At 40.6% G+C, this 288358-nt stretch overlaps 8 protein-coding genes and 1 long non-coding RNA gene across 13 annotated transcripts in view; 5 read left to right on the top strand and 4 right to left on the bottom strand.

Annotated features, from left to right (window-relative positions):
• Positions 1 to 23006: 23006 nt before the first annotated feature.
• LOC137286346 (beta-1,4-N-acetylgalactosaminyltransferase bre-4-like) lies at positions 23007 to 54561 on the top strand. The gene is made up of 8 exons (XM_067818152.1): positions 23007 to 23315; positions 25127 to 25496; positions 37308 to 37540; positions 40029 to 40216; positions 46507 to 46629; positions 48565 to 48669; positions 51446 to 51584; positions 53521 to 54561. The coding sequence occupies exons 2-8, from the start codon at positions 25139 to 25141 to the stop codon at positions 53524 to 53526; spliced, it is 1152 nt and encodes a 383-aa protein (XP_067674253.1). The 5' UTR covers positions 23007 to 23315; positions 25127 to 25138; the 3' UTR covers positions 53527 to 54561.
• On the top strand, positions 43127 to 44462 carry LOC137286692 (uncharacterized). Its single transcript, XM_067818670.1, has one exon. The coding sequence runs from the start codon at positions 43131 to 43133 to the stop codon at positions 44460 to 44462; it is 1332 nt and encodes a 443-aa protein (XP_067674771.1). The 5' UTR covers positions 43127 to 43130.
• Positions 54562 to 78402: 23841 nt separating the features above from the next.
• LOC137286832 (probable cytochrome P450 49a1) lies at positions 78403 to 127480 on the top strand. Of its 3 annotated transcripts, none has more exons than XM_067818843.1 (10): positions 78403 to 78524; positions 108601 to 108790; positions 118149 to 118374; positions 119805 to 119986; positions 120274 to 120478; positions 122163 to 122337; positions 122794 to 122957; positions 124036 to 124117; positions 124817 to 125029; positions 125694 to 127480. In XM_067818843.1, exons 2-10 carry the CDS (start codon positions 108607 to 108609, stop codon positions 125811 to 125813), a joined length of 1551 nt encoding a protein of 516 aa, XP_067674944.1. In that variant the 5' UTR covers positions 78403 to 78524; positions 108601 to 108606; the 3' UTR covers positions 125814 to 127480. The 3 variants fall into 3 exon arrangements, with proteins under 3 accessions (XP_067674944.1, XP_067674945.1, XP_067674943.1); XM_067818844.1 differs by lacking the exon at positions 78403 to 78524 and adding an exon at positions 95738 to 95939; XM_067818842.1 differs by lacking the exon at positions 78403 to 78524 and adding an exon at positions 95920 to 96005.
• Positions 127481 to 135600: 8120 nt separating this feature from the next.
• Positions 135601 to 191341, top strand: LOC137287090 (golgin subfamily B member 1-like). 3 transcript variants are annotated; one of them, XM_067819219.1, is made up of 22 exons: positions 135601 to 135679; positions 137726 to 137845; positions 137989 to 138136; positions 139200 to 139307; positions 139764 to 140045; positions 142264 to 142422; positions 144040 to 145245; positions 145475 to 145592; positions 147481 to 147632; positions 147883 to 148068; positions 148498 to 148648; positions 148985 to 149103; positions 149624 to 149794; positions 150320 to 151855; positions 162759 to 169295; positions 174742 to 180342; positions 181907 to 182053; positions 182265 to 182404; positions 183277 to 183430; positions 183863 to 183923; positions 185742 to 185796; positions 189140 to 191341. In XM_067819219.1, the coding sequence occupies exons 3-22, from the start codon at positions 138020 to 138022 to the stop codon at positions 189270 to 189272; spliced, it is 17133 nt and encodes a 5710-aa protein (XP_067675320.1). In that variant the 5' UTR covers positions 135601 to 135679; positions 137726 to 137845; positions 137989 to 138019; the 3' UTR covers positions 189273 to 191341. The 3 variants fall into 3 exon arrangements, with proteins under 3 accessions (XP_067675320.1, XP_067675319.1, XP_067675321.1); XM_067819218.1 differs by lacking the exons at positions 135601 to 135679; positions 137726 to 137845; positions 137989 to 138136; ... (9 more) ...; positions 149624 to 149794; positions 150320 to 151855 and adding an exon at positions 152447 to 162034; XM_067819220.1 differs by lacking the exons at positions 135601 to 135679; positions 137726 to 137845; positions 137989 to 138136; ... (10 more) ...; positions 150320 to 151855; positions 162759 to 169295 and adding an exon at positions 152447 to 162034.
• Positions 191342 to 191989: 648 nt separating this feature from the next.
• Positions 191990 to 207196, bottom strand: LOC137287222 (calcium-responsive transcription factor-like). The gene is made up of 13 exons (XM_067819410.1): positions 207134 to 207196; positions 205563 to 205770; positions 204479 to 204739; positions 203920 to 204077; positions 203477 to 203666; positions 202871 to 202982; positions 202480 to 202617; positions 201863 to 202069; positions 201484 to 201634; positions 200825 to 200993; positions 200423 to 200562; positions 195253 to 195652; positions 191990 to 194939 (listed from the first exon to the last, which is right to left on the bottom strand). The coding sequence occupies exons 2-13, from the start codon at positions 205741 to 205743 to the stop codon at positions 194887 to 194889; spliced, it is 2160 nt and encodes a 719-aa protein (XP_067675511.1). The 5' UTR covers positions 205744 to 205770; positions 207134 to 207196; the 3' UTR covers positions 191990 to 194886.
• A 3034-nt stretch (positions 207197 to 210230) lies between these two features.
• On the bottom strand, positions 210231 to 215509 carry LOC137287422 (apolipoprotein D-like). The gene is made up of 5 exons (XM_067819692.1): positions 215330 to 215509; positions 212501 to 212628; positions 212127 to 212197; positions 211641 to 211733; positions 210231 to 210641 (listed from the first exon to the last, which is right to left on the bottom strand). Exons 1-5 carry the CDS (start codon positions 215444 to 215446, stop codon positions 210511 to 210513), a joined length of 540 nt encoding a protein of 179 aa, XP_067675793.1. The 5' UTR covers positions 215447 to 215509; the 3' UTR covers positions 210231 to 210510.
• A 769-nt stretch (positions 215510 to 216278) lies between these two features.
• On the bottom strand, positions 216279 to 229408 carry LOC137287436 (uncharacterized). The gene is made up of 2 exons (XM_067819706.1): positions 229323 to 229408; positions 216279 to 219804 (listed from the first exon to the last, which is right to left on the bottom strand). Exon 2 carries the CDS (start codon positions 219784 to 219786, stop codon positions 218824 to 218826), a length of 963 nt encoding a protein of 320 aa, XP_067675807.1. The 5' UTR covers positions 219787 to 219804; positions 229323 to 229408; the 3' UTR covers positions 216279 to 218823.
• A 2919-nt stretch (positions 229409 to 232327) lies between these two features.
• LOC137287068 (multidrug resistance-associated protein 1-like) lies at positions 232328 to 256457 on the bottom strand. Its single transcript, XM_067819186.1, has 26 exons — positions 256334 to 256457; positions 254195 to 254259; positions 253434 to 253553; positions 252243 to 252365; positions 251385 to 251562; positions 250345 to 250665; positions 249771 to 249908; positions 248668 to 248811; positions 246397 to 246478; positions 246055 to 246121; positions 244755 to 244881; positions 244104 to 244280; positions 243404 to 243571; positions 242603 to 242777; positions 242042 to 242087; positions 241362 to 241434; positions 240490 to 240778; positions 239838 to 240148; positions 237264 to 237463; positions 236374 to 236500; positions 236051 to 236152; positions 234970 to 235116; positions 234424 to 234582; positions 234158 to 234324; positions 233611 to 233805; positions 232328 to 232813 (listed from the first exon to the last, which is right to left on the bottom strand). The coding sequence occupies exons 1-26, from the start codon at positions 256343 to 256345 to the stop codon at positions 232699 to 232701; spliced, it is 3828 nt and encodes a 1275-aa protein (XP_067675287.1). The 5' UTR covers positions 256346 to 256457; the 3' UTR covers positions 232328 to 232698.
• A 5613-nt stretch (positions 256458 to 262070) lies between these two features.
• Positions 262071 to 288358, top strand: part of LOC137286144 (uncharacterized) — a 46555-nt gene continuing 20267 nt past the window's right edge. Inside the window, exon 1 of the long non-coding RNA XR_010956981.1 lies at positions 262071 to 262261. This is a non-coding gene — a long non-coding RNA (uncharacterized lncRNA). The remainder of the gene's footprint in view (positions 262262 to 288358) is intronic.

Below are 288358 nucleotides of genomic sequence, written 5' to 3'. Positions count from 1 at the left end.
AGAGGAAAGCTTTCCAGAGGTCCAAATATTATCAAAAATGTTTAAGAGTGTCTCTAAACATGATTCCGGTAAGTGCTTCAGGAGCTGATAATGTATGTTATCAGCTCCTGTAGCAGTATCATTAACTTGTTCAAGAGCAGTATGAAGCTCATCAATAAAAAACATTTCATTGTAGTCTTTCCCGTTATCTGAATGAAAGTAATAGTTTTCGTTTCCTGTTGTTGCTTCTATTTTTGGAATTAAGGTACATAATTCGATGAGTTTTCGCTAAGTTTATTTACAATAACAGATTTACTAGTTAATAATTCGTCTCCGGCTTTGAGATGTTTCAAGCTAGATTGAGAGCCTTTACCATTTTCTTGATCATATTCCATACCCTTGATGTTGATTTTCGGGAATTTATTTTTGAGACATAATTGGGCCAGGACTAGTGCTTATTGTGCTTGAAAGTATTAAAATTTTGAAATCATTCAAATTATTGACCACAGGATGGCGACGAAAATAATGACATCAAGGAACCTCGTTCAGATTTAAGTCTGTTACAACACAGAGTTCGACATAAGTTCCAGTTAGCTTTTCAATGTTCCATCTCGATTATGGGGTAGTATCAAATGGGTTCACGGGTCTTAAGACTCGTTGGAAAATGGTCAGTTCCACAAAGGTCATCCTGGACTGACCATTCAAATTCACTCAACAGGACACGATCAAGAGCTGAATATGTTGCCGTGCGAGGATGTAAATATGTGTTAGGACCGTCACTATAGATGCATAAATCATTATCTGAAGAGAACGCTTCCTGTAGTGTACCTTTAGTATTAGTAGTTGCACCACCCCAGAGTGGGTTGTGGCCATTCAGATATCACATAATGATACACGGTTTTGGGAGTTAATCATATAGAGTTTGAAGGTCAGTCTCCCCGAGAGCTGTAGACGGTGAGCTATACACAGAGCATAATGTGAGCGTGACATGTACAGTGAGTCGGACGGCATGCAGCTTGAAGAACATTCCAAGATTCCAACAGAATCATGATAAAATGAGGCAATATGGTATATCTTTATAATGTCTGCTTATTCTTGTTCCTTCCCTCCGCTGAGCCGGAAGCTGGCAGGGGTAATGGAGGCGAAGAACAAACTGAATACCCCGAGTGGCGCTTAAAATGTTGAATAAAACATATTTCACGTGAGTAATTATTAAATATGGGGTTTGAAATCGGGGAGCACATCCTAGTGAGGAAATGGGAGTGTACCTTTGATGGTGGAGATATTTCATTTTGACACGAAAAATACTTTTTGAACCGAAGCGAGGGAAGTGTGTTGCCAACCTTTGCTCGTTTCGCTCGCATATATGAAGACTGGTCATATTCTCTACGCTGCGCAACCACATTTGCGCTACAGTTTGCCTGTGCCTCAACTCAGGTGCTGACACCATGACCATGCTGAAAAATCTTAATGGATTAGGTATGTATGTCTCCACTATGATATGACAGTAGCCAGCCTTTATTGGACTTGGAGCAGTCGGAGTGGAGAAAGAGAACAGATATGTATTGGTTTGAAGGGTTTCATTACTCTTCCGGATTGTGAAGAGTTTAACATATTAAACACCTCGTTCTTCCATCTCGGAGACAATATCTATTTCAGCATGTCAATAAAAGTCTATCCCAGCCTCTTACTATGCCTTTGCTTGTGAGCTGAGACTGATGCAGGAATGCCGACGAACGAGTCAGTTGGCAGGAGGTTGTTTGCCTGTTGTTTTCTACTTCATTCAAATATAAGAGCACCTGTCCGTAAACGTTTAATGTTGTTAACATCTCCCGTAATGGAACGCCTGATTGCTTGTAGCGCGGGGATATTTTGAATATCCTTGCAATTTTAACACCGAGGAATATATGATGAAGAAACTTTTACGGTAAAAGTAACGTTTTGCCGCAAATGTAGGGTATTAAGTGTTTGTTTTGTATGTTGCTTAAAACCACAATTAAAGCTATATTTTGTTGAAAACTGAAAGTTATTCCAAGAAAATAGGTATTACTCCTATAACTGAGACCTCCCAAAATGCAGATAAACATAGCACACTAATTACTTGGACCATACAGGTCACCCCTAATTAATGAATGGCCTGGTCCTCACAAAAATGGAGAACAACAGGGACTAAGTGGACACCAGTGGAACAAACAAAATATTCAAATGGTTTTCTCCCCTCTCCGACAACTATAGCAAACTTCACGTTGCCGTATAAATGTTGAAGAACACAAACTGCTTTTCCATGGATACCGTTTCTTAAAGGAAGATAAGTAATTTGTGTCGGTTACCCGTGTGGAACACTTTCTTGAAATCCACCGTGACGAAAGCACATTAGAATCTGCCTTCTCTTTATATGCATTTGGACAGTAGATTGAAGAATGACTGTGTTGCATCTGTTGAATGATATTTTCTAAACCCTTTTTGGTATTCACCAATTACACCTTCATTCTCGACAAAGATATAAAGTATCTTGTTTATGATTGATGTAAATAATTTACAAAGTGTTCAACAACGTTATGCCTCTAAAGTTACCAGGTTCATTGTTGTTTCCCCCTTTATCTCTAGGTATCAGAATAGCAGTAGTCCATGCAGCTGGGAAATGATCTTTACAAATATTTGTGAAAACAACAAAGCAAGGTAGGGTGCAATCACATCCTTAAAATACCTTTAAAAATTCTGTCGGAACACCGTCTTCTCCCGGTGACTTATTTAGTATTGCATATGATTTCTGCAGTGGTACTAGCATAAGACAGTTCGTCATTTACACAACCAGTATAATGGTGATAACTATGTTCAGTAAAATATTCTTCTTATCAGATCGCCTACATGAATATTTTTGTACAACTGTTATTGACTAAATAAATATTGATGACATAAAAGATCACTTGCTACAATATCAAAACACGTTACATGGGTCATGATATGTATTGTCGATACTGTCCTGTCATAGATAGACAACACAATGTCGCCAACATCAACTGGTCTCTGCGTAAGCACAAAAAAATTACAAAAGGAATTGTCAAGTTACATATGATCAAAACCATCTATCCAATACACGCACAGAAGGTGATAAAGACATTGGCAGACGCAAGATGCATTAGGTATAGAGATTCAGAGCGCTGTGCTTGTACATATTGACAGACTTCGCCAAGCTGAAAATTTGGCTTGTTGTGCCCTTAAAAGCACAATGGTATTAAGTGTACAGAAATCAAAAATACGCATGAGTGGGCGGAGCTTATGTGACCAGGTCGTATGTGTCTCTTACGCACAACTTCTCAATTGAATACAGAAGAGCATTTACTTCTGCTGAGTCGTGTCAAGTTGAAAAGCGTGCAGTGAGAGTGCATTTCACCCCAACTACCATTTAAATACTAAGGAAAATATATTAATATCCCGATGTTAGTTAAAAATAAAGATCGTAATTATGTAAGGGACCGTTGACAATTTATCGCTGGGGCAGGGTGATGATGATTTAGTAGTTAAAGTGTTTGCTCATCATGGGACCCAAGTTCGATTCTCCACGTGGGTGCACTGTTTGAAGCTTATTTCTGGTGTTCCCCATCATGATATTGCCGGAATATTGCTATTGGTGTTACTTGCCTGTGTATTCAGAAATGTTGTAGAGCATCAGCTGACTAGGTAGAAGATAACCATTGTCACATTTACCCATAAAGTGACAAAAAGTAATCAAGTTTGTTAAAGGTGTTTTATTACCAAAATACAATGCAGCGCGCCTTCCCAAGGGGTAGATTTGAAGAATACTATATTCAACATAATGATATGTAGTATTAAAGTCAGTAAGTTGGCATACACACATATATACCTTTATGTCTGTCGAAAAGAATCCAACAAACAAGTAATGCCATTGGCTAACCAACACTGAATGTGTAAATATATGGCGGTTACAATTCAATGACATTGAACATTATACCCTTCTTATTTCCAGGAGTATAGCTACCACTATAAATAAAACCCAGAGCTTGCAGATGGTTGTTGCTAAAAGAGTTGGGCAAGTCGTCAATGCTGTCTAGGTAATAAGCTTTGCAACCTATCAGGCTTACACGTAAAATCGGCTTGTTACGAGCCTGATTTGTAAAAAGATAATGTTTTTAGTTAGTGCTTTCAGAAACAGAGGCATCCCTACACCCGTTCTTTAAAATATTTTCAAATATTACAAGGTTAACTTTAAGACAATACAAGGTTAATATCCAAGAATGCTCATTTATCTTTAACATTAAACACGTCAGTAAATGTAAAGAGGCATGAAAATATAAAAGAATCAAAATATGTATAACAGCTACATGAACACTGATATCAGTGTAACGATTTTCACCAACATTTTCACAGAACAGGGTACTCATTGGAAAGATGAAGGCACATGTCGTATTGAATTGTGCATGCTAGAGTTTCTTTCTTGGAACCTGTGTTGTCTTGTGATATGGATATTTTACTGAAACAATTCTGCAAGACTAATGAAGAAAAATCTCAATAATCCTTGTGTAGTAAGCATAAAAAAATGGCCAACAGAAACAAAATATGGAAAGTTCCGGAGCAAATAAAACTCACATCACTGAATATTTCAAGAAGGGATAATTTTCTTTTTTCTAAAACTTAGAGCATACGTATTAGATAGTAAGATGTAGCATCACATGTCATGTATATCAGACTTCAGGACATATCCTGAATTTCATTTTTCACAACTTTCTTAGTTCTGCCAAAGGGAAACAGTTTAAAACGCTTTCCTAGTAGACATGCAGACAAAACATGGTTGTAACTATGTGCAGCCTTCAGAACAAACTATCACAAAAGTCAGTTTTAATAACAGAAACACAACACACAAGTCCATGAAATGTGGTATAACTTTGCTAATCCAGTGTTTACTACATGCAGCATACACTAATGATAAACCACCAGGCTGTCTCTAATCATAAATGTAGTCCATCAAAGTAACTGTGATCACTTGTACTGTTATGCACAGTGACGTGGACACCTGATCCTAGAAATTGGTCAGCATCAAATTCTGTTCATTTGCATTCTGGTTAACCTCTTCATTACTGTTTTCTTCACATTCATCAGGATAAATGCAAATGATACCCCAACACCCAAACATACATCTGTGGCTGCTCTGAAGTACATTGTCGTATAAAAACAATATGCACAGCAATCAGAGCTCACTTATGGGTGTGACCAATGACAAAATATGGCAACAGTTACCTGATGCTCCTAATGCTCATTCTACGAAACATAGCTATTGTCATTATTTTACAATGTCATTAAAATATACGCATGTAGAAACTGGAACCTTTTGGAAATATTACATTACTAATCAAATGAGCATTTATGGGGAAGAAAGAGCTGAAAAGGGGACTTTTCTTGACAGGGTAGAAAATACAGGATGGCAAGTTAATGGCATGCATGACATGTCCTGTTGGAACACCAGTGCAACCTTGTTGAGTTGAACGTTAGCCACACAGTTACAGTACAGTTAAGACTGATTGCCAATATGAGGTGAAAACTGACAGAAGATGTCTGTACAAGGGGTGGTTATATTAGGTACTGATGTGGTAGCCGCTGGTGCTTCATACAACCGTCGGTACCTAAGAACTGTGACAGTGGGACTAGTGACACAGTCATGGTGACATAAATAATCTCTATACATGGGAATCATTTGTAGTTTCTAGGATAGCCAGGATATGGTAATATCCATCAGTTCTATGATGCTGCATTACCTTTCTTTTTAATGAACTCTGCATTATGCATGGATCATTAGACATGCATTTCTAATAGAGCATGCGAAACCTACAGTTTATGGACTTACACAATTTCCTTTGTACAGATGATAGTAAACTGCATTTCAAACTTGCGATCAACTTCTGATTGTACTGGGTCAAACGTTGTTACTTTCAGAGGTTTTTAACAATTTGTCATACACCGTTAACCAGATATGCAATATTGCCCTTAACATCTACTGTTACATAACAGTAAACAGCATTTCATCCTTGTGAACAAGTTGTGACTGTACCTAGTCAACAGTTCTAATCTTCAGAGATTTTAAACTATTTTATTCGTCACATGACCTTGACCATAAATGGAATAACGGCTTTAAAATCTACAGTTTATGGAATTTGAAGATGTTCTCTGGGTTGATGATAGCAAATTGCATTTCCAACTTGTGATTAACTTCTGAATGTACTGGGTCAATAGTTCTAATTTTCAGAGGATTTAACTATTTCATTCGTCACATGGCCTTGACCGGAAATGGGATAACGCCTTTAAAACCTACAATTTATGTAATCTGAAGATGTTCTGAATTTGAAGATGGTCATGCACTTGACCAACAATTTTAATAATAAATAATATTTCAGATTTGTGAGAAATTGAATGTACTGGGTCATCAGTTCTAATTTCCAGAGGTTTCTAACTACAATTGTTGGCCCATACTGATCCTGCTGTATAATAAACTAGGTCAGTAAGACTGATCACATGGTCACCACTTTGCATGGGGATTTATTCATGGGGATCTATCTTTACCTATAAATTCAGCACTGTTGCATGGCATTAGCAAGTGGGTACATCAGTTACCCTAACTAAATTCTAAATCTAATTAATGTCATGGCAGAAACCTGTGAAGATTTACGTTTATTCACTGAATGGAAAATGATGTGTCACTAGCCATGCCACTACAGAGCTGAGTGAATTGTCTGATTGTTTACTATGGCATTAGTGTTCATGAATTGCTGCTATTTAGTATTGGTACTAAGGGTTCACAAAAAGTTGAGCATATACTGTCTCTCTAGTGGAAACTTGCAAGTCAAATACATCTTTTTTGTGTTTGTGTCTTAGCAATAATTACACCAACAATAATTTCCTTTATATCAGACATCAGGAAGATGCTTCTACATCTGAGACCATAACCTTACACATGAGCTTAAAAGATCACATTTGACTTTTTATTTTATTTGATATTTGTCAACTACCTTTCCCTGAGATAGGGAATGTTGAGATTGACTAATGACAGTTGTTCCCATTTCGAGGCGTAATTGGTCGTGATTACACAATGCCATTTAGAATTGGTCAGATGTAACATATGCCATTTCTGGGATGACACTATCTTAGTAAAATAGAAATGTACAAATTGTAGTACTGCTTTGGTTGAGTCCCACCCGGGACTTGAACCCCCATCCTCAGAGTCAGGCACCTTATCACCAGCACACAAAGTCAGTCGTCTAACCTGATAAGCCACTGTGATTTCCTTACTTTTCTTTCTTGAAGGTTGTGCCTGAAATGTATCAATCTCAATCTTTAGGCTCAATTGTAGTTCACACGTTTTTGTATATTTTGTGTTGTTATTAAATGCCACACTCAGCAATATCTAAGCCATATGGAGGTATAGTAATATATAATGTCATGTTTACCATTCTTTTTTATCTCACTTTATGTGATTTATGTTAATAATTATATAAAATTTATTGAAAATGAACATGAGTCAACTTGTTAACAAACATATTCCGTGCAAAAGCCACAGATACTCATCCACATTTATTGACATGTACATGTACCGCGTCTAGCTTAGCCAGGGATGTGAAAAAATACAAAGACATAGAGTAGGTACGAAGACATAGAGTCTTTGTGTGCTGGCGATTAGGTGCCTGTCTCTGAGGGTGCGTGTTCGAATCCCGGATGGAACTCAACCAAAAAAGGTACTAGAATTTGCACTTTACTAAGAAAGTGAAATTCCAAATATGACATTATGTTGTATAAAAGCGTAAAATCTGTAAAAGGCACCATTTTAAGATGTGTCTCATAAATTCGCCAAGTTATGTTTAAAGATATTCAATGGTTTTCGAGTTGTGCTCTGGAAACAAAACATCTCTCCCTCTTAGGACTAAGTCTGAAACATTCGTCTTGTTTGATACATGTACCCTATTTGATTGAAAGCTGTTAAACAGTTTTTGAGTTTTTGCTCGAGAAACCAAAAGATTACGAACGGACAGACAGGTGATGTGACGACTATATCCACTCGCATTTCTTGCCCGGAGATAACAACTTAAACATTATGATACACGCTGGGTCCTTATTGGTTTTTGCTTGGCTCTTTTTACACCTCCAGACTAGGGGTGACTGTCATTTGTATGGTACAAAATCTTACTAGTAGAACTTCTGATGTTTTCTGTAGAAAGACCCACCAGTAAATAAACAAAGAAATAAACAAACAAACTAGAAACTGGATGACAGAATACCCAGTTTGCATTAAATTAATCAAGTATATTTCTGTTTCAAAAACTAATTTTCTCGATGTCATACCTCCCGCTGACATTCATGCGATTTAGCCATTAATAGTAAGAGGTCAAAAACAATGTCTGTAACAGTATTTCACAGAGAAGAGCTTCAGATTGAATATATGGTCACATTGCTGTGTCAATCATTCACGGAAGTTATTCCAAAATATATCTACAAACGGACACTGCCAAAACAAATGAATAGTTTCTTAACATGAAGAACAGAAAGTGTAGAGATTATTGTCTCTTCGTATTATTTTATAGGAGAAGGAACTGGTGGAAAGAATTTTATTTTGAGTTTTGTTTCTTCTGTGGCTTGAATGTTTTTAAAAATCGATTTTGACCCATTCAGCATCTGGTTTTGCCATTTAATCTGAGACTGGACTATCCTCTTGTTGCAGACAGAAGCTTGCGATACACAGGGGACAGATGTAGATTCTTTTTCAATAGACTTTTTAAATAATATTTCAATGCATCCAAAACCCCATTGTATTTCAGATACAAGGGTTCAAAAGAACGTAATTTGTTTTGACTAATTGCCCACTTATCCTGATTCTAATGACGTAATGATTATGTTGTAATCATGGCAGAATAAATCAACATGGTACTTGATGTTAATGTATGGTGGACTATTTATTGAGAAGTGATTATTGCAAAGAAATATAATTCTACTTTATCATCATTGTGGAATTCAATGACTACAGTTTGAGCAGATATGAAACGAAATCCAAGTTTATTTGCCGTTTGAAACTACAAGCAGAAGTTACCTAGCAGTCCACGGACAAGTACCATTATTTGATTCCCAAAAATGAAAAGTGACTTGTTCAGGGTGTTGGACAATGGGATTATTTAACCCATGAAGATAGGTTGTGGAAAGAGTTTGTTTCTATGAAGTCTTTGTAAGACATGAACAATTCATGAACATCACATCAATATCTGGAAAACACCTTTATCAAACCATTCTGAGGAAGGACGTTTATGTTCATATTCGGGTTAAGGAATATAACTTTGGAAAGGAAATCCTTACAAGATTCTACAGAAATTTTGATGCTAACCTCATTGAAGTACTGGAGACACTCTTTCCGAAATAGATTTCCAATGTTTTAATGAAATCAGTACCCACATTTGAGAAATCATCCATTTTGTACCATATAGTTCTAAATATGCTTCTCCAGCATGAATCAGAGCTTATGAGTTTTCTAGTCCACAAACGTTTGATCACTTTGACATTTACAAAGATGTTCATCATTCCTTAACCCCCTTCTTTTCTTTGGTTTACACAAAAGGGGCGTCTTTATTCTATGTGGTTTATTTCACAAAAAATGAAAAGTATATACAAGCCAAAATGAGTTATAACATATTTTAATGTATTTGCCTCATCAGCTTCCTCTTTAGATTTATCTGGGTATACATATTGACAGTATGGGACAGTGAACAGATCACTGCACAGAAGATGAAATCACATAATAAAAATATATCAAACACATAACATACCTTATTAACATACCTTATTAACATACCTTATTAACATACCTTATTAACATACCTTATTAACATACCTTATTAACATACCTTATTAACATACAATCATATCAAAATAGGTTAGCTGCTGCCTATTTTTATTACGTGCTTGTGTATGCATTAAGGCCAATGAGACATTAACATGCCCAAAACTAAGAATCAAAGGCCATGTACTGTACATACTGTTAGGATGGATTACCTCCTAAAGTTGTTGAACATCTCAATGGTGCATTAATTGTAATGATGATGACTATAAAGCCTTTTAAAATGTAAAAACCCCACACCATATATTACCAGAATCCTTCAAATCCATTAAATCTTTCCAAAATTATATCCATAACAATGGTCAAAACATACAGATGTGTTATGTGCAAGATTACACTTATTCAGTAAAATACATTCTAGACCTGTTTTGGGTTCAGTTCCATCCAGGATTTGAACCGACACTTTTGAACAAATCTCCACCATACAAAGTCCGTGTTCTAAGCATCTCAGCTGTCAACATGGTCATATTGTCAGACCTTCACCACATTCAGTTAAATACATCTGTTATGGCGCTTGGTCAATATTGTGTTGTACATGCCATGTTGTACATATTCGGTGAAATGGATGCTGAAGTAAGAAATGCCTTGTCTTCCTATTTGATGTTTATATGTGCACTTATGACCCTTCTGCAGCTGTTCTTAAACCTACAGAAAGGTCTGAACGTAGATAAATATGGAAACGTATACACGAGGCAAATCTGTGATTTATCTTCTGTATATGTACATGTCACTTCTAAGAAAAATACAAACATTTATACAGTTCATAACTTTTTCTTTAATTTTTCCCTTATATTACATCCCATAATTTTCTTTTGCTGTCCTTAAGTGTTGTGAAAAAACAATGAAAACAATACAGATTAATGACCGGAACTGTGCACACTGATACGTATGTATTGTCGAAAACTGTTAGGTAGCGATAGCTATTTTACAGCCATTACATATGGTCTCAGACCATAATTATTTTGGTTCTTTGCTATCCACAGGGAAATGCCAGTCCACCATAATTAATATTGAAACCAGGCTACTCTCCTATTGCATGCTGCCTAACCTCCTACTGTCATTTTACCAAGAAAATATTGGCATGGACTCACCGTCTCACTTTAGCTGTATCCTCCGTCAAAATGGTCACTGGGAGTTTCAGTGTGAAACATGTTAAACAACCTTGACCTTCCGGTCATATTATGGATGGTAGAAGTCAATACCATATGCAGACTGTGGACCAAAAGAAATGTCAATAAAAATTCAGTGTCTTTCATCTGATCTTTTATTGAAGCTATCACAAGTCACCCTGTAAAAGAATGAGCAAAGATATAACAGCCCATTTAAACAAAACACATATTCTGTTATTTTCCTTTCGGGACAGGTAATACACGGTGACCCCTGATCCGCACCAAATGTAAGATACTTGAAAATGTGTCTGCACACATTTTTCAGATGTCATCAGATTAGAAAAGTATCCACTAAATATTAAAAATTATGATTAGTTTCATCTACTGCATGGATGCACATTTCAGCAACACAACACTCTTACACAAAATCATCAAATCACAGCATTCAGATGATTCAGTCAGCAGTGAAGGCTGTATACAATGCTTTTCAAAGACAAGCAAACAAGAAGATGCATTTCAATTCCTACCAGTCCTCTAGGGAGTTTGGGGCTGGACGATGCTCTTCTGCTGTCAGCAGGTGTGAGATGCACACAGACTGTCCGCCTGACGTGCCGAGGAAGTGGTCCTGGGGTGCCTGGGTTTAGACGAAGCTCTCACGGGCTGCTGACAGCAGGTGTGAGATGCACACTGACTGTCCGCCTGACGTGCCGAGGATGGGGTTCATGTGAGTTGAAATGAGAGAGAAAATGAATGAAATGTTGAGTCAAGAAGGGGTTGTACATGGTGACCGGGCTCTGGTGGGCCTCTGCACCAGCCAGAAACAGCCAAGAGGGTGCAGGGCCAAGACATCAGTGTGCATTTAAGGTTTTCTGTGCAGTGAAGGGCGGCTGTACCTGACCTTAAGTACACCGAAAGGTCTTAAGTGCACAACACAATGGATATTTTGAAAAAAGGCACAGCAAAAGAAAAGATACATTTCATTTCCTACCTGTCTCTTGGGGTGCCTGGGGCTGGATGGAGCTCCCCTGAGGGGATGGATGGAGCGCCCCTGTGCAGCAGCCACAACCTGTCAGCTGCCCACTGACTGTTCGCCATGAAGCGCCATTGTTGACTGAAATGGGAGAGAGAGTGAATGGAATATTTGGTCTACAGAAGGCTGTACAGTAATCAGGAGCAACCTCTGCACCAGCCATAACGAACCATGCGGTTAAAGGTAGGGGCCAAGATTTCATTGTGGACTGAAGACCCATTGTGGCTTTAAGAGCTGCTATATATTGCATAAACGGCACATATACTACATGTTTACATGTACCTCGTATGCATTTTGTGGTTGAGACATAGCATAAACCAAAGAGGACAGTCACTGGACATGCTTTCGGTCCTTGGTTCAACGGAAACTGTTGTTGCTCATTCATGTACATTGTGGACTAAGATCTTTGTGGGCCGCACAAATGTTTGCTAATAGAAATGGTTGCTCAGCCTCTACATCCCAGTGTAAGGTGAGTGTATTATTTGACAGAAACGACTACCAAAATGAAGATCGAACATTGTATTGATACAATAGATTCTTGTTCAACAGAGGAAACAAGTGTCGCACTTGTGGGTACGTTATTATACAATTTAATTGTAGGGTAAAAACGATTTGGCATAATCAGTACATTTGCATGTTACAGTCTGCACATTTTCATAATTCCTAGGACTGTATTACTGTTGTCAGACACATTCCCTAAACTAAGAAAAGAAGAGGTCCAAGGACGATCCTCGGGGAATTCCGACTATTGTCTTTGTTAATTCTCTTTTATATCTTGAATCACTACTCTTTGCATTCTGTTTTGTAAATAACTTTCAAACCAGTTCAATACCTGCCCATCTACCACCAAAATGTTTGTTTGTGGATAATCCCTATGTGCTAAACTTTACTAAACGCCTTGCCTATATCGCAGAATGCAGTTCTGACTTCTTTTCCGATATTTTTAAATTTAGCAATATTATTATACAAATGCACACGTTGGTAAGCTGTTGAATCCAGATTGTAAATTTGAGAGACAATTCTTAATTGTCATGACGTTAAAGACAAAATGACATTTACAAATATACACTAAACACCAAAAGAAAGGTTACCCTCCTTCCTTAATGACTGTGGTACTTGTCTTCAGCTGGCGTTGTGTTGTATGGCAGTCCACTTCTTGGTCTGTCTATGGTGACGGTCCCCAGTGTGTAGCGCTGAAAAAGCGTTATAGCCGTAAAACGGTGGCGTCTGAGGGCGCATTGGAAACAGCATTGCATGTCGATCCCATCTACACCATCCAAATGGCCCTTTCTCTCTCTTCAGATGTTAATAGTGGACTATTTCTCTTACTTGTGTATCCAATTATGCATTCTGTGCTCTCTGTATACCCCACAGAAGAATTCTACACGTAAAGTGAATGCAAATGCTGCTTGAATATTGCTACTTTTGTGCGATTTATATTGCAGCGTGTACAAAGAAAATAGAAAAAATACTTTGCAGGAAAAAATGTTAAATATAAGTTTTGATCTTCCCAAAGATATTTTCACAACATCAAAGCCAGGCTTTACTTGTTTTCACTGCTGCATTTCGCAGGAAATGATTTGAAAGACTGAAAAATCGTAGGAAAAGTTGTTCTAGAATTATATACACTCTGCAGCCATTGTTTATCGCGTTAATACTTGAAAACAAATGACTTTGAATGGTTTGTCTTTGCCTTCGTCTCAAAGCAGAATTTTATTCCAACCTTTCTTTTGGACATCTAAATCACTGCTGTTGGTATATCTGTGCGTGGGCAAAAATGGATTCATCTGCAAACGATGCATTTCACCTAAATATGAATGCATTTGAGAATTATTTTTCGTGATGTACATAGAGCCGCGTTGTTCAGCTTTCTTGTAAACTAATGCCTTCTTACACATCCGTAATAGTTTTTCAGTACTTTATAAAGGTCCAAGGGTAATGTTTCATTTAGCGTTTAGTGTACATTTTCAAAGACCTTGGATAAACAAAATGTTATAATTAAGACAACTTCTCTTTACCTTTCTTATGGATTGTTATGACAGACGATTCCTTCCATATATCTGGAAAGCCGATGTTTGAAGTTAATGGCTAGAAGTATGATATGATTTTAGTAAAAACAAACATCTTAATTATTTTATAGTGTGACTAGTTTTACTCCACACTCCAATACTAGTATTCCATCTGTTTTGCGCATTTTATTGTATGAGCACACTCCAAACATGATACTGAATTTTGTAAATATAACATTATATTGGAGATATTTCGAAAACGTTCTACATTGTGCCAAACGTTTTGTAACGAAGTCACAGTCTACCCGTTGATGACTATGACATATTCATTTTTTGTCAAGAAGTAATTTACTGCCGACAGTCTCGGAGAACACGCCATCAACATACATTTCAAGGACTGCCAGGAATGTCTATTCTTAAAGGTTGCTCTTAAACATGTAACCTTGATGCGGTATTATACTCCCTCAAGGACCCGGGGTAGAATAGGTTGTCTTCAGCAACCCATGCTTGCCATAAAAGGCGGCTATGCATGTCGCAAGAGGCAACTAACGGGATCGGGTGGTCAGGCTTGCTGACTTCGTTGACACATGCCATCGGTTCCCAATTGTACAGATCGATGCTCATGCTGTTGATCACTGAATTGTCTGGTCCAGACTCAGTTATTTACAGACTGCCGCCATATAGCTGGAATGTTGCTCAGTGAGGCGTAAAACTAAACTCACTCACTCACTCACTCACTCTTCCTCTTCCACGATGAGACGATGACCTTAAGGCCTATCTGTCAGCTGTGATTGCGAATGCGTGATTTGATAATCGTATCAGTCCTTTGTAATTATACTCTTTGTGAAAACTGTTCACTACTTTCCAAAGTAAATTCAGTCGTGGACATGTTTTTGAGACTACAGTAGTGAACTCGGCCTCAGACTCAATTTTTATTCAGCAAGTGGTGAGCTGAAGCACCTGGCGCATTGTATTCTGTTTTAGTGATATATACCATCCCCTAGCATTGGCTTGCCCAATCCTGTTTTAGTGTTCTCTCATCACGTCCATAACCAGATTTATTCCCTGGCAACACACATATGTTACATAAAGTACAGCCATAAAGTAACTAACCAGATGTTAACAATGATCCTCACATATCCACGTGACTGGGGACCGAGGGTTCTTTGCGGAAAAATATGTACAGATGCCGTGGTTTAGGGCGGACAGCTGGCATGACTAGGATAATGAAAATTCATTTGATTGGAAAATGACTTATTTGTCAAGTTGCATTGCAGACCATTTCTGTATATATGAAACACTTTCTTGAAAGATAGATCTTACTTTTCGACAATAACATCGTATTCAGTCAGTGAGAAGATTTAATTGTGATAATTTAGGAAATCTAGCCATACATTTAAAAAAATGATCCCTCAGCTGAATCATTTAAAACCTTGGATAAACTGTGATCTTGATACTAAATAGTGTGACAGAGAAAATGCTTCCTTGTGGGACAACCTAATCCTGACTGCAATCGTCAGACATGGACTTTTTGACTGTTTGACTCTGACTTGACTTTTGACTTGAAATTGCTCACTCACGACATAAAAAGAGGCAATAGATCTTGTAATCCAAAGTCATGCAAATCCTTTAAAATACCATGCTTCCAAGCAGTATCATATGCTTCTCAACATCAAACAAATATTGATACCGCATGCTGTTTAGCAATAATAGCGTTTTTGACAAAGTATTCTAAGCATACTAAATGATCAATAGTATTTCTGTTCCTCCGAAAACCACACTTAAACTTTGTAATAAGGTTATTGGTTTACAGATACCAAAATACTCTACGACTTACCATTCGCTCCATGGTTTTACAGACACAACTGATGAGAGATACAGGTATGTAATTTGAAGGATCTTTATGATCTCGGCCAGATTTGGGTATCAGGATTACAATGGTATTACGCCAGGAGGGAGGCAAATTTCCAGAAGTCCATATGTGGTCAAAGGTATCTAAAAAGTGTCATCACACATGGTTCAGGAAAGTGTTTCAGAAGCTGATTATGGATATTGTCATCACACATGGTTCAGGAAAGTGTTTCAGAAGCTGATTATGGATATTGTCATCACGCATGGTTCAGGAAAGTGTTTCAGAAGCTGATTATGGATATTGTCATCACACATGGTTCAGGAAAGTGTTTCAGAAGCTGATTATGGATATTGTCATCACGCATGGTTCAGGAAAGTGTTTCAGAAGCTGATTATGGATATTGTCATCACACATGGTTCAGGAAAGTGTTTCAGAAGCTGATTATGGATATTGTCATCACACATGGTTCAGGAAAGTGTTTCAGAAGCTGATTATGGATATTGTCATCACACATGGTTCAGGAAAGTGTTTCAGAAGCTGATTATGGATATTGTCATCACGCATGGTTCAGGAAAGTGTTTCAGAAGCTGATTATGGATATTGTCATCACACATGGTTCAGGAAAGTGTTTCAGAAGCTGATTATGGATATTGTCATCACACATGGTTCAGGAAAGTGTTTCAGAAGCTGATTATGGATATTGTCATCACACATGGTTCAGGAAAGTGTTTCAGAAGCTGATTATGGATATTGTCATCACGCATGGTTCAGGAAAGTGTTTCAGAAGCTGATTATGGATATTGTCATCACACATGGTTCAGGAAAGTGTTTCAGAAGCTGATTATGGATATTGTCATCACACATGGTTCAGGAAAGTGTTTCAGAAGCTGATTATGGATATTGTCATCACCCGTTTGAGTGTCAAGTGTTGTATGCACCTCATGCAATGAAAATACTTCATTGTAATCTTCACCGTAATTGTCAGAATTATTTTTGTCTTTTCCCGTAGTGTCTGATTTCTCTGAATCTCATGCACATGCCGAATACGAATTTTTGGCAAGAGTTTCGCCAATTTTATTTGCAATTTTTACATTTGCCAGTAAATAAATTATCACCTTCTTTAAGATGGTAAACAGCAGATTTTGAACCCTGGCCTTTAATTATTTAAATCATGTTGCATACCTTGGACACTGGAGTGCATGAATAAAATTTGGAGATATATAGTTTCTTTGAAGGTACCACGTGTCTTTGCATTGAGTATTTTGAATTTATTTAAGTTATGAACAGTTGGATGCTGGCGGAAATAATGCACTGCTTTTTCGCTTCGCTGGATTGTTTACAATCTATAAAACCATAGGTTTCGTACATGCGGGGTTGTAGAGGACTTTGGCATACATTCATCAGCTATTTCCTTTAAAATGTCAGCAAAGGTTTGAATGGGATCAGTTATATCACTGAAACATTCAGATCAAAGTTTCGATTAGCATATAGTTTGATATAAAGAGCCTTTGGAAAGTTCCATCTTGTAAACGATGGAGAATCAGACGGAGTATGTTCTGAAAGGATAGTTCGGGAGTGGTCACTTCTACAAAGGTCATTATGAACAGATCAATCAAATTCATTGATAAGGTTAGAATTTGCAAGAGACAATTCCAGAGAAGAATAAGTGACGGTCGCAGCATGCAGATACGTGTTTGACTAAATATAAACCTAAACCTAAACTTCTCACTATATATTAGGTCATCTCTTGTTTGTCCAGAATAACCGCATTTGAGGTTTTTGTTTTGGAGGGACAGGTTTTACTTTTCGTCAGTAAGACCGCTTCCCAGGTTTTACTTGTTACTAGGACCGCTTCCCTGGATTTACTTTTCCTAACTTTATATGAACATCAACATTGAAATGATACACGAGTGTTTGAAATCAAATGAAAAATATCGTTTAAACGCGCAGCGCAAAGGTTTTCCGAAGCGGGATTGTAATCGCATTTCTCTCATCCGTAGGCAGACGCTCTACCGCACAACCATCGGGCCGACGAAGGTGTAGGGGTAGCCACTTATAGTTACTGTCGTTAAATTGATTTTACGCGCGCTTCTATTATTGTTATGTAGTTTCGTTAAATGAAATGATCACCGCAATTACCTATCATTGACGGTATATATGTTAGAGAGAACACTTCTCTTCGGTTTTGGTATGCAATGTAAAACCACTGGGGTCGGGAAATCCCATCCTCTGTTTATACATAGTCTACCAAAACCTCGGAGGCGTGTTTTCTCCTATACTTATACATATATGAATGTTACAAAAATGTTCTAAACTTTTGTTGTTCAGTATATTTCCATGTACGGTTTCTGGCAGACTAAGGCGGCCGTTCAGAATGGTGGGATTTCAAAGCCTTGTATGATTTATCATTTCTCGGTTTCCATGGAAACGGACTTGTAGTCTGTTTGTGGTGAAAACGTATCATGAATGTCAATTTAAACCAATAAGTTAATCAAATACAGTGAAATTATGATTCCGAATCCTTATAATTTTACGTTGCCAGTTGAAAATTATCTCAGTATTTTATTGAACTTGGGATATTTCAATGTGGCTTCGAAGAACTTCCTCATCCACCATATTCACCTGGCCCCAAGCGATTTTCACCTATTTAAAAAGCTGAAGGAACATCTCCGTGGAAACGCTATGCCGGTAATGAGCTCAAATCTGCCTTGCTCGTATGTATACCACACTTAGCTTCAAGGACCTGTTGCTTTCGAACTTGCTGATCTGTCTGAGTGAAATAACTGGAAATGCTGATGAAGAACACTCCAACAACACTCCGATGATTAGTTGGTGGCACCAGTCTAGACGTTATGTAGGCTTAGAACGTTTTGACTAGCCCTCGTATGTCGCCGACACTGTTTGACTATCATTAAAATGACACCACGTAACAGAAAGCTACTAAATGTATCATTCTGTTATTCCAGATGTCTTTCGTTGCTCACCAAAGAATCATGAGTAAGTCTTTTCATCAAAATATTTTCTTCGTAATCAGTTCGTACTTATTGCTTTGATAGGTATAGTGTATTCAAGCTGACCTGTTAGTCAATGTCAACAATTTAAAGATCACGGGAACATGTTTCAAGTCCACATGCACATGTTGAACTACACAGCAGGTTCAATGTCTTACACCTACACCTCTCTGTAAGCGGACCTATACATGCCTAGTTTTATGGACAACTCGAAGATATTCCTAGATAATGTTTGTATAAACATCTCGCTTTACTGCAACGTTTATGAAAATACGCAGGCCTAAGTTGTAGTATTATGTAATTCTATCACAAGCAAAGAGTTGCACATATCATGGTCATGACACTCTGAGTATCGATCTTCGGAAGTGAGATACGTTGACATGCATCGGACAAGTCAGTGAGAACGACCACCTGACCCGGGGAGTGCGCTTTGAAGATTTGGACCCGTCCCAGCCCTAGATTGTAGATGATTCCAAATGCTATTACTGACAACACAAAGTATGTCGCCAATACCAGCTGGTATCTGCATAAGTCATACCTCAGAGGGTCAGCTGTCAAGTTGAAATTAGCTAATCAATACGCGCATGGAAGCTGCTAATATGCTGAGTCAAAAAAGAAACTTCACAGTCTTTCTTCAGGGCACTATAAAAGAATAAGAGATGGTAAGATGGTTAAATCGTTATTATTTAATTGCCGAGATCTGTGTGATGTACTTTATAGACTAACAGTTCCATTAGGCTACACCCCCGTTCCAAAACATGGGTATACAGAATGTCAAGTCACAAGAATAAAAATTCGAAATTTCTCAGTTTAATATTGCGTATGGCCACCCCGCGCATTCACCACTGTCAAACACCGTCTCCTCATCGACTGCCTGATGCTTGTGAACACGTGGTTGGGGATTCTGCGCCATTGCTCTTGCAAGGCAGCGCCATGTTCCTGAGGTTGGTTCCTAAGACCACGAAGCCTTCTCCCAAGCGCATCTCAAACGTGCTCTCTTGGATTAAGGTCAGGGGGCCTCGATGGCCAGTCCATGACGTTGATTCCAGCGTTTCGAAGGAAATTTCGTGTCAACATCGCGGTGTGCGGCCGAGCATTATCATGCATGAACTGTAGACCTGGGCCATGGGCCGCCATTAAAGGAGTTCAGGGGTGAGCACCTGGTCGCGGTAAGCAGCAGCTGTGAGGTTTCCACGGATGGCCAGAAGTCGGGAACGGTTGTTCCCACAAAAATCACCCCACACCCCCGAATCTGTCGACTTTCTGTACACAACATTGGGCATACCTTTCACGACGTCGTCTCCAGACTCTGTGCCTGCAATCCGCGAATCTGAGAGTAATCCTGGATTCATCGCTAAAGACGACTCGATTCCATTCTCTCTGGGTCCATCGGAGGTGACGTTGGGCCCAAAGCTGACGTTGACGCTGTTGAAACGGCGTCAATATTGGCCCACGATATGGACGTCGCGAATGGAGATTGGCCGCCCGCAACCGATTTCGAATGGTCTGTGAGGACAGCCGACCTCTAAACATCTCAGCCCTGGTTTGTGTAGCCGGCAGAAATCTGTCACGTAGGTGACGTAGGACGATTTGAAAACCTTGAAATCGTCCATACATATTGACAGCAGAGGATGGTTTCGACCAAATGGATGCTAAAAGACCACCTGTCATTCATTTCCCATTTCCAGTATGTCGCATGGATACCTTGTCCTTCAAGCAGAACGTTAATGAATTGACAGTAGTTATGGCATCATGGAATTGGTTCACGCGAATCACTATCTTCATTAGCTTATAAACGTCGCCAGCACAACATGAGCTCTAAAATATTGACAGACCTCACTAGATGAACATTACTAAGTCGGCTGTAGTCAACTACAGTGTTCCAAAACATATGAAGGAAACCTCATGCTTACCTAGATATATATACAGTGTATTTATTTTCAACTGCAGATGTTAATAATACAAGGAGATTAGTTTTTTTTAAATGCGTTTACCTCCTTGTGAAAACCACATTCCCTTAGTCAGGCTGGAACTTACACATGTCGGTGGCCGTCTTATAAACTTCCTGTCCAACCCTTCCCGTCATGCAATAGTCCAGTCTAGACCCTTCTCACTGTTTCTTTATCTCAGGGGTCACTGGGGCTAATTCAGTATATACGAAGTTATATATTTTTATCAAAATTTCTTATTTTCAGGGGCTTATGTTTGATGTACCGTGCCAGGATCCTGTAATTATGGATCCCAACATGCCCCGGATATGCTTATTGGTGTTTCAAGACCATAACTATATTTCTCCCTCATTAAACAACTGCTGTTAGAACCAGTACTAAATATGCAGCTGTGTAGCCGTTTTTGTGGCACTGGTTGTTATGCGAGTGTTTGTTTGTTTGTTTTTGTTGCGTTTGTATGGACTAGGGCTATCCAAGATGAAATACATCTTAGCACGATAAACTGATTATTTCTTCACTAACATAGAAGTAACGAATTAAGTGACCTACTTTTTGTTTGTACCATCAACTCAAGGTTTTTGCGTAAGGCATGGATTTACAATTTCTGTATTAATTACAACACAACATTTCAGGGATGCTTGTTGTCCCCTCACCTGGTGGTAAGATGGCAGGACGCAGCCCAGTAACGTCGTGTTATTTATGATACTGAATGTCTGCTTGAAAAGTTAATCCAAGTACATTGTATGTACAATTGCTTGTGTGATCGTTTAGCATAATTATTTTCTCCAGTTAACCTCGGGGAAGTGGAAATATAGGAAAGATGAGAGGTATATGTTCAAGGCCAGATACGTCCAGATCTCCACAAAGTCTGCTTAATCTAAAGCAATAATTTGATAAGAAGCTCACATCAAACCATAGGTGTCAAATAAAATCACCTGCTGTAGGATACAATGTTGCTATAGCTGACATGTTGCACCTTAAAAGGGCCCCTACATGGTAGTCACGCACGGCAGCTGATGACAACCTGCATGAAATCAAAACTTTATCATTCGTGATTGGGAAAATCACAATCCCATTCGGTTGCCAGAACTGCACCACATTTTCACCAATTCTAGAATAGTAAATCCCTGGGATGTGTATTGTAAATCCCTGGAATGGGTATTGTAAATCTCTGGGATGTGTATTGTAAATTCCAGAGATGTGTATTGTAAATCTCTGGGATGTGTATAGTAATGTTGTGACTGCTGTGACTTTGCACTGATAATTTCTAAACCTAGGTCTCTATAAACTATAGGTTTGTAAACTAACAAATAATCAGTCACATGTAAATATCTTATTCTGAATAACCTACAGTGGAGCAATAAATTATAAACGCATCATAGAAATTTACAAACAAAAAAAAAACATATAAATTTGCAGAAACTGTAAAGTGACGCAGTTATACTTAAATGTAGGTAGTGAGATGTGGTACCATTACCATTAGAATATAAATATATGAATTGGAAGGGTGATACGGAATATGCTGCCCAAATAATGTAACGTGACAATAGATATAATACATGTGAATAGGCATAATAATATGAAAAAAACATCGAATTCTCTACTTTCGGAAGAACGTGTACAAGTCTAGGTTACTCAACCCCAGATTCTGTCAGATAAAGCTAGGCCAGTTTCGCCGCAATACAGCTGTTTCTGAATGGGTCATGAACAATAACACTGCGATATGTGTCAATTGATTCGCTCTCATATTTTACATGACATGATAAAATATCGAGCAAAACACACAGGAATAAGATCAAACTGGATCAGTCACTGCATCATCCAGGCAATAGAAAGTCCGAAAAGCCTGCACTGCTGGGGTACTTTTCTGGTTACAACCAGACAAGAACTACCGGGGATAATTTCAAATAACGGCATGTTCAGGATGGGCATCCATCCATATATCCTAATGTACCACATACCACGCTTTAAATTGTAGAAATCCCGCAAAGGTGGACAGTAGCCTAGCCCCCGTGTCCGTCACCATCGAGGGAGCAGGTATTGACCTTTACACAGCTTGATTTCGTAATCAGTCCTGTAGAGTGGAGGCGAGAAACATTAATCGATTAATCGATCTGTATCAGTGCCCCTTTAAAGCGAGCTGTTTCGGCCCCGCCCACATTTAACGACAAGAGTTATCTGCCCTTTCGCTGCTTCCGGTAAAAGCGAGGACATCATCTTGATAGGTGTGGATGTGTTCATTTCCTTGGCTAAATCAGTCTTTCACTTTTGATATTTATAATCGGTTAACTGTCATTCCCAACTGTGATGTTAAAAGTATACAATGTTGTATTAGGAGCATTGCAGATATGTGAATACTCTCACAGTATCTAGCGGCAGTCACAGAAAATGCCACATTGAGATATGGCTCACTGCGAACAGGTGATCATCACCCTTCGTGTAGAAAGACGACAGCTATAGTGCTAACACTTTGTACGACGGACATCACAGGTAGTATTTTTATGCTTATATTGAAACAGCGATTTTGTATTTTCACATCAATGTTAATGACAGATGACGTTAGCACATATATCACATTTGTGGAACATTTGTCAGTATTTTACTGGACACTGATTGTGTTCACTCAATGTCAGCTGTACCGTATACTGTTATCTTCACCTTGTGTATATTCTTATAAAATACATATATTACTTTAAATCATTTTGTCCGTATGTATACAATGAATTAATGGAAATCTTTCCGTCTGTATGTATGTGATGAATTGAAATCTTTATCTGTCTGAAATGAATTATGTCTATGTTTAAGCTGAAGATCCCTCCTGCCATTGTGGCCATTTCACAGAGGCATTAATATGGGCAGTTTTGCCTGTTTGCCAATCTCCCAAAACCTTGTCCTTTGTGAAATTATACAGATGTTTAAAACCAAAAAATGTCTATGTTTTATATATAACAAATGAATTGACATCTTTATATGTCTGTGTTGTCAGGTGAGTCTTTTTTATACAAAAAGAAATAAATTGTAATCTTTATCCATCAAAGATGATTACCATAACTATCGTTACCGTTACCCAGGGGCCGGTTTGGATTAAATATCCAGGGACTGGTTTGGGTTAAATATCCAGAGGCTGGTTCAGCTTGGGGCCTGTTCTGGTGTATTCATGTGTATTCCTGTGTAATGAACATGCACAGCCCACAAACATATGTATTTCATAATAGCTTTGAACGAAGAACTTGTTTTTCATATGTCGAAGAAGGACAATCAAAGTTATGAACAGGTAACAATACATTCCTTTGTTCTAAACAAAGGCATTGAGTATAGAGATTGATTAATGTAATAAACCACGGTTGTGTTGTTACAACACATGTGCATTGAGTATCGGTTTTCTGGACAATAGATCTTGATTGATTCTATGTCCTTGTTGAATGTAGCTTGCACAGACATTACACTTAGAGGAAGGAGCAGCTGTTCCCCTCATCTATAGATCTCAAGTGCATAAGTTGGAGCAGCTGATTTTAATACTTGGATTGTAACATCAGGCACATTCTTCTAGTAAGATAAAGTTCTTTTTCCTGTTTAGAGACACTACTGATTGTTGTTGAATTGTGGAACACTTCTTTAGAAACATGTGAACAGTGCACATAGTGAATATCACAGGTTTACTTTGATACTTTCTGTGAAATGTTCAGATGAGTTGGGAGTGACTCTTCATATAAATAGATTATCTTTCATTCTACACTGTGGGAATATTACAGATTGTTCTGCAACTGTGTCAGTAGTGGTTATAGAAAGTTATATAAATTATTATTGAACCAAAGACCTATTCAGCAAATATGTTTTATTTTCAAATTTAATCTGCTTACATTGTCCGTATTCCCACTAATGAAAAAATTTCTGACAAAATATGTCCAGTTCTGCAGCTTGAGGTTAATGGTCTGCAATTTACTTCTTTTACATCTGTGTCTTAAGACCAAAGAGATATTAAGCAAGTGTTTCTTCTGGTATAATTATCCATATTCTCACCAATGATTACTTTATGTGACTAAATATACCCAGCAGCTTTTAGGACATGGATGTGCAATTTTAATTGCAATTGCTACCATTGACATTGGGTCAGTGGATCGCTTAATGGTATGAGTGTCCACCTGTCACGCTGAAGAACCATGTTTGATTCTCCACACAGGTTCAGTGTCTGATGCCCATTTCTTGAGCCCCTGCTGTAATATTGCTGAAATATTGTTAAAAGCAATGCAAAATCATACTCTCCCACCCACTCACTTTCTTACTTTGGCCTTCTTCAACAGATTTGGGACAAGATGTATCTCTGTGACAACTGTTCAACTGTGAGGATCCTAAAGGTGTTCCTGGTGATCTGCTTGACACTAGTCTTACTTCAGTACCTCATCAATCTTGCTACCTACAACTATGTTACAAGGTTCCTCAAAGATGACAGCTATAGCAGTTATAACCGATCAGCTATTGGACTATTTTTCCCAGATGTGACAGACTTTTTCAAGAACTTGCATTCATCACAATCAAAGAATGTGTCAAAGAATGTATCTGTGAACTTGACATTGCCAGCTGTACCTGCCACCATGACTGTCATGACAACCAATGTATCTTCTAGAACAGGCGATATTGGGAATCTCTGTCCTCTGGTTCCTCCAAAACTTGGTAAGTACGTGTGCTGTATTTGTCTGTATTATCAGCAGGAAACCCTGGGTAAATAGTTTGGAACAGAACAGTTCGGTTATCAGCTAAAATGTGTCAGGGTATTACATTTTTGAAAGCATGCAGAGGCCAACATAAGCTGCATATCTGGGTAAAGTATGCTTAGAAAATTTCCAGTTATGCATTGAAAAATAAGTTTTTCCATACCAATAATGCAGGTTAAATGTTAAATACGCAAAATGTTTAAAACATATGCATATGGAATATATTTATAAAAATCACTTGTGTAATGAAAATGACATTGATTGTTATCAGGTTGTACTCTTAGTATAGGACTAGTGTTGTAATGTCAGTATAGGAGGAGTACTGTTTTATGAAATCATTTCAGTTATGTTGTTAATTCTAATTAGTTATGACATAAGGCATTACATACCTGCATAGTAAACTTACTCAATGATATGTACATAGCTAAGTAAAATCACTCAAATACCCACATATTTGAAAGCAGTGGGAACAGAGAATGAAATACCCACTCAACATTCATAATACCCACTCCAAAAATATACAGTGGGTACAGTACCAGCAGAAGCCGAATCTTATCTGGAGCTGGGCATGCACTTATAATCTGTAAGCTGTACAAATCCATAACATGCAACGGAAAACAAACTTGATAAAAAGGCTAATTTTTATTTGTAAATATTTTGAAAGTAAAACCATTGATAGTCAAAGTTAAAGATTGTCGATATGTATTTTGTGTTATTGATAATATCTTCCCATTAACTTTTGTGACTGAAACAAGCTTTAATTTTCACACACAATTACAATTTTGGGCTTCTTTCATGGCCTGCCTGTAAATGTTCAGAACACTGTTGTTATTCCCCTCAACGTGTTTTGCAGGGGTATTAAAATGCACACCGTCTATATGTCCATGCGACTTATTGAATGGTGTTATTATTTATTTGATTAAAATTAAAATGAGCAGTGTATTTCCCCATGTACCAGTGCTTACCAAAACAAAATATTTGGCCCAAAAAGCTGCAAGGAAAGAAACAGAAAATGCTCCCTCCTTATTAGGTGTAGTGTTAGGCCAGTCTGTAACTCTTTGTGATTTTTTATCCCCCCTTGCATGTAATGCAATTGGATATAGTCGACGGCTCCTCTGTCTGTCAGTCCGTCTGTCCGTATGTAATCATTTTGTTTCCGGAGTAAAACTCCGAAACCGTTCCAAACTCAAAAATGTTCAATTTTTTTCTGCAAAACTTGGTAGATATGTGTGGCAGACCCCAAAGTGGTGCCTTTTGCTATTTGCAGGTTTTTGTGATTTCTTATTTTCTCGGTTTCCATGGAAACGTTTCGGATTTAGTCTCAAAATGGAGGGATAGGCTTCTTTTCCGGAGCACAACTAGAAAACTATTTAATATCTTACATCAAAACTTGGCAGATATTTGAGGCAGACCGCAAAGTGGTGTCTTTTTCTGTTCACAGTGTTTTGGCATTTTTATTTTTCCTGGTTTCCATGGAAGCAATTCTGACTTAGTCTCAAAAAGGAGGGATGGGCTTCGTTTCCAGTGCACAACTTGAAAACCATTTCATATTTTCTAACAGATCTTAGAGATATATGAGACAGATCTTAAAGTGGTACCTTTTACTGTTAACAGATATATGGCATTTATATTTTTCATTACTTCCATGGAAACGATTCAAACTTAATCTAAGGAAACATCAAGGAACTCTCAGATGATTTGTCCTTTCAAATATGTGGGGGGCCATTTGGATATGTCATCTTCTGATGACTCTTGTTTGTCTTATGCCAAACTGGGATTTTGAACAATTTCTTATTGACATAAAGTTACAGTTATTTCAACATTGTGTTTTAACACTGAAGTCAGTGCAGCTGAATTCTATAAAGCCATGACTACTATGGAAGATTTTCAGTGACAATTTTTACTGACATTTCCAACAGACTGGTCTATGGATTCATTCAATCAACAGCTGTCTGTGTATCCAAATCAGTATGGAATGATGCCGTAGGATTTGCAGGATACAATGATGAAAGCTTTCTGTTCGATCTCTATAAATTCAATGTACCGGTAATATCAGCTGTTACATTTTATTATTGATTTTTTTTTAAAAATGTGAAAAATGATGCCTTTCCAGTTAATTAAATTCAGTAATGACTTCTGTGGTACAATGACTTCAGATGATCTTCTGTCACTGTCATGGAATAACTTGTGTGTTTCATCTGTAAATGCTCATATGAATCTCTGGAACAGATAATGTCAGATGATACCTCATCATGTCGATGTTGATGGATGTCATTTTTGCCCTTTTTGTTTTATTTGTTGTAGAACATTGTTACATTGTTTCTACTAAGGTTCAGTTGAGGCTAGTGGTTTGCCATGTAGTATATCTGTATAGGGAGTTAACACTCATCCAGAAGTTTCTGGAGCAGCCTGAATAAACCAGCTGAGTCTAATCCAGGATGTTACAGAAAGGTCCAGAGGAGATGAACACTCTATGCAGAGTCTATCATGTGCCTTTCTCATTTCCTATATTAAATCATGATCTGCAGTATGTGGACATCACATTTAGAGTGGACTGTACAAATCAGTGCCACTGCAGATCAGTAGCAGCAGCTAGTGGTTTTCTGGTGATAGAAAATAATTGAAAATTAATCGAAAGAAGGATTAAACTTAATGATTACTTGTAAAAATACCAATTTACAATTTATCAGAAATTATTTGTTCCAGTATAACAAACATGCACCCTAAAGTTATGTGCATTAAATTCATAGTTTTCATATTCATCATTACAGTATATATCACTGTATCCTGTCTATGAATACATTTTACATCTGTTGAGATAAACAGAATAATTACATAAACACAATAATTGCATTAACATTAATTAGAAAAAATGTGGGGAAACCATTAAAATTGGTGATTACAAAAAAAATCATATTTTTCAATTATTTTCGATAGTCGTTCACCATAAGTCCTCCAGTAATCGAGAATGGATTTGGTTTCCGATGCCCAACACTAGCATCATCAGCAGTGGCATGTGGTGTACATCTATCTTTGTCCATGGATACTAGTTGGTTTAGATCTACGAGTCAGACATTGAGGGCAGTGGTATCAGGTTAGTTCTCAGCAATATTACACCTATCGGCAGTCTGTAAGTAGCAAGTCTGGATCAGTCAATCCAGTGGTGAGTAGCATGAGCATCAATCTACACAGTAAATACAATGATGTGTATCAACCATGTCAGCAAGCCTGACCACCCAGTCCTGTTAGTCGCCTCTTACAACAAGCATGGGTTGCTGAAGATCAATTCTAACCTGGATCTTCAAGGGTCGTTGGTATCAGGACATTTAACCTTTGGTATCAACTCTTGATAGGACATCATTCTGTGTCACTGCCAAATTTTAGGATAAAATGATTTGGAGTATGCTTTGTGGGTGTCGTAGAAAATAATCAGAACTGATGTGGTCTGATCAGAAGCCTAGTAATATTCTGGAATAGTATGACTTTATTTTGAGACAGGTTGAAACTTTTTCCAGATCGGTCAGACTTTGTGGGTTTATTGTATGTAATCAGACCAGATGTACATGGACATTGCTCCTGATCTCAAGCACCTGTTTGTGCACACGCCACAGACATATTTACTTTTGGGAATTTACTGCTGTGATATGGCTGGTATAAAGCCAACAGAGACACTTTCCAACAAACTAATAAGTATTTAAACATGACACACATTTTTTTCTTATCATCCATAACATTCTGGGGAAAACACCCTCAATATGACTTTGTCATTGGTAATGATGACAAACTAACAAAGTTTTCAGTATGAGAGCCCTGAGCACCAGCTGTGTACTCTAACTCATGATGTGATATTTGGAGCATGGTTTGTGAAACCAACATGTACAGGTCATATCATGGAAACAGCATGCTACCATTAGATGATTGCAGTCCTAGAATACCTGTACATTCAATAAATTGATCCAGTCTCATTTGGTAACCATGGCAATTGTGCAGTGGGATGTAAACAGTCACTGCTGTTGTATTTCAATATATATTAGTGGATTTAGGGATGTCTGTGGGGTTTTATTGAGAGTATCAAGTGATTTATTGTTTAAATTTAGAAACTTAATCCTGCTGTCCAGTCCAGAAAACATGTAGATTCACACCTTTGTACAGCCACAGTGACCAGCTGCTCTCTTCTAGGGGTAGAATGTGAGCAGGGATCTGATGGTTCACTCTACGCCCAGGTCCAACCAAATGTTGAAAGTACTTGTTATCCCCCCGGCCGGGGATATACCCGACGCCTCGTCTGTCTGTCTGTCTGCCCTTCTGTCCATCTGTTTGTCCATAATCATTTTGTTTCCGGAGAACTCAAAATCCGTTCAGTATTCTTAGACCAAAATTGATAGATATAATAATCTCAACCTATAGTTGTGCCTTTTGCTATTTACAGATTTTTGGCATTTTTTTTTTTTTTTTGTTTTTCCATGGAATGTTTTGGTGTTAGTCTAATGGTGGGATGGGTTTCATTTCCGGAGCTTGACTCAAAAGCCATTCAATATTTTTCTGCAAAACTTGGCAGATATTTGAGGCAGCTCACAAAGTGGTGCCTTTTGCTATTTATAAAGTTTTGGTGTATTTATTTTTCCTTTGATTCCCCACATGGGTACAAGGTGTGAAGCCCATTTTCTGGTGTCCCCGTCCGTGATATTGCTGGAATATTGCTAAAAAGCGGTGTAAAACTAAACTCACTCACTTTTATTTTTCCCGGTTTCCATTGAAACAATTCTGACTTAGTATCAAAATGGAGGAATAGGCTTCGTTTCCAGAGCACAACTCGAAAACTATTTCATATCTTTCAGCAGATCTTGGCAGATATATGAGACAGATCTTGAAGTGCTGCCTTTTGCTGTTAAAAGATACAGTCAGGCCGCGTTAGTCCGGACCCCGACAATCCGATTCCCGTGATATCCGAACAGTAGCTGGCTGTAACCAATCTTGTTTACTATATAAACTCATTACCTGTTGATTCAGTAATCCGATGCTTCAGTCTCCGTATCCGAACGTTAATTAGCGGTAACAGATTGGTTAATTACACATGGTTTTGCTTCATTAATCCGGCGGTACATCAAAAAGGTTCGGACAATAGTCTTACCTCGTGCACGTCTGTGATTAGCGCTGGTCTACATCGGCTGACTTCAATTGTAATTGTTAACTGAGGTGACACCTCTGAGTTGAGCATGTCATTATTTTGTGATTTTAATCAGTTAATAGGTTTCACTTTTGTTTAGTTAGAGTAATACCTGTCATGTTTCCTTGCTGTATAAAATACCGATCGAGTCAAAATGAGGTCAGCTGCACTTGACACCTGTCAGTCACAATGGCAAGTCCCGCCCCTAAGCGTAAACGATGTGAAATTACTGCCGCTCAAAAAAGAGAAATTTGTAGATACAAAGAGAAAAATCAGCTCCTACTGTCCGCCAAATGAGAGCCTGTATGGACTCCATGATAAACTATTTCAAGTGTGTTGGAGATGACAAAAACTTGGAGACAATGCTCAACATGCGTGATTCTTTCAAGCCACTCTCCAAACAGACTGTTATTGGAGATTTCTTTCAACACAAGTGAGTAATTGGTATGTGTAATACTATAAATAATCTATTCAGACATTGTATTGATTGATTGTTATGTTAATATTCAAGTTGTTATGTCTACAAACTGTAATAAAGTCATTTGATACATGTATACGTTCGTGTGTTCTTGTCTCAGTATGTCAAAGGGAAGTAACTCGCCTGAAGTGGTGTTTGCTTCAGTAGTCCGTATGTTTCACTATCCGAACGGTTTTGATGAAAAACAGAAGTGTTCGGATTAACGCGGTTTGACTGTATATGGCATTTATATTTTTCATGACTTCATTGAAAACGATTCAAACTTAATCTAAGAAAACATCAAGCAGCTGTCAGATGGTTTGTCCTTTCAAATGTGTGGGGGCCGAGGGGTTATGTCACTTCCTGATGACTCTTGTTTTTAGAGTCAGCTTCAGTATAGAAGTTTCACCAAGACATCAACTGTGATTGTGTAATAAGGATGAAAAAACAAGGTAAAGCAGGTCAGGTATTTATTCAGCATGAAGCAGTTAACTGGCAAACAGTAAACCAAGTAGTTTTAGACAACAGCAAATCACAAGCTTAGATTATCTGAACTTAGGGCCCAGTAACATCACGTCAACAATGATGCAAGCTTTTAAATTCACTGTGTATAAGAGGTAATTTTTGCAGCAAATACATAAGTTTTCTGCATCAGGGCAAACACCGAGAATTGATCTTCAGCAACCCATGCATGCCGTAAGAGGTGACTGAAGGGGTCAGGTGATCTAACTCACTGACTTGGTTGGTACATGTCATCGTGTCCCAATTGTGTAGATCGACACTTATGGTTCATGCTCAGTTATTGCTGCAAGTAGCTTGAATATTGTTCAATGATGCAACAAACAACAAACAAGTAAAAACATCTGACGGGGCTATCATTGCATCTCAGTTGTCAGCTATCATGGAACTGGGCTTGCCTCAGGCTCAAGGTGTGTGTTTGTGGGTGTTTGTTCACTTCTTTTACGCTGGTGTAAGTAATCACATGATCACTCCACCAGTATGGCGAGGACAAACAAGGTTTGCTAGTCTCTATGAGTTAAAAAGTGACATTAAGTTTATAATGCCTTAGAATTTTATTCTGTTGCATTGAATGGGAAAGAGAACTTTAGAATGGGCTATTGCCCATGTGTCAATTTTAAAAATTTTAATGGGCCATTTTAATGAAAAATGGCCTAATCCCTGCCTGTTGACTTGATTTATTAGCACATGAAATTTGTTTGCTATACCTGTTTGCTATACCTATGTCATGCTCAGTGTTCATTAAAGGCTGTGCTGTTGTGTAATTCATACGCTAACATTTAACATGGCCCAGGTACAGGCAGATCACGGCAGCACATCTAAAACTGAAACACAAACAAGCAAAACTCCAAACTAAATAGGTCTTTGGAAAAAACAACAATGTGCCTGTCTTGATTCAAACTTATAAAAAAGTAAGTCAACTTTAGAAATTAGAACTGTGTAGCTGAGAAGTCACAGCAGTTTGACATGGTCCCTAATATTTTCGAAATGACTCGTATATAGGAGAAAACATGCCTCCAAGGTTTTGGTAGACATTGTGAAACCAGAAGGGGAGGGAAATTTCCTAACCCCGATGGTTTTACGTTTATCAAAAGGCCCCTGGGGATTTCCTGACCCCTATGGTTTTACATTTACCAGAACTGACGAGAACTGTTTTCTGTAAAACATATACCGTCATTGATGGATAATTACAATGTAGATGATAATTTAATGAAGCTACAAAACGATAACTGAAGCGCACGTAAAATCAATTTAATGGCAGTAACAATAAATAGATAATTCAAGCCAACTTATCTCATTGGCCTGGTGGCCCCTTGGTAGAGTGTCTGCTTACAAATATGAGAGTTGCAGTCCCAAGTATGCTAGGGAAAACATTTGCACTTTGAACTTAATCTGGAAAGACATTTTTCAATTGATTTCAAGCACTGATATATCATTTGAATGTTGATGTTCATGTAGAGTTTGGAAAAGATGATTGCAGAAGGTAAAACCTGAGAAGAAGTTTTACTAATGAAAAATAAAACCTGTCCTTACAAAGCAAAAGCCTCAAAATGTAGCTATTCTAGGAAAACAAGACATGGCCTAATATATAGTGAGAAGCATACTTCAGGCCTATATTATTGAGGACTGGTCAGCCATGGGTTTACATTCAGGAAACACTGGAATGAACACAGCTTTCTGTTTTCATATTTAAAAACCATTTTGTATTCATTTGACAATACCCTTTGCCCTTTGCATAGCTTGAACATCCCAGATGTAGTGTGTCATTTTGATTTTGGTGTTGAAGCTATGCTGATGCTCAATAGTCTCCGTATCCTGAATGTTTTTACAGAGAAAAACTAAGGGCAGTCACAGTTATTGGTGAGTGTGACAGAGATGTTTTTAATCGGTGCTGTTTTATTGAGCTACAGTTTTTGTCTTTTGATGATGTTGGCAAAATCATACTCTTAAGATTTTTAGAATGTTTGAATTTGACCAGCCCAGACTAGTAGCAACTAAAATGGGGGAACTTGACCTTCAGAACAGGCCAGAGGACACGCGATTGGTTACGTCAAAGGGGACAAAGACTCTTACATCACATAAGACTGTCAATTTACAATATTGTGAAACACAACTGTGCAGATTTTCCAGATAGGATACTACTAAAATGAGACAAACGACATGGACAACTCAAAACTGTCCCAGAATAGTATGCATCCGATATAGTGGGACATTTCCTCAATCAGTCTGATCCGGTTAATCACTAAGGCTGTAGAGATGTCCGTAGTGTACAGTACTTTTTTGGGTTGACTCATGTCCTTGATTGTAATCCAATATATGATGTGTAACATTTGACCACTTTCTAAATGACATTGTGTATTCATAGCTTTTGGCTGTGGGAGCCATGCCAATTTACATGTGTCAGTGGGGTACACAAAGTCTGTAGTCTACACTACCAGTTGTCTGAGACAGTCGGACATCGACTTTTGTGGAAGCCATGGTGACTGAGCAGGTTAGGCAGCTACCAATGAGGTGCCTGACTCTGAGGGTGTGGCTTCAAATCCCATATTGGACTCAACCCAACAAAAGCACTAGAATTACTAAGAAAGTGTAATCCCAAATATAGCATATGTTACATTTGACCACTTTCTAAGTGGCAGTGTGTATTCCTGCACATCCGTTGATTTGATGAGATATTCCACATACACATGATGATGTAATACTGTTGTCACCGTCTGACACTGCTTTACGATGCTGTATTGACCATCCACACCTTTTGATATGATGTGATACTCCACATACACATGATGATGTAATACTGTTGTCACCGTCTGACACTGCTTTACGATGCTGTATTGACCATGCACACCTTTTGATATGATGTGATACTCCACATACACATGATGATGTAATACTGTTGTCACCGTCTGACACTGCTTTACGATGCTGTATTGACCATCCACACCTTTTGATATGATGTGATATTCCACATACACATGATGATGTAATACTGTTGTCACCGTCTGACACTGCTTTACGATGCTGTATTGACCATCCACACCTTTTGATATGATGTGATATTCCACATACACATGATGATGTAATACTGTTGTCACCGTCTGACACTGCTTTACGATGCTGTATTGACCATCCACACCTTTTGATATGATGTGATACTCCACATACACATGATGATGTAATACTGTTGTCACCGTCTGACACTGCTTTACGATGCTGTATTGACCATCCACACCTTTTGATATGATGTGATACTCCACATACACATGATGATGTAATACTGTTGTCACCGTCTGACACTGCTTTACGATGCTGTATTGACCATCCACACCTTTTGATATGTGATACTCAACATACACATGATGATGTAATACTGTTGTCACCGTCTGACACTGCTTTACGATGCTGTATTGACCATCCACACCTTTTGATATGATGTGATACTCCACATACACATGATGATGTAATACTGTTGTCACCGTCTGACACTGCTTTACGATGCTGTATTGACCATGCACACCTTTTGATATGATGTGATACTCCACATACACATGATGATGTAATACTGTTGTCACCGTCTGACACTGCTTTACGATGCTGTATTGACCATCCACACCTTTTGATATGATGTGATATTCCACATACACATGATGATGTAATACTGTTGTCACCGTCTGACACTGCTTTACGATGCTGTATTGACCATCCACACCTTTTGATATGATGTGATATTCCACATACACATGATGATGTAATACTGTTGTCACCGTCTGACACTGCTTTACGATGCTGTATTGACCATCCACACCTTTTGATATGATGTGATACTCCACATACACATGATGATGTAATACTGTTGTCACCGTCTGACACTGCTTTACGATGCTGTATTGACCATCCACACCTTTTGATATGATGTGATACTCCACATACACATGATGATGTAATACTGTTGTCACCGTCTGACACTGCTTTACGATGCTGTATTGACCATCCACACCTTTTGATATGTGATACTCAACATACACATGATGATGTAATACTGTTGTCACCGTCTGACACTGCTTTACGATGCTGTATTGACCATCCACACCTTTTGATATGATGTGATACTCAACATACACATGATGATGTAATACTGTTGTCACCGTCTGACACTGCTTTACGATGCTGTATTGACCATCCACACCTTTTGATATGATGTGATACTCCACATACACATGATGATGTAATACTGTTGTCACCGTCTGACACTGCTTTACGATGCTGTATTGACCATCCACACCTTTTGATATGATGTGATACTCCACATACACATGATGATGTAATACTGTTGTCACCGTCTGACACTGCTTTACGATGCTCTGTGTACCCCTATGCATTTATTGAACATAGTTTTTCTACCTGTATCTGTGTGAGTTCACTGGGTTTGAAATAACACAGTTTGATAACTAACTGACCATTATTATTTTACACCACAAGTTTCCTGATATGTATTTGCTCAAAATGTAAATTTACAAAACCAATGCCATAATTAATAGAACCCTAACGCTGCATAAAAAAATTAAATGTTTCTCGGGGAGGGCTTTATTTTTAATTTTTGATAGAAGAAAATAACGAGGGAGGAAGACATTTTTATTATTTCTCAGAGAAATACGAGTTGGGAAGTTTAGCATGTGTTAATGAGTAGTAGATGCAGTCACGCTCTTTCTTACAGACACTCATTCTTATGGTGGACAAATGGCTTATCTGGACATTGCCAAGTCGTAATTATATTTTATAAATAACAATAAAAGATTGTTACACACACAAATATAATTCGTAGATGCATCCAGGATATAGTGGAGACTTATCTGAATGTGTACCCTGGAGATATCGAGGATGGGTGTTCCAGTATGCTCTAAGATTTTTTTTGCATGAGTGACAGTACACAATCAAGTGTTACTGGCTCTTGAGGTTTTATCTTGTCTTGGCTTCTGTTTGTTCTTAGTTCTGCCTTATCTTTGTTCATATTTTTATGTTCTTGCTGAAGTCAGCAATATTCCACATATGTAAAGGCTACTTATGAATCAAGGTGGGAAAACCAGTGTTTGATATTTGGGCAACTCACTGTGATGCTGGGTCATGTTGACATTTAGTCAGCTGTAGATCCTACTGCCTCTGCAGACTAGCAGTAGACATGATAATGGCATGGCTACTTGTTGTGGCCGCTTACTGGAAACGTCATTATTTTCTGTTAGTTTAGCAGTGGTGACCCAGCTTTCAGTTCCTCACATGGGTGCAGTTTGTGAAGGCCATTTCTGGAGTGCCCAGCTGTGATTTTGCAAGAGTATTGCTAAAACATAGCTAGTTGGTGCCAACAGAGAAAGTTTTGGATAAGCTGGTTTTGTCCGGGGAGGTCTAGTGCTGTAATAAGTTGTTTTCCTAATGACTATCAAATAGGTGGTGCCAACACTGAAGATATTTTGTAAGGTGTCGTTTACTCTCATCTCTTGGGGTTTAAGTTTTAGAGTATAGAAATGCTTTTCTTCCAATTTTTTGTAAATATTCAGTTTTAGCAAACTGTCAAAATAGTTGCCGAACATGTTTTATCTTTGTATGTATCTGAGTATTTGTGTGTGGCATTTCAGTTGGTGCACTCGCGACGTACAAGGAAGTTCTGTCCTTCGAGGAGATGCAGAAGAGGTACCCAGAGCTTCAAGCTGGTGGGCGATACAAGCCCCCAGATTGTAAATCACGACACCGTGTAGCTATTATTGTGCCCTACAGAAACAGAGAAGATCAGTTGAAGATTCTGCTCAACAACCTGCACCCGATTCTGGAGAGACAGCAGCTGGACTATGCAATCTATATCACAGAACTGGTAGGCAGTTCAGCATATTGTTCATGTATTTCAGCAAACCTTTCAGATATTTTTTTGTTCTGCCGAGAGACAGGTAACCTTGACTACTGATATGAGCCTAGTCTGAGTCACTGTATGGGCATGAAGCATATCCAAAGTCAGAGTACAGATATATAGCATATCCAGTGTTTGAATACGGTCATCTAGCATATCCCAAGTCAGAGTACAGACATAGCATATCCAGTGTTTGAATATGGGCATATTGCATATCCAAAGTCAGAATACGGACATGTTCCATATTTAAGGTGTGAATATGGACATGCAAAGATAGTACCAGACACAGTACACAGCATTTACATGAATTAGTGAAGATGTCAATCGTACTCAGTAACCAGCAAGCACTTTTCGTTCCTCACTAAGGAAGTGAAGATGCATGCTCACCTCAGAGGTGTAAGTATGCCTGTGGATGTTGCAGTGTCTTCTGAATGGATGACTTGGGGAAAGACATCACAGATAACCATGGTTGACTGTCTAGTGATGGAAAGGATGACTGATAAGTTTGCCCTTGGACAAAATTATTTTTTTCAGTTTAGGCTTTTACTGTCTATTCTTGACAGGGTACATTTTCATACTCTGACTTTGACAGGGTAAATGTTTGTATTCTGACTTTGACAGGGTAAATGTTTGTGTTCTGACTTTGACAGAGTACATTTTCATACTCTGACTTCGACAGGGTAAATGTTTGTATTCTGGCTTTGACAGGGTACGTGTCCATATTCTGACTTTGACAGGGTAAATGTTTGTATTCTGACTTTGACAGGGTAAATGTTTGTATTCTGACTTTGACAGGGTACATGTTCATACTCTGACTTTGACAGGGTAAATGTTTGTATTCTGGCTTTGACAGGGTACGTGTCCATATTCTGACTTTTTACAGAGTACGTCTGTATTCTGACATTGACGGGGCATGTGTTCGTATTCTAACTTTGACATTTTAAATGTCTGTAATGTGACTTTTGGACAGGTTGATTTTATGTATTTACACTTTGATAGGATGCTATGTGTGTCAGAAAAGTGTCTGGTAGATATATTGGTGAAATACTGTTAAATGGATGTTAAACTTCAGTGAAAAGATAAAATTCTATAACAGATGCAAAATGAATATGAGCAGCCAAATTTGGCAGTTAATAGTATTGACATATGCCCTGCAGAAACACTTGAGTTATCAGCAGTCCAAGACTTTGTTGTGTAATTCAGTGTATAGTGTGCTCTAAGTGGTGATAAGAGCAACTCATAAACATCACCTACCCTGCTGAAGGCAAAGATGCATTAGATATATTTCTTGTATTGTAAAATATTGTGCAACTATTGTGTAATTGTCATCAATGAGTGGTGGTAGTGGGGCTATGCAATATGATGAGAGATAAGTCATTTACTAATGTGTTTTCACACAGGTAAACTGGATGAGAATTAAACAAACTGTCATGAACAAAATGTTTTACAAGCTATAGAAAATGGAAATGTCAAATTTTGTGGTTATGAGTTTGCAACCTTGCTAAATTATAGCTGCATTTTTCCTTGCAATTGAGAAGCAGTATTTATTGATTCACTTCAGTACTGGGATTTACGTCCTTTCTGCCAAAAAGTCAATAATCAGAGAATTTAGCAATCACTAAACACACATGTCAAAAATGTATTGATGTATGTTGAGAAATGTTGTTTGCATGATAAATTGAACAGGGTACACCTAAACATCTTGATCAGTGCAGTGTCACGTAAAAACAATTGATTTCAAGTTGTGACTTGCTGAAGGCTATGGTGGTACAGCTAAGACAATATAGTACAAGTGAAGCAGTTGTCACAGATTGATTGCAGCCCTCTCTCTCACCATCTACAGGCAGGAGGTGGTGGGATGGCCTTATGGTTTAAGTGCTCACTGATCATGCCTAATATGTGGGGTTGATTCCCCCACATTGGTACATTTTGGGAAGGCAGTTTCTGGTGTCTTATATAATGTAATATTTGTTTGAGTGGCATTTTAGAAGTTGAGACTATAATACATACTGGACAAAATAAGTTAGGGATATATCATTTTTATGATTGATATTTTATCAATGTGTAAATGAATAAGTAGGTCATTATTAATAATTTCAAAATTTACATTGGTCCCTAACTATTTTTGTTCAGTATAGAACAAACGTTACGGATGACAACTTCTTGATATTATGAGTGGGATGTTTCCATACAGATTCTTGTATCATTGTATTGACACAGATTCTTGTACCATTGTATTTATACAGATTCTTGTACCATTTTATTGATACAGATTCTTGTACCATTGTCAAAAGCATCAACACTCATTCTCGACAATGGTACAAGAATCAGTATCGAAACATGGCACTTTAGAAATAATAAAGTTGTTAACTATAAAGTTTGTTTTATAATGCTGTAATATTTGCTGTCAAATGAAGAATAAATCCATATTCACTGACTCACTCACCGATTACAGGCGATGCCCACGACCTTCAACAGAGCCCTCCTGATGAACATCGGCTATGCTGAAGCATTGAAGGACTATGACTTCCAGTGTTTTATCTTCCATGATGTCGACCTTATACCAGAGAATGACAAGAACTTGTACACCTGTCCAGAGAACCCACGCCATATGTCTGTGGCCATTGACAAGTTTAATTACAAGTCAGTATTTGGACATATTTTCTTTTAATGGAAATATTACATGTCAAATATATTTTTTTGCAAAACTGTGAGTGTTTGTATTGGTGACGTTTTGTGTGAAAAGATGTTTTGATGTTTTTTTAGAACAGATTATCCTGTGTGAAACTTTAAGGCAGTGTACCAGATGACACCGAAGATATTTCATAAATATTTCAATTTAGTGCAAAACTTGCTTCCCATGGTCATTGTAAACTGTTTTCTTTGTATTTAAGGCTGATATATTGGAAGTAATCTTCTCAGCATGTGTTGATTGGACAAAGAAAGTATTGTTATTTCCTTCAGAAAAATTCACAGTTGATTTTATTGTTACCTAGAAAGCACCAAACTACTGCTATAGTCACAGCCTGCATGTATATGTTGTTTAGGAATGTAGATAGGCCAAAATCTGAAGACCAAGAGAGCAGTCTGTAAAAGGGGGTCAGCTTATCTGTGGGTTACACTTTCGTCAAACTTTTTTCAGGAGGTAAGCAAATGAAATGGTATTGCTTTCTGTCATTGAAGAGGACAAATTTGCAGTTAAAGATGCTGCTAGACAAGTTTATCTACATAGTCCGTTCTAATCTCTTTTTCCTAGGTATTGGCTATTATGGAGGGATTAAGATTATTGTGTGTTATTGTCTCATATACAATACCAGAAATAGCTATCAGCTGTGCAGTGTACGTGTTCCACTACTGGTGATTTATGTAAAACATATGCGATAATATAACAAGATGAAGTCTGATGCAGTGATCTTAAAAAGAGAACTATATTCTAGTATTGTGTCATTTTAATTGCAAGTTGTGTTCTATGAACTTGAAGTATTTCTAATCATAACTAAGCTTTTTCGTCTATTACCAGATAGTTTTTACGCATGGAACAATTTTACCTGTCACCAATGAGGCATGATCTCACTATTTCCACTGTGAAAACGGTTTGATGACATGCAATCATACTGCTACATTAATTATGAATTTTGGCTAAAAAAATATACATGTGTGTGTGTTTCCATATCCTGGTGTCTACATTTCGTTTTGAGACTTGACTAAAGGCAGTATGTCAATGATTGCTGTGAATAATACAGTTCACTCTTATAGATATCAGAGGGACACGCAATTTCACTGCGGTTGATATAAACATTTTTGTACTTATAAGAGTAAGATTATTGTCTTGTTGATACCAACAGTGATTGCTATGGTAATAAAAATGAAACAAGCATAGGTTCCCACATAATGGGTGGGTTAAAGCTTTGGTAGATAATATCCTCACCAAACGTACTTATGTTTTACATCCAAGACTGTAACTGCCACTTATCTTGTGGTGAGAGTCGGCCGCGGTTAGGACCCCTGTTGTCGGGGTTCGGCTTGTGTACATAATATACCATTTTAACATTGATTATAAGGGTCAAGTTAGGAGGACGGCTTATCAACGTAACACTAGTATATGGTATATCATAATCCCAGTCTGGCAGAGCATGGGCTGAGATGTCATGGTGTTTTGGTAGATTTGACAAGATATATTCTTTAGTCAGGGAGTCCCAGTCCATCCAAAAAAGGTGTCAAGTTGTATTCTTCAAAATTGTAACTAAAAGACGAATTTAGAAAGGAAGAAATCTCAGATGTAGCATCAATAGTATAAACAGTAAATTCTCACAACCACATTCAGTACATCCTTTCGAAGTAAAGTCAGCAGATGTTTATACTGTCACACTCCTAGGTCTACTCTTCATGAGTATCTGTGTGTGAATATATATGGATATATACCGGTACACATAGGCTGGAACTACTTTCCATGTAGACATAGGTACATGCACCCAACAGCACACCTACAATATTAATGCATGTGGGAAGAAATTGTTTCGTAATTTCATTGGAGATTATTTGTGTTGTGAAGTAAGTAACAAATATATAAAATATTACCTGAATAATGAATCAAAATCGTAACTGATTGGTATACTTTGCTAATTACAAATTAATTCCTCTTCTAAAACCAAACAAAGATAAACTAGCCATTAAATCATACCGTCCTATTGCCCTCACCTCCTGCCTAGGTAAACTCATGGAAAAGATGATCACCAGACGATTAACATGGAAATTGGAGACAGAAAAGATCTTTCACAAATCTCAGTGTGGCTTCCGCCCAAAATCAGGTACCATAGATGCACTCATGCAGCTAACTGAACAATGTCATCAAGGATTAAGCAGGAATGAATACACGGTTATAATCCTGATCGATCTAGAAGGTGCATTTGATAAGGTGTGGTGGGATGGAGTCACCTTAAAGGCAGCTGAACTGGGAATAAGTGGCAGACTTCTTAAATTCATCAGAAGCTTCCTCAGCGAAAGACACATCCAAACCAAAGTAGGTAATGAGTATTCAGACTTAATCAGCATCAACACTGGAACACCCCAGGGTTCAATAATCAGCCCAATCCTTTTTAACATCATGATGCAGGATCTACCATCTGTAGTTTCAAAGCCACTGGGACAAGTCACATATGCTGATGATGGCTCCATATATATCACTCACAAAGATCTCAACCACATTGTGACGCATGCCAATGAATGTATGGAAGCAATAAACAATTGGGCAACCAAGTGGAAATTAAAGATATCCCAAGATAAGACAGAATACACAGTCATCACCAGAAAACGAAAACATGTATTGCCACTTGACAAACTTGGTATACAAATCTCTGGTCGGTCAATAGGCTACAACAAAAATCCGAAAATACTAGGGCTAACACTCGACCCTAAACTCACATGGAATGCCCATATTGACCGGTTACATCATGACTGTCTAAAGAGGCTGAACCTCATGAAGGTCATTTCATCAAAAGCTTGGGGGGCCGATTTTACCACCCTAAGAACATTCTATCTGACATATATCAGGAGTAAGATGTCATATGCCATGGAAATCTGGTCATCATGCTGCCCAACGAGAATGAAAAGACTTTCAACCTTACAAAATTGTGCTCTCCGTCTCATAGTTGGTGCTCTGAAAACCACGCCAGTTGGGTCACTTGAGATAGAAGCAAACATCCCTCCACTTCAGATCCATTCGGAATCAGTTATCCTGAACAGAAGGATTAAAAATCACTTCCTTCCAAAAGATTCTCCAGGGCATCTCAAGAAAAACAAAGCAAAGAACTCCTTCTATGCAAGATCCAGCAGGCTACTCAAGGAAAGAAACATCTATCTCCCTTCTAGGTCAGACCCCAACTTCTCTCCAACAGCAATCATGAATGATATACCACCATGGCAATGGAAACCTCCAACCATAGTAACATCAATTCCAGAACAAGCCAATAAGTCAGAAAACCCAGTCAAGTTGAAGATGCTAGCCTTGGAGTTAATCCAGACTAAATATTCAGAATACAGAAAGATCTACACTGACGGCTCCCTGGATCCAAACAATGGAAAAGCTGGGGCAGGCATATATCTCCAAGACGATGAGAGTAGTGTCATCATTCCACTCACCCCCTGCTCAATCCTCAGTGCAGAACTTACAGCAATAGAAAGAGCCTTGCTGGAAATTAAAGATCTTTCCAACTCCGGTCCTTACACCATCCTGACGGACTCTTTATCATCCCTGCACACTCTGTTGTCATACAAACCTACTGAGTACTACCATCAAACCAAAGCCATCAACAGTCTGCTACAAACCCTGAAAACTGTCATCTGCCTACAATGGATCCCAAGCCATGTAGGGATTATTGGGAACGAAAAGGCTGACGAACTTGCCAAGCAAGCATCTGAGTGTGGCCCTCTGCTAAAACCTATGTCATCTCTACCTAGTTTGAAATGCAGAGTGAAGGAAACCTCTAGTGATAAATGGTCAAATATCTGGCTCAATAACAGCAAAGGTCGAAAGTACTTTGAACTGCAGGAAAAACCCAACAGAATTTTCTACAAAAATATCAAAAGAACGGATCAAGTTACCATCTCTAGAATCCGACTGAACCACTTTCCCTGTCAGAGCTATCTAGCCAAATATCATCTGGCAACTGACCCCATTTGCACATTTTGTAATCAAGAAGAGGAAGATCTTGAGCACATCTTATTCAGATGCCCCGAATATGATGAAATCAGGTCAACAGCCAACAACAATCTTAAAGAAGCCCTTGAAAACAGAAATAATGAATGGGCTCAATTCATCAATATAATCAAGAGGAGAAACGAGAGGGTACATGCAAGGGCCACGACGCCAGAGGCATGCTCCACTACCTAACCTAATTACAAATTTTGGTTTTTCTATGGTGATTGATCGTCTTCACTCGATAGATCTACATTGCTGTCTAAACCTTTTGTTTAAATATTATGTGTGAATTTTTTAAAGTCATTGTGCGAAAATTCAATATTTTTATTGCTTCTGCCATGACAAATGCAAGCTTTCTACTAAACACTGTATTGAAGCAGTGAGTCAGCTGTCTACAAGGACGTCACGTGTTGCCATGTTGAATGCAAGCTTTCTACTAAACACTATTGATGCAGTGTGTCAGCTCTCTTCTATGAGATCACGTGATGCCATGGTGAACGCTAGCTGTCTACTAAACACTGTATTGATGCAGTGTGTCAACCATGACATGACATGATGCCAAACTCTGCTCAATAGCACTCAGTAGTTTCTTTAGTTACAAATGTTGACTTAAGAAAAAACTTCTTCAGCATGATATTTCTTTTTACATGCTTTATAAATGATTTGATTTGTTACTGTAAATTGTTGTTGGTTCAGTGCCCGTGTGAAGAATGTAAACTTTCACTTCCAAGCTGGACTCATTTCACATCTATTGGTTGAGATATAATTTCTTAATATGTTTGCATAATGTCCGATATGTTTACCTGTTTCATTTGCTCAGAGTCACATTTCAGTTCTATGCTTATTTCAACTGATATGTCAATAACGTGACATATGCTTGTGAGCAACACATTGCAGTTTTTCACACATTGGGTATACTTGAACTTGAATTAATCAATACTAGTGTAAACTGATGTGAGGATTTAATGTTTTGAGCAATAACACAGATGTGACGCCCTGTCAGCAGTAAGTATTTGGTGCAGTTGATCATTTACAGATCAGATATCGTCATGCCAGTCTGTTATAGTCTTTAACTGAAATGTGGTGCCTCACTTCGTAAATGCAGAGACAAAGAGTTTTAGTGAACTTGACATATTTTTTGTATGTTTTTAAAACATGTTTTGGAAAATGTTGACATGTTCTTTGGAACTGTTAAAAAGTTGTAAAATTGATGTGTGTAACTGTGGTACTTCTATAGATGTATTGTACATAAATGCATTTCACATCACTAAGTAAACTCAAGTGTAAAATTTCCATTTTCTACAGGATTTTTAAAAACATGATTCATATTGTATGTATCAGGGTTGGTTATAGACATTCACATAGAGGGTACATGATGTATCTTTCTGTGTACAGACTATTGCATATTTATGTCTTATGATTTTGTCCCAGACCTTTGATTAGTATGTGAAGCATCTTGCATTGGTTGGCTGGGGCAGAACAGAAGAGGGCCAAACAAAATACAAGAATTTCTTCAGAAAGTATCGGAGCATGTGTACAAGTGTAGATTGTGTGAAGAGTGTTGAATGTACAGTCCTTTTGCTGTAGATCGTGTGAAGAGTGTTGAATATACAGTCCCTTTGCTGTAGATTGTGTGAAGAGCGTTGAATGTACAGTCCTTTTGCTGTTGATTGTGTGAAGAGTGTTGAATGTACTGTCCTTTTGCTGTTGATTGTGCGTAGAGTGTTGAATGTACAGTTCTTTTGTTGTAGATTGTGTGAAGAGTGTTGAATGTACAGTCCTTTTGCTGTTGATTGTGTGAAGAGTGTTGAATGTACAGTCCTTTTGCTGTTGATTGTGTGTAGAGTGTTGAATGTACAGTTCTTTCGCTGTAGATTGTGTGAAGAGTGTTGAATGTACAGTCCTTTGCTGTAGATTGTGTGAAGAGTGTTGAATGTACAGTCCTTTTGCTGTCAATTGTATGAAGAGTGTTGAATATACAGTCCCTTTGCTGTAGATTGTGTGAAGAGCGTTGAATGTACAGTCCTTTTGCTGTTGATTGTGTGAAGAGTGTTGAATGTACAGTCCTTTTGCTGTAGATTATGTGTAAGAAATAACGCCCCTAAACAAACTTTTCTATTTTAAATTTGTTTCCAGGTTGTCAGGAATCTTAAATGAAATTAATCAGTATTTGCAAGTCTCACCTTTACTGTGTATGCTTATGAATGATCATTAAGTTGTTTCATGACTTTCACAGATTGCCATATGCTGCCATCTTTGGAGGTGTGTCAGCATTGACTAAAGAACACATGATAAAAGTCAACGGATTCTCCAATAAATACTTTGGCTGGGGCGGAGAAGATGATGATATGATGAAAAGGTATGTTGATCAGTGATCAGGTCAAGATAACAGCTTGTAGGGATAAAACATCTTTGATTACAGGCACCGAAGTTGAACATGAACTATGTTTCATCTTTTATGGGTCCCCCAAATTTTTACCCACAGGTTCAACAATCTCTGAGGAGACCTTACAAGACTTTCCATCTCACTGATGTTTACACAGGAAACACTATATTTCTATGGTCATATTCAGTCAGACACCAGGTGTTTGGAACTTACACTATTATGCTTGTATTAAGGTGATTAAGGCGATTAATGGGATCAGATGGTCAGACTTGCGGACTTGATTGAGACACGTCATCAGTTCCCAATTGCACAGATCAATGCTCATGCTATTGATTACTGGAATGTCTGGTCAAGACTGGATTGCATACAGACTGACGCCAAGTAGCTGGAATATTGCTGAATGTGGCGTAAAACTAAACCCACTCACTCACTCACCCACCCACCCACTCACTCCCCAGGCGTGTGGAACTGTGCTGATCTGCCCCTATACTGTTCTTGTCACGCAGGCCCTTCACAATAACTTGACTCTTCAGTACTAAACATGATGTGTGGTTTCTGGAACTCCAGCACAACCTTTGACATCCACTGACTGTGGGATGCAACACTGGAAGATGTTGGTGTTTATACAGTTAACTCCTTATTTTACAAATGCACTTCATGTCATACAGAGTTACGCCCCTTCTCTTTCACTCCATAGTTGGGTGTGCAGTGTGTTTCAAAAGCACTTGACAACTTGAACTATAGGGGGTCAGGGTTAAATTCAAGATTCAGTGCATACATTAATTTAAACAGGGGTAGTGATCTTGGGCTCCAGACAGTCCTGGTGAACACCACACTTGCATCAATGTTGTGACATGTCATACTTCAGATTCCATGTTTTCAATACAGTATGGATTCTAGTACTTGTATTTAGTTGAGTCCATAAATCACTGTGGCAGAGTTGATTAGATGGCTGAATTTGTGTGCTGATGATTAGGTGCCTGACTGATGTGGGTTCAAATCCCAAATGGAACTCAACCCAATAAAAGTACTAAATTCTGCACTTTACTGAGAAAGTTTGAGCCTACATATAACATGAGGCCTCATTGTTTGGCCTTGAAATACTGTTGCCTGCATGTTACTGGACGTTTATTGTCTCCTGTGGAGGAAGTGTTTTCCACGGTGTTAGTCTACAGTCTATCATGCTGAATCATCCACAATTATAAATCACTCACTTGAGCAAGGTTTCTCACAAGCTATCATGAATTCTGAGAATTACTGATTCTGAAGCTTCCAACCCCACATGCTAAACCTTTTGTCCCAAAAGGTGGTCATGCTTGAACTCAGTCAGTCATCATAGCTACTTCATCAACATTTTCCCTAATGGTGGCTGTTGAAAATCTTCCTGATCATAGAACATCTTTTGAGGCACATCTTTGTTCTTTGTTCCACCTCTTACCACTGTCAAGGGAAGGAGCTAAATCTTCCAAATTGTCAACATGGATAGAGCTTGTTCAGTCGATCACAGTGCAGTAGCAAATCTTTTTGGGACCACAGAAACATATAACAAATCTATAATGGCAGTGGGCAAGCCTAGTGGTTAAAGCATCAGCTCGTCATGCTGAAGACCTGGGTTCAGTTCTCCATGGGGGTGTTATTTGTGAAAAACATTCTTGTGTCCCTAACCATGATATTGCCTCATAAACAAAGTGTTTTATGCAATCTGTGAAAAGGTAGGAATTTCAAGGCTGTTTCCTAGCTCTTTCCATTTTAAACTGGATCTTTAAGAAAGCTGTCATCTAACTGGTTGAACTGCCAACAGTTATATTAGATTGACTGACCATACTGCTTTGTCATTAAGTTAGTACTAGTGTTTGTTAGTGAAAATTGGAATCTGTATGTATATACATTGTACCCTTTCTTTTACAGAATACAACTGAGTGGTTTAAAGTTAAGTCGAGCACCAATAGAATTAGCTCGATATAAGATGATAAAACATGGCAGGGACAAATCAAATGAAGTGAACAAACAAAGGTGAGTGCTGATGTTTGAGACAACTAGTAAATTGTTTCGTTTTTAATGGAAAATACTAGAAACTTGCAGTAACATGGAGGAGAGAGGTGAAGTGTGTTAATATGGTCAATTCTTGTCTATCCGACACTCAAGGATCCGACATTCACGTTAATCCAACCATAAATTAGGGAAACAATTAAAACAGTGATTATTACTCTTGTTAGTCCAACATTCTCGCAGTCTGACTCTGACATACCAAGCTAGCAAGTGATTATTGTAAATTCATTGTAAAATCATCCGGTAGTCCGACAATCAACACAGCTGGTCAGAAAATCTGGCCGTAAACAAACAATCACACATGGGTGGTAATTAACGTGTGCCTTACTGGCTGCTTGACACCGCTGTGGGTGAACATCACACTTGTTAATTACAAACACAAGATAGATAATTGAGACAATTTAATCAAGAAATAACAATAGAGCAAGCTGTATAAAATGCTTACAACTGACCTGAGTTTTCATCACAACAAGATGTCTGTCACGAGTACACCACCTGCTAGACGAGCCTGAGTAGAAATTATGCCATTGATCAAGAAAGAAATCTGCCTTTTGAAGAAAGACAAACCCCAGAACCCAAAACAACAAGTGATGACTTTTGCAGAACAGAAGTTTGATGTGAAGATTGGACGATCAACCGTATCTGACATCCTGAAGCAGTCTGCTAAGTGGTTGAGCGTCTCTACAACTGATTCCAATGCTTCAAGAGCTAGAAAACCCCAACAGGAGGACCTTGAAAAGGTGTTATTTTTGTGGTTTACTGATGTTAGGAGTAGGGCCATTCATATGAATGATGAACTGTTAAGAGAACAGGCTAAGATTCTAGGGGAGAAATTAGGAGTTACTGATTTTGCCTACAGTAGTGGATGGGTAACCAGAGTCAAGCAGCGACATGGAATTAAAATTCATGGTGAATCAGCTCAGCCCCACAGATTGCTGTAGATGCAGGAAGAAACAAGCAAATTTGACAAGCACATGCGCACACAGAGACGACAGGTGATACTACTGGTAGGCAACGCACCTTCCCATGCCCCTGTGGTTCTAACCAATGTCAAGCTTCATTTTAAGCCTTCCAATACGACATCCCACATTCAGCCCCTAGATGCCGGAATAATAAAGAACTTCTGTACAAGAGGCAACAGATGAAATTTCATCTTGACAATGCCAGCGCAGACATGCCTTTACCACTGAACATAAAACAAGCCCTGCTGTTCATTCGATCAGCATGGAGAGATGTGAAGCAGACGACAATCATAAACTGCTGCGCCATACAAAAGTCCTCCCACCCACTGACAGCCAGATCAACCCTGAAAATGAACCAATTGAAGATTTTCAATATCTACAAGAAACGCTTGACAAGCTCTACAGGGACGCACCTGTACCTGTCAGCGAATTTATGGAATTTGACGCAACCCTGCCATGTGAGGAAGCCTTGGCGGAAGATGAAAACATCAAGATTGTCTGACCTACGTGTACTGCAGATGAAGAATAAGCACTGAAGAAGACCAGACACCTGAGCCAGTGGTTCCCAAGCTATCTGAGGTCAAAACATCGTTGAACACATTGCAAACATTTCTGACACACCACTTTCATGTGTTTGATGTTAGTGGCCTTGACTTCCTTGACAGTTTGAAAACTAAATTGTGGAAGGCCTCCGAAAAATCTGAACAACAAAAAAACCATCAAAGACTTTTTTAAATTATAAATTATTGTTCACCAGTCATCCACATGCAGAAGCAATTGTATGAAAACAGTAGCACATTCAACATGTGGGTAATAATGGCTGCTGATGTGTGGAAACAAACGTGAGTTCTGTGCCAATGTGGTTATGACATTCATGTGCATGTAGGTATGAATCTGATTGATTATATGATTTTATATGTATGTTATATATCTATGAATGTTAATAAATGATAACAATGTATTGTAATTGTTATTATTTTTAATTTCTGTGAATACTTTTACATATGATAACTGGATGTAGTGTTTCGGATGTGCATGCAACAGAATGACGATCGTGACATTTAGTTAACATTGATATACTCATTATCTGAAACTCCTTAATCTGACATACTTCTCTGCACCCACACATGTCGGATAAACGAGAGCTGACTGTACACTTATTGGTAAATACAACAAGTCTAGACACGTGAAGATCCGGGCAGAAGAGGTATTCAGAAACTCATGCTTGCCACAAGAGGCTACTATGCTTGTTGTAAGAAGTGCCTAACAGGATCAGATGGTTAGACTTGCTGACTTGGTTGACACGTCATCAGTTCCCAATTGCGCAGATCGCTGCTCATGCTGTTGATCACTGGATTGTTTTATTATCAATAGACTCACTCACTCACTCACTCTTAAAATGTTTAATTTTGACCTGGATAAACCAAGTGTTGAGACTTACCCTCCCTGGTTAGAAATTTGTAACATTTGTGCATATTGGTTTGTCAGGGCACTATGAATTCTGCCCCAGCATAGATAGATCATCAGCCTACTCAAGTTGACATCTCCATCTCCTCGTCAAGTTGACAACCTGTGATATTACTGGGACATTGTCTCCTGTAGAGTATATCCACAGCACCCCATGTCTGTTTCCCAGAGTGTTTTGTCAGTGTGTCAGATGTTGGGGGTAGGGTGGGGTGGGGTGGGGTGGGAGTGCCTGCTCACAATGCCTGTGAGCGATACACTGTGATTGATGGTAGGACACAACACGTGATTGTCTTGTCTCTATCTCGTTGCAGGTTTAATCTTTTATATGCTGCATCAAAGAGGGTGCAAAAGGATGGACTTAATTCGCTCAAGTATGAATTATTGAAAAAAGAATACAAGCCATTGTATACGTGGGTATATGTTCAGGTCAACCAGCAGGAAATAATGAAGGTGAGGTGACAATGGGGATTCATTTTCATTGGCTGAACAAAGGTTTTAGATAACAGCATCCATCCCTGGCGCTGATATGGAATGCAGTATTTCAGTGGTTATTGCTGATATGGCATGCTATATTTCACTGAATGCTGCCGATATCGTATGCAGTATTTAAGTGGTTATTGCTGATATGGCATGCAATATTTCACTGAATGCTGCTGATATCGTATGCAGTATTTCAGTGGTTATTGCTGATATGGCATGCAATTTTTCACTGAATGCTGCCGATATCGTATGCAGTATTTCAGTGAATATTTCTGATATTGCATGCAGTATTTCAGTTAATATTGCTGGTGAGATGCATTGTTTCAGTGCATTATTACTGATATGACATGTAGTGTTTGAGTGCAATGTAACTGATATCATACAATGGGTAGTGTTCTCGGCAGGAAGAAGCCAATTTTCGGTATCCGTTGGAGTCATATACGGATACCGATGCAAATTAGAGAGGCCATATGCAAATGTTAGGGACTACTTTCACACTGTAAACAAATGTGGTGTCACGCCCATCTATCGGCAATCATGTCCAGATTGACGGCCGTGGTTACAGTACTGTGAGTGCCCTGATGAGAGAGAATTGTCTCATAATGATAGATGGGACTGATTACGACTCCACCAGCACCGAAACGCAGATGTCTTGTAAACCTTGACTCGGACAGCAGCCAGGAAAATAGTGAATGAACTGTTTGACACTTTGTCAGCTGACAAGTGTGCTTGCAAAATGCCTCGCGAACATTATAATTATTGTCCAAATATTTAACTGAAATTTTCCAAAATTCCACACGTTTTTTGTCATTTTTCAAACTAATTAATATTTGTTCACAACAATATGCTCATAACATAAAAGCTGATTGGGAAGTACATGACGTAACGCAGTCAAATGAGTGATCAGTAGAAAACTGTGTCACCGAGCTTGTGACGTCACACATTACTAGGAGCATATTTGTGACATCATAGATATGCAGGCACATCTCAGGAAGTTTAGTTTCGTGATCTGTGGCAAATGAAATCACATTTTTTTTAATTTTTAAGTAAGAATGACATTGTATGATAAATAGGTTATCACACTCATGTGTTTGGGATGGTTAATATCCTGCATTAGGAATAACACAATGTATTTAACTTGCCAATGCACACTAAATATGATGTTTATTCCCAATGCAGGATATTAACCATCCCAAAACACACTTGCGTGATAACCTATATTGACATGTGTTTTTTGTGTTTTGGTGCAATATTACTGATACATGACATGCAGTGTTTGAATGCAATATTGCTGATATGGCAATGCAATATTTGAGTGCATGCAGTGTTTGAGTGCAATATTGCTGATATGGCATGCAGTGCCAGATTAATCCAGTGGTGTAGGTTACCCCAATAATGTCTCTCAGTTGGTTATCACCATACATGTGCTCAAGAGTCTTACCCCAGACCTGTTTCGATTCAGGCTGACAAAACCGATGATAGAATTGATCTTCAGTAACCCATGTTTGTCATAAGAGGGCACTAACAGGATCCGGATGGTCCAACTGGTTGACTTGGTTGACACTAGTCATGGTATCCTAATTGTATATCGATGCTCATGCTGTTTATCTCTGGGTTGTATGATTCAGACTCAGTTATTTACAGACCACTGCCATATAGCAGGAATATTGCTGATTGTGGTGTTAAACAACAAACCAACCAACCAAATCTTGCTGTCCAAGTAAATAGTGTCACATACAGTGATCTACCTTAAAGACAGCGCAAAGTTGACTAAATCCTAATATACATACTCGTTCCTTGTTTGACATGACATAATAAGTACTGCACAAAGTGGGCTTAAACTGACTCAACAAACACATCAGGATATCAAGTTGTATGTTTCTTAATAATTTTTTTCTTTTTCCAGAGCTAACTATAGTGTGTTGCCAGCTGACATCTTCAGATGGTAGACACACTTTCTAAAGTTTTCCTACATGAAGATCAAATCTGTGAGAGGACATCCAATGATCCCTGCTGAAAGACAGTGTATCATGAGTGTTGTGTCTGTATGGAAGGGGTGTCGGGTTTTCTAAAACTGTGGTCTGGATCTAATCAGTGTTTCTGTGTTTTGCTGGAGCATCAACCAGTATGGCTGACTTGTCAGATGAAGGTGGTGTGAGTGAAAATACTGTGAAGAGGTCACCATTCCTTGGCAGAAGTATCTTCAGCTGCTACAGAAAACTTGAAGCCCCTCATAGTCAGGGATGCAGTCATCAGGACAGGATTTGGCCTCCCCTTACACTTACAACTGACAATCACCAGAATGTGTACAAAGTCCAAAACCTGAACTGTTGTGAAGATAGGTTCATTACTACTTGCTTTGGTCCCTCTGTGTTGAGCAGCTGACACTCACCTGGAACATGTTCAGTGTCCTTTAACTTTTTTAACTATTGTTAGCTCAAGATTAGAGTCACCTAAACACGTTCCACAACCTCAAGCTGTAAGTAATTGAAGATCTCAGGTCAAGTACATAAATGAGGAAGTCCTTTTATCTCTCAGCCATGTACAGTGGATCTACCCAGCAAACTCCTCCAAATGAGGTATCAGTATTCAAACAGTTGTAACACAAACACATGTAAGCACAAGCAGATTATTGATTTAAGTTTTAGGTGTCAGTGTTAAGAATGTAACCAAACCACTCCACCTCCTGCTCCCCCTCCCCCAGCCAGCCACCCCCACCCCCTCCCTCACATCCATAGCAGCACACTTCCCAACATCAACAGTCACACTCACACCCACTTGTACAGCCACATCCCATCAACAGTCACACCTACACCCACACAACATGACATCCACACCAACTTCTACACACACACACCCAATCAACACCACATCCTCATCCATGCCTACACAGACCCAGGAGCACCTCCAGCTTCATTGTTCTGACAGTGTGACGCAACTACCCAAATGTCAGCCAAATATCAGAAGGAATACAAAATGTTATGAATGTCTTGTGTGGAAGAATCAGTTGGATGAGCATGGGAGTTTTATGCTGCAGTCAAGAATTGGTTGGATGAGCTTGGGAGTTTTATGCTGCAGTCAAGAATCAGTTGGATGAGCATGGGAGTTTTATGCTGCAGTCAAGAATCAGTTGGATGCTTCAGTCAAGAATCAGTTGGATGAGCATGGGAGTTTTATGCTGCAGTCAAGAATCAGTTGGCATAGTGTGATGGAATCTCAGCATGTGAGAAACATAATAACATATCAATAGATTCATGTGTGTAATGTATGGCATGACTTGTATCATATGTGTAATATTTGACTTTGACATCACCTTCCTTTGTAATATGTGTCTCCTGTAATATACAACATGAACTGTGACATGTCACTTGGATATCACTTTGCTTTTTATTATCAGTGTATTATTAAACAGGGATTGTAATCATTTGTGTGTGACAAGTGATTAACACTGGACATGAAGTTGCATGGTCCCAAGGGAGTGGAGATTGATAAGACATTGTGCCATTGAGACTGACATCCAGTGATCGAGTGTGAAAAATTCCAGCACCTTGAGCATGCTTGTGTGGATATGTGTGGTATGTAAATAACCTATGTTAATTGTAAAGATACATGTGTGTTGTAGAACCGTCAATACATGTGAACCGTCATAAAACCATTCTGTGCTGGCAGTAAGCAATCTGAACATGAGGTTTGGTTGTAAATACAGATAACAATATTTTACGAAGTGATGTGGACTTTTACTTTCAGTTTTACAGCCGACGAAATATGAAGTACTTGCCATAATCTTACAAATGACACCATGTCTTTTGTCTCCAAGAAATCCAGAGTGAATCTGCAGTTGTGTGTGAATGGACCCTCTAGATATGATTCCGTCTTTTGTTCTCTTTAACTCTATGTGTCTGTTTGACCAACTTTTACTTCATATATACATTTTCTTGACTCACCCCTGGTAACTGATCATAGTAATACAGAAATAGCACATGCTTTGGTTTGTTCCATCTTAAAGCACCAGAGAACTAGAATGTCACTGAAACCAATGCACCCAGAACTTTTGGAATGAGCTATTTCAAGGTTATGATGGCTCACATGTATGAAATTGACATGGGTTGGTTGATGTTTCCCATCAAAACAGTGTAAATTATTAAAATTTCCACACATTTTTTCAATGTTTAGTGCACTGAGTTGAAGTCATGGTTGGTGTCATGTGAGAAAAGGAATTGTGACCATGAATATATAATGAAAGGCTGATGAAACATAATATTGGAAATTACATTTAATTATGGAGTATTTGAACCATTTGTGAAAAATACAGTGGAAATCAGGTTTGAGGAAAACGTGGATCGTTTGCCCAGTAAAGCATTGTTTAAGATTGAAGATAGAAATGTTTTTGTTTGTGTAAACAGAGGAGTTTGCACAAACACAACACTGAAATCGACATTCATGTGCATCATCATCACTTTTGAATGGCAGTTGTTCACTTGTTTTCTGAACAAAGCAGCGATGTCTGGGTTAGCAAGAGATAAATGACAGCAAGCCTTTAGACATCTACACAATCTCCAGCGACGTTTCTTTTACCTTTCTGTATATACACATGTATAATCACTGCTAATTGTTGTATGTTTCAATCACTTCTTCTCAATGGCATTCTTAATGCCGGTGTTTATCCAAGTTCTTCATAGATTTTAGATGATAATTCTGAGAAAATATACATCATGTTATGCCATTTATATATTGTGCAATGCAATGAACCGTATATATATATGTGTATATATATATATGTACATAGATATATATAGATTTATGAGGGTTAGGTTCAGAACTCAAAGGGAGGATAGGAACCAAGCTCTGATTCAGTTGAAGGAAAATAGTACACTATACAGTCGTGCCCCATTTATCCGAACCTCAGATATCTGGAAAACTTGCCTTCTGAACGAAAATTCCTTAAAATGAATTCACAACGTTTTAGAATTACTCACCTATCCGGAAATCTGGTTTCCGTAACCGTACGGTCATTTTCACGTACAAAACACTAAATTATGTACATTTTTTGTCTCGTACATCCGGATGGCTGAGCACCCGTATGATTACACACACGAATACTGAGGCCTCGCGTGCTGTAACATGAAAGAAGTTGGCAGTCTTTGAAGCGTGAGAAGATTAACTACCTCTGAGTAGCAAGGTGACACTGAGTTAATTCTTAGGCGCGTCAATTTGTGGGTCACTATGACTGTAATTAATTAATCCGGATGATCAAGCAAGCCTGGACAGCTGTGAGCGAAAAGGCAATTGCTAACTGCTTTCGTCATGTGGATATTATCCAATCAAATGATTTATGTATGCACTGATATTTGTTTATGTGTAATCAATAAAGATTATGTCTGATGCCTACTATGTTCGTTTCTTTGTACGTGTCTTTGTTCATTTCTTTGTACATATGGCCTGTGATTCAGATATCCGAAAAATCACTTAACCAGACAATTTCAATTAAAACACAAGTGTTCGGGTAAACAGGGCGTGACTGTATAATGATATGCAGACAAGTTTAAGGGGAGCTATTTATGTGAATAGTCCTAGATGACGTAAGTCAGGATATGTGATAGGCTTACTGGTTTTTCACATCTTCCAACAGGAATATGCTTTGGTCTGTTGCCTTATCCCAGGAGGTTCTCAGTAGTGATTGTCATGAAGGTTGCTCCAGAAAAGCCATGGTTGTGCCCCCAAAATGCAGATCACTTGCTAAAACGAAAGAAATGGTGATTCTTCAACTTCAAGCAAAGGCAGAAATAAGAAACAAGCAGAACCTCTTGCCAGTGTAAACAGAAACTGAATGGTCTCGTTGTTTCTTTGAGTATTTTTTTGTGGGATTCTTTCAGTTTTATAGTATTAGGATCATGTAGTCAGACTCACATTTTTATGTTGACACATGTCAGTTTATCCCAACTGCCAAACAGGTGTAGACTGGTGTAGACTGGTGTAGACTTGATAGTGTAAAGGCTGATACCATATGATGGAATGCTGCAACAACAACTGAACATTAAAACATGCAGTTTCAGTTTGGTGTCTGGCTTTTAAGGAACCTTTCGAAAATTTCAAAAATATTTTCTTCAATTTTGCAATACATTTGTCTTCCCAATGTCTCTTTTTGGATGCATTTGTATTTAAAGGGTCATATATCTGGCACTGAAATCCTAATTCACATCAGTCATTATTTGGTGCTGGGCTCGTTTAAACCCATATATGGCAAACTTAAAAAATCTAAATATTTTCTGGGGTTTTTCCCACTGCCTGATTCCGTATTTAAGTATTTACATTTTGCAAATATTTCATTTTGCACTTTCAATATATGTAACTGAAGAATATTTCTTTAATGGATAGACATCCATCTTGGTGCTGTAGAGTTACAATCTTGAAGAAAAATAACAAGAGGAGAATACAAATACTTGTGTCATATAAAAAAGACCAAACTTATTCCTTGAAGTTTGAAGGATACCCCAGCCCTTAATATTTTATATAATAGTTGCTGACTGGATAGTACCTCTGTATAAATGTTGTCAACACTGGTCAAACACCAACGTGTTCTCACCAGCAAACCCTTTGAACAATGCATCAGTACCTAAACACTTTCAAACAACACCAACAACATACCATCCTCATTTTCTTGGAAAGAAATGTCCCTTGAACAAATAATTTAATGGGATAAAATCTATATATAGAATATAGCATTTTATCTAACATTGAACTCTTAAAATGTGTCATTGTGGTCCTGCTGCTCAGTGTTGTTGGTGTCCTATGCACTATTCATGGTGTGCTGTTTATAGCATACTGTGCACAGTTCATGGTGTGCTGTTTATAGCATACTGTGTGCAGTTCATGGTGTGCTGTTTATAGCATACTGTGCGCAGTTCATGGTGTGCTGTTTATAGTATGCAGTGTTGTTAATGTATGCTGGTCATGGTTAACTATTTATGGTGTGCTGCTGACAGTATGCTGTCCGCAGTGTGTTGTTCGTAATATCCTGTTCATGGCTGTCCACAGTGTGGTGTTCATAGTATGCTGGTCATGGTTAACTATTTACAGTGTGCTGCTGACAGTATGCTGTCCACAGTGTGCTGTTCATAGTATGTTGTTATGTGGGCTGTGTACAATGTGCTGTTCACTGTGAGCTGTTCATGGTGTCCTGTCCAGAATATTAACTTCATGGTATGCTGTTCTTGTACCTTGCACTAGTGCTCATGATGTGCTTATGTGTTCATGGTTTGATCATGGTGTGCTCTAATCATTATATCAAAAATCCTGAGCTATTTTAGGGATATATATGTAACTGAATCACTGGTTGATCACAAGGAGTAAACAAATTTCAGGTTGTTGCAATTTATGAATAAAACAAACTCAGGATTTTTGCTTGCATATAAAAAAAGTTCTGATCAATTTGAAGGAATAGTTGAAATCATCTTGGCTGGTTATCATGTATTGCAAAACTGACATTGGTGACCAAGACTTGATTTGGAGCAAGTGATACTGATTTACACATGATAAATTATTTCTTGAAACATGGACCTGAGAAGTCAGTTTCATTTAAATCATTCTAATAGGATACTTTTGAATCAACATCTGATGGGAGTTGAGTCACATGACATGCCACGTCAGCCAGTTAGACTACTCATTATTAGTGTAGTATTCAGGCCAACATGTATCACCTTGATAACTGAAACAACCAGTTATTGTATGTTTCTAAGACCCATAGTAAATATAACCCAACTATATAGAAGTTCAATCACAACAATTTGGGTCACCAATAGCGCATCCTATATGTGATATAAGGTGCGGAAGAAATACATCCTACCTATTTAAGAAAGCTTAAAAGCCTAAATAACCTCTGCAATCATTATGCTGAAATATGTGCTTTTGTCCCTCTCCATAGTGTGGTGTTAGGATCCCTATCAAAACTACCTGTACATAATGTTGGAGGTGAGGAAACAAAGTTTCTAAATGATAATAGTAAACTTGGAATCAAACGTCACTAGACATGTTGACTCACAAGTTCAGTTTAGTTCCTGTTTTGCAAGACATTGTTTTATATAGAGAGATAAAAATTGTCACTGCATCCGTATTGTCAACTAAACCAGACATTGCAGTCAGCTGTCTACTCACTTTGCTTCAGCTGGTCACTCAGATAAATACAGTCTGATACTATGACTTCAAGGACATTCAAATCCATGACTAGAAGAATTTATCTTATATAATTGTTTAATCAAGGATAATATGTGTTGCTATTGTGTTGCTATACAGCATTTTGTGATAATCGTGAACAGTTGGGTACATTGCTGGTTACATTTTATGTTTGAGACGGTTTGACTTGTCTTACATTGTACTTCCAAGGTTATTTCCTTGCTGGCTTCATAAACAGTTGACTAATGCATTAGTGTATGCAGGTGGTATATGTTTTATTTAACCAGAAGTACACCTAGGTCAACATGCACATATGTAAATAAGTTACCCAAGCGTTATTTAAACTGACTAGATAAAATATATTTATGTGTACATAATACCTGTGTTAATCCACATGTATGTGTCTAGAACACAGTATGCCACTGAGTCTATATAAACAAGCTTTACAGTTACTGGTTCAACTGAACTTTGACCAAAGCATGCATTTGTATTCTGTATAGACAACTAAAACTAAACAGCAAAAGAAATGCAATTTTCAAAAAAATGAAGTCCTGTAAAAGTAAGTGTTAATGTTTATGTCTTCTATGTAACTTGGGAATGTCATGTTTCTTTTGCTGTTCAGTATATTTTCCTTCAAAGGAGTAAACTTCATGCCAAAATTGTCCAAGCATTGGTAACTACTCTGGTATGTATCTGTTTATACCAGAGCCAAGGCATCTGTCAATCACGTAGCATATGTTGTCACATTGCTTTGCAATATATCCATGTGCAATGAAAGATAATGATATAGCCCCTGATTTATGATGGAGTGAGTGAGTTTATATTTAGCATCGCATCATCTATATTTAAGCCATATCATGACGAGAAATGATGATTTATGATGGAAATAGATTTGCATTTACAGTAACTTGGAATAAAATCATTTATGGCAGATGTACTTGCCGTTAGCCTTGGTGATAATATCATATAATTAGCGGCTTTATTCACCAACTGTTAACATTTTCTGTTATTGACTATGTTGTGATATTTGAAGTCAGATATAATTCATCTTTTTATCCAATGTATTCTGGTTCAAGATTTTTGATGAGATAACCAATTTCCTAGATTTATTACAGTAATATTTGAATGAAAAGAAGTGTTGTACATGAATTCACAATAGAAGTGTTTGTGAAGATTATGGCGACAAACCACATTATACTCTAGGAGGTGACATGGATAGTTTCTAATTTTATAGTTTGACGTCCACGTAGAACAGCTTAGAAAGGTATACAATCGTACAGACAGGACATGTATTTTTGGCACTTCCATGTTTTATCACTGATTGGAGGAACAGGTATTGTTTTTGTGAGATCCCATGACACACTGTTTAAAGTATATCCAATAAGTCCAATGAACAGTCTTCTTTTCCTTTTGTACCATGAAATTATCATTTTCATCCTTTTTCTGAAAGAAATGAAACTAAGTCCCAGTTTCTCATCATCAAAATGTAGCCTATGATCGGTGCCTTTGTCAGTATGTTTGTGTCATCTACATTCCAGACATGCTGTTAGAGTATCAAGATGTATCCGAAGAATCATGAAGGAGACTGGGAACACAATATCTGTGGTTTTATCCCCACCTAATACTTCTTTCAGTATACATGTCAGTTGGGAGGAGGGCTATCCGGGTGGTTAATGTGTCCTCCTCATGTCAAAAACCTAGGTTTGCTTCCTCAAATCGCACAGTTTGACAAGCCTATTTCTGAGTTTCTTGGCTCTGATACTGCTGGAATATTATTGGATGTATGGTAAAACGATACTCGCTCTCTCCTTTTGCTTCTCTGAAGTAGTGATATAACCATTATTTTTACATGTTTCACAGACAAGTCTATTCTTACAGTGTCAGATTGATATACAGACGTTACATATGTAATCTTCCTTCACATTGCCTTTCGTTTTCTTCAGCTTTAATATTGTAGGATGTTGTCCAAGAAACGATGTTCTGATCTTGTCAGTGCATATAACATATCAACATGTGATGAAATGTTCAGAAGTAACTATGAATGTTGGTTACAAATGATTAATATAAACATGTACAGTGGAAGCTGTCTAAACCGTCACTCATTGGGACTTAAGAAATAATCTGGTTTATACAATGTGCTGGATTGTAAAGCTGATGATTAATGTACAAGCCACGAATGGGCCTGAGATTTTGTGCCAGTGTTGACAACTTGCCAGATTAGACAGATGCCAGTTTGGACAGCTTCTACTGTAATAGTCCATAGCATCAGTATCAGTTGTGCTCCATGTCAAGTAGATGCATATTAGGCAATATAAGAGAGCTTGTATGTCAGTATTGGTAGCGATGCTCACTGTCACTTTCAGCCAATATCCAATGAGGTTAAAAAACCTGTTTGGAGAGTCCATATGTAGCTGCAGCATGGGTTGGTTGTTATTACATTGTCACTAGTTTGATTAATCTATGAGCACTATTGCTGTATTTTCATGTTCCATCAGTTTTAACTGAGGACTCGTCATGATATGGCTGAGATATTACCGATGTGACGTTAAATATCAACTCACTCACTTTAACTGAGGTGTCATGTGAGCATCATGAATGAACGTGGACAACACGGGAAAGGAAACTTGAAAGTGAACCAGCAAGGTGATGAGTGAACCCTTCATCCGCAAGGTTATGCTATGTAATAAAATAATAGGCCACATTAACGTGAATAAACTGTTCATGATCTAACAGGTTTTCTGGACCATCAGAATGTTAACGTAGACTAAATGGATTCAGATGTTGTAAGTCTCCGATTTGTGCCTGATTATAACTGGCTTGTGCAGAGGTTAAAAGGGCCGTGTCGGATAGTGTTCTGCATGACAACATAATCCGATGCTATCAACATACATGTTGTAGGTTTATGTGAAAACCCTACAGATTTTGTCCCTCATTAAATACATTGATAGTTCCATCTCCTAGTAGTGTTTGTTGTTGGAGAGAAAATATTCCTGTGATTAATAATGTTGTACATATTATGTCTTTGATTTTTCTAAAATAAAATTATTCTGCTCTCTCATGTCTTTGTGGGTTTTGAATGGGAAACCTGTTTGTCTTAGGCATTTTCTGTGTGGGGTCGTTTCCATTTGCCTTACAGGGATCCACGGGGACTATAGGTCACGATTATATAGATAAGGACATTGTCACATAACTCAACAACTTCTTTGAGTGGCATATTTAGAAGCTGGTGAGTCAGGTAAGGATAAACGTTATTCATGTGTTTTGCGATTTGCTTGTGAAGATACGAGAATCTGCATCAAAACGTCGCATCTCCCAAACAAACAAGTTGTTTGTCCTTAAAGTTGGTCCTTATCTGATTCGAGGTTAGACCAGACAGTCCAGTGATCAACAGCTTGAGCATCGAGCTGTACAGTTGGGAACCGACACTTACCAAGTCAGCGATCCTGACCACACTGTCCCATTAGTCGCCTCTTTTGACAAGCAAAGTCGCCTTTTATGGCAGAGGACAGAATCTTTCTTGATATGGTGTAGCTTGGTGTCTTCCAGTGTTTACAGCTAATCAAAAGTTATTGCATCTGAACAGTGGTAAAATCCTTTTTAAGCGATATGTAAGTGATGCATTCAGATAGTGTTCAACAGTCAGTAGGGATTATATTGTTTATAAGAATAAGTGTCTGATAAGTTATCAACATTTACACTCAAGGTTTGTTATAGATTGTCAAATAGTCTCGGCTTGAACATTGATCAGAAAATATTTTTGTCTCCAACACCTTGAGGAATATACGATGTCTAAATCCAAATCTGAATGAAATATTTATTTTAAAAAATTAGAAGCATAAGAGGTACGTGTCATATCATTAATGACATCGAGAATTCTGTGGCACTGGTAGGGGAATATCCCAGGGCCCATTTGTATCGGCCTACACCATTGCTTAACAGCTCTTGTTATATAATGCTTGCCACAAAAGGCGACCATGCTTGTCGTTAGAGGCGACTAACGTAATCGGGTGGTCAGGCTCGCTGACTTGGTTGACACATGTCATCGGTTCCCAATTGTGCAGATCGATGCTCATGTTGTTGATCGCTGGATTGTCTGATCCAGACTCGATTATTTACAGACCGCTGCCATATAGCTGGAATAGTGCTGAGTGCGGCGTAAAACTAAACTCACTCTTTCACTCACACTTGTCATATATGTAAGCTGCAGTGGAGCTCTACCACATTCACCAAGCACCATTACATTTCATGTATTCTTTGACACTTTCATGAGAGATTCGCACATGCACATATGAACATAGCATCAGGAACATTGATAAAACGTTCATACGTAAGTACGAGTCAGTACTAGTTTCATATAAAGGCCAGTTGGTCTTTTAACAATTCCATCTTAACGATTTAGGAGTATCAGATTGATTCACGGTTTTAGTGTTGCAGGGAAATGATCTCTTCCACAGCGGTCATCGTGGACTGACCAATCAAACTCAATACGACAAATAAAGAGCTAAATACCCTGTAGCAGTATGTAAATACATATTTGAACCATCATTGTAAATGCATAAATAATTATTCACAATGAGATCCCCAGAATTTTGCCTTTAGCGTTTGTTGTCACACCACCCCTGAGTGTATTGTGCCCGTTTAAATCACCCAGGATAATACATGGTTTAGGCAATTCCTGAATTTAGGAAGAGTTGATGAAGACGGAGTGTACAAACGGCACTGAGTAACTGCAAGGTGGAACGTAAGTCGTATGGCAGCGGCCATCAGATTTGTTTTAAGTTAACGGGTCATTCCTAACAAGGATTGACGATCCTCCAGTGGCCCTTTCTTTCGGAAGAGAAAAATAGTGATATGCATAATATTGACACAATTAAAAAATTCTGCCTGCTTTAGATATGTCGCATGTAAGCAGAATGCTGACGGTTTAAAATCTTGGACTAACATATGCAAATCATTCGCATTTGCAAGCCCACTGTTCAAGAGGTGAAAAAGTTATCGACCCCTCATTTTTCTTGAAGGTAGTAAGCTATGGGTCTGAAAATGGCTGTTTTCAGACACATCCATGTCCTCTGGTGATCCAGACTTACTGAACAGTTGTACCAGGTTATTGGCCCCTTTTCGGGGCTCTGCCACTGAGATTCTTTTTGCAGGTTCAGTTCTAGATTTTGATTTGTGGTATTGAGGTAAGGATAATTCCTTGCCACAGGACGGCTGAGGCTGAATGAATGTTTCTCTTGTAGGAAGGGTTTGTGAGTCACAATCATGTTCAGGAGGTCTCACTTAAAGTGCAGCTTATAGTAGGCGCAGACGTCTTTGTCCACGTGTAATCGGTTTGGCAAATACTTGTCGCAAGCGATTCTTATCTCTTACCACCCTAGCATAGTCCACCATATCGATGGCCAGCGGCCGGATTACGGGGAACGTCTGGCAACTGTAACATCTCAGGGGATTAGGGCTTCAAGCATCTACACTTCAGTTACAGCAGCCTGCTTGACTGACGAGCTGGAAGACCAACTGGAAATAGGTAGGTAAGTATTTGTTTTGAAGGTTTCGTTGTCTCTCTTCATTGTAAACTTTTTACGCCAGCGACACTGTGATTTTAATTCTGCAACGATTTCAGTTTCAGCCATGTCGAACCAGAACAATGTCTTTATTGCCTCTCGCACATTCCCTTCATGCTGTTTAATGTCCTGTGAGAAGAAACTTGGACAGGAACATTTACTGAGGATTTAGTGTAAAGGACAGCCTGCAACTGAATGAATTTCCTGCAGCCAATCAAAAAGGAGACTTATGGTAACTTCACTTCTTTAACATTTCCAGTTACACCTTAAAAACCTTTGCAATAATAAAAGGATTCAGCTTTAGAGGATTTCCGGATCCATCTGTGGGTGACTAATCTTAATCAATGATCAGAACTCATTTTTGGTTTTGAAGTATCTTCGTTCTCAAAGAGAGTGAATCATCTGGTTCATCCTCAGTACACTTTGAACATATTATCCAAGTATGGAAAGTTCACAAATGGTCAACTAAGATACATTGCCGATACTATAAGTGGTCAATGTTACCATAAAAAATAAAATAACAAAAAAGACCGTACAGCCAGAGTTACCACTCCTGATGGTATTCTAGCATCGCCCCTTCCACAATACAATCACCCTTCAGATGAGAGCAAGATAGCAGCCCAAGAGGTCGTGCAACAGACGAATGCCAGGGTCAAAGCTGACTTGCAGTACTGTACCTTCTTTGTTACAGACTATACCTTAATCTACCCTCGTCAACTACTTGGCCATGGCATAGTGGACATAGACTCTAAACCAGTAGATGTTAGTTGGGAATATGACGTGTCTCCTAACAGACATAGTTTGGAACTGCGTTGAAAAAACTCGGATGAAGCGACTTGAGATGAAACAACCCAGAACCCATGTATTGTATGTACACAACCCCAGTCCTTTTGTTACTGTTACTGTTGTTCCTATCATCTAACAATAAGTGTAGAATATTAGAACTTGGGATAAAGCTATGATATAGTCAATGACAGTAATTCTGGCCCCAGTGTACATGCGTTAACCACATTATCAACCATGTGCCCCTAGGATGCCGCACCCAACACTGGTGGGAGGGATGGTATCACTCAATGAAGAACATATGGAAATGATGAATAGCTTTTCGAATATGTACGTTGGGTGGGCCAGTGAAGATGTCGCTATGAGAATTAGGTAGGAACAAATATTACCGAGTAGTGTGTTTGTTCGTTGTACTGATTTTACTGTAAAACCTAACGGCAACATCACTGCATATATCGGCTACAATCGGTTTATCGTCCGCAACTGCCCGTCGATCACGCCATGAAATGCGGCAAATGCATTCGTCACCAATCGACAATTTTCACCTTTAAAGTCTCTTTAAAAACTCTTTAGTACAAAATATTTGCAATGATTACAAGGACCAGTATGTTCTATTATGACAAACTAATGACGATATACAGCAATAGCAATGGCAGTATTGAGTATAATGGCACAATATATACAACACTCCACTACCCAATGCACAAATCTAATTCCCGCTACTTGCAATTGTCTTGTTTTCAGAGGTAAAGTGGTTCGCAATGCCAGAACCAGGACGATGACGGACAGTCTGAATTCACTCAACTACGAGCTACTGAAGAAAGAATATAGATCATTGTATACTCATATTTACCCGTGGATACCTGAAAAGGATCTGTCGGTATAACTTTCTTTGAAAAGTGCAAACTTGGCGAAACCTGCATGTGTTATTGTTGTTGTTGTAGGTGAGAGTGAGTTTACTTTTACTTTGCTTTTAGCAGTATTCCAACAATGTTACGGCGGGAGACACCGGAAGTGGGTTTCACGCAATGGGGAATCGAACGAACACTTTAACCACTAGGCTACCCCTCATCCAAGCATGTGTTCAGGTACAATAATATACCCATATGATTAAATATGAGAATAATACATTCAGGTATATTTGAAAATACGACAACAATACTTGTTATTGCTGTGTACCGTCATTACTTTCCGATAATAGAATATATTGGTCCTTGTAACCATTGCAAATATTTTGTACTCAAAAGTATACACAATGTCGAAATATAATAATAAAATGCTGTATTTCAAATCCTTCTTGTACCATTTATACCCATCCAGAATGTAGAATAATACAGCTGAGAGGTAATGGAACTGTATATTTTCTACGCAAAAAGGTTCAGACCTGCATTAATTGTTCTGCTCTTCCATGCGTTTAACAGTGATTATGCCAGAGCGCTACCTTTCTAGAATGTTATAAAATATAGATATCTATTAAGCATGTCAACGCGTAGACACCGGGGACCTTGCTCAGAATTAAGACAGACAATACGTTGACCAAGACAAAGAAATAAGTTGAATTCAGTCATCCTTTGTTGGTTGTACAGTACATGATAAACACGTAAACAAGACATCACAGAGCTGAGCTGCCGGCTCTGACACAGATGAGGAGACCGGAGTTCCAGCTTAACCCCAGGTCGTGTCTACGAGTGGCATTATCCTCATCGCTTTCGTCCCTACATGCAGTCGGAATACCGCACTGGTCACAGTGTAGATAGGAACATATATACTTGGGTTTCTTATGTGGGTGAGTATATATTAGTTTTTTTTGCGGGAAATATTAGATTCTATAGACGCGTAGAGCTGCAGTGTTGTTGTTACGGCGGAAAGCAATATTCATTCACTCACTTCGGATGGGAGCGTCACAAGCGCGGTAGGACCATGTCGCAAGAGCCCGCTTGCCTTGTAACTTGCGAAACAGAAATTGAATGAAGCGCTCGTAAATATGACCCCATACACATTAACGTTTTGGACTTGAATGTACTTTACTGCAGTGGGGCACCTGGTGATATTATTTTGTAATTTGTCAGTTACATTAAGACGGTTATTTTCCAATAAGGAAAGACAGTAAAAATAAGTCGGTCTTAGTATTGTTGTTTGTAATGGAACATTTATTACATTTATGACATTTGTTCGTGATAACACTATGGTTGAGTGGGTACGACAATATGACAATATCCAAATAATAATATTTATCCTAGGATCAATTTCAGTATAAACATTACCTACCTGGCAGGTGTATATGTTGATAATTAAACAAGACTATTTCATCAGTTACTAGGTATAAAGTGAACTGAGATGTATAAACCAAAGTATCTGATGTACACTTGGAGTATTCTATTTCTTTCTTTTTCTTTCTTTCTTTCTTTTATTTCAGTGTTCGCATTTACGCTGATTTCGGCAAACAATTAAATTACACATGCCCTTGGTGAACAGGAACCGTGTTCCACGTGTCTTTCTGTGACCACATAATAAGAAAGGCTTTACAGCTTCTATTTATATCATAAGTACTTAAGTGAGGCCAAAGGTGATACAGGTCGAACAGAGAGTGTGGCATTTCTTAGACGTTTGTAGCGCGGGGAAAGCGTGTGAGATATGTGGTACATGTTTAGAGTGCGGGTTCGCGTGTCAGGCATGTCTTAGATCTTAGACGTTTATAGCGCGGGGCCACGTGTGAGATTTGTGGTACATGTTTAGAGTGCGGGTTCGCGTGTCAGGCATGTCTTAGATCTTAGACGTTTATAGCGCGGGGCCACGTGTGAGATATGTGGTACATGTTTAGAGTGCGGGTTCGCGTGTCAGACATGTCTTAGATCTTAGACGTTTATAGCGCGGGGCCACGTGTGAGATATGTGGTACATGTTTAGAGTGCGGGTTCGCGTGTCAGACATGTCTTAGATCTTAGACGTTTATAGCGCGGGGCCACGTGTGAGACATTGGTTAGATGTTTAGAGAGTCCACATGGGGCCGCTGGTGACGCGTTTCTTAGATATTTAGAGAGAATGGCCACGTATGAGGCATGTCTTAGATGTCTATAGAGTGGGGCCATGGGTGAGGCATGTCAGATGTTTGTAGAATGAGGCCACATGTGATGGGGATCTTGGACGTTTAGAGATTTAAACAGCAAGTGATGCGGGTCTTAGTCATTTAGAGATTGAAGCTGAAGGTGATGCATGTCTCAGACGTTTATATAATGAGGCCAAACTTGATGCGGGCGTTAGATGTTTAGAGATTGAATAAAAGTGGTGCGTGGTCTAAATGTTTAGAGAATGAGGAAAAGGGTGATTCGGGTCTTAGACGTTTAAAGAATGCATCGAAAGGCAAAGGTGAAGCGGGCCTTAAATGTTTAGAGAATGAGGCTACTGGTAATAAATGTCTAAGACGTTTAGGCCAAAGGTGGTGCGTGCCCTAGAGGTTTATAAATTGAGGCCAAAGGTGATGCATGTCTTACACGTTTAGAGATTGAGGCCAATGGTGATGCGGGTCTTAAATGTTTAGAGATTGAACAAAAGGTGATGCATGACTTCGATGTTTAGAGAGTGGAGTCACAGAAGATGTATGTCAGACTTTAAGACCAAAGGTGATGCATGTCCTAGACATTTAGAGCAAAGGTGATGCATGTCCTAGACATTTAGACCAAATGTGATGCATGTCCTAGACATTTGGGCCAAAAGTGATGCATGTCCTAGACATTTAGAGCAAAGGTGATGCATGTCCTAGACATTTAGACCAAATGTGATGGATGTCCTAGACATTTAGAGCAAAGGTGATGCATGTCCTAGACATTTAGAGCAAAGGTGATGCATGTCCTAGACATTTGGACCAAAGGTGATGCATGTCCTAGACATTTGGACCAAAGGTGATGTATGTCTTAGATATTTGGACCAAAGGTGATGCATGTCCTAGACATTTAGACCAAAGGTGATGCATGTCCTAGACATTTAGAGCAAAGGTGATGCATGTCCTAGACATTTAGACCAAAGGTGATGCATGTCCTAGACATTTAGACCAAAGGTGATGCATGTCCTAGACATTTGAACCAAAGGTGATGCATGTCCTAGACATTTAGAGCAAAGGTGATGCATGTCCTAGACATTTAGACCAAAGGTGATGCATGTCCTAGACATTTAGACCAAAGGTGATGCATGTCCTAGACATTTGAACCAAAGGTGATGCATGTCCTAGACATTTAGACCAAAGGTGATGCATGTCCTAGACATTTAGAGCAAAGGTGATGCATGTCCTAGACATTTGGACCAAAGGTGATGCATGTCCTAGACATTTAGACCAAAGGTGATGCATGTCTTAGACATCTAGACCAAAGGTGATGCATGTCCTAGACATTTAGACCAAAGGTGATGCATGTCTTCGACATTTAGATCAAAGGTGATGCATGTCCTACACATTTGAACCAAATGTGATGCATGTCCTAGACATTTAGAGCAAAGGTGATGCATGTCCTAGACATTTAGACCAAAGGTGATGCATGTCCTAGACATTTGAACCAAAGGTGATGCATGTCCTAGACATTTAGACCAAATGTGATGCATGTCCTAGACATTTAGAGCAAAGGTGATGCATGTCCTAGACATTTGGACCAAAGGTGATGCATGTCCTAGACATTTAGACCAAAGGTGATGCATGTCTTAGACATCTAGACCAAAGGTGATGCATGTCCTAGACATTTAGACCAAAGGTGATGCATGTCTTCGACATTTAGATCAAAGGTGATGCATGTCCTACACATTTGAACCAAATGTGATGCATGTCCTAGACATTTAGAGCAAAGGTGATGCATGTCCTAGACATTTAGACCAAAGGTGATGCATGTCCTAGACATTTGGGCCAAAAGAGATGCATGTCCTAGACATTTAGACCAAAGGTGATGCATGTCCTAGACATTTAGATCAAAGGTGATGCATGTCCTAGACATTTAGAGCAAAGGTGATGCATGTCCTAGACATTTAGACCAAAGGTGATGCATATCCTAGACATTTAGAGCAAAGGTGATGCATGTCCTAGACATTTGGACCAAAGGTGATGCATGTCCTAGACATTTAGACCAAAGGTGATGCATGTCCTAGACATTTAGACCAAATGTGATGCATGTCCTAGACATTTAGAGCAAAGGTGATGCATGTCCTAGACATTTGGACCAAAGGTGATGCATGTCCTAGACATTAGACCAAAGGTGATGCATGTCTTAGATATTTGGACCAAAGGTGATGCATGTCTTCGACATTTAGACCAAAGGTGATGCATGTCCTACACATTTGAACCAAAGGTGATGCATGTCCTAGACATTTAGAGCAAAGGTGATGCATGTCCTAGACATTTAGACCAAAGGTGATGCATGTCCTAGACATTTGGGCCAAAGGTGATGCATGTCCTAGACATTTAGACCAAAGGTGATGCATGTCCTAGACATTTAGACCAAAGGTGATGCATGTCCTAGACATTTAGAGCAAAGGTGATGCATGTCCTAGACATTTAGAGCAAAGGTGATGCATGTCCTAGACATTTAGACCAACGGTGATGCATGTCCTAGACATTTAGAGCAAAGGTGATGCATGTCCTAGACATTTAGACCAAAGGTGATGCATGTCCTAGACATTTAGACCAACGGTGATGCATGTCCTAGACATTTAGAGCAAAGGTGATGCATGTCCTAGACATTTAGACCAAAGGTGATGCATGTCCTAGACATTTAGACCAAAGGTGATGCATGTCCTAGACATTTAGAGCAAAGGTGATGCATGTCCTAGACATTTAGACCAAAGGTGATGCATGTCCTAGACATTTAGACCAACGGTGATGCATGTCCTAGACATTTAGACCAAAGGTGATGCATGTCCTAGACATTTAGACCAAAGGTGATGCATGTCCTAGACATTTAGACCAAAGGTGATGCATGTCCTAGACATTTAGACCAACGGTGATGCATGTCCTAGACATTTAGACCAAATGTGATGCATGTCCTAGACATTTAGACCAAATGTGATGCATGTCCTAGACATTTGGACCAAAGGTGATGCATGTCCTAGACATTAGACCAAAGGTGATGCATGTCTTAGATATTTGGACCAAAGGTGATGCATGTCTTAGACGGCCAGAGAGTGACGTCTCATGTGATTCGGGTCCAAGATGTTTAGAGAGTGAGACTTATGATGACACGGGTCTCAGATGTACATGTCTCTGATATTTAGAGACACACACCACACCGATGTAATAATGCATAGGGTACCCATAAAACGTAATAAACCATCGCCATCGAATATGGGTACATACGTGTACTTTCATCTTCCCGAATTTTAATGACACCAATCCCTTTCATTTTCATTGCCTCTCACAAATCCCCAGTTGTGGGAAATATCGTGTCTGTACGAGAAATAAAAACACGCAGAACGTGACATGCTAGTCCAAGAATTGACGTGTTGATTAGGATTGTTGAGTCATAACGTAAATGTATTGAATACCTACCCATACCCACAGCTGTTTCTGTTTACATACATGCAATGTCAATGCGGGATTGCAAGATGTTGGACTCCTAAAGACCACTACTAGTACTACTACAACGCACTCAGCAACACGATGTGCGAACAGGGGTAATAAACTTTTAGCCACGTGATCTGTATCTATGCATGATGATCAATTGTGGCTCATGTTGTAACAGACAAACATGTCGTGAGAAGCGGGATAATAGGCACAAGCATTAGGTTGCAGAAGGTCGGAAATTTAATTGATTTGTTAGAAAATCGTTTGTCGTTTATCACTACAATGAGTGTTTGTGTGGATGCCCGTGCGTACGGTTGATGTGGCTAGGCAAAGATTCTTTGAGTCAGATCGGTGCAGTTTAAATGGTGAGAGCAAGATCTTTCTTATAACAAAGGTAGATGAACAAGCATCAATTCTATCGTCACTTATGCAGCGATTGCCAAGGTGGAACTATTGGTTCACAGTACGTTTGCACACAAAATAATTCGGCATGAAACCTGAAACAAACAAATAAATGTAAAGGAGGAAATGGTCTATAAATATAATGACAGTATACAATAACATAGCAGTGCTAAATGCATTACAGTTAGTAATAGTAATATGCACCTAGCAGCAACCTGCTGTTCTAGAATATTTAGGAAATGAATGTCAGTTTGTGTGCTCGCACTGAAAATGAACGATGTCTAAGCGTTGTCCAAACTTGCATGAATGAGCGAGTTTACGACATTCATTTTTCATAATTTCGAACTTTGAAGTTTACACATACGGTCATCCTCACCTCAGCATGATCACTGTTTACACTGAAGTGTTTATTACCTGTAATAGGTTATAATGCTATTCTGTTCAAGACAGTATTGCAGCGATGTTTCTATATTTGGCGAAGTTTTACACATGTATCCCAACCCTTGAAGAAATAGTTCCCAAAGCATTTCTTAAAATCAGGGATAATCTACAACAGGGATAGGTCACTCGCTTGCTTTCTTTACTCTTTGTACTTATTAACCCACACAGTGACTTGGCTCATTCCCAGCGCAACTTCAGCTGTGTTTAACAGAACATCAGCCATTTAATTGTATCAGTCGGAATTTTACAATGAATGAATGAATGAATGAATTATAGTAAGAATAAAGAGCAAGAATTATATGTGAATGAAAGAAATAAAGAAAAAGAAAGAAGAACATATGTGAATGAATGCCGTCCCTTTTTTTAAAAAAAATCTACTTTCAGACATTTTTCTTTACATTAATGATTAATTCAGATATTTTATTGCATGTCGGGAATGGAATGGACATTAAGAAAATGTTAACTGATACTGTCACACACCACTCAAAAATAAAACTATCACAAAGGGTTGTAAACACCTTTCCAGTTGTGTAAAATAATAAGATAAACAAAAAAGAAAGACGCCATAGAACCATAACCCTCAAGCATCACAAGCATCAATGGCGGATCAGATCAGATGGGCGATATGCCATATTTTTCACACACCTCAAATACACCCTAACGTTCTTTTTTAGATTATGAAACTATCACTATTACTTGAAAACACATTTCACCTGATAGTATATTCCCCTCATAAGAATTAAAGGTGTATGTGAAAGATGTTTTTTGAAGAAATAACAAGAAACACTCAAACAACAGCGCGTAGCATTTCAATGTCTGATCAGAACAGATCGCCGATAAGTCTTATTTTCCACACACCTCAATACACCCTAACAATTTTTGAAGTCATAAAACTATCACCTTTACTTGCAAATACCTTTCAACTAAAGGCATGTTTCCCTTCTAAAAATTAAACGAATGTGTGAAAGAAGGTTTTTATTGGCACAATTTAGTCTATCTTCGAGAATGGAAGCCAGTGAGCTATAACATACCGACTTTAAACTTTACTACAAATCTGCTGTCCTAATACTAACACTAACACCAATTATTTAACTTAAACGGAAGTGACAAAATAGTTAACTTATCTCCTACATGTTGGATTTCAGTTGTCACAACATTCAGTGAACTTAATGAGCTGTTGAAAGTAAACCGGGCTCAATCTTAAAATTACTAGCTGTCGCCATATTGACTACACTGGTCACGTGACGACCCGTGTCATACGTTCAGGGGCTTTTGGGGAGTTTTTCGTCCCTCTGTATAAAGTCTCTCTGTTAAAATATATCAACCAATTCGCCATTATGTTTGAAACTGCTTTAATAACTATACCTTTAAGGACATCATCAAACAGAAACAAACATCAATAACAACAATATCCTTTAAACAAACTGTCACTGTACCTTTACAAAATGACGGATTTGTTTGATCGCATACATAATAAAATACATTGACCGACTTCGAAGTAGCGGCGTGGAAAGAAGGAAGCAGGTCTCGTTGTTGTATTCTGTTTATTTGTGATTGTAAAATTTATTGCGCAGCTGTTAAGCAGACCCACATAATATTATATATATTAGTCATTTGTATTCATATCATATTTATGTTAATTTGATTATTTTCGCCCTTTAGCGCAGTTAGGATCACGTGCAAAGAGGTGTACCCGTCACCAAACAAAAATCAAGATTCTCACAGCTGGATAACTTGGACAATCACCTGTTGAGTCTCCTCATCTGATGACCGTGGGCCACCGCATCTGACAACTGTGGAGTCTCATCTGACAACTGTAGATTTCCTCATATGACCTCTATGGGGTCTCCTCGTCTGACATCTGTAGGGCCTCCTCGTCTGACAACTGTGGTCCTTCTCGTCTGAAAACCGCGGTGCCTCCTCGCCTGGGAACTGTGGGTTTCCTCATCTGACAACCGTGGAGTCTCCTCATCTGTCAACTGAGGAGCCTCCTCAGTTGACAACTGCACAAAGACAGCCAGTTATGGTATGTTTAATGTTGGATTGTCACTGAGTGATGCTGGCTGGGAGGGATACTGGTTATTATAAATCGAGTGTCAGTCGACTGGACAGAAAACACCAGCAAACAAATCACGTTAAGGAGCGTCAGGTTAAGACCCATCACGGGTCACAACTCCGATGGAGGATATAGCCCTTCTCAGAATCACCAGACATCCACCGTTCATGTGAAGTGGCTTGTTAAAGTTTAGTTGCTTCCACATCGCCGTTTGTCCAATAGGGCAATCTGAAATCGCCTCAAAATCGAACGTATGTAGAGTCAGAGGACCTTTTTATTCTCAGAACATAAAGCATCACGACTAGCTTGGTGTCAAGGTCGACATCACTGGAATCCGAAAGTCGGTTCCTTTTGTTCACGACTGATGGCCGAGCTCGGGTTTGGCGCATACACACAAAGGAATGTCTTGAAGCAAGTACCTGTGTGGTAATGTGTTTCATGCATGGCTGGAAAAATGACAGTGTGGCACTAAAACATTTTAATGGGCAACGGTGCATAACTGACATCCCAAACTGTTTTTGCACCCCATGTCACGCCCAGTGAGGTATTAGTTCGTGGGTCATGTTAGTGACCAGCCTCGGGAAATGCAATACCACTAACATGGTTTCCAACACGAAGCTGACATTTTTATATCTTGTATTACACATACTTGTTTAGCATGTGATACTTGTGAAGTTACCGAATGTCAAAAAACAACCACCTAGCTCTAATATGCATGCGCATGTAAAATGCATCTGATACTTCGACAATGTCTGAGGGTCCAACGCCCTGTCATCAACTGCAAACGCGATTCCGGAACTGTGGCGATTGTGACAAATCTCTGCAAATACATGATAAGTGATTTCATGACAACTACTAAAACGGACTTTCTAGCTCCATTTGTGGTTAACGTATTTTTTTCACAGTTTTTGGATGTAATGACATAGCAGCTGCAATAATAGATACATATCTAGAAGAAAGAGGCTTCTTGGGCTAGAATCGGAGTGTAGCATATTAACTTTAGCTTTCATAAAGCCAAGGAATTAGTTTTCACCACGTGGAGCTTTATTGTCTGTAACATGTCGGATGTCTGTGTGTGCACCACTTACGAATATTTTCGCAAAACAAAGCAAGTGAGTAGTTTGTGCAAAGGGTAATTTGCTGAAGAATGAGAGAGAAACCAGGCGGTTAAAATATGAAATATTATAACCAGCAACCAGTTTTAATTTCCTATGACCGAGATACTGTCTACCGTTTATGGATTTAACCTGATGAAGTGGGACGTATTGTCCATATTGTACTATTTCATTGTCAATAATTCACAGCTTGATTACCCTTCACGTTCCTTGCGTGTTTGAGTCACAGTGAGGGGTTATCAGTTTAGAAACAATACGTTTCTTCTGCTCCTTGCGAATTTACATTTACATTCTCGGTACATTTCACTTCCTCACACAGCGAAGAGTTCGTTCAGCGAAATTCTTGAAACGTCACTTTTTCCCCGAAGGAAATGACAAATTACTCCATTACAGAAAGCAAGACTGTTCAATGCCATATACAACTACACAAACACATCAACAATTGTTGTAGCGTGACACTGCCTCGCAGAAAACTCAATCACGAGAAGCAGACACCATACAGTCATTAAAACGCATCCACAAATAAATTTCAACCACACCACTAAACTCCCAAAGACACATCACATTTACATACACCACATAGTCAAAGACACGCCATATACATGCACACTTCCCATGGCACCTACATACATGAACGCATGCATACATACATACACACGCACGCTTGCACGCACGCACGCACGCACGCACGCACGCACGCACGCACGCACGCACGCACATACATACATACATACATACATACATACATACATACATACATACACACACACAGAGCGCTACCCTGTGCTGTCATCAGCCGTCATCCCTGATGTACCCTCGATCTCAACATGTCGCAATGACTTGACATTCAGATATCAATAGCCGGTAATTTCGCTCCCTGGTGGTCAGTTCAGCTTCGATCGCCGACAGACAAGGTCGACACCATGTTTGCAACATTGACAACAATGTCTACCTGACCTTTTCATTTGCCTGAACCTTCACAGAATTTGTTTCCCCGATGGTTGTATCTTACCAGGGAACCATGGAATGTGCATGTGTGTGTTTTTTGCATATGCAGGTATTTTTGCGTGCGCAACACAAACACACTAAGAACAACTCAGACACACTAACAACAACACAGACGCAATCACAATACACGTACACCAACAACACTGAGACACTAACAACAACACACAGACCAACAACAACACACACACCAACAGCGACATTCTCATAAACTAACACCACACACCAGCAACAGCAGCACACACACTAACAACAACACACACATCAAAAACAACACAAGCTAACAAGATACACAAACAACAACCACACATATCAACACACACTAGCAACAACACACATCAACAGCAACACAGACACACTAACAACACACACTAACACACACCAATAACATCGCACACGCACAAAGGTAGGCACTCATACACACATACACACTCACTCATACACGCACACAGACACACGCAATCTCACCCGGAGAGAGGTGATGTTCCGTTTTCGATGCGTCTATATTTTTGCAGCAACCTCGCTATAACGCTTACTAATCTAAAATAGCACGCAAACTTTCCACATGGAGTTCATCACTAATACACCACAAAACACAATTTTGCATGCGTATTTGTGTCAGTTGCGTGCTCTAACTCGATTTGGTTTTACCAGCGCGTTATAATGAAACGACAGCCCAGAAGACGGCGGTGCATTTAGTTCAGTAGGCCTGTACCTCCATGTACATTCACACTTGAAAGGGATCGCCGTAGACAGTAACAACACGCCGCTGGTGATGTACGATTAACCAAGTGGCTACCTACCCATTAGCGTGATACTGTGTGAAACGTCACTCTGTCGTCTGGTAGGTGTCTCTCTTTAATGCTTCTTCTAAGCTTGCAATCTCAGCTGCTTTTTTTTGTTGGGACCCGCAGATGAAAAGCATGAGAAATCGAATATATCCATTTTTATTGCCAGGGATATACAGCTCTAAAATCGTAATGTATAATGCAGTTCTGATTTTAGTTGTGATTTTAAATTTGCGAAACATGACGATAACCAAACGTCTCAGTATTTGTTGAAAGAAAATATGTACATGCATAAACTGTATTGATACAACACTATAAACGCATTGAATCTACCTGGCCAATGTAATGCAAGTTCAAAATCCATGTCATATCATATATATGGTGCTGATAGAAGCAGACAAGTGATCTAAACTTTATGAGAAGACAACGCTGAATATGCATGTTTGTACGTGTGTATGTGCATGTGCGTGTGTATGTGCGCGTGTATGTGCGTGTGTATGTGCGTGTGTATGTGCGCGTGTATGTGTGTATGTGCGCGTGCATGTGCGTGTGTATGTGCGTGTGTATGTGCGCGTGTATGTGCGCGTGTATGTGCGTGTGCATGTGCGTGTGTATGTGCGTGTGTATGTGCGCGTGTATGTGCATGTGTATGTGCGCGTGTATGTGCGTGTGTATGTGCGCAAAATGGAATTTTTTTTTTTGGGGGGGGGGGGGAGGGGGCTATGGTGTATTGCACAAAGCGGCGTTAACCTATCCTTACTCGTATACGTAATCTAATAATACCATTGTAATTATGTAATGGCCATTCTCACTCGACAAACTATGGGATACAATCACGTATATCCATATATGGTGTTTATTATTCCGTATCTGATTATACATCTCACATCATTTACCTTGCATGCATTTTTTTAGTTTTGAATCATTAAGGCGAACAATGACCACGTTCACAAAGCGGTCTCAGCGCTACGACTGTCTTAATCCTATGTGGGAGGATGGAAGTTAGAATGATTGTAGCGCTAAGATCGCTTTGTGCAAGTGGGCTCAGGGTGTCATCGCATATAAATTCCCAAACGTTGCAACAAAATTGCATGTAATTGCCATATAACAAAATATTGCTAAATGTGATGAATTTTAGTACCAAAGCTTAAGGATATATGCTGGACAAAATAAGTTAGGAATATTGATATTTTTATGATTGATATTTACGACTGATTTTTTATCAATGTGTCAATGAATAAATAAATCATTCAATATTTCAAGATTTGCATATATCCTAAAGTATTTATGTCCAGCATACTACTTTGTATGGAATTAGGTCACGCCCCATAGTAACTGTGTGTTGCACCTAGTTTGTCCTTCCCACCAAATGGAATCTGCTTCTGGCGATAGTCAAAACTGGGTATTTTTCTGCACGGACTATTTATATTTAAACAGATACATGCATGGGCCTTGTATGCAGACTAGCCTTCCCCAAAGTTCACATATATCGGTGACAGCAATTCCGATTATGGTGCCAAGTCCTCGCCAAGTATTAATCCCAGTACATGGCAAAGGCATTAAGCCTTCTTAACTTAATGCAATAACATTCCAAATAAACAAAATGTTTCTTATTCTGAACGATGCGAGTAATTGTGAAAATGTCTTTAGTCGTTATGCTGTGTTTGCTGCACGACTGGAGCGAACCTTTGAATATATTCACTCACATGTTAATTATGATGTGGTGATTTGTGTGTGCTGAGTGCATCAGATGGGGTCAACAGACCGGGTTAACAGTGTTCTGTCGTGCTTGACTTGCCTCACATAGATGTGATTCATTTGCTAGTTTGTATCCAGTCGTAAATACGACATGTCACAAAATATATAAAAAACCCAACCTATGTAAATATAATGTTATTTCCTATCAAGGAGGCGCGCATGCACTTTAAATCAAGTGCTATGATTATTATGTTACTGAAAATAATATATATTTGGCCATTAGTCTGATCAATGTTTTATTGTATCAAATGCAATGGCAAAGCTATATCTGGTAACCGCACGAAAACTTAAAATGTCTATGCAACAACTCCATAAACATTGTCAACACCGGCGGATGTCAACACCGGCGGAAGTCAATACAGGCAGATGTCAATACAGGCGGATGTCAATACAGGCGAAAGTCAAGACAGGCGAGCCTGCATCGGCACAAGGAAATCACTATACAACAGGAAACAGCTATGACGTACCCAATAATTTCCATAAGCCGGTGAAAGTCAGTTCAGGTTCTGTCGTAGTCGTCGTACTGTCTGAACCAATATATGCTCTATTAGATAAATGTTTGGGACACAACACGCCATGGATTTGCAGTTGTTCATGCGGCCTCACAAAAGCCTGGTACAGTGCTCACACCAGGGCCTGATAAAAGGTGACGTTACATGCCTGCATTTGCACACATCTAAGAACTTAACCTCGGACGATTTCGTCCTAATAGGGTAGCTCCCCAAAACATTCCATGTCCACCTCAAAAGTGACGACATTGGGAAACGCAGTTCTCGCGAAAACGTTCCCCTAGACGGGAACCCTTTCCTTGGCCATTGATCCGGATCTGTCCAAATAATACGTGGAGTGGTGTGCGAGCGGTGCATAGTGTCCTAGCGTTGTCTCCTGATTCTCAAATGCCGCCTACACCACACCATCAAGTCTGCCCGATACTTTATTGTTCTACGATGTGCTTCATCAAACGTTGAACAAAATAATTTTCTTAGTATGTCTTGCCCACGTGCAAACTGTGAATCACGAACTCAAGGTCGAGGAGAGAGTTCCACCTATATGAATCAAAAGACATGTCATGAAATTAGAGAATACCTTCATTTTTACTGAAACTGATTTGAAGCTGTGTTACTTTTTCATTAACCATAGTTTGATTCCTAGTAGCTATATAACCCAAGGAGTTTTGGAATCGTTCTTTAAATGCGACTATGGGTGTACGAGAGGACTTAAAAGGTCAAATGGGAACTCAGTTATTTGTGTCATCGTTGTCGAGTTGTCTAGTGTCAGTTACTAGCTTGTCTGGTCCAGAATCATGTAATTTAACGACCGCCTTCAGACAGCTGGGATGATATACGCCATGATCCAAAATGGCTGCTACAAACAGCCAGTGAAGTTATCATAAGTAAGTCTCATTTTGTTAACAGGCGACGGGGTAGCCAAGTGGTAAAAGCGTTCGTAGGTCACATCGAAGGCTGGGGTTCGATTTGGGTACAATGCGTGAAGCCCATTTCTTGTGTCCTCCGTCATGGTATTGCTGCAATATAGTTTAAAGCGACGTGAAACCATACTCATTCGTTTATTGGTTAGTATTACTTGATTGGACGGAGGCTAGACAGTTGTTATAATGATTCGTCTACAACAATGGTCATGGCCTGGTAAACTTGAAATATACAAGGTCAGATGGTACGTGACAGTGTAGGTATATATTTGTTTCAGTAGTATAATAGCTGTATGATGTTGTTTATATGCAAATCTGGCCTGAACCAGGCAGTCCAGTCATTGTGACCATGCGATACGAGAAAAGAGCATGTGGCTATACATCACTACGTGATAATGATGACACCAGGAACGTAGGGTATAAGTGAAAATAAGGAATTGCAACGGGTATCGTTTATGTCTCTGATGCATCAAATTTGGAAATGGCTTTCACGTGTCTACAGTAAATCTTTCTGAACTCTTTGCTGGGGCGTTGAATGACGTAACATTGATCAAACAACCCTTGAGAATGAGAGTTATGACGCTCCTTACAAATGTTGGTGAAGGGAGCTCTATTTTGACTTGTACACATCGAAGGCGGGAGCTGTTGTCACACAGCTTGGTGGAGTTTTTTTCATTCTGAATCTTTATGCAAAGATAAAAATACATCGAAATAGTGACACACTTGAGGCGGTCCTAGTTGTTTTCATAAATTTAAGCTGAGGTGGGTGAATCAGTGAATGGAAGTGACTTATTTGATGGTTATTGAACGATAACACATCATCGATACACCTGAAGTTTAAATTCAACTTCTTGGTCAGAGTGCCAATCAAAGCAGAAATTCCGATTCATATTTATCAGGGACCAGATCCTCAAGGAGAGGAGCACAACTGGGTGTGTCTACTTCTTGTCGAAATGTTTCATCTCTGGGAATGGTCGGCATCTCACATGTGTTTGTTTCGTTCTCGGTAAACTTCAAATGACATTTTATTTTTTGACAAGTTGTCCTCAACCTCTGAAGATAGAAGATAGATGCCAACTGATACAGAACTTCCACATAATAACTCGGAAGAGATGTCAATTTAATATATAAAGCACAGATAACCGTGTACCCTACGTTGACGTAGATAGTAGAGTTGCATCTTTACCCACCCGATAGAGGCACTAAACAGTGTTTGATGAACCCAACATCTTGCTGTTCCTCTATCTGGGTATTAAGGGGACAAAACAAGGATAGGTCGGCGAGGCACAAAGCATTCCTGACACCAACATCATCCCGTTAATGTTTCAAGCTTTCTATCAATATAGTCCCAGACTTGATCGTCTGGGTGAAGCGTCTGCTTCGCCTGTTCCAATTGCTGTGGGCTTTTAGACAGACCGAATCAATATCACCCTCTCGACTGAATACACTTCATAACTGGCGTTACCTTTGTGCACTCTGGGAGACAACCCGCTGGCGGCCGGAAGTTTTTACGATGTGAGGTCTTATAGATACGGATCATATTAAGACTCCATCCGGGTTATGTGGTTATTTGTAAAGGTCACAGAACTTCACAGTTTTTGTCATTTAGGATAAGGGATAGAGTTTGGGACTCTCATGATGGACGCTCTTTCGATTCATGCCAAGGCGGATGAGACGTTGAATTTTATTACTTCAATACTACTCGACCCCCCAAATTATAATTCCTGTTGTCATGTTTTATATAGAGTGAATCTTATAAAAGTGTTCATAAATAAACGCAGGTAGTATTGGGTTTGCTTGATTGTAATTCAAATTGCTGTCGGTACGGGATATGTCTTCCATTTTCGTGTACTCAAATTGAACTTAATCATGTCAATATTTATTCATATCTTCACGACTCAATATTCTAATATGCATAATAATGGATGAGTCTGGATGAGCGGAGCCCGTATGCACACAGCAATGGTATTGTCGGTACCATGTACATAGCACAATCGTAAATAGCCGTAAACCTTTCATGAAACGGTTATATTCAGACTTGTAGGGTCGTGGATATGCCCATGCTTGCAGAACGGGATTGATCGTGGAATAATAGCTACATGAATGTTATCTATCAGTTCACTCACCATGCAATAACGTTGCAGTGGTGTGAATGGTCATTGTAAGACACCGGAAATGAACTGGTTGTAAACTGTTTTAACATCAAGACTGGCCTCGTTGTTGAAGGCGTATCACAATCCAATCTGTAGTTTATCACAGATGCGTCAGGGATCCTTACTCTAAGCTGGTAATGAACAAGGTTATCTCGACAGCGGGAGGTACTGTCTACAAGATAACGAAAAGTAAACATAAACCGGGGACAACTGAATATGTGATGACCTAGTACTACTCTCAGGTTTCATCCCTGTATGATGTTCGGGTAAATAGTTATTTAAATGTCGCTGTTAGCTGCAGTTTTTACTCTTCAAGTTTTACCATTGAGGCATGTGAATAATCGTGTAGGGACTGAAACCACCATCTTTGACCTTCGTCATCAAAGGGGTATTGCTTGTCTTACTTCGGATCCTGGATTAAACACAATACTCAGGACCCCAATGTTTTCCTCCGCGAGGAGTCCTTTGTTACAGTAGATCCTAGGCAACCCATGTTTTGTGGAATCCTTGGTTGTAGATCCTCAGCACCCGATATTTTCTATCCATTGTTACAATAGGTCCCAAGCAACTCATGTTTTGTGGAGTCCTTTGTTACAGTAGGTCCCAAGCAACCCATGTCTTGTGGAGTCCTTGGTTACTGTAGGTCCCAAGCAACCCATGTCTTGTGGAGTCCTTGGTTTCTGTAGGTCCCAGGCAACCCATGTCTTGTGGGGTCCTTGGTTTCTGTAGGTCCCAGGCAACCCATGTCTTGTGGAGTCCTTGGTTTCCGTAGGTCCCAGGCAACCCATGTCTTGTGGAGTCCTTGGTTACTGTAGGTCCCAGGCAACCGGTGTCTTGTGGAGTCCTTGGTTTCTGTAGGTCCCAGGCAACCCATGTCTTGTGGAGTCCTTGGTTTCTGTAGGTCCCAGGCAACCCATGTCTTGTGGAGTCCTTGGTTCCTGTAGGTCCCAAGCAACCCATGTCTTGTGGAGTCCTTGTATGGTTACTATAGGTCCCAGGCAACCCATGTCTTGTGGAGTCCTTGGTTTCCGTAGGTCCCAGGCAACCCATGTCTTGTGGAGTCCTTGGTTTCCGTAGGTCCCAGGCAACCCATGTCTTGTGGAGTTCTTGGTTACTGTAGGTCCCAGGCAACCGGTGTCTTGTGGAGTCCTTGGTTACTGTAGGTCCCAGGCAACCCATGTCTTGTGGAGTCCTTGTTTTCTGTAGGTCCCAGGCAACCCATGTCTTGTGGGGTCCTTGGTTTCTGTAGGTCCCAGGCAACCCATGTCTTGTGGAGTCCTTGGTTTCTGTAGGTCCCAGGCAACCCATGTCTTGTGGAGTCCTTGGTTACTGTAGGTCCCAGGCAACCGGTGTCTTGTGGAGTCCTTGGTTACTGTAGGTCCCAGGAAACCCATGTCTTGTGGAGTCCTTGCATGGTTACAGTAGGTCCCAGGCAACCCATGTCTTGTGGAGTCCTTGGTTTCTGTAGGTCCCAGGCAACCCATGTCTTGTGGAGTCCTTGGTTTCTGTACGTCCCAGGCAACCCATGTCTTCTGGAGTCCTTGGTTACTGTAGGTCCCAGGCAACCGGTGTCTTGTGGAGTCCTTGCATGGTTACTGTAGGTCCCAGGCAACCCATGTCTTGTGGAGTCCTTGGTTTCTGTAGGTCCCAGGCAACCCGTGTCTTGTGGAGTCCTTGGTTTCCGTATGTCCCAGGCAACCCATGTCTTGTGAAGTTCTTGGTTACTGTAGGTCTCATGCAACCCATGTCTTGTGGAGTCCTTGTTTACTGTAGGTCCCAAGCAACCCGTGTCTTGTGGAGTCCTTGGTTTCTGTAGGTCCCAGGCAACCCATGTCTTGTGGAGTCCTTGGTTTCCGTAGGTCCCAGGCAACCCATGTCTTGTGGAGTCCATGGTTTCTGTAGGTCCCAGGCAACCCATGTCTTGTGGAGTCTTTGGTTTCCGTAGGTCCCAGGCAACCCATGTCTTGTGGAGTCCTTGGTTTCTGTAGGTCCCAGGCAACCCATGTCTTGTGGAGTCCTTGGTTTCTGTAGGTCCCAAGCAACCCATGTCTTGTGGAGTCCTTGGTTACTGTAGGTCCCAGGCAACCCATGTCTTGTGGAGTCCTTGGTTTCCGTAGGTCCCAGGCAACCCATGTCTTGTGGAGTCCTTGGTTTCTGTAGGTCCCAGGCAACCCATGTCTTGTGAAGTCCTTGGTTTCCGTAGGTCCCAGGCAACCCATGTCTTGTGGAGTCCTTGGTTTCTGTAGGTCCCAGGCAACCCATGTCTTGTGGAGTCCTTGGTTACTGTAGGTCCCAAGCAACCCATGTCTTGTGGAGTCCTTGGTTTCTGTAGGTCCCAGGCAACCCATGTCTTGTGGAGTCCTTGGTTTCCGTAGGTCCCAGGCAACCCATGTCTTGTGGAGTCCTTGGTTACTGTAGGTCCCAGGCAACCCATGTCTTGTGGAGTCCTTGGTTTCCGTAGGTCCCACGCAACCCATGTCTTGTGGAGTCCTTGGTTTCTGTAGGTCCCAGGCAACCCGTGTCTTGTGGAGTCCTTGGTTACTGTAGGTCCCAGGCAACCCATGTCTTGTGGAGTCCTTGGTTTCCGTAGGTCCCAGGCAACCCATGTCTTGTGGAGTCCTTGGTTACTGTAGGTCCCAGGCAACCCATGTCTTGTGGAGTCCTTGGTTTCTGTAGGTCCCAGGCAACCCGTGTCTTGTGGAGTCCTTGGTTACTGTAGGTCCCAGGCAACCCATGTCTTGTGGAGTCCTTGTTTACTGTAGGTCCCTGGCAACCCATGTCTTGTGGGGTCCTTGGTTACTGTAGGTCCCAGGCAACCCATGTCTTGTGGAGTCCTTGGTTACTGTAGGTCCCAGGCAACCCATGTCTTGTGGAGTCCTTGGTTTCCGTAGGTCCCAGGCAACCCATGTCTTGTGGAGTCCTTGGTTTCCGTAGGTCCCAGGCAACCCATGTCTTGTGGAGTCTTTGGTTTCCGTAGGTCCCAGGCAACCCATGTCTTGTGGAGTCCTTGGTTTCTGTAGGTCCCAGGCAACCCATGTCTTGTGGAGTCCTTGGTTACTGTAGGTCCCAAGCAACCCATGTCTTGTGGAGTCCTTGGTTTCTGTAGGTCCCAGGCAACTCATGTCTTGTGGAGTCCTTGGTTTCCGTAGGTCCCAGGCAACCCATGTCTTGTGGAGTCCTTGGTTTCTGTAGGTCCCAGGCAACCCATGTCTTGTGGAGTCCTTGGTTTCTGTAGGTCCCAGGCAACCCATGTCTTGTGGAGTCCTTGGTTTCTGTAGGTCCCAGGCAACCCATGTCTTGTGGAGTCCTTGGTTACTGTAGGTCCCAAGCAACCCATGTCTTGTGGAGTCCTTGGTTACTGTAGGTCCCAGGCAATCCATGTCTTGTGGAGTCCTTGGTTACCGTAGGTCCCACGCAACCCATGTCTTGTGGAGTCCTTGGTTTCTGTAGGTCCCAGGCAACCCGTGTCGTGTGGAGTCCTTGGTTACTGTAGGTCCCAGGCAACCCATGTCTTTTGGAGTCCTTGGTTACTGTAGGTCCCTGGCAACCCATGTCTTGTGGAGTTCTTGGTTACTGTAGGTCCCAGGCAACCCATGTCTTGTGGAGTCCTTGTTTACTGTAGGTCCCAGGCAACCCATGTCTTGTGGAGTCCTTGTTTACTGTAGGTCCCAGGCAACCCATGTCTTGTGGAGTCCTTGTTTACTGTAGGTCCCTGGCAACCCATGTCTTGTGGAGTCCTTGGTTACTGTAGGTCCCACGCAACCCATGTCTTGTGGAGTCCTTGGTTTCTGTAGGTCCCAGGCAACCCATGTCTTGTGGAGTCCTTGGTTTCTGTAGGTCCCTGGCAACCCATGTCTTGTGGGGTCCTTGGTTACTGTAGGTCCCAGGCAACCCATGTCTTGTGGAGTCCTTGGTTACTGTAGGTCCCAGGCAACCCATGTCTTGTGGAGTCCTTGTTTACTGTAGGTCCCAGGCAACCCATGTCTTGTGGAGTCCTTGTTTACTGTAGGTCCCAGGCAACCCATGTCTTGTGGAGTCCTTGTTTACTGTAGGTCCCTGGCAACCCATGTCTTGTGGAGTCCTTGGTTACTGTAGGTCCCACGCAACCCATGTCTTGTGGAGTCCTTGGTTTCTGTAGGTCCCAGGCAACCCATGTCTTGTGGAGTCCTTGGTTTCTGTAGGTCCCTGGCAACCCATGTCTTGTGGGGTCTTTGGTTACTGTAGGTCCCAGGCAACCCATGTCTTGTGGAGTCCTTGGTTACTGTAGGTCCCAGGCAACCCATGTCTTGTGGAGTCCTTGTTTACTGTAGGTCCCAGGCAACCCATGTCTTGTGGAGTCCTTGTTTACTGTAGGTCCCAGGCAACCCATGTCTTGTGGAGTCCTTGGTTACAGTTACTATAGGTTAGTAGATCATTCGCCATATTAATTTCAAACTCAATACGCTACTAACGTTCATCTCAGTCGCTGAAACAACCGTAAGGATTCAATGGCAGTTATGAACTACACCTTGACCTAAGTTGGACACTTAACCACGTCACGTCATCCTATCCGAATTGTTTAGATCGATGCTCATGCTCTTGATCACTGGATTATTAGGTCCAGACTCGATTATTGAAACACCGCCCCCGTGTAGCTGAAATATTGCTGAATGCAGCGTAAAACAAAACTAACTCACTCACCCACACACATAATTTTTTTTACATGGGGCGATAGACGCTGTAGAGCATGTTTAAGGTCAACAGTATTGTCTCGCTTCCGTCTAACACACGGCAACTCCTAGCCCATATTACCTTATCACATATTAAACATGGCCTCCTTCACACAGTTAAAAAAACCCTGGTCTATCTGTAAATCGGCCTTGTCACAATACCACACATGGAAGGTGGGGGCATGGTGGGCGAGCTGTCTAAGGCGCCAGGCTAGTGATCCTTGTGACTGCAAGAGTTGTATATTCCTTAGGGACCATTGGTAATATGGTCAGCCTTGAGATTGACATCCAGTGATCGAGGGGAAAAATAACAGCGCATTGAGCCTGTACTGGTTGGCTGCATGTGTGTGTGTTATAAATATGTTATATTTGTTACGGTTAATAATTTGCCGTGGCAAAAGGTATAAGAAATCCCCTCAAAACAAGCAAAATATAACACTGACAAGTCTAAATATTTCAATATTTCAATATTTTTGTATTGAACTGTCAAAATATCATGTACAATTGAACTGAACTGAGTCAGATCTAAAGTAATGGGTCACAAATATATTATCAACTCACCAAAGTCTTGGTTTGAGAGTAAGAAATATATAGTTATACTGAATGTAACACGACGATCGGTCAGGCAGCGGTCATGTAGTTCGAGCGTTGACAAAGCTGGCAGGTTGGTGTACACCAGTTATCCGTGTGTCTGTGTGTCAACACACCAGTCTTTATGTACACAGTTACTAATTCCTGAATATTCCGGCGAAGTATTGAACCTTCGCCATGTTTCGCGATCTACAGGTCAAACACACCAAAGGGAGGTAACTCTAACGTGTTACCTTAAAATCATGCCGCTAAAATACTAATAGTACTGAATATTTATGATACGAAATGTGACCCAACAACAACTATCACTCAAAACAGTAAACATTGTGACCCAACAACAACTATCACCCAAAACTCTAAACATTGTGACCCAACAACAACTATCACCCAAAACTCTAAACATTGTGACCCAACAACAACTATCATCCAAAACTCTAAACATTGTGACCCAACAACAACTATCACCCAAAACTCTAAACATTGTGACCCAACAACAACTATCATCCAAAACTCTAAACATTGTGACCCAACAACAACTATCACCCAAAACTCTAAACATTGTGACCCAACAACAACTATCACCCAAAACTCTAAACATTGTGACCCAACAACAACTATCATCCAAAACTCTAAACATTGTGACCCAACAACAACTATCACCCAAAACTCTAAACATTGTGACCCAACAACAACTATCACCCAAAACTCTAAACATTGTGACCCAACAACAACTATCATCCAAAACTCTAAACATTGTGACCCAACAACAACTATCACTCAAAACAGTAAACGTTGTGACCCAATCATAATTATTACTTAATCAATATTACAGTTTACAGAAAATACACCCTCGTAACAATAATATTTTATATCGATATCAAACCCCACCATGTTCCTTCTGTCCACACATATTAAGCTGACACGGTCTAGTGTAACGGGAAAACTGTTCACAACTGTGTTAAAGCAAACTCACTCATTCACTCACTCCACCACTGATAAATGCATTGAACATTACCATGAGCTGAAAGCTGGAAATCCACAAAGGTCCTCTTCGAGCTACGTCTGACATCAGTATCGTTTATGTGTTTCTCGAAACCACTCATGATCGAAAGTTGGGTAAAAGGTTAAAATGTATGAATAAAGAAATCGTAATTTGTTCTGAATAAGAAGAGAATATAAGAACTTGGATTACGGCTTAGTTTGCCAGTGCAGGTGTGACTATGCCAAATCTGTATTTGGAAAGGCAGAGTGTACGTGTTATATAGAAACTAATTCGGTTTTGTTTAGTGCTCAGGAAACTATAAAATATAAACTGCAGTATCATTTGTCGTCAAATTTGAAGATTTCGAAGTCTTAACACAGAATGCACTGCAAGCACAGCAGCAGAGAACAGCAAAGTAAATAACTCAGATGTTACTGACACGCACATTATCTAATATATGACTTAGACAGTGTATACATACATTAAATGGATACTAGAAACAAGGGTTTTAATGCCTACCGTTTAGCCTCCTTGTGAAGTTTCAGGTGTCTTCCCTCTCAGAAGGTGGAGCTAGTTGAACGGACAGTCGGTAGGTCCGGACTTTGAGCCCGCGGAATTTACAATAACCAATTTTACCTTCGGTTTAGCGGTCAAATTACAGTCGTGACACGAGAAACACAGAATTACAAAATGTTGCTTTTATGAAAAAAAAGGGCTTCGATTAATAGAATGAACAAGTCCTTTAAGACGTTGCTCTTTGACTGCGGAGCTCGATCAATATCTCAATAGCAGTTGCAAATGTCAAAGACGTCCATATAATCTCCAACAGTCTCCAAGACACGGGAACATACATGAACAACTGGGTTCAACTAGGAATGAAAAGCGGCAATTTCTTCATTAGAATATATCCGACGTTTTGGTGTAGATGCTAACATCGTTATGACGCATGTGATGTACAGTACTGTTTATAAAGCATTTACATGCAGGTAATGTTGACTGATGTTTACACAGTATATAGGGTTGATGCGTGTGATACCTAGTTCATTTTGTTCATTATTGCATGCTTTATTCAATCATACAATTAAACTAATTACCTTAAACAGTGACATCATGAGGACGTTCACAAAATATGGAATAAACATGAATTAACAGAGGTCCAATTCTTTCACTTCCAAGAATGAATGAGTATTGCTTAATGCCGCACCATCACTTTTGCAGCTATAATGACAGGAACCATTCAAGAAGATCAAATGTATCATCATTTAGACATCTTCCGGTTTTACACGATCGCATTGGAAGAACCGCTGTTAGGGGCGTGGCCTTGTCGATTAGACAAGGGAGACTGTCGTTTTGCATGTGACATTGCGTACGTGCTGAACTGATGAACACCACATATAAACTTCAAAAAGGTGTGAGTGGGATTAGTTTGAATCTCACAAGCACCAACATATATTTTTTCAGATACAATTTTCAAAACTGTCGATTGAGACTGTTAGCTGTTGCATGTTAAAGGCACACATGAAAATGCCAACATTATCAGAGCGTTAACGAGCCGCTGGAGGCTATTGTACCACAAAATGGTCATCACCTGCGCGGTCAAGTCGACTGAGACGGCACTATTTACTGTACACAGTTGCGAGCCTGGGTCTGCCGAAATGTCATTGTAGTGGGTTGGAATCCCCGTTCGCCTTGCAGATGTCTTCTTACTTTGTCCAAACCTACATGATAACCTGGCAGACACAGGACTGGATACATGATAACCTGGCAGACACAGGACTGGATACATTTACACCCATGTTTCATGGCGGCTAAACGTGATAAGAAACAGTTATTCGATGGTGCTACATTTGCTGAGTTTCAGCCCGTCTTTATGGGATGCTTGGACCCTGGTAATATCATGATAACGTTGTAACTCTCTTGTCAAATCAAGCCTTCAGCTTTTTCTGTCGTTTGTCTGGTAATTCAGTAGTCTTAAATCATCTGTAGTGAGTGATTGGGTGTCATTTTACTTCGCCGTTGGCAGTATTCCAGCAATATGACAGAAACCAGAAATGCTCTTCACACATTGTACCCATGGAGGGAGCGAACACTTTGCTGTGAATTTAAAACTCGTCGGTCTGAAGCCAGTTAGTTTTATTCTGGACGATCTTGTGTGGAATGTCGATGTATATCTGTAGAAATGATTCTTCGTATCGATGGTATTAATCCTGAACTTCACTGGTTTGGACGACTTCTGTACCATACTTTGTTCACCTACGGGGTGTGGCACCAGGGTTATCAGGCCTAGGTGACATCACTGCTAAAGCCGTTTAGATCCACTGATTAATATCATCTAGAATATCGTGGCATCATGTTGATGATTTTGCATCGCAGTTTGGTATTATCGATTCTTGAGGCTGCGTTATTTCGAACTTTCTTATCGTTTCACATGCGTATAATCGAAAACGCTAAAATATTAACCTGACGTCGTTGTGAGGTACAGAAATACGCACGGGTCATTTTGTTTTGGGTCAAAAGTCATATTTGATACGTCTTATTGACTGCCTTTTTCTTATTTACTTTTAACCTCCCTCCGGCTCTCCCAAATGTTGATCATCGCCACTTGGTGTTAGCCGATAGCAGATGGCATCTTCGTGAGTTCCTTAGTCATGGTTGTTGATGTAGCCCAGGCTGTCACCCTAAGCACCGCTTAACAACCCAGTAAGGGGATTTGCCATAAAGGGACATTTTTCCCAGGGCTCTAGACTGAAAAAGAAAGGTACAAAGCCTCGGGTATTTGTCACGGGGCTTACTCTTCAACACCACCAACAACCCCCCAACCCCTTCACCCCCACCCCTTCACCAAACTCCTACGTGGTTAGAGCGAGAAAAGCACGGGATCCGTTTTAGTATAGCTACTTACATGAACAGGCAACAGTGCACGTCCTATAGTCGTCGTTCTTTCGCTTCACCTGTTCACGGTTATATACCAGTGTTCAATGGCCGCACTGGGAAGATTTAACCACACAAACGCGTCATGCCTCCACCATTTAATCACTCAGGTGTATCAGATTCAAACAGGCCTCAGTGGGTTTCACAATCTGGTTCTCTGGTTTCAGGATCTGTTCTCTGGTAACCACTGTTTACGTACAAACGCAGATTAGATAGGATACATAAAGTTCAGTTTTGATCCAGCCGGTTGTAATGTAGCGCAAACTGATGATCGACATGACGGGAACTGGCACGTATCTTTGTAGTGAACTGACGTCATTTGCCGGCTTCCTTCACGCAGACCCTCCGGTCTAGGCCAGAAAGATCTGATTATTATCATCCTTTTCACGTATTGTGAAGAGAAAAACCTAGATTCGATTCGAAGCAATGTCTGTCTTTCAGTGTTCACCGCAATGATATAGATGAGTGTTTTCTGGATTGTGGCCTCCTCGCCTATACCTGATTACTAATGTCAATGAAGACGGAAAAATGAAATACGTTACAGTGTTGATAGGATATAACACATTTTCTTTAGGCCAATGGTACTTTGTTTTGCCCGCTAATTTTGGAAATATGTCACATGAAATAGATTGTTATAAGCAGATTATGCATCACGTGAGTGGATATTGTTTCAATGCATTATGATTTCTATTTACGTTCAATACAGACTAACAAGGCAATGACGACACGTGGTGCACTAGTTAAATGCACATCTTCATAACAACAAATCAACAAGCCGCTTTCACACGGTGAGAGAAAGGTTTATGGCGAGACGGGCGGCATGACCTGGAGGTATGTCGCAGCACACTTTCCGTGACCTGACTCTCCTTCAAGGGTACTCGTGCAAGCCTTCAGCTCGGTTCCAAGGTCGCCTCGGGGCTGCTCTTCTGAACGCATACTTCTTTCAAAAGCCATGAATGATAGAAATAGGAACGATGTTTTGTATGAAGTATTCCATATTCTAACCCGGTCGATGTTTTGTCAGTTCGTTAAAACACCATATGCCAGATCGTGTTCAGTATATAGGACCATGTTGATATGAATAGGTTTAATTACTTTGTTGCAATTTCATAGACGTTGTACGTTTGTACCAGAAAGGCGTGCAGTAGGCCAATATTACCAGATTAACGATGGCCGATGGAGAAAAAACGTTCTTCGAGGTTATAAATTTTTGAATAACTGTGGGTTTTTTCAACGAGAGGAGGGGCAGGGAACAATACCTCAGGGAACCGCAGGGAACAATGCACAAATCACGGGTTGCCACAAAACCACAATTGTGAGGCTGGTGTTATATCTCAGAGAGACTGGTCGGACATCAACTGGTCGACAGAACACGAAGTGAAAGACCACGACCAACGAACACCGCCGTCTTCGTCCGCTGCACCTCCTTAACAGGTTCCCCACTCTGACGTCACCAGAAGGGGATGCTTTATCATATCCCGTCAGTAGCAGGACTATAGCTAGACGTTTCCACTAGTTTGGTCTGAGAGCATACCGACCCTTCAGAGGAATGACCTTGACCCGGCAACATCGACTCAACAGTGCAACGATGGCAAATACAACACTGGGACGGCGTGCTGTTTTCGAATGAATGCAGGTTCCAGCTTTACAGTGATGGCGGCCGAGTGCAAGTCTACCGGCGTAAAGGTGAACGCATGTCACGTTGCTGCGTGCAAGACGTGCATCCTCATGGTGGCGACAGTGTGATGATCTGGTGCTGTGTTTGTAGTGACGCTAAGACCGACCCGGTGGTTATAAACGGTACCCTCAACGCTGGCCACTACATCAAACAGCTCTTGACACCACGTGTTCAAAGAAAATGTTTCAATGTCAACAACATGCACGGTCTTCCGTGGCCAGCCAGATCCCATGACATGAAACCCATAGAACAACTCTAGCACCATCTTTGGAGACGGATTCAGCAACATCAGCAGTTTATTTATTGCTATGCTCTGACCGCCGTTATCATGTTACTTGAATATTTGTGAAAACGTGTGTGTCAACGTCCGAGAACGGGTCTAATATCTCTACATGCATATTCTATACTGTATTAAAAGAAAACCTAGTGAATGAACATGAAAGGGATCGGGTGGCTAGGCTTCCTGACTTTGTTGACACATGTTATCGTATCCTAGTTGCGTAGATCGATGTTCCTGTTGTTGATCACTGGATTGTCTGGTCAAGACTGGATTAGTTACAGACCGCCATCATATAGCTGAAATGTGTCCGAGTGCGCCGTAAAACTAAACTCACTCACTGGTAACAACAAAAATGAGGTGTGGATTATCTGAGTACATGTTACATGATAAGAGGGCATTGTATATCGTCCTGACAAACGACGCTCCATAAGTACTTCTAGACTTCTGGATGTCAACCATACGATTTCATTGGTTGAAATATGGTTGAAAGCACAATGAGTCTTTCCTACGAATTTAATGATGAATAGAATGTAAAAATAGTCCCTGACCATAACGCCCACCCACTTATTCACCCATCCACCCATTCCCTCACTACTTCTACTTTGGTGGCTACATGTGAAATCATCCCAAGCTCGCATATACCCATTACCCATTACCCATGTGCACGTAAACGCCCAGTGAATGTACTCGCATGAGTGCGTATTTACCTGTATTACACACGTAGGTAATACTATACAAATGAACCGGATATAAATATTTCGCAGTCACGATTTTAAACTGGAATCGCCAGGAGCGTTGGGGCTCAACCAGGAATCTATATAATTTTGAAGAAGCAACATCTGCCCCACTAAGTGTTGCCTTGTTTTAAGCGGTCAAGATTTTAAGCTAGGAGAAAAGGACTCATTGGGTCAAGGACAGTATTCGGCTTGCGTTTACCTGGTGATAGCGTTTTTCCCAAAGGTGAGAGTTTGGCACGTATCTGGGTATCTTTCAGGGAAACCTCTTGGAGTAACAAGTCATTATGAGGTATTATTACATCACTATGTTCAAATGTGTCACGTAGTTTCACATGTGTATGGGTAAGAGTGCCTTACGTAACCCCCCACCTAATGGATGTAAGAGAATGTTCGCAAGCCGACGGGCTGCAGTAGTGACGTAGCTTTGGTGAGGGGTATGTTAGAATACTTTCCTGTGTATGTTTTTCAGATCTAGAGGTAATGGCGAACTGAACTTATGTCATGACAACCACAGAATGTAGTAGTCGAATGTTGTGTATAAATGGTATTGTATGAGTATTGAGCCTCACACATGAATATTGCTGAAACAGAGAAATCGTTTTGGCTCGACAATACATGTCACTATTACTCAGTAACGCTATGCGAGACATTCAACCTGGGTAGGAGGAGGAAAGGTTGAATTACCTCTGAACTGTGAATGTGGTTTGTTTAACTCAGGTCTCGTTTGTGAAGGCAATCAGTGAACATTAGTTAGTAGTCGGCAAAATTGTCACCTAGTTGGTCTGTCTAGTTCTGCCTCTAGTACGGAAAGTGCTTTGTTGCATTGCTTCTGTCTCCGTCCGAACTGCCTTGGCCCTCGAAAAACTGTCTAACCCACGTGTTCTCATTCTTGTGGGAAAGGACATAATGCCAGGGACATTCCCAGACACGATGAGTGAGTGATGGTATTGATGAGTGGGTGATGGTATTGATGAGTGAGTGATGGCACTGATGAGTGAGTGGTGGTATTGATGAGTGGGTGATGGTACTGATGAGTGAGTGATGGTACTGATGAGTGAGTGATGGTATTGATGAGTGGGTGATTGTATTGATGAGTGAGTGATGGTATTGATGAGTGAGTGATGGTATTGATGAGTGAGTGATGGTATTGATGAGAGTGATGATATTGATGAGTGAGCGATGGTATTGATGAGTGAGTGATGGTACTGATGAGTGAGCGATGGTATTGATGAGTGAGTGATGGTATTGATGAGAGTGATGATATTGATGAGTAGGTTATTGTACTGATGAGTGAGTGATGGTATTGATGAGTGAGTGATGGTATTGATGAGTGAGTGATGGTATTGATGAGTGAGTGATGGTATTGATGAGAGTGATCGTACTGATGAGTGAGTGATGATATTGATGAGTGAGTGATGGTTTTGATGAGTGAGTGATGGTATTGATGAGAGTGATGATATTGATGAGTGAGCGATCATATTGATGAGTGAGTGATGGTATTGATGAGTGAGTGATGGCACTGATGAGTGAGTGGTGGTATTGATGAGTGGGTGATGGTATTGATGAGTGAGTGATGGTATTGATGAGTGAGGGATGGTATTGATGAGTGGATGACTGTATTGATGAGTGAGTGATGGTATTGATGAGTGAGTGATGGTATTGATGAGTGAGTGATGGTATTGATGAGAGTGATGGTATTGATGAGTGAGTGATGGTACTGATGAGTGAGTGATGGTACTGATGAGTGAGCGATGGTACTGATGAGTGAGTGATGGTACTGATGAGTGGGTGATGGTATTGATGAGTGAGGGATGGTATTGATGAGTGGGTGATTGTATTCATGAGTGAGTGATGGTATTGATGAGTGAGTGATGGTATTGATGAGTGAGTGATGGTATTGATGAGAGCGATGGTATTGATGAGTGAGTGATGGTATTGATGAGTGAGTGATTGTATTGATGAGTGAGTGATGGTATTGATGAGTGAGTGATGGTATTGATGAGTGGGTTACTGTACTGATGAGTGAGTGATGGTATTGATGAGTGAGTGATGGTATTGATGAGAGTGATGGTACTGATGAGTGAGCGATGATATTGATGAGTGAGTGATGGTTTTGATGAGTGAGTGATGGTATTGATGAGAGTGATGATATTGATGAGTGAGCGATGATATTGATGAGTGAGTGATGGTATTGATGAGTGAGTGATGGCACTGATGAGTGAGTGGTGGTATTGATGAGTGGGTGATGGTATTGATGAGTGAGTGATGGTATTGATGAGTGAGGGATGGTATTGATGAGTGGATGACTGTATTGATGAGTGAGTGATGGTATTGATGAGTGAGTGATGGTATTGATGAGTGAGTGATGGTATTGATGAGAGTGATGGTATTGATGAGTGAGTGATGGTACTGATGAGTGAGCGATGGTACTGATCAGTGAGCGATGGTACTGATGAGTGAGTGATGGTACTGATGAGTGGGTGATGGTATTGATGAGTGAGTGGTGGTATTGATGAGTGGGTGATTGTATTGATGAGTGAGTGATGGTATTGATGAGTGAGTGATTGTATTGATGAGTGAGTGATGGTATTGATGAGTGAGTGATGGTATTGATGAGTGGGTTACTGTACTGATGAGTGAGTGATGGTATTGATGAGTGAGTGATGGTATTGATGAGTGAGTGATGGTATTGATGAGTGGGTTACTGTACTGATGAGTGAGTGATGGTATTGATGAGTGAGTGATGGCACTGATGAGTGAGTGATGGTATTGATGAGTGGGTGATGGTATTGATGAGTGAGTGATGGCACTGATGAGTGAGTGGTGGTATTGATGAGTGAGTGATGGTATTGATGAGAGTGATGATATTGATGAGTGAGCGATGATATTGATGAGTGAGTGATGGTATTGATGAGTGGGTGATGGTATTGATGAGTGAGTGATGGCACTGATGAGTGAGTGGTGGTATTGATGAGTGGGTGATGGTACTGATGAGTGAGTGATGGTATTGATGAGTGGGTGATTGTATTGATGAGTGAGAGATGGCACTGATGAGTGAGTGGTGGTATTGATGAGTGAGTGATGGTACTGATGAGTGAGTGATGGTATTGATGAGTGAGGGATGGTATTGATGAGTGGGTGATTGTATTCATGAGTGAGTGATGGTATTGATGAGTGAGTGATGGTATTGATGAGTGAGTGATGGTATTGATGAGAGCGATGGTATTGATGAGTGAGTGATGGTATTGATGAGTGAGTGATGGTACTGATGAGTGAGTGATGGTATTGATGAGTGAGTGATGGTATTGATGAGAGTGATGATATTGATGAGTGAGCGATGATATTGATGAGTGAGTGATGGTATTGATGAGTGGGTGATGGTATTGATGAGTGAGTGATGGCACTGATGAGTGAGTGGTGGTATTGATGAGTGGGTGATGGTACTGATGAGTGAGTGATGGTATTGATGAGTGAGGAATGGTATTGATGAGTGGGTGATTGTATTGATGAGTGAGTGATGGTATTGATGAGTGAGTGATGGTATTGATGAGTGAGTGATGGTATTGATGAGAGTGATGGTATTGATGAGTGAGTGATGGTACTGATGAGTGAGCGATGGTATTGATGAGTGGGTTATTGTATTGATGAGTGAGTGATGGTATTGATGAGTGAGTGATGGTATTGATGAGTGAGTGGTGGTACTGATGAGTGAGTGATGGTATTGATGAGTGAGTGATGGTATTGATGAGTGGGTTACTGTACTGATGAGTGAGTGATGGTATTGATGAGTGAGTGATGGCACTGATGAGTGAGTGATGGTATTGATGAGTGGGTGATGGTATTGATGAGTGAGTGATGGCACTGATGAGTGAGTGGTGGTATTGATGAGTGAGTGATGGTATTGATGAGAGTGATGATATTGATGAGTGAGCGATGATATTGATGAGTGAGTGATGGTATTGATGAGTGGGTGATGGTATTGATGAGTGAGTGATGGCACTGATGAGTGAGTGGTGGTATTGATGAGTGGGTGATGGTACTGATGAGTGAGTGATGGTATTGATGAGTGGGTGATTGTATTGATGAGTGAGAGATGGCACTGATGAGTGAGTGGTGGTATTGATGAGTGAGTGATGGTACTGATGAGTGAGTGATGGTATTGATGAGTGAGGGATGGTATTGATGAGTGGGTGATTGTATTCATGAGTGAGTGATGGTATTGATGAGTGAGTGATGGTATTGATGAGTGAGTGATGGTATTGATGAGAGCGATGGTATTGATGAGTGAGTGATGGTATTGATGAGTGAGTGATGGTACTGATGAGTGAGTGATGGTATTGATGAGTGAGTGATGGTATTGATGAGAGTGATGATATTGATGAGTGAGCGATGATATTGATGAGTGAGTGATGGTATTGATGAGTGGGTGATGGTATTGATGAGTGAGTGATGGCACTGATGAGTGAGTGGTGGTATTGATGAGTGGGTGATGGTACTGATGAGTGAGTGATGGTATTGATGAGTGAGGAATGGTATTGATGAGTGGGTGATTGTATTGATGAGTGAGTGATGGTATTGATGAGTGAGTGATGGTATTGATGAGTGAGTGATGGTATTGATGAGAGTGATGGTATTGATGAGTGAGTGATGGTACTGATGAGTGAGCGATGGTATTGATGAGTGGGTTATTGTATTGATGAGTGAGTGATGGTATTGATGAGTGAGTGATGGTATTGATGAGTGAGTGGTGGTACTGATGAGTGAGTGATGGTATTGATGAGTGAGTGATGGTATTGATGAGTGGGTGATTGTATTGATGAGTGAGTGATGGTATTGATGAGTGAGTGATGGTATTGATGAGTGAGTGATGGTATTGATGAGTGAGGGATGGTATTGATGAGAGTGATGATATTGATGAGTGAGCGATGATATTGATGAGTGAGTGATGGTATTGATGAGTGGGTGATGGTATTGATGAGTGAGTGATGGCACTGATGAGTGAGTGGTGGTATTGATGAGTGAGTGATGATATTGATGAGTGAGCGATGATATTGATGAGTGAGTGATGGTATTGATGAGTGGGTGATGGTATTGATGAGTGAGTGATGGTACTGATGAGTGAGTGATGGTATTGATGAGTGAGTGATGGTATTGATGAGTGGGTTATTGTATTGATGAGTGAGTGATGGTATTGATGAGTGAGTGATGGTATTGATGAGTGAGTGATGGTATTGATGAGTGAGTGATTGTACTGATGAGTGAGCGATGGTATTGATGAGTGGGTTACTGTACTGATGAGTGAGTGATGGTATTGATGAGTGAGTGATGGCACTGATGAGTGAGTGATGGTATTGATGAGTGGGTGATGGTACTGATGAGTGAGTGATGGTATTGATGAGTGAGGGATGGTATTGATGAGTGAGTGATGGTATTGATGAGTGAGTGATCGTATTGATGAGTGAGTGATGGTATTGATGAGTGAGTGATGGTACTGATGAGTGAGTGATGGTATTGATGAGTGAGTGATGGTATTGATGAGTGAGTGATGGTATTGATGAGTGAGTGATGGTATTGATGAGTGAGTGATGGTATTGATGAGTGGGTGATGGTACTGATGAGTGAGCGAGGGTAGTGATGAGTGAGCGATGGTACTGATGAGTGAGTGATGGTATTGATGAGTGAGTGATGGTATTGATGAGTGAGTGATGGTATGGATGAGTGGGTTATTGTACTGATGAGTGAGTGATGGTATTGATGAGTGAGTGATGGTATTGATGAGTGAGCGATGGTATTGATGAGTGAGCGATGGTACTGATGAGTGGGTGATGGTATTGATGAGTGAGTGATGGTATTGATGAGTGAGTGATGGTATTGATGAGTGGGTTATTGTACTGATGAGTGAGTGATGGTATTGATGAGTGAGTGATGGTATTGATGAGTGGGTGATGGTACTGATGAGTGATCGATGGTACTGATGAGTGAGCGATGGTACTGATGAGTGAGTGATGGTATTGATGAGTGAGTGATGGTATTGATGAGTGAGTGATGGTATTGATGAGTGGGTTATTGTACTGATGAGTGAGTGATGGTATTGATGAGTGAGTGATGGTATTGATGAGTGAGCGATATTGATGAGTGGGTTATTGTACTGATGAGTGAGTGATGGTATTGATGAGTGAGTGATGGTATTGATGAGTGAGTGATGGTATGGATGAGTGGGTTATTGTACTGATGAGTGAGTGATGGTATTGATGAGTGAGTGATGGTATTGATGAGTGAGCGATGGTATTGATGAGTGAGCGATGGTACTGATGAGTGGGTGATGGTATTGATGAGTGAGTGATGGTATTGATGAGTGAGTGATGGTATTGATGAGTGGGTTATTGTACTGATGAGTGAGTGATGGTATTGATGAGTGAGTGATGGTATTGATGAGTGGGTGATGGTACTGATGAGTGATCGATGGTACTGATGAGTGAGCGATGGTACTGATGAGTGAGTGATGGTATTGATGAGTGAGTGATGGTATTGATGAGTGAGTGATGGTATTGATGAGTGGGTTATTGTACTGATGAGTGAGTGATGGTATTGATGAGTGAGTGATGGTATTGATGAGTGAGCGATATTGATGAGTGGGTTATTGTACTGATGAGTGAGTGATGGTATTGATGAGTGAGTGATGGTATTGGAGAGTGAGTGGTGGTATTGATGAATGCGAGTTGGTACTGATGAGTGAGTGATGGTATTGATGAGTGAGTGATGGTATTGATGAGTGGGTTCTTGTACTGATGAGTGAGTGATGGTATTGATGAGTGAGTGATGGTATTGATGAGTGGGTTGTTGTACTGATGAGTGAGTGATGGTATTGATGAGTGAGTGATGGTATTGGAGAGTGAGTGGTGGTTTTGATGAATGCGAGTTGGTACTGATGAGTGAGTGATGGTATTGATGAGTGAGTGATGGTATTGATGAGTGGGTTCTTGTACTGATGAGTGAGTGATGGTATTGATGAGTGAGTGATGGTATTGATGAGTGAGTGATGGTATTGATGAGAGTGATCGTACTGATGAGTGAGTGATGATATTGATGAGTGAGTGATGGTTTTGATGAGTGAGTGATGGTATTGATGAGAGTGATGATATTGATGAGTGAGCGATCATATTGATGAGTGAGTGATGGTATTGATGAGTGAGTGATGGCACTGATGAGTGAGTGGTGGTATTGATGAGTGGGTGATGGTATTGATGAGTGAGTGATGGTATTGATGAGTGAGGGATGGTATTGATGAGTGGATGACTGTATTGATGAGTGAGTGATGGTATTGATGAGTGAGTGATGGTATTGATGAGTGAGTGATGGTATTGATGAGAGTGATGGTATTGATGAGTGAGTGATGGTACTGATGAGTGAGTGATGGTACTGATGAGTGAGCGATGGTACTGATGAGTGAGTGATGGTACTGATGAGTGGGTGATGGTATTGATGAGTGAGGGATGGTATTGATGAGTGGGTGATTGTATTCATGAGTGAGTGATGGTATTGATGAGTGAGTGATGGTATTGATGAGTGAGTGATGGTATTGATGAGAGCGATGGTATTGATGAGTGAGTGATGGTATTGATGAGTGAGTGATTGTATTGATGAGTGAGTGATGGTATTGATGAGTGAGTGATGGTATTGATGAGTGGGTTACTGTACTGATGAGTGAGTGATGGTATTGATGAGTGAGTGATGGTATTGATGAGAGTGATGGTACTGATGAGTGAGCGATGATATTGATGAGTGAGTGATGGTTTTGATGAGTGAGTGATGGTATTGATGAGAGTGATGATATTGATGAGTGAGCGATGATATTGATGAGTGAGTGATGGTATTGATGAGTGAGTGATGGCACTGATGAGTGAGTGGTGGTATTGATGAGTGGGTGATGGTATTGATGAGTGAGTGATGGTATTGATGAGTGAGGGATGGTATTGATGAGTGGATGACTGTATTGATGAGTGAGTGATGGTATTGATGAGTGAGTGATGGTATTGATGAGTGAGTGATGGTATTGATGAGAGTGATGGTATTGATGAGTGAGTGATGGTACTGATGAGTGAGCGATGGTACTGATCAGTGAGCGATGGTACTGATGAGTGAGTGATGGTACTGATGAGTGGGTGATGGTATTGATGAGTGAGTGGTGGTATTGATGAGTGGGTGATTGTATTGATGAGTGAGTGATGGTATTGATGAGTGAGTGATTGTATTGATGAGTGAGTGATGGTATTGATGAGTGAGTGATGGTATTGATGAGTGGGTTACTGTACTGATGAGTGAGTGATGGTATTGATGAGTGAGTGATGGTATTGATGAGTGAGTGATGGTATTGATGAGTGGGTTACTGTACTGATGAGTGAGTGATGGTATTGATGAGTGAGTGATGGCACTGATGAGTGAGTGATGGTATTGATGAGTGGGTGATGGTATTGATGAGTGAGTGATGGCACTGATGAGTGAGTGGTGGTATTGATGAGTGAGTGATGGTATTGATGAGAGTGATGATATTGATGAGTGAGCGATGATATTGATGAGTGAGTGATGGTATTGATGAGTGGGTGATGGTATTGATGAGTGAGTGATGGCACTGATGAGTGAGTGGTGGTATTGATGAGTGGGTGATGGTACTGATGAGTGAGTGATGGTATTGATGAGTGGGTGATTGTATTGATGAGTGAGAGATGGCACTGATGAGTGAGTGGTGGTATTGATGAGTGAGTGATGGTACTGATGAGTGAGTGATGGTATTGATGAGTGAGGGATGGTATTGATGAGTGGGTGATTGTATTCATGAGTGAGTGATGGTATTGATGAGTGAGTGATGGTATTGATGAGTGAGTGATGGTATTGATGAGAGCGATGGTATTGATGAGTGAGTGATGGTATTGATGAGTGAGTGATGGTACTGATGAGTGAGTGATGGTATTGATGAGTGAGTGATGGTATTGATGAGAGTGATGATATTGATGAGTGAGCGATGATATTGATGAGTGAGTGATGGTATTGATGAGTGGGTGATGGTATTGATGAGTGAGTGATGGCACTGATGAGTGAGTGGTGGTATTGATGAGTGGGTGATGGTACTGATGAGTGAGTGATGGTATTGATGAGTGAGGAATGGTATTGATGAGTGGGTGATTGTATTGATGAGTGAGTGATGGTATTGATGAGTGAGTGATGGTATTGATGAGTGAGTGATGGTATTGATGAGAGTGATGGTATTGATGAGTGAGTGATGGTACTGATGAGTGAGCGATGGTATTGATGAGTGGGTTATTGTATTGATGAGTGAGTGATGGTATTGATGAGTGAGTGATGGTATTGATGAGTGAGTGGTGGTACTGATGAGTGAGTGATGGTATTGATGAGTGAGTGATGGTATTGATGAGTGGGTGATTGTATTGATGAGTGAGTGATGGTATTGATGAGTGAGTGATGGTATTGATGAGTGAGTGATGGTATTGATGAGTGAGGGATGGTATTGATGAGAGTGATGATATTGATGAGTGAGCGATGATATTGATGAGTGAGTGATGGTATTGATGAGTGGGTGATGGTATTGATGAGTGAGTGATGGCACTGATGAGTGAGTGGTGGTATTGATGAGTGAGTGATGATATTGATGAGTGAGCGATGATATTGATGAGTGAGTGATGGTATTGATGAGTGGGTGATGGTATTGATGAGTGAGTGATGGTACTGATGAGTGAGTGATGGTATTGATGAGTGAGTGATGGTATTGATGAGTGGGTTATTGTATTGATGAGTGAGTGATGGTATTGATGAGTGAGTGATGGTATTGATGAGTGAGTGATGGTATTGATGAGTGAGTGATTGTACTGATGAGTGAGCGATGGTATTGATGAGTGGGTTACTGTACTGATGAGTGAGTGATGGTATTGATGAGTGAGTGATGGCACTGATGAGTGAGTGATGGTATTGATGAGTGGGTGATGGTACTGATGAGTGAGTGATGGTATTGATGAGTGAGTGATGGTATTGATGAGTGAGTGATGGTATTGATGAGTGAGTGATCGTATTGATGAGTGAGTGATGGTATTGATGAGTGAGTGATGGTACTGATGAGTGAGTGATGGTATTGATGAGTGAGTGATGGTATTGATGAGTGAGTGATGGTATTGATGAGTGAGTGATGGTATTGATGAGTGAGTGATGGTATTGATGAGTGGGTGATGGTACTGATGAGTGAGCGAGGGTAGTGATGAGTGAGCGATGGTACTGATGAGTGAGTGATGGTATTGATGAGTGAGTGATGGTATTGATGAGTGAGTGATGGTATGGATGAGTGGGTTATTGTACTGATGAGTGAGTGATGGTATTGATGAGTGAGTGATGGTATTGATGAGTGAGCGATGGTATTGATGAGTGAGCGATGGTACTGATGAGTGGGTGATGGTATTGATGAGTGAGTGATGGTATTGATGAGTGAGTGATGGTATTGATGAGTGGGTTATTGTACTGATGAGTGAGTGATGGTATTGATGAGTGAGTGATGGTATTGATGAGTGGGTGATGGTACTGATGAGTGATCGATGGTACTGATGAGTGAGCGATGGTACTGATGAGTGAGTGATGGTATTGATGAGTGAGTGATGGTATTGATGAGTGAGTGATGGTATTGATGAGTGGGTTATTGTACTGATGAGTGAGTGATGGTATTGATGAGTGAGTGATGGTATTGATGAGTGAGCGATATTGATGAGTGGGTTATTGTACTGATGAGTGAGTGATGGTATTGATGAGTGAGTGATGGTATTGGAGAGTGAGTGGTGGTATTGATGAATGCGAGTTGGTACTGATGAGTGAGTGATGGTATTGATGAGTGAGTGATGGTATTGATGAGTGGGTTCTTGTACTGATGAGTGAGTGATGGTATTGATGAGTGAGTGATGGTATTGATGAGTGGGTTGTTGTACTGATGAGTGAGTGATGGTATTGATGAGTGAGTGATGGTATTGATGAGTGAGTGATGGTACTGATGAGTGAGTGATGGTATTGATGAGTGAGTGATGGTATTGATGAGTGGGTTATTGTACTGATGAGTGAGTGATGGTATTGATGAGTGAGTGATGGTATTGATGAATGAGTGGTAGTATTGATGAGTGAGTGATTGTACTGATGAGTGAGTGATGGTATTTATGTGACAGACGTCTATTGCCGATACTTTCATTAAGCATTCCTCCCCTCAATATACTACAGCTGATAGAAACAAAATGTTTTGCTGATTATTTATACTGCAAGTGCCAGTCTGAGTTAGTCTTGTTCCATCGATTCATAATTATTCCATCCAGTATCGCATGATCGAGGCTGGGCCAGACAAACCAGTGACTGCGGAATGGGCGATGCCCAGCGGTTACGACGCGTTATGCGACACAATCACCTCAATCAAACACACCATCCTATTTTAGGCGGGTGTACGATATGTATGAGATCAAATTTAAGATAGGTATGAGACAATTAGGTCAGAATATTAGCTGCACTGTCTTGAAGCTGACAACCATCATCGGCGTAAATACATCACCATAACGGTGTACATCATAGCAGGCCCACCATGCAGTACAGTCATTAATAAGGTGTTTACCAACACGTACTGTAACGTAATACACTTTCATGACTAAAGCTAGCTCCTCCTTTACCTTCCGTCGGGAACGTACGTTACTGATTTTGTTGCCATCACTTGGAAAAAAAACACCTGGAGGTGAACAAAACATTTCCAGTGGTGAAACATTGATGCCCCTGAGACCACCTGTCATCGAAAGCAGCTCTTGAAATGTCAGAAGTGAACTGGTTCAACTGTCTGCAAGCATTATTCGTGAAAGTTCACGATAGTTTGGGGAGATCTAGGTTTCCCGTCGGCTGCATGGAAACGTTGTTTGAGATATCATCATTTGTTCACTTTCTTCTGTGGTGATTCCAGTTCAAAACAGATGTCCTGTGGATCACATGGACTGTCTGAAAAGACGATTACATGATTTGGCATAGTGACAGTGGTTCATGCTGTGTCACAGGCTATAACGCTTGGATGCCACAGGTGTCAACAGCGCCACGTTGTTGCAGATCTTCCTGTTAGTTTCTCACAGACCTTAACACTTGCGTGTTGCTGGTGGGTTTTTTTTAAAAATCTCATTCTCTTTTTTGGTTGTTGTTGTTCCAGGTTGTTGTTTGATATTGCTTTTGTTTTCATTTTTGGAGAATTCGTTGAGCAACTGTCGGCTTTATCACAAATTAGAGATACTGATATTATACTGCATAGTCCACGACTGTATGTATTTTTATGGCATAGTTGCCCTTATCAGATTACACTGGGCTATTGAATACAGGAACATGTGTCCATCAGGGGCATGTTTTCAAAACGGAAGATTATTGGGCGTTACTTTCGCAAAGTGTTTCATAGTGACAAGTGTTTCATACTATTGTGCATCATTATGTGGTCAGGGGAATAACTGGTCCGATAAAATGTGCACAATAGTGATAATTATGGACCCAAATTTGTGAAGCCGAAGTTCTTATTGCATTGCACTTATAACAAACAGTCTATCACTGAAAATGTTGTAAAGGGAACGCAAGATTTTGAAACTAATTCAGTCTTTGTAGCCTTGAAGGTGCTTCTGTGTTACTTGAGGACTTGCACCGCCTAGCAAATCATTTGTAGGAAACTACATGACACAGGACGCAACCCGGACAGGGAGATGGGATGCTGGTGGTATATTTTCTTTACCTTTTGGTACAATAACCATGGAATGATAAGACATGAATTTTCTGATACCACATTTGCCCAACAGCGGTATATATTGGATCAATATTGATTTTGCCTTTTTCAGATTGCCATGAAAAGACACATATCAAGTTTAATAAGCTCAAAGTTGAGCACTGCACGTGCTGCGCACGTGGCAACAGCGTCCCCAATGAACATTCACTCTGATAAAAGCAAATCCCTAAAAGATGTCCCCGGCCCTAGTGGGATATACGCCTTGCCTTACATTGGCCCAGCGTTCATGTTCAAGCCTTTCGGTAAGTATTGGTTATTGGTAATTCTTACATAATTCATCTCGATTTATGAACTGATTCATTGGATATTATTTCTTATTCAAAGATTATGTAGGCTTCATGGCCTGAAAGATAATGAATATCGTGTCTTGTATTATGTCTCTAGCTATATTCCCTGTATATTTCAAACTGTAAACGGGAGAGACTTTGTTCTATGGAGCCTTGTCGACTGATAGATATGAATGGATCTCCGCTGGCACGCGATATGCCCACGCGGTGATCGTTCTGCAGACATATCCTTGGCTTCAACATGATTAGAACATTCGTAACTTCTCCTACACAGTAGCTAATGAGTCAGCAGAAGAAAAACTGTCACAACCTCGTGTTTTACTGAAACATATTTTCATGTGCTCACACATGCATTTTCATCGTATCATCTGTCGCACGTCATGCTATGTCCCGACCGAATGTCTTGCAAGAAGGGAATCCTTTGTCTTAATCTCCTGATATCCCCTATAATTCGGTCGCCATGACATCTGAACTATTCATGATCAGTTTGACAATAAATATACTCTTTAAAATGTTGGGGATATCCGGAGGTAATTTGAAGTTCTCCAAATTAATTCTATTAATTCCTGGAATTAGCGGATTTGGAACACATTGCAACCGGTAGTGAAGTATGGAGTTATTGCCATGACAGCCAGTGATAGATTTCATAATTCACGTTGTAAAATCAGTACTGGGAACTTCCGACACGACTTGATCAGCTCAGCCCACGAAGCATACTGGGTATTTGCTTCCCATTGACGGTTTGAAGGAGTGCATTACTCTTCTTACAGAGCATGACCAAGTTCAGCCAATGAGGCCAGCGTCCTCTGTCATGACGCTGTGTACAGCTTTAACGTAACTGCCATCACCGTTCGTAAATCCTGGTTTCCGATCAATGGGTCCTGCTTTCCTCTAGTTGCTTAGGGACGCCTTGAACAGTCACTTGTTAACGTATGTATACCCGTCCTACAGACCCACAATCGCAGACTATGAAACATTGATAATACTGGCCACATTGGCGGTTTCCTCCTTGCCAACAGCCATCCGACGTTCCAACTGCATGAAAAACAAAATCAATGTGACTGACACAAATAATGGTCCACCCTGAAGAGTTTAATTTAGAACTGACACCTTCTGACACACTTCTACAAGCGACTCGGGAAAACTATCGGCTGTGTTGGTGTTGAGTATCGCTGACATAAACGTTCTGGCATTGTAGTCACCCTTTCTTTGTTCTCATACTTGGTATAAACATATTTCATTCATCCCGTCTTATATCACTAAATGCATAGGGACATGCGATAATGTAACATCTTGCTGAATTGCACAAAGATATATATGACCGTGGACGGAGTAATCATGTAACAACAGTATGGTTCTTACCCCTGTCATCACACCGTGTGAACAGATTGGTATGACTTTACATATGTGTTTAAAAGTGGCAGAGAATTATGTACCTGGGACCTGAAGCGTGCATGTCAAGGTGCGTTGTGGTCGGTGTATGTATCAGTAGGACGAGTCGAGCTTAAGTGCATTGACGATAATGCATTCATCAGACTGACGCCTTGTAATTATGCAGTACGAATACCACTTGCATTCATTTAAATAAGTGGCCTACATAACAGTTAATGTCAACACAAATACCGTGACGGACCGTTGTGTATAAGTACTGGGGCATGTTGAGGAGACCCAGGGGTTCATGGATTTGTGTATGGGGGAGGGTAAGTCCTCAAACTCGGCATACAAAGCGTCTTTCAAAACTCGTCGAAACTTGAAATTATCAGTATCCAGAAACTGGTACATAACAGACTTCGGAGAGGAACATACACACAGAAAAAAACATCATACTATGATCACACATCAATGCAACTCACTACAAAGGTAGCGGCAGCACAACTGGGGCAGTGCAGGCTCAGTGGCAGGAGGGTATTTGTTAAACAGACCCACCTGTAATGGCAAACTGATCTGTCCTTACAACGTCACCAAGCTTCTAATGCATTCCTAGGCAGGATATACAGGTGCAAAATACCAATCTTCATAGACTGCTGGTCTTGAAGTACTATGAGATTAGATATATACCTGCCCCACGTCTATCGACCTACGTCTAGAAGGTTAGATATGTACTTGCCCCACTTATATAGCCTTATACCTTCTGGAAGGTTAGATATGTACTTGCCCCACTTATATAGCCTTATACCTTTTGGAAGGTTAGATATGTATTTGCCCCACTTATATAGCCTTATACCTTTTGGAAGGTTAGATATGTATTTGCCCCACTTATATAGCCTTATACCTTCTGGAAGGTTAGATATGTACTTGCCCCACTTATATAGCCATATACCTTCTGGAAGGTTAGATATGTATTTGCCCCACTTATATAGCCTTATACCTTCTGGAAGGTTAGATATGTACTTGCCCCACTTATATAACCATATACCTTCTGGAAGGTTAGATATGTATTTGCCCCACTTATATAGCCATATACCTTCTGGAAGGTTAGATATGTATTTGCCCCACTTATATAGCCATATACCTTCTGGAAGGTTAGATATGTATTTGCCCCACTTATATAGCCTTATACCTTCTGGAAGGTTAGATATGTACTTGCCCCACTTATATAGCCATATACCTTTTGGAAGGTTAGATATGTATTTGCCCCACTTATATAGCCATATACCTTCTGGAAGGTTAGATATGTACTTGCCCCACTTATATAGCCTTATACCTTCTGGAAGGTTAGATATGTATTTGCCCCACTTATATAGCCATATACCTTCTGGAAGGTTAGATATGTATTTGCCCCTTGTGTATAGCCATATACCTTCTGGAAGGTTAGATATGCTTGTACTTGCCCCACTTATATAGACTTATACCTTTTTGGAAGGTTAGATATGTATTTGCCCCACTGATATAGCCTTATACCTTTTGGAAGGTTAGATGTGTATTTGCCCCACTTATATAGCCTTATTCCTTTTGGAAGGTTAGATATGTATTTGCCCCACTTATATAACCTTATTCCTTTTGGAAGGTTAGATATGTATTTGCCCCACTTATATAGCCTTATACCTTCTGGAAGGATAGATATGTATTTGCCCCACTTATATAGCCTTATACCTTCTGGAAGGATAGATATGTATTTGCCCCACTTATGTAGCCATATACCTTCTGGAAGAATAGATATGTATTTGCCCCACTTATATAGCCATATACCTTCTGGAAGAAGAGATATGTATTTGCCCCACTTATATAGCCATATACCTTCTGGAAGAATAGATATGCTTGTACTTGCCCCACTTATATAGCCTTATACCTTTTTGGAAGGTTAGATATGTATTTGCCCCACTGATATAGCCATATACCTTTTGGAAGGTTAGATGTGTATTTGCCCCACTTATATAGCCTTATTCCTTTTGGAAGGTTAGATATGTATTTGCCCCACTTATATAGCCTTATTCCTTTTGGAAGGTTAGATATGTATTTGCCCCACCTATATAGCCTTATTCGTTTTGGAAGAACGGATACGCTTGTACTTGCCCACTTACATAGCTTTATACCTTCTGGTAGGTTAGATATGTATTTGCCCCACTTATATAGCCATATACCTTCTAGAAGGTTAGCTATGCTTGTACTTGCCGCACTTATATAACCTTATTCCTTCTGGATAGATATGCTTGCACCTGTCCCGCTTACATGGCCTTATACCTTCTGGAAGGTTAGATATGTATTTGCCCCAATTATGCAGCCTTATACCTTGTGAAAGTTTAAATATGGTCATATTGTCTCTTACCTTCTGGATGGTTAGAAAAGGATACGCTTACACAGGCGGGACGCGTCCCAAATACATGCACATGCACAGACACGCCAACTGGGAACACTTGAGGCTTCAATACAGAGAACATTGCACCGAACATTGTGTTGAGCCTGGCGAACCTTACGGGTTCTAAAAGAATCGTGATGTATGTACCTGCTTGCTCTGAACGTCTCGCATTACAATAATGAATCTGGGTTCTATGTGGGAGGGCCAATAGGTTGAGATTGTGAGGTTGTTACATCCGACTTCAGCGCAGGTAAATAGCTATGCTAAATATTTTATCCTCAGCCCAGTGTTGATGTCAACTTCATGTACTGTTATATCTCGGTCAGTTAACCTCAGCATCCCTTCCATGTATAACTCGAACACATGGTCTTGTGTAACGGGAATTGCAGCGATGAACTAGAATCCTATTGTCGTCGGTTCGAATCCGATATTGGTTCCTTGGTCCACCTGCGGTTACGTAGGGTAGTGACTCATCCATTACACTGAATTCGATTCCCATATGGATGTCATGTCAACGTCCCGTGTCACCCACTTCTTATATATTACTGAAGCGACATACACCTACTGTCACTCACTCACCCATATGGATGTCATGTCAACGTCCCGTGTCACCCACTTCTTATATATTACTGAAGCGACATACACCTACTGTCACTCACTCACCCACTCACCCAAACTCGTGCTTTTCACCAACACAGTATACGTTTGATATTGCTAAAATCACTCACTAAGTCATTAACTCACTCCCATGCTCCAAATTTTAAAAAGTCAAGAATATCGGAGAGAATGGTACAGGACGATAACACTTCGGCACTAATCTTTACTTTCGTATATTTTTGCCAAGTGAGTGGATGAGTGATTTGAGTTTTACGCTGCAGTAACCAATATTCCAGCGGTCTTCTACTGGGTGGTTCTATTGCCATGGAGACATATATTCCTGTCAGCATTTGTACAATTGATCATTTTCCGTTCCCTGTTTGTGTTAATTTTTAAGTTGCTGCGTGTCGCGATATGTTATAGCAAACAACCCAGCACCCTCCCGGTGTTACACACCAGGCATGGGTTACACTCGCTGTACTCGAATTGAACCCTGGTCGAGCAAATAAAATCATTTAGTCCAAAGGTCCCCACCCCACCCAGCGTACTAGTGAGTAATGGCGACGTGTATACTGATTTCTCTGAATGCCAGCTGAAACTAGGCAGCTTGTGAAGAGTGGCTACTAAAGGCTGTACCAGTGTAACCAAATCATGGCACAATCTACTTCCACAAGGCATCAAGGTTTCTGGAACTTTGGCCTACAATACGTTGAGACTACTTGCAAATGCAAGCGTGCTGAAACTGAAACTAGTTTTTGTATGGACTGTTTAAGCCCCGGATACATTTGTCAAAGTGACATTTAACCTGGATGCACTTGCTCTGTATGAATGATACTGGGATTAGGCAAAGGTCACAGCGCCCTTCTAGTGCAAAACCAGAAAACCGACAGATTAATGACATTATGGTTCTTTTCTCTCAAAGGTTCTATTTTGAATACAGGAGTTTCGTATGAGCCTCGTCATTGTTGACAGGATCACTGTCCGATTAGGCTCAAGCTGCTTTCGTCACGTAGTGTTGCTAAACGGAATGTAAGATACTGTGCAACAGATGAAATCAATACTGTGCAATGCGAGACCCCATCCTCAGTTTGATGCGAGAGGCAAACTGAAAGGGTTAGTTGTTTGATTGTGTGTCTTGTCTGTTACAATATAGTCAAATATATAGTTGACAAAATGTAATCCCACTTATAACCTGATACCTTGCCGTTGGTTAGGAGCACTGAGTGTGTGTCTAGCTCTTGGTGAGATTATTTGATTAATCTGCGCCCTATAATTGGTTAGATAAGTTAATAGTGTGAATATAGTCGGTGGTAAGACAAGTTGATTGTGTGCCCTGTCAGTGGTTAGACTAGCTGATTGTGTGCCGTGTCGATGGTGCGACTAGCTGATTGTGTGCCCTGTCAGTGGTTAGACTAGCTGAATCTGTGCCCTGTCAGTGGTTAGACTAGCTGATTGTGTGCCCTGTTAGTGGTAAGACTAGCTGATTGTGTGCCGTGTCGATGGTAGGACTAGCTGATTGTGTGCTCTATCCGTCGGTGGTAGGACTAGCTGATTGTGTGCCCTATCCGTCGGTGGTAGGACTAGCTGATTGTGTGCCCTATCCGTCGGTGGTGAGACTAGCTGATTGTGTGCGCTGTCAGTGGTTAGACAAACTGATTGTGTGCCATGTCGATGGTAGGACTAGCTGATTGTGTGCCCTGTCAGTGGTTAGACTAGCTGATTGTGTGCCCTGTCAGTGGTTAGACTAGCTGATTGTGTGCCGTGTCGATGGTAGGACTAGCTGATTGTGTGCTCTATCCGTCGGTGGTAGGACTAGCTGATTGTGTGCTCTATCCGTCGGTGGTAGGACTAGCTGATTGTGTGCTCTATCCGTCGGTGGTAGGACTAGCTGATTGTGTGTCCTATCCGTCGGTGGTGAGACTAGCTGATTGTGTGCGCTGTCAGTGGTTAGACAAACTGATTGTGTGCCATGTCGATGGTAGGACTAGCTGATTGTGTGCTCTGTCAGTGGTTAGACTAGTTTATTGTGTGCCCTGTGGGTGATGCGATTAGCTGACTGTGTGCTCTATCGGTGGTTAGACTAGATAAATTTCGTCTTTGGCGATGGTGGCAAAATATCAATCTCTGCTTTTGTCCAAACTGGAATATTTACAGGTCAGCACATACAGCCTTGCCATGCCGATACATGAGTCTCATCAACCAATTCAAACAATGACCTGCTCTTCAGCCTTCGACTTTTCACGTGTTAAAGTGATAATAGATATCACAAACAACTCTTTTTACACCGAAATCCAAGTTCTTGATTCAAAAGAAAATGGTATTTACAAATAAAAAATTTTTTTCACTTTAATAAAATCGTATTTCTATATTTTATTGCGAGTTGTACGCAGCATGACCTTAACTGAGACGTCACAGAATGTCCCTGTTTGATGAGGTCGTAAAATGATTCACGCTGGTAATCGCAAAGTTCCTATTTTTAATGTGTGTAATAGGTTCCCTTTGAAACATTTATCACATTAAATAACAACACAACGAGGCATTGTGAGTATACTTTGAGTATGAATATTGCCCAAGTATCATCAGCTTCTTTTGCGATAGTAATGGCAAAGTATCCCATTATAAGCCTTTATTGTGTATGAAATATCTTTCAAGGCTTGTCATTATGTCTGTATAGATAGTTTTCACCCAATCGATTTATTTCTTTTTACAATCTATCTCATTTCCAGTATCTACCGTACATAAATCTATTGTCTGCTACGACAGTCAGGCATGAACACGGGCCTCCGTGCCATACGCAGGGTATGAAATGTGCCGAACTGTACTGTTTACATCATGTGTATATATATATATATATCATTCTAACATAGAATCATCATCCCATGTTAACGCTCTATGGTAAATATTGTACGCTATGCGGCTATTACCGCTGTTATCATTTATGACATTGTCTAAGTCATGTCACGAGTTATCGCCCCTGATATTGCCAAAGTTAAATCTTTGTTATTACTATGTTTAGGTAGTGTTTTAATGCACACATGATGTGGTGGGCGCTCATACGTCTAAGCTGTATCAACATCCATGTAGTGTACTGAATATGTATACATAGATGTAAAATGTATGTTCTGCACACATGCTGAAGTTTGTTATTATATTGTTGTTGTATTGTTGCCATAATTGTTTCAGGGTTTATTGTGTATTCCTGGCCAGTTCCATCCACTTGGGAATAAACTTGAACTTACACCCTGCATTCACCTTGCTGTTGTCATTGTGACCCTGCTACAAAATTACCTCTCTCCAAAAGGTTCTCCGCACTTCCACCAGTTGTTGGATGAATGTTATTTGTTTTATCATTTCCACTGTACAAATCAGCACATTCTCAACCATTGTATTTATGCAAACTTGTATATGGGCTGAGTCTGAGTACTGTGCACGAAGGCGTCCCTGAATGACACGAATCATCACGACTGGACTGGTAAAATGTCGCGTCTGGCATTTAGGCCCACCGAGTCCAGTACACGTGTTCTTTCCACACTCTGTGACAAGTAGATCTATCGCCTTTTCACTCAGCCCTTAATGGTACATCTGGATATATATCCACATGTGTTCTCACATGCCATCGACCATTTAGATGTATATAATAATGCTGCCATATATCCTGGTGTCTTTTTTATTTCGCCTTTTCATGTGGGGTTTATTCCCCACGACAACCACGGACGCTGCACACATACGGATTGTTTCCTGTGTGTATAGAGGTCCCCAAATATGGACTTCCCAGTATTAAGGTATGCAAGAAAAATAGTTTAGTTTGGGGGAAAAGAATATTTTAGTCATATCAGACTTTCAGACATTTCATGTCCTGATTCAAATTATTGTTCACAGCAGCAATGCCACCTGAATTTGTTCATAAGCTCCAAATCCGATTTCCAACCGAGGTCTCTTGTAAAGATTATACTCAAAATCACAGGACTATTATAGGTTATCCAAAGGGTTTGATCCACTTTACAGGTGGCCGAGACAGCGTCATAACAGGAGTTGTATAGAGAGTATTGACCCATGAAAGCAAATCACAGCCGCACACGTATTGTCTGAGAGGAACTGTGTGGTAACAGACTATGACAAAACTAAATAGCGTTGTTTTGTTATGACATGAACAATAGCCTCACATTTATTGACGGATGTTGTTTGCCGTTACCATAAGCATTGTTCCAGCTTGTACACCGGTAACTAATCAATAATGGGTCAGACCAAATATCTACTTTGCCTATGAACCTTAGGCAAAAATGTCGTAGTCGGGGTGGTTCTGGGTTTGTCGGCACCCAACCCACACCTTTATTGGGGTTTGTCGACACCATACTCATGGCTCTATTGGGGTTAACAGGCACCATAGTTGCACGTGCCTCTGCTGGGGTTTGTCGACAGCACACACGTGCTTCTATTGGGTTTTTCTCCAAATGGTAATTATCATGACCTTGATTGATTTCACGCCATGCATGATATTCAGCGAAATGTCGATTCGCCATTACGTGGAAGTCGATGCCAATATAATGTAGCTGTGTTACGTTACACAAGACGCCGTACTTAGCTCTGAAATGACAGAGATCAAACAGAGATCGCAGTTATCACGAGAATGGAGTAAGCGATTCGTGTAGGTTTTCCAAAATGGAAATATTGAGGACGCACTACCCTGTAGTGTTCCAAAGTAATGTGTAAATCGTCTGGATGCCACAAATTGGCACCATGACCAACGAACGACAATAACACCCATGGAGTCGCAGTGCAGACCCTCAAATCCCAGGCTGATTAAAAATAACGTGGTAGCTTGGCAACGACAAAACACATCATAAATACCATTTTAGTTTTATGGAAACTATATGAAACTCATTTAAATTGTCGTTTTCTAAACTAAAGCTTATGTTTCAGGAAACTTTCGCCCGGAAAAGCTGAACCTTTTGTTCCAAGACCTGCATCGAAAATATGGGAAGATCGTTAAAATGCGGAAGGGGTCGTCATGGGCCGTGTTTTTATTTGATCCCACTCTCATTGAAGCCGCCATGCGTCATGAAGGACGCTATCCCAAACGTCCCAGTATGCCCCTACTTGACGTCTACTCCAAGAGGTCAGGAAACGCGCCCACAATCAGCCAGCTGTAAGTATAAATATATTTCACAGCTAAAACGTTATACAGTAGAGGGAGAGGTTGATGGTACTGGCATAGTCAGACGGCTTACGCACGGGGTTACTTTACAAATACCAAAGAGAGCCAATGTGACTTCTCCTAAGAAGCGATGCCTTGTCGAATGCACTATGAACGTCCCTGTGAACATGGAGACTCCTCAACACTGCAGCCTCCTACATAACCTCAAATGTCAATAGGGTTGGGCTCCGGTAGAGAACCCCGCTACTCTCCTGATCTGCGCCAAGACTTCAGGAGGTACCAAACCTATGGCACCTACAACAAACGGGAACCCGACGACAGTGTACTTGGGATGAAAGTGAGACATTTCAAAGGCGAGGTCCGCATACTTAGCATGCTTTCCCTGAATCTTGCCAATCACATTGTTTCCAAAAGGGACAGAAAACGCTGCCTAGTCGAACTCACCAAAAACTTTAAGAAAAACATCATTTTCTCTGGACATGTTCAGGCTTGTATAAGTATCATAGGCGGACCATGGGTCAAAGCAACATGCATGGCGAAGACGCTCATAGAAACAGCCATGCCATGGTGCCATTCAATATATACAGTTTGTGCTAAGGCATAACATCCGCTGACTGTCTCGACAAAGTTATTATACAGTTGACACTTCATATCAACATTCTTTCTGAGAATCACAGTTCTGCAAATGCAAACGGGGGGTGATGTGGTCCATGGCAGCAATTAGAGCGTTACACGGCGCACAAGCGTTGTTTGAAACCCTGGTAAAATCTTTTAACGCTACAATACTTTACAAGGCGATCGATTACAGTACATTTACAAAATGTTCGACTCAATCCAAGTATCCTGCAGAAAATGTAACTTTGCATGACATAAAATTGCATGCAACAGTTTATTTGAACAGTTATAAAAATGTGTCGAATTGAACATGAAGCGAAATACTTTTGCATTTGATGTCACTTTGTACTCCGATCCCGACCCCCTACAATACGTCCCATTTGGCCCAACGTCATCGACAGGCACGTCTTGCCTGGTGCAGGCAGCATCTTCAGTAATCTTCAGACAATATTGGGATGATTTGAAAATCACATATCATGGTTGGACACAACTTGTCATTGTCAGTGACAATCCGACAGGTCTCCATTACGGGGATGAGATCACTAGTCTCATATACACATTTCACATTTTAGCAAGATAATGCCCGTCCACGTGTCGCTCGTGTTGTGACAGATTTCCTGAGCCAGTTACTTTATTTCAGAAGTATATTAACCACTGTTGTGCCCAAACCGAGAGGCAGTGCAAGAGCTTAGAGTCCATTTTGTTCCAATGTAGCTTGAATCAACTTAACCTCCTCTTATTCACTCGCCCATATTGTATGAACGTGTAAAGTGAACAACCTGTTCAGTTAAACGGATTAATTTCAGTTCGGGAAAGGACTGGTACGACCTACGGAAGCCCGTCCAGGACCGTGCGATGAAGCCGCACATTGTTGCACAGTATCTTCCTTCCCAGAGGGACGCCGCAGACGACATGGTCTCCACCATCATATCACAGAAACTTCACGTCGACGACATGAGCAAGCTTCTTTTCAGATACACGGCAGAATGTGAGTTTCTTTGTTGTCATAGTCAGATGCTGGCCACACCGAAGACCCGAGTACAAAGTGTGAAGGTCATTTCCGATGTCCCTTGTGCTACTGCTGGAATATTGCTAATGGAGTAAACCTATACGCATTCACGCACTCACTCACTCACTCACTCACTCACCCACCATCCGTTTCTGGCAGAAATAGCTTCCCCCTTCTGTCTCTAGGTTTGTCCATACCAAATTTCCATTTGGCAAAGAATGTATAGAATTGAAAACATGATGTTTGCTCTGCTCCATTCATTTCAGCGACAGGGTTGTTCTGCTTCAACGTCAGACTAGGATTCCTTGACAGTCAGGGTTTGCCTATGACACAGAAACAAGAGGAAATGTTATACAGCATACGGCAGTTCCTGTCGCTGGTGGCCCAGAGCTTCTACACCTTCCCTTCCTTCAAATACTACCCTAGTAAAATGTACCGGACATTTGAAAAGGTGTATGGCGATATACAGAAGTAAGTTCTTAAGGCTGCATTGTCGTTTTACAAAATTCGGCTTATCTATGGTAATATACAGTAATGCTACTGCAGCATGGTGTACTCAACTTGTTTCAGCAAACCGAACGTTTCACTACACGAACATATTTTGAGGAAAACAGCTCTGTTCGGATAAAGGTTGTCTAACTATACATGGCGGCCACGTAGACATAGTCCTCTATGTCGATCCGATTATCAACCAGATCCCATTCTTCACTTCACATGTATATCGTCAACTGGCTTTATATCAACAACCGATGAAACGGAATCGCATGGACGAGACAAACAGATGGAGTCCGATGTTAGACTGAGTCCTCAGGTCCTCAGTTTTTAACAGATGGTGTGAAGTTCTAATTGTTTTTCACATTTCTTGTTTTCGGTTGTATTTTAGACGACATAGTTGCATGGGTGTTCTACCTTTTGCGCATGCGACCAGGGCCCCGTTCCACAAAACGATCGTAGCCGTAAGATGATCGTTACTCCCATATTTTAACATAGACTTACGACTGTCGTAACACTACGATCCCGTTGAGGAACGGGGCCCTGAGTTAGTTCCGCAAAGCGATCTTGACGCAGCAATGATCGCAAGGCCATGTTACAGCAATGGCGATACGACCACGTCAGCGCTAACATCATCACTGTGTGGAACGAGCCCCAGCTGAGCGCTAAGGTGACCGTAACTCACCATACCTTAAATTGAAATTGAACTGAAATTGAAAGTCGTAAACGCTACGATTGTTCTGTACAACGCCATTGTGGTTTAAACCTTTCAATCGTGAAAGAGAACAGTTATTGACAAAGCGCAGATAAACCCCACCCAGTTCACTTGCCATCTGTAAGAATTTACTTGGCACCGTAATATCATATTTTACTTCAAAGTACGTTAAGGTAATCGCAATAGATTTATCAACAGAAAGTTTGACGGAAAGCCTTTGTTCGAGCCACGTAAATGTAGTGTTGTAGTGACAGACATTTTCTGTAGACGTGTGCTTTAATAAAACATGTTTGTTCAACATTGATTTTATTTCCAAGGCCGTATTTTTGTAATGATGACTTTAAGATATAAAGATGCATTTGCGACGTGATACCGTCAATCGACTTAACATGCAGACAAATGAAACCTTGAACAACCTGATAGATAGTCATCTCTCTGTCATAAAGTGGACAACACAACGATTGTGTATCCGCATACCGTTAAGTGGCTTGAAGGCTACAAACAAAGCAAGCTTGTATTAGACCACCAAAGTACTTCTACAGAATCACCTAAGGTGGGCTGAACCACCTGTTGCTAGATGAGACAAATGTTTTAGATCAGACCGTTACACCCTCTCGTTTATGTCGGGATCTACAGAGGCAATGCGTGTAATTATTTCTTGGTCTCCATTTGCACTGCTGGCAATGTAAAAGATATGAATACATTTTGCCTTTGAAGAAAAAGACATGAAATTGTTAACCTTATCCAAAACCACTTCTGATTACGAACACTATAAGCGTAGTCTAGCCCTATCACTTTGATGGTATTAACGATGATATGTAATACGTACTAGTATTTAGGTTTTGCCATTGAAACTTTTCACTTCCATAGAATTACAAACGGTATAGCTATGCCCCAGATCTTCTCGGAAAAAGTGGCCTGTAAATACTGTTATTGTTCTTATTCCAGGACTGGTCTGGTGTATGTGGAAAGTATGTACAGAGAGCTCTGTGAGAGGAAAGCCAAGGGGACACTGGACCCCTACGAACCCAACCTGCTGCTTGCTCTCCTCAATGATGACCGTCTTCCGAAGGAAGCCTGTTTCCGCATCATGTCAAGTTTCTTCACAGTAGCCACGGAGAATGTAAGTACTGTATTGACGTATTAAGGTCACTTTACTTTCAGAACTGGTTCATTTTAGACACTCTTTCTTAAGGGTCTGTAAAGGACCAATAAGAGCTGACCTAATAATAAACAAAAGTGGCTTTACGCACACGCACACGCACACGCACACGCACACAGCCTCATACGTTAGTAATTGTTTGGATGTCCTAGAAAAGACATCTCCATGGATTTTTCCAATAAGAGAACGGTGACCGAAATGTATTCTGTCTGAAACTAGAAGCCACATGGTCTTCAAGAATTTGATTTATACAAATATGTAAGTCTTGCATACATATAATGTGGCTGAAGCCTTCGTCTCTTGCAGTAAAAAGTCTTAATGAAATGTGAATATGTTGCATGTGAGCGAAGCATTCAGACCAGCATATCTAAAACTTTCTATCTTACCCTCTAGAATATACAGTGACGCATGTTACAGGTTGCTAAATCTCTGTCCCTGTCCCTGTTCCTGCTGGCGAAGAATCGTGACAAGCAGGAACTTCTGTACCAAGAGATTATCTCCCAGTGTGGCACCGGGAAGGTCGACGCCACGTCTCTGTCACACATGCCGTATCTTAAGGCCTGTGTTAAGGAAGGGCATAGGTTAGTGGTTCATGTCTACATTCAGACTTGGTTCTCTAACGGCTCCCTGATAGTGGCGGTTTAATCCAGAGGTACGCGTATCTTTCGAGGATTAAAGGTTTTTAAAATATTGTATTTGACACTGGGGTTTATAACCCTAAAACTGCCATCAGGGTGTCCTGTCACAGACGGAATTTGTTATATAGTGTTAAAACTTCGTTTGTGACAGGATATAACTTGATGTCAGCTTTTGGCGTCACAAGTCCCAGTGTTTTTATAGATGCCCCCCGACGCAAAACACTTCATATTGTACTGTGGAGCATGTCGTGTCGGGGTTCATCCCAACTTTCATATATAGAGTTTTACAAATACTTTTCGCAAAGATACGAGGGTCTGTGGTTTAATCCACCAATTTGATGATATTCATTAACAAGCGTCTGGTGCAGACGAACCAAGGATCGAGTCTGGGATTTTAACATTTGGCTCTGGCCCAGCTGAGAAACAGTTCATTGCCATCTTAAACGATTGCGCAACATTATGGTTGTGGTTTAGTTTTTAGTTCACAGTGTTTAAACATGTGAGATGAAACCCGTAACGAATGTTTTGGGAGTGATCCACTGTCTTGAATGCTAATGGTTAATGTCTTGAGAGACAAAGAACCATACGTCAGGTGAATCTGGCATTCCACCTGCTGTGAGAGCTTCCTTACTAGATTGAAGGGACCCAACATGTGTCACTCCCTGTCTGAGATGACCATAACATTTGCGAGACAGTTGACACTGTTAATACCCGTTGTGTTGTCTTCCGAACAACGTAACCAGACTAGTATCTGCCTAGTGCCGGTATCTTGTCTGTGCGAGGAGTGCTAAACTGTGTGACATACCAAGTGATCACCTCATGTGAGCTATGTGGCACAACTGGTGCGTGACTAAGTCACCGTGTGTTATAAACCTGATATTGAGCTGATTCACTCTTGGTGATGAGCATGACATTTGGCTGATTCACTGTGCGATAAATCTGATATTGGGCAGATTTACTGTGTGTGGTTTACGTGGTGTTTGGCAATCCAGGGTTGAATATCCTTATCCTCTCTGCGCAGAATAGCGTTCCCCAGCCCTCTTGGATCTGTGAGGATCATGGAGAAGAGTCTTCATCTGGACGGCTATCACATTCCTGAAGGGGTGAGAATCTCATTTAACCATTGAGCTGTATTCTTTCTATATCTGCAAACAACTTACTTGGTCGCTGAAAACGTAGTTCAATCAGCAAGTGCTTGAATGTGGATAACACAGACCGCCGCTATATAAGTGCGGGTATATTGAACACCCAAAGTATACCCCAAAACACACCCGATACATAACTAAGTAGATACGGGAAGGATATTCTGGAACATCAAGCAAAGGTCCTGTAACACAACTATTCACAAACATTAAACCGGCTCGGTGGTATTGTATGCTCTCGAAAAAGGAGCGAAGTGCAATCTTCTGCTTATTCCCCCGCCTGGTCGACTCGTAATCCGTATTATGTGCTGAGTGGGCTATCAGCATTCAAATTCCTGGCATGGAGGTGTCTTTTCTAGGACATCCAAATCTCAGTGGGTTAGAATGATGCACACAAGAAAAGTCACTTCAAACTACATTCAACTCACCTGACAAATATTAACGATCACAAACATAAAAGAAGATAGACTGACTTTAGTTCAGAAAATATGTCAGTTATACAAGAGACCGCACACATGTATACTTAATCATTCACTGAGAAAGAGATACCTGTCTAGACACATCTGCACTTGAGACATTAAGCTTACTGTTGACGACGATGAACTGAGAGAGCAATGATACAAACGGTCTTTGGTTCAGCAGCCTCCTCCTACCTTTCAGACGGAGGTTCACTTTGGTCATAACATACTGTGCCACAGCCCCGAGTACTTTGACTCGCCCAAGACCTATCTCCCCGAGCGCTGGCTCAGGGACGACTGCAACAGCAGAAAGAAGCATCTTCAGTCTTTCATCGTCATGCCTTTTGGATTCGGCGCCAGGAACTGTCCTGGGAGGAGATTTGCTGAACAGCAGATGTTCTTGGCTTTGATCACGGTATGGACTGTTTCAGATATGGAAGGAAAGCGTGACCTTGTAACACTGGATGCATGGATGTGAAGGAGAGCTGGATATGATGGCGTTATATGGAAGGGAGGAGTGACTGTGCTACATAGGAAGACGATCTGTAGAAGATAAAGCTTGGTTGTTTCATACTGAAGGATCATGTGGTCGAAGGAAGGTGTGGTGTGCTACATGAAAGAAAGATGTGATGGCATCGCGATGTGGATAGAAGGCTAGTGGTGTTGCATCGAAGGAGTAATGTAATGTAGAAGGCCGGTGATGTTACATTGAGAGAGTGATGTTGTGGAAAGAGGCGTTAGGGTGAAAATGAAGTGTACGTGAAAGCCAATAGTGTTTCAGGCCAGTGATGTGAGTTATAGTGTGTCCTACAGTACTTATGGCAGAGATGATAGAATCTGTTGCTAAACGTTGCATGTTGCTTGTCCAGTGAGAGTGTTTGTTCTCGAAAGATGTGTAATTTTGTATGTGTCTAAAAAGACTTGTTGGGAATGCCTTTACGATCTTACATACATAGCCGAGAGACTGAGTGAAGTGCGTTTCTAAGTGAATGATTACACATCGATACATACCATGTTTTTCAAGCATTTCCAAGGACACATTATTTCCCTCATGACATCAAATGTTCATCACATTTCAGATCATCCAGTCGTTTGAAATATCGCTAAAAAATCCAGATGAAGAGCTCAGCATCGTGTACAACATCCTTGCTACGAAAGAAACTCCCCTGGAGTTGAACTTCAAACCACGCAAAAAATAAGGCAAAGGATGACAGAGACAGGTTGCCGAATCTGAACTGGCAATCAAGATTTCTGCGCAGGCGCAGATACACTGTAAGCTGATTGGCTTGAGCAGGTGACAAGATGGAGGACCAACGATACTAAAGTTGGTTTGGATAGTTTCATGTCTCAACGTAAAAACGGTGACATGATCCATGTGCATATTCCAGGGATCCCCCAGTCAGCCGTGAATACATATGTCCATAAATGGGGTAGTGATGAATGAGTATGGTTTTACGCCGGTGTTAGCAATATTACCGCAATACCACGGCGGGGGAAACCGGAAATGGGCTTCACACACAGGAACGTAGCTGCCATTATTTAGAAAACGTCCTGGCTTACACGTGATTTTGCTGAAAAGGTTGGGCAAGTCCTCAATACCATCTAAATAAAAGGCTTTGCAACCTATCCTGCTTACACGAAAATACCGGCTTGCTACGCGCCTGAGACATTGTACCATGTGAGGATTCGAACCCGGGTCTTCGATGTGATGAGACCCGTAAAGGTAGGGGGTAGAATAGGCCCTCAGCAAACCATGCTTGCCATGAAAGGAGACTATGCTTGTCGTAAGAGGCGACTAAATGGATTCCCAATTGCACAGATCGATGTTCATGTTGTTGGTCACTGGATTGTCTGGTCCGGACTCGATTATTTACAGACCGCCGCCATATGGCTGGAATATTGCTGAGTGCGGCGTAAATCTAAACTCACTCATTACGTGTGATGAGCGAGCGCTTTAACCACTAGACTGTCCCCGAGGTAGTAGTTACGTGTGCAAATTTTTAACCACCTCATAAAGTGAGGCTCTGAATTACTCCCGGAAAACCAAATCAGCTCAACTGCGTGCACATTGGGTGACAATTGCCCAATGTTTAGTTACACAACGTTTGTAGCCGATACTACGAGGTGTAGGCAGTGTTTTTAAATTCCCGCCAGTCAGCTGCCACTGACGGTTTAACTTGCTGGCGAACGGTCAGTTTTCAGACGCCGATAATTTTGTAAGTTACTACCGACATGAAACACATTATTCAGTCACGTCGTTGATCTCACTCGGGTAAAAATTCAATCTGCACTTGATTCAGACTATAGGTCTGAAATTCTTGATCAGCAACATCGTATCTGGTCTGCCAACTTCAAAGCTGTCGATATTGCTGCCGCTGTGAAATCTAGGGACATTTACGGCAGCTGAAAGATATTGCACACACTGTCGAGCGAGCAACATCGCCAACGTATTAACCACTTAGGTTTCTCAGTGTGTTTGATTGTATGTATGATAAGCCCGTGAAGTATTCAAAAACAACGTCTACGTCAGTGTGAACACAGATGAAAAAAAAACCACGTCGCTAACTGATAAATATTGATACAAACACTAAACTGCGGATGTGCATTGTGAAAAGTCGTTTTCTAATAGATTTGTTTTATTAAGATATGTCAAACTTTGTCTACTTTGGTGCTGGTTCGTCATGTTTTGTTGAAGCCTTAACCCAGCTATGAAACTTGCCCCTTATGTACAGAATATAACCCAATATGCAATTAATGGAACGAATTCTATGTAAAACTTCTGGCACCATGGTTCAACACAGGTGTCGTCATGATACACTATAATAACCAACTAGTTGTCATTAAATAAAACTCTGAATTGCGGAAATATGCTGAGATTATTTTAAGCTATGTGAAGACGAAAGAGGATAACTTTACATGACATGGTTTAATATCAAGGTAAAAAGCATAATTTTGGATCAGTCACTGTCACTATGCCATCCAGATATTAGAAAAATCTACACTGCTGGGATACTTTATTACAATCAGGCAAGGAACTCCACGGATATTTTCAAATGGCATGTGAGCATCCCGCTCTTCTCATGACGTTTAGGGTGAAGAACTTCTGCCAGTGTGGACAGTAGCCCAGTCCCCGTGTCCGTCACGGTCGAGGGAGCAGGTGCTGACCAACTTGCATCTTGGTTTCGTCATCAGACCGCTCTCGAGAAACATTAATCGCTCCGCATCAGTGCTCCCTTAACCATCAGACTATCCCACCATCCCTCATGTTTTAAAGAACATAATCCGTGAATACAGACAATTACGTAAGCAGTCAACGAGTGGGGTAGGGAGGGAGGTGTTACGCGGCTTTTAACAATATTCCAGGCATATCACGGCGAGTGACACCAGAAATGGGTTTCATACATTGTATTTATATGGGAGAATCGAACCCGGCCCGTCTTCTTCGCGAAGAGCGAACACTTTAACCACTAGGCTACCCCATCACTCCTGATATGTTGTTACGAACATTCCGTGGCCACAGAAAATTACGTAAAGTGTGAAGGAGCGTGTGTTTGGTAGATGTGAAGAAGGCATCTGACACTCTCAGTGTTACTATTTTAAGGTATTTCAACCGAGTCACAGAGCCTGACCACCCGATTCCGGTTGTCGTCTCTTACGACAAGCATGCTCTTCTGAATATCAAGAGGGATAACAGTAAACGAAGGTAATACGGTATATGGCATGTGGATTCTGTGAGAAGTTATTAATCACTGGATAGTTTACAGAGCTTGAGCTAATACATGAATCCCAGAAAGCCTGCTATGTGGGAGTTAGTAACATTCCTCGGACGTCGCTTCAAGAGAAGTCGTAGGTTAGACATGTTCGGTCTTTGGAAATCAGTCACTAGTTTTTCGACCGTATTTATCAAGATCATGTAATCATTAAACTATATAAATAGTCACCTACAAACACCATTTCATGAGATCTTAAAACTCTCCAGTAGGGTAGACATAATGAGTGGACGTTAATTAGGACTGAAGCAATAATTATATTCATTCACCAATAGACTCTATGAATGTGGAGATACATTGACACGATTTCGGGGTATCAAGAATGTTTCTGGGCCTCGGGGTAGAAGTAGACCTGGAACCCACAGAATTTCCAAACGTCAGTGAAGCCGTAGTTCTGTTGTCACCCCTGTCAAATACCCTTTTGAAAGAACAGGTCAATTTCAGATGTGGGTTACGTCCCCTTTCGATACAGGCCGGCTTGTACGCCAAGATCTCACACTGCCAAATGGAGGTAATCACTGTGCTACCAATCTTGTCACAGGTTAACGTTGGAAAGTCAAAGTTAAGTTGAGCGGATGTCCTCATTTATCTGCATTAATAACTTCGGGGTTTTATCTTGCAGTACAAAACGAAGGGTTCAGGCAGGGATAAGCTACAATCTCTAAATAGGTTCCCTGGTTCAGGGGACCCCTAAATGTCACTGATTCCAAGGGACCTTACTAGAAACTGGTCTTGTAAAGTAAAACACAGATGGAAACTGTCCTTTAGATTCATGTGAGAGTGGACATCTAATTACAGTAACTGAGGTGGTTCAAGTTCAGCCATGACATTCAGCTAGGAGACAGTAATATTTCAAAGAGGCAACACCATCCACAACCTCCTGCAAGCAACAGGCAGGCCCACAGCATCCCAGAAGCCAGAACCAGCAGGTGTAGTGTACCATATTGAATGTGACTGTGGCGACACCTATGTTGGTGAAACCTCCATACCCCTCATCCATAGACTCAAGGAACACCAGACCTCAATCAGAAAACAGGACTCCAAATCAGCCATTGCCGACCACATCAGAGACCACCAAAACCACTCCATCAACTGGAACAACATCAAAATCTTAGGAAAGAACCAATCAGACTACAAAATCCGCAAGCTACGAGAGGCAATCCACATCATGAAGATTGAACCAGCGATCAACAGAGATATGAGGGCTACCAAATCCCATTCGCACATCATCACTTGATAAAATAATTCTGTACTTCAATCTACTTTGTTATAACAACACTCTACTGGCTTCCAACCTCCTATACCCTACTCCTTATTAACTTCTGGCTTCCCATCAGCTTGTGTACATCAACCCCATTAATTGTATAAATAACTCATCGTCTTCTCATTCATTGTAACAACAATTCATGTATACATTCCTCCACAAATCCAACATCCTGTACCATTTGCTTGACAACGACATTAGTATCCATGTCGAAACGTCGCACTCACTGAATAGAAGAAGTTGTATATCCATAAATCATAGTCTTCATTCTTCATCTACTCAACTTCTAGAATGCCTATCAAAGATATCACCCTATATCGTTGAAAAAAGCGATTACAAAAAAAAGCCCGTGAAATCGAAGTTCAAACGATTTACTAAATTTCCCCATGCGCTGGAAAAAGTGGCTTCAACAGCCGTGCTGCGCTGCGCCCATAACGCATGCGCAGTGAATAGGTTCGCGGAGCTTGAAGCAGTATGCATGCCCGGAGTATGAGGTCGTGAGCAGTGGTCTGTCTAATCTTGGTTGTGTCCACAAGCCAGTAAATACTCCACTCGTTAACATTAAAAAACTTGTTGATTGTGGTAAGCAGTCTCAGTCACAGAGAAAGATCAATGTCTGGTTTATTGACACCATTATATGTCTGTCTGGTAAAGACAATGTGCAGTACACAGCTTCAATCATTGACCACATGCAATTTGAACTTATCACCTAGCAGGCTATACGCCATAAACAAAATAAATTGATTTATGACTTGTGCGCCCCAGTCCTGTCTCTTTCTTTTAAACATATTTATTCCAGAGAATGGATTGGTTAAGTTATCCCAACTTAGTGAATTAAGTGAAACAAACTATGTATAGAACTATGAATAGAAAGATATATACAAAAGGAGAATAAGCCATATAAAACAAATAATTACAGGGAATATATGATTTCCTTACATGAGTAACATTATATCCAATCACTGAACCTTTTAGATTTTAATATATATTTTTGAACTTCTTTAAAAATCTGGATATTATCACGGTACGAAAGATCTGCACTGCCATTTAATAATAGCTGTAGGTTTGCTGGTACTCTATTGCTACAAATTCTGTTAATGTTTTGAAACAGTTGTTGTCTGATATTAGAATATAAAGTACATTTCATAAAATAATGTTGAGGGTTCTCACAGGTAAATTTACATTTACATTCAGAGCTCTCTGTAAGACCATTTCTGTAAAAGGTCATCATTTAATCTACTTTTTGAGTATCTTAGTTGGGTCTGAATTACGTTGAGTTTCCTCTTACCAAATGAAAAATATCCTGGTGCTTTTGACATATGTGAGCTTATATACGATTTAAAACTTTTAAGTGAGTCTGATTCTCTAACATATAAGGGGAGATTATTCCAAATTTGTGAAGATGATGGAAAAAACGATTGACTGTACAGACTTGTGCGGAAATAAGACAGGGAAAGATCACGAATGTTTCTAAGATTATAATTTGTCTTAGATTCAACAGTTTGAGGCATAAGATCATAAAGGTAGGCTGGAGCATTTTTGTTGTAGATATTATAGAATAAAGACAGTTTTCGACATGTTCTTCTCTCTTTTAACAATTGCCAACCTGTTTCACGTAACAGAGATTCTCTAGTGGCGTACTTTGGTAAACCAGTAACTATCCTCGCGGCCTCAAACTCAACTTTTTCAATTTTATCAGTTAAATCTACCGAACACCCATCCCACAATTCACAAGATTATTCAAGATGTGGTCTTATAAATACAACATAAATTTGTGTCTCTGCCACATGACAAGTTTTATGTCTGTGGGTTGCAAACAAACTACATCCTTTTTTCGCGCATGACTGGATCTGACGGAAACTGGTGCAAAGTCCTGCTTTGTACTTGGATGAATGACAGTTTCCAGCCACTTAGTAGTTCACCTCTATTGAGATGATTTTGAGAATATGTATTTACAAAACCCAACATCTCTATATTCATTCTTTATGGATAACAACTTAATTAAAGGGGCACTGATGCGGAGCAATTTCCGTGGACTTGTTTAAACGTTTGTCATTGTTTTTCTCCCGTGAGTACCCGGATGATATTCCAGAATTCATTACTGGTTCGTAACCTCTACTGCGCCGTCCGTATGCGCAATTAAGAGTTTAATTATAGACAGATCAACTAAGGTGAAGTCAGTTTTACTTCATTACAAATGTATTATAAAAACAAATGAAACACTTTGAAGGTTAATCATCCGCCAGTGGTAGAAATGGTAGAAAACAGTTAGGACGGAAAAGTAACGAAACCAGTGTACGTCTCTATATTTTGTCTCATAACCCTAATTAGTTTATTGTCATATTTGTATGATTTAAAAAATAATAAAAGAACACACGGTCTGCTTTTACTTATCGTAAATTTCTAACATGACTGTAACATTTAAACATTGTATAGACTGCCAAAAGGGATCCTATTTCACACACATACACGATCTAGTGTGTGTTTTCTGTCATACAGATTCTGCTGAAAGCTACGACAAAATGCAAATAATGAATGTAAAACAGACTAATTTTACAGCAACAATGTCAGGCTACAACCTTGTTCAGGAATGTATCCATCAATATCCACATAAAAGCAAGGATATTCCATTCACCTGCAGCTGGTAAATAATCCTGCTCTATGTCGTGTGTCTTACAACAGTCTCATTTGCGAAAATGTAACACATCGTTTCACGTCTTTCACACTGGTGAAAACCTGATGAACCTCTCATTGGTCACCCAAGATAGCACACCTGGCAACTAATTGTATGACGTCCGCCATTCTAAGTAATTTAGTTAACCAATAATGACCAATCAATCAATCAACGTAATGGTGGTTGATTCTTTGAAGAGTGGGTGTTGTTTTTACACTCGCACTTTCGGGTGTAGCCAGTATAGATTAATACATCTACACACACTGCCTTTTGACAAATCCTCTGTAGAAGATAAAAGTTATTAATCAATCAGTGTGTTATCGGTTGATCGATGTTTGATTTTGTAACTCAGCTGATAAACCCTCTTGCATCACTTACATGCACATATTACATAACATACAAAACATTTGCCATTACTGACCTTAATTTATAATGTTGAGTATTTACTCCAGACAGGAGAAATACCAAATGGGAATTCGAACCTTTGTTGAGTAACCTGAGTGCTGTTACCACTAATTATACCTGTTATAAATTCATTAACTGACCATCAAGAGAATGATGACAAATAACACGTGTAGGTTTACACCCACAAACGCGAGTTACAGCAAGGAATATGTAATTTCTGTGTCGCCTGCAACCTGAAAACATGGGCCGAAACTGTTTTTAGGATACGAACGGAACTTCGTTACAAAGGGAATACATACTGGCATAGGCTGTGTACTTGGGTAAATAGCTGTAATCAGTTTTTTCACGTAAGAAAATTTTCATCGTTTTTATCGTTTTTAGTTTACGAATTCAAATAAATCAACTGTGTGTTTTTATTATCATAGATAAAAAAACAGGGTAGCTACCACAGCTACCAAAGTTTACGTATGATATTTGCTATCACAGCTGGGCCAACACTCAAAACTAAATAATTTATAAAGCTTTTCAATCTTTCGGACTGAAACAAATGGCTTGCTACGTGTCTGAAGACTTCATATTTTCACATAACATGATTAAATATCGAGGTAAAAAACACAGAAATAGGATCAAATTGGATCACTCACTATACCACACAAGTATCCGAAAAAAACTACACTGCTGGGATATTTTTTTACGATCACACAAGGAATACCATGGATATTTTTAAATAATGGCATATGATGGGCATCCGGCCTCTTGACTGTTTAGGTGGAGAAATTCTGCTAATGTGGACCGGAGCCCAGTCCCTTTGTCTGTCACGGTGGAGGGAGCGGGCGCTGACCAATTTGCAGTTTGGTTTCGTAATTAGACCATTGGCGAGAAACATTATTCGCTCCGCATCAGTGCCCCTGTAATAGTGAATGTGATTTCGTTTGACAACAGTGCATGAATCCATACTAAAACGACGCATCAAATACAATAAAAAAAATTATTATCCATAAAGAATCTTACGTTCTTGTTACTCTCCATACTTATAAAATACCCATCAAACAGATCATCTTTCTGTACACACAATCAGCCCTCAGCGTATGAGCAAATGAACCAGCCAATCGGAAGTCGTCGTTACACTTGAGTGCACGCCCACCCGCTATGACTGGGTTCGATCTCCCAAAGGCTTCGTTTCGTGAGCGATTTAGTTCAGCAAGACATCATCACGACACGAGTCATTTTTTTAATGTTTGGAGATTTCAGTTAGATTAACATGTTTAAGTTAGGGAAGCATGAGCGAATCGCTCATTCTCAGACAAGGGAGTTAGCCTACAATGTTATCATTTATATGGAAAAGACATGCGCAACAAAAGCAGACGCTGTTTCAAAAAGTAGCCTTGATACTGGTCTTTCCAAGTCAACTTTAAAACGCAATAAAGCAGAAGGTGACAGGTGTGCGAGTAGGCCTACTTTTACTAGTCACACCAAGTTCCGCAAATCCAAGACTTTCAAGCACAAACTTGATGATTTTGAGCGGTGTCCAGTCCGTCAATTTGTACAAAGTTTATATGGAGTACAAACGCATCTGCCTATTCTAGATATGATATAAATTTTATGATATGACAAGAAGCCAGTTGCACTATGGGGTTCAAAGGTAAGTTTTCGAAAAAATCTGAAAGACATGGGGTTTAGGAGGTGAAAAACGCAGTCAGATCGTAAGATGTTAATGGAACGAAAAGACATCTTTGGAAAGCGTTTGCAATGCTTGTCAAACAGTGGTATGATACAGTCTAAGTAAACTTAGCCGCAGTGTTATTCGTTACACTTCTACACATGTCTAACAAAATCTGGTAGGAGGTCGCGTCAGGTAACCTTTGACCGTCCAATCAAATACGAGACGGCTAAACGGATGTAACCAATCAGACAACGGCTACTGTTTTGGTTTATGGTGGGACACTAGTCACTGACAATGATCTCTCAACGAACGAAAATCCGCACGTAACACTGATATTTGACCTGCACTGTACACGCCTTTTGGTTTCTGTTGACATGATTACCATTAGCTAATTTTTGCGCAAGCTGACATCCTTGCACATTGCCAAAAACGCTGTTTATTCACTGTTGTGGTGTACGTGCTCCAAAAGATCACCCGGAAGCGATCGTTGGGTAAAATAGCATTCGAAATCGTTCGGGTACAAACCTTTGCATAGGTAAAAGTTCTTAAGGTATGTTCGAATGTCCACTTTCTGTGCTCTGATTGGTCAATCTCAAAGGTTACCTGACACGACCTCCTACTAGGTTTTGTTAGACCCAGTGTAGGCTTGTAATAAATGACACTGGGGCTAACTTTGCCTAGACTGTAGTATGATAAACAATCAAAACACGATTCGCACTAGGAAAACTTTTCAACATTTAGACGACAACCTGTTTCCCTCTTGTTTCAATTGGAATGTTCTTGAGGGCGTTCCCATGTATGCAAACTTTGGTCATTTGTCAGATCGTGGCTCATCGTCAAGCATTCGTGTCATTCGTAACTACTCGTGTCATTCCGGCAAGCCGGATGGCGTCTTCTAGTAGGTTTCGGAAAGAGACGAGTAGTTACGAATACCTTGTGGAGGCCACGGAAGGAGACCATTCGTAACTACTCGGGTCATTCCGGAAAGCCTTCTTGCAGGTTACGGAAAGAGGCGAGTAGTTACGATTGGGAAGGAGACAAGTATTTACGCCAATCGTACGATTGGTATTTACGCATGACTTGACAAGCAGTTCGTGCCACCCTCCCACTGACTTAGAATTACAGAGATATTTTGGTGATTTTACTTGTGCTTTGAATACTTTGACGAACCATGTCACTCAAAGGGAGATAAACTATGAAAAACAAGGGCAGATAAGAAGCCATCCACGTCACGTGATTTGACAAGGTGCTCTCAAGATGGCGGACGAGTTGGAATTTCGGGTGGACAGGTCAGATTGACTGTACTTTTGCTTGATTATTCCAACAATTTCTCATTTGTTTAACATGGGTGTGTACATGTGCATAACAGCCATATAACCAACTATTGATTGCATCAATTGTTAGGAATATTAAACCAATAGGTACATTTGTTGGCCATATTTTGTATGACCCAAATTGTAAACGTAGTTTTGTTTACCTGTAATAAAATTATTTTGGTCCGTGGCATGTTTGTGACAATAATTTGGGCAATTTGGTCTAAGAATAGATTGCGCTCTAAAAACCTCATTGTTTTCATAGCATATATTTTCATGGAATCCTATTAAAGATTTCATAAGTGTTTATTTGCTGAAGATATTAAAAAAAATATTTGTAATAATATCTAAGGCCTGCATGTCTGAATGTTCCTGGGTTCAACATCAACTCATTCTCTCATTGTTGGGTCTTTGTCGTGGAACACAGTGCTGTCAACATGTATTACTACTAACTAGTCAATACTGAAATTGTTGGTGTTGGAAGGTAATATGGAAATACACAACCCCCTTTCTGTATGCAATTTTAAACGGCATAGAAAACCTAACCCATCATGGCAGTATTTATGGACCGAAAAGAGCACCAAACATGTTCTTTTTCAGATTTACAAACTAGTCTACTGTTAAATCAAACCATGGCAACTTCAAACATGACCATGATGACAGATTGTGCATGTAAATTGTCATTCTTCAATAGCAAATCAGTAATTAGATCTAATTATTACATAGCAGCAATAAAATTTGTGCTGAGATTCAAACTATTGACCATCTGATCTGAACTCAGAAGCCTTGTGCACATGACCAAAGAGGTTAAACCCGTCAGCAAACTGACAAGGTATGGATTTTTTCATCTGTTGGATGACTCCAAGCCCTGCTACAGTACAATACTGACTCTTTCCGGTAGGGAATTAATTACAGACCCAGAATTTGATCACATTCACATACTTGATATTAGTTATCTCACACGGATTTCTCACCTACAGCTGTGTAAGAAATAACTGTGGCCAAATCTACTTGTTCAGACACAGTACCCTGAACATGCTGGGTGGTAGGGAATCAGATTGATTTATGTGAGACAGAAATGTGTATCCAGTATGTTCAAATATACACTAATTACCACATAGAAAGGATGCAGAAAAGTACATTATTGTTAGTGACCCACAATAATATTAACTGCATGATATTCATGTCCATATCATATGATTATGTGACAAAAACTACAAGTGTAGAATACTTGTTGTTAACCTGACTGATATTCTATATGAAAACGATGCAAGCACTGGCCATCTTGGTGTATACTGCATCTTAAAGAGATGATCAAATTATCATGGTTAAAGAGTGACATGATAAGTCTGTCAGTTAGTACTGTAGAACAAACACTGGGCTGGTGCAATCTGGCAGTCAAATAAGCAGTTGCACATACACATTTTGTCTTAATAGTTTAATAAACATGAACAGGATGAATACAACATTAAACCAAATTCCATCCAGCCTCATTCACTGTGTTCATTCACTCATGGCGAGGTGAGGTGAAATTGGGTTTAACGTCATAGTTAAGAATATTTGGTTGCTATGATGATGTGCATATATGTGTGGCTGCTTGTATTGTACTAGCCCAGACTTCAGCTGGTTTTATCATGTATATAGTGCTAGTTCACAGACAGTCATACTGCAGTTAAACATGAATTCCCCACTCACACACAATATATTGACTCAAAGTCAAACAGTCCTTGTTGTGGCCATTAATGCCAGACAGGGACTGAAAAGTACCATGTATTAATACTATTAAGATCTTTTGGTATGAGGTGGTCAGGGGTTGAACCCAGGACCTTCTGTTCACTCATCATCATGAACACGGGAAATAGTTATCAATTTAGGGATGTTACCTACTGTTGATATTTGTTGTGTTGTATTTTGACACGTTTAATCACATCAGTCATGACTGGTCAAGCATGTTAAGGAATTTGTTAACTGTGATCATGGTAACATGGTCAAACTAAAGTCTGTAATAACGTTTTCTTGTAGGTAATATCTGGAAGGATGAAAGATGATATTTTCGTGAGCTTTGATGGCATAATGGCAGAGGTCATATCTCCAGCAGATCATGGTCAACAAGAACTTAAATAGTTACACTGAGTATTACTGGTGAGTTGTAAAATTTATTCATTGTCGTTTCATTTTCTAAAGCCATGCAAATTACCATCATGATAACAGTTTCCATGTAAAGATTAAGCATTTGGAGCCATTTGATGGTTGTTTTATAATTTTGTCACATCTTTGTTCCTTAGATAAGTATCCAGCAGACCTCACAAAAACAAGATGGATGAAAGTGACCTTCACCTTCAGTATGAAGCCCAGCAGCAGCTGGTTGAGCAGCTGAAGGGAATGATCAGAGAGAGGGAAGAGACCATCAAAGCCAAAGACAAAGAACTCCAGGTAAACAAAGTATAGCTTAAGTGTTTTGGAGCCCATTATTTTGCTGGAATATTGCTGAAAACGATACTCTTACTCACTTCTACTGAAAGACCAGTTAATAAGTCCAAATATATAGCTGAATTTCCTTAAGTGTTGAGTCATACACTCCTAACTACTCCACTACCAAACTTCCTTGAAATTCTCAAAAACACTGTCATAATCTCAGGGAGACACTACATGACTCTCATACACTACTGTTCTATAGTGAATGATAACTGCTATTGGCAGGTTGGATTCCATGTTGACAGTCATCAACATGTACTCAGTGTATGAAACAGCGTCTGCCCGGCAGCCTGCTGCCTGCTAGTTACATTGCAGGCTTAAAACTATATTTTATTGCCAGCCCTGTGGGCCAATACATGTTCCAAGAGTACATATTTGACCATGTCATTGACTATGGGAAATATTTCGAAAATAATTAACAGTTGTAGATGATGTCTGTATAGTTCATGATCAATCAAACTGTAACTTCCGCAGATCTACCTACACATTTATCTAAATATGACTGGTCTAGAGCTTGTCAGCCAATGAATAATGTCATTCTTTTCTGATGACAACGACACTAAATGTGACCACCCAGTCATGGTTTTATTAAATTTGCTTTTGCACATGTTTTCACCTCACTTCAAGTAATTCATTAATTACTTTCTTTAAACACCATATCTCAATTTTCTAGATTTAATACAGGGCTGGTTACATGTTAATGGGGCCAGCAACATTTTTTAGTTATCAGCACTTTGGGCTTCCTGTCTTTTTGTTGGAGTTTCATACACTGATGTACTGGAGTTACATATTTTCATTATTGTCGTAAGAGGCGACTAACGGGATCAGGTGGTCAGGCTAGCTGACTTGGTTGACACATGTCATCGGTTCCCCATTGCGCAGATCGATGCTCATGTTGTCGATCACTGGATTGTCTGGTCCAGACTCGATTATTTACAGACCGTTGCCATATAGCTGTAATATTGCTGAGTGCGGCGTAAAACTAAACTCACTCACTCACACTCACATATTTTCCTTACAGGACACAAATTCCAAGTTATCCAAGCTGAAACTTCAGGCCAAAGCCAAGGTTGTAAAGATGACCTCACAGTTAGAAGAAGCAAAGAAGGCAGGGGAGGCAGGAGACAGAGTGAGTGTTGCTTGACCCACAGGGAGGGGAAATTGGGAGTGTTGCTTGACCCACAGAGTGGGGAAACTGAGAGTGTTGCTTGGCCCATAAGGAGGGAGACTGGTGTAGTGTTGCTTGATCAACAGGGAGGGGAAACAGGGGTAGTGTTGCTTGACGCACAGGAAGGGAAAACAGGGAGAGGGTTGCTTGACCCACAGGGAGAAGCTGGGGAGTGTTACTTGACTCACAGGGAGGGGAGACTGGGTGAGAGTTGCTTCACCTACAGGGAGGGGAGACAGGTGAGTGTTGCTTGACTCACAGGGAGGGAGACAGGAGGATGAGTGTGACACAGGGCGATCAGGATGGGAGACAGGATTATGAATGACTGTTGGTATGCTCTGTTCCTACATCAAGACCTCTGTCAGTCTTGTCCTTCCTTCAACATCAAGGCATCACTCACCCCAGACTATTTTGCAGGACTCTGACACCAGCAGCATCACCAGTGAAGAAGGGTCCTCCAACAAGGTGTTCCGAGCCAAGACGAAGATGCTGAAGCGGCAGTTGGAGGACAAGGACAAGGTCATTCTGGAGAAGGATGACATAATCAAGGTCAGGGAGAAGCAGATAGAGGACAAGATGGCCATCCTTGGGGACCGCGAACTGATCATACATGACCTCAATGAGCAGCTGGAACAGAAGACAAAACTAATCGAGACTCTGCAAGGCATACGTGAAGTGGGAGGTGATGGAGGCTCTGAGGTAAGTTGGCGAGTGTCTATACAGTTTGGTGTTTCTTGCAGAATGGCCAGCAGACTGACCAAATGCTCAATGAGATTGAATCAACAGAAGTTTGAAAAGTCTTATACCATTCATAACAAATGTATTTTTTTCGCTGTGAGTAGTGTTTTGATTCAGAGTTAGTCTCAAGGCAACTGACAGTGCTGCAGTGCTGTTAAGGTCTTGTTACATACGCTTGTCTTATTTGAGATTATCATTAGTTGGATACCTGTCACAGCTGTGAACAGCATCTACATAGGAAGTATGAGACAGTCAGGTTATGAAGTCCTTAGTCTAGTCCTTAGCTTACACAAGACATTCTTATAATCTGCTAACATCTTTTTCTCATGCTGTTAAGCTTACAAGTAAACTGTTAAGTTTCTTAACCATGACTCCATAAATATGTCAGAATAAAAAAAAAAACAGTCCAAAGATGTGATCAAACTACAGTAAACCAGGATCATAACAATCAGTCAATCTTCGTTCACTCGAAAACCACCAACTTTCGTACAAGAACAAAACGCAAAAGTTACATAACACATTTTACAAGCATCTTAGGAGCTACTTCTTCACAAGGTTTGTAACGTTTTTAAATCTAGACAGGCATTTCAGTTTTACAAGGGTTACATACATTTGGGTGTTGATAATATAGTTTTGGAATATACAGTAATCTGGTTGGGAGAAGAGCTTCACATCTAAAGATGTAATGAAACTCATTACAATTTGGTTACATAGTTTACAAAGGCGATCCTCCCTCACAATGCCCTGTCACCTTCAAGTCTCCGTGGGTTAGTTGATTTGGAGTTCGGAATCTTAGAATAGGGATTGAGACAGAGTAGGTAAGAGTAAACATTGTTCAAGTTGTATTGATGTTATAAAATGTTTATGGAGAATGCCTTTAGGACTAGGTTCAATGTTTTCTCTTCAGTGTAGGTAGAACTGGTCCGACAGAATTTGTCAAAGTCAAAGGGACTGCTAATTTACTCTGTTATAACGACAGCATGCTTGACACATCTTTGCTAAAATATACAGCAAAGGACTAGAATGAAGTAATAGTTTGTTATATCTTTCAGTTTGAAGTTTCTTTGTGAGAATCATTTGTCGTCTGAAAATATGTAGCACAGGCGGAACACAAAGTGCTAGTTGAATAAGATTTTCTTGAGCTGACATTAGAATTGGGACACTAATGTTAAAGTCTTTAATTCGGTTGGATGATAGCTCTGGCTCATTTTGTAATTAGTGGAAAAATCAAGTAGACAAACCTGCACATGTAATATAATTAGTAATCAGTGATTGGTCCAATCAACACAATGTCAGCAGTGGAAGTTAGCCTTATGGCTGGTAAAACAGAACCTAAGATGACTCACCCATTTAAACTTGAGTCATTTGTCAGTCTTGATAATGGTAAAAAGTGCCTAGCAAATGTGTGTCAAGAAGTAAATGATATTTTTACAGTATATGTAAATATGCATATGGGGCCACACATCATTCTTTGAGGTCTGGTCCTGTACTATTTCATATGCATCCCTTATTTATGTCCTTTACTTTTGAAGCATGGGGTAGACAATGCTCTCATTACTGCCATGTGTAAATGCTGAATATTTATCTTGCTATAAATTAATTTAACCAAAATACAGGAGAGTGAAGTTTTTGAGTGCAAGTGGTGCTGTGTATGTCAAAAGTAAATTTTGTTACAAACTGTTCTTTATGGGTTTTTTTTTTTGATTATGATATCAGTCATAAAAGCAATATGACCTTTGACTTGGGTTCGTATGATATATACTGAACACAAACAATTTGGGATATATGATCATTTTGACATCATTAATAGTGACAGATTTATTTTTTTTACACACTGATAAGATATCAATCATAAAATACCAATCAATATTCCTAACTTATTTTGTCCAGTATATAACAGCTGATGGTATCTTGCTTATCCACTATGCTTCCCACTTTCATTATTGCATCTCCTCATCATGCTCTATCCTCCTACTGAAATATTAATACTTCTCTGCACATTTGAATCCTAAGCATGTAAACCTGCATTGGTAAATTTTCTTAGTGTGCTTTTATGCTGTTCTCGCTTTTCAAATATCTACTGTAAAAGTTGTGAATACAAATTAAACACAGCACGGAGGATGGAGACGGAGCAAAGTTTCTCTCTGAAGCATGAGATTGTGAGCAGTGTATTTATCAGTCCCAGATTCAGGAGATGTACGCTCAGATGGTGTACAAGGACAAAAAGATGATGGAGCTAAACAACAAGATTCTGGAACAGGACCGAAAAGTGATGGATCTGCAGGAGTTTGTTGGTGAAAAGAATGAGGTCATCAGAGGCAGAGACAAAGTTGTTGAGGTTAGTGAGGTTATGAAGGTAGGATGGATATTGACATTTGCGTGAGTTCATTAGAAGAAGGGTCAAGGTTGCGTACCACCACCCTGCCAGAAGTAGTTAAGATTGTTGAGTGACGGCTATATGAGATAGTTAGAGGCACTATAAAGGTTGTGTGAAAGATGTATGGGGTCATTAGAGGCAGATTCAAGGTTCTTGAGTGAGGGATGTGTGGGGTCATTGGAGGCAGGGTCAAGGTTGTTTAGTGAGGGATGTGTTGGGTCATTAAAGGCAGGGTCAAGGTTATTGAGTGAAGGATGTGTTGGGTCATTTGAAGCAGGGTCAAGGTTGTTTAGTGAGGGATGTATGGGTGTCATTAGAGGCAGGGTCAAGGTTGTTTAGTGAGGGATGTATTGGTGTCATTAGAGGCAGGGTCAGGGGTGTCGAGTGAGGGGTGTGTGGGCTCATTAAAGGGAGGAAAAAGTTGTCAAGGTGAAGGTCGAGGGAAGGTTGTGGTAGATGGAGATAAAGAGAAATATCTTTTATCTTGTCCTGTGGTGGTAGTGAGTTGAGAGTGGTGATGCATGCAAGCATGCTACTATTCTTTTAGAATGATTCAAGAATGCATTTTTTATTTTAGTTGGTTGTTTGGTTGTTTAACGCCATACTCAGCAATATTCCAGGTCTATGACAGCAGGCTGTAGATAATCAAGTGTGGACCAGACAATCTAGTTATTGAGTGCACGAACATCGGTCTACGCAACTGGGATATGATGACATGGCAATCAAGTCAGGTCATATTATGGCTGAAATATTGCCGATGTGACTTAAAATCTGACAAGCATGGGTTTCTGAAGACCACTTGTAACCCAGATCTTGATGGGTCATTTATTTTAAACTAATGCTCAAAAGAAAGTATACACCTCTTTAGTTAGACATTAAATCAAAACGAAAACAAATATCATTGAAATTATTTTGAATTCAAGAAGAGTATTCAAATGCACATCAAAGGTCCATACATACAGTGCATGAAATGGTGAAGGTTTGGTTTGATGATCGGATGTGCTGGTCACGCGTGGTCGACCGCTCCTAGGCCTATCAGATGTGCTGCCTTAGTCGCTGCATCAGTCTGATGACGGTTGCTCTTGTGCATCCAAAGGTTCTGGCGATGACAGTGTTGGTTGCTCCATGCTGCGCCATTCCGACAGCTCTCTCTCGCTGAACTTGGCTCAACTGTGGCATACCTCGTGTGTTATTCTGATCACTGTGTCCCTAACATGTCCCATCAACTGATTTATACCACCAAAATGCACATGCATTTCGTGTTACACCAGAAAATGTTGTTTTTCAATTTTATGCTGCGTTTATGCGAATCGTAATTTTTTGGTACAGTTTGTTCTCTGAAAGGATGGGTCTTTACATTGGTAACATGGCTCAGTATGGATAATTTCTTAAGTTTTCACTTTGCGAAGTTTTTATGTACTTGTTTGGTGTATACTTTCTTTTGAGAATTAGTTTATCTTGAAACTCTTATTCAACCATCATTTCTTTGGGTTGGGGTTCTTCTTCACATTTTCTACGACATGTTTATTGTGTGCCAGTGTGACTTTTGGTCATCGGAAAAGCCTTTGTTTGCTTCAGATTTTGCAAACATCTTTAAAGGAGAAAGATCAAAGCATCCAGGATCAAGCGACTTTGATCGTAAAACTTACCACTAAAGTTGAACACAATGAAGAAACAATAGCTCTCATGATTGAGGATCTTAGAAAGGAGGAACACAAGTTGAAGGTGGAAAAAGATAAATTTGATCTCAAATTGACAGAGACGCAAAAGTATTTTGAGGAAACCCTACAAGAAAGGGAGGTTGAAATAAGTAAACTCCGGGACTTAATCAGGGAAAACCAAAAAGACATTTCTACAAGGGAGGGCGATTTGAAAGAACTGATTTCTCGTCATGAAAGGGACATTCAGCAGATTATGTCCAAGGGTGAAGTTAACATTCATGATCACGTGATGAAAATGTTGGAACAAAAGATGAAGGACACAAATGAGGTCTTGGAAGGAAAGATAAAGGTCATTCAAGTCCTTCAAACAGAAATGGCTGAGAAAGAGAGTCAGTTGGCCGAAAACAAGGAAATAATGAAAAATCTGAAGGATAAGCTTCAAGTGACATCAGAACAGTTGATGCTGCTTCAGGCCAACTTTGTGGACATGGAGACACAGTGGAAAACAGAGAGAGAAAGGCTTGAAAAGAAACAAAAAGATCTCATTGAGAAACAGGAAACAGAGAAAAGTGAGAAAGAATTGCAGATACACACTTTGAAGACAACACTCACCCAGTATGAAACAGCCTATGCTCAAGCATCTGAGCAGTACAATGCTTTGCAAGAGAGGTATCAGCAAGCAGTTATGGGTCAAGGTCAAGGTCAGGTTTCGCCACTGCCACCTGTTGCAGCATCTTCTGACTCTGATGAAGTTCAGGCACTTAGAACTATGGTCAGTCAGCTAAAGGCTGAAATAGCTCAAAAGACTGATGTTCCTTCTTCCAAGTCTGCAGCTTCAGATTCTGATGAGGTCCTTGCATTGAGGACTTTGGTTGATCAGCTCAAAGCAGAGATAGCTCATGGGCCAACAGCTAAATCTTCTTCTGGGGACAGTGATGAAATAGAGGCACTGAGGGTAATGGTGGACCAGCTGAAGGCTGAAGTTATTGACAAGACAGACAAGCTAGAAGCAGCCAAAAAGTCAGATGAGGCTGGGAAGGGAGAGACAAAGATGCTGAAGATGAAGGCTCAGATGACCTCCAAGATCAAGTCATTGGAGAAGGAAGTCACACAACTTCGCAAGGTAGGGGAAATGCCAGCCATGTCTATTTTGATGGAATCAAGCTGATGTATTGATATGATAAATAAGTGTTGGAATACATAGCCTATTATTTTGATGAAACTTATCTTGAATGAGGCTGCCACTGTCCTACATCTTCTTCTGATGTGTTTGCATCTAGTCAGTTTGTAACAAAAATGCATGCACTAGCTGATACACGACTGATGAGCTTATTTATGGCATTTCTTTACAGGGTAGTGATCTTGCTGATGAGGTTGTGACCCTGAAGAATCGCCTGGCAGAACTTGAAGATGAGAAGGGGCACCTGCAGCTGAAGCTGGTTGACTTTGAGGAGGTCCGACTGCAGCAAGGTAATAGAGGATCATGGATAGAGGCTATGTGATAGCTTGATGTTTGTTTATGGGATTAATGTGAGAAACTTTCTGGGCCTTTTCCTCTGTATATGTAAGGTATTGGGAGTAATTACTTTGAATAATACCTAAAGCAATGTAAAAACTCAATAACACACTTGCTCATTAAAGTAGTGCCAGAAATGCTTGGAAAATGCCTTTTGGCAATTATTTGATAATGGCTGATATTTCAGATTCAAAACTCATATGTAATCATTCATACCACCTCCACCCAATATCGCATATGAGTAATCACAATGTACCATTCCCTAACCATAATGATTACTCAAGTGCAATCGTGCAGCGCACCAACAGACATGAGTAAATGATGCGATGGTGTAAAATCCTGAATGGCCCAAAACAAACTTAAAGTCAAACTTAACAGCAACAAGACGGAGTGCATTCTCCTTGGTTCTGAGAAACAGAGGTCCAAGTGTAGAGTTGACTCACTGGATTTTGACACTTTTTGTGTCTACTCTGCTGATCAAGTCAAAGACCTGGGCGTGTTCCTAGATTCAACCTTGACACTCGACTCCCATGTATCTCATCTTTCATGTAGCTCCGCAACATTGGAAATATTTGCAAAGATCTTACATAGAATAAGTGTATATGGATGACAACTTCTTCAATACTGGAACACAACGTTTCGATACAGGCTCTTGTATCGTTTTCAAAGTGTAAATAAAGTGTCATTTTACACTTTGAAAAAGATACAAGAACCTGTATCGAAACGTTGTGTTCCAGTATTGAAGAAGTTGTCATCCATATACACTTATTCTATTTACTTCCAACTTCTAAAATATGCCTCTCAAGCAAAGATCTTATAGTTGAATCTGCCAAGAGTCTTTTATTGTCACTTGTCATGAGTAAATTTGATACCTGTTATTGCTTACTGGCTGGTGCACCAAAGACCTAGATAGTCAAGCTGCAGAGAGTGCAGAATGTTGCCGCCCACTTCGTGACTCAATCTGGAAAATACGAGCACATTACTACTGTCTACTGTACACTCTCCACTGGTTTCCATTCAAGTTCCAGATCGAGTTTAAACACTTATGCCTTGTTTTCCGTGTGTCACTGGAACTGCACGTTCTTGTCTATCTAATCTTCTATGGAAGATACTGGTATGAATTTGGAAATAGTTGCTCTGCAAAGATATGAAGTTGCATGTCACCAGTTCAGTGCGCATACATGCAGTGAAACTTTTATTGGTGAACACAATTATCTCTGCTGTTTGAATTAAGACTTTTTATGTAATGTATTTTTAATACAACTACTACATGAGTTCCATGAAAAAAGCGTAACTATTTACAATCATTTATGTAATTTAGTTGAGGCTATTTGAATAATTATAGATTGTATTTCAAAACTACAGTTTATACATAGTATATTTATGAATGTTGTTAAAACGTCAACATTTCCTCCGGTGAAGTCACCCCTCAAATGCACTTTTCATCAGAGCCTTAATATCCAGTTAAGTAGAGTCAAACATGTATCATATATGTGATTTTAGCTTGTCTCAATTTCATCATTTTGATATTAAAACCAAAAAGCGTTTTCCAAGCATTTCTTGCATCACTTAAGGAATGTTTCTGAGCTTGTGAAGATGGCTGTGGTTGCCCCTGGGTGAGCTGATGGTGGATGGGATGGTCAGATTCTGTGACTTGCTTGATTGCTTGTGATTGTTGCTCATGATATTAATCATTGGATAGTCTTCTTCAGACTCAAATATTTACACCCTGAGACCATGCAGCTGTAAAATTGCCATGTGTGGTGTGCAACAATGAACAAGAAAGCAGGTATGGTTTCCTGTAGACCTGTGAACAGTTAAGTTCATGTTATTGTGCTGCAGCTCAACTTGAGACCCAACTGAAGGACATGGAAGCAGAGAGGGACGCACTCATGAAGCAGAAGGCTGACCTCCAGGCAGAGTTTCAGGCAGCCAATGAGGAGAGAGAGAAACTGAGTCAGATTGTCACAGACCTGCAAGCCACTGTTGACCAGGTAGGTAGTAGTGCTGGTGTTGAGTTGACACATGTCATGTTGGATTACTTATGATGATCCAGGTATTATTGTTATTATTATCATTATTATTGGATTGTGGGCTCTCCGTCTGACCAAAAGGGCTATTAGTGGAAACTTGTATCACCTCGGATTTCCGCTACATTTGAGTGATGTGACTTACAAGCTGTTGAAAGTAGTGGTATACTCACCTCATGAACTCATTCTGTTCTCATCCTTGTCTGTGTTTCAGAACCAGGTATCCCATGACAATGACCAGCAGCAGAGGCTCATGGAGCTACAGAAGGATCTAGAGTCAGCCCGAGAGGAGCTGAAGGAGGTTAAGGAGCAACATGATGCAGAGAAAAAGAATCGGGTCAGCCTGGAGATTCGAGCTCTCGAGCTGGAAGAGTTCAAGAAGAAGACGGAGGCTGATATAGTGAGTAGCTTCTGAATCATAAATACCAGTGAACAGGGTAACCTCATCCTGAACACAGTGACAACCAGAATCAGTAGATTGCATATTACACAGTGGGAGAGGATGAGTTTCAGTGAGTGAGTGTAGTTTTACGCTGGTTTTTGTTATTGCACTATTCCAGCAATATCACGGCAGGGGATACCAGAAATGGGCTTCACAGATCTTACCCATGTGCCATGTGGGGAATCAAACCTGAGTTTTCAGGATGCCAAGTAAATGCTTTAACCACAAGCTACCCCACTGCTCCAGGATGAGTCTCAGGATATAATGGTGGGTTGTGGTGAGACACACTTTGAATTCATTGTCTCTCTTCCCTAAGAGATTCTATTATGTATGTGTATGTTCCATTCCAAACCCTACATTTGTTTATGAGAAATTGGTTGGTTCCAGGAGTCAATGACAGAGAAAATAGCATCCCTTGAGAGAGTTGCGTCTGAGACTCAGACTGACCTTGAGGACAAACTGTCCACCATTGAGACCTTAAAGGGAGAGAAGGTTGCCCTGGAGATGAAGATGGCCGAAACTGAGGAGACCAGAGATGGTAAGGAGGAAGACATCCCATAAGGCGACCAGATTGTCTGGCCTAGTGTCAGTTATTAATGAAACACCATCATTTGGCGACAATATTGATGAATGTGTTGTTAAATTGCAAACAAATTGATGATGAAGACGTTGTCCTTGCCCATACAGTTTCTATTGATGTGAATTAGAACATTTCTGACTGATATTCTGATCTTTGATGGGAGAAACATACTTTTCACATTTTCCTTTAAATGTCAAGTAGGTGACCTTTTCGAGGTAGTGTAGAACTTTTTAACAATAAATTATCCATCAGTATGAAACTTTTTGAGCACATGTGTTTGTTTGTTTGTTGCAGCTACTGAGGTTGAGAAGATGGAGCTGCAGAGTGAGATTAACCAACTCAAGGATAAGATTGAGAGTGACAAGAGGCCAGTTATAGCTTTCGAAAAGGAAAATGAAGACCTCAGGGCTAGGGTGAGATATTTTTCCTCTATGGGAAGTTTTTTATATTTGTAGACTTGAATAGTTGGGGTACGTGCAAATTTCTTGTGTTCATGCTTTGTTGGCATATACATATTTTTACTCTCACGGCATGTAATACAGGGAGATATTGTCAAAGCCTTATCCATCAGTCCATTCATCCATAATCATCATGCAAAAATATCTGAATCCAGTGTCAGTTTTGGATAATTGTCTGTCTGCTGCCATGATTTTAATAAACAAGACAGTAATTTAAGAAGGAGTGAATGAGTTTAGTTTTTATGTCAAGCTCAGCAGTATTTACCCAACCATCCAGTGATCAACAGCATGAACCTGACCACCTGTCCATTAGTTTCCCATTATGGCAAACATGGGTTACTGAAGATCAGTTCTAACCCATGTTTTCATGGGTTATTTTAAGAAACCTGTGTAGGCTGACACAGTTGGACACTGCTGTTGACATGTTAAAATATTTTGGATAGATGTGAGTATTAAACTTCTTCCAATATTTCAGGTTGAGGAACTTCAGAGGAATATTGACAGTGGGTCAGAGACTACAAAACAGGATAAAGAAGAAATTAATAAGTTAACCTCTGTGTGTGAAGACCTTCATTCTAGAATTGCCTCCCTTGGTGAAGAAAACACACAACAGAAACAACAACTTCAGGCAGTGCTGGATGCCAAGGTTATTTGATGTTCTTTCTTTGATCAGCTATTTTTCATGTCAAGAGACATGTGTTCTGTTCATTTCTGCATTACATTGGTGGTGACAAATATTACTCTTATAAATGGACCCATGGAAATACAGGGTAGAATATGTCTTTAGCAACCCATGCTTGCCATTAAAGGTTACTACGCTTGTCATAAGAGGTGACTAACGTAATTGGGTGGTCAGGCTCACTGCCTTGGGTCACACATGTCATCAGTTCCCAATTACGCTGATCACTGGAGTATTGATGAGAGTGGCATAAAACTACAATCGCTTTTATAAATCACAGAAATTAATGTTATGTGATAGGATAGGATGTATAAGCTGTGATGCTTTTTCAATTCATGTTTTGTCACATGAAGTGTGGGAAAAGCATCACTTTTTGTGCCAGTAGTTCAATTTCCAGTAGTTTGTGGCAGACAAAATTTTGTATCTCTGACTATTTGCATGTTCTGGTACTTTTTATTTTTGCTTCAATTGTGCATATATGTTTCATTACAGGAACAAATTGAAGAACGTCATCGTCAGTCTGTGGAGGAACTGGAAGTCAGGGAAGGAATGATACAAAAACTTAACACAGAGATCACTGAAACCAAACAGGAGGTGAAAACTGTCCAGGAGCAACTGAGGATTTCTCTCAACGACCTACAAGCAGCGAAAGAGTCTGCAGTATCAGACTTCGAGCGAATGACAGCAGAACTGACTGAGAGAGAATCTCGCATCTTGCAACTGACTCAATCTCTGGACGAGAGAAGTGAAGAGATACAGAATGTGAAGGCATCAGCAAACGAGAAGGCTGATGTTGCTTCCAGCCTTGATCTTCAAGTGAAACAGTTGTCTCGAGAGCTTGATCTCCTGAAGGAGGGTCAGAGTGAGAAGGGAAAGGAGTTTGAGATGAAGACTCATACTCTTCTCTCACAGCTCTCCGAGATGGAGGTTGAACTTTCTGAACAGCAAAAATCTGCTGCTACCCTAGATGACAACATTTCAAAATTGAAAACTGAGAAGATTGAACTTGAGAAAGAGCTTGTGTCAAAGGATTCTGAAATTGTATCCTTGAAACAATCTTCTATAGTCCTTGAGGACGAACTATCTAAACTGAAAGATGATTTTAATGCACAAAGGTCCAATCAAGAGGCACTGAAAGAACATGCAGAGGAAAAGAGTTTAGAATTAGTAACATTACAAAAACAGATCCAAGATTTGTCACAGAGGGAGCAGTCTTTTCGTGACCAGCTTGAAAAGGAAAAAGATTCCAGTGAGCAAACGAAAGGAGAGTATGAACAGTTACTAGGGGATCATGAGTTTCTAAAGAGATCAGTGGCAGAGAAGGATTCAGAGCTTGAAAAGTGCAATAGTAGAATAGAAGAGCTGACCTGTTTGTGTAGTGAAAGGGATAAATCAGTTGAAGACCTAACTGAACAACTGAATAAACTGCAGGAAATTTCAAGTGACCGTCTATGCAGTGTAGAAGCATCTGAACTTGAAATTGCCAGATTGAACACTGTTATCCATGAGAAAGAAAATGAAATAACATCCCTCAGTGAAATGTGTGATTCTTTGAAAACCGAGCTGACAAAAATGACAGGTGATTTGGAAAGATACAAAGTAGATTTGGATGTGTCTCTGTCTGAAAAAAGTGATGTTTTGCTACAAGTCCAAAACTTGCAAAAAGTGGTTACTGAAAAGGACATCAAGATTGACTCAATTTCCCAGTCAATGGATGACAGCTCTTCACAGACTCAGAAAGTTTTAGAGGAGAAGGATATGAAGATCCAATCTTTGGTGTTGAATCTGGAAGAGTTAAACACCCATGCTCAGGCTGAATCTGAGAGGATTCAAAATCTTGAAACTGACCTTGAGGAACAGTTCCGTATCTGTGGTGAAAAAGATAGTCAAATACAGCTAATGAGTGCTGAGGTCCAGGAACTCAACTTGAAATGCTCTGGCCTTGAAACAGCAGTTCAGAAGTTGAAGGAAGAGCGCGAGGAGCTATCTGTTCAGTATGAGAGGACTGTGGAAGAGAAACAGGTGCAGGTGAGGACTTTAGAAGAGAGTAATCAACTTCTGTTACAGGATAAAGAATCTTTATCTGTTGCCTTGCAAGAACATAAACAAATGCTTCTTGTTGTTAATGAAAAGGTCACAGAGTTTGAGAGCACAGTAGAGAACTATAAGCACAATTTATCAACATCAAATGACAAATTAGAAGATTACAAACAAATGTTAGAGAGTAAGGTACAGGAGGTAGATGCAGCTCGGTCTGAAACTCAGAACTTGCAAAAAAGGTTTGATGAAATCACAAAACTGTATGGTGACTGTGTTCAAGACCTACAAACTGTGACAACAGATTTTGATGTGTTGAAAGAAGAACATGAGAGCCTCTCCTCCAAGAATCTTCAGTTACTGCTAGATTTTGATGAAATCCGGAAAAGTGTTGATGAGAAGAATTGTGAAAATGAATCTCTGTCAGCTTCTTTGGATATAGTAAACTCTGATTTGGCAGAGATGAAGAATAACTATGATTCCTTGACAAAATCATTTGAAGCATCTCAGCTTCAGTTACAAGATACAGACTCTGAGAAATGTGGTGCTTTGTTGAAGGTGAGTGAACTTGAGGCTGAACTCAAGAACAAACTTTCTGATGTGAATTCCTTAACTTTATCTTTACAACATACCAAAGAAATGCTTGACACTGTGTCAACTGACTCCAGCTCCCAAGTGCAAACTCTCACTGAGAATGTGCATGAACTGAATGCTCTGATTGAGTGTCAACAGTCTGAACTGTCCAGCATGAAATCCCAGTTGTCAGAAACCAAAGAATCATTTGAAAGTTTGCATGTCAAGCAGCTTCAGACGGAGAAAGACCTTGCCTCTCTGTCCAGCCAGCATGATGTGGTGCAGTCTGAATGTGCTAGTTTAAATGTTCAGAATAATAGCATGAAATCCAGTGTCTCTCAGTTAGAAACAGAGCTGCATGAGAAACATTTGCAATTTGAAAAGACTCATGTTTTGTTGACAGAAACTGTTGAAAAGTGTGGTGTTCTGGAGTCGGAGGTAAGGACTCTGAAATCTAGTCATGATTCTGTTGTACATGAAAGAGAAAGGTTGCATGGAGAACTTCAAACGCTGACGTTATCTCTTGAGCAGAAGAATCAAGAGTTCGACAGTGTTGTGAAATCTTTTTCAGACGACAAGGAAAGACTTACTGAACTTTTGTTGGAGAAAGAGAAAATGGTCGACAGTCTTTCCAGTGACATGGCATCCAAGTCTTTAGAAGTGGAAAATGAGATTCAGACACTGAGAGATGAACTGTTGAAATGGAAGACTGATTGTGAAAGCATGGAACAAGAGGTTTGTGACAAAAATGTACAGGTTGCAATATTACAAGAACAACTTTATGTTCAGTGTGCCTCAGGTCAGTCATTGCTGGCCACTTTGGCTGGACTGAAAGCAGAAGTGAGAACTGTTTATAAACTGCTAGATGCATCCAAAGAACAGTCTATGAAAGATGTTGAAGAATTATCAAAACATAGAATTACCATTGAGGAAGAGCTGACAAAAACACAGGCAAAACTTGTGGAGGAAATGGAATCAATATCTCATCTTGAGAAAGAACTGAAACAGAAGAACCTCCTCCTTGAAGAGAGAGATGAGAAAGTTCAAGGTCTTGAAGAGGTCACCAGAGGCCTTGAACAAGAGTTGAGTAAAGCTGATAAGGAACTTGACAGAAAGGACAAGAAAATATCAGAGCTTGAAATTCTGATTGAAGTTGAAAGAAATGACAAGGGAGATGTTGAAATTATGATGGAAAAAGAAAAAAATATGCTCATTTCCAAGATTGGAAAACTGGAATCTATGTTAGAGGAGAAGCAAAACACCATCAAAGATCTTCAGGATGACAGTAGTCAGCAGATTTCCACCATTTCAACATTGCAGTCAGAATTTAGGAGCATCTCAGAAGAGAAAGAGAGATTAGAAAGCACATTGACTTCAGTCAGTAGTAAAGTTGAGGAACTGGATCAGGTTTCAGCCACCAGGGGCATTGAACTGGAGTCCTATAGGAAGAAGGTTGAAGAGCTAGAGTCATTAGCTGCTGAGAAGAATCAGTGGATTGGATGTTTGACCGAAAAGCTGAGATGTCAGACAGATGAAACTGGAGTTGTAGTGTCCAAAGTTTCTTCCTTGGAGGAGACCTTGCAACTTGAACTGTCAAGGAATTCAGTTTTAGAAACTTCATTGAAGGAAAAAGCTGATATGATTTCATCACTTGATGAAATTATTAATGATCTGAAAACACAACTGGATGATAGATGCAGTGTTATTACTGTACTAGAGGGTCATGTTCAGGAGCTGCAGAGTTCCTTAGAGGAATCAGAAGGAAGTGTGATGTCTCTGAACCACAAGAACAACGGTTTATTAAATGATGTTCAGAGGTTAGAAGTAAATGTTAGTACAGAGAGAAATGTTGTGGAAGACCTTACAGTGTGTAAAAATGAACTCTCTAGAAAAATTGATATGCTAAACAAACAACTGAGGACAGGAGAAGAAGTTATTACAGAACTGAATTCAAAGGAACATGATCTGTTGCTTCAGCTGGAAGAAAGTAAAGAGAATTTGACAAAAGTTTCAGCACAGCTAGATGCAAGCCAGCAGCAACTTTCAGAAACACAAGACTGCAACAAAATGTTAGAAATTCAAAAGGATCAGCTTCAGACTGACTTGAGCAGTGTCCTTAGTAGCAAAGAAGTTGAATCAGAGGCCTTGAATACTGTGAGGAAACACATGGCACTGGTGGAAGATGAGAACAATGAGTTAAATAGCAGAATCAAGAACCTTGATGAATCATTAGCTTCAGTTAAACAGGAAATGGAACAGACAAGTGAAAAGTATCAGCAGACTGTTGAAGAAAAGGAGTTAAAGATAGAAAGCATGGTGACTTCATTAGAGGATCTTAAGAAGATGATTGAAGAAAAATGCCAGAATATATCTGAACTGAAGATTCAGCTTACAAATGCAGAAGAAGAACTCAAATCACTTAAGGAAAGGTCCGAAACCAGCACAGAAGAAAAGGAAGTGAGGATAAAGAGTTTGTCAAACTCCATGGACCAGCTTCAGAATATGTTGGAGCAAGAGATGATGAAGTCATCCAAGCTTGATAATGAACTGAAAGAAGCACAGCATGTGAAAGATGCAGATGCAAATGTCATTGAGAAATACAGTGTCCAGATAAATGACTTGAAACATCTCTTGCAAGATGAAGTCTCCAATTCCCAGCATCTCCAAGAGAAAGTGCAACATTTGAATGAAAGTCAAGAAAAAATGTCCATTATCTTGGAAGAAAGAGAACATAATGTTGTCCAGCTCACTGGAAATATTGAACAGATGTCCCAAAACTTGGATGTGCTTGAGACAGAGAGAAATAGGATTCAATCTGACCGTGACAGTACTATGCAGGATTTGCAGGCTACTATGCAGAAACTGTCCTCATCTATGCAACAGATTGAGGTCGTCATGAAGGATAAAGAAAACTTAGAAAAAGAAAAACAAGAATGTGCCTTACAATGTTCAAACGTGTTGGATGAGCTTGAGCAGACTAAAGCAGATCTGTCTCAGACAAAGCAGGATTTAATGTCAAAATCGTGCACTTTAGAAGAATCTCAACAACTTGTGCAGGACCTAAAACATGAGATTGCTGAAAAGTGTTCAGAGCTTGACGAACTCCAGACCACTAACAAAGAGGTTTTGGACCAACTTCATATGTCAGAGGGTATGCTTAGCAAAACAGAAGAAGAACTTACTGATCTCAAGGGAGTTCATGGGAAAGTCACTGAGGAACTTTTTTCAGTTCAAAACATCAAAGGAGGAATAGAAGAAGAACTTGTCACAGCAAAGGAAGATGTGCAAAGAATATCAAAGAAACTTTCTGTTCAGACTGATGAACATGAAGTAATGGCACAGAAGTTAGAAGAATCACTGGCAACTGCAAATGCTGTCTTAAAACAAAAACAGGAACAGCTTGATGAGTCAGAAAGACAGCTAGAGAAAATGAAACTGTGTTTAGAAGAAGAACAGTCCAAGTCCCTGGTCGTACAAGGACAGTTAATGAAGTCCCATGATGAACTGACTATGAGTCAAGAGGAAACCAAGGAAGCTAATGCCCAGTTTACAGATGTGAGAATGCAACTTAGTGACAAGATCCTGGAGGTGGACACTTTGATGAAAGAAATGGAGACATTGTCATATGATCTGAAGAAGATATCTCATGAAAAAGAAAGAGTGACTGCAGAAAGGATAGTTCTAGAAGAAGAACATCAAATGTTAAGACAAGAATTTTGTGGCTTGAAGGAAGTGAGGCTAGGCCTGGAGAATGATATCCAGAAGCTTGAAACTACAGTGCAGTTACTTGAATCAGAGCTTAACACATTGAAAACCACCCTAGAAGGAAGGTCTTTGAAGGTTTTAGAACTTGAGAAAGCTATGGTAAATACCACTGAGATGTTACACTCATCTGAAGAAGTTAAAGAGAGAATAAAAAGCAATTTGGAAGGTGCCGTTTCCGACCGAGACAACAAGATTGTCCAACTTACTGAGCAAGTGACAAATCAGGAGGAAACACTGGAAGTGAAAACAATGCAGATAGAGGAACTACATGCAGAAGTGTCTGAGAAAAGTGCATCCCTACAGATCTTAGGAGAAGAATGTGAGGAACTCAGGGTAGTTTCAGCCTCAGCTCAGAGTGTTGCAGCCAAAGCTAGAATAAAACACAAGCAAGTAGTACAAGATCTGTCACAAAAAGAAAAGGTTGTCTGTGAGCTTCGAACACAACTATATAAACTTGATGGAAAGAAAGAGGAAATACACTCAATTTTGAGTAATACCGAAGAAGTTTTAAGTGAAAAGACAAGTCAGCTTGAGCAAGTATGTGAACTGTTGAAAAAATCAGAGGAGGAATGTGGTAGTTACAAACTAACAGTTGCAGACAAGGATGTCAGGATATCCTGTTTGACAGAAAACGTTGAAGAACTCAAGTTGTCTTCAGATGCAAATATAGCCAAGATAAAAGATCTTACATCGGAAGTGGAGGCTTTGAATAGTACTGTTGGGCAACTGGAACTTGACAGGAAAAATCTGCTTAAACAGCTTGAAGAAACACAGAATACTTTGGGTCACACAGAGGGTTGCATAGATACTCTGAAAAAGGGACAACAGCAGGCCATAGACAATCTTAAATCTGTCAGTGATCAAAAGGAAGAACTCAAGAATGAACTGAGCACCCTTGAGCAGAAATTTGATGAAACACATTTAAAGATGTTGTCACTCATGGATGAACTTTCCCAGGTCAGTCTTGCCAAATCTGAAACTGAAAACAAAGTTGTGTGTCTTGAAACAGAGAAGGAAAGTTTGATAATCTCAAAGCAGGAGTTGAAAGAAGAAGTATCAAGACTTTCATCTATACAAATAAACAATCAACAACAAATAGAAAATTTGAGCCGTCAAGTCGAGAATGGAAGACAAAGTGTGGAGATGGGGTGCCAAGAGATTGAACAACTCAAGGAACGTGTGAAAGTTTTGATGCATGAAGCCGAAGAAAGAAATATAAAGATATCAACACTATCTTCACAGTCTCAAATGTCCATGACGGAATTCACCACGGTGAAGGAGAAGCTTAGTATGACCATTAATAAACTTGAGAAGGATCTTGTGGAGAAAACTGTGGTTATAGACAATCTTACCACAGAGGTGGATTCTTTAAAGAATGAAACTCATAACATGGAGGAATCCTGCAGTGCTTTAAACTCAAGCATTCTACAGCATGAGGAGTATGAAAGAGATCTGTATGCACTTGTTGATCAGAAAGAGAAGGAAATATCACAACTCAGGGTACAACTTCAGTCTGAACAAGAAGAGAGGGAGTCTGATGTTTCACAGTTGAAGGTTGAACTGTCAACAAAAACAACAGAAGTCAGTGAGATGAGCAACAAGCTAGGACTTGAAATAGAGAATTTAAAGAGGACTTTATTGGAGAGTGAACTGAAGCTGCAACAAGCAAATGACGTCAGAGAAAAAACTGAGCATGCCCTTAGGATCGAGATGGAAATGACAAGAAAACAGACTGAGGATTTGTTGTTACAGCTCCAGGAAAAATCAGGTGCTGTTCAGGAGAATGAATTACAGTTGCAGATCACTTTAGATCAGTTGTCTGAGTTGGCAGTTTCCAGTGCTAGTCAGAGAGCATCTTACCAAAAATTGAGTAAAAAGTACAGGAATGTAGAGAATCTTGCAAACTCCCTCAGGTGTACTATTGAACAAAAGGATGTCTGCATCTCACATCTTGAATTGGACTTGAAAAGTGCTTTGGAAACTGTTGCAGGGATATCTGCTGAGAATGAGAAGATGAAATGCAGTCTTGTAGAGTTGAGAGAAAATATGAGGGACACAAACCGTTCTCTTGAGAAGGCTCATGAAACAACCGATTTAACCAATCAGGAAACCGAGTCAGAGAAACAGGACATTGAAGTGCTTGTAAAGCAGGTGCAAGATGGAAAGACTGGTATGGATAGAAGAATATCTGAACTGATGGAAACCATCAAAGAAAAAGATATTTTAATAAATGAACTGAAAACAAATATACAAGGCTTTCAGGATGAGATTGATTCATTATCGGTTGGTTTAGGAGAGACAAGGACAGATTTACATGGGCACCAGGAAGAGAATGAACAATTACGGGCATCCTTGAGGGAAGTCCAAAATGAGAAAGTAGACTTTGTTGAGAAACTCAGAGTCGCTAATGCAAGTATTGAAGAAATGGAACTTAATTTCCAGACATTGCAAAAGGAAAAATCATCTCTATGTGAAGAAAACTGTATACTGTTGGAAAAAAAGAATAAAGAAATTCAGATGGCAAATGATACCATCAGTAATTTAGAAGACGGGAATAGTGACAAAGATGTCCAAATATGTATTCTGTCTACACAAGTCGAGGAAATGTTGACAGACAGCTGCTCATTTGTTGCTGCATTGCACAAACTGTTGATGGAGAAAACTTTACTTCTCAAAGTGAGCTCTGAAAAGGATGACTCTTTGAAGAAAATGGAAAAACAGCTGACAGAAATGAAGCACAAATGCTTAGCTCTTACATCTGAACTGAGTAACTGGGGGACTACAGTTGCAACACTCACTAGTGAAAACTCTTCCCTCACAGTCTCTTTGGAGGAAAAATCAGCATTGGTAGATTCGCTTTCTTCAAACATACACAGTTTCTCTGAAGAAGCTCTTGTTTTGAAGCAGCACAACAAGAAACTGACCAAAGAATTGACCCAAATGGAATCAGACTTAAAAGGGATAAAATTTGAAATGGAAGATAAGCTACAAACTACACAACTGCAGCTCACACAATCTCAAAATATGTGTCTAAAAGTTGAAAAAGAGAAGAATGATAGAGAGAAAGAAATTGGAAATCTTCAGTCAAAGTGTCAAGATCAGGAAACTGAATTGAAAACAGTTCATGGAGAATTAACTGAACTCAAGGAAACATATCATAGCATTGAAAAACAGCTTAGCACCCTTGCTACAGAGAGGGAAGAACATTTAGAGAAGATATCTCATTTAGATACAGACCTGATGAGGAAAGTAGTGGAAACCCAGAGTATGAGTGAAACACTTACTGCTTATCTTGAGACATCAGAATCACTGTCCTCTGAAGTTGAACACTTATCAGGCATTCTCAAAACCCTTGAATCTGAAAAGAACACCCTGATGTCAGAGCTGGAAGCATCCAAGGAAAAACTGGCTCTGACTGTTGATCAGGCTGAGAGACAGCATTTAGACAATCTAGAATTGCTTGAGCATTCAAAGCGAGAAAGGGACACTGAGGGTGGAAAACTCATGGGTAGAATTGACCAACTTACATCTGACTTGAATCTGCAAGCAGAAGAACATAAATCTTCTCTGAATTGCAAAGATGAAGCTTTGCAAGAATCAAGAACACAGCTTCAGATTCTTGAGAGTGAATTAGCTGATGTAAGTCAGAAAACTGTCAGCCTTGATGCCACATATGTTGTGGCAGGATTCAGAACCAGGGAACTGAAAACATCTTTAGAAAAAGTATCATTTGAAAGAGACAATTTCAGAACAGAATTTCTGTCTGTATCTTCATCCTTTGCAGAAACAAAATCAGAGCTTGACAATCTCAGACATGAAATAGAACAACAGAAGAATCAATGGGAGGATACTATTTCAAGCTTGAAAGCATCATTAACCAAAGTAACTGAAGAGAAGGACTCATTTGTTGTTGACTTGCAAACTATTCAGCAGTCCTTGCATGAAGTGCAAGTGGAGAATGAAAATGAGCTGCAGGTATTGAGTTCAGCATCATCCACTCATGATGCAGAGGGAAAGCGAAGCAACTATCTAACACAAGAGGTTGAATGTTTACATGAAAGTGTGGAGGTACTGGCTGCATTAAAGGATTCTTTAGTATCAGATGTTAAGTCCAGAGATGAGCTTATAGCTTCACTTCAAGAGCAAAAGGCAGATCTTCTTGCACAGTTAGAGAATGAACAAGGCGAGGCAGTATCTCTCAGAGATCAGATCAACTTGAGATCTGAAAGGATTTGTAAACTTCAAGAAGAATTAAGTGATTTGTCAGTGAAGTTTGAGGAAGTGAATAGTAACAGCAGGCACTTGGTCCAAAGTTTGGAGAATGTGTCTGAGGAGAAAAAGAAACTGGAGGAACAAGCATCACTGCAGTCTCAGCAAATCCATGAACTGGTAACCAAAGAGGAGCAGCTTACATTACGGCTAGATGATTTACGGAAATTTTCATCTGAAAGTATTGAGACTTTGACTGATCAAAGAAATAATCTGGAATCAGTGGTGGAAGCAAAGCAGGACGAATCTTCAAGAATGTCTAATGAGCTTGAACAATTGAAAAATCAATATGAAGATGTCTTTAGAGAGAAAGAAAGGTTGAAGGAAGACTTGGAGAACAAAATGGCAGGAGTGACCCAGGAATTAATGGAAAAGGAATGTGCATTGGAGGAAGTGCTCACCAACTTGAGAGAAAAAGACACACAGATTTCAATATTCATTCACGAACTAGAAGACCTTTCAGACAAGTGGTCATCTTATGATGCTGTTTGTAAGAAGATGTCAAAGAAAAATCACCTCCTGGTTAAGGATTTGGCTTCAGTGAATCAAAACCTCATAGAAAGGGATTTAGAGATTCAACAGCTAAAAATGCAAATTGAATTTGTGACACGGGAGACTGGTGAAACACTCAGTGAATCAGTTTCTTTAAGGTTGGACTTAGAAGAATCTTTAAAAAAGGAGAAAGAGAGAGTGGAAAGTCTTGAGGAGAGATTGAAAGCATTGTCTGAGACAGAGGCAAACCTTCTGCAGTGTTTAGAAGCTGAAACAGTGAAGAAATTGGAATTAGATATTGTTTTGAAGAAGTTGCAAAGTGATATTACAGATAAAGATGTTCAGATTGCCTCAATGATTGACAGTCAAACAGTTCTTCAGGAAACACTGGATGAACAGCAGTGCTTGCATGCCAAATTTGAAACTGAATTTGCTTTGACCAAAAGTCACCTTGCTTCCACAGAATCTGATTTGCAGGATGTGAAACAAATATTGTCAGAGAAAGATGAAGAGAATGTAAAGAATGTTGAAAAATTGGAGCATAAAGCAGCCCATCTTCAAGACAAAATTGATCAGCTACTCACTGAGGTAGTCAACGAGAAAGAAACCACTGTGGAGCTGGAACAGAAACTGGGTAATAGTAAGAAGATCATTGAAGAACTAGAGGAAACAGTGTCAGATTTTGAATCACAGTTGAAAACATCAGAGAACACTGTTGCTTTCAAAACTGAACAGATTTCTGTCCTTGAAGCTAAACTGACAGAACTGAGTGATTCCCTTGCTACCATGGAACACGTAAAGAATAAATATGATGTAAAATTAAAGGAGACAGTGTCATTACTTGAAGACAAAGAATCACAGGTGATTGCTCAGAAAGAGATTGTCAAAGAGCTGCATGATGCACTCTCAGATAAAGAAATGTCCGTTGCTTCACTGAAGGAGCAAGTACATGAACAACAGGAACTTCTGTCTGATAAAGATAATCATGATTTGGTCTTACAAGAAGATGTTGCCGAACTAAAGAATTTGGTTGAGGAGAAGAATGAGAGGATTGCTGAGCTTGAGACTGTGGTGAGTGAGCATGATAAAAGTATGGAAGATCTTGTTAGTCTTATGAGTCCAAATTGTAATTTTGAACAGAATATTTATGCTAAAGACCATATTTGTCTTAAAGATAGGGAGATAGAAAGCTGGATAACCAGCTTCAATGAAGAATTTATTGAACTGTCAAAGGAAATTACATATTTGAGGGAACATGGCAATAACTTCTTAGTCCAAGTGTCTGAGTTAAAGACTGAGTTGCAAGGAAGTGGGAGAATACTAAGTTACCCTTGTTAGTCCTTGAGGTAGAGGGAACCATAGGGAATATGATTTATGTCTTCAGAGGGTGAACACTTTCGTCATATAATTGAATCATGCTCCAGTTTTATTAGGGAAGAGGGTATAGAGTTGAAGGAAACACTTAGATATGAAAGACTGATGCAAAATATAGGAGTGAGTTGGAATATGAAGTTTCTGAGGTGGAGGTGCTGAATAAGCTGGTAAAGCAGGTGTGAATATGATGAACTTACTCATCAGATGAGTTCAATAAGAATCCTTTTGCAAGATAAGATTAAAAACTTCTTTGGACAGAGGACAAGTACTGAAAGAGCAATCTGTAATAATGCCAGTATTAACATCAGTGCCCTTGAGAACCTTGCCCTACACACAATCCTTGTCTACACAAATAAGTACTAATGTACAGAAGCACACTGAAATCAAACATAAGCTTGATAAATCAAAACTTTTATTCCAGGAGCAAAAGTTGTCAGAGTTTGAAAAGGTGTCTGGTGAGACTCTCAGTAGTCTCCAGGAAATGTGTAAAACTCTTCACTGCCGTACAAAACTACCATCTGCTGAGCAGTCAAGAACTGTGGGCATGTTGTTTGAACAAAAGGATGAACTCCTTCAAGAACTTTCAACAGGCATCTGCAACATAATGGCTGAAAGGGAGGAAGTTGAGAAGGAGCTTCATAAGGCTCTGCAGCTGCTTGATGAGATATTTGATGATCAGGAGACAACTGAGAACACTTTGCAGGAATCCAGACAAGAATGTGGTTCACTGGACATGGAAATCAAGGAACTCTACAATAAGTTAGTTCATCTTCAACAGAAGGTCTTAATAAGAGATCAAGATCTTGATCAAAGTGATCACGTGAAAGAGTCTTTACACAGAGATATTGAAAGTATGAAGGCAAGCCTTGATGCCTCAATGGAAGAGAGAGAAAGTCTTTCAGTGTTGAACAAGTGTCTTCAGGAGCAACTGGATACAGTTGAAATGTCTCGGAAAGAGGTTCTAGAGGAGAGGATGAATATGGCTACCCAGAACAAGGCTCTAGTTGACCAGATCACAGAAACTGAAGAGAAACTAAACAAAACTTTGCTTCATTGCCAAACATCAAATGAGGAAATCACAATGCTATCTGTCAGACTAGCAGTTGTTGAATCTGAACTATCAGAAGTAAAAGAAAGAAATCTTCAGCTAAGCATGACTCAAGACAAGATCAAACTGGATTATGAACAACAGATAAAGGAAAAATGCCAAGAAATAGAACAAATGGGAGCTGACAATTCAAAGGCCAATGAGGAGATACATTCCCAACTTGTTGACAAAGATGTGCAACTGTCTGTTTTAACTGAAGAGTTGGGCACATTGTCCACAGAACTGATCTGCATTCAAAGTCTTCATTCGGAAATGTGCAATAGAAAAATGTCATTGGAACAAACTTGTGCCAAACTTGAAAAATCACTAGTTGAAAAGGACAGACTTCTTTCTGAGGAGGTAAAGAAAATTGTAACATTAGCATCAACTACAGAAGATGATGAGCTGCAAAAGGATGAGCTTCACAAGAAATTTGCCGAGGCACGGGCAGAGGCAGATCAGTTGCACTTGTTGTTAGGTGAAAAAGAACATGCTGTATCTCAAAGAGATGAAGAAATTGTGAGCATGGCAAGTGCTTTGGAACAGATGAAAAGGAGAATACATGAAGATCATGAAGCTGCCTCTTTGGCCAATAGCCTTTCTGAAGCAGAGATGAAGATGAAAGAAGTGCAAGGACAAAAGAAATCTACATTACAACAACTGACAAATGTGACAGAAACTAACCGATGTTTAGAATGTGAACTCAAGACAGCCAAAGCAAATATGGAAGAACTTCAAGAATCACTCAAGAATGAGATGACTCAGCACAATGAACTTAAGGTTTTACATGAAAAAGTTACTTCAGAAATTGGTATTCTCAGAAGCAGTCTTGAAACCAAGGACAAGGAATTCAGGGAAGCTTGTAATAGATTTGAAGTTGTTCAGAGGCAGTTGCAGGAAATTGAAAAAACAATGGTTGGTCCACTGGGTGATAGGGATGCTTTACAGATAGAGATTAGTGTTCTCAAGGATATTTGCAGTGAAAAGGATCAGGAAATTATCAAGCTACAGACTCATCACTATGAATCTGAGTTTCAATATGAAGAAAAGATTGCAGTGAAAGATAAAGATATTGCTAAGTATACCAAAGAAATTGCTGATCTGAAAGAACAGTCTGAGAAATATTCAACTCAGTGTGGTACACTAAAGCTAGAAGTTCAGCAGAAAGTCAGTGAGGTTTCAACTTATTCCAGAAAATACCATGAACTATTGAGTGTTGAAAGTTCAGATTCTCAGATAGGTGTGTTGAGGCATCAACTGAAGTCTACTTGTGATGAAAATGCTGAACTTTTGTCCCGAATCCAAGAGCATGACAAGGTTCTGTATGAAAGGGATGTCAGATATGAAAAAGTCAGGCAGCAAGTTTTAAAGCTGGAGGAAGAAATCCATATTACAAAGAAACAAAAAGCTTATTACCGTGAACGTCTGAAGAATTTGAAATCCCATGTGGGAGACACAGAGTCAGTGACAACAGAGATGGCAATGGATATGTCATGGTCATCAGATGTTGACAGTTTCAGTGAAGTGTCGGACACTATGGACACTTCATCTGTTTCTCGCTACTCTTCACAGCGAAGTCTTGGCTTTGATCCAGCTCTAGAAAGACTTCACTTTGAAAACAAAGATCTTCTTAGACAGATCAGCTACCTTCAGGAAGATAAGGAATACATGGAAAAGGATCTTTCATACCAAGTTCAAGATCTGTTAGACGAGAACAGAGAATTTGACTCAGTTGTCAGGTCTCTGCAGACAAATCTGGAGAAGGAAAAGGAACGTGAAGAAGAGGCTAAGAAGGATGTTATTAGATTGCAGAAATTGGTCAAGAAAAAGGAAGCAAAAGCATCAGTTGCTAACAAGAAGTTGGCTGAAGCAACAGAGCAGTTGACCCTCCTTACTCAGAGGGTGACGGACATGGAAATGAAGGTTGAGAATCTGACAGCTGAAAATAGAACACTTGAATCTCAGCTTGGAGATTCTCGTAGACTTGATGAAAGTTTCACAGAGTTAGAAGCAGGGGAAGGAGCTGATGGACATGTGAAAGAAGTGGTAGAAATGAAGAAACTTCTGAAAAAGAAAGAAGCACGAATCCTGACTCTCAGCAAGAAATTAAGAGAGGCAACAGAGAAGGTCACCTTAGTCTCCCATCAGTTGAAAGATGCTCAACAAAAAGTGGAAACTCTACACTTGGAAAATCAAAAGTTGACAGTTCAAGTTAATGAGATGCAGAAGATGGAATCAAATGTATTATCTCCTGAAAGAGAAGTGGGAGATACTAATGATGCCAAGAAGATAAAAGATCTGCAAAGACTTTTGAAAAAGAAAGATGCCAAAATTATAGTCATGAGCAAGAAAGTAGCAGAAGCAGATGAAAATCTCAGAATAGCCAAGAGCAGGCTGTCAACAGCTGAGGAAAGAACTGAAGCTTTAAATGAAGAAAACCAATTGTTGGCAGATAAGTTGTACCATAGCAAGCCAAATGTATCAAGCCATCCAGAAGAGATACCAAGAGACACAAAGATACAGAATCTTTTACAGCAGCTTCAGGGGGCTACAGATCACATTGCAAGGCTAGAATCAGAGATTGCAAATAGATCCTCTGTTACACCAAGCCAAACAGGTGGGTTATCAGCCTCATTCCATTTAGAAGAACAGGTGAAGAAGCTTACTCAGGAACTGGATACTGAAACTGCACGAAGACAGAAACTTGAAGCTGAACTTGAAAATCAAAAAGACACCTTAATTGATTTACAGTTTGAGAAAGAAGAATACATGGGACAATTATCATCCTATGAAGATTTCAGTGGTGAGAGTGCTAATGTTGTCTCCAAGATTAGAAATATGGAACTAGATATTGCAAGAAAGTGCAAACAGTTTGAGAATGTGCACAAGGAAATGAAATCTCTACAGATTCAGCTGGAGGAGAGAGACATTAACATGAATGCCTTAATGGTGAAGTTAGAGAACACATCACAAGAACTCCACACCACCACAGTGAAGCTGCAAGATGCAAATTCAAGCCATCAAGAAACATGGAACAAACTTCAACAAACAGAAAATCAGTTGTCAGCTACATTATTGGAAAAGAATCATCTTCAGCATCAAATGGAGATTGTGAAATCTTCTTCAGCAAGTCAACAGATTCAGACCCTAAGTCAACAAGTAACACAGCTGCAGTCTGACATAGAAGCTTGGTCTCAGAGCTACCATGAAGCAGCAACAAAGAGACAAGAACTTGAAACAGATTGGTATAGACAACAAGAACAGATTGCTACACTTCAGTCAGAGAAAACCCACAGTGATACAAACATGTCAGACACCTTGAGAGAAGCGGATGAACTAAGATTACAGCTGCAAGAGAAGGAGTCACACATCACAGATCTGATGTCTCTAAAACAGGACCTTCAGATTCAGTTGAATGAGGTGCATGGAACCGAACAAAAGCAACGAGAAGCTTCCTCAAGACAAAAACAGTATGAAGATGATTCCAGACATGAGAAAGAATCTGAATATGACAGAACAATTTCTCTCCAACAACAAATCTCTTCTTTAGAAGATCAGTTGTCTGATGTTGTCTGTCAGAGGGATCAGTGGAAGGAGTACTCACAGCAATGGGAAGTGTATGCAAATGGGCTGAAATCAGAGAAAGAACATCTGGAGAAGAAGATGATAGATGTTCCAAGCACTGAAACAGAGGGCAATGACATTGAAGAAAAGACAACCCTCACAGTTCATGATGGAGAGACTGAATTGGATGCACTGAGGAGCCAACTTGAATCATTGCAGAAGCAGATGTCTGATGATGAAAACAAGATAACAGAGATGCAGAGTCAGCTGAAGAAGAAAGATGCTAAATTGGTTGTTCTGAAAAAGAAAACTGCAGAGGTACAGAAATTACTTGATAGTGCGACTGACAAAATACAACAAATGGAATGTGCAAATGTTGAAATGGCAAGTCAGGTTGGGGTTCTTCGGGAGCAGCTTGACAGGAGTGAAAACCATGAAAAGACTCTTCTGCAGAAAATGATGGACATTGATGCTGCCCATCAGACATGCTCTCAAGAGCACGAGAAGTCCAAACTTCATGTTGAGTCATTCAAGGATGTGGTGGAAGACCTTGAGATGCAGTTGCAGGAATCCAGAACAAAGGAAGATTTCCTTCGGGATGAGTTGGAGTCTCTGACAACATCATATGACAATGTCCAAAAAGAACTAGCTTCAAGGACCTGCACTAGTTCTGAGAAGGACACTATTATATCACAGTTACAAAAGCAACTTGAACAGACAAATACCAAATACCAAGAAGAGAAGACGCTGAGGATAAATGCAGAACATGTTTGTCCAGATATGAAGACTGAAAATGAGCACATCATTAGTAGTTTAGTTGAAGATGTGAAGAAACTGACAAATGAAACAAATGTTATGGAACAGAAAATTATTGACCTGAATAAGCAGTTGCAACTGTCTTCACAGGAAAATGAATCACTGCAACATAATCTTACTGAGAGTAACACAGTGCTCCAGACAAACAGTTTAAAGATCATGTCTCTTGAAAATGCCTGTGAAGAAAAGGATGTGGTCCATACAGAGCTGAAAACTCATCTGGACAGTTTGACTGAGAAACTGAATGCCAGTGAGGCTTTTGTTGTTCAGTTGAAACAGGAGAAACAAAAGCAGGATGAACTGGTAGAGGACCTGGAGTCTTTGGTGGAATCTCTGAAGGTTCAGATTGCTGGTATTAAAGAGGAGCTAGAGAACAACAAATGTGAACAAGAAGAAAAGGCAAAACTGGACCCCATTCAGCTGCAGGAGACTGTGGAAACACTCAGTTTACAGAACAGAATGTCCAAAGAGACCCTGTTGAGTATTCAAGATCAGTTGTCAGCTGCTTTCCCATATGTCTATGTTGAAAGAGTTGTGACTGAAGACAATGTGATTGAGTGTGTGTCACTTTTCATTTCTAAGACATATGAATACATTAACAGTAACACTTACCTGCAACAGATGTGTGCTCAGAAGGATGAATGGATTCAGACAATGCAGTTGGAAGTGAACAGTTTGAATGGCAAAATTGCTTCTTTAGAATCGAGACATACCGGTCTGTCTGAACAAGGGGATTCATCCAATACCAGTTTAGCGAAAGATTACTCCAGGGATGAGCAATGTGAAGTAGTTACAAGGGAAACAGTTTATGAACTGACACAGGCCAAACCACCGCAGAACCCTGACACCGAGATACACCAGGGGCATCCTGTTAAACCAGTCACTTCTAAGTCAGATTCTGATGAAGGGATTCTGGCACATTCACAGCAGAAAGTTGAGGAACTGGCTCGGATGATCAACCAGAAAGATGAGAAACTAAAGGAAGAATATCTCACCATTGCAGTATTGAAAACTTCTCTATCAGAACTTCAGGAGCAAATACGACTGAAAGATGAGCACCTGACCCAGAGAGATGCAGATTTAACAGAAAGGCAACATACCATCTTAGATTTGCAGAGATCCATCTCTGATCTTCAAGGCATTAAAGAAGGTGTTATTCTTGGTCAGAAAGATGAAGATCACATCCAGGATTCTACTCCAGTTCTCCAGGTTACTGTCACACAACTTCAGCATGAACTGAATCTCAAGGAACAGGAATATTCCCAGGGTCTTGCACAGAAGCATGAAGCCTTGACAATGGAACAACAATTGACAACATCTCTGCAAGGTGCCCTCACTGGCCTTGAGGATAAGCTGAGGGATAATGAACAAGCATATTTACAGAGTCTTTCTAAGAAGGATGAAGAACTTACCAAGGAACAGCAGACGACGTCATCTCTAACAACGTCCCTTAGTACCCTTCAAGATGAACTGAAGGTTAAGGAAGCGCATGTAAGCATCCAGCAAGGAGGATATCTGCCAGTTGTACTGCTCAGGACTAACACTCTCACTGCTCCTCTGCTTGTTTAGTAACACCTTTCTATAACTGCATCCTCACACTCACTGTATTCACTCGATTATATTCACTCCTTGTATTCACACTATAATACAACAGCATACTCATCCATCACCTGTATTCCATATCAATATCAGTCTTGCCTTGATTCATTTATATCACCTCTGCTCATACCTACTGCTTTGCCTTCTTACATAGAAGTGATGAAGCATAGACCATCAGCTGGCTTTTTTGTGCGTGCGTGCACACATATTCTGCTTTTCAAGCATAGTGTAACAGTGTCACAATTTACAGTTATGATTAATTTGTTGAAGAATCATCATGTCAGACTTTCTGCCATAATGATAACAATTAGTCCAGCATATTGTCACAGTTTTTTCAAGGGGAATCTAATACAGTGTATCATGATCTTTGATTTAATCATGATAACATTTTTCCCAATATGATATCTAGATATGTATCCTAAACATGTACTGGACACAAAATGTTAGTGATCATGAATATTTTCACCAATATTATTTGTATTGAAAACCAAATACTCAATGTTATAACATTATGCACTTAAAATATTCACATTCCCTGACTTTTTAGTCTTTTAATATCCACATATATTTGCATGTACAGTTATCAAGAACTGGACTGACATTTATTCTCGGTTATTGACTCGTACACATATATGAATGCTTGAAACTTATTCCATTTTGTCCAATACTGACATGGCTGGTTGTGGGTGATTCTGTCTTGTGGGGAAGTCAACTTTGTGATTGAGACCATTTAACAGCATGCTTGTTTATTCAGGGTAATGTTATCGAAAGCAAACAAAAACCTTTTACTGATTATTAGTATCTTGAACTGGGTGGGGGTGGGGGGGCTGTTCTGGTCAGGTTCCAGAAACCCATGATGGCCATCGATGGAGAAAACTGCATTGTCTATTTTCTGTCATTGCACCAGGGCTGCATAGATGGCTCCTTGTGACATCAATAGCTACACATACTTCCAGGCTGGGACAAAGTCGAAGAAACACACTTTTATACTTTACCTGTTATACCTTTCAATCAGTTATGTATCATACATGTCATTAATTGCCATTGTTTATTAACAACTTTATGAGCTTTTACTTCATTCTAATTAAATCCAAAACTTTATTCAAGAAATTACAGTCAGATAATTGTCATGTAAATAATACTGTAAGCAAATTAAATGAAATATTAATTTTAATGAGGTCCATGCATATTATAGCAGGTTTTGTGAAAAAGCATATAACATAATTAGGGCATTAACCCATTAAAACTTAATACTTTTCGTAATTACATCCCAGGACGATTAATAAACAAGAATGACCCGATGATAATAAAATCGCTTTTATAGTGGACACAATTTCACACTAATTGACCCGAATGTATGGGACTAGGTAATCCTAGCAGTCGATGTATATTTATAATACAACACCTGGTGCATCAATCAATACAACCGTTAAAAAGATTGGCTGCTGGATACAGCTGTAATGTGGCGTTTATACCGGACAGTATGGCGTAGGCCTGTGTGGAGGTTTGTGGACATGTTACAGGCTAGGGACGTGCCTAGGAGTGTTACGTTTCTGTATTCATCAGTTTTGGGCAGTGCTTCCTTGATACCAGACCCAAGCTTTGTTATTATTGCTTTGTAATATTTATGGTATTGACAGAAACAGTGTATATATTGTGAAGATTAGTGATGAGTTTCATGTTGTATTTTGAGGGCATTAGTTGTATGAAGATTGTATGTGTAAATGTGAGGATGAATTATGTGTGGGCTATTTGACTGTGCGTCTGGGTACTGTTGTATTAAATGGAGGCTATTTCACTAAATGTATAATACATGTACTATTAATTCGCATGAAAGCTATTATGTAGAATATATTGCATGAAGCTATTTCAAGGTCATGTGTATTTTCTTGAATAGAGGCTATTTCACTGTCAAATGTATTATCATATTGAATTGACACTATTTCAAAGTCACATGAGATATTATCTGTTTGCATGGAAGCACTTACATAACTGAGGGATGGAATGACTACTGTGTTTGTAAACACTAAGTGGTGACACCAAGCTTGGTTGGCTTGTTTGCCTTATTGCACAAGAGAAGTTTCCCAGCCAGAAAGCTATATATAAGTGATAGCTGGTGTGTGCATCTGTTCAGGTGGCTATGGTTTTATTACACATGTGTTGACTATACTTTTAATCAATACAACAGTGTGTATTGATACGACAGTATTTGTGTTGTTTATTTCATGACATGAAATTGATTTCGAGGTCAAGCTAACATTATGATGTTTCTTGGTTATTGAATTATATATCTGTATGAAACAGTGTTAAACTTGACTGTCAGACTGAATGAATGCTCTTTTCAATATAATCTGTTGGGTGTATCACTCAAGTTATATATGGGTTTATATGTCAGGTTGTGTACCACTAGCTGGAGGGCACTACAGTCTTGAGCAGTCTTGCATTGTAAACGAACAACTGTTTATTCTTGGAGGGGTATAAGGGATATATTCTCCCACTCTGAAATTCGCATGCAGCTGTTTACTCCTAGATTAGAAATTTACAAGCAGCTGTTTACTCCTAGAGGGATATAAGTGATATATTCTCCCACTTAGAAATTCACATGTAGCTGATTATTCATAGAGGGGTCTAAGAGATATATTCTCCCACTGTGAAATTCACATGCACCTGTTTACCTCTAGAGAGAGATATAGGATATATTCTCCTACTAAGAAATTCACATGCAGCTGTTTACTGCTAGAGTGGTATAAGGGATATATTCTTCCACTTAGAAACTCACATGCAGCTGTTTTCATTGTGTTAGGGATATAAGATATTTGATCTCACTGTCAAGTCAAGTCAAGTGTTTATTTCTAGTACGAAGGCCTCAGGCCCATATACAATGCAGAGTATACAGCTGTATATACAATGTATATTATATATATTATGGTAGTCATATACTGTCTATGTAATATCTATCTATTATCTAAAGTTGTGCATGTATTTTCTCTTAATTTATATGCATGCCATAAGAATTTACTCACGCTTTTTAAAACTACTACATTATCCGTTGATAGAAGGGATCTAAGTTTGTACGAATTCGGATTTTGATGATACACAGAAGGGAGGTACTTAATTCTTAGCGTGCTATATAATGTACAAATGAATAAAAAATGGTACTCGTCTTCAGTAGCTAAATTACAATATGGACATCAATGCTGAGATTTATCTATTCCTAACCATCCCCCTTCGTTACATTTTAATCTTAATAAACCACATCTAAACTTAACAAATATATTCCCAAGTCGTTTGTCCATAATGCAATCTAGATATTTCTCAGGAGCTAAAATGCTTTTATATTCACGATATAAACAATATCTTTAGCTATTATTCAGAGTACAAGTCCAAGACTGGGAAAACATATTAATAGCAACATTTTTAAAGGCATTAACAAAGGAGAATATATCTGTCAGGAAAGTATTTCCCTACCAAGGGCTGATACATTGTATTTGATCAAGATCAAGTGTACCAATCAGAACCTTATATTCATTATGGATGATCTGTCCCGCAGTGCCTTGCCAGACTGACTATAGTAGTATAAAGTTACTGGTTGTATATTGAGTAGTATTTACATGCATTGTGTATCCATGAGTAATATCCCTAGGATTAGCTGTGTAAGTTGCATCAGATTTACAGTGTAAGGAGAGAGAATGGAAAACCCGAAGTTAACAGCTGTTGTCCACTGAGTTGAATATATGCAAGGAATATCATAGAATGATTGCTAACACTTTGTATGCTCGAGAGACTAACTGCCATTAACTAAGCAATAAGTTCTTGGACAATCCAAACCAACCAGCTGTTCATTTATAGCATGGGCTTGGCGAGGGTTTACTTAGGGGGTAAAGTGTTAGCCTGTCCTGTCAATAGTCTGAGGTTCAGTTCCCCTTATGGGTTTTTATGTAGCATTGGTGCTATGATAAGAGCACCAAAAAAATCCTGAAACGATTGCATGAATTTGTTCATAGATTTCTCACATTACGAGCAAAATGTATGGAACTCACTTTGCATCAACGATATAATACATTCAGTTTTAGTAGTGTTTACATTGGTAGCTGCATATATCCTACATCACATTAACAACTATGATCAAGCCCATCAAGTTTAACATGTTTCAGGCCAGAATCGAATGTTTTAAGGAAGACCCTAAGTAATTATTTTCATGATCAGTTAAAATTAAATGTTTACATTTGTGCTAAGAAAAACATGTAAGATATCAACCGGTGAATGAAAAAATTGCTTGCTAAAATTTGAAATAACTGATAGTGATTGACTTGTTGGTAGTCTTTAAGTTTCAGGCATTCATTAGTGGATAATAGAGGAGAGACGAGATGTTTCTGTGAATACTGCTGAATCTAAAATTCAAAAAATACCCAAACAAAGTATTTTGCGACAAACTTGATCTCTGAGTGTACTGAGAATCTAAACAAATGCCTGAGATTCAACTGAATATTGAAAGGCAAAATAGTTTGCATAGTTGAAAATTGTTTGAACCAGAATCACTAAGAGTCAGTGATGAAACAATGTGTCCAACAGCAAAAAGTGTACACTCGCCTTGCCCTACGAATCACACTTGCCACTCTCTAAAACTGCATAATAGTGTCAATAGTTGTGAGTCCCTGTCAGCTCCTCAGAGCATAAAACTTAAGTCACTGTCTCCAGCAAATATCTGTAATGCTTCTTGTAATGCTAACAAAACTTTAAAAACTAATATCTTCTTGGGAATGTTACCTCCACTGAGGATTATTAAAATGAATCTTAAAATCCTGATGTCAAAGTAGCATTGAAGCAGTCATCTAGGAAGCCCAGTGTGGGGAAACAGGTTTTTTTTTCTTTCAACAATTTAGCCATATTATTTTATACCACTGTTGATATGTATGTGTGCAGTTGATCTAGATGATCGGGCTTGTTTCAGATATTGTTACGACAGTTTTTCATGACAAACTGAGCAGTCTGTTTTCATTGTAGTTTCTCCTTCAAAGAATAATTGTTTGTTTCCATTCTAATCATATTATGGTAATGTAAAGGTCATGATTTATTAAGAGAAAATGGAATATGATGATGTTCTCTGTGACTGGCTTGTTGAGGATCATCATACCCTATGTTGATGGTTGGTCATGCTTTCAGTCACAGATTTGTTTGATCCAAACTCCATGAATTACAGGGCACCATCATATAGCTTGAATACTGCTGACTGTGGTGCTGTGGAAATTTAATTAATTCATGTTTTAGGATATAAAAGAAAGAACATATTTGGAAGAAAGAACATTATCTTTACATATTTTCTTGTTCTTCTCTTCAGCTGGGCACAGTTAACCAGTCATTGCTAGAACTGAACCAACAGCTGCAGACATATGCTGAGGCAGCCACAACGCTGCAGACCCAGTTAGATGCTGCTGAAGAGGAGAAGGGGCAGCTGCATACCAGAATCTCAGAACTTGAATCCCTATCTACCGACCAGGACTCGAGGATGGCTGACCTGGCCTCCCAACTGCAACAGCAGGAAGCTGACTGTCGGGCCTGGCAGTTAAAGGTGGAAAGTTTGCAATCTCAGATAGAGCAGCAACAAGATGACTGCTGTGCTTGGCAGACAAAGGTTGAGAATCTACAAGCACAGCTGGAGGCAGCACACACAACTGTGGAGCAGCTTCAGAGCAGTTCTTCCAACAAGGAAAAGTCAATCATAGAAAGAGCTCAAACAATGGAGACGAAGGCAAATGAGTTGGAGGGCCAGGTTGCCAGTTTGGTGTCTGAGATTGATAGTGTTAAAGGAGATAATTCCGCATGGAAGGAGAAGGTTGAAAATCTCCAGTCACAATTAGAGAATGCAAACCTAGCTGTGGAGCAGCTTCGGATCAGTTCTTTGGACAGAGAGAAGGAGGTGGCAGAAAGAACCGCGGCAATGGAAACTAAAGAAAGTGAGTTGGAGAGCCAGGTTACCCATTTGGTAGCAGAAGTTGAGTTGTTAAATGGGGACAATGCTGCCTGGAAAGCTAAGGTAGAGAGTCTGCAGTCTCAGCTTGAGACTTCAAATGCTGCACTTGAACAGTTTTCTAGTTCATCTTCAGACAAAGAGCAGCAACAGACTGAAGTTATGCAGCAGATGAATAAACAACTGCAAGAGAAAACTGATGAGATTGTGAATCTCCAGGCAGGTTTGGAACAATCTCAAATCCTTGTGAATGAAGTCACCGAGAAGATTGGTCAGAAAGATCTAAAGATGGCGTCACTTTTGGAGAATCTTCAGGAGATGGAAGACAGGGTGACACAGCTGTCAAGTGGAGAAGACCAATGTGCTGCACTCACAGCAGAGCTGGAGAATGTTAAAACTGAACTTGAACAGAAAAAGAAATCTTATGATGATAGGGAATTAACCCTCAAGAAAGCTCTAGCAACTGCTAAGAAACTTAAGTTTCAGCTGAATCAAGCAAATACAAAATTGGAAGAAACCACATCTCAGCTTGAAGAACAGAAGGCAAAGGCAGTGGCAGGGGAAGAAGCTGTTAAGTCTGAGGAACCGAGTGTGAAAGAAGAATCTGATGCCAAACATGATGCACAGGTGCAAGAACTTCAGCTCCAAGTGCAGACTTACACAGAATACACTCAGCAGCTTCAACAGCAAGTTCAAAGTCTTACAGAAACTATACACAGTTTGGAACAGCAACTTAAGCAGAAGCAAAGTGAGATGGACGAACTAGAAGGGGTCAGAAATAATATGGTTTCTGAGTCACAGGAACTGAAGGCTGCCTATGAGAAGCTTCAGGAAGAGCTGAAGAGACTCAGGGAGGAAAATATTGGATATCTTCAAGAAAAGGATGTTGAGATGCATAAGTTGGGTGAAACTATCAAGGAACTTGAAGGATCTGTTGACTTACACAAACAGACTGTTTCTGAGAAGGAAAATATCATAATGAAGCTTATGATGGAAAAGGAGGGATTCCTAAAAGACAGGAACATGCTTGAAGAGAAAGAAATAAAGGTGACAGAGTTGTCCCATATTGTGGAAATACTACAGGATTCACATCAGAAAATAAATGAAGAAAAGGACTCACTGAAAGCTGAAATGGTCTCACTCAATGAAAGTGTTAAGAATCTTCAAGAATCTCTGAAAATTAGAGAGGAAGCCCTTGAAAGGTATGTGGACACCCTTGATAGATCTCAACAGGAAATTTCCAGCAAAGAGGATGAACTGCAGCAGCTGCAGGCTGATCTGAAAGCAATGCAGCAGTTAGTAGCCTCAACACAGGAGACCAGGGGAGATGAGAACCGGGAGCTGCAGACAGAACTAGAAGCTGTCAGATGTCAAGTGGAGGAATACAAGGCTCAAGTAGAGGAATACAAAGCTCAAGTAGATGCATATAACCAACAGGGTGTTGTCTTACAAGAGGAGAATTTGAGGCTGACAGAATTGTTGAAATCTGAAGAAGAGACTGTTAATAAATTAACATCAAAGTTGGCTGAAAGCTGTGAACATGTGGAAAGTCTCAAAACACAGATCGTATCCTCAGGTCCAGAATTAGATACAAGTGATTCTGAGGCCAAAATGTCATTAAATGATTGTCAGAGACTTCTTGAAGACAAAGAGAATGAACTTGAAAGAGTGAAGGAAGAAAACAGTCATTTAGTAGAGGCAGCAGGTCTCCTACAAACGTCTGTTTCCTCATTAAAGGCCCAGCTCCTTGAGCAGAAGCAGGCAGCTGAGAATCTCAACTTATCAAGAGAAACTACCTCTGAAAGTGTTCCAAAAGATTTAGATTATGAACAGCAGGTTGAGGAACTGAGTACACGGATAGCAGTTCTCAGGGAAGAGAATCAAAAGCTGATAGAAGCAAGGCAAGTAACTGATGAAAGTTTGAGTGCAGAGAGTTTCAAACTCCAACTTGAAAATGCACTCTCTGAAAAACAGTCCATTGAAGTTCAGAGAGATCATTTAAGAACTGAATTGGACTCCCAGCTGCAGCTGGCAGAAAAGGTGCATCAGCTTATTTCTGAAAAGCAGTCCACCATCAATGACCTACAGAATGCTCATGACTCACTGCATGCCAAACTGATGGAGGTCACTCAAGAGAAAGAAGAGTTGCTGATAGAGGTGGAATCTCTGCAAGGGGAGTGTGAAGGATTTGAGAGAAGTATTGCTGAAGCTCAGTTTGGGGAATCAGAGACAAGAAATGAATATAATAAAATAAAAGCAGAATGTGATCAAATGTTTAGTGAAAATAAGACTCTTTATCAGCAGGTGCAGGAACTTATTTCAGAAAAAGAAAGCCTGAAACTTCAACTGGAGCATATTCCAGTCAAGTCTGTGACTGATGTAGAAGTGGCAGAAAGGGTGATGCCAGTCGAAGCTCCAATGTTACAGCAAGAGACACTGAGACAAACTTCAAGTCCTAATGTGGAACAGTTGAACAAAGCCTCCTCAGAAACAGAGGATAAATATAAGGCACTTCTGACTGAACATGAGAAGATGAAGAACAAGTTGCAGGTTGCTGAAGTAAAATGTGAGAAAATGCTAGTGAAATTAAAAGCATTCAAAATCAAGAATGAAGAACTACAAAAGGATGTGGATAAATTGCAGAGTGAGCTGGCCAACCAAGATGGTAGTTCGAGAGACCAGGAAAATAGATTTGTTGAGGAGAAGAAACATCTTCGGGACCAAATTCAGCACCTCCAAGACAAATTAATTGATATGGAAAATGACAATAGGAGAATGTATCATGACAACTCATCTATGCAAAGTTCTCTCATTGAACTTCAGTCAGAAAACAAGAGGCTGAAATCAGAACTTGACTCTGAAAAACAGCAGAATTCACAAAGTCAGGACACTATTAGAGAAAAGTATGAGCTTCAGTTAGTTGAGGTTGTTAGAGCAAGGGATGAGGAGGCTCAGAAAGTTACTAAGCTTCAAGAAGAACTTTCCTTACTGCAAACTCTTGCCTCAAAAGAAGATGATTCCAACAAGCTTGAATCATTGAACATGGAGATTTCTACACTCAGAACTGAACTAGAAGCATATCAAGGAAAGGAGGAGGACACAAGGCAGCATTATGAAACCAGACTTTCTCAACTACAGCAATCACTTGACACACAATCTCAAAGGGCTGCCCATTTGCAGGATGAATTGATGAAAGTGCAAACCACATTAAAACATGTTCAAGTAGAATCCAGTTCCACAATAGCACAGCTTCAAGAGGAAGTGAATCGCCTTAAGACAGAACTATCAGTTGCAGAAGATCTAGAGAGATCAAATTCTGCAAAGTATCAAGAAAGCCTCCAGACCTTACAAGCTGAACTAATGAAAGAAACAGAGACAAGACAGCGCTCTGTATCAGATTCAGACTCTCAGGAACAAGAACTATTCAGTTTGAGAAATAAATTGCTGGATCTTCAGTCTCACTATGACATGTTACTTGCAGACAATAATGCGTTCCAAGCCTTGGTGGGGACTTTGAAAGATGGTAACACAAAACTTAGGAAGGAAGTTGATGAGATGAGATTGCAAATGAGTAGGAAGGAGGAGGAGGAAAAAATGACAAGTAGTCAAAGTGAGGAGGTGAAGACCCTGCAGAAGAAGGTAGCCGAGTTGGAATCAGAGAAGGAACATCTTGAGGAGGAGGTTGAAGGAATGAGAGATGAGTTTGTGGATTCCAGAAGAGAAAAACAAATCCTCAGTCAGAGAGTTGAGGACATGAGTAGACAAATTAGCTCTCTGGCAGAGCTGCAGAAAAAGGTTATGGATCTTGAAGCAGAGCGGGACCAAGTTATGGAGGACATTGAGCTTATGAGAACTGAACTGTCAACCTACAAGAAAGAGGGACAAGATTCTAAGGATGAAGTGGATGCATTGAACTGGAAGATCCAAGAGCTCAGTGCTCTTGAGAATGAACTTGAGGTGAATAATATGGAACTTGTGAAGTTAAGATCAGAGAATCAGAGTCTCAGGGACGAGATTGATGGGTTGAACTGGAAGCTGGAAGAGGCCACAGCATTTGAGGAAGATCTTCAGCTGACAAGAGATGAACTGACTGCATCACAAAAACAATTAACAAAGGTACAGGAAGATTTGATGGCTTCACAAATGGAGGTGAAGGCTTTACAGGATGAGTGTGAGCGATTGGCTGTGGATAAAGAGATGGTACAGTCAGAGGTGGATTCAATGGCTATCAAACTACAAGAGATGGAATCACTGGAGTCAGAACTTAGGATGTCTCAAGCAGATCTTGAAGATATGGATAGAGACAGTAAGAGTCTAAAAGAAGAAATTGATCAGCAGAATAGAAAGATTCAAGCCCTGATGCATATTGAACGAGATGTGAAAGAAATATCTCATGAATTAAATGTTGCTCAAACAGAAAATGTTTCCCTGAAGAGGCAAATCGGAGACATGAACAACAGACTCAGCACAATGGCTTCAGTTGAATCTGACTTTTCCTCACTAAGTGAACAATACAATACTGTGTTAAATGACAACAGTGATATGGCAAAACAGATTGAAGAACTTCATGGCAAAATACAGGAGATGAGTAGCCTGAGGCAGGAAGTCAACTTCAGCATGGAGCAGAGAGAACATCTTTCAAGGGAGAAGGAAACATTCCAGAGGAGAGTTGATGAACTAGAAGATCAATCATTCATGCAGTCTGATGAAAACAATAAACTGAAGCAGGAACTTGATGAGACAAAAAGCAATCTACAGCAGGCAGTATTTGACATCAGCACACTTCGGTCCCAGCTGGAGGTAGCAACAGCCGGGGGCAACCAACTGAGCAAGTTCCAGGCAGAGTATGAAAAGCTGCAGCAACAGTTCTCCGAAGCCATCGAGCAGAAGAACCAGGTGCAGGTGGATCTCAACCAGGCCCTACACAGTCTACAGCAGAGGGAGTCTCGATGCCAGCAGCTGGCCATGCAGGTAAGCTATGTGTGCCATCTGTCTCACTTTCGTAAGGGGATTCAGATTTAACATCTTTTAAATGTAACATCCACTTATGTTTCAGTAGGTCCCTATGATCCAAACAGAGACAAAACAGACTCACACACTTTGCTTGGGTGTTGTTTGGCTGAGGTTAAGGTTTTCTGATTCATCAGGACATAGATGTTCCAAAGCTTTGAGTCAATGGAGCCAATTTGCTTTGATTAAACATTAATGCTGCTTTAAGTGGCGTTTACCCAACTCATTCATTCAACCAGATACGGAAGGGTTAAGACATTAGTTATACACTGTCTGTTTGTCCAAGAGAGATGCAGAGGCACTGGTATTTTCCACACAACCTGTTCCTGGTTTAACAGTGATTATATAATCAGGGAGTCTTTAATGCTAACAGTGTTGTAAGACCAACCAATCACTTCAACAATATTTTATATCTGCTGTCACTGAGCTTGAATATTGCTGAGTACAGTAAACAAACAAACCAAAGTTACATGTTCAAATTTAGACCCTCCGCACTGGTTCTGTTTCTGGTGCCGAAAATTGCTGAATATACCAGTTAGGAAATGTGGTCTGTATCTGAGCAAGTGCATTCACATTCTGGATTTCTGTAGAAAAACATTCGTATCTATGTGTTGTTTTATGTTTCTACCAAACTTAAGAATAGTAGCATAGCCCAGTGGGTAAGGCACTGGCTCATTACACTAAATTCTGCTTTTTATCCCCCGCAACGGGTTTTGTGGGGGGGGGTATTAAAATGCTCTCCATCCGTCCTTTCATATTTGTCTTTTCCATACCAGAACTGCAAAACCATTCACTATTTCTTCACCAAACTTGGCACATAGATCTGATAGTGTACTGGTGCCTTTTGGTAGTTTTGGGATTTCTGAATAAAATACTTTTTGCATTTCCTTGGCAACAAGTTTGACTTTGACTGAATTTGGGTGTGTGCTCTTTTCTGGACCAGAACTATAAAACTGTCACTATTTCTTCACAAACTTCACAAACGGGTGCCTTTTGGTAACTTTTGATTACTGGACAAAGTATTTATTGCGTTTCTGTGGCAACAAGTTTGACTTTGACTGAATTTGGTGGGTGTGCTCTTTTCCAGAGCTGAACTTTAAAACTGTTTACTATTTCTTCACCAAACTTGGCACAAAGATAAGTCCTGTGTTGTACTGGTACTGTTTTTTAATAAAATGTATTTTGTGCTTCCATTCCAACAAGTTTGGCTTCAACTGAATTTGGTGATAGTGTTCCTTTTTGGAGCAGATCTTGAAAACGTTCAGTACTCTCTGTCCACTTTGGTATATACACTCCAAAACATTTGACCTTATCATAAATAGTAGACATATTCATAAAGGCTATTTTGCCATTTGGGGAGGATATTAATGACTTTGTCTTCTTGTTATTCCTGTCATGACTGCAGTGTGTAAGTCGATATTCCCTCAGTGTGATATTGCTAGACTGTTGCTTAAGTCATTTGGACTGTACCAACACAGTCACTACCTATGTGCAGCAAATGGCCATCGCCGTTTTTTTTTCCCAGGTGAGTCAGTTAGCGGAGGACCGGGGGTACCTAAACATCCAACTGGGGCAACTGTCAAAGTCTCTACGAGAGAAAGAGCAGGAATGGCTGGCCATACAGCAGCAGTATCGCTCACTCTACCAGACCCACATCAACACACAGACAAAGGTACCCACAAGTAGAGGTCGTCATCAAGCCAGCACAGAGGCAGGCAGACCTATCATGTCATGTGACAGAAATATATATGTGTCATAAGTGTATTGGTCTAATAAGATATGTCACTCTTTTTGATAAATAGGCACTTTGACAAATCATTTTTGTGTATCATGGACATAAGGAGCAGTGTCAGTAATGATGCTGACCAGTGTCATTTTTGCAGATCGCTGACTTGGAGAAGAAGGCCGTCAATGAAGCCTTACAGAGAGCTTCAGTTGCCCAGACGACTGCACCAGCAGCAACAGCAGCAGCAGCCACGCAGCAACCTGCTGACCCAGCTCAAGTAGAGGAGCTCAAGAAGAGGTATGTGTCATGGCTGAATTGTGGATAAGCAGTGTTTGAGATGTGGGCAACTTCACCCTTGGGGATGCCAGGTTGAAGGTAGTTCTCAGTTGAACATGCTGTTGTGCAGGAAGTGTTGAGACTCAGTAACTTAGCTGAAACTTCAACTTAACTTCAACATTATCCTGACTACATGGATCATTGATCTTATTATCAGTCACTGGATTGTGTGGTCCAAACTTGATTAACCAGAGGGCTCTTGCTTGAATATTGTTGAGCATTTTTAAAATTGTGGACAAACAAACAATAAAAACTTGAATATGCAGAACACATGCTGCCGAATCTGTTAGTATTTTGACTATGTGATGTGGTTGATACACACAACTGCTGACATGACAGAATCTAGATCTGTCAGATGTGGTACAGAAAATGGATTGGTTAGGAGTTCGAGTGTTCAAGAGTAACATGTAAGTAGTCTTGCAGTTTGGCCCATCATACTTGTACCAGAGATTGATTCGGAATGAGTAAGTTGTGTGATCTTACATCTGGTGCCTACATTTTCAAATGTTGCCAACACTACTTGAAACATTGCCCACTCACCTACATAGTAGCTATACAGCACCCAGTGCTTGTCGTAAAAAATAACTGGAAATAGAAATTGGTGGACACAGTGTGTGGTGTCACCAATCATGTGTTCTTCCACATTGACTGTGTTCTTCCTATCTATCTCTGTTGTTCAATTCTATAAAGTGTACCAAAATCATTTAGTTTGAATGTGGCTGAATGGCATAAAGTGGCATTCACTCACTCTCAGTAAATAGCTAGAACAAGTGAGGCAAATGCTTCATCAAACATGTTTCTGGCATACTTACATGATGGTTATCGGTCTCCAGGCTGCAGGCATCAGAGAAGTCCCGCCAAATGGCAGAGCAGTCTGTTGAGAAGCTTGAGCAGAGTCTGGCCACGGAACAAGGACGGAGTGCACAGATCGAGAAGACCCTGACCGAGCTGCAGGAACAGCTACAACTCCAGACCAACGCTAAGGAGGTGAGGAGCATGGATGTCAGAGTTATGCCCCTTTATTTCCTCGCATCAGGATTTCAGTCTTCATGTCTTGTCAAAAAATGTCCAGACACACAGAAACCAATCACACGGATAATTATTACATGTCATTGGTATCTTCCTAGTCAAGATGCTTATTGATATAACTGTTTAGAAGAAACCTCTGATCTGTATAGACTGTAATGAGTTTGTCAATCCATTAAGATATATTTGAATTCACTGAAACATTATGTCACCGAATGTCAATGAGAATCAGCATGAAGTCATTTTTTCAGATGTTAGTTATTTTGCTACTGGTCTAACTGATAAGTAAGATGACTTTGATCCTCCTGAGCATAACCTTGTGTAATGATGGCGTGTGACATTACGGCCCAGGGAACACCCTGTACACTGCTACTGAACAATGTTGTGTTACAGGTTCATCTCCAGATGGAGGAAGATGGGGACTCACGGATCAGGGAGGTCAACACCATGCTGAGTAAGTACAGAGGAGGATATATACTGTTGTGGTTAATAATTTGCTGTGACAAACGGTACAAGAAATCCCCTCAGAACCAGCAAAATATAACACTAACAAGTCTAAAATTTTCAATGCATTGACCTAAGGGCAAGATACAAAGATTCTCAATAAAGGTTTCTAGTGCAATGTAACCGAGTCAAATCTAAAGTAATGAATGTTACATGGCGAGATGTCAGTGTTGGATGTAGGTCGATGTTGACAATCAGACGAGGTAGACCGATTTAGGCCAAACTCCAGTAAATCTCTGTGTGTGCCCCATAATAACTATCTCTCAAAACTTTAAACATTGTGATCCAATAATAATTGTCACTTAATCAATAATACAATTTATAGAAAATACGCTCTCATAACAACACTGGTCATCACTTCAGGCTTTCCACCTACATCAAGCTGGTCTGCCATTGCTGAAAGTGGCATGAAAGCTTAGGCAGAACCTGCACCGTGCCCCTTATCCCTAAAGTTTATTAAATGACCATTAAAACTCATGAACATGCACTATGCACCTCTCCTTTCTCAAGCTGTATCTGCCCATGGAAAGACAACTCCCTTGCTTGCATATGAAGAATAAATCCTGATATGCTACCCAACCTCTGCTGGGGAGCAAGGTTTTCAGCGTAGGAAGTCTTCGCTCTCCTTTACTCCTATACTATCAAACATTTATTAAGGAACACACACTTGACTGAAAATGACTGCTACTATGTATTGAATAGTATAAGTCAATGATGTTTCTCTGATTCTACAGCTGAGTTATTCCTGTCAGCATCACATTATCCTTAAAGAATGAATAAACACGCATTTATTGTACGCTTTTAACCATAACATATCAAAGACTTGTGGTTAGTCTTAAGCAGAACACCAAATTCATCCTTAAAAAATAGATGCTTAATTGATACCGAGCGATTAAAAGTTACCAAAAAGTCATCTGCTTCACTCTCACCCGCCAACAAAAAACACAGACAGGTTACATAACTCTGTCCCCAGAGCATTGCAGCATACCTGCAATAAAAATATAGATGAATACTACAGCAACCCACATAGGTATATTACATCATATTACATCATGGAGGCCCGCTCCTCTGATTGGTTGAAATGTCATTCGCTGGAGAGAATTATGCACTGTTGTGAAAAAGGTTGATTAAAGGTAATAAAATGTTGAAATGAGTAGTTTTTATGACAGGGTTTCATTTAAAATGACGTCAATAAATGATTTATGCATATGTACCCTCCTGGAGCATATGTAATGCAGTGAAGATACTGAACCAGTAGGCTTCCTAGACTGTGGTACAGGGACGATATGATTGGCTCAGCATCATCAAGACAAGGTGTGGTTACAGTTGTGGCCCCTTGTCTGACAAGATCAACTGGTGGAAAGTTACCTTCATTGTGACCCTTGTAATCACCATAACCATGGTGATGTGGGTTTATGTGCCTAGAATAATGTCAGTTTGGGTCATAATTCAAAACACTGGTAAACTTCACTCACATTAAGATCCATCTAATAGCATCAACAACATGGTTGTCAAAATTTATGAGAAATTAAATGCAATAGTTCTCATTTCAGGCAATTTCTATGACTTTGTGACAGGCATTTCTCATCATGATACATTTCATGAAATAATAGTTCATCATTGTAACCTTACTATCAAGAAGATCTAGGTACTTTTCCAAGTATTTGTGATGCAACACAGTGTCTTCTCTTCTCATTGTGGTTCAGAATGACTGTTATACCACCATTGTTAGCCAATACGTACAGGTGGACACTTTACATGGTTTCAGCTCGCCATGGAATGGGCTACTGTCAGAGGATGTGCAGATGGGCCAGGATAAAGAAGTAAGGCATATTTCAGCATATTTCACTCATAAAATTAAAAGCATGGTATAACATAGTATAACATGGCATGGTATAACATAGTATAACATGGCATGGTATAGCATAGTATCATGGCATGGTATCACATAGTATCACATGGAATGATATGTCAGTATAACATAGTATAACATAACGCATGAATTGGAATAACATAGTAATATAAGGCATGGCATCATATCGATTGATTGTGTTGTGTCAGTGAATGCCTTGTTGTGTTGTCACAATGGATGCCTGATTGATAGTGTTGTCACAGTGGATGCCTGATTGATAGTGTTGTCACTGTGGATACCTGATTGATAGTGTTGTCACAGTGGATGCCTGATTGATAGTGTTGTCACAGTGGATGCCTGATTGATTGTGTTGTCACAGTGGATGCCTAATTGATTGTGTTGTGTCAGTGAATGCCTTGTTGTGTTGTCACAATGGATGCCTGATTGATAGTGTTGTCACAGTGGATGCCTGATTAATAGTGTTCTCACAGTGGATGCCTGATTGATTGTGTTGTCACAGTGGATGCCTGATTGATTGTGTTGTCAATGCTGATGCCTGTATGATTATTTTGTCACAGTGGATGCCTGATTGATTGTGTTGTCACAGTGGATGAATGGTTGATTGTGCAGATGGCCTGTTTGGTTGTGTTGTCATAGTGGGTGACGTGGATGATAGTGTTGTCACAGTGGATGCCTGATTGATTGTGTTGTCACAGTGGATGAATGGTTGATTGTGCAGATGACCTGTTTGGTTGTGTTGTCACAGTGGGTGATGTGGATGATAGTGTTGTCACAGTGGGTGACGTGGATGATAGTGTTGTTACAGTGGATGCCTGGTTGATTGTGTGTCAGCTGTCACCATGCCTTATTCACAACATGTCTCTTGCATTCAGCAATGTACATCTCAATCTGTATGCTATCTCACTGGTGTCCTGTACATACTCTATATACTGGACAAGAATAGGTAGGAGTATATATAGATTTTGAAATAATTAATAGCGATATATTTATTTATAGACACATTCATAAGATATCAATCATAAAAATACCAATATCCCTAACTATATCCCTGTCCAGTATATATTGCTAGTTATCACATTCTATCATTCACCTGATGAAGGGGCAAGAAGTAGCCCAGGAAGGCTGTGTTGTAAATATTACACAAGTTGTGAATCCTTACCATTCATTCTCATGTTCAGCAATAATAGCTATATGTGTATTCGAGTTCGGTGATTAATGCCTCAGTAAAATGTCAATAGATGTATGGTAGTTGCTGAAACTATAACCATTGTGTTTCATGTTGATACAATACAGACATTCCTCTCCACAGTTCTGGGGAATCAAAATATGGAAGGTAGCAATGGATAAAGCTTTTTCATTGTTAGGATTGTATATGAGTGATTTTGTTGGACTTGAAATATGTAGACCAGTCAGCAGTCATACACATATACACACATCCATGCACACGGACACTCACATACACACACATGCACATGGACACACACATGCACATGGACACACACATGCACACACATGCACATGGACACACACATGCACATGGACACACATGTACACATCCATGTACATGGAGACACACATTCACATGGACACATACATGCACATGGACACATGCACATGGACACACATGGATGGACACGTACACATGGGCACACACATGCACATGGACACACACATACACACACATGGATACACATCCATGTACATGGAGACACACATTCACATGGACACACACATGCACATGGACACAAACTTACACACACATGGATACACACATACACACACATGCACATGGACACACATACATGCACATGGACACACATGGATGGACACGTACACATGGGCACACACATGCACATGGACACATGCACATGGACACACATGGATGGACACGTACACATGGGCACACACATGCACATGGACACACACATACACACACATGGATACACATCCATGTACATGGAGACACACATTCACATGGGCACACACATGCACATGGACACACACATACACACACATGGATACACATCCATGTACATGGAGACACACATTCACATGGACACACACATGCACATGGACACAAACTTACACACACATGCACACACACATACACACACATGCACATGGACACACATACATGCACATGGACGCACACATACACACACATGCACATGGACACACACATACACATGGACACACACATACACACACATGCACATGGACACAAACATACTCACACATGCACATGGACACACACATACATGCACATGGACATACACACACATGCACATGGACACACACATACATGCACATGGACACACACATACACACACATGGAGACACACATGCACACACATACACAGACACACTTGCACATGCGTGCACACATTAACTGGATAGTGAAAGTTGTTCATTGTGTGTACATATGATCTGAATTATGTATCATATCAGTAATACTCGTGTTCCTAACAGTCTTCTACTTGCCATTTAATGAAGTGAAACCTTGGTGAGAACGTTCCCTGTGTTGACAATCTTGTTACTAAAGAAATGTTCTGAGCCACTGTTTGAAGCAGTCTATCATTCCTGTAATTGTTCCAATGTGTTAGCTGCATGTAGCTGCAATATTGCCAAGTGTGTCATTAAACAACAAACTACAGATTGTTTTCTGTGGAAGAAGGTTTTGAGATTGAAAATGAAAAAAATTAATAAAAGAATAAATAACGTCATGTACATCATTATTTTTAAGTGTATCAAAATCAGTTTGGTAACAGTTTTGGGTTCTGAAAATATAATTATGATTTTCAATTTATTCCACATATTCACTGTTACCATTTTGGTTCTTCAGAGCTAGGTAAAAAGTACTTTAAGAAACTTAAATATTTCTGACTATGTATGTGAGATTGTAAAATACATATCAAGGGTTGACAACAATTTGTGGTGTTCTGTTGTACTTGGCTATTCTGTCATGATAAGCAGCCTGGGACAAGTTTGCCGCCACAGCATTTGTTACATCTCTTCCTCATTCCTCTCATCAGAATTTTTGCAAAGAATTTTATTTGCTCATGAGTGTTTTTGATTGGATGTGTGAGGTGTATCACAATGAACCTGTGTGGGTAGATGGATCTGGGGCATTTGTTACAACAGAATGAAAATGTAATACCGTAAGACCAATGATAAGGGAGCATTAGTTTTCACTGCTTGTAGTGTCTCTGTAGTCTTCCCTTTAGTTCCCCCTGCTTGTATAACAGCATGTGTCTGCCTGTGTCTGTCATTTGCTGTTGTTTATTCCTCTTCAGGGATTACTTCTCCTTTTCCAGCCGTCAGCTGACCAAAGTGATGAGGATGCGCCCAGGGATCCGGACTCTGATCTGGGCCTACTTCATCCTGCTGCATATTCTGCTGGTCTCCTGCTTCACGGGATTCATATAAGGGACCAGTTTCGACACAGTATTCCTCGAGATGTATCAAGCTGTACACAATACGAGAGCCCACTCGGGACAGATTATGTGCCAATTTTCGTGGACATATTGTGTAAACCGGTGTATGAACATTCTGTGGGAGGATAAACATATCAGCCGGAGCTGAAGTGTATGGGAGGATATACTCATTATCAGACGGAGCCGGGAAACAGACATTGACAAATGCATTGCTTGTGGTGTGTCCGTCCTTTAACTGTGCGGGAGACCAAAACAGACATGTATCAGCTGTGTGGCTTTGCTTGATGATATTTTAGACATTTATAGTGGCATGCTTTGTGTATGGAAGGTCAGCTGTAGCTTGCACTGTGTATCTTGCTCTCCTGTTTCTGTATTAGGCAGGAGACACACTGCAAGTATTGGTACATTCAAGAAGTTGTGTCATGACATACTACATGTACAGGGCATGTACAAAATCTCGGTTTTGTTGGAGAAACTGAGTGGACTTTGTGATATTTTGTGGAATATGCAGTCAAGAATGGTTGCCAACTCATTTCTACCCTCATAATGGCTCACACCCTGCATATTGGGAGTAAACAGTCGAGGAACTTAAACTGTGAATGGACGTGTACATTGGATCTATGTGGGTCATAATATGATATAATCATTCATTGGGGGATAACTGAATTAGTAGGTCATAATAGGACATGGATCATACAGAATGAATGTTGAGAAATATTGAATCATATCTGGCAGCATAGAAAGGTCATGGGTTTGTTACAATAATTAACATGTAAATTTGAAATTTCATGAATTGGTTAAAATTAATTTTCCCTCTGTTCATACAGTACATACATTTTGATACAGAATCTAAGGGAGCATTATAGTGGGGTATTTTTTACATTTTCCCTATACACAATTTCTATATTTTTCACCAATTAGCTCGTATAATAAAGTGGTGTAAAATACACAGATGATACACATTCCCTAGTGGTTCCTCAGCAGAACCATGTGCGAGGACGTGAATATCGATCTATACAGTGGTGCTTTGGTATGCATGTAAATATGTAGATAGATTGGTTGTGTTTAGGTGTGTGAGGGAAAGTTCTGTTAATTTCTATCCACTCTAACAAATCCCCCACCTTCCATTCTTCTCTCTTCACTCACAAAACAACCTGCTAGACGTCTGTGACACAAATCATATTTATTTCTACAACCTTTGCAAGTTTCCAGTGTGACAGTGTAGTGGATCAAGCCTAACATGTGTCTACTTCCAGGTTCCAATCAGCTGAAACATCCATTCATGTTTTGTTGCTGGCAACTACACATTGTAACATTTGTAGCCGGTTTCTTTTTACCAATTCCACACTTATTACATACCATGTGTTATGAAACTCTTTATTCCCTACCTTACACTAATCTTACTTTGTATTCATCACATTTATTCCTCTCAGTTGGAAAAACATGTCATATGTTCACATATTTCTCACAGCTGGGTATTCTATCCTGTTGGTTTCTCTTACATGAAGTATGTACTGTTTATCAATTGATTTACTCACTAAGGGACTTATTTTGAGATAAAAGATAAGACAAATCCACCATGTTTCTGATTAGTCATACAAATCTTGCCTGTGATTCGTTTTTATCAGCAGCATTGGTAGTAGAAGTTTTAGTTATTATTTTGCTTCTTGCATTCCATTTTTAGGTTTTGTTTCTTTCTGGTATTTTGTTGGCAGTTTTGTGTTCATAACGCTTAAGACCAATGCTGAGTAAGTTTTCCCAGAAATATTGCTGTATTTTTATTTTGCACTAGTTTTCATGGTCACGTTTCTTGTCAAGCCACATTCGTGTTAAGTTGCTTTTTGTTGTTTGGGATGAATTTCTTCTTAAAGCATATCAAAATAAGTCTGTTTGAATGCATCCCATAAAAAGTCTTTCAATGAAAGTATTTTCAAAGTTGTACATAGTATATACTCTGTAGGAGAACTATTTAAGGTATATTGTACATATTATTGTGGAAAGTAATATATCATGGCTGGGGATTATTGTGTACTTAACCTGAAAAGTAAAATATAGAAGTGATTACAAGTATGTTTTTATTCTTTGCTCATGAACACCACCAAATATACACACCAATCATTTCAACAATTGCTGAATCCATTATGACCAAGAACTTCGGAGATCTTGGAAACGAATGGATGTTATCTATAGTAGTTTTATCATTATGTATCAGTTGTCCTGTTGGATGTGTATGAGTCTTGGTTGTTCATTTGATAACTTATAAGACACTGACACCATAAATCAGTATTGGAATGTACCCACGCCATTGGTATGATCTTTTAAGAAGAAGTCAGTTGGTCATATCGGAGCTGAGCATGCAGCCTTGACATCAAATGTCATGAATATGTCAAGGTGCTGCATTGATCAGTGTTGGGTGACTGTTCAATGCAAAGTCATGTGAGTATCTGACAATCCGTCTCTGGAACTTCACAGGTTGTTCCAAGTCAGATGACACTACCAATAACCTGTTGCCATGTGGTTTCAATTAGAGAAAAATAAATATATATTTCAATAGATATAGCCCCATTATACTGCACATATGTATCATATTCAGTAGAAGCCACCTTTCTGTTAGCATGGATAGCATAGCTCAGATACAATTACCACTGTCTAAAAATTAAAGATGCAGCACAGGCTATGGGAGCTATTCATAGACAATAACACACTACATTTTTAAACACTTCTTTTATTTGTTGACAATATTTGCAGCTACGTAGAAGCCATGTCTCTTCAGTTAAGTTCTGTAGCTGCTCCATCTTACTGTGCATTCAGTGCATTTTAAACAAAGAATGTTAAAGAATGTAAATGACATCTACACAAATACAGACATATATTTGGGTATCATGAGCTTTCCATACCAAAAACAACACCACAGTGTTTATCCTGAATTTTAAACATTTTTAAACATTTGATCATTTTCTCCATTAAGCACTATTAACTCATTAATGAGCAGGAAATCTCCAAATATTGTGCAGTCCTCAAGAAAAATCAGGAACATTGTTTAATCTCTCTGTCAAACAACTGAAAAACATTGCACAACTCATGCTGTAAATCACATTATGTACATTGTTTACATGATATGCAAATGAGATCTATTATATATATACAGAAAATAAATAACAATGAGCAAACATGTCCAGGGCAGTGCACAATGCCTGGGTCACATATGGAGATATTTGTACAACAAAATGAAGTGAACACCATATAAATAAGGCAATATTATACATTTCCTGGTCATGACATATAAATCATTGAAGAGAATGGAGGTATTTTACACAGATCCTGTATGAGATTTCCTGAAGTATTCTGTTTGATACATTTTGTGTTCCTGGACTGCGCTTACACACTTCATTACTGGTATTTAAAGATTCGTCTACTTACCTTTGCCTGTCTTCTCTTTCAATGCACCGAATTACTTTTCCTCATACATGTAATTTGATTGAGCTTCTCTATAATCCTATTCAAATAAGCTTAAGACAAGGTTTTGCGAGCAAACAAGTGAGGGTATTTATCATAATAGTGTAGAGATAGTAAGGACATTTTCAGAAATTCATTGTGAAAACCCCTGGTCTTCTAAAATGCCTCTCCAAGGTGTCCATCCTAATGATAAAGACATCATGACCAAGAAACTTAAATAACAATATACTTACACTATACATAGAACACAAGATCACAGATAGAACAGTAACGTAACCCAAGACTAGTTGTCTCATGGGAGGAGCAAGCATCACATCTGCCAATACACTGACACATGCTTTCACACCCAGTCTTTGACCTCGCATATCAACACACGCTGTCTGGTCAGATCTGTCAGTAATGTCCAATTGATATTTTATCATACTAAACAGAAAATTAATACATGTTTACAATTTGACCACATTTTATATGGGAGACAGAGAAACAATGCTTGACTGTTTTTCAGATGTATATTGTAAAAATGAAAAAGCTTTGGGCAATAATGAACTCTACCCTTTAAAAAGCCCAGTACTTCACGATGGCAGGACTATATATACGAGTGTTATTACTTCAAAACTTCATTGTGAGAGGAGGACAACTGAAGAGATCTCAGGAAAATGCCCATTCTACATGAAGCAAAATAGCTATCAGCAATGACAGGATGAAACGTTTATCAATAGTAACTATGGCAACCTCAAGCAATACATATGTCAAAAGTGAGGTTTCATGGTTTGGATGAAGCTTGTAGTCGTGATGCCAAGATGGGATTTCTTATAATGGGAACATCATCAGAACATGTTGATTCGGGCTCAAGAATCAACCTACTGGATTTATTATTAGGGCTAACACCATGGTATTATTGTTGAGTACTTTTTCTGTAATTGATCAATAGTTATGTGAGTTCTACATGTTGATATTTTGATCGCTCTGACAAATGAACACTTGGTTTAGAAACTGCAACAAAAGTGTCATCATGCCATGTTTTGCTGTGGAAATGTAGTGCAGTTACTAATCATATACGATCACTTACTGTCACATTACAACAGCTGGCTGTAGGGTGGTCACATTTCTTGGGTTAGAAACAAGAAAATGTACTTTGACTAGTCTTAAAAATCTACTGCAGAGCTACAAGGATCCTAATAGTAAAACCAGACATAGAAACATCACTAATTTTCTTGAGAGTCCCCAAGTAGTTACCTGAAAATAATTTCTAACCCTGAAAGTGTCTATAATATGTTGTAGACAATGTTTCATGTGATCCGTGTCTACATGACTCATGAAGGCCAACAAGCACCTGTCTGTGCTACAAGAAGACTATGTACCAGATGATTACATGATACCATTTAGAAAGTGGTCAAATGCAACATGTCATATTTGGGATTTCACTTTCTCAGTAAAGTACAAATTCTAGTATTTTTTGGGTTGAGTACCATCCAGGATTCGAACCCACACCCTCAAAGTGCTGGCGATTAGGTGCCTGACTCTGAGGGTGTGGGTTCGAATCCTGGATGGGACTCAACCAAAAAAGTACTAGAATTTGTACTTTACTGAGAAAGTGAAATCCTAAATATTACATGTTGTAAGTACCAGATGATATGTACACTCCCACGACAGAAGTATGTTGTCAGGCGCAGAGTGAAGTATGCAGACACCTCAGTGAGATAGAGAGATCAACACATGATTTCATCCACTGTGAGACGTATTGGCATCTTGGGGAGATAGAGAGAAAGATGAACGTACCGCACACAGTGTGAGATATGTTGACGTCTGAGAGACTCTGAATGAGATATATTGGCATGATGTTGGCCATATTGTGGGATATCTAACAAGTTGGTGAGATAGTGAGCAATGATGGTATGATCTTGGCCACATTGTCAAGATGAAGACACAATCTTACACTACAAAAACAGGTATGTTGACCACAGAGTGTAACATGTTAAATGTTGGCCACACGGTGGGACATTAATCTCAACCACATAGTGGGGCATTAATCTATGGCCTCCTCCAAGCAGAAACATGCAGGGATATGATCACCTCAAACACACTGAAGATGGGTAGGTGAGTTACATGAACAGCACTTGAGATACACTGCCAAGACGTCAGCCATATAGTCACATACTAGGATGAGAACTTGCTGTTGTCAGGTGCACCAGTCCTTGTTCATCTGAAACAACACCAACTTACATGAGAACCGGAACAAACTGTCACACTTCACACACTGAGAATTCATACTAAATCAAATGCTGTACATGAGGTCATTTTCAATTGAAAACTGGGAAATATATCCTATCTAGATATTTGGTTTTTACCAGTCTTTGAAAGGCAATCAGAAGTACATGAAACTAACTGATGTGGATAATGACTCCTTCATTGTTTGTTTACAACTTTTACTTTATTTGATTTACATATTTGTTCAAAGTGAAATTCATCGGTACCTTTTCACTGCAAACAGACTATTAATGACAATAAATTACTACCTTCCATTGAGGACACAGCTATCATGTGTGCCTGATCCAGGTGAGCCTGAGCTATCTGTGCCTGAGATATCTGTGCCTGATCAAGGTCTGAATGCTCGAGGTGGGCCTGTTCAAGGTGGGCCTGGTGCATGTGGCTTTGATTCATGCTTGTCTGACCCAGTTGAGAAGGCTCAACATTCTCTATGTCTCCATCTTCACCTTCATCATCACAATTATCATTATGTATGATCTGAGTGTCAACAATCTGTAGCGGGGTTGTCCCGTCTAGACCATCTGCAGTCTGGGATGCCTCCATGTCATCACATTGCTGCTCGGTGTCATCTCCCATGGCACTGCCGACAACGATGTCCTGCGATGACCCCATCTCCTGACCAGTGCTGGACCCCTGCATGGGCGAGAGCTGAAACATGGGAGTCCTCTTAACCACCTTTCAGAATTCTGGCCTACTCACTTCAATAACCATCTTTGCTGTAATAATCACTCTGTATCTCAAGCATGCTTAGAGAATTGACAAATGGACTCAATGGAGCTCAAGATACCCTTTTGACCGTGTGGGTATGATACCCATACATACATATGAAACTAAGCGGGTATTTCTGTTTTCAAGAGGGTATCTATCCTTCCAATACCCACCATGTTTTTAAATCCAGTATTCATTTCAAGCAAGCAAAAATCTAAAATAAGACAAAATCCTCCCAACAATGCTAAATGATAGCTGATTGCTGATAGCTAATACAGCCTTATCCGCTTGTGCTGTGAGAAATAATATGTGCCTTAGTCTACATCAGTCTTGGTGTATAACAAGATACCAACATGAATATTAGATGATAGAACAGCCATGTTTTCACACTAACCCTTATTTGGTATTTATTTTTCAAAAACTTTCCGTCGTGTTGTTTCACATTCAAACCCCAAATAGCTAATGCTACAAGTTCATTTAAAATATCACCAGCAATTGACTGATCTGATTGTGAAATACAGTACTTGCCTATTAATACATCTAGTAGTCCTCTTATGAAGTATTTTTCTGTTGCAAGCATGAAAAGATGTAATTATTATGATAAAATTAATATTTTATACTTATCCTGACACATGCTTATTTGCTTATCTCCCCTTCCTTCCAAACGGTCAGTGGAAACTTGAATCCCTTCAAATTCCCTAGAAGTGAACGTACAATCACTCACCTTTAGCCATCTCACTGCTCCAGCCAACACCAACCATCCACATGGTAAAGATCACACTCTATGACAGAATTACCTCCACAAAGGTCTGCAGGGAAGCCTGAGTGGTGAGATGGGAAGGTTGGAAGGGCTTAATCTTGTGAGTCAGGATAAGTATAAACTATCAATTTTATTCAGAAAATTACATATTATTCCTTACCCTGACTGATGCCTATTTGCTTATCTAGAATCTGACGGAACAGGCGACAGGTTAACCACCTTCAGGATTCCTTGATAAATTGTGCTGTTATCCGTGTCCACTTGAAATTTTCTTCGCGGCTGCATACTGAATCTTTCACATTTGAAGGGGGACCACCTTCTTATACTAAGTATAAGAATTTAGATATACTAGATGCCTCGTTATCTAGATATATGGAACAACCCATATGTGATTGTTAAGGTAAGGACTATTACCAAAACTGGTGTCGTGACCAATATGTTAAAGTAAGGAATTTATCAAAACTGAGTCACTCATGTGCTGACTTATCTTGTAAGAACATGGACTTTCAGCCGGTGGCAATTGCACAGTTGCCTGGTGTCAGTGAGTCTGCGTGACAAGGTGAGATTTTTCTTTTCCAGCATCCATCCATGTGCCACAGTGTGTTGCTGTGCTACCACTACAGGCCCAAATTGATGTGTGCTGGATATGTCTGCCATGGATATATTTCATAGATAGTGGTTAGCGAAAACTGTATTTGATCTAAAAAAACAGCCTTCCATAATTGACAAAACTGAGCAGTTCCCAATTCCCATGGAGGGCAGGAGTCGAGGGTAATGCTCTTACTTCTGGAGGGTTCGAAGCACATGAAGGGTAGGTATAACCCGGCTGTTTTATAAGCTCTTGGGATCACTGCTCTGATCCAAAAGGAGATCATCATCTGTGAAACGTCTACTGTTGATGCAGGAGACAATCGTTTACACAGACTCTTAAATTTCCTTCTTCTAGTAGCACTTCTTTGTAAGTAAATCTTCAAAGCTCTCATTGGACACAAGGACAAGTCTTGTGTGTCATTGGGTCTATGGATGTTCGATAGAGCCAGAATATAAAATTGACAATCTGGTTATCTGGTTGCTGGTCGCTAGTAAGTCCCATCTAAGTCTTAGGGGGACTGCAGTGTTGTTGTACGACTGAAGTCTAAAGCGGGGATTTTGGGCATTCTGGCTGCAGTTGCTAATGCAAAAATATTGTTTTCTGAGTGAGGAACTCAAAACGTCTGCATCAGCAGCTCATAGTCTGAGCTGATTGCTGCTAAATATGTTGATAATGTGGATCCTTTCAAGCATCTGGTAGTTCTCAAATGACATAAGTACTCTGCTACTTGTGGGTGAGTCACTCCTCTGACCATAAATCTCTTATGAGTAGTATATTGGTCAAAACTTCACCAGTTGTCATCATACAGGTTATCAATATTATGCCAGTGGTACAGCTTCTGCTGTTCTGGTGGAGTACCCTCCTCTCTGTAGTGTAGACAGGCTGGAATATGTTTCATACTTGTAAATGGACTCCTGCTGGGTTCCCGTGCTTTTGTTTGGTGTGAGGTTGTATGAGTAGATTTGGCCAGTCTGGGAGGCATAACCGAGGTTCACTGTGTTTCTCTATGAGTTCTGGAAACCAGGATCTCACTGGCCAGTAAGGTGCAACCAAACTCAGTTGTAGGTTCTTTGTCTGGTCGATTTTTTGTTGTTCTTGCATTAACAGGATGGGTGGAGGAAACACATAACCATTTAGACCCACCCAGGAGATGGCTGGGGTGTTGACAGTCCATGCTAGTGGATCGGGCACTTGGTGAGATGACCATTGATACCTGATTATTGAATCCAGTTGCAAAGAGTTCGATGACAGGATGGCTGACTGCTTCTGTTATCAACTGGAAGGCTTCGACAAGAAGCATCCACTCTGGGCGATGGACATACTAGTCTGGATAAGGTATCGGCTAGGACAGTCTTTGTCCCTGGTACGTGACAAGCCCTGACCTTCAGGTTGATCTTCTCTGTGATGCTGTATAACTGGAACATAAGTTGCAGTAGAGGTGCTGATCTGGTAGGTCCTTGTAGATTACGTTAAAGGCCACTGTCAAATTGTCCGTATGTATCATCAGGGCTTGATTTTCTAGCTGCAATTTCCAGTTTTGAACTGCTTCCCTTACAGCTTCAGTTCTGATTGATATGGAGGCTCCTCTCTTCTATCATCCACATCCTGCGGCGACTCCACTCAATTCTGAGTATTTAAGAATCATATGTCCAGGAACTTCAGGTCTTGTGATGGTTCCAACTCTGACTTCATCTGATTTACCAGCCAACCCAACGGTGTTTGCAGATTGATTGTAAACTTCAGTTGTAGTTTGTGTAGATCTGCTTCTTGTAGTACTCTCCAGTTCTTCCTGTACTGCTTGAGATGTCCGCCCACAATTGACTGTTCTACAGGAACAGGACTGGACTACAGGACTGGATGTGGGAGTGACCAACTGTTCCCAACCTAATCTTCAGAACCGATATCTACTTGCACCCCTGTAGGAGTGTCCTCAACCGGAGTAACTTCTGTTGTTACTGGCACAACAAAAACACCACAGGTCACCACCATGAGTGGTTGAAGATTTGATGATACATGTTCTTTTAAATCTGATGGTTAATACATTTATAAATGCAGTCAAGGCAAAATTAGGGTCAGCTGAACCAAATTAAGGGAAATTACAGCCATGAAGGACGCAAGAAACACCGCCCAACCGTCCACTCAGGCAATTCAGGAGAGAATGATCTTTACCATGTGGGTGATCACGTGGTCAGGTTTGAAGGAAGTAGGGAGATGGCTAAAGGTGAGTCGTTGTACGTTCACTTCTAGGGAATTTGAAGTGATTGAAGTGTCCACTGACTGTTCAGAAGGAAAGGGAGATAAGCAAATGAGCATGAGGATAAGGAAATATTACATATTTAACTTTGAGCGTGTTGAAGCTTCCTGCTACGGTTGCTCACCACTATTGATTAGTTAACAAAAGGAAAACAACTATTTAATTGGCTGCTTTTAATTGATGGGCCACGACTGGGATTCTATAAATGTTGCCCATTTTATTTGTGTTTAGAATTAACAAGCTTTTCAATCACGAATATTTAGAGATGGAAAAATTTTACACTCGATAGGCTTGAATTGATATGATAAGCAACATGATTTTGATGTACTGGGTAAATACACATTGTTATTTTGACAAAGCATAAACATAAATTTTTAGTGTTTTTGGCATTTATTTTTCTCATGTATTTCACCTTTTCTAATGTATAATTTACACAAATACACAGCTTATCTGGAGCTCTGTGAGCTGTTCATTAAAACCATACAGTTTTTATTTAATATATGTATAAATAGTGAAGAAACTCAATTCAGTTGTTTTTGAAACTAACTACTTTGTCATAACTATGAGGGAGTATACTGGCATTCTAATCGCTACTGTTATGTTTCTGTACTGGTAGGGATTCCTTATAAGGATTACTGGGAAGACTTCAGCCTGTATCCCCTTTAAATTTCACTGCAATCAAAACATATCACCTGAATATATACTCCTCATATGATAAGAGTTTTGACATGTTTCTTGAATTGTATCTGAACATGGTGAAAGACATATTTAACTTCTAAGAATGACATTCAAAGATGTATTTCCTGATCTTTAAAATCAAGGGGATACGGCCAGAAGTCTTACCGGATTACTTATAGACCAGTCAGGAAGTTGGATAGGAAGTGCATACCTGGAAAGGTAAGTTAATATTCCAAACCAGACTTGTCTCTCAGATCCTCCTCCCACCATTAACTCATTTAAGTCCTCCCTGCCAATTCAGCCAAATGAAAATGATAGAGCCATCTGGCAAACAGAAATGTTGTCATTTGTTCTAGTGTAATTGATGATAGGAGCTTTGAGCCCTGGTTGGTCAAATCTGTGTGATTAAAACATGAGTCTTCTCACCTGTAGCAGGCTGCCGGCTGGGAACATCCCTGGGTGTAGGCGGGACAGAAGCTGGGCAGTCTCTGGGGTGAGAGTGGTGCTCACTTGTGTGGTGCCGTCACTTAGGTGGGTCTCAATGCGTGATATGATATGGTGGCCATCTACAGAACATAAAAGTTGTAATGAGTTCAAGCTGAAATCTGCTGGGATCCATTACATTGATCAGCAGAACTGGTTATTGTGCAATGTACCACATTATAAACACAGATTTAATACACTTATGAATTTCATTTCAACTGGAACCTGTTAATAGTGAACACTGCCTATTGTCCCCATCATTACATCTCAGGGGTGACCTACATTCCCAAGGTTCAGTGTAAGAGTGACCTATCTTCCTCTGGGTTCTGTGTCAGAATTACCTACCTTCCCCGGGGTTCTGTGTGAGGGTGACAGTGACAGTCTCTGGCATGGGCCCATCTTCCCCAGGTGCTACCCCCGACAGTATAGAGGGATCAAAGGACTGCAGCTCCCCATGAGGATCCAGTGATGATGTGGATGTTCCATCCTGGTTGGTGATTATTTCAACATTCACCTGATAAAAACAACAACATTAGACTATCAATAATAACAGGCAGTAAGCGTCATAAAGCTATTCTGCGGGATGTCCCATATCTCCAGTTGTGTGAAGGTGTGGGATGCTCCTTGTCTAAATGCCCACCTTCACAAAGATGACCGAAGAAAGAATTTGTAAAAATATGTGAGAGAAAGAACCTTTTGGTATAAATTTCTGTTGAAAAGGAAGTAAATAAAAACAAATGACATGGAAAGATTGTGTAAATCATGAATCAGTGAACCATGCCCAACAGACAACACGGCTGTGTAACCACCACCCCTAATACTTTCATTGCTGACTAAACATGCTAAATACTTTAAAGTGGAGAAAAGATATGGCGAGGCATCAAATCTACATCTGTCAAATGAACAACACTAACATGTATGTTATTGATCCTGTTGCAAAACCTTCAGTGTCAGCTGAAATGAGATATAATTAGCTCATAGTCTTCATGTTTACAGCTACTTACGGTTGAAGCAGTGAGTGGAAGAGAACCATTTTCGATGTCTTTGAGAGCTTGATGAATGTGATTCTTGAGATCATTGACAGTTGGGAATAATGTGAGATCGTGGCGTTCTGGAGCTTCCCCACCTTGGCACAGTTCCTTCACCACAAACACTCTGTAAGTACAACAATTGTTGTTTATACCAGAATATTGTTTGGGTTAGGGTTGTCTCACCTGCTGTGTTGGTTCAACTGAGTATCTGTCAAACATGTCAATAAACCACTTAAATATGTGGGGATGCAACAATATCAATCACTGGTGAAAACTAATTGACATATTTAGGTTACATAGCGGGACTGGCATGAATATTGATAAGCATAACTCTTATCACCATCAAGTGTACCTCAGCTGCTTGCGTATGGCATAGACTCGGGTCTCCCCTGCCGAGACCATCTCTCGTATCTTCTGCACAACCCGAGGGTGCAGCCTCTGTTCACCATTGTCAGTCTCATCAAACTCCAGCTTGGCCGGTGTAATCATTAACTTGGGGGGCTGGGGAACATCTTCGTGGAACTCATGAGCTTTCTCTGTCGGAAGCTGAACATAATATCTGAAGACACAAACAAACAGAAGTGTGTTGGTGTTAACAGGATCCAAACACAAGAAGACGTTTTCTGTAAATTCATAAGCATGGGTACAGTGCTGACAAACATGAAAAAGCAATCAGAGGAGTGGTCAACATCACGAGCATCAGTCTGTGCAACTAAGAACCAATGACGTTTCAACCAAGTCGACGAGCCTGACCACCCAATCCCATTAGTTGCCTCTTACAACAAGCACGGGTTACTGAAGTTCTACATTCTAACCCAGATCTTCACGGTCATAAGCAGAGGAATTTGAGAATATAAGTTAAAATCATTATACATATGATGCCTGAAACCATAGGGGCATCTGCACCCCTTTGTTATCAAACTGACGATTATCAGGATACATCATACTGACGGGGAACACAAACATTACCTCTCTTGTCCCCAGCCATCAACGCCCCTGTCTTTGAGGTCTTGAAAGGCTTTGTCCATGGCAATCTTCAAGGATTTCTTATCTAATGTTGTTGACACATAAAACTCAGGGAACTTCCTCACTTTCTTAATGTATATTCTGGAAAAGCAGATGTGCCAAACTTATGATTAAAAACAAGGTAAGCTAAGGGCCCTTTCTATCCACACAGATCAATTATTTAAATAACATCTTAGAAATTGCTATCAAAAGCATGAGATGCGTTCATATAAATAAGAACTACAGTCCATTTGATTTCATTTGACGCCAATAAATTGCGCACTAACACAAAATCTAATAAATGCCACAAAACCAATTTGTAATCCTACTGTGTAATAGAAGTATCTGTGCCTACCTTGCAGGGCATGTCTGCCTGTACTCCCCCTTGATGGGGATGTCCAGCTGCTTCTTGGGGTTCCCCTTCCGCCTCGGTCCATACTGACACTCCTGCACCACTGCTCGACTTCCTACAATTACAGAATGCACAATGAATGATCTAGGCCTGGATGAACTGACAAGGTATTTGGTACACATGATGTGGTCAATGATATAAATCTGAATGCGTACGTCCACATTTTTCTGTGAATATTCATGTGCATTCATGAATAAAATTATGATCGTGCAATCTATTTGATTGATCTTCACAATCCCACCCAACCCCCATCTACCCCTCTGTGTTGTCCTTGACACGGAATACACAGAAATAGGAAGACAAAATGGCAACTGACAAATCCTCACACTGACAGTAAATAAGGAACTGCACATGCCTCAATCAGTTTCCATTAAAAAAATTCTGTAAAAGCATAAAAACATTTAATCTGGTTTGGGGACCCAATACCGATAGATGTAACACAAGGAACAAATGAGAATGCATAAACAACTCTATGAACAGGTCTATTGGGTCTCTCTGATGGCACTCTACTGTGGAGCAAGGACTCGTTAGGCCTGGCAGCATACATACCTGCATTAACAAATGGGATGCCATCAAAGGGCACATACTGGGACTTCCACATGAGGCGGGTGGACGGCTTAGCAGGACTTGGGGACTGGCGGGTGCCCCAGAAACTCTGCGTCTGCTGCTTGTGGAAAGTTAGTAGAAGATCAAGTTCAACCTCACTCTCTACGTATCCTCGATAGGAGTCACCAATTTTCTGAAAAAGTCATACATACAGAATATGATTTCATAAAAAAAAAATCATGTCTCTATTTTTCATTCAGCATACATGTTACTGACACGTCATTGAAAGCATCAGTCAGCGCCATCTGTATTATAGCGGTGTCTGACCAGGCCTATCACTGTTCAATAAGCAATGACCTCAGTGTCATGGTTAATTTTGAGTCCATCACAACGAACATTTGGTTGACCTCTAGGGAGCTGCAGATAAATACCAGGTACAGGCCTACCTCACAGTTTTTCAACCTGGCAGCCCAGGTGGGGCAGTCTGGTGGCAGAGCCTGGGGTGGTGGCTGGGGAGGTGGCATGAGGACATTATCTGTGGAGCAGGTGACCCCAGCAGAGTCAGCAGCAGACACAAACTGGGCATCGAACTGACCCATGCCATCTGGAAAACATTAACAGCAGTAAGTATAAAAAACATCATGGAGGCAAGACTGGCAATCTTGCAGACTGACCTCATGAAACTACACCAGCAGCCAGTACCACTTTTATTAGGTGAATGAAATCTATTACATCTATATCTTTAAACCTTATTCTTAATACACATGCATTTCTAGGATTATGCACCAGAAAAATAACATTGTCTCCAAGGATAAATCTGCCATCCTACACACAAATGCTATATATTCTCACACTGATTTAATCAGCAACTCACATGAATACATGAGTCAATGACAAGTATAAATACATTCTTAGTCAACAAATTGCTTCCAGTAGTTGCTATTTATGATACAGAAGCCCTCTGGTCTTATCCATATTTTGTCTTCCATACAGCACAATCTCTACCTGTTGTATCTGGCTTCACTTGCATGTGCTGCAGCAACTCAGAAGGATCACTGACGGCTATGATGGTGGCAATCTCAGGGTTGTTGATGTTTGGAATGACCTGCCACACTTTACCAGCACCATCTGGCTGTGAGGTCGTGATGAGGTCAGCAGCAGTTGGCACAGTGATGATCTGAATGGTGTCTGGGTTGGCCAGTATCTGTGGGGTGGTTATTGGAGCAGCAAGTAGGCTCTGAAGGGTGGCATTGTCAGTTCGCACATCTGAAACATAGAGATTAACTGTCACAGGCGCTTGTCATAAATACTGACAGGAAAAGAATTTTGGACATGTTGGCTTTTCTCTTAATATAAACAATTAATTCTTCAAGATTGTAAGCCATCCTCAGCAATATTATCACAATATGACAGTGGAATAACCAACAAGCAAGAAATTGACAACATGAACCTTGATCTGTGCAAATGGTGCACCGCTGCATGCATTGACCAAATCAGAGGATCTAACCAACTGATTTGCATGGGTTCAGCATGTTATATGTTACCTCTGTCTGTCTGTGTATGTGTGAGTTTAGTTTTACACTGCACTCAGCAATATTCCAGCTGTACTGCAGTGGTCTGTAAATAATCGAGTCTGGACCAGACAATCCAGTGATCAACAGCATGAGCATCGATTGGGCAACCGGGCAATTGGGGACCGATGACATGAGTCATCCAAGTCAACGAGTCTGACCACCCGATCCCGTTAGTCGCCTCTTACGACAAGCATAGTCGCCCTTTATGGCAAGCATGGGTTGCTGAAGGCCTCTTCTACCCAAGACCTTCAGAGTTCTATATGTTACTAGATAGCTAGGGTGGGGGAGACATTGAGTAACTCTTCACCTTCTGCTCTCTGGGTAGAGGTTCCATCCACTAGACATCAAAATCAACATCATAAAAAGAAGGATCATCCAAATAAGTCTTAACAAGGTCAAAAAGACTTGGTCTCCATTTTAGCTCCCAAACTTACTAACTTTTACAACTAGTTTCAACTTACAACCCAGTCAACTTGCACAATATATGACCATGATGATAAAGTAATGGTACTCACTGCCCAGAAAAGAATTAGAAAACCCTGCAGAAGCAGCATCAATCTCTGAGGTTATCTCCCCTTTTGAGATAGCAGTCAGAGGGAGGTCAATGATGCTACCATCGATGTTGCCATTGCTGACAACAGGTATTCCAACCACGACAACATCGGAGCTGGAGCTCACTCCATCGTCTTTGGTCATCGTGGTAACTGACACTGGTCAGTGGCTCTGAAAATTATAGGAAACGATCTAAAACAGATTGCACCACATTACATGTATTATAAGATCCTAATTTAATGTCTTTTTTATCCACCGTCTTACCTTCAATTCTCAGAAACAAATCATTAACCTTCAATAGCAGGATTTTAAGAAGCAATAAAAACATTAGCCCCGTTAGTCGCTACCTCAAGCATGCTATGTATAACTTGTCTTCATATGCGATACTATAATAGTCTGATCACATTGTGATGACCTTACAGACCAATGTCTTTTAGTCATCATGACCTGTTTTCTATAGTCACTTTGACATTATGTTCATTTATTTATGTTTATGATAGACGTCTAAATGATTCAATACAATAGAAGGGTAACCTGGGATACACTACAGTCAGCAGTGCCCCAGCTCCATGACAGTGTCAAGTCTGGCCCTGGCTGAATAGTTAAAATAATGATATTTTAAAATAATGAAATCAACTTTCAAGTGTTTCAATATGCATGTTGTATGTGCCATAGACTAATCATTTTCTACCAGTCAACTTTGTGATCACAGACCACTACAAAAAATAGATCCCAATTCTGATGAGGAGATGTGTGTGTATTTGTGTAACAGGGCTATATTTTACTTCACGCAACATGTAAAATATTGAGACCTATTTGTTAGAACATTCTCCTGCGGTAATTCTGATGTCCATTAGATAACTTGTCAAATGTTTTGCGGTGATGTTTAGTGTGATATTGTGGATTCTGATTCACACACATGGCTACCCTACGCAATAATATGTTCTCAACGCCACCAGCTGAGCTCCTATTTTGAAGAGCTGGTCACATAACATACTCCGACAGAAAAAGCAGTATTGAATATGAGTATCTGTATTGTTTACAGTGGGTTGGTGTAGTCGTTGAAGGTATTAAGCGTAATATCATTCAATGCCATCTGCCGAAAAGAAAAAAATCCCATGCATTTCCATCATTTGCTTTTCTTTAATCATATGCAAACACAAATCGATGTGCGTCACGAAATGTGCTGTAATTTTTTTCCACATGTCCGATATACAATAAGTACAAACAGAGATTTGAGGTAAAGAGGTATGGAAACCTGCTTGTCTGTAGGCACAAACTCCATACGCAAAGATCTTAAGATTCTGGATGACTTCAAAATATCATTTGCGATCCTTATTTCCAGATATTCCTATCAAGAAAAATAACAGTGTGGCCATGACACTTCATTTTAATTGATAATTTTGGTGAGTGATCGTGCCCCTTTGTCATCTATCAAGGCACCGAACGGGAACTCAAGCGCACCCCCAAACCTCCCCCCGTCCCAGCTGCCTATTTTGAACAAGTGCTAAATTTGTCAAAACGAGTCACAAACCTCGAAATCGTTCAACCTCGTCTTCAATATGGCGTCCAGAATGAGGCCCAGTAATTGCGCATGCGCTGAAGTTATATCATGTCTCATGAGGAAATAAAATTAATGTCAAAACACATTCGTCAAACCCACCGTTCCGCACGACTTCCTGGTCGTTTTTATGATAGACTTAGTGGTATTTTCCATGTGCTTTTGCTGTGAGTGTGCTCAGCTTCCGTATTATAATCATGCTAAGTACATTGTATTAATGGGACATAACTCTTCCTTACTTAGATCTACATCTAAACCGAATCGATTACATAAGGGCGTTTAGTTTTACGCCGCACTCAGCAATATTCAGGCAATGAGATTGCGGTCTGTGAATAATGAAGTCTGGACCAAACAATCCCGTGCCGTGATCAATAGCATGAGCATCGTTCAACGAAATGGGAATGCGGTGATATTAACACGCTGTATTGAGACCAGTTAATGAATTACGCTCAACTACGACAGCTTCTGTCTTTCTGTCAGTCTGTCAGGGGTACGCTGTGTGAAGCCAGTTTTTGTTGTTTCCCGACGTAAAATTAGTGGGAAAATGTTAAAACGGCATCAAACTATACTGGGTCGCTCCCTCTGTCGGTCTAGTCGTGTAGATTTGGAACTTGCACTTATCAATGTATAGGCTATAAGTATGCAATGTATAGGCTAAGTATGCCAGCAGTCTTAAATGTCAAGACCTTTCAAACGAAACATGGCATCAGTACACACGCTTCTACATCAACTTTGTAATTTCTTCTGTTAAATGGTAGATACCCCAGATCGAGTTTGTATCTCTTTGTTTAATTAAAAGGCAACTGATTCGAAGCAGCATGTGTTGAAGGGGTCGGTTGGTCGAAGTCGGTGTGCAAGACATGTCTGCCTGCCATCGTATAGGCAAGGCTCCGATGTTAACTATAGCAGTGAGTTGCCTGGAGTGCCTATCCCAGTCTAGATTATATTTACAGATCATTAACTCATGTAGCTGTAATACTGTTGGTTTGGCATTACTAGAACAACAAAACAAAACAAAACAACACCCCCCACACCCCCAAAAACAAAACAAACGAAAAACCCAATAAATTATTCAGTTAATTGTTGTTGTTTTTATACACCTAATAATGGCATGACGTGCGACAGAAACTGTAAACGGCCTTACGCCAGGGCAGCAAAACAGTGTGTATTAAATGTATATCCGATTCATCTTGCGCTTTGATGTTATGATAAAAATGCCTTCGACTCTTACTATAGACCCGTGAAAATTCGGGTTAGAATTGATATTCAGTAACCCATCCTTGTAACTGAGAGACAACAAACGGGGTCGGGTCTTCAGGCTCTCTGGCTTGGTTGACTCAAGACAGGGGTGCACAGATCAATGCTCATGTTGTTGATCACTGGATTATTTGGTCCAAACTCGATTATTTATAGACCAGCGCCATATAGGTGGAATACTGCTGATGTGGCGTAAAACTAACCTCACCCACTCGACCATAAAACGTCGAATTAACGATGTTTTAAATAGCAAATAAGTTATTCATTATTAGACGTACACCACGTGCGGGTTAACTCACCTGTCAGACCACGTACCACCCTTCAAATCTGAACTCACGAGTATCGGAATAACTAACACGCCAATTCCTCGGGGCAATTGGAATTGTGGTATGGAGCAGAGACTTGGAACGAATTAAGAGATTTTAAGGGCGCCTCAAATGTAACCACATCGTTACTTATATGTGTTTTTCCAACTGGAGTTCGAGTAAATGATCCATACACAAAGAACCCCATGACATATCTCATGACTGAATGAGCCCCGATCTTAACTCTTTGGAGCATATCTGGGGCATGAATGGATCCCCCTGCATGTAACATGGTCCAAACTGAGAGCTGTTTCACTGGTGGCATTGGCGTTGACTGACCCTTCAAAGGCTCGGAAGAGAGGTGGGGATATACTGGCTGTCATCCAGTCACACGGACCCTACACTTGGTATTGACACTGTAAGACACGCAAAATGACATTTCAAATGTTCATGATCACCAATAAATTCAGAATTAAACATTCCAGGATCATACTTGTACAGACATGTAAATCAGAGGGTTTTTCAAATGAGCAATTGTCATGGTTAAATCAACATGAATTCCAAACATGTTTTGGATGGCTTTTTGAAGTGTTACTATTTATACGTTACTACCCCTGTGACTGGACAGTGAAGTGTAACCAAAGGGTCATTATCTTTAAGATAACATTTATTCTATATTTCAAATATCTCAAGAAACCTTAACGGCTGTTAGTGATTGCAGTAAATTCAAATAGAAAGGAATCCAACAGACTAATTGTTTTCAGCCTGAAACTCGGTGATCTGGGTTTGACATGTACCACATACTGTCCAGTTAGCTAATCACGTGAGCTGACATATCTGTTGCACTTGACTTGATGGGTTCATATTCAAGTACATATACTCTTCAAACAAACGTAGGGGATGTTCAATTTTGTATTTACGATTAAAAATATTTAGGAGATTTATCGGAGTCAGTCAATGTTGACATGATATTATTGAATGTTTTGAGAGTGCATCACCATTTGCACTTCCTTACGACCATAGTTATTTGGAATGTAGTCGCTTTTGAAAGATGATTGGTGTATGGCATGTAATTTGTATGTGTACGGTTTTCATTTTAAAACGACTAGAAACAAACACTAACAAATGTGTGATGCAAGGTGAGTGTCAAAATTAATGTTCTAAGTGATTTCGTCAAAATCAAGAATGGGACCCCATGCACGTGTATGGGGCTACAACGGTGTGCACGTGAATATGATGCGTTGTGTTTAGTTGTGGTTACAAAGGGGAAATGGTGGTGCGTTCATAAGATGTCTGACCTTGAAACGTTTGTTAACGGTTACACATCCTATCCAAATTGAAAGTTTTTTATCCCCTACTTTTTCAAGAGTATATATCGACGCAGAGAGACTATAAGACGCGGTATGCAGTATGCTGTACATTATACTTGATCAAAGAGCGGGCCGCTCAGATGTAGCAATGGCAACGTTTCAATGTCACGAAATGAGACAACATGGCAAGGGAAGTCTTATGAACTATTTATTGTGTGTTTTTGTACCAAACGGTCTAGAAAAACCACGCTGAGACAGATTGAGAGCGCTTCAATCAGAAAATGTTTTATTTCTTCACATTCATTTCATCTCTTAGCCACTGCATCACTTGCATCAGAATCACGTAAAGTTTCTTTATTTAATGTCTGTCATGTGTCGGAATCTCCGGCCAACTGTACAGTCCCTGTATACCTCGGGTAGTTTGATGATGACTATAACAAAAGGAACTAGTTATTAAGCGCAAGGGTAAAACGCCAGTCTAACATCCGGTTTGTTTGGTCTTCTTGAAGTGTCTGGTGTTGATACCGTATGAAGACAGGCGGCTATAGATGGAGTATTTCAAGTCGTCGGGGATTCCGTCACGTCTTCTGGTCAACAACCACGCCGTATCTGAAACATTAAGTGAAAAGTGTGAGACCTACACACACGTGCATTGTGGGACATCTGACCAACAACCACATGGTACTTAACTCATACAGAGTATGTGATATCGACACACGTGCATCGTGGTCCACGACCATTAAATATAATCCAGGTTGCTTTATCTCTATTCAATAACACGACATATACCCCTGAAATACGCTAACACAACTTAGTATGAGAAGCGTCGTGACCACTGTCTAGTGAGCAGGTCCGTACGTCATATGACCTCCTTCATGAGAGTAATGTGACAAGACGGCTGAATTTCAGGCTTGCTATGTTTGATACGAAGCCATGATAGGGACTAGGGGTTAATGGAATATATGAGATATATATTAGAATGGAAGAAGCATATGGGTTACTGATATTTATCATACGAGAATGGCAATACATCGGTCTATGGTGCATTGTCATTTTCAATCAGAATTCCTCCATAACCGGCTAGATTTCAATCCCGGACAAGACCAAATCAAGGGCAAACATCCGACAATTCCATTTTACTGTGCCGAGCTACATTTATAACAAAGTCTGACCGCACTGTGTCTAAAGGGAAACTAGGCTGGTAGAAACTGGCAGTGACAGAAAATGTATTCCAGTCCGGAACAGCAAGACCATCGTGTGCTAGTTGAAATTACCCCAATTAGTTTTTGATGTTCCTGACACAGCAGAGAGACAATAATTACGGATTCACAACGGTATCATTTACAGAACAGTACAACAAGAGCACCTGGCTCAGAGCACAACCCCTCTGGGCGAATGGTAACGAATATTTGAATGGCATTTAGACCTGGAATGGATAAGAAAAGCAAGATCTGTGGATGTCAACCTCTTTATTGTGAATAACACGACGTTCCGTAGCGTATGCTTGCTATTTCATCACCCATCGGATTATACACAATAAAGAGGCTGACAGCCATAAATCTTGCTTTTCGAATGGTAGCGACGTAAAACATGTCTGTAAGAGCGTACCGAGGTGCATGAAGTACAGTTCTGTGCAGGAATAGACGACGGCGTAGTTGAGGTAGTCGGTCTCAACCACCCAGTAGTTGCCGGGACGCTGCCCTGAAACACGCAGCGAGTGAGTTCAATCTGTAGTTAACTTTGAATATGACGAGTGTATTGGATCCTGTTGTGTGAAGAATACGCGACAATATATTGAAGCCCCACGTGTTTGGTTATTTGTACTTTAAAGGCATTGTTTGGGATACGATCAACCAGGTCAGCGAGTCTGACCACCCGATCTCTTTGGTCGCCTTTTACAAGCATGCATGTGTTGCTGAAGACCAGTTTTAAACCGGATCTTCACGAGGCCAACCTCTGATATTTCGCCTGGCACCATCCACTAGTCATGTCCCCAAATCATCGTGGGTGTTGTTTCAGCTACATCAATACGCTGTTGTGAGCACGTTTTTTTGTAATCATATCATTGGAACATCCATGGGATTCTATACTCACACCAGAAGAACTTCACAAGCAGCTTGGCTGGCACAGAGGGGTCAGGGGCGTATGCATCACCTTCAATGGATCTGAAACAAATGGTACCATTGGTTTTTTATGGATTTTAAAGAAATGCATGAAAGAACACTTGCTTCCATCTGGACACAATACACGTCACTCAGTATATATGCATACACGTACGTAGATACGATAATAGGATTACTGCTTCCCCCATCAGAAATTATGGAGTATGAATTATAGTCCTGTCATAAATATTATGCCTAACGAAACCTGCATGGTAAATACACGCCATTTAGTACAGATGTATACACTCTAATCAGCTGTATACTGTATGTACTACAAATATTGCTGTATATTGGCCGCTCGTTTACCTGCCGCGCCCTGAGTTCAACACCTTCACATGACCGTCAGCCTTCATGGAGTAGTTGGCCTGAGCACACTCCGCTCCGATCTCGTAGATCGCGAAGAATCGCTCGTACTCATACCATGTTCCCAGGTACTACAACACACAAAACATGCGGTCAGTTAATCTGTCATGTACGCCCTCAAACAAATTTAGCCAAGAAAGCCCATGCTAGTCTCGAATATTTGGATTTCCACATACACCGCTTGTAGCACTTCTCAATGCCATTCAAAGATCTGTGGTTCCAAAGTTTCTAAAAATGAAAAAAGTCACTGGGTTCCATTTCATTATATTTCATGATTACAATTTAGAAACTGATTTTTTTCTGTAAAATATGTTAATTTCAGGGAGTAGATGTTAGTGTACCTGACCGAAACATTCATACGGTCAGTCACCAACTATCGCTATATTTAATTGAGTGGTTAGTTCATGATGCAATATGGTTAATGTTATTGTGTAGAACGCAAGATTTGAAACAGTTGCTAGACATTGAACCTGCAAATCTGGATCAACAAATCTGTATTTGAGCTAAACGATAGTCAATGCTGACATCCACCTCTCAGTCATCGCAACTCGTGTTATTTCGGCAAGCCGGATGGCGACTCGTGCCCTTCTCGTGGCCACGTCCGCGACTTGGTTTTGTCTAAGGGCAAACGGGCACGGATATGAAAATAGTCTAGCACTACATGTATTTTGAAGGAAAAATAACTGTGTGTTTCGAAAAATGGCTAGTCCCAGAACACGCCAGTTTCTTTCTAATCCAACGTGTAAGTCACCTTAAGGTCATGGAAAGAGGTGAGTAGTGACGAATGAAAAGTGACTTTGTGGAACTGCTCCAAGGTACAGACGAAAATGACCTGGACGACAACGCGTCAGACTTCTGCAAACATGCAAGCAGGACAATTCCATATGGTGATTGTGCTACATCTCGACAATGTTATCCAGTTGAAAAGTCAACAATGTGTCATTGCAAATGCATACTGAACATAAACAGCTAATGTCAGTGGGTGTAGATGCTTTTACAGACAGTAAACACCTGTCTGTGAACAATGAACTGTTTTCGTCATATACCCTATAAGGAAATACTTGAAAGGTCAATGTATTATGAAAGGCATATTATTTTAAGTTTCGGGGTGGAATGAGCACGTGCGTGGCTACTAGCAAACAGTAAGTTTTACAGTGCTAGCCATCCGAGATACTCCTATCAGAAACAGCATTACAGTATGGCTTATTTCATATCCATTCTATACTGGACAGCAAAGAAACCCAAGTGTCGAAAAAATTGAAATCTTATAAATGTAAACATTTGTGTTTATGCTTCTATTTAACAATTTGACGAAAAGTTGCGTTTCTTTTGCTGTTCAGTATTGTCTAACCTTTTCTTGTAAACTTGATAGATACCAAAATTGTAGTTTTAGCGAAAATACTGACGTCATAAGTCATGTGCAACTGTAATGATACCACCCGCGTATGTTTTCTTTGGAAAATCATCGACATACGTCATTCGACAGAAACTCCGTGTCAGCGTGTTATATTCAAATAAGTTTGAGTTAGTGTCAAATTCCATATATTATTCAGATAAACTAGGATTAATTGCCACAGAAGGAACTAGGAACGACCTAACATTACACGTGAACTCACCCTATGATCTAAGACGCTAGAATGGTTCCTGGGTTCGAATCCCAATTATCCGTGATTATGTTTCTAGGTTTGTTAGCACTATACGTGTGGTGGAAGGTTTGATAGTAAAAATGAATGTCTAAGACCCCTCCTCGGCTGAAACGGCGTGAAGTAACCAAAATGACCTTTTTTTTTGTTAAACCAGACTCACCCATTCTTTCATCCGCAGTTCTAAGTTTGTTAGTTATTGCTTATCGGAACGTTCCTCATGCAGCTTCTTGTAGTTTTGTTGGTCTTGTAAGTCAATACACAGCGGGACTTTCTTGTAATATGACAACAGTGACGTTTCAGCAAGCATTTTGGTCCGTCCCTATTAATAAGGACAGTCTTGCCTTAGAACGAGACAGATGTCATACGTGTATGCGGTTCTAAAAGTGGACAAGTGAGTTTGTTCAAAATTGTCTTTGTTCATAAACAGAAAATGGGTACCCGGTGGGATAAGTCGTGAGACTATTGGTCTCGCGCCCAGCTGCTTGGGGAAACCTGCATAACAATGATGAGTTTGCGCTTGGAGCAGGATATCTAACCTGGAAAGATATTATTAATATTCTCATCATTAGTACAGGTAAATGTACTGAGGTTCTAGAGTTTGAGATGGTCACACCGGACACCTTTGCGCGTGATATAAAATATGTACATTCTTTAGAATGACATAATCATTTCAAATAAAATAGCTTGCATTTGACAACTAGCAATAATATGATGGTAAATATTTATTAACAAGTTCTCGAGTCCTTTCATGAACATACTTGTTGTGCGGTTTTCCCAGTCAAGCATCGCCTGTGTTTCTGCAGTCAGGGCATGATGTGACTAAGCAATAGTGAAAAGTGCTCCTGATATTTACCCATGGCTGCGACTGTTTACTTGGCAACTCCAGAAGGATTTACAGTCTATACTTGTTTAAATGAGCTTGTCCCACCCATACACGTGGGCTCGAAAACGTGAATATTACCATATTTCAGTTGTTTAAGCATCACAACCAAATCCTTATGTTGTATTTATTAACATAAACCATTATATACGATAAGCGGGTGTTTATTAATTCGCCGTTACAGACCTTAAATGTTACTAATTTAATGTTTAACAATCATTTAGTGGAAGAAAACGTTTTACATACTTCACTCAGCGTAAAGTTGACCTGCACGGGTACATTTGGACATCGCCAAAGAGCAGGAACTTGTCCTTGGATAGTGACCAGGACAGTAAGCAGCACCACAGAGAACACTGTCTTCATCTTCACCCACACAGAGCACGCTGAACTCTGGCAAGCAGATTAATGCCACATAAACTTATCTGTGCTGTGGAAGTAGAAGAGAAGTAGGCCACGTACAATCAGTGGTCACTAATTGGAAAGGCTGGGTGTCCCTGATCATGAAGGTCATATGTAGGGCAGGACGTTATGTTTTCTGTTTACTGAACTTCACTACAGACTAGTTTTACATAGGTTGCCTTAGACACAGTACACGCTACAGTAAAACATGCGTACTGATGCTGACTGTGGCGAAAAACGCCTTTCACTCATGCATTCATACCAGGATGTCTATATTAAACCCACCCTGGGATTTAATGTAACTACGCGAATAAAGACAGAGTTGTAAACTCATGTTGGTGCCTTAATGGCAAGATCTTAATTTAACTATGGTGAGGCAGTCCAATTAAGTGTAATTAAAGTGTACGGAACACTGACTTAACTGCGCATCTTCATCCGACAGTTCTTTATCTGACAGAATACACACGCATTGTGTCACAGTTTGACACCGGCCAACCATCTGACACAGGTCGGAAATGGGCTAGGATCATTCCCCCTTTAAGTAAAACAAATTTCTGTCTGTCGTAGCCTGCCTGGACACGGCCGCTGACATCTGATGCTTAGTGTACAACACCTGTTGATAAGACACGCCAAAACATTCCAGTAGGTTGGGTACGACAGAAATTGTTTGACAGGTTTTGACAGTGTTTGACAATGAATAATGACAAACATCGTTAGTTGATTGTAAGTCATCCTCATAAAAGTATAACGCATGGATGACATCAAGAAATGGTCTTACAATAACCGTGTCTTTATGTCCGAAGGAAAGCGTCTTTATTTCCGAACAGTGCATGTGACAATATCTTCAAGCAAAGATACATGTAAATTAAATTAAATGTATATATCAGCATCATATATTGCAATAATAGGTGGGATGTTTTAGGACAAGGAAACATATGTTTTTCAATCCGATGATAACATTTAATAACATTAACCCTTTAAACGCCATGCTGTTGGGAACGCCGGGGCAGTTCCGAGACTTGTGTCATTACTTAGATCATTGAGATAAATGGACATTACAAAAGACAAACAGGGTCTTCTTATTCAGTATCTTTATCAATACAAAAGGGACATAATCTTTAATAAATTCTAAAATAATAGTGTCCTCCTGATACAACATCTTTAACCGATAATTACTTATCTGGCCATACTGAAGATGTTTAGTGAACTAGTTTGTAAATAAAAAAAAACTTCCTTACTGTTAATACAATACAATATAAACAGGTTATAGATCGCCAACTACTGAAGGTAGATCTCCATGCAAATGCAAGGCACCATGGAACTTGCGGTTTAATGCATGCCTCCACGCGGCTTATGCAATATGTACAGTGGCATGGATAAATTATGTGCATAAATTATTACTTTAATGTCTACTTCACTGCAACAGCCTATAGTTATTTTCCCCACCGATATCTGGTGCACTCCCCGTGTTATTGTTGTAATATTGTTAAAACACTCACTCACTCACTCTACCCACAGAGGAAAATATATTTGAAGGATATGTCATGAATTCCCCAGATTTTAGTATGATGCATTTTTTTTGGCAAAATCTTGACGTCAAATATGCTTGAATAGAATTTCAAACAGCAGGTTGCTAAAACTATAAACACTGCAGCAACCAATTTTAATCATTGGAACTGTCCGTGAACCATGCCGTGCATCTGAGCCTGGGCTTTTCAATCAATTGTGGTATAGGGTGATACGATGTCTTCACTATTATCATCAACATATAACTTTGGAAATGTCTCCTTGGCTTTCAAAATGACATTACGTAGGTTGGTTGTTTCCACGTTTATATAGCCACACCCCAAGGAACGGGGGCATTTGGCAATCCTAGTGGGCAACAGACTTGTATCTAAGTAGTAGAGCTACAGGACAATTACCATTGTATACATCTTTCATGATCGAAACAATTTGCTCTTAACAGGTCCGAGATAGAAGCAACCCGTGTTGCCATAAAAGGCGACTGTGCTTGTCGTAAGGAGCGATTAACGGGATCGGGTGGTCAGGCTCGTTGACTTAGTTTACACATGTCATCGGTTCCCTGTTGCACAGGTCGATGCTCATACTGTTGATCACTGGATTGTCTAGTCCAGACTCGATTATTTACAGACCGCCGCCGTATAGCTGGAATATTGCTGAGTGCGGCGTAAAACTAAACTCACTCACTCGCTCATTACTCTTAACATTTGGGGTCCATAAATATACAGAGGACCACTTAAATGTAAACTAAGGGCAGTCTTAAGATGAAAGAAGCTTAGCGCTTTGTGAACGGAGACCCTGACAACCTATCTCACCCGATACCCGTAATAATCTAATAGACCTGCCATTTGCTTATCATCTTGTGTTACAGTACAATAACACCCTTTTGCCATTGGGTTTGGTTAGGCACACTGGGACAAGAACCGATCGCATAGAAAATCCCCACAGTGCATATTCTAGCAGGGGACATCAGACATCGGCTTCACTCACTCTATCTACATTGATAATCAAACCCGGATTTTCGGTGTGCTGAGTTTACACCACAAGGCAATCCGCGGCTCCACGTCACTTCACTACTCAGCAATTACAGAACTCTGTATTTCTTCACATGAACCTCCCCGATCAAGATCAAATAACTCATTTTCAATTCAGTCAACAAACTTCAAAATACAGACATCGACGTCCTCTCCACAGGCGATGCGTTAAGGCCTTTCAACAGATTTTCAAAGCATAAGATCCATTTGCAAAAAAAATCATTGATAACAAAAGCGGGCTTGTTATTGATAACAGTGTGATGCTATACTGCTATCAAAGAGTTTTATACGTTAATAACCACGGATTCGTGCAGTATTTGGTTAACTTGTATTTTGCAAACTAATTTCTAGAGGCTAATGTTATTCGTCAGATTGTAAGACTGTGACCACTGAACACATTTAATGTTTGGATTAACAGTGATCTAACTCACGGAGGCGTGTAGCTTCATTTCATATGACATGTGAGTGGCGAGTCCCAACTTCCAATGTCATCACCTAAGCATGCGTCATTGTATTTATCCCTCCACATTGTGGAACACCATATAGGTTTGGGTCCTGCACAAATGTTTCAATACAACAAGTAAGAAACGGTCCTGGTTCCTGGCATACACATATTGCTGTTCGATATTCAGATTGTGGGTACAGGTTCATGGGTATGACATCACTACCCGGTTACGAAATGACCTTTAGCCAAAGACGAATATCTACCGACCTCCGTGAGGTAGTTGGAATACAATGTATAGTTGGCTGAGACGTGACCAACATCAACAGTGGCACGCGTTGCATCTATCTCCACAAAGGTTGTTGGTCATCATAAAACCCAGTTTTGCCGTAGATGTTGCTCATTCTTCTGGAATGTCGTGCAGCTGCCTGTCTTTTCTTGAGCTCGTCTAAGGAATCCAAAAACATTTTCACACGAACTTGAAGCCTTTCATTCTGAATTCTGTTCATCTCACGTAATGCCACAACAGGTTCAGTTTTCTCTTCCGGGTCAGGCGCGTGATCTAAATTCGTCATCTGAATCAGCTTCCGTCGGGAAAGGACAGCCGATTTAGAGCGACCGCAGACGAGACTTGGTTCATCGTCTGCTGCTTCATTTGTGTTTTTGTCGTCTGCATTGGCGCGAGTAGGTTTCTGTCTTGTTTTCGATCTGTGACAGGCAGATTTGCTCCTACCTATACTGGAACTTGGTGTAGGTGTCGTTTTCTTGACAACAGCGTCGGATGGGAGCAGAACATCAGTATACCATGAAGAGGGAAACTTCCGGTTTGCAAGTTGTGCTGTAATGAGACCTTCTTTCGATATTACTTTGGGCTGTACATGAGCTTTAGTCTTAGACACAACCTTCCTGCTCATCACAGAAGAATCATCACTGCTACCGATACTGCTGCATTCAGAGTCAGAATCGTCAGGAATGTGAACGTTCAGCTTCACAACTCGGGCTTGTGAGGCCGTACTCACTGGCCTCTGTGGGCGTTTCATGTAGGCCGGGGTTGTCTTCGGCCGTGACTCCGTCTTCGTGTGATGAGCGGACTTCTTCATAGCTTCAAACCCGCCCAAGGTTTTCCTCAGTTCTTTAATCTCTACGTCACGGTTGATATGCTGACGATGCTTGTATTTCAGCAGAATATCATTGAATATGCCTAGTTCCTCTGCTAGACGGTCGTTCTCGAAGTAAACGTCACTGTGGTCTATTCTTAATGGTCCTTCTCCTAACTGAGGTTTCTTTTTTGCTTTATCCAAATCCATATTTACAGCTTCACAGTCCTGGAATGATACAACAACGACAGTTAAATTGAATGTTGAACATAATAATCCACTTGAAATTTCAACGAGTCTGGATACATCAGTATGTGCGTGTTAGATATTAAACTACCGTGTGTGTCTTGTCCATACCTGGATACATATTGCCTTTCAATTTAAGATCGCAAATCATACTCCGGCAAGACTTAACTCGTACGTGTCATTGTATCTTGATCGGATTGCTGAACAGAAGCTTACAGGGCGTGCTGTAAGTAATAGATTGTGGTCAGTCAATCCAGTGATCTACAGGTTACGCTGCAATGTCACCAAGTCTTACAATATGATGCCTTTTGATTCTTGACACGAGTTGTCTGGGACCACAAATCCAACATAGGTGCTATATGTGGTTTCCGTGATCCTGCTGGAATATTCTGTATGACAATACTCACAACCGGATGATCAATTCTAACCGGTCACCACATGCGGTATTGTTCTACATGCGACAATGGCACAGCCTTAAAAGCTCAATACCTTCACGCAAGAAATATACTCAAAAATATTAATGAAGATAGATAGACCAACTCGCACCATAAGACATGGGCATGTAAAGAGACATATCTATCGGACTTATCGCAAAACATCCTTTCTGTGGGAGGTGCCCTAGAATGTCCATGCGATCCCCGTTTCCTTCAGCTTTCACCCAAGGAGCGCATGAAATAGTAGATACACCAGTATATCGACTGACTTCACGCGCAGTCTAGCATCTTGGCCCAGTTCCAAGAAATAGTAAGTCCTCTTAACGTCAGGTTTAGTGTTTCAGGATTGTTATAAGTAATTGAGATCTTCACGCCTGTCTGTATCTATGTGCCACCTTGACGGGTTGTTATGCATATGAAGAATGGCAGTGTCAAGACATGTTACCCAATGTGTACTGACGCGGACTCGCCGTCACATTCTGCTGACGGATTGACTGGAGGTGTATTACTGGGCATTGATGAATTGATCGGGTGGTCTCTACATTGTTTGTGCATTCCTCGTGAGGTGGAAATCTCTATTGACTTGTAATCCGGACCTGACACCTTCAAGTCGCAGTTATGGGAGATTTACAGATCAAACACGGACAGATGGAAGTCTAGCTAGGAATATTTCAACATTACTGTCGGTATAAATCGTTAGCATTTTGATGTGTGACCAGTTAAGAAATGTCTATCAAAACTGGCTGTGTAGATATTTGTATATTATATTTCTTAAATGAGGTACTAATCCTAACATCCATATTTTTATGTATCAGGCGACTTCATTTGGAAAAGGTGAAGTGTTGGTTAGCCTAACAGTTAACGTGTTCGTTCGTCACGCCGAACGCCGGGGTTCGATTCCGTCAATAGGTACAATATTTGGAGCTCATTTGCGTCGCTCTTGGCCGTAAAATTGCTGTATTGTTGCTGAAAGTGGCACAAACCCATACTCAATCACTAAAGCTCATTTCAGACCAGCATTTTTTTTCAGATGTACCATGAAGGAATAATTCATGTTCGAAAACAAATTATGATGCAAAAGCGAAATATGATTGTAATATGTCAACTCTTGGCAGTGCTTAATAATGAAAACGTAATCACCATCTACTGGAACTGATCCTACGCTGAAAGCAAGGTTCAAGACGTTTTGTTACGTCAAAGCCCCCAATTGTTAGGTGTAGGATAAAGCACGACTCCGATGTTATGGTTGGGAAAGAAAGACTCGAGACCGGATGGTGGAGTAGAAGTAAGACCGACAGCGCGTACAACTCGAGGCATTACTGCCCTCCACCGGATGGTCGAGGGCTTACTTTCGCAACCATGACCGAGAAGGAGTGCTTTATTATGCATTTAAACCGTCAGTGATGGGTAATTCGATGATTAGGTGGGTAATTAACGACGCTACAAATCAGTAACGGAGGCGCTACTGAAATCAATGACAGTAGGCCTAACTATAAATACGAGTAGTATTTAACAGCGGCATCTTTGTCGACCCTTGGCCGTGATGTATAGCGTCGATTTATTAACCTGGCAGATGTGGTTCCATTCCTGACAGGGAAAACATTTGCACTTTAAACTTGATCATCAACTATATTTTTTAATTGATTGCAAACACTCACAGAATTTGAATGTTGATGCTGATATAGAGTTAGGAAAACGTGAGATGTGCAAAGAGGTCCTACTTACAAAGGGTAAAACCGGGAAATAGATCTTTCTCACAAAAAGTAAAAGCTGGGAGCAAACAAAATCCTGAAATGCGGTTATTCCGGGAACAGAAGCCGTGTCTAATATATAGTGAGAACCACCCTTCAGGTTTATATTTCACAGTAAACATAATAAATTGGTGGGCAATAAACTCTTTTGAAAATGTTTTATTCTAATTAAACACCTTTACCGCAAACGCATTTAATGACTGCAGACTAGTGTTGAGATGTGGTATCAAAAAGCGTAAACGTGAAACAATCTTTGCATGATATACTGAAATCAGATATCGATGTGCATGGCTTGAAACAAAGGTTGGACTCTTGAGTGTTGTACGACGTTTACCACTCGTAATGAAAGCAACTGCCAGGTAACATACACACCTACACTCAGCCGGACATGAAGAGTCTGATTGATTCCTACCTGTGAGGTGCGGCCATGCTTGCCATGTCACCCACGTCTTCAGGGCAGAGAGTCTGAGATACAAACACCATATGTACCTGACCAGGTCGATTTAATCACTTATCTCACAGAGACCAAAATATAAATCTGATACGGAACACAGCGTCAGCTAGTGCAGGTTAGCCCGATGACAGACATTCTCACTCAGAACGGATTTGTGTCAAGAGGAACCTGGTAAAGCCTCTTACAATAGCATGGCCGCAAGGCACAGGCCGACTGGATCTGCCTCGGCGGACATGGCCGACTGCTTGTGCTTCTCGGCCGCTGTTGATTTAGACATAGGTATATGGTTTCCGATTTAGAGATATAGACAGGCTACTACTTACTACTACAGTTTTTGTAAACGTGTTTAGATAAAAATTCTTGAACGTTCTATAACGCCAGTTGATATTAACACACTGTTGGGCATTGCAAAAACGGTTTTGTTATAAGCAATACAACCGGTGTACGTCGTACATGGGGGCTGATACAACCAGCATACATGGGTCTGATAATTATAATATATCCGCTGCATGTTGTACAATATAGTTTCTTAAAAATAATAAACCCGCTGCATAATAAAGGTGCTTCATATGGTCAATATAGCTGTCGAAGATCGAATGTAGGTTCTAATATTACAAACACAGGCGTTAAACGTTGTGTAGTAAACTACTAAAAACAAAAGAAACGCATAGCTGAAAATTGTTATCAATATATACACTTAAGGTTCAGTAATACAGGGCAGTCATGAAGAAAACCTGAATAAACATTAACGGTCCAGTGCTGCAAAAAACTGTACGTCACAAATGACGAATGTTCCAAGGTGAAGGCCGCAGAGCAGTCAGTATATTGTGGGGCCACCATTAGCATCAATGGTTACTTGGCATCGGCGTCCCATAGACTGGACCAGATTCCGGATGAAGTGCCTGCGAATGAGTTGGTACGCTTCCCTCAAAGTCACAAACAGAGCAGGTAACATCTGTGGCTGAGGGTCACGCTGTCTCACACGACGATCCAATTCGTCCCACAAATGTTCAATACGGTTACGATTCGGTGATCGTGAGGGCCAATCAAGAACCTGGATGTTGTTCTGGGCAACAAAATCACTGCTTATTCTTACTGTATTCGGTCGAGTGTTATCATGCTAAAAAATGACGTTCTGTCGGTTCATGAAAGGAAGGCCTGATGATTTCATCACGGTAACGTCGAACTGTCAAATTGCCCTGGACCTAAATGACATCTGTCCTGCCACTGCATAAATGCCAGTCCAAACCATGACACTACCACCACCAAATCTGTCCACTTTCTGTACGCAAGTTGCAGCGTAGCGTTCGTTACGACGTCGATATACACCTGCACTTCCGTCGGGGCGTCGCAGCATGTAACGTGACTCATCACTGAAGATAACAGTTCTGCACATTTGCAATGACCATGGGAGATGATGGCAACTCCACTGTATGCGTTGTTGCCGATGTTGACGTGTAAGGGCAGGTCCTCGCAAAGGTCTTCTGGAACGAAGAAGTTGATTCTGTGGTGAACCTGTTTCGAAAATATCGAAGTCGAATAAGACTGCCCTGAGCGGGCGTGGTCACACGGGGTCGACCAGACCTGGGGCTATCACTTGTTGGCCCTTGCTGCTGGTAGGGATGCCAAAGTCTTGCTATCGTTCTCTGTGACACATTGAGTTGCCTCCAAATGACCAATCGCATTTTTGCGCTGAGCCTCAGTAAGTCTAGACATGACTTTAACAGCACATATATGGTTGTCAACTGTCGCAAGAGCATTGAACCCTCCCCCCCCCCCCCCCCGACCTTTCTTGGAAATGATGCATGGAATGTGCGTGCAAAAGGAAACACATGAATTTCCTGCCGTTCACAATTAATTGCATTTATTGAGGAAAACAGATTTTGGTGCGGTTTGTCGAGTTGTCCTCAATGACAATGGATTCAAACTCAAACTCAAAATGTTTGTAGACAGCATTCACCATAGATATAATGATTACATAGACACCAATGATTCAAATTAAAAGGTTACATAGAAAAATACTTCCCATGCCTTTCTTTTTTTTTTTTTTTTTTTTTTGTTTTGTTTTGAGTAGTATACATTTGATACAGCCAAAATACTCCCCCAATGTTGTACGCTTGGTGAAATTAAGGCGTGTAATGAATGAGATGAGTGGGGGTGGCAGTATAGACCTTCACTTCCCCCAATCAGTGTTGTTTTTTTTTGTAACAAACATTATGTCATTATAGTGAACTTTTTAGACAAGTGGTTTTTACCCTACAAGCAATTTCCATAACACTTCAATAATTTTGTTCTATAAACAAGTCGTTTGAAAGGTTTTCTAGTAATGAAACCGACACCCTTCCACTTTACACTCAAACTTACCAGGAAATACACCTAATACTGGAGACTAATATGCCAGCTGTTAGTCAAGATGAAAGAACATTCTGCCCATGACACCGGAGCCATGCGTCATGTTTTGCTTAGTCAAGTTAAACAAAAGCACGTAATGGAATAGATCTGGTGTTACATCTGCCCGAATAAGTGATCGAATATTTTCATTAAAACTAATCGAATATCAAATATCAATAAAGAATCATTCTCTTTGATATCATTAGAAACACCCCGATATCATTCATAATACCCAGATATCTCCATAACTATGCTCACCGTAACACCAACCACCTCACCCCACCCGACCGGTCCCCACACAACACCCAAACACCCCCGACCCCCACCCCACCCCTGCGCCCTGACCTTCTACACAAATGTTACATATGTTATATAAATGTGCACCGAACTCCAGCGTACCCACATCCCATGTCTTTGAAACTCTAGTGTCTTTCAAATGTGCACCGAACTCCAGCGTACCCACATCCCATGTCTTTCAAAATCTAGTGTCTTTCAAATGTGCACCGAACTCCAGCGTACCCACATCCCATGTCTTTCAAAATCTAGTGTCTTTCAAATGTGCACCGAACTCCAGCGTACCCACATCCCATGTCTTTCAAAATCTAGTGTCTTTCAAATGTGCACCATGCCATTCGAATCTTCTTTCAAATAACTGTGTCTCTCCTGCCTGACGACGCAACAGCGTCCTGATCTACGGGATAACAATCTATTTTACTGGGTCTCAGTAAACACATACATCCAGACAAATTACTTCCCTTGTAAAATCTCTTGTTCTTTGGCATTAACCCCCAATCGGAAACCTATATACACGATTTAACCGTAACTGGATTAGACTGACAGGAATAATTGATATTGGAATATCCATTGAGTCTGGATTTTGAGTGCAGTTGGTTTAGTGTAATATTCATTAATCCCTTTGGGTAACTACATGTCAGGCGCGAATATTTATCTGTATTTAATAAACAATGCGCACGCTGGCCACATTTCAGGGTTGTCAGCTCGTTAAGACAAAAAACGCGTGGGAGGCACACACATCACGTGCTATGTATCCGACTGTTTCTTTCAGACTGCAAAATTGGGTTGAATATAATAAGTGATTGGCTGAGCCCCACTTTGGACAGTATTAAAGTTTTACCACAGCGTATCAGCTTAATGTGGTATGGAAACCAGAAGTAATCAGTTCTGTGACACCCACTAGTATGTAACATGACGTCCAAGCCCACTAACAGAGCAGGATTATAAATCTAAGTTGCACCAGGATCCGATGGCAGTTGCTTCTAATCCCACTTTCTAACTGATTATGATCCTTGGTTTGTCCATATCACATCTCATGGACCTCGCCACTGTAGGAATTGAATTCTGCCCTGGTAACCCCTGACGGTCTTCAGATTTTAGAACCCGTGAAAATCCGGGTTAGAACTGATCTTTAGTAGCCCGTGCTTGTCGTTTGATATCACTAACGGGATCGGGTGGTTGATCTCACTGATGTGGTTGACACATGCCATCGTATCCCAGTTACGTAAATTGATGTTCATGCTGTTGATCCCAGGATTGCTGGTCTAGACTCGATTATTTACAGTTGGAAAACTATTGGCCTAAAACTGAACCCACTCACTCACACACCGAGACAGAGTTTAGGCACTGAAACACTGACATACTGTTTCAGAAGCGCGAAACACTATCCCCTATATCCCGAATCTCATCCCTTAAGATCAAGATCATTTACAATTGAAACAGGTCCTGAAAACTGTGATATATTTAAAGTCGACAAGACGCACACCAAACCCATTAAATATTTAATAAGTAGCCTAACAATAATACGTTGGAACTGAATGCATTTCAATCGTGTGGTAGATACCCCCATAGCCACCCCGCAGAGCCAGGACGTTACTCTCGGGAATATACAATTCATGTAAGGACAAAACCTTCAAAGGTGTCTGTCTGCCTCAATATCGACACAAAGTTCCGCACCTGAACCTAATTAAGACACGTGGTATGAGTACCTGTTCATTTAGATGTTGAACCGATTCTAGATCATCCTACATCGGGCTATTGTTATCATGGTCCTTTACCTGCATGTGTGGAGCGTATGTATCTACCGACGGATTGAAATGTACACTGTTTGGTGACATCGAGACAATGGTTGCCTATATACAGTAACTGTGCGTCTCCCCTGCTTTGACTGGAACCATGCTGGGTTCAGGAATGACGGGCGTCACACCCGGTCTGCTCTTTTGTTTTGCATTGAACGCGAAGTACGTGTCTTCTGATGGCTTACAAGCATGTTATTAGTAACTTGGTTTGTCAGATTCAGAACGACATATTTCTGTAGGAGTACATTAATTGTGTGAACATATGTAATGAAACATCAGGTGTTGGGTTCTAATACCCCAGGAGAGCACCGTGTTGATTCACTTCACACGAACAGATGTTCATATTGTATTAACAATATTCCAACAATATCGCGACAGAGGACACAAAAAATGGGCTCCAAACATTGTACCCATATGGAGAATCGAACCAAGGTCTTCGGCGTCACGAGCGGACGCATTATCCACAAAGCTACCCCTCCACCCCTGTATCCCGTATGTAAAGCAGAGACACATCTGACATGAAACTGTTTCAAGGTTAGCGAGTTTAACGTACACATTCGTATGCAACGTAACCTCATGGACTCAAAGTTATCGGGAATGTTGAATTAATGCTATTTTCAGCGGTCGACACAAGCGAGTTTGTGAGAGGTTTCTGCACACACCAATCGATGGAAAGAGGTTTCATATCGACTTGTCTTGACTGATTGTCTACTGGTATGTATAGCCATGTATATTCTATTCGTCGTCTTACTACTTGTATGTACACACAAAATGCAAAAGAGAGCACACTAACACCATGCATCACTAGCACTAAAACAATTATAATAACGCTTCACTTATCGCCGCTACAACTGAAGTGATGACAGAAATATACATTGGAATTATAAGTGCACTGAGATACACTCATAGAAACCACGAATACGATTACTGAATCGTCATTCTCAATCATATCCATCGAACACAATATCAGCACCTTCACCATTCTGTCACATTAGACACACACATCAGTACTGACAACATTCTGTCACATCAGCCATACACGACATCACTACCGTCACCATTCTGTCACATTAGACATACACACTATCAGCAGCGTCACCATTCTGTCACTTCAGACATACACACCATCAGTACTGAAAACATTCTGTCACATCAGACATACACACCATCAGCACCGTCACCATTCTGTCACTTCAGACATACACACCATCAGTACTGACAACATTCTGTCACATCAGACATACACACCATCAGCACCGTCACCATTCTGTCACATCAGACATACAAACCATCAGTACTGAAAACATTCTGTCACATCAGACATACACAACATCTGTACTGACAACATTCTGTCACATCAGACATGCACAACATCTGTACTGACAACATTCTGTCACATCAGACATACACAACATCTGTACTGACAACATTCTGTCACATCAGACATACACACCATCAGCAGCGTCACCATTCTGTCACATCAGATACACATAACATCAGTACTGACAACATTCTGTCACATCAGACATACACACCATCAGCACTGACAACATTCTGTCACATCAGACATACACAACATCTGTACTGACAACATTCTGTCACATCAGACATACACACCATCAGCAGCGTCACCATTCTGTCACTTCAGATACACATAACATCAGTACTGACAACATTCTGTCACATCAGACATACACACCATCAGCACTGACAACATTCTGTCACATCAGACATACACACCATCAGCACTGACAACATTCTGTCACATCAGATACACATAACATCAGTACTGACAACATTCTGTCACATCAGACATACACACCATCAGTACTGACAACATTCTGTCACATCAGACATACACACCATCAGCACTGACAACATTCTGTCACATCAGATACACATAACATCAGTACTGACAACATTCTGTCACATCAGATACACATAACATCAGTACTGACAACATTCTGTCACATCAGATATACATAACAACAGTACTGACAACATTCTGTCACATCAGATATACATAACAACAGTACTAACAACATTCTGTCACATCAGACATACACACCATCAGCACTGACAACATTCTGTCACATCAGATACACATAACATCAGTACTGACAACATTCTGTCACATCAGATATACATAACATCAATACTGACAACATTCTGTCACATCAGATATACATAACAACAGTACTGACAACATTCTGTCACATCAGATATACAACAACAGTACTGACAACATTCTGTTAGAGTCTCAGTGAAATACAAAATACCATCTTCAGACACATGTACGACAAACAGAGGGAACTATAATTCCACCATGAAGTGCTAGCCCGATAGATACACGTGTAGAACGGTTTTAGATACCCACCTTAGGTATAAGTATTCCACTAAAGTGTGTGTCTGCGCATCAGTCACTCGCCGTGGGCATCCCGCCGCTCGGCCTCGCGGTGTTGTGATAACAGTGAGACCAGCGACGCTCCTCGTTGAACACGATTCACATAGACTTGCCCGGGCTTTCAAACCATAAACGTTGACCCACACACGGCCAGGGTGTTAGGTATTGTCGTTTTCTGCACACTGCGGCCTCACACTATTGTTCAATGATTATATCAAACATTGAATGTCTTGAATACTATAGTCTGGTTCATAATTATTGAGAATTTTTCTTCTTACTTTGAGCTATCCTAACACCTCAACTGATTCACTGATACTTAAAACTAAGTAATGGTATAAGGGAGGTAACTCATCTTGGCCTGCTGAGTATAGTACAATTAGAGTTACCTCCCCTGAATTTGTAGCAGACGTCATTTTCCTCAGCACTGTCAACAATGTCTGCTGAAGATAAAAGAAGGTTGATTTTTGAGTTGTGTAATCAAGGAATTGATGATGTAAATACACTGGCAGAGAGAACAGGAACTCCTCTTTCTACTGTGTATAGGATTAGGAAGAATTTTAAAGAGGGAAAGGATTTTGGGCACCAGAAAGGAGCAGGGAGACCCAGAAAATTGGACTTCTCAGATCGCGTCCGGCTGGGAATTTTAGCGTCTAAAAAGCAAAGGGCAAGCATCTCCAACATCAGGTATGTAATGATAGAAAGGGGATCAACAGTTGTATCAAAATCTACAGTTAGAAGAAATTTGATTGATCTTGGATGGGAGAAAAAGACTGGAATTCCTTCTCTCATGAAACAAGAACATAAAGACAGGAGTGTTGAGTGGTGTTTGGCACATGAAAACTTTGACTGGGAAAATGTGTTTTTTACTGATGAAAGCTCAATATGGGTATATCCCAATAATGTGAAAATATGGACAAAGTCTGCGCCAGCACCGTTGTATCGACGACCTAAATACAGCCCAAAGTTTCATGTATGGGGAGGGATATCCTTATTAGGAACGACCCCGCTGTGTGTGTTTGAGGGAAATCTGACAAGTCAACGCTACACTAACATATTAGATAATTTTCTCCTTCCAAGTGCACATGTGTTTTATGGAAATGACTGGATTTTGCAGCAAGATAATGATCCTAAACACACCGCAAAACATGCCAAGCAGTGGTTTCAGGAGAAAAATGTGACTGCATTACCATTTCCTGCATATAGTCCTGACTTAAATCCCATTGAGAACATTTGGGGGATGATGAAGGAATGTGTGAATCAAAAGGGGTTGACAAAAATTGAAGACATGAAGAGAGAAGTGGTCCGATACTGGGACAGCATAACTCACGAGACACTAACCTCTCTGATAGGAAGTATGCCTACCCGTCTTAGACTGTGCCGTGAAGCTCAAGGAGACTTGATAAAATATTAAATTGTTACCTACACAACATGAAAAGGTCAGTTCACTTTCACAATACATTCAATTTTATCTGATTTGTTCTCGTTTAATAATATGAAATGCTTTATCTATTCTCAATAATTTTGAACCATACTGTAAATCTATCGAAATCAGCTGTAAAAACCGCTATGTTATTAACGACGTTTTCCATGATAAAATATACATTGTATATACTATTAGTATTTTCGTAGGCTATCAGTACTGACTGAGCTCGCTAATACGAGCACCTAGATTCACATACATGATTGCATTTTGCATATAAGTGAAAGAATCTTGGAGGTGACCATGTTACTGTAACAGTAACACCATAACCGGTCAGCTAAACAGAAGAGGTTCCATCCCCATCTAAAACTTCTCCAGCAAATCGACGACATGGACAAGAGACATTGACTTCACAAATTTGTGACCCTCCTGTGAAACGAACAGATTTGATGTGGCGAGCGAATTCTTCAACCTCTGAGATACCCCTAGATAAATCGGCTGTTAATGGTATGTGAGAAGATCCACGCACCCACAGAGGCAAATAATTAAACACGCAAGACAGTGACCTTCCAGAAACACCGTCAGAGTGAGGTCAGATGTCTTCGTGGGACATCGGCATATTCCAGTTTGGCATTTTGAAAAAAATCGCAATACCACTCCGATCTCTTATATTTACATGATATGCACCGACAGTGAAAGTTGCATATTGCCTGGCTATTCCCGTTATTCCCATCTCCTGTCTAGATGTACGATGCGTTTATTTTACAATTTACAAGACACCACCAGGACTACAGGATGCATTTTGTTTGTTCCAAAACTTAATCACATAGTAACTTTGTCCCAAACGTTATGACAAAAATATTTGAAATAAAATACTGCTTTGTAATCTGTTCTACTTATTTCTAAGAGAACAATTTCTCAATAACTTTATAGTTTTTCTCAACCAAAAATATATATATTGTATCCACAAGAGATGAAATAAGTTATTTGCCACATCAAACAAACGCATTCATTCCTTAGCAAGTCTATCTGTGAAGTACACTTCCTTGTAAAACAGATAATCATCTCAAGTAGTGTGCGTGGCATGAAGACAAGCGCCTTAGCAGGGGAGGGCACGTTAATCTTTGATCAATTCAAGATGGCTGCCGAGAAGGCCATATCACATCCTCTGATCTCTCTAACACTGGGCTGTTTTGCATGACAACGCTCCCACGACTAGTCAGTCTGGTTGAGTGTCTGTGACCGTCCTCGTTACGACACAGGGGTAGCATGATCTCGGGTAATCAACGAGGTGTCGACTGGAGATTAATCTTGAATAGGCTTATGAAATTAATACTCATTTTGAAAATACCACAGCTGGACTAGTCATATGAATCCCATATCATATCTTCAGGCTTGACTTTTGCAATGTAAATGTTTTTGTTTATGTTTTTGGGCGAGTGAGTGAGATAACAGACTTGTGAATGAGTGTGTGAGTCGATTAATCCAGTCATATAGGGTGTAGAAATTAAGAAATGTTTAACACATGGTATCAATACCAAGAATCGAACCCAGAACGTTGACGTGAAGCTCAATCGCTTTAACCACTTCGCCGGCAAACCACACATTTCATAACCAGTAGTAAACAAGAACATACGTCACAAATATTAACATTTGCAAATGGACGAAAGCCAGATATTTAAGGAAGGATTGTTTAACGCTAACAAATATATTTTGAGGTCGTAAATATCTTTGATAGTGAGTAAATAGTTGAAGTATATAGCGGTAGACTCTGACAGATTTCCATCTGGCATCGAAAAATATTATTCCCAATATGACTTCGATCTGTTAATATTAAATCATATTTGTATCGTTATTTTATATACAGTATAACCATGGCCCTGGAGTGCGATATCCTCTTTTCTGATATCCAAGGTTTAGATGTACACGCTATGACACAATCCCAGCAGTACGGGCGAGGGAGCTGAAGGTCCCGGTGGTGTTCTTCAGTAGTGTGGACGGGGTGTCGAACTCAGAGACACGCCCACTGTCCATGACCAGGATTCTAAATGTAAAGCAAGGTTACATAGATAACGTTAGTAAAAGCAAGGTCAAGGTCCCGAACAACGTCGATAAACAAAGGTCATTGATCATATCGTTAAAGCAAACCATTCCTGTATACAAGAAAGAAGTCCGCCTTCCCTACTAGCACCATCCGACCCATGAACATCCGGGTTAGAACTGGTCTTCAGCAATGCTCATGTCTCTGGAGTGCCTGGTCCTCACTCAATTAGTACAGACCAACACCATACAGATGGAACATTGCTCAGTAAAACAACATTCACTCATTTGGTCAATATTAGCACTATCCAATACTTTTACAAAATGTTTTTAAATCAAATCATGTGTACTGATATGAATCGTCCCGTTAAAGAAAGTAATCTAATTATCCACATTTCATAAAACCGAATCCCATGAAGGGAGAAATTCTTCCTTTGATGATGCTAATACAAGAAATAAAACGAAGATAGGACCAAAAGGATGCCCTCGTGAAGGATCTCTACTCAGCTGCATTTTGAAATAAAAGTATCTGTGTTCGTTAGATAACCCAGCGACTTAAATCGACTGATGTTCATCAGGATATGTTTTAGTCACACCTTCGTAAAAGAAGTTTTCTTTTTTCCGGACGGTGAGCCCAAAACCCTAAACATCCGTCAGTGATGTGCATTTTGAAATTTTGTCACATTTGTTTCTGAAACTCTCAAACTTGAATGAGATATTAACCATCATAAATAACAAGAGGGTCAAAATTTACACACTGATTACATGGTCATTATACTTGAGAGACCTGTAAATCACTACCTGTCATAGTCTATGACTGTATTGAGTCGGTGCGCGATGGTAAGAACTGTGCAGTGCGGGAACTCTCGTCTGATGGTGTCCTGTATGACGTTATCCGTTGCCATGTCAACTGCGGCTGTAGCCTCGTCCAGTACAAGGATCTTGGTCTTCTTCAACAACGTCCTCGCCAGACACAGCAGCTGCCTCTGTCCTACACTGGGGAAGACGTCTTTGAGTCAGTGTGTTGACAAAATGGTCGAGTGGTATTCTGAGTGACTGAGATGGACTGATTACACAGTGTTAAACCATTACACCGTTCTAGACTACTGGATCTAGTGCTACTGTACCATATCTATATTACTTGTTTTACGTACAGTGAGAAGTACTCCAGCACAAACAAAGGGTTCTCTACACAAGCAGCTGACCATGTCCTCACGCTGAGTAATACTGGGCCAACTTATATGCTGGAAATCTATTCTATTCTGGAAATCCATGGGATTAGAATATGTGCATTATGAGAACAAACCGATATTAATTAACGTGTGGAAAAACATCAGTTTTCCCTAACCTGAAGTTCTGACCTCCCTCGCCACACTCGGCCATCAGCTGCTGCGGCAAAGCTTCCACCACTTCTTTCAGTCTGGTGTGTTCCAGGGCTGTCCAGATCTCACTGTCAGAAGATTCCCCTTCCGGGTCAAGGTTCATACGGAGACTTCCGGTAAACAACACTGGATCCTAGGTAAATATAGAATTATGAACGGAAACATAAAGTACCTTTTTCTATTACATTATTTTGAAATCGGAGAGATAACAGTATTAACCAGTATATCGTACCTGAGGTATAACTGCAATATTTGACCTCAATTCGTGGAGTTCAAGTGTTGAAATATCGATACCGTCCACAAAGATGGCACCCTCGGTTGGTCTGAATAGACGGAGCAGAGAGAGCATCAATGAGGACTTCCCTGCGCCTGTTCTGCCGACGATACCAATCTGTTGTAGAAATACATGCGTCAGCAGGAGACATCACATGGCAATAACGTGTTAGGAAAATACTGGAAAAAGACGACCATGTTTCAGTGAACTATCACCAAATCATGGCACATCTGAGTGGCACAACGACCTGGCTGTAAGTGTCACGTATCTTAGCAATATCGTCATCATAAAATGAGTGAGTATTGTGTTACTCCGTTTAAAGCAATATTCCAGAACACCAGAAAATCAAACCCTCGCCTTCGGAGGTTTAATCATCACTCTGCTCCACTGCTTATCGCCATATAGCTGGAACAGTGCAGCGTTAAACAAAACAGCGATAAAACAGACTTCACTGCCCTTTACATATAATGGAGCAGCGTGACCTTTTGTAGAAAGAACTGTCACCTTCTCGCAATGTTTGACCTTGAAAGTGACATCCTTCAGAACTAGATCGAGGCCTTCCCTGTATCGGAGACTGAGCTTCCGGAATTCGATGTCCCCATGTTGAGGCCAGTTGAGCGGTGGCGGTAGACCACGCCTGGTCCACGTGGCCTGTAATAGAGGATTTCAGAAAGAAAACAGTTGGTTATTGCTACAGTTCCGAGGACATCTTATCACGGTACACCCGTTCACCCGACCAATGAGTTCACCCGGCTTGCCAGATTAGGAAAGTGACAGTCGGTGTTTTCTAATAATGCAAGCTGGAAAAGCCATCTAATGTTCCGTCATTTGACATTGAGTGGCTATGTGGCTGATTCCATCAACATCTTTGTCTAAGTCTTGTTTCATTGAGGTAAACATTTGAAGGGGTTCAGAGTCCGTGGGACATACTCTCATACAATCTCGGACATCTGTGACATCCGAGGATGTTTGGGGGTTTTGTTTAGTTTTCAAATTTTGAAAGAAGTCGCGAGTGCCGTATAAAGCTGAAAAAGAAACTGCTTTCTGATTTGCTTATGACGATTTCTTGTCAGATTCATTTTCACATGACCTGTGATGGGAGATCGAGAAGTAAGGTCCGATTTCTCTGAGACTGTGGACTGTCATCGCTCATCTTGTTAATCCCATTTCAGTAATATGATCTTAACCTTGACCTTAGTCTGTGCACAGGCAAACTGTAGCCCAAACAGAGTTGGGCAACAGAGAGAAAAAAACAGTCTTCTCTGCGTGCGAAACGAGCAAAGGTTCGCAACAGACTTCTCTCGCTTCGGTTCGAGAAATATGATTCAAGTCAACAGAATATCGCCACCATCAAAGATACACACCCATTTCCTCACTGGGTTGTGCTCTCAGATTTTCTATCCCATATTAAATAATTACTCTCGTGGAATATATTTTATTCAACATTTTAAGCGCCACTCGTGGTATATCAGATCGTTCTTCGCCCCCATTACCCCTACTACTAAAGTGGGCCTTGAATCAGATGGATACGTAACTGGACTGTTGTCTTGGAAACACTGCGGTCATCTGTATGAGCCATGTTTACCTCTGTAGGACTGGTGGTGTACTGGAAGATCCTCTCCAAGGACACACTGTACACTTCTAGGCGGGTGGTGTTGACGATGAACCAAACCAGTTCACTGCCGAACTGTTGGACAGAAATTACCAGATTGATGGTGTTGTTTATCTCAGAGTGGCTTGTCGAATTAAACATTATCAAGGACATATCAAGTCTGTCCTTACTGACCAATGCGAACTTGAAAAGTAGCCTTAGAACGACGGTTATTTAGTATTCAAACGATGTTGTCATTATACTTTTATATTATACTTGCACCACCAGAATAGAAATCGTCGCTGATCAATGCCTACCTCCACGGCGAATGAGGCAACGAGCCCGACGCTCCCCCCGGCAACGACATCCCTTCCCAGACACAGCGCGGTGATGGCGGTTGTCAGGATGATGTTGCCAATGAAATTCAATCGAACGCTCAGCCATCTTGAAAAACAAAGGTGAGTGAGTTGGGTCTGACTTAAACAATATTCAACCAGTGCTCCTACTGGGGGCACCAGAGCGGGAGATTCGAACTCGAGACTTTGGCGTGACTTACGTACGTTTTCCATCCCACTGCGAACACTCATTCAGTCACTAAAATGTTGATAGATGTTTTGTGTATTGACGCTTTTAATTGTACATTTCAAAGTTTTGTCTGAACTGCAGCTGTGGTCAACCCACTACACAGCTGAAGATGTGATCTCACTACTACTCTGTTAGCTGTTGATATGATCTCAGTTGCACAGTCAGCTGGAGATATGACCTCCTGACTGCACTCAGCTGAAGATATGATCTCCTATTATACAGTAAGCTGTTGATACGACCTCCCCATTGCACAGTTAGCTTTTGATATGACCTCCCCACTTCACAATTAGCTGTTGATATGACCTCTCTATTGTACAGTTAGCTGAAGATATGACCCCACTGCTGCAGTGACCTCAAGATATCACCTCCCCACTGCAGTCAGCTGTTGATGTGACCTCTGCATTGCACAGTTGCTGAAAATATTACCTCCCTATTTTACAGTTAGCTGAAGAAATTACCTCCCTGTTATACGGTTAGTTGAAGATATTACCCCCCTGTTGCACAGTTAGCTGTTGCTATGCCCACTCTACTGCACAATTAACTGTTGATACTCCCTCCTTATTGTACAGTTAACTTAAGATATTACCATCCTATTCCACAGTTAGCTCAATAAATGACTCACCTATTGCACAATGCGCTGTAGAACGTAAATTTACAGTTGAAGTCAACCTTTCTGGCAAATGTTTTCCAAAACCCGCCCAGAGCTGCTAGTGCCCGGATGACAGAGGTGCCTGACGCTGCCTCGTTGAAGAAACTGATCACAGGTGCCTGGCTTACCGATGCCATCCTCGTCAGCTGTCTAGTGGTGCTGATGTATCCCCGCTAGTGGAGGAGTATTGAACGTAATATGTCAGCAGGAAATACTCATACACTTTGTTTAGTCATGAAGAACTTATAAAGTACTTTTAAAAATTGAATAAAATGGGAAAAAGGTACTTAATAATGCTATAACAATGGGTTTTGCGAAACCTGTTACCACCTGTCTGACGGGCCTGCGATTTATTCTAAAGAATTCTAAAGAATACATCATTTTAGGTTCCCAAACCTGCCCTTATTGTAATCTTGGTGACGAAAACATGCTATCAAGTTGAATATAGAGTGAGTTTTGTGGGTGGCAAATGTCAAGTATTAGCAATAAATATGTTGTTACTTCGAAATGCAGGAGTTGTAAATTCTCCAAACACACAAACCTGACAACTGCATGTGCTAAAGCACAGAAATGCTACACTAGTCTCAGGTACGTCAATCTCACAGATTGCATCTTTGAGCCCTAGGGTAGCCTAGAGGTTTAAGTGTTCGCTCATGACGTCGAAAACCTAGGTTTGATTCCCGACACGGGTACAAAATGTGAAACCCAATTCAGGTGTCCCATGTCATGATATTGATTGGAATTGGGTAAAATCATTCTCCTACAGCGTTCCACTAACATTTAGTCACCTGACAAGTGAGTTAGAATTTATAGTCACTTCGGCAGTATTTCATTCAAAGCATGACTAAAACAAGCTATACATTAATGATAAATACAATGTCATTATATACACATGCACAAAAGTTAAGCGCCACTGTTTTCATAGTGTCTTGATTTCACCACTGAAGATCACAAATTCAAACTATAAATGTTTATGACTGAAGTAGCCTTCCATAGATTCTTGAACCTAAGATTGTCAAGGTATGACAAGGAAAACGTTCTGCATGTGCACCTCCATTTCCCTACCATCTGAATCTTGAAAATCAAGTTTCACACTCTTGGTTTCACCGGTCTGTTGTGAGGTTCTCCTTTCACTTTAGATTTAGAAAATCAGTCATGGTGAGGAGAAAGTTAACTACCGCTGAGAGATGACAGGTGAGAGGCATGAAAAATGCTGGCATGTCATGCAGGGCCATTGCAAGGCAAACGGGTCGTCATCACAGCTTCATCACCCGTTTAGTTGCCAAAGATAATCAAACCAATGAGTCAGTGACAGGCATAGGTCTGGTAGGCCGAGAAAGACCTCCGACAGAAAGGATAGACGTCTTCTCAGGTACGTCAGACGAAATCCCTTTACCACTTCGTCAGATTTACGAATGCAGTGGGGTACCCATGAGAGACTCTCGACGATGACCGTAAGGCGTCGCCTCAGAATGACTGGTTATGCTGCCAGAAGACCAGTAAAACGTCATCAACTGACTGAGAGACACATGCGGAATCGTTGGATCTGGTGCCGTGCTCGCATGCGAGCATTGGTCCATTGGTCTGACGAGTGTCGAATGTTGCTACGAACTACTGACTATCGGATATGTGTCTGGAAGCAAAATAACACCAGATTTGCACCAAGGAACATCCGGAAGACATCCAGTTAGCCTGTGATATGGGGTAATGATATGGGGTTGCGTTTCCCTCGAGTGCAAAACTTGAATGGCCAACAATACCAAGATGCAGTCCTTCGTCCAGTCTTAGTCATTTTGACAACATTCCTCTTAGAACAAGACCTGTGAACATTTACGACAATGCCAGACCATACAGATCTCGTGCGGTTTGGGCTTATTTGCGTCAAGAGACTATTGATACTCTTCCTCGCCAGCATGTAGTCCGGATCTCAATCCAATAGAGCATCTCTGGGACATTCTTGGGTGGAAAAATAAGAACTCCCACTTCAAAATCTCGCTGAACGTGATGTCGCACTTCATGAAGAATGGAACCGTTTGCCTCAGAGAACCATTCAACGACTTGTAATGAGTATGAGACGTAGGGTTGAATCTGGTCAATGTCAGTGGATCATACACACTGATGTTTCTGTTGCAATAGACTCTGAACTTCATAAGACGTCTGTATGACACCTGATATGGCATGTTGATATCTTTACAGTTACTTGACAATAACAGTTTTCAGTGTTTTATAAATCCTCAAATTCTGGTCGCTGATAAATTTGCATTACGCTTAAATTGTTTTTGAACACAAGATAAACATGCTTTGAGACAACATTTGCATGACTTAAAGTTTGCAAAAATCGGCTTAAAACATTCATTATGACAGTTACCATTGAGTATCCAAAGTAGCAGATAAAAAAATGGGTGGCGCTTAACTTTTGTGCATGTGTATACAATCTGTTGGCAACATGGAAATTGCAAATCACAGCTAAGATGAAAACTCAGAATTAGCAATCACTTAAAAAGTATTTAATACAACAAAAACTATATCTAACTTTGAATGGTTTACCTGTATGGACAAGAACACAAAGAGCATTGGTATAATAGCAGCCAGGGCGGACGGTGCGACGTAGCAGATCATAATAAGGCCACCGACGACGTTGCCCATGCCGTTGAGCCAGCCGTCCAAAGTGTTGGTCATGTCGATGTCCACCGCCCCTAGGTCCCCTGAGAATCTGGACATTATGCGTCCAATGGGGGTGGTGTCATAGAAGGACATGGGTGATGTGAGGACGTTCTGAAGCAACTGGTGGTGGAGTGTCCTGCCCGCCGAGATCAACACCCGGCCCTGGCAGTAGGTATACGTCACCAGTAAGACGGCTGGAGGAGCAAGTGGATATTAGCTACCAGAATATTATGTCAACGATAATAGACTGTACAACCTTATAAAAGTTACCCTGGCACATCTCCACACCCAAAATACTACACCTTCCATATCCACTCCCCCACCCGCACCCCCGACCCCCAATCTCACCCGACCTGACACCACCCACCCCGCTTCTCGCCCCCTCCCTACAACCGCCCAAGGAACTTAAGGAATTCATTTACATCCCACACAGACAACTCTGTACGGACTTTTTCACACTGACCGCCTTTTAATAAGTCTGAAACTAGTATTAACTTGAATATTTAAATCGGATTCTAAATTCTATTTGCAGTACCTTGTAAAACACCAAGACCTGCATAGCCAGCGAGGTAGTGCTGAGTCCTCCTCCATTTGAGATGGTCCAAAGTAGTGGAGTGATTATACGTTTCATCGCCTACCGTCCCACCCCGGGTAGTGGTAGTTGGGACGGAAGAGCCCCTAAGTGCCGGGTCTTCCACCCACTGGGTGAGCCAGATGTGGGCGTACATGAACACAGCGTAGTACAGACCGTAGACCAGCAGCAGTAGCAGACAGCGGGCACCCCCCAGCGCAGACAGGAACAGTCGATACACATCCAGGCTTACCTGGTAGATACATCACTAGTTTGGTTGACTGCTTTTTATCAGCAATTTTCATCTGACAATTTAGAGCAGACAATCCAGTGACTGATACGAGCAGTGCTTCACTTCGTCGGAAATAATGTCACGCTGTCAAGCAACCACCGCGTCCATTAAGTCGACATTGCTACTGAGGACAATTTCTAAACCGAAAGCCCGTGGATACGGGAACGAAACTAGTTTTATGCCACAGTCTGCAGTCTTCCAGCTACGTCGCTGATCGCATCCCACAGTTGATCACTAGGTTGTCTGGTCCATTGATTATTTACAGACCGCTGTGCGCGATTTAAAAATAAACTCACTCACTCACTCACTCCAGCTACGGCAATGCCCCTTTTACTCTGTGTCAGATATATCCAGTTAGCGCCGGGGCAAGTAAGTGATTGACAGCAAGGACAAACCACCCGGCCATCAGGGCACAATAACACGCAGTTTCACTCACTATAACGCAAGGAACCTTGTTATATGACTCTTTAGAAAACTGCTGGTAATGTCTTATATGTTACAGAATCAAATATTTCAAAAGGATAGCAGCAGCATTATCACCCACCCCGCCAACTCTCGTTTCCTCTTCTGTGATTATCTTCGATTCTGATGACTGGACATTAGTCGAAGAATTTGTCCTATAAAACATAAATATGGAAAGGGTTTGTCACTTGTGAAAATGTAATTCACCATCTAGTTGTGTAAATGAACGTATGACGACCTGGTAAAATAAAGGTACCATGATAAATTTTAATTTTGGCTGTCATTTAACATTGCAAAATATTCTCATAATCGACGACTTTATACAAAGGTCTGTCATAGAACTGCTTTCCCGCCGTTCCATGATTAGGGACAATGGATAAACTACACGGACACTCACACGCGGTTCACATTATAAGAAGAGTTTCAAATGAAAACTTGATGGATGTGTCTATGAGAAGTTTACAACACTCGGACCACCAGACCATTTGGACCAAACACCGAGTTTGTAGAAACTTTGGTCCTAGCGGTAGCTTGAGTGAGTAAGGTAGTAAGTTGGAACCACTAGTACATCAATGTTATTATAAGTCGTTTTAGTGAAATCCACGAGCACGGCCATAGTGGTGGCATATCTAGGTAAAACTGGGGCAAATGAAGAGTTCCAGCCAACCAACCTCTGTCCCAAGACACAACATATTAACTCGTCACGAAGAACAGTTTGTGTGATCAGCGCTGAGATCGCTTTATACGACACCTAGGTCATACCTTGTCGGGACGTTAGTATCGTGAGAGTTTTCCAAGCTGAGTAGATCTGAAGAAAGTCACATACAATTTCGGTTAATGTTTAGTTAATGCTATCACCTGCAATAGTATCACGAATCTTATACACATGCATATATAACGAAACCGTATTATAATTCCATTTAACATGTTTCGTCAGAAATCCTATACTCCCTGGGCGATATGTGTAGGAACGTTTTCAAGGTACAAGGTACTCCGTGCATTTGATTTGCGCACATTCAAGCAGCAAAAATATTGAATTAATTTAATGTAAACCATGTAACCGTCTAGAACTGCAGCAATTTCACAGTTATTAAACATGATGTTTTCAACACAAAATCAGTAAAATGTACTTAAAGATATATAGTCAGAATAGTCAGAGACGGATAACGACTGTCACTTAGTAGGGTTGTATTATATGATAGTAAAGTGCACAAAAACAAGTCTAAATATTATTAATGTCAGGCTGAGACTTATACAGTTAATTTGGGCCCAAAAATACAACAGTTTATCGATATTTTGCTCTTCATACGTATCAGTGATCACCTCCGTTGTTTGTGTTGCAATCTGATCGACTGTGTTTCAACATGGCGGAGAATGGACCGTCGTTGACCATTAACTGACCGTAGGAGCCGGACTCCAACACCGAGCCCTCGCTGACAACCAGTATGTGATCCACATGAGTCACAACAGCCATATTGTGGGTGACAAGTACTCGAGTCTGCAATGGTGTTATATAAGTTGTCCACTGGTCACGAAGGGGCCATGGGCTCACGTACCCTCGAGCAGTGTTTATGTTCCTCGAGGTATGACCCCGAGGGGTACATGAGCCCATGGTCCCCGAGGGACCTGTGAGCAACGTATTTATCTTACCGAACACCTGAATTTTAATTTTAAACTGTTTGAAGCACTTCTGTTGAATGCGAGGCGAATCGCCATTTTGCAGACGACACAAGGTAAACACATTTAGAGTTATCTCCCTTTCCATTGATTTTCAATTGCAAAATATCGGTAATTTCCGTGCTTCATGCGTGATTCAATGGTATTCGAGACAAAGAAGTTCGGAATTCCCAGCGGTGTACATTGTAAATAATACATCGCCTGTGAGCAGGGTACACTGAAAATAATAGAATAGCGCTTAGCCAATCAGAAAGCGACATTTATGTGTGATATAGATAAATGTTGCTGTTAATCGTCACACGGAGTAATGCTTTCACAAAATTACTCGGTCTGTGAGTCCATTTTCGTGTTCCAGCGATGATATTGGTTGGATTTTTATAAAAGCGACATTATATATAATCAGTCACATCCCTAGTAAATGTAGACCTGGGTACAAAAAGCAATCACCTTGTTTTTAAGGAGTCCGTTGTTGCTGATGACGCTACTGAAGATGTGTCTGGCAACGTGGTTGTCCACGGCGCTCAGGGGGTCGTCAAGGAGGATGACATCAGCATCACTGTAGACAGCCCTGGCTAAAGACACTCTCTGCTTCTGTCCGCCACTCAAGTTGATCCCCTGATTTCACAACAGGAACCATTAAACATACAAGACGCCATATATTGTTCCGAGAAAACGCCACATGAATTACGTCAATAGAGAATACTGCAGTCATTTGTGAATGCTATATAAACAAGGAACACATTGGTTCTAGACTGAAGAGGACTACAAGTCGAAGATGACGTTGTCAGTCTTCGCTACCAGTGTTTTAGTGACGATAGATGCATTGCTCCTCTACCCCATAACTTGGAGTCTCTTCAGATCTCCAGCAGTCCTGATTATACTTCAGACTAGGTATTTTCCCGTGGGGTTTACACCAAATCTGACAAAAGCGTATGGAAACTGGGTGATATTACTTCTGTTATCCTAAACCAAGTCTTGATCCAAAAGTTTTATGTCCTTTAAGTGGCATTTAGAAGTTGGGAACTACGGTATAGAACAAACTTTATGGATTACAACTTCCTTTAACTTTTTTTGGCTGAGATATGTCAAAGAACGGATCTATTTGGTGAATCACCCACATACAGGTATTGACATGATGTACGTTCACCTTCTCGCCTATCTCGACCTGGTCACCCCCCGGAAATTGGGCGAGGTCGAGGTTGAGAGCGCATGCTTCCAGTATGTCTTCATACCTCCTCTTCTCCAGCCGCTGTCCGAAGAGTATGTTCTCTTGCAGGGTGACGTTCTGAATCCAGGCCTGTTGAGGGAGGTACGCTGTACGGCCCTGGGAGAAGACATACAGGGGTGTAACCATGGTTACCGCCGTTTCCCCGTACCCTTGTTTAGTACCACTACTGGATTGACCAACCAACTAATCTGCCAATGACAACCTTATTCGACATTTAACAACGTATATTTTACAAGGCGATACAAAATTTGCATATCGGTCCTTAATCACTTTTCAAACGGATATGTCAGATTTTATCAAAAGTTAACTTTCATTACAAATACAAATTGATTTTGGAAAAAAAGATGTCTGACTCCTCGAAGACGTCACTAGAGTTTGATTGTGATGCTGTTTATGAGAGCAGATTTGGTTACTTAGCCACACCAGCAATATTTGACTAGTGAATGAAAGCATCTGCCAAACGGTCAGATCACAGAGCTTGACTATCCGAGCTTCGGTCAGATAAGACTGATCTATATGGCACCTATTGTTAATGTTTCTATATATCTGCACGGCTATTTTTCTTATCACCTTCACATGCACGTGACCCGTGAGTTTTTCCATCTCTCCGAGTATCGCCGACAGCAAGGACGACTTGCCGGCACCAACTGCCCCAACGACTGCCGTCAAACTGCCCTTTGGTATCGTCAGGTTCACACTGTGAGGAAACCACAGCGATGGCAAAGTGGGTTTGACAGTACTGTGTCAACGTAATGCAGAACGGACGACCAAAGCAATTCATGTCTTAGAGGACTGTGTAAATTCTTATTTGTGCAAGTGGTTTTCCATAAATGAACTGCAAATGATTATGGATGAAGTGTTGCATTTTATGTGATAGTTGTAACATTCACCTGGAAGCAGGATCTGCTCCCAGTTAAGGAGGGCGGTCGGAATAGCAAAAGCGTAAACTCCCAACTTGGAATAGCCATACTGGAAACAGGATTTGCTTCCCGTTAAGGAGGGCGGTAGGAATAGCAAAGGCGTTAACTCCCAACTTGGAATAGCCATACTGGAAACAGGATTTGCTTCTAGTTAAGGTGGGCGGTAGGAATAGCAAAAGCGTAAACTCCCAACTTGGAATAGCCATACTGGAAACAGGATTTGCTTCTAGTTAAGGAGGGCGGTAGGAATAGCAAAAGCGTTAACTCCCAACTTGGAATAGCCATACTGGAAACAGGATTTGCTTCTAGTTAAGGTGGGCGGTAGGAATAGCAAAAGCGTTAACTCCCAACTTGGAATAGCCATACTGGAAACAGGATTTGCTTCTAGTTAAGGAGGGCGGTAGGAATAGCAAAAGCGTTAACTCCCAACTTGGAATAGCCATACTGGAAACAGGATTTGCTTCTAGTTAAGGAGGGCGGTAGGAATAGCAAAAGCGTTAACTCCCAACTTGGAATAGCCATACTGGAAACAGGATTTGCTTCCAGTTAAGGAGGGAGGTAGGAATAGCAAAAGCGTTAACTCCCAACTTGGAATAGCCACACTGGAAACAGGATTTGCATTTAGTTAAGGAGAAGGAGATGGACTTTAGTGCCGTCGAAGGGCACAGTTTTGAGCGCACAAACCAAGACTCACAGTGAGTACATTTCTAAGTCGACTGAAATAACCTAAAGGACAGAATTGCGCTGGTGAGTGGCTTCAACTGTATGATCGGTGTAATATACTATCAACTACGGTGAATGAATGAACAAGCAAACGAACCACCAAGTCAAGAATGATTACAAATACTCTTCATGCGACTATTGTGGGTTTTCGGTGACACGCACGCACGCACGCACGCACGCACGCACGCACGCAGAAGGACAGAAGGAGATTCATGAATTCATGTTACCGCTCAAGGACAAATGTTCTTTCATCATCCCAGACAAAGGAGCCGTTTTGGATAACGACAGCAGAATCTGCAACGAATCAGAACACACACATATATATATAGATAGATAGATATATAGATAGATAGATATTTCTAGAGTTTTTGCGTAAACACTGTAGTGTGTAAATTTGCCCAGATTATGCATATCGGATTTAACATTTACCACACGGAATAAGATACTGCATTTTAATAAAAAAAAACCCATATCTTAAATGGATGTTGGCTAAACTGTTTTCGAAATCACCCAAATATATTTGTTAAACGTAAATCAAAATATACAAAATATATATATACAGGTCTTACCGCATGGTTTACCAGGGTTGACATCTGTCTTATGGTCGTCCTCAAGTAGAAAGGTTCGAATCCGTCCGAGGTGGAGCTTGATCTGCAGGAGCAATACATGCCACAGTCAGCACTGTCTAGGGGCGGCTTTCAACGAATCTTGAAACCAGTGGTCGACAGCATGAGCACACTGTTATGCATGCGTTAGAATATTATAATTGGTTATACTCGGTCATATTACCTATATCATGGTGCAAACAGATCAGATGTTTTAACTTTCCGACATATATACATGAAGATATTACCGAGTCTCAGTGTTGAGTGTTTAGTTGAAGCGATATGACGAAAAGGTGGTATATTGTACAACACCTGAAATATTCATATAATTACGTTATCTAAACAACAGTCCTTTTTATTGTTGTTTCATACGTCGTTTTACTTGAACTGGAATTATGGCATGTGGCTGGTTATGTTATATATGTTTTAACGCTTGTGGAGTTATAAACGGGGAAAGTACTGTCGTTCCATGGAGACGTCAACAATTTACATCTCCCAGGTTCTTTGTTTGATTATTACACTGGCCCAAAAAAGAAACGCATAGGTGAAAATCCAATGTTATGAGAGATGATTTATTAACTTAAATTGCACAAAAAGTAATGGAACTTGAGCAATGATAATTCACACGGGTATTAACAAATGTGTGTCAAGACATATACAATCATTCACAGTGGTATTAAGCGTCTCTATTTTCCATGGCATAGTGAGAAAGTCAGTATCTGGTGTGACCACCACGGGCATCAATCACTGCTCTGCATCGCCTGGGCATTGACTGTATAAGACGTCGTATCCGCCTTTGTGGGATTCTTCTCCACTCATCTCGCAACGCATTCACCAACTGTAGACGTGTCTGTGGCTGCGGCTGTCGACGTCGTAACCGTTTACCCAATTGGTCCCATAAATGTTCAATTGGGTTCAAATCCGGCGATTTTGAGGGCCATGGAAGAACTGTAATGTTGTTGTTGGCAAGGAAATCCGTGGTAATGCGTGCTGTGTGCGGTCTTGCATTGTCGTGCTGGAAAATTTCCCTTCTAGCGTCAATTGTAGGAACAACATGACGGTTCAGAATTTCATCCCGGTAGCGTACAGCATTGAGATTCCCTTGCACATGCACCAACTGTGTCCTGCCGTTCATAGATATGCCTCCCCACATCATTACACCTCCACCACCGTGTCTGTTGACCTCACGAACGCACTGTCGAGCATATCTCTCATTTCGACGTCTGTAAACACGCATCCTTCCATCATGTCTGTACAGCAGAAAACGTGACTCATCGCTGAACCAGATCCTCCTCCAATTCAAGAGGTTCCATGCCCGAACGTTCCTGCACCACTGAAGACGTGCACGACGGTGATGGGGATGCAGAACAGGTCCTGCATGAGGTCGCATAGGTCGAATTCCATGCTCTCTTAGGCGATTCCTGATGGTTTGTGGAGAGACTCTACGCAGCCCAGGAACGTGATCAGCGGTATACGTAGCAGTGACGGCCCGATTACGCAGATGAAGCACCCGGATGTAGCGGTCTTGTGCTGGAGTTGTCACCCTTGGTCTCCCACTCCTTGGACGGTCTCTGGTCGAGTTGTGTTGCGTGTATCGTTGCCAGAGACGGGAAATCGTGCTCTGCCTCACATTCAGACGTCTGGCAACTGATGACTGACTTTCCCCAGCTTCCAGACGTCCAATGGCTCTATTTCTGTTTTTCTTCATTTAACCTTGGCATTTTTTGCGTCGCATAGAAAGAAATTCGAAGAATGAATCGCAACAGGACCTGTCCCCTTTTATAGCCATCATAATCAAGATTGAGATCCTGCATTTGCACGTGCATAATGCTTTCAGATTTTCCCACGTGCAGATTATACAAAGCGTTTTCAAGGTGCTGTGGTGTGGCGAATAATCACCAGAGGTTGTGTTTGTTTGTCTGTTTTGGTTGTATTGACTATAAAAACACTTAATATTTACATTAATTGTCATTCCATTCCATATTTTCCGAAAAAATCTACTTTAAAAATGAGATTTCAGCTATTCGTTTCTTTTTTGGGTCAGTGTATTATTGTAGACAATGATAAAGACAATAATGTGATATTATTTGGTGCAATAATCACAGGTCCTCTTCCTTTCTATAACTGGCCAATCAGGAAACAGCAGTCCATTAATGGGGTAGGAGGAATATTTCTCAGTTCGGATAATAGGTAGATAGATGCAAAACAATTGCTTGCAGTTTTCAAATCACTTACCTTCAAGAAGAATAGGAAGACAAGCGACGTCTCGTTTAAGCTGTACTTGAGAATGTTGAGGTAGGAGACGACGAGAAAGGCAGTTTGGGCGTCCAGGACGTCTCCAGTCAGGTACACATAGGCGGCAAACACCACCACGGACATCTGACACAGACACAACAGAAGCACATACATGACCACGGACATCTGACACAGACACGCCGTAAGCGTATACATAACCACGGACATCTGACACAGACACACCGTAAGTGTATACATAACCACGGACATCTGACACAGACACACCGTAAGTGTATACATAACCACGGACATCTGCCACAGACACACCGTAAGCGGATACATAAACACGGACATCTGCCACAGACACACTGTAATCGTATACATAGCCACTGACATCTGCCACAGACACACCGTAAGAGTAAAAATAACCACGGACATCTGACACAGACACACCGTAAGCGTATACATGACCACGGACATCTGCCACAGACACACCGTAAGCGTATACATGACCACGGACATCTGCCACAGACACACCGTAAGTGTATACATAACGACGGACATCTGCCACAGACACACCGTATGAGTATACATAAACACGGACATCTGCCACAGACAAATCGTATACGTAAGTGTATACATAACATGCTCTTAGGGACCTAGATACAGCGTAAGTGTGTAACAGAAACGCTTGGAAATCTTATTCAGGTTTTGAAACCGATATTATTTTCAATGTATGGAGATAAGAAAAGTACAATTTTATTGTCACCAATAGATCATGTTTATGCTGTTCCTAAAAGAATATTTACTAGTGCATAATTGTACGTGTTTTTACGTGTTTAGAACTAACTTTTACTATAGACGAAGCAATGAGCGCCTGACCGAAAACGATAGTAAGTGTGAAACCAGTATAACTGAAACCAGTTTAAACATGAACGTACATGTGTGTATAGGTTGAAACAGCTTCGACCACCACCTGGTGCTGTCAAAACACGAACTGGAATCAGAATAAATCTTGGCGACATCAACTGTTCCAGTTGAGCAGACCTTACACTCAGAACCTTAACGGGAAACGAATGCCATATATGGATGTGTTTTGTTACCAGATACGGTACAACTGTCCACGAGAAGCTGAAGAGAGCACATGCTGTGTAGAAACGTCGTAGGACGCCAAGTTCTTCCTCTCTAGCCGACATCAACCTCTGCCCGAAACACCGCTCCCATGCATTCAGTTTTACAACCTGCAAGTACAAATCAGACATAGATTGACCCTTGAGAATGTCGGGGCAGAGAAGGACCTCATCACCCAAATATTAAATCGAAGTAGACGTACGCGTTAGATGGAAGCATCGGCTCGGCACTCTGAGTTTATGCTCCCAAAGGAATTTCGTATCGGGTATCTCCCTGGAAAGTATTCAGTGTCAAAAACCAGTCCCCGATGCCGGATTCATAGTATTCAATTCATGCCGTTACAAACGAGGTCAACTCACCTCCATGTCGTTACAAGTGAGGCCAACTCACCTCCATGCCGTTACAAGCGAGGTCAACTCACCTCCATGCCGTTACAAGTGAGGTCAACTCATCTTCATGCCGTTACAAGTGAGGTCATCTCACCCTCATGCCGTTGCATCAGTGATAAACTCACCTTGATGTCAGAAACGTCAGAGGTCGACTCACCTTGATACCGTTGAGGACCTCCGTGAGTAGCTTCATCCTCTGCTCCGTCTTCTTCATCCTCTCCTTGTCAATGATCTCCGCTATGTCCGTCACTAACAGGTTGGTCGGAATGAGCACCAGCATCACCGCCAGGGCAAACACGGCCGACACACCGAGCAGGTTGAACAGGCGATAGAATATGACCACAGACAGGAGAGGGCTGAGGATGATTGTGCTCAGCTGATCAACATAGGAACCGACCTGGCTGGCATTGACTGACATCAGGGCGGTGAGTTCACCCAGGGAATACTTCTGTCGAGCTTTGTTGGACATCGACAGACTCTGGTTTTAAAAGGGCAAGCATAAAAATAATTCCACATGTATGAAGTGTCATTTCTCAACCCTACACGGGAGTTGATATTGATTAACTTTCCCCAGAATCTTTTCTGTCATCTAAATGAAACCAACGGTTCACACTGGACTAAAGTCACTGGTTATAACGGCCAGCGTTCGGAGTAATTTACATTGGGAATTTCGAATCTTTTTCACTTCACGTGACCATCACATTGCGCAAAATAATCTAGACTCGTGAAGATCTGATCAACAACTGGTCTTCAGAAGCTTATTCTTGTAGTGGGCAGCTATCAGAACTGGGAGGTCAGTCTAGCTTACCTTGTTAAAGTCATGTCATCGTATCCTTATGACGTCAATGTTTATGCCAATCACTAGATTGTCAGGTTCAGATTCTATTATGTACAGACCACAAACATGTAGGTACAGTATTTCTGGGAACTGCGTTAAACAACAATCAAACAACAGAATCAGGCGGTGGTCGTGACCCACATTGAATTATTGTTGTATATCAAAATCATAGTATTTTTTCAGCGATGTTACCATTTTACTTTTCGTATGAGTCGGCCTTCTTATTGTACGAACTGCCATTGAAGGGATTAGACTGTGTATACCGATAAGGGTGAAATGATGGAATTATGTCTGCTGCAATGGCTGAGGTATTGATATCGGATGAAGTCGAGTGGATCTGAATGAATAACTTTCGCTACCTTCTTGAAGATGGCAGAATACATGGCTGTTCTGACACTGCGTCCGAGGCGACTGGATCCGTCAAAAGAGTGCTCAATGAAGAGGCTAAACCCGATCTGGTTTAGGAAAAAGGCCACGATAAGACCCAAACCATGCCCTTGTCCTGTGGGTCCAGCGTCAATGTAGGTGATCAGCTGGCTGCAGGGGGTGAGTGAGTGAGTTACTGTTGTTTCACAATGCAGTAAGCAGTTATACACATGACATGATGTTCTCTACATGGGGTCGTTTCTGAATAAAGTATTCAAGGGGTTAATTAGGGAGATCACACCTTACAAACACCGGTCCCGATTGGTGAGACCGTACAAGCACTACTTAACCGGGAGCTATTCCCTCCCACATGTCGCAGGACTCGACTGCACTAAAGTGTGCTCCGACGTCTTTAACATTCTTTACACATATTTATGCTAGTGTTTGCGATACAAAACAGTACGTTATTTCAGAACCGTTGGTTTTCAGAACCTGTTCGTGTCGTAAGGGGGAATACCGGATCCGGAAATCAGATTTGAAGACTTGGCCTTTGTCTCCAATGTTCATGGATCATTGTGGAAATGGCAGTCACTGGATAACTGGATTCGGATTCGAATATACATGTATATCCACCGCAGTGATGTAATTTATTCGGAACTTTGCTTATTCCGGCAATAAAAACAACTATTTCAGAGCTAATAAGCATGAAATGTCTTTTTCAATCATAATGTTTTCTTTGACCAAAATGTCACCTATTTTTTGAAAACCTAAATGAAATATATTAACCCGATTTAAAGTGGTTCTTTGTGTGACGATTCACGAATGGTGACATTTTTGCCATGAATACATACTGTAAAATGAGCGGAGCATTCAGGGTACACGCGAACTGTATGATACGGCAGCACTGAGCACGGAGAAAGATCCAGCTGAAGGACTTGACCAGAGCCCAGAGCAGGGAGGGGGAGTTGCTGTGTCTGGTGGTATAAAAGTTTTAACGATTGACACCATTGGTTATATGTCACCAATCCGATACTGTTATATATATCTATAGGAGTATGCGTCTATTGCGAACACGAGAATGGTGCTGGCAGATCAAGGGTCATGATCAAGGATCCGGAATCGTCCTTAATCCATACGGTAGTCAATACACAGATTCACGTTCGATCAGTTTTAAACAGGTTGTAAGGTCAATGCTTATGAGATATCACAGATTCATGTCTGTGAGTCTGGTCCCAATGTCCTGTTTGTGAGTCATGGTGGAGGAAGCTGAAGGTTGTGGAGTTTTGCCAGAATGTAAGACGTCAGCTGGGCGTCTGTGGAGCCTCACCACTTGACACAATCAGCCTTGTCGACGAGACGATGTCAAGTACCATTCTTGGCGTTCCTACTGTTATTACTACTTACACAGACGCTGCTCACAATTTAAACTTTTTATTTTTGACCAGAACACGGTCATTGTGTAAACTGACACATCACGCATCCACTCATGCAGTTCGGCCAGCCATTGTGTGTAGAAGTAGTTCCCAATACCACATTACAATGGAAATATGACGTGGCTGACTGAGTATAATTCTAAATCAACCGATCGGTGTTCATGATGTCAATCACTTGTGCGATTGGTGAATACGTGGACATTGACAAGAGGCTTAACATCTTATTGGTTAGAGCACATTGATCCGTGGACTGGGGAAAGGGGTGATTCTCATTTGCCATAGGTTCAAATAACAATAACTACCTCTGACTGAAACAAACTGGAACACTTCCGCTCTGGTTTCTTTCGATGTTCATTATTGTGTCGAATATGAAACTACAGGTAATCGTGAGCTGTCATTTTCCAATACACACACTCCGTTTCTCGTAAATTGTAGCAATAATTCTTCAAATGTCGCAACTGGTGACAATAATACAGTTTCACAAAATTATTCATTCTCGTGAAAGATCCGCACACGAAGCATGCATTTCTTTTGAACAGGTACATGCAAATATACAATGTAGAAAATGTGCAGAAATATTTACAAACTGTATGTCCACTGTTTTCATACCTTGTCTCCTTTGACCATGATGTTTCCATGACGCTGTCGACGCTGCTGCACTGGTCTTCTGCTGAGACGTCACTGACATCATCTTCACGCAGCACCTTCTTCTCTCCCTTTGTGATAAGTCTGATATTTGTGGATATACAATTGGTCTAGTTAACGGTCTTATTTCACAGAAAGCAGAGATATTGGACCATCATGGCGTGTAGTTCGGCGTGAAAGGTGTGAGTAAACCGAAGTGACAGAGTTAGTTGTACGACGGTTTTATCAATATTCCAGCAATATAACGAATTGGGCTTCACACGTTGTACCCACGTGGGGAATCGAAACCGGGTCTTTGGCTTGACGAACGAACGCTTTAACCACAAGGCTACCCCACCAACCCTGAACCTAAGTGTGAACGGAGAATAGGTAGGGTAAGGTCTCCAATGTCTGCACTGACGATATCATCCCATGTTATTTATACAAAAAGCAATACTTTTTCAGAATGTTAGGACAAGACTGCTTTAATGAAAGCACTACAGAATTACTTAAATATGAAAGTGCAATCCATGTTATTTATTTACGTTTTCTATATCGAACACGTAAATGTTTGACGGCGAATGACCGGTCCCGTCTCAGCATCACTGAAGTTGCTGTGGCCAAACAATATGTTACCCACCTGGACCAAATCAGGCCTGAAACGTCCTTCAGTACAAATGGTGATAAACATTAAGATACCACAATGTCATGGACATATTGTTGTATAAGACGCTATAACGACTCACCCATCGGCCCTTGTAAAGAAGATTCGTGAGAGTAGAGACGGATGGTAGAGATGCGACGGACACGGCTGTATATGATATTCAACGAGAATATTATATTGTTGAGATATAAACACAAATCATGAGATTAAGTGGGATTATCACCAAGTGAGTGATTGAATTGGGTTTAGCGCCGGGTATGCAGTGGGTTTGTTTAATTAGGGAGGAAAACCCGAAGTTAAGCAGGCCTCACATCTTTACCAACGGCCTCAGCAAAGCGTAAACACCTTTTTGTGCAACGCCTCTGATTTCTAGCCATACCTGCTAACAGTTACAACCCTGCTCACTCACTCGTTCATAGTTACCAACATCAGTTAAAAGGAAAAGTCAAAAGAAACAACCTACTCTTTGGGGTCTGTGCATATACGTTTTTTTAAAATAAAATTTCTATATTCAGAGTTAAAACAACTGTAATATCGCTAACCAGTTTGCCACCGAGAGCAAGTACTAGACCGTAACAGCTGGTGACTGGCAAGTCTAAAGATGTCACATCATTGTGTCGCCATCCGATCTCAATGCCGCAATGTCCACTAACCACGTGATTGTCCATGGCGCTAGGGTGGTCAGTCAGTGTGTCATGAATTCATACTTGGGACAAGCTGCTGACGTGGATGAACACGGAGGTCCACATAAAGAGTGAAGGCTTGTGAACAAATGCTGATAGAGATGACACCAGGTAAAGCGGCAGTAAAATCTGAAGAATGCCTAAAACAACCCCGTGCATCTCATATCTAGTCTAGAACTACACCTTATTACGTGTTATGCAGTCCATATCCAGTCTAGAACTATAACATGTAATATGTATTGTACAGTTAGCATCCAGTCTAGAACTACACCTTAGATTACGTGTCAGGCAGTCCATATCCAGTCTAGAATTATACACCTTATATTACGTGTTATGCTGTCTATATCCAGTCTAGAATTATAACATATAATATGTAACGTATAGTCCACATCCAGTCTAGATCTACACCTTAGATTAAGTATCATGCAGTCCATATCCAGTCTAGAATTATACCATATAATACGTGTCATGCAGTCCATATCTAGTCTAGAATTATACCATATAATACGTGTCATGCAGTCCATATCCAGTCTAGAATTATACCATATAATACGTGTCATGCTGTCCATATCTAGTCTAGAATTATACCATATAAAACGTGTCATGCAGTCCATATCCAGTCTAGAACTACACCTCAGATTACGTGTCATGCTGTCCACATCCAGTCTAGAATTATAACATATAATATGTATCGTACAGTCCACATCCAGTCTAGAACTACACCTCAGATTACGTGTCATGCAGTCCATATCTAATCTAGAATTATACCATATAATACGTGTCATGCAGTCCATATCTAGTCTAGATCTACACCTCAGATTACGTGTCATGCTTTCCTCATTCAGTCTAGAATTATAACATATAACATGTATCGTACAGTCCACATCCAGTCTAGAACTACACCTTAGATTACGTGTCAGGCAGTCCATATCCAGTCTAGAATTATACCATATAATACGTGTCATCCAGTCCATATCTAGTCTAGAACTACATCTTAGATTACGTATCATACAGTCCATATCTAGTCTAGAATTATACCATACAATACGTGTCATGCAGTCCATATCTAGTCTAGAAGTATACCATATAATACGTGTCATGCAGTCCATATCCAGTCTAGAATTATACCATATAATACGTGTCATGCAGTCCATATTTAGTCTAGAACTACACCTTAGATTACGTATCATACAGTCCATATCTAGTCTAGAATTATACCATATAATACGTGTCATGCAGTCCATATCCAGTCTAGAATTATACCATATAATACGTGTCATGCAGTCCATATGTAGTCTAGAAAGATTGTCAGACCCAGCAAATTACTGATACATTTTTTGCCAGTTGCCATATATCAAAAATTGGAATCTCGAAATCCTTAAATATGCCTGTACGAATAACCACATACTAAAATTTGTAGATGTTTGGATTCTCAAAGTATGTGTAGATTAAAGACACTATGAAGAGACATAAAGCATGGTGTCCGGAGTGAAGGGTACAGATCTATCGAGGTTTCCCTTTATGACATTCATACTTGCCTGACCACTCATGTTGCATGGGGAATGTGAGGCTGACCTCGCTGCTCTAGTGCCGGCTTGGGGTACAGATCACCAAGTCACTTTCACCTCATTGTGCAATACAGGCCTCGTCTTCCGTGCCACTATATGACTGACTGACCCACTCATTCCTGATTTCGGCTTATCTTGCATGGCAAGGTAATTGGGTCATATTGCGTTATTTCTTATTTTCACCATTTTATCTATGATTAAATATTGAATGTTTATTCAGAGAACAAGGCGATAACATACGTTTGCCATACACGTCCTGTCATGACAAGGACAAGGTTGATAAAGCATACTGTGTTGATGTAGTGAAAGGGACATAACTCAGGCAACTGTTGATTGCGTTGGTGTACATGAAATATATGGTTACGGGAGATCGAACCCCATAAACAGAAATTGCCTTTTCATGTGAGGTATTGTTCCAGAATTGACAGGGCAGGAAGATTTTTGCAAAACATATTTTCTTCCTTTACTTTTCATTCTGTTTGGTTACAAAAAATTGTAATAAATAATGCAACTGATCCTAAAGTACCAAGAGACCTTCTACGGTGGAAGTTGTTGATGTTGTTGTTGTTGTTTAAAGCCACGCTCTGCATTATTCAAACTATGTGACATATTATTGCAACAGCTGTATTGAAGAGAATCAGTCGGTACAGTCTGGGATATGACGTGTCATGCAAGCCAGCGAGACCGTCTCTTTCGATAGGCAATGGTTGGAGTTTTAACACCGATCTTCAAGAGTCGGCACTTCCGGTGAACAAATTGGATCCAGAGTAAAGCCGAAATTTTATTTCTTCAGTATTGTTACAGTATGGTAAGAGGCTGATTATGTGTCCGATTCTGACATTAAAACTTTTCCAATTTTCCTGAATGAGTAGTTCCCCCACAGACAGTCTTCATGTTGCTGTTGCTGTTTTTTTCTTCAGTATTGTTACAGTATGGTAAGAGGCTGATTATGTGTCCGATTCTGACATTAAAACTTTTCCAATTTTCCCGAATGAGTAGTTCCCCCACAGACAGTCCTCATGTTGCTGTTCCACATCTAACTACCAGGTTCAAACCCTGCGGATGGTCCACATGTCCGTACAGCCTTGCACATCCAGTCAGCAGACAAACTGTGGCCAGAGTAGTCTCCGTACTTAGTGACTGTTCGAGGGCTTGGCGTTAACACGCAAAAGCCGACGTGCCAGACTGAGATGGCGAAGAATGCTCCTCAGCGACGAGAGCAGGTCACACCTTCTGAAGTCTGATGGCCGGGTGCGAATCTACCGACACCGTGGTGAACGGAGGGCACGGAGGTGAAAGTGTGACGGTCTGGGATGGCATCTGTGGGGGCTACAATGCGGATCTGGTCATCATGGGCGGTAATCTCACCGCACGTCGCTACGGTTTCACGACCCGGGCCAACCCAGGTCAGGTCCCCGTGTGACCACGCCCGCTCAGGACAGGTTTATTCGGCTTCGAGTTTTGCGGAACAGGTTCACCACAGAATCCTCCACGACATCGCTAGTGCCAGGACTTTCAGTTTCTGATCAGACTATGAGGAACCACTTACGTGAGGCTGGCATTCGTTCCAGAAGACCTTTGCGAGGACTTGCCCTTACACGTCAACATCGGCAACAACACAGACAGCGGTGCCGCCAACATCTCCCATGGCCATTGCAACGGTGGAGAACTGTTATCTTCAGTAATGAGTCACGTTACATGTTGCGACGTCCCGACGGCAGAGCACGTGTACATCGACGTCGTAACGAACGCTACGCTGCAGGAAGTGGACAGATTTGCTGGCGGAGTGTCATGGTTTGGGACGGCATCTCATGCAGTGGCAGGACAGATCTCATTCAGGTCCAGGGCAGTTTGACAGTTCGACGTTGCCGTGATGAAATCATCAGGCCTCATGTCCTTCCTTTCATGAAAGATAACGCTCGGCCGCATACAGCATGAATTACCAGGGATTTCCTTGCCCAGAACAACGTTCAGGTTCTTGACTTGCCCTCACGATCACCGGATCCTAACCCTACTGAACATTTGTGGGACGAATTGGATCGTCGTGGGGGACAGCGTGACCCTCAGTCACAGACGTTACCTGCTCTGTTTGAGTACCAGCTCATTCCCGGGCACTTCATCCAGGATCTGGTCCAGTCTATGGGACGCCGATGCCAAGCAACCATTGAAACAAATGGTGGCCACACAAGATACTGACTGCTCTGCGACCTTGACCTTGGAACATTTGTCATTTGTGACGTACAGTTTCTTGCAGCACTGGACCGCTAATGTTTATTCAGGTTGTCTTCATGTCTGCCCTGTATTACTGAACCTTAAGTGTATATATTGATAACAATTTTCAGGTATGTCTTTCTTTTGTTTTTTGGTAGTATATATTCTTATATCAAGGAATGGGCTTAGTGTCTTATGAACCTCCTTACCAAACTATTCATAACAAAACATGCACCTAAAACGAATTATAGCTAAAATGGATAGAATTTTCATTAAAACGCTCGCATGTTATCAGAAATGAGAGGGCCATTGTAACTTGTTATAGCTAAAATGGATAGAATTATCATGAAAACGACCGCTCGTTTGTCAAGGCATTATCATTTGCAGGAGCCCTCGGTCTTTTGAACTGCCCTCCTTCGTCGGGCAGTTAATGAAAGACCTTGGGCTTCTGTAAATGATAATGCCCTGAAAAATAGCGTTACCCTTATAGTAACACCCAGGGGTGACTGCATTTGAGACTGCCTTTACTGCCTGGAATGCACCACCTCTGTGAATCCTGTGATGTTGTCCTAAGTTAGGTAAGTGTCATGAACCGTTTGTGGGCTGTCCTATTACATACACTGTTTATACAGATCTATTCCTAACACTACTACATGTCATAGCAGCCAAGAGTCATATTACAAAATGCTGAAAGATTCCAGGTGAATAAACATACTTAAATCAGTTCATTCGTCAAACACATTTTCATACGTCCCTGTTGGTCGTAACGTGGGCAGCCATTTTGATGGCTGACTTATGGCCATATACCGTATTCTCAAAATACACTTGCACCATCAAGCAGATTGAAAAACTAATTTCGATTCTGTCATCTACATCAGAACACACATTTTGCCGGTGGGATAAACGAGTAGTTAGAGCGTTCGCCGACGGGTTCGAGTCCCCTCATGGGTAGAAGATGCGAAATCCACATCTACTGCCCCCGCGTGTACCCCCCTGTGTCACTGACCGACGAAGAAGCCATCTGAAATGTCACGATGTTCTCCCAATCTCTAGACTCTATTTCAAGACTTTTTGTAAGTATATATAAACATACGGAAAAAGACGCAAATGAGCATCCTCTCCCCACCTACATCTAAACTGTAGGCCGTAAATCCATTAATAACTGAACGGGCGTTTATTTGGCAGCCCCTGCATCTGTTATTACAAGATAATTGTGTCAATAGATCCGCTATTACTCGATATGTGTGGTGTGGTATTGCACAAGGGTTAAGTTGCTTAAACCTAGGCTATTTGAAGATTACCTGAGACCGTGCTCATCTCAAGACTCGGTCTGTTTTTGCTTTAAGCTAACTGAAGACTAGCTCGCAACGACCAAAGGAAAACTGAAAATAGCATGTGGCCTGCGACAGCTCTGTTACATAAGACATCGTGTAATAATCCTACACTGTCGTTCATAAGTACATATGGTAGCGGATACTGGGGGCCAAGCTCTCTCAAGTCTTACAAGTTCAGCCTTATTTTCTTATAGCACGAGCATACTTTCCTCTTTCCGCTTCTTTTCCGCTTCGATGAAAAGAAAATATTACCATCCAAACAATCGCAAAAGAGCCTATCGTAAATCAGTTTCGATACAGGTTGTTTCATCTGGCACCGAGAGTCTGCGAGTTTATTCCTGGCCATGATACCATCACGTATAACCAGCGTAGGAACGAAGGTTAAAAGTAGTTGATTTCCGTTGTGTTTGGAACTAAAACGAATCTAGGTTTTGAGGATTTGTGGAGATATTCAGACCTATCACAGGAGTATAACGTTGTACTTTTGTGTGTGTAAGTGCTCCCAAATGTCCGCCGATCTGGAAATGCAATATCTAATCACAGAATATCCGTGCTATATAAATTCTGACGTTTCTCAGAATGAATACTAGAAAACCTTATATACAGACACACTACCCTATAGGAATACCCGGAATAGAGTATATAGCCCCGCTAACCCGCAGGAACACCCGGGGTGAAATACTGCGTATGTTAGTCAATCAATGTTTTATTGCACAAAAGGCCATGCATAAGCCCAAATTACAAAAGAGTTACACGTTGCCCATGCTGTTTTACAACAATATGACAACAAACAGGGAAGCGTCAAGAAGCTATCGAAGTCTCACAAACATAAGCTTAGCACCCTGGCATCCACTGTCACAACTGACATCTTTTTAACTGCTGTCCTGGGGCAGTGGGGTGGCACAGTGGTTCTTTCGTCGCGCAGAAGGCCCAGGTTCGATTCCCAAATGAGTGTGAAGCCCTTTTTTGGTGTCCCTCGCGGTGATATTGCTGGAATAAGCGACGTGAGACCCAACTGACTCAGTACCTCATGTCCAATATCAAATGTTGTGGAGGAGAGATAATACGTAATAAAAATAATTCATTTACATAGCGCCTAGTACCCATCTGACTAGTTGCTCACTAGATGCTGTAATCATACGCTGGTGAGTTGAAATAGTGTTTAACGTCACTTCAAGACTACTTCACTTGCCTGATGACAGTCATCCAATAGGTGTATGTGTGGTTGTACTTATCACAACAACCGCCCTTTCTACACGGTGCTAGCCCACTGAGAAACCAGTCCAAGACGCCACTGGATAGCCATCGGTACCCCGTTTTTTTCACCCGATCAGTACCCCGTTTTGCCCGAGTACAACTCGTACCATTTTCACGTCTCTTTTGGGATTGAGCCCCCTTCTGCCCCGAAGTCAGATTCGTCACGGACTTGAACACAGATGCGGTGCTGAAATCATTCTGAGGTTCAATACCGGTGCCAGTTCTCGGAGAGTACCCCTTCCAATCCTCTTAAATGACAAAGGCGACGACAACATCATTCATACTTGATGGAGTGTATAAATTTAGCGTTTATCAGCCTAAATCCCATGATTAATGCCAGATCCATGAACACGGAATTGAATTTTGAAACCATGAATGCTAAAAAAATTCGAAATTTGAAATTTAATCTGTTGGAGACTTCATGTCAGAACTCATTTTGGTTCACTACAAGTCTGTAATGAGGTTGCAGTCGGCCATACATAGAATACCTCTGAGGCAGGACAAGCAGCGTGGCTGAAGAGAGCGATATCCCTATATTCGTAATGCCTTCCATTGTGTCATCGCTAGCCACGTTAATTACGCCCTTGGCGGGCTTCAAACTTCACGCAAGGGAATTTTAACGAACAATCTACTGTTCTAATTCCGCTCAAGCCCATCGTGGTGTCTTAACATCGATTTTTTTCTCCATGGCAGACGAGATTGTGAAACCACGTGACCAAATGTCGTCTGCTTATCTAGCATTTCCAAAATGGCTCCAAGGGAGCGTTCCTCCGGGGCAGTAGTTGGGATCTGTGACAAGAGGGGGCTGGAAAAATTCGATAAAGCTCCGGACTAATTTCTCGGACGTGAAGCCCATGAGAGATGCACGCGCTGCACTTTGGTCATCAGCATAATGTATTCATCCGCGATGACGGAGCGCCACTTGCGCAAGTGACAAAGGATTGGGTGTGCACTGTCAACCGAAGGAAGGAGCAAGGAACTTATTTCACGGTATCGGCAGTTGAGGAGTAAACCGTAGCTCGACCATTCCACAATGACCCTTCTTGTGACAGTGTTTCTGGTTCTGTGCCTAGAAGTGTTTCTCGTCCTTTGTCAGGTAAGTTTTCCATAGTTTTTGATTGATAATGACTTTACCCGTTTCACCTGTATATAAAAATGTCACCAATGTGTTGTCACCAAGACATACACAACTATTCATGAAAATCTTAAAAATGTTTTAATTAAAGTTTCTCCACGAGGTGTGATGTTCAAATCTAAATGTGGCATATATGCCTACATGCGTCAAATGAAATCATGAGTTGAAGAGATGTATATTAGAGGGTATGAAACAGTGATTTCATTATGACAAAAATCATGGATTGGTATCAGTTAACAATCCTTACATTTATCGTCAGTAACATTTTTCATAAATTGCTGGTATTTAAAAAAGACATATTCCATTACTTAAGGAAATGACTTGTGACAAGTACAGATTACAGTTCCTCGTGTATTTTGTGAAAAAAGAGTACTCATTTCGAAGCAGAAATATATGCATGAGATTCAGCATTTGCATATATTTCACCTATAACGCATATATTTCACCTATAACGCAGTCACGTGTGAAATATATCCATGAGGCCGGAATCTATAACAACATTAAAGAGTGTCGGGTTATATTTTATTAAAAATATAGAAGAAACGTATGTTTTCATGTTTAGGAGTGGCTGAAGGAAGAAGGCAGTGTTCTCATTCAGTGTCATATGCATCATGAACCATGCATTATATGTCGGTGGGCGATTTACTTAAATCAGATGTACGAACACGTGCAAGACATATCTCGCATCACAAAAAAAGAGGTTTTCACCTTGATAGAAACATTAGCCTTGAAACCAAACATTTTTAAAAGATATGAAAATGCATTATTTTTCTCTCGTTATCCTACAATAATAGATATTGTCCATTTAGCCCATAATCAAACAGAGGCAGCACAGTTTGGCGATTTCCTGAACAAAAACACCATCTTGTTCCACCTCGCGTCTCAACCCGCCCCTCCTCCAGTAACAAATATCGCTCAATCGTGAATACAGTATTTAGAAAATGAATACACCTATCAGTTGGCTGTTAAATGTAGTTGTGTCATGTTGCTGAAACTTACACAGGTAAGGTACAGTCTTATAATGTATGCTCCACAGACCCCCATATTACAGATATACATGCTTAAATGCATCCTTTAAAAGGGCAACGGTTCATACCCCGGGCGCGAAACACTACTAAAGTACCCTATCATCTGAAACCGTTCCTGTCGTCGTTTGTGCACAGACCCCACCACACTGCGGCACCCATACATGCCGTGGTCTCATTTGGTTTGGGAATTGCCAAGAAGTGATGTTTACCGCGCTATATTACTGTCTTTAGAACTGCGGAAGAATTGATTCCTGGTCTGTCAGTTTGGCCGGTGTATAACTGTGGCGAGGACTGCCGAGGACGCGTACCAAACGAGTAACAGCTTGTGATGTGTACACCACGGGGGTCAGTGGTAGTTGTGTGCCTCACTCCCTCTACAGGAGCTGGTCAGGGGTATGAGCTAGCAGCAGATGCTCCAGCGGGACGATACAACCCATACCTACCCCGACTAACACGATGTGTCGGATCCTTGATCCTCTGTGTGGCTTTGTCTAGTCACAAGTCATGTTCATTTGTCCCCGTAGAGACGTCAGCAGACGTTTTGTTTCAGTCCTTGCTTCACCTGACAAGAAATACTACCGCCACAGGATATTCATATACAGTCCGACGTGAAGTGTGCATGCGCGCGCGCGCGTGCGTCTCTGTTTTCACCCTAAACAACTACCACGTGCCCAAATCGGTATTAAATCTGTTTCGGTTCATGAATTCCTCATCATTAAAGCAGCGTTCGGGGTAGTTCCACAGTAATCGCAGTAGGTTTCGTTGTCTGCTGTCGTAGTCGTGCTAGAAGACATCTCGTCATTTGAGCAGCTCACCGCCAAGGCGGTTTACTTCTGAAAGCACTACAGCCATAAATTGCATCAAAGACGATGTTTTGAACTTCGCGTTGTCCTCAAGCAATAATGGATTCATTGAAGCAACATTCATCGGGGTTTTTTTAATCCTTTTTTCGTGTGGTCTTATTTGAGGAGCCTCGGATCAAACCATCCGTTTTATTGAATCAAACATACTTACACGCTACTTGGAACATATTTTGCGTTGACATCAGCTGTCACATTGGTTTAACAAGTGTGTCGTCAACAAATGGGCTTCCTGTCTAGCCGACGTCACGTGACCGCCATGTTAGTACAGGAAAACTCCTACAGAGAAAGTGTGCACCTGCAGCTCGGCTTGAGGTTCTGATCATTGCATTATTTTACTATTAATATCCTAAATGAATGATTTTGAGTACGCCACCGTTGACGTACATATATACAATCACAGCCAAGAGTTTTATATAACAAGCAGCGTGGACGACTTGACCAACTCTCTTTATGAGCTGATATCCTCTCTCTCTCTCTCTCTCTCTCTCTCTCTCTCTCTCTCTCTCTCTCTCTCTCTCTCTCTCTCTCTCGGAGAACGGTCAAGTCTAGCGTTGTCAACCATGAATATCGGATGATGATGTCTATCAAAATGTAGCACAATGGCTGCACTCCCTGATAATAACGTTAAAAATGGACTTTCTTGGCACATTCACGACATCCATCAAGAAGTCATTCGAGGTGAGACACAACCAAAGGGTTCAGTTACATGGTTCAGCAACATGGTTCAGCTACATGGTTCGGCTACATGGTCCATCTCCATGTTACTGTTACTGTGATTGACAGAGGGCGTGATGACGAAACACACAATCTTGACAACAGAGTGTCATTGGTGGCAATAAAGGCATTTAAAAGTTATATTACGTTATAAAATAATGAGGCCGGCATTAACTGGAATACCATTGTCATACATGTCAGAAGTTGTTGGCTGAATGATCAACTTCATTCTTCTGTACGCGCATCACACCACCAGAACTGTATCTCACGGAGGCCAGACATGAGCTGTCTGAGGTCAGCCAGGGTCAGGCTGACACTCCAAGCATGACTTTATCACCTTGAGCATGTGTCGTGTTGTTCCCTTCATACATGATTATGTCGAGGGGGGTAGTTTTGAATGATGCGTCGTCTAACGCTGAAACTAGTAATGAAGACATCATGGAGGCTCTGGTAGAGGCTTGTATATAGTATATGGACGCCCTCATGCTATAATATACGCAGCGGTACATATTAACTTGAGTTCGAAAGTTTCACAAGTTATTATAATGATACCGACACAAACATGTTAAGCTCTGCTCTTTTATGCCACAGAATGTCTTGAACATTTCTTTCAAACAGATAATTTTCGGTTGGTTTTGTATTAGTGTATTTGATACAATTACACGTTCTTAAAGCCAAAATGGTTCGGAAGGAAAGTGAGCCCCGTGGTCCAAGTGTTTCCCATGTTTCCGAGGGCCCCGAGTTCGTTTCCCACTATTGGTGCGGAGTGTCTCTATAGGAAGTACTTATTTTCTGCAACACTCGCTTTACAACGAGACTCACTCACAAACGGTTGTCAGTTTCTCAGTTAACTGAAGTCTCAACAGGATTCCTGTAAACAGATTTCATTTTTTCCTAACATTTTCTCTAATTATTCTTCTAACCTGTCCTTAATGCAATTCAATATTTTATTTCGAAACTGCTAACGCATGATGAACGGAAATCATCAATAATGTCCACAGCTTTTTTAAAAAGTATTTGTGCCGAAAGAAGTGTTTGACAACGTGAGGGCAGTTTATCTATATTAAGGATATAAAATAATGGGAAACCTAAACAGCACTTACCAGCACAGCAGTTTGTGGTGCGAAAAAAATCGATTTCATTTAACGATCTCTTATTAATATTAACAGAGAGTTCGTATGACATTGAAGAGGTAACAACAGAGAACCCTTGCACTAATTATCCTGTCGTCTGTGTTTCGCCTAGCGCTACCACGCCTTCACAGCGTGTATTAACCATATTCCTATATTATTAAGGACAAAAGACCTTATCTAATTACAATCGGGTATCCCCCCGTTGAGGCAATGTACGCTGTATAACGAGGGGGTTCAGGTAGCAATCTGAGGAACACGTGTGCGTCAATACGATTTCGGAAACTCTCCTCTTTCATTACACTTAGCTGAATGGACGTCTCTCGCGGTGTCTTGTCTCCCATTTCTCTTGCAATAATTACACACACAGGCAAATTACTACTGTACCTCTGTTTATGTAGTCACGTTTGGACTTAGTTCGTGTGGAGTAAGATCTGTAGTGATTTGTAACGGGTTCTGTTTATTCCGCCAAATTGTCGTTTTTACCTACCCGTTTCTGCCATAGCATCACCAATGTCTCAGTAGAACATAGACTGGAACCAGTCTCTGTTTCTATATAAAAACGAAAGGATAAAACTTTCCGAATCTGCCAAACGATGCATTTCTTTGTTTTTGTATGTACGTCGCTGTTGCCATGTAACTTCATGTAACTTGCTTATGTTTGAGACGGGTGTAATAGATGAGGTAGATTACACTCGCCTTTACTCCTTTCAGTAAAGATTTCCCTTGCTTACGTACCTGGCTAGTAGCCTATGTTTACCTCTATGTTGGTACCACACAGCTCAGTGATAAATATAAATAAATGATGTGGGGTTTACCGTTGGAGATAAGGAATTCTTCTTACAATTTCCATTTATGAAACTTCAAAAGTTCAAATTTCAGTTAGCTAGTTTGAGATGACAATAAACTTAGTCGATGCGACTTTATATTTTAACGTCAGCGACGGATGCCTAGGGGCATATGGGTAGTCGACAGAGGGCGATTTGAAAGTGGGGGTGGGGGTGGGGTGGGGATTATGTGGATAGGAGACTACGTTGACAGTTCAGGGTTACATGGAGGACTGGAATCGTCCTTCTCTATCATCATTTCCACAACATCTAGATTCCGTTATGAGACTCCATATAGTAGGAATTTGAATTTGAGTCTGTCAGTTAGTAGTGTGTTGTGTTTGCAATAGAGTGTCCACACTGAACACCTCTAGGATATCACAGACCAAGCATAGCCCAAGCAATAGACAAGGTTTGACACAGCCCTCTAAGAATGGCGACGTATGCCACGTGACGTCATCAGACGACATCACTTCTGTGCACCGGGTCTTTGTGCGTGTATTGTCGAAGGGTATAGTGATACACGTGATTAATGTGGAGTGTCTCTGAACTTACAATTTGGATGTGTGCCCACTGTCCATTACGTTGAAAGCTTGTGTTCGCAACTCCAACTCAGTTTTGGCAACTGTCACGCTAATATCGCTTCCAGTATGATACTCATTGCAAATGTTGATTTCATTGATCTTCGCAATACTGTTGACTTAACGCACCTTTGTTTCTTGTTATGTTTTCAACTATATTGAATAAAACTATTTTGCTGTTGGCTGTCAGTTGTTATTCATCGTAATACTGATGTTCAGTTATGTCATTTTGGTAAATCTGTTGTTCTTTTTACACCTGCGCATCTCACAAAACGCAGATAATAGCAGTGGTGCTAAATTAGCAGTAATAAGTATGTATATTGGGAGTGTTTTTAAGTACATTTATTACATCTTTTACTGAGCATCATGCCAAAGAAACCATTTTAAAGTTAAGTCCTGATAAAATATACTATTATGCCCAAACAGAAGCCACAGTGTTGACTATGAAAAGAGCATTCGAGATGGATCATAGACTGTATACTTATCCAAGCCGCAAGTGTTCATACGTATTATGGCGCAATACCCTCTAAAAGTGGTTAATGGTCTTGTCAGGTAAATATTTTGATCGAGTCAACAACAAAAATGATTAATTCCAAGCGAAAATTTAAGTGTGAAATATGCTTTTGAACCTCTAAACATCATGAATACTATTTTCTTACGCCCTCGCCTTCAGGATAGGAGTTATGGTGTCGTTGTCCATTAGAATTATGTGAAATGGAAACGTTAGAGTAAATGGAAATGTGAGAGGCAACTCGTTAAGAGACAGATTTACCAGAATTCCGAAATATTCCCCATGACACACTTTATAGTAAAACTGGTTGGGATACACTTACACAAAGAAGAAAGTGTTGCAAGTTCTACTTTTTAAGCATAATTAAGAACCATGTAACTACTCTTACCGTTGATAACATATGCATGTAAATAATGGAACAGTATTATTTTGTCAGTCATTTTTGTTGTCTGAATGTTCAGTATACACATATCACTATTTCTCTCATTCTTTGTAGGAAGGCGGCGTAACACGAAGGGGTATAATTCATAGGCAAGAAAGTGTTTGAATATTTAACGATTTTAAACTTACCTTTATATACAAGGAAGTGTCTGAACATGATGAGGGTGTTTTTGTGTGCAAGCAAGTGTCTGAACATTAATGGTTTTACTTTAAACACAAGGAAGTGTCTGAACGCGAAGGGATTTTACTTTACATGCAAGAAAGTGTCTGAACATAAATGGGATGTACTTTATATGAAAGGAAGTGACTTAACAATGAACAACATATTTGAGCTTACCCGATACCAATAATTTGTTTATATGGTAATGCCATTATATTCGGGAAATGGTAACAAATGTAACCTTAGACAGCTTTGTAATAACCACATGGTGAAGGACGACAGTTAATCAAAGACTTGTTGCGAGGAAACATTCTGCTTCAGACATAATCATTCTTTCTTGGCTGCAGTACATTTCAATAGTTCAAACAGAGACAGTTGCTGCCGAGACACACAGATAAATGAATCTACAAAGGACATCTTTAAAGGTTGAAGGTCTGGACAATTAGCTTTAATCTACCAACTGCAGACAGAGACGGTCTCCAGTGCCACTCAGCAACGTTTCCTGTTGTAGCGTGTTGATGGTGGTGATGCCGCTGTCAGTGTATTACATTCAGCGTTAAGACATTCAGTGTATTACTACATTCCGCGTTACGACATTCAGTGTATTACTACTTTCCGTGTTATGACATTGAGTGTATTACTACATTCCGCGTTACGACATTGAGTGTATTACTACATTCAGCGTTAAGACATTCAGTGTATTACTACATTCCGCGTTACGACATTCAGTGTATTACTACATATCATGTTATGACATTCAGTGTATTACTACATTCCATGTTACGACATTCAGTGTATTACTACATTCCGCGTTACGACATTCAGTGTATTACTACATTCCGTGTTATGACATTCAGTGTATTACTACATTCAGCGTTAAGACATTCAGTGTATTACTATATTCCGCGTTACGACATTCAGTGAATTACTACATTCCATGTTATGACATTCAGTGTATTACTACATTCAGTGTATTACTACATTCAGTGTTACGACACTGAGTGTATTACTACATTCCATGTTACGACATTCAGTGTGTTACCACATTCAGTGTTACGACACTGAGTGTATTACCACATTCCGTGTTATGACATTCAGTGTATTACCACATTCAGTGTTACGACATTCAGTGTATTACCACGTTCCGTGTTATGGCATTCAGTGTATTACCACATTCCGCGTTACGACACTGAGAGTATTACTACATTCCGCATTACTACATTGAGTGTATTACTACATGCCGCATTACGACACTGAGCGTATTACTACATTCCGTGTTACGACATTCAGTGTATTACTACATTCCATGTTACGACATTGAGTGTATTACCAGCATTCCGTGTTACGACACTGAGTGTAATGCTACATTCTGTGTTACAAGATTCAGTTACAACACTGAGTGTATTACTACATTCCATCTTACGAGTGTTTTACCACATTCCGTGTTATGGCATTCAGTGTATTACCACATTCCGTGTTACGTCATTGAGTGTATTACCACATTCCGTGTTACGACACTGAGTGTATTACCACATTCCATGTTATGACATTCAGTGTATTACCACGTTCCGTGTTACGACATTGAGTGTATTACCACATTCCGTGTTACGACACTGAGTGTATTACTACATTCCGTGTTACGACACTGAGTGTAATACTACATTCCGTATTACGACATTGAGTGTATTACTACATTCCGTGTTACGACACTGAGAGTATTACTACATTCCGCATTACAACATTGAGTGTATTACTACATGCCGCATTACGACACTGAGTGTATTACTACATTCCATGTTACGACATTCAGTGTATTACTACATTCCGTGTTACGACACTGAGTGTATTACTACATTCCGTATTGCTACACTACGAATTTTTCTTGTTTCACAGCACTGAGTGAATGAATGGGTACACTGTATTTGTTTTTTATAGATATATAGGAGGAATTTCCTAACGTGCATCAATGACAGATGTATGCTGTGCCCCTAGTTTGTACTATGTACTCACTTGATATAAACACTTGGCTTACCTTTGCGTGTGTTTGTGGCGGATGGTTGCAGCAATACGGTGGGGTCATCCTTATGTCTAGTACTTAAACAGACACGCACGCACACACGCACCTTGTCGCCGTTTCGTATACTATACCATACCACCTGGAAATCAAATATTTGTTCACTTACCTAACAGCCACAGGTCAGTGGGGAAGCGAAAATTGTACCACACACGCACATTTCTGTAGTTCTTTACAGTCTAGGGCATATGTTTTAGTCTGATTTTATATGTGACCTCGTGCTACCGTTCTCAGGTAGGTATTTGTCGCCTTGTCGTAGCCGCCTACACTCACGTGACATTTCGAGAGTCTCGTCTGTGTGACTGGTCAGATGCTGTACGTGGTCGAGACGTCAAGGACGTAGCCTCTAGTTACCTAATTGCAGCACTTTCTTTCTTGCAGAATTTCTGCATGCTGTTAATACTTAGAAGCTCATTGCGACTAAACTGTACCGAAGGGTTTTGCAAAGACATAGGAGGTACAGAGACGGGAAAACTGTTTTTGAACATGAGGTCATTATAACTCATCCAAAAGAGTAACGCTTTGGCTAGGTTCACAGTGTCGTGCTGTTCGTGACGAATGGCCATTTGTAGCTGACCCTGAACTTCTCGGAAATTTCAGGTCTGAAAACGCGGTGATCCGTGCTATGCACATCGTGACACGATGTGATACCATATGATACGATGTGATACGATTTCTTGTGCTTGGATGCGCTTTTGTCATGATCTGATTTCCTGTTCAGATACGATCACATACATTGTGGTAGGATAGCCCCAACTCCACGATTGGGTCGCAGTCTGACATGATCATCACGACCGGGGTCCCCGATTTGGGACGATGTGGCACGTGCAGGTACGTTCCGATACGTTATTCACGAATCAACACACTCTGTTGAGATACGATTGTGGTTGCGATGTCTTTCACGATCGGGATGATAACGATTTCAGCTACGATTGGAGATTACAGGGTGTATTTACAGCCCGACTGACCATGGACTTCATTGTTTCTTGAACTTTCACAGAGTGAACACAACCGCTATGGTGTTTGTCTTGTCCACGACTGATTCTGATCACCACGATTTGGAAGGACGACTAGATGCGATATGTTGCGCTTGGTTACCATTCAGCATGATCTGGTGCGATGATTACGACTGACAGTTGGACGTGTTGATCGTAAAGCATTTTTGTACCCTCCAATTTTTTTCTACGATCAAGACAATTGTCACGACTGACCTGAAGATCTGATAAGATTTGATAGGATCACCACGATAAGTCCACGATTAAGACCACGGTTTTAATCGTAGGGCGAATCGTGATAGTGTGAACATAGCATTATAGGTATAATATGACTGTTCAGTTATACCACGATCGGGTACGATCACACTCAATCAACCAAGCCATCGAGCCTGCGCATATGATCCATTATGACGCCGTTCACGACAGGCACATGTCGACCATCACCTTCTAACCTTCTAACCTCAGATTCAATGCAGCAAAATACAGCATTGTTAAGATACAGTACAAGATACAGTGCTGTCATCATATTATCGCAGGGCAAAGGCAGCCTGTAACCAGCCCACGTAGTGGTTCTTGTCCACAGATTCGTGACACGCACGTTACTAAACACAAAATACTGTCACCGAGGTGTTCTTACTCGCCATCAAGTGAGATGCGGTGATGCTGAATGTAACATGGTGACCATGCATGCCAGTAAGTATGGTTTTACACAGTTTTGAACAGGACACTAGGACACCGTGGGCTTCACACTTTGGACATGTGTGTGGAATCGAACACTTTATCCATTGGGCACAACCCTATGATCGCACAAGATGAACTGAGTTCAAAATTTATTAATGAAATGTATCTACATCAAAATCGCAAAGAGAAAGCATGAACTAAACATATTATCACTACAACTTTGACCTTGTTCAAGTTCATGAAGAACACAGTTACACAAATACACGTAGCAAAGACGTTCAGAAAAAAACGCCAGAAAATATGAAAACGCCAAAGAATGGCAGGTTATCTTTTTTATTTTATTTGTTTTTAGTTTTTTATTTTAGTTTTCTTTTGTTAGTTTCAGAAGCAGCGGAGTTGTTTTTAGCCATGTGAAAACTTTGATTGAATTATTCATAACTCTGGTTGCACAGCTGAAAGCTCAATCTTCTTCAGAACACGTATCCTGGTTTTGATTAGGTTACCAGAATTTGCCTAGAGTGTTATACAAATCATAAAGGCTTGGGTTCCATGGCCTACAGTATAGATGTAAGTAATTGATGTGGATGCGAGGCGTTAGGTCACGTGCTACTGATTTCCTCCGCGGGAATAACCTAAGTGCGCCATGTACCCTGACGCCTCAGTTTTCAAACTCAACTTTCTCAAAACTTGAGAAAAATCTATAAGCGACCCTTTTTATGAGTGACTGGATCTGCGTGAGACAACAACTTCATTCTCTTAGATAGATAGATAGATAGATAGATAGATAGATAGATAGATAGATAGATAGATAGATAGATAGATAGATAGATAGATAGATAGATAGATAGATAGATAGATTAGATTAGATAGATAGATGATTTACCGTGCGGCGAATAAAATGGCGATGAATAGTTCGTTTGTTCGTTCCTACTTCGTCAGAAGGGGCGGAGGTTGGAGTTATTCTAAGCTCCAACTTCTGGAAAGGCTGAATCGGGTTGGTGGGGTAGTCTAGTAGTTAAAGCACCGAAGACCTGGGTTCGATTCCTCACATGGGTACAGTGTGTGATATTGCTGGAATATTGCTAACAGCGGCGTTATGCCATAGCCACTCACTCACTAAAAGGCTGAATGAACACATGTTGAATGTAAAAAGATTTTCAGAACTAAATACATTATTTTTCTGTTTGTTCACAAATAGGTTGGGGGAGAATACTGGGCGTTAACTTGCTATCATTCGTGGTAGTTGTAGCTTGTAGTCGTGCGATAAAACACACATAGTCATGTGAAAGCTTGCGTGTGGTATCAAGCATATCATATTTGTCCTCTTATAGTTGATAGAAAAAAATCAAATTCATATGTTTTCTTTGTTTGCAAGACGTTTTCGTAGTGGTTAAAGTGCTCGCTCGTAGCGGGTTCTTATCCCAGTATGGGTACAATGTGTGAAAGCTGTGTCTTGTGTCGCCCCTGAGGTACTGGTGGAGTATTGCCAAGTGTGGAATAACTGTTCAATTAATCTACCACTCACAGAATAGCTAACGTACATTCATGTATTTCATGAAGTTATGTCAAGGTGAGACTGTTCATGCAGACACTACGAAGCAAAGTTCCATTTACTAAATACTGAGTACATTTCAGAACCAGATACAGCTTTTTGAGAAAGAAAACCCACCCGGACCCGCCTTTGCTTTCTGCATTTAATGAAATAGTTTTGAAATGAGACACAGGCAAGATGTGACGAGAACACATATATTCGTGATTTTGCAATGCGCCGTGTTGAAATACAGGGAAATAACGACCCGGAAAATGGTTTGTTTGTACCTAGCTCCAGATCAGATTTTGTGAAAAAGGACTATCAGTTTACTGATAGTGCACATGAAGGAAAATGAACTTCTCGAAACTGCCAATTATATTCCAGAATGGTTTCAGAATGCGTGGCTGTCGTTGTGACGGATCCTTAAGTTTAGTGATCAGCTGATGGTATCGCGAGTCCTGAAGTGGATAATGGAGGGTATCGCGTATCACACTGTACCCAGGTCACGAATACCTCCGCCGGACCTTCGGCATGCACGTGATACTGTGGCAACAGGAGGGCACATGAACACATGCAAAGTCACCTTAAACAGCATTGTAAATAGACACTTACCTGCAATATCCCATGTACTGATATGACAATCAATGTCAAATAAAGACACAAGGACGTTGGAGATGTATGAACATAATGGAGGGTGGTGCCCAGCTATTTCATAATGTGTATATATTATTTTGTCATTTATATCGGAAGAGCACATGCGTGTAATACATTAGGCGTATTGAATGTTTACACATGTGACGGAAACAAGATCAATATTGTGCAATCCTTCGATTTTCCTTTAGGTTATGAATGTCTTACTCTTTTCACGTTAACGTTAATATCCTCCGACAAACACCATCATTGTTACAACCTTCTTTAGGAACTTGTGTGTGCGCAGTGACCATCAGCAGCAGATTGAATGAGCACATTTGTTGCCTTCATGTGCACTGTCTACGTGCAGGTTTTCTTGGTGTATGATTTAAGGCCGTTCCGACCGAGACGGGCTAGATTTCTGATGGACGGGCTACAGTTACAGTTAGCCATTCCTACAGTCCGGTAACAATTTTAGATGTTCCATGCATCTGACTAAATTCACTCTGTCTTGGTGTTGACGTTACGAACCCAAATATCTGGCTGAATTTTTGGCTTATTTCATATGGCATTTCACATTAATACTTGAAATGGTCATATTGTCGTCAGCAGTGGGTGAGCAGGAGGCTCATATGCATACTGCAGCCTTGCTGTGATCGGAGTCACAAGAAATATACTCCATACGCGGTCCACGTGGGGACTCGCGCATTTGTCATAACACAATCCAGATCGTACTCTGAATAATCGGGGATGTCCGACTCCCGAATCGGCAGTAGCAGAACCGAATATGTTTTATGGTGTTGTAACAAATGGTTCAGTTTTCTTTTTTTATTTTACAAACAGGTATACAACAGCAAAATATCGCATTGTACTTAGTAATGGTGTACATTGTTACCGCTCTTCCGTTGTTCGGTTCAACCTGTACAGTCATTATATGCATCCATTAATATCCTCTGGACATTTACAATAAATTACATTCAACAAACTGTACATCTTGAACATCAGATGTTTTATGATAGGGATACAGTGTTTGCAAGTAACTGAAGCCGGAAATATATTCAGATTGTTCCAAATAGCGCTCTTTTGTTGACGAGCAAACAAACAGTTTCTGGGTGAGGTTAAATCATTGGAACTGTCATGGCGGATATTGTCGTCTGCTGCAGATTCAGTTACTACCACTTCACAATGACCACTAACAGTTCTGAAACATATTAACCGACAACCTATGCCGCATATTTCATCTCGCATTCCTACATTTTGATTGTCACAAACAAAGTTTAGGATTAACAGACAAAAATCGTTCATTTGTCTACATGAATAATTTATATCTCACAGATCAAGTTTCCCTTTGGGCAGAGGAATTATCAAATAAACACAAACGTACCAAAAACCGTTTGCAAGCGTCTGCTTGAAAATAAATCGAACAAATCCCATTTTATCTGTCGTCTCCCATTACTGGAGTAGGCGTCTCAAAGATGTAGAAATCGAAGGGAGGGTATTCACTCACCCATTTCATTAGCAGAGCGTTGTAAGTACTGGCGAGATGTATATCAGCAACACGGGTTGTCTTGCATACTAGTACTCTCCAGGTTTTGGCATGTCCTTGAGGAGGGTAATGGAAACGGTCACCCCAGCCAACATCACTGCACGGAATAAAGGGGGACATTTTAGCCGTGATTACCAGAACGTATGACGTCTTCTACAGGTCTCCGGGGATAAAGTACACTTTGGGCTACGTTATAGGCAATCTGTGCGGAAGTTGGGCGTTAACCAGACTTTGGGCTGTACCGTGGTGGCATGGAGTGTCCTTTTGCAATGTTTTAGGAGTTTTCCCAAGTTTCTTTGTCAAAGATATCAAAACCCTTTAGTGACACGTCATCAGAACGGGCACATTTACGCAGTACTTGCTAAAATACATGCTTCTTCATTGTATGTTTTTTTCTGCTATATTTTTTGCGTTATTCTTAAAATACAACTTTCACTGTGAACATCCTGCCGAAATATATACTTTTTCGGTGTACTTCCGGGTTGTACAATCAAGGTTTTACGATACCCTTTACAGCTCAAGCCTTCATACAAAACAATAACGAACTCTTTTATCGTTATGTTTTCATAAAGCCAAACAACGACGGACTTGAATGTTCATTTTTTCTGTCTCTAATTTAAATATAAATACGCTGCTTCTGTGGATGTAAGATTAATAAAGATGATGTAACTACTTTGTGGCTGTAGCTATATTGGACGGACGTCTTCCCAGGGGTGGGATCCCTGGCCCTGATTAATACCATCACATCCTAGACATTCCGTTACCCTGGCAACGGCTCATTATTATTGAAATCGGATATCTTCATCATAATTGACAGTGCCCCATTTGGTCATAAAATGTATTAGATAATCGACAGTCTAATAACTCGCACACCAGTTCCTTAACATTATCGGCCGGAATCCATTAAAACTGAAGTTTATTTTTATGGAACAATACAAATTAAAATAACGCGTTTAATTATTACAATGACGTTGTTTTGCCTTAATGTTTCAACACAATGGTTTTACCCGTTTTGTAAGACGATGTGCAAAATATCTGACTCACGGCAGTTGATTAGGTTAAATGAAATAAGCATGTTAGTCCGTGAGCTTGAGGCGACACGTGAACGCCATTATAAGGAAGGCATTCGACTAATGGGAAAGGTTAGGAGCCAAATCAGAAACGTTTCCTGTTTGACAGGACAGACCAGGCTCTCAAGTTGTTCAATCTTACGCATATACGAGTGCTTTACGTTTCGTATATGACCATCTTATGTAACCAATTCAGCAGGCAATAATTTCTTTTTAAATCAGGACTATACAAACTGAACTACGTAATTAAGGCGAGTGTTATTGATTCGATGAGATGAAAGCGACGAGAAACAAATATGTATTGTGAGATCTAAGTTCAGTTCAGTTCAGATGGTAGCGCGGTTTGCATTCAGTAGTTTTGGGGAATACTGCATATTCATGAGTGTACGATCAGTGTGTCACTGGTCAGGTGTACTTCCTCTATCTCAGAACGGCTCTCAACACCTAGGATGAGTACAGATAAAAGTTCCAGTGCTCGACTACGGGGTCTTTGAAACTACAGCGAAATCTTTGAGCTAACAGTATTTCGAAACAACTCTCGTAACGGATCACTATAGGTTTAACGTCGAGATTACTCTCGTAACGGACCACTATAGGTTTAACGTCGAGATTACTCTCGTAACGGACCACTATAGGTTTAACGTCGAGATTACTCTCGTAACGGACCACTATAGGTTTAACGTCGAGATTACTCTCGTAACGGACCACTATAGGTTTAACGTCGAGATCGAGATTGCTCGACTTCTACAGTAGCAACATGAGTGCACAGATATCATGCCGCAAAGTTGATGCCACAACAATTTTAATCTGACCTTTTTTAATGCTTGTTTAATGCCCATATACATGTTCTCGGCTTCCGATCTGTCGTTTAATTGTTCGCTCGTTTCAAGCGTTACGATCCGTTGTTAGATTATTTGTACATGTTCAGGCCTTCAGATATGTCGTTATTTGTGCATGTTCGGACCTCCAGATGTCTCGTTATTTGTACATGTTCGGGCCTCCAGATCTCTCGTTATTTGTACATGTTCGGGCCTCCAGATTTCTCGGTATTTGTACATGTTCGGACCTCCAGATCTAGCCTTATTTGAAAATGGAAGGAACCTGCAAGCTGTTGGTCATATTCGGGTCATTGTTTCCTCATCTGCAGGTTCTTTACATCTGTGGTGGTGAGTTAAACTGTGGCATATACGTTTAGGTCTTTTCATCTGCAAGCGTTTACTTCATTTCCTGTGTCGTAAATGTTGAAAATGTGTAGTTACATTCATGAAGCAGTATTATACGCCAGACATTTCGTTCCAGTAACAACGATTTCATTACATTCAGGAATGATGGTGTATGTTTCACAAAGAGAGTAATCATCAATGCCTCTAACAAAAGTAGAGAAACATTCATGCTGACATATCATCGATTATACATAGTAGAGATGTTCACAAAACAGATAGACAAAGCATTTGCTTGAATCTCATTAAATCACCATGTATGTTAGACAGCGCGACCCATTAAACGTGCGATCAAATAGTGCCATTTTACGGCCGAATGTTTCAGCCTTTCAAAGCATAAAAACAACTGTAAGCTTTGTATTCGATGGCGATGCTCTCAAAGCCTCATAAATAATCATACAGGGCTGTCTAGCAGAGGAAGACAGCTTTTTTCTTGGCATCCACTGCACGCACTGTGACTCATTCCGCGTCCTTCGATGGGCGGGGAGAGAAAGTTGGGAGGGGGGGCAAAATAAAATCACAGTGGGCTATTACCTCCTCCCTCGACCTCAGTAATGACGTTGGAGGTGAATGACTACTGTGATGGCACCAGTGGTTATGTCGTCTCATTGGTGCTGATTTATTCCACACCAAAGACTGATTCTCTGACATTGTGGCGTCAAGCCGCTTGGTCATACAGAGATGTAATCATCACTGAGAGCATCATCGCCATAATGGTGACACAAGCGGTATATTTTGTTGTGGCAGTGAAAGCGAATTTGATCGAAATGGTGTTACAAGTTATTTTGTCCATCAAGAAAAGACCACAATCAAATATTCTCTATCCACCATTATCCACTTTTCCTTTAAGTGCATAAGGAAAGGTGGGTCGACGGTGTAAGTGTTACACAGGTGATCCAGGTTCTAGTCCGCAACAGGGCAGAATAGGGTCTGTTATATGCGTTTACCGTCATAAAACTGTAGCATATGGATTACACCTTCTCAATAAATTATCGATATTGCTTTTGTTATGCTTGTCACTACTTAATTTAGACTACCAATTGACCAACGTCCATTTATGTGAAAGCCATGTGTGGGTTAGATCGCGGACTATGTGTGCTGGCGGCTGGGTGCCTCACTCTGAGGGTGTGGGTTGGATTCCCTGATGAGTCACAACCTTGAAAATCTATGATAGTGTTATCCCAAATAGAACAGATGTTACATTTGCCCGCTAAATCGTAATGTGTCTTCTCTATACTGTTGTAATAGTGTTGCTAATTCTTCTAAACATCCTCACGCTCTTCCCAATACGGTAGCCGTCGTATAGCTGCAAATGTGTTCAAGCAAGCGGTGAACTCAACACAACCACTCAACAAATTCATCTCTCCCGCATCTCTGGTGCCGGGCTCTCTTCCGTATCGGCGGCATTGGCTACAGTCTGAAGCCAGCGTTATACCCATATTGATGGTTTTCCCTATGGCGTGTGACATTGCACTTAGATGTGCCCCTTGCAGTACCAGGATAGAAAGGTTGCAAGTAGCAGGATGTCATAATCAAGGTAGATGTTATACAGTAGGAGTGTGTGAATGTTGCTGGACACCGCTGCCAGATATATAGTTCAGGTACATGAGACTGACCTGACTAGTTCTATGGACAAATACTAGATATTCGAACCTCGAAAGAATACCTATATTCCTCTAAATCCCTAGACCCCCGCTGGCTTTGATGGACGTGACAAATAAAGCTTCTTTTTGCGAGTCAGTGTATTAACAATGCATTTCTCGGAATATATAATATCATAATCAGTAAGACTGATATTGACAAAAAGAGGTTGGTTCATAATTCATATTCCCATTGGTCCGTGTGATCTAGCAGCACAGCCAATCAAATCGACAAATGAAAGTCAAAGCCGGATACTTTGAGATTGCGAGAACGATTGGAATATGGATCAAGGGGTTTGTTGTCATATCTGGAGAAGTAGAGCATGTCACCCTACGCTTTTAGTATCCCCCGTATAGATAAAGCAATTATTTTATGAAAATGTTTTGCAATAAAAACCTCGTTGATCCAGAACCCCCTCCTTCCGGGTGAATACTGCTGATGTCGCTTCTGTGCCTGCAGTGTGACATTACTTTATTACATGATTCAGCCATCCGGATCTGTCATATCCGGGCGATTTTAACTGGAAAAGAAAACGTGTAATGTCCAAGAGATAATGTTCCGTTATATCTGTCTATCATTACATCTTGTACAATGCGGATCAGGTAGTAGCCGTGAACGTTACGATGACGACCGACGATGACTTTCATTTGACAGCTCTAACATTACTCAGTCTCAAGGTAATTACATCAACATACTCTTGTATCTATGCCTATTTCTCGCCAGCAATAGCCCGGCGTTGAGTTCATTTTGTAATCTCCATACCGACAATCGGAGTGGCTACAATGTGGCAGTGACGACACAAACTGCATCTTGAGTTGTTACGACGTCTAACCGCCCACACAGATACCGTCGGTTCCGTGTTGGAAGTGGAAGGGGATAATTACATTAGCTTGATGCACGTATGCTGTCAGCCCTTGGCGACGTTGCAAAAAGAATCTTTCGCAAATGGGTTCACCTACAATTTGTTGCTCCATAATGGCCGACAGTTGCATTGGATCTGGGTGATTTTGGACGTTTGCCGATGTTGCGGTCGTTCAACCGGATAATGGTGTTTGTTTGGCTGGTCGTTGCGGATAGTTTGTGAAAACAATACGTATACAGGGTATCTATATGTAACTTATTAGCGTTATACAGATCATTTCGGGATCCAGTGGTGGAAGGGGGAAGGGGGGAGACCACCTGGCGGGCCGATTCCCCCGCCCCTTCTTCGGGAGAACTTTACCAAAGACCACATTGACTTTAATATTCCGCGTCAGGTTCGCAGTGTTCGACCTCCCGGAACACCCACCTCACCCCCTTGAACATTTCTGGATGCAGATACAATATTACCTTTAGTTGTGTTCTTGAGGATAGCAAACACGTGGCACTTCATAACAGACTTTCAGCTTTTTCATCTGGATGTTCATAGAACCGGTAACCGTTTTTAAGATAAATATGGTAAGGTGAGGTGGACGGGGAAAGTCAGGTTTGATTTTATTGCATTCATATGGTGACATGCATTCGTGTCTTTGTAACGAGGGGCGGTGGGTTAGTCTCTTGCCCGACGATATGTGAAGTCGAGATAGTATCCGGAGAGTCACCAGTGTCAGGTGGGTCAGCCCAGTCCTATTGTATCCACATGAGCTTATCTGCAGTCCAATCAAACGTGCTGCCTGTTATGGCAGGTCAGTGTGGTCCCAAGGCAAGCCCTCATAGAGCAGCCTCATGGAGACAATTACTGTATTGAGAGGAAACGTCAACGCCACTCAGTTTCCGCGGGTCATGTCTGAGCATGGGGTCATCACGAAGTGATGGCGTCTAGTTGCCATTAGCAGAAACCTGTCTTCCCAATGTGACGAAACGCTGTCCATCATCTGCATGTCTCTGATAAGCTTACCCATCTGTCTGGTGTGTCACACATCAGCATGTCTGTGGTTTGCTTACCCATCTGTCTGGTGTGTCACACATCAGCATGTCTGTGGTTTGCTTACCCATCTGTCTGGTGTGTCACACATCAGCATGTCTGTGGTTTGCTTACCCATCTGTCTGGTATGTTATATATCAGCATGTCTCTGATTTTGCTTACCCAACTGTCTGGTATATCATACATCTGCACGTCTCCGGTTAGCTAACCCAACTGTCTGGTATATCATACATCTGCACGTCTCCGGTTAGCTAACCCAACTGTCTGGTATATCATACGTCTGCACGTCTCCGGTTAGCTTACCCAGCTGTATGATATGTCATGCATCTACTCTGTTCTTCATCTGTGACCTGTTTGGGGTATGAATAAATTCATTTGTGGCAGTCCTCAACAAATCTTGTTCCCCCCCGTGGTAATGATGCTCAACAGTCCTGTGCTAAACCAAACACTAACATGTCTTCACGCATCCTGTGCACACTGGGCGGTACGTCTCCATTCATCTTAGAATAGTTCCTGAAAGAGGTAAACATTCATTGAGTGCCGCTATATTTCAGTCTGTTTTATTTGATGCTAGGGTGTATGTACCTTTTTGGAATATTTTGTAATGGTTGATAGATTTGATTTCCACTGTGATACAATGCTGAATGTAAATGTGCTTTCCCACATTACATTATTGGTTCAAGGACAGCGGAATGACTGACTCAATGCGTGTCGTAGACGTATCGATCCCTGATATTGATATTATTGCTAGACGCGGACATTGCTTCAGGTTAGGAGGAAACATTTATAGAATTAAAAATCTCAACTGTTTGATAATTTCGTCGTATTCGTGTCCTTTCGTTTGTCGTATTTGTTAGATTTCGGTCTTGCTGGGGGATTTGGCGGTGGGTAGTGCACATCTTTCACACTATCACCAGAATTTCATTGGATTTATCATTGTAGTCAACAATCAAGGACCAAAAATTGTATGAGTAAGGAGAACACTTGACAACTGATATCAACGTCTACCACCTGAATGAATCATTTAGTTAGTATTCGATTAACAATGTTTTGTTTGAAGACTGCTATATTCAAACTTATTCATTTTGCTTTTAAGGCCGTATGCCATTTTCAGCAAGATAGGAGTGGTGATTGGCATTCCTGCACCCAAATGTTCCACTTGACGTTTCAAACAGACTACCTTAATCAATCTCATATTGTCGTAATTCACAATGATGTACCAAGAATGGATGTTTAGAGTGTTCGGAGTAAGAGGGACAGGACTCTTATGTCATGGCATTACCAGATCATATTGGCATTTCAGTGCTTTACTGTATGTCCACACCAGAAAACTTCCAACGACATATCCTCTTCGAACATTGACCCTTGTCAACACTCACACGAGTCCCCTCCATGTATAGCATCTGGACGGTGAGCGGAAGGTCGAATGTTCGATCCTGAGCGTCGTCATGCCAACAGAAGCTGGATGATGGGCTCTCCGACGGGGATAAGGACCGAGCGGCTTGGAGTCTGGAGTTATTCAGTGGACCTGCATTAAACATCCGGCAGACATACACAATAAACAAAATTGCAATAATCTGTTAAACCCCTATTTCATCTGGTTCCATGACAGATGAAGCCTCGAGTACCGCATGCTTGATGCAGTAGCCTGCTAATGAGAATCAGATGGTCACAATGTCTGATATGGTGGCTGGCCTCGCAATCAATCCTCTATCAGCCACAGTATTGGGTCTGGTTTCTATTATAAACAGCCTGATCCATTCGCGTCTATAAGTGAAATTGGGGGTTACGTCCCTGTTTGCGGCTGTAGTGTGAATACTCCCTACAATACTTTAATTTAACTTCCTTGAGTGGCATTATTTAGAAGACGTCATCCTAGCTCGACAACAATACAAGAATCTCCATCGTCGCATCATCTGAATAAAGAAGTTATTCATTCATAAAGCTTGTCCACATAGTACTTTCATTTCATTAAATGGCCTCAGGTATTTCGAATCAGACTGCGTCCGAAGGTGTGACATTCCTTGATTAATACCAAACGGCAGTAACATCCATAAAGGCGAGCATATCGTATTAATGAGATGGGGTTGAACAGTCTCATACCGTGGATGTACCCTGTCTCTGAGTTAGTGAGTGAGTTAGGTTTAACAGCATTCCAGTTCAAGTAGGAGAAAGGCCAGGAGAAATGCAGGTCTCAGACGTCTCTTGCTTTTGTCAACGGGTTCATATATATATGGTTGGTGCGTCGACTTCGGATCGTCTCATGGATAGGATGACTGGAGAAATACATACATGCAATACTTTGATGAAGACAAATGATGAATACGTTGGTGAGACGAAGGCATAGTTTAGTTCAAACATCTTTAGTTGCTTTCACAAGACATGACAAACGAGTATACATGAATGAGGTGAGCGGACTTCCAGCTCAACCTCAGGGCCTTTCCTGCGAGCGTCATAATCCTGCTCGCGGTCGTCCCCACAAAGACAGTCGGAATGCCGGTCTCCACACTCACATCTCACTTCTCATCTCTCACGTACAGTATAGATGTGAGCATACATATATATAGTTTTTAACAACAATAGACAGGCAAAGATTCAACAATGGACAGATAGAGAAACTAATAGCACTTCCTTCTACAGCTGATGTGATGACAGACACAGCCAAGGGGGATGACCAGTAAAGGCCATAAATGTCATATACAGTAATTAATGGAAGTGACAAAGAGGAGCAAGGTAGCTGACAAAACAATGTACTCTGCGGTAGTGATAAAGATCAAGATTGCAGAATAATAATAATAACTAAATATCATATAGCCTGGCTACATAGTTTTTGGTCTGTAGAAATATTTGGACATGGCTGTCCTGAAGTAGACACTATAACACTTTGGTGAAACCCACGAAACAGACATGGTGCTGACAAATCTCGAAAAACATATATGGTAGAATCGGAATCCAGATTCAAACCTGCATGCAAAGGTTTCTGGCTTGGCTAAAGAACGCATATCTCACTGTCCTGCCGTGAGTTCAAAGAATATATGAAACCATCAATAGTAACTCAAAAAATGCATCAATTCCGTTAATAGGCAACCACAAAGAATGAAGACCTTGGTAGAGCCACAGCAGCCAGGAAACGTGTTAAATGTCTAGTGTCTGTGTTTGTGGTTACCCATTTTTCCTTACAATCACCCAATAGGCATATCAGGTCGTTTAGAGGTTCTCACGGCTCTGATGAGTGTAGCGCCTCTGAGTAATTTGGTCTCTCAGTACCGACCCATGCCAGGCAGAGGTTCGCCTAGAGTAATTACCGTCATTGCCAAGGTCGTAAGTCACGTTAATCGTTACATTGTTCATTAGAAAGGCAACGTCAAGTGTCATTGCCATGACAAACTTGGCTGCAGAAGCAGCGGGCACAAATATTTGCATACATGAGCGTGTTGCTCTTATCTCAATGTTTATATATGCAAATGCCAACTGACAAGACAAATAGGAGTTGATCCCAGCCGAAGGCAAGATGAAGAGATTGTGTTTGGTGTGCAAGAACCCATATTAAAGCTGCTGTACTCTTGTTTGAGTCGGACATGATAGAAACAATCCTGGTGTTAATGACATCGGAGATAGCAGGATGCGTCTGTGTGATTGTGAGGTCAGAGAGAGGGTTGTAATTGCGCCTAGTGTTGGACGTCATGACTCGTGTATCAATAGCGGGATCTTGGGGCACCTAAGGGTGAGTAAGTACGAGTTAACCTCAAGTTTACCCCAACGACCACCATGCATCCTATCACCACCCACATGATCACATGGAAGCTTGAATGCGTAATTCAGAACTGCAACTGTAAGTAAGAGATGCGAGAGTCTAAATCGACATCCTTGTCAAAAAACGTGGGCAGTTACCTCCCTTGAATTTGAAAACAATTGTCTTGGAGAATGCAATTTTCTTCCACATTCATAAATAAAACACAAGAAACTTCCTTGAACGCTAGGGAAGCAAGTGTGGGCTTCACAGATTGTTCTGATGGTGTATCAATGGAGCGGATTCTTAAATGTATTACGGAAGGTCTCGCTGTAAGTACACTGCAATCGTCTCCTTGATGAGAGAACATACTTAACTAGCACCTATCCTGAAACGAAAAGTAGTCCTAATCATATTTGAAGTTATATCAGACACCGAGTGATTTTATGACACTCATCTGAGAACGAATATAGATTATATGGTTGTAGAGTAGTTTACTTCAGTCGTCTTAAAAAGTCTAGACTATTCCAAACTCTCACTCTGCATTGTGACATTTATAGCTTTTATCGTGTTGTGTAGGAAATCCAGAAGTCCTATATCTGGGAACACACCATGTCATGTTCGTTTTACTACTGCTGTGCAATATTACATATACAGTATATGTATGTGCGTGCTTGTTAAACCGTTTAAGTTATGCTAGAAGCAGCCGCAACAACTACATCAACGACAGCAAGACCTCCAGTTTAGCCAGTTTGGTATGCCAGCTGCACCTACACGTATAGACACGAGTACCAGATGTCCCCTAGCTAGTCTTATTTCCATTTTAATTGTGTTAATTTTCTATAATTGAAAAAAGTTAGGGGGCGTTTTCAATTTGAGCTAATTTATCTGTCGACATACACTGACAAATCCATGGAAAAGAGCTGTTTTACACTGCGACACTTAACTGATACTGAACATCGGCGGATTCAGGAATCTGGAAATCCCCTGAACCCCTCATTGGCTCTGCAAACGTGTGCATGTGTGTATGCGTGTGTGTGTGCGTGCGTGTGTGCGTGCGTGCGTGCGTGCGTGCGTGTGTGTGACCCCCCTCTGGATCCGCCAGTGCTAACTAGCGGGATCTCTTCCCGAACAACAGAATCTATCCCACTGCTGAGTTCGTTAAACGCCCGCTATCTGCGGAAAAGCTGACTTCATGTGCAGAGCGGACTCCTTTGCATACCAACACGCGAGGGTCGTGGTTCGAATCCCCAACTGGACCAGGTTATGATCGAGACTGATTCCAATCTGCATTTGACATCAATGTTCGACAGAGGATCGAAGTAGTACATAAATATTCATTCATGTGAGTACAGTTTCACAACATACACACAACATTTAACCGCTGTGAGACGACTACCACGTTGTTTCAATATGGAACTCCCGAACGTCAGTGCGGGTAATTGGTAATCGTAAGATACCAATCAAGGACGTTCAGCGCCGTGGTTGCAGGTGCGTCATCGACATAAGCATGCATGTGTGATAAACTAGATGCCACGAGGCGTTGGTGTAGCGGGGGGTCTACTTTGCCTTTCACCTTCAAGGATAGTAATCGTTTTAGAATGGATCCTGTCTTAGTAACAAATGAAGGACCTCACGGAGACTTGCCACAGTGTGGGCTGAGGCTGTGCCCCGTGTCTACCCCATGTCGGACCATTACAAGATGGATGGCACGGTTGTCAGCTGCAGAAACGGACGTCATTAATATTGTTATTGAGGAGCATTTAGAAGATTTACATGTGACTGATGACAAGACGGCATTGCTGAACTTCTTTGTCCGGCATGGTATTTCTGGTTCCTTCGAAGGGTTTATACTGACTACGTCCTGCTGAAATGTTACATATGTGGGTGAGTGAGGTTTCGCGCCGCTTTTTGCAATATTCTATCCATATCCCTGCGGGGGACACCGGAAACGGGCTTCGCACACACAGGGAATCGATCCCGGATCTGCGGCGTGATGAGAAGACTATTTAACCTGTTACACCTAGAAGCTCATCGTGTTATCTGTGTACATTAATCCCATCCTGTGTAAACACATGAGCGTTGTGCCTTGTTTTACTGAGCACTGTGATGAAGGGAAACTGCGGTATCGAAAGGTGACGAGTGTGCAACTAAATAAAAACACAAATAAAACATACGTCAAATCACTGCAAAACATGTGCACCACGTTGGGTTTTGCACCTTCATTAAACACTGGTCGTAGTTAAATAGATGCGATTATATATGCATAGCCACAGCACACCATAACTCTTATATATCATGAAATTGAGACACACAGGTAACACTGAATATCAAACGGCTTGCCACAATTATGAAGGCTGACATTTTGAAAAGACTAACACACACACACACACACACACACACACACACACACACACACACACACAAACGTGATTTACATACATCGATGATGTGAAAAGTCAACTCTGTCTTTTAACGTTTAAATGATATATACAGCAGTATACACGGATGATTTCTGTTCCGATTCTAACCAAATATTTCTCTCCTTTCAAGATATAGTAATGTCATCAGTGAGAAACTCCCGCCTTTGTCGAGTCTTGGAGAGTATATAGAAGGGTTCTCTCCAACAGCCACTCAACTCCGAGGTCTCATCACTTAAATTTTGGCAGGGGGCCATTTGCCATATTCGCCCTATCTCAGTTTGATTCTAAAAGCTTTTCACATTCATCTAATTATATCGACCAAACCCTCCCAGGATGAGCCACGTGCTCTCTAAGTGTTG

The sequence above is a fragment of the Haliotis asinina genome, chromosome 6 (assembly GCF_037392515.1).
Source record: "Haliotis asinina isolate JCU_RB_2024 chromosome 6, JCU_Hal_asi_v2, whole genome shotgun sequence".
Classification (NCBI taxonomy): domain Eukaryota; kingdom Metazoa; phylum Mollusca; class Gastropoda; order Lepetellida; family Haliotidae; genus Haliotis; species Haliotis asinina.
This window is presented reverse-complemented; position numbering and strand designations above follow the sequence as displayed.

Bases quoted from the DNA above. Each gene is read 5' to 3' on its own strand.
- LOC137286346 (XM_067818152.1), top strand. From the start codon at position 25,139: ATGTATCTCTGTGACAACTGTTCAACTGTGAGGATCCTAAAGGTGTTC. The intron at 40,217-46,506 runs GTCAGTATTTGG...TGACTTTCACAG, and splicing joins ATTGACAAGTTTAATTACAA to ATTGCCATATGCTGCCATCT. The intron at 48,670-51,445 runs GTGAGTGCTGAT...ATCTCGTTGCAG, and splicing joins AATGAAGTGAACAAACAAAG to GTTTAATCTTTTATATGCTG.
- LOC137286692 (XM_067818670.1), top strand. From the start codon at position 43,131: ATGTCATATGCCATGGAAATCTGGTCATCATGCTGCCCAACGAGAATG.
- LOC137286832 (XM_067818843.1), top strand. From the start codon at position 108,607: ATGAAAAGACACATATCAAGTTTAATAAGCTCAAAGTTGAGCACTGCA. The intron at 118,375-119,804 runs GTAAGTATAAAT...GATTAATTTCAG, and splicing joins GCGCCCACAATCAGCCAGCT to TTCGGGAAAGGACTGGTACG. The intron at 125,030-125,693 runs GTATGGACTGTT...ATCACATTTCAG, and splicing joins TGTTCTTGGCTTTGATCACG to ATCATCCAGTCGTTTGAAAT.
- LOC137287090 (XM_067819218.1), top strand. From the start codon at position 152,504: ATGCTTGACACTGTGTCAACTGACTCCAGCTCCCAAGTGCAAACTCTC. The intron at 162,035-162,758 runs GTGAGTGAGCAT...CTTTTATTCCAG, and splicing joins TTGCTGAGCTTGAGACTGTG to GAGCAAAAGTTGTCAGAGTT. The intron at 180,343-181,906 runs GTAAGCTATGTG...TTTTTTTCCCAG, and splicing joins GCCAGCAGCTGGCCATGCAG to GTGAGTCAGTTAGCGGAGGA.
- LOC137287222 (XM_067819410.1), bottom strand. From the start codon at position 205,743: ATGACCAAAGACGATGGAGTGAGCTCCAGCTCCGATGTTGTCGTGGTT. The intron at 204,078-204,478 runs GTAGAGATTGTG...AATGTTTTCCAG, and splicing joins AGTGAAGCCAGATACAACAG to ATGGCATGGGTCAGTTCGAT. The intron at 202,070-202,479 runs GTAATGTTTGTG...TTGTGTCTTCAG, and splicing joins GATGGCTGGGGACAAGAGAG to ATATTATGTTCAGCTTCCGA.
- LOC137287422 (XM_067819692.1), bottom strand. From the start codon at position 215,446: ATGAAGACAGTGTTCTCTGTGGTGCTGCTTACTGTCCTGGTCACTATC. The intron at 212,629-215,329 runs GTATGTAAAACG...TGTGTGTTGTAG, and splicing joins TCAACTTTACGCTGAGTGAA to TACCTGGGAACATGGTATGA. The intron at 212,198-212,500 runs GTAAACGAGCGG...CATTTGTTTCAG, and splicing joins TTGAACTCAGGGCGCGGCAG to ATCCATTGAAGGTGATGCAT.
- LOC137287436 (XM_067819706.1), bottom strand. From the start codon at position 219,786: ATGGATTTGGATAAAGCAAAAAAGAAACCTCAGTTAGGAGAAGGACCA.
- LOC137287068 (XM_067819186.1), bottom strand. The intron at 249,909-250,344 runs GTGAGTCGACCT...TTGTACTTGCAG, and splicing joins AGGTCCTCAACGGTATCAAG to GTTGTAAAACTGAATGCATG. The intron at 244,882-246,054 runs GTAACATGAATT...GTTTCCTCACAG, and splicing joins AGAACATTTGTCCTTGAGCG to TGTGAACCTGACGATACCAA.